General features: G+C 40.7%; 2 protein-coding genes and 1 pseudogene across 3 annotated transcripts; 1 reads left to right on the plus strand and 2 right to left on the minus strand.

Annotated features, from left to right (window-relative positions):
• The first annotated feature begins 50,284 nt into the window (after positions 1–50,284).
• LOC137089648 (zona pellucida sperm-binding protein 3-like) lies at positions 50,285–52,281 on the plus strand. The gene is made up of 8 exons (XM_067453214.1): positions 50,285–50,825; positions 51,018–51,136; positions 51,213–51,316; positions 51,394–51,571; positions 51,703–51,820; positions 51,904–51,986; positions 52,036–52,124; positions 52,196–52,281. The coding sequence occupies exons 1-8, from the start codon at positions 50,304–50,306 to the stop codon at positions 52,264–52,266; spliced, it is 1,284 nt and encodes a 427-aa protein (XP_067309315.1). The 5' UTR covers positions 50,285–50,303; the 3' UTR covers positions 52,267–52,281.
• Positions 52,282–54,526: 2,245 nt separating this feature from the next.
• LOC137088873 (zinc finger protein 521) lies at positions 54,527–191,298 on the minus strand. Of its 2 annotated transcripts, none has more exons than XM_067452234.1 (7): positions 191,144–191,298; positions 164,203–164,361; positions 123,781–127,229; positions 121,645–121,729; positions 82,537–82,668; positions 68,839–68,954; positions 54,527–55,591 (listed from the first exon to the last, which is right to left on the minus strand). In XM_067452234.1, exons 3-7 carry the CDS (start codon positions 126,871–126,873, stop codon positions 55,562–55,564), a joined length of 3,456 nt encoding a protein of 1,151 aa, XP_067308335.1. In that variant the 5' UTR covers positions 126,874–127,229; positions 164,203–164,361; positions 191,144–191,298; the 3' UTR covers positions 54,527–55,561. The 2 variants fall into 2 exon arrangements, with proteins under 2 accessions (XP_067308335.1, XP_067308334.1); XM_067452233.1 differs by lacking the exon at positions 191,144–191,298 and adding an exon at positions 190,658–191,137.
• On the minus strand, positions 92,332–92,448 carry LOC137090433 (5S ribosomal RNA; annotated as a pseudogene).
• Positions 191,299–204,712: the final 13,414 nt, after the last annotated feature.

A 204,712-nucleotide genomic window follows, 5' to 3' on the forward strand; every position in this document is an offset into this window, starting at 1 on the left:
TAGTAAAAGTGTTTTGAGGTCATTACATAATATTTGTTTGCGAGGATGCACAAATAAGTCTTTAATGATTCTGTAATCTGCCCCTGTAATTGTAATTTGTTAAAAGAAAGGGTTGTTACTGTTTTACTGCAACTAGTGTTCATTCCAGCACACTGCAGTGCATTGGATGTGTAGGTACAGTGCGTTTTTATAGTAGTTAGAGTCATGTTAAATGAGCCTACTAACGTGTTATTTTACCATATAGGCATCTGTGCTGGATGAAATCAACATGAGTCACAACATAATAGGTCAGTTATGGTCTGTACTTGAAAAATGTGTCTGATGTTTTAAACACCCTTAATTTAATCAAGCTGTGAGCTCTTTAATAAGTGGCTCACTCATGCCATCATTCTGATTCATATGTGATTGACAGTGAGGATGTCTGAGTTGTTTACTTTGCAATTAGTCACTCCATTTCCTGCAGTATGACCCACTCAGTATCTGAGCAGTGATTGCGAGCATGAGAAGTGGGCTGTGGGCATGAACACACTGACAATGCAAAATCATCCAATCAGAGCGTTCTCGATGTTCTGCCTTTACATTCGCATCACGCTATAGGAGCAGAAGGGCCTGATAGGATGCTATAGGGACGCTATAGGAGCAGAAGGGGAAAAAGAGTCACATGGAGGCGTAATCTGGCACAGGTGCCTGAAAGGATTATGATTTCAAACCTAGAGCATTCCTGAATTACAATTCTCCCCATTAAAGGCATAATATGTAAGATTTTTTTTAAATAAAATATCCAAAATTGACTTGCAGAGTGGCATATTTCATGTAGTTGTGTACTTACATTATCTCAAAAAGTCCGGTCTCACTTTATATTAGGTGGCCTTAACGACTATGGACTTATATCAAAAAATTATTACGATGTACTTATTGTGTTCATATTGTATTGCAAAACACTTTTGCTGATATTGAGGATGGATAGGGACAGGTGTGGTGGGATGGGTAAGTTTAAGGGTAGGGTTAGGTGTAAGGGAAGTGTCAACAGTGTAATTATAAATGTGACTACAAAAAATAATTACAGATGTAATTACATACAGATATTTTTTAAAATGTAAGTACAATGTGTAACATGTATGTACACAATAAGTGGATTATATCATCATTATCATCCGCTTATCCGGGTTGTAGGGCCAACAGAAAGCTCATTTCGGATTTGCATTGTATCAAATTATTCATTAAAATGAAAGTACATAGTTGTTAAGGCCACCTACTATAGTGGGTCCAACGTTTCCAAGGATTTGATAATCCAGATAATCAATTTAAATAATGGCTCGTCGCTTGTCATTGTCGCCTATTAACCATGCTATTCTCAGTTTCCGCTTGTAGAAACCATGGCAACACACACAGGTGTACAAATGCGGAAGTGGTGGTTATACAGCATATAGCATCATCATGGATCGTGATTATTCATTGCCGCGTACAGAAAAAACAAGAACACCTAAACATATCAACTGAGGCAAGCAGGCTTTGGAACAAACTGAAAAAATAATATCAGGGCCAATATCAGCGTGGCGTTTTCGAGATGGAGAGAGCTTTTCAACAAACTTGGACTTGACAGAGATTCTGGTCTTGCATGTTTTTAAATAGACAGGTAAGCAAATATAGATTATTTATTGTACACGTAATAGTCACATGGAAATTTGTTTGTACTTCAGTAACGCTTTTTATTAAGTCAATGGCAGTTGAATTAAATACAGTATGTGCTGCACAAAATATTTAGCCATTATTTGCAAATACTGTGGGTTTGTTCAAATGTACTTTTAGTATGATTGTTTTAAACACGTAAAACAGTAATCAACCAAATCATATAGTCACATATCTGTAACAGGCTAATATAGCATTATACACCGATCAGGCATAACATTATGATCACCTTCCTAATTGTGTTGGTCCCTGTTTTGCTACAAAACAGCCCTGACCCGTCACATGGACTCCTATAGACCCCTGAAGGTGTGCTGTGGTATCTATCGGTCATTGCAAAACATTTGCCACATTTAACTTCCGCTCAAACAGCTGACATATTGTCTGTGATAGATGACTTCCGAGTTATTCGGAGATGTTCCAACCGTAACTACAGGCCTGGAACATGATATAGATGTGGGTGATAAGGGACCGATTAAACAGCACCCATATAGGGTAAATCCAGAGAAGCGAGCTATCCTGCAACGGGAGGTTGAGTACATGTTAGAGAATAATATTGCTGAGCCTAGCTTTAGCCCTTGGAGCTCCCCGTGCCTGTTAGTTGGCAAACCTGACGGCACTCACAGGTTTTGTACGGACTACAGGCGTGTTAATGCCATCACTCTGCCAGACTGTTATCCGTTACCGCGGATGGATGACTGTGTGGACCGTGTTGGCTCTGCCACATTTGTAACTAAGGTCGACCTCCTAAAGGGTCACTGGCAAGTGCCCCTTACACCCAGGGCTAAACAGATATCAGCTTTTGTGACCTCAGATGCATTTATGCATTATAAAGTTATGGCTTTCGGAATGCGAAACGCTCCAGCCTTGTTCCAGCGTTTAGTGAACATTGTTTTAACTGGAATGTCAAACTGCGAGGCGTATATTTGGATGACATAGTCCTATATAGTACACACTGGTCCGAACACATCACACAACTTCAAGAGCTTTTCCGTAGAATGTCTAGTGCCAATCTCACAATTAACTTTTCAAAATGTGAGTTCGGAAAAGCCACTGTCACTTACTTGGGGCGAATAGTTGGCAGAGGACATGTTTTGCCAGTAATGGCTAAAGTAGCCGCTATTCAAGAGTTTCCAGCGCCTTGTGATCGCCGTGCGTTACGCAGATTCTTAGAAATGGTAGGCTACTATCGGAGTTTTTGTAAGAACTTTTCGACTGTGGTTTGTCCCCTCACTAATCTTCTGAGCCCCAAAACTAAATTTGACTGGACTGAGTCCTGTAGTAGAGCATTTGAAAATGTCAAAGCTCTCTTGTTGACTGCTCCCGTGCTCGCTGCGCCGGACTTCAACAAACCGTTTCAGCTTACTGTAGACGCCAGCAATGTAGGGGCTGGTGCTGTACTTTTACAATCGGGTGCAGACAACATAAACCATCCAGTGAGGTTCTTCTCCAGGAAGTTTAATTCTGCCCAGAGAAAGTACTCCACTATTGAACAAGAGACTTTGGCCTTAGTCTTAGCCATTCATCACTTCGAAGTGTATTTAGGCTCTACAGTACATCCAGTTAAGGTCTATACTGATCATGACCCACTCAAATTCCTCAGTCGCATGTACAATTCAAATCGTAGGTTAATGCGTTGGAGTCTATTGCTTCAACCGTATAACCTCCAGATTGTGCATGTCCGGGGGATAGACAATGTTATTGCGGACGCGTTGTCTAGGGTGGATGCTTAATATTAAGATGTAGATAGAGTTTTGCCGTTTGTAAAAATAAAAAAGTTTTGTAAAGAATTGCATTTGCCCTTTGTAATTGGAAAGTCTTAAAATTTTCTGGCCTGTGTGGCCTAAAACTAGCTTGTAATAATTAAAAAAAAAAATAGATAGTTTGGCGTAATTATAGTTATCTTCATAAGCCAGTACGTATACCATCGGTGGTAATGATTTTTTTTTTGTATCTGGAACTCTATTGTCTGGGTTGGTTCGAACAGTGAGCTGAACACAGAAAAAAAGTGTTTACAATGTATGGCGACAGGGCACCATTTTGGGGTGAGGGTGTTACGTCCCTCAGCGCTGGTGTTTGTTGCTACACGTGTTTGAGTGAGTGAGTCCATGCAGTGTGTGTGTGTCTCTTGATTGCAGATGAGCCACACCTGAGCGGAGCCTGTATTAGCGCTATAAAAGATTTCCTGGAGAATTTCAGGGGGCGCACACGGATCCTTGAGAGTCTGCACAATCGTGCTCACCTGCTGGCTTTGGTTGCCGTTCAGCCGTCCACCCAGTAGAAATCTTTCCGTATTGATTGTTGTTGTTTTTTTTGTTTTGTTTTTGTTAAACTACCTTTAAGGTCCATTTTGTTAAATAAAATACCCCTACATTATTTTTGATACGAGCTTGTTTGTGTGCGTCTCTCCTTCATGTTAAGGGTGGTGTTCGACCGCCCGTAACAGGCACAAAGATGTTAGCAGCAGATCCTTTAAGTCCTGTAAGGGGCCTCCATGGATCGGACTTGTTTGTTCAGCACATCCCACAGATGCTCGATTGGATTGAGATCTGTAGAATTTGGAGGCCAATTCAACACCTCAAACTCGTCATTGTGCTCCTTAAACCATTACTGAACTATTTTTGCTTTGAGGGCATATTATCCTGCTGAAAGAGGCCACAACCACCCATTAATACTGTTTCTATGAAAGGGTGTACATGGTCGGCAACAATGCTTTGGTAGGTGGTATGTGTCAAAGTAACATCCACATGGATGGCAGGACCCAAGGTTTCTCAGCAGACCATTGGCCAAAGCATCACACTGCCTCCGCCGGCTTGCCTTCTTCCCATAGTGCATCTTGGTGCCATGTGTTCCCCTGGTAAGCGGCACACGCACCCTGCCATCCATGTGATGTAAAAGAAAAAGTGATTCATCAGACCAGACAACCTTCTTCTATTGCTCTGCGGTCCAGTTCTGATACTCACGTGTCCACTGCTGGTGCTTTAGGTGGTGGATGGTAAATATTGAAATTAACATGAACTAAGATTAATAAAAGTATTTTTCATGGCCTTGTTGCTGGTTCACCACTGTTCCTTCCCTGGAGCACTTTTGACATATATTGACCACTGCAGATCACAAGAGCGGCAGTTTTGGAGATGCTCTGACCCAGTCATCTTGTCAACTCGCTCAAATGCTCAAGCTTGCCCATTTTTGCTGCTTCTAACACATCCTCTTTGAGGGCAAAATGTTCACGTGCTGCCTAATATATCCCACCCACTAACAGGTGCCATGATAAAGAGATAATCATTGCTATTCACTTCACCTGTCAACTGTCATAATGTTATGCCTGATCGGTTTATTTCACGTTCCTTGCAGCTAAGTCATTAAGATGGCATAATATAGTGTGATCAAATGTACAGTTAATATACACAAACTAATTCATTACCTCATCTGTAAACACGATTTGTGAATTCCATACATCTCCTATCGTTCCACTCTCCTTCATAGCGCTTTAGTTTTCAAAATGCAACCTCTGGCGGCGAAAACTTACATATTGTGCCTTTAATATGAAAAACAATAAATGCTGACATTGTCTTCCATTATGTGCAACATACACATCTCAGAAATATGTTTTAGTATTTCATATTTTTTTAAGCTTGTGCAGCACATCTACAATGGTGTCATAATTTCTTGAAGCCTGCTTCTGATTCAGCTTATCTTAGTAGCTGTAAAAATAGACACATGTATGATCATGACATTCATGTTTTACAGTAAACAGTAGGGTTATAGTCTTCAACAGATTCAGCATGTTTAACTGTACTTCAGATAGATCTTTATGTGCATGATGTGCAAATATGTGTAATTGTTCTTATATTAAGTATTATACTGGCTGCTAAATGTTATTTAGTGGAAATTCTGCACATTTTTTACACACATTCCTTTAACATTAAGTATTACATTTTTACAATATTAGCATTTGTATTTTGCATTATTTGTATATTGCAAGAACATGTACTTTACATTATACATTATGAGCTCTCTGTGTACACTCTAAAAATGCTGGGTTAAAAACAACCCAAGTTGGGTTGAAAATAGACAAACTCAGCAATTGTTTGTTTTTTAACCCAGTGATTGGGTTGTTTTAAGCAAACATTTAACCTAACCACTGGCTTAAAATAACCTATTAACTTGGTTAAAACAAACTAATTGTTTAGAGTTTACACTGAGAGAGCTCATAATGTATAATGTAAAGTACATTTTCCAACTTGGGTTCTTTTTTAACCTGGCTTTCTTCAGAGCGTAATACGTGTTTTTCTTTCAGACAGTGACAAATAAATATATTAATCTATGTTTTAGATTTTAGAGCTATTTTTCTCCTAGGAATAATTCAGAAATGAATCCATGTGATATACTGCATTTTCGAGGGATGATAAAAGTGTAAAATATGAACAAACTTGCATAGTAATTTAGATTTTGTCGTTAAAATTCAACTGTACACACTACCAGTCATAAATGGGACATTCATACATATTTATTAGTCAATTACTATTTCCACATTTCAAAATAATACTGAAGTCATCAAACTATGAAATATGAACTGTGACATGCAAATGGGAAATATGTGATGGAAATTGTTACATCAAAACAGCTCTTGCGTTTTCATGTGTGGCCACTTTTCTTTTACTATCCATTCCAACTTCTGACTGGAAGTGTACATTTATACTGAAGTTAAAACATTAATAAACTCAAATTACATTAAAGGATGTGATACTACTAAACTTCAATGTCCCTACCTTCAGATAAATCACACTTGTGCAATAACACCATATTTCTGTTAACTATAGTACTGTATTTTGCAGCATTTTAAAATAAAAACAAATGATTACAATCTGCATTAATCCTGACAGATGGGCTTGTAGTGCTGGTGGAGTTTGGCCATTAGATGTCACTGTTGATCTTCCTCTTGAACATCAGTGAGCATCATGTAATCTGATTGTAATTTTGGGGTTTACCAGCCCTTCCTTTTTTTTACGTCACTCAAAATCAATGCATTTGGTTTTAAATCATATATTTGAATCCATATATTTTATAGTTTGTATTTGAGCACAATTTAATTAGGATAAAGTTTACTCCAGTAAAACATCTTCTCATCTATATGAAATAATAAATTATGGTCAGATATAAGAATATTCAATGTCGTCTCCGACTTTTACTCTCACTCTAAAAAATGCTGGGTTAAAAACAACCCAAGTTGGGTTGGATATGGACAAACCCAGAAACTGGGTTGTTTGAACCCTAGTAAATGGACCCATTCGAACAACCCAATTTATGGGTTTGTCCCTTTTCAACCCAGTCCACAGAGTCCTGAGAATCAACATTTAATGGTAATACTTTATGATAAGGTTTCATTTGTTAATTTTTTAATTAGTTCACTATATTAAATACCATGAACTAACAATGAAAAACACTTTGAAAGCATTTATTAATCTTAGTTCATGTTAATTTCAATATTTACTAATACATTATTAAAACCAAAAGTTGCATCTGTTAATATTATTTAATGAACCACAGCTGACATGAACTAACAATGAACAGCTTTGTTTTGATTAACTAACATTAACCTAAAATAATATATTCTGTAATAAATGTATTGCTCGTTGTTAGTTAATATTAGTTAATGGAACCTTATTGTAAAGTGCTACCCAATTAACAATACAGATATTCATTTAGTAAAGATTTACTTTAATATCTGAATTTTAAGTCTTAAACTCAAAACAAGTCTATAGGTTATGTTTAGCATTTGATAGATTTACATTTAATCAGATAAATAAGTTAAAAAAGGGGGACTGCCATAATCCAAGTCCAATGAAAATATTTGTAAATTGTAATCCATTTTAGATTTTTTGTAACGCAGTGGCTGAATAGAAAGAAAAAAACATCTAATTGTGAAAAATAAAATATTGAATAGTATACAACAAAAGAAATTGTGATTTTAAGAGTGAACATTTTCTAAATAAAAAAGATGATTATTAATTAATCTTGCATCCAAATCCAAATCATATTACACAGAAATGCTTTATAATTATAATCAGGGTTTGGTATTTAATGGGATAGACAGTGCTTCTACTGAAAGAATGGGGTCTGAATGATTCGCTTTATGCTTAATTTAGTTTTTAATCCACTTTGGTACTGTTTTTAGAAGAAATATATGTACATTTTCGAAACTTTTGTTGGTTGTACAAAACTTTAAACCGATCACTACCTTCTTTCAAATCCTGATATCTTGCTTTCATTTGTTTTAATCACCAAAACACAACAGTATAATCTTTTCTCTTTTTTTTTCAATTTAGTATTTTTTTTTTTATCAATCAGTTGTTTTAGTAGCCAATAATGCAAGATAAACATTTCAAATCAATTGTTGCTGAACAGTTACAGTAATACATGCCACAGTTGACACATTATAAAATAGACTTACATAATTCATGTAAGAGTATTATAGACTATTATCTATAATATTTGTAATATTGTTATCTATACATTGCCAACAGTCCTCCTTCTGATGAATTGCTAATAAAACTGTTTACAGTGTCATTGATTGTGTCCTCTCTTTTGTACTGTTTCATGCTCTTTGTTAACATCTTAACTAGAAAAGATGCATATGAAAAGTTTGATTGTTATACAGTAGCATCATTAAAGGCAGTTACTGTGAATTAAATGTTATTGGTAAAAGGCGCACTTTTACTGATCTTTTATCTGATTCGTTTGTAGAGTTAGTAATCAGAATTTACCACTTGTTTGTGAAAATGGTACTTGTGCAGTAAAAAAACCTGTAATGTGGAACCAGTGTTCCACTGTAATCTTTAAATCTTCTCTAATGCCATTCCTTCGGTGGGTCCCTGAGGAACGTCACAAACAAGAAGTGATAATGACATGAAACATACAGACAGAAAAATGTGACATGCTTACATAACATTTCCCATAAATATCCCACACAAAACCTTATTCTGTTGTTCTTCAGTACTCATCTCCATTTTAATGACATGAGCGTTTAGAAAGATGCTGCTCCATTTTGTTCCATATTTAATTAAGTTTCCTTTTCTTTCTTCAAAAGAAAAGCAGAATAAAAGACAAATATCAAAGATAACAACAAACAGAATGGAATGGTTGATCAGGAGTGCTGTTTGTCATGAACAATATGCCTTTTTAACAATAAACTGTTTATCGTTAACTATACTTAGTGTTTGGGGACCTAAATGGAAGAGCTGGTTGTAGACGGCGAAAAAAACCCCAATGAAAAACAATGAAGTGGAAAAGAATGCCTTGAAACCAACCAACCAACCAACCAACCAATCAAGAAAACATTGGAGTATTAGGATATATACCAAGATCTGTCATGAAACTCAAGATGGTGCAGGCTAAGAATCCCTTAGAATAAGCGACTATTTCATGCTTACTGAGCTTTTTATACTGTTAAAGACTTGGATTCCCATGCTAAACATAGACAAAGTTTTAAAAATTAAGTTGGAGATTTGATGAAGCATTTCTGTGCCACAAAATACTCCTCACAGTTCGTCACGAGTTTCGGAAAGGTTTATTTTTATTTATTTATTTTCCAAGTATGGGTCTGTTTTAGCCTGACGTAGTCATATTAAATTCTAGTCAGAATATGAGTCTGAAACTGCTCCAATGGGCTGTGATTATGGGGCGTGTTTCAACCGAACCAGGAAAGACCTCAATTGGATAGACCAACAACCAATCAGAGCAACGAAGAGACGCATTGTCAAACGTCAGCATAGTTCAACTGCACAGTGTTGCCAAGTCCGCGTTTTTTCCGCCGGTTGTTTTCTGTATGTCCGCGGGTTGAAGTGACTATTATGTGATATATAGACCCATAAGTGCGAATTTTAGCAGGCAACCTTGCCAAAATAACACACATTTTACCCCCCAAACGCCATTTTTCCCACGGAGAACCCCCGAGAAGCTATTGTTTAGGGCTAATAGTTGGCGGGTTTTGTTGTAAAAACTTGGCAACCCTGTCTGCACGCAAGCTGCAGCTGAAATCAGGCTGGAATACACGATCTTTGCCGGTGTTGTAAAAAAATAAAAATAATTTAATGATACACAGAGTATTTACCCAACATGATCATCATTTCTGAGAGAAATTGTGATGGTGAATGCATTCACAAGCAAGCTCTCCATTTAGGATTCAAACAAATATAATCCAAGCCCCTTTGATGACGTGGATGATTACGTTACTGTTGATCATCTGTCCGTCATCGTCTAAAGCCTGCCCTGATGATTTCATTGGTCCGAACAGTTTCTGTTCGGGGATAATTACTCCTCTATGGAGCAAGGCCAGACCGAACTACCTGACCTAAAAAAATGATGGGCGGGGCTAAATTCGGCTGGCATCCAGGCTAGGTCTGTGTAATCAACAAGGGCGGAATTTCCTTGTATGGGCCATACGGGCGATTCTCCCCGCAGTACGCCCATCAAAGTGCTTTGCAAAGTCACCGGCTACGCTGCATATAGGTCACAGGACTTCATGAAATAAACACCACCAAAGAAGTGTGTTTTTACTTGCCAGGGCAAGACAACCCTGTACAGCTTCCCAAAAAACCCAGCGTTAAGGAAACAGTGGATGGAGTTAGTTTTTCCGGAGCAGCAAAGGAGTTGTGCCTGTGTTTTTGTTTGTTGCCTGCATTCCGGTGATGACTGCTTTATAAACTAGGCCCAGTAACACGCCGGATTTGCAGATCGTCTAATGCTAAAGGATGGAGCAGTCACATCGATAAAGGTTCATGGTCATGCGTTGGAACCGCAGGCGGTAAGTGAAACTGCTTAAAATGTTAATCAATTAAACAACATAATCACATATAGTTAATTTATTAATAATGCATGCGATGTATGGTGTGTGTTTAGATACATGTGCTTAAAGGGATACTTCACTGCTTTTTATATTAAACTATGTTATTCCCTTAACTAAGATGAGTTGATACATACCTCTCTCGTCTCAGTGCGTGTACTTAATCGCTCTGATGTGCGGTGACATTCTAATAGCATTTAGCTTAGCCCACTAAGCCCAGTTCATTCACTATGGTACCAAACAGATCAAGTTAGAAGCGACCAAACACCTCCACGCTTACCCTTTTTAAATACAGTTACACGAATAGCTGAAAGATCAAGTATGGTGACACAAAATAAAATGTTGCACTTTTCTAAGTGGATTAAAAAGGAGAAGTATATATGGAAAAAAAAATCCACCCTCACATCTCCCCCTCACTCTCTCATTTCTGTCAATAGGGGGAGGGGGAGATGTGAAGGAGGATGTTTGAGCTTTGACTTATTGTTTGACTTTTTACTGCGCCGAGACGAAGTACCCTCAGAAGTGCTATTCCCCCATACATTATAGTTCTCCTTAATCCGATTAGAAAAGCTCCACGTTGTATTTTGTGTTACATACTTGATCGTTGAACTACCCGTGTAACTGTATTTAAATAGGGAAAACCAGGGTGATGCCGCTGGGCCAGAGGGCCGAGGTGAAGCCAGGGGATCTAAGGACAAGGTGGAGCTGGAAAAGCCGAAGAGATGGTGGAAATGAAAGTGTGGGAGGGCCAGGCGCAGCCGCAGGCCAGGAAGTAGAACATGGATCTAGGAGGCTAAGTAGAGCCAGTGGAGACGATGGAGTTAGGAGTAGGAAGGAAGGTGGGCACAAGGGTGAGAGGCACCCACAAAACAGACAGGGAAGCTGACATGACAAGGATTTGCTGTGGCTGTGATGGCCTCCTTGGCTGAGACAAAACTTCGGACCACCTGGTGATTGAACCAGTGAACCAATCTGAAACCAAATGAAAAAAAAACTAAACACAGGGAAAAAGATAAACACAAAGAAATAAACAACCTAATGGCCAATGGCAGCATAGTGTGTTTTTATGCAGGATAAGCAGACCATCTAGTTTTGTAAAGGCTCCCACAGGCAAAGCTGGAACAAAGTAAAAGAAGATTATTAGGCATGGGTGGTTGAGAATTGTATGGGTTGTTAGAGATTTTAGTTTCCTGGTCTGCCATTAACAATAGTTTCCACACAGCAAAAGAGGATTACCAAATCATCATCATCATCTGAAGATAGTGGTAACTGTTAAGTAAAGAGCAAATGGTGCAAATTGGTCACTCCCACAAACAAAAGGTCTGATACCATTAATATTCATTGCCATTGTCCTAAAGTATAATACTGTACTATCCATCCAGAAGAAAGCCTTAGTGATAGGAATTTCCAGATAAAGACTTCAGATGCAAAAGCCTCTTAATCCGTCTGACGTAAAATAAGCATTTTTGTCAGGCTTCCATGTATATGTTTCTACCAACTGGTAATTCTGAATGGACTGAGGCTGGGATTTAGTGGATTTGAAGTGAAAGTATTTGAAGAACATATGCTATTTGCGGAGAGTATTCCCTCAGTACCGTTATTGGCTTTTAGAGGCTTTTGCTGAACTCTTCAAATCTGAACTCTTCAAATTAGGTTTTACATGCTGATTCAGTTCTGTGGAAAGTAATTCCAGTAGTTCCAGACATAGAATACTAGCTGTCTTGATAAGTGCAAATCTGGCCTTTGATATAACCAGCCTACAGTTCATACAGTTAAAAAAAAATAGCACCATAGTCCAACTCTGAAGCATCAGAAAACTGGTGAAGCTGAGCTGCTGACAAGCAGCTTCTAGTTACAGGCCTAAGCAAGAAAACTTAGTATGGTTAGTGCGGACAGCAAAACTAAATCAGCCAACCATCTTTTCAACTGTACTGTTATGTGCTCATGTATCTTTTTTCCCAATTGAGTTTCAGTCTGCATAACTTGAAAAATTGCTTTGGTCTTAATCACAACAGTGGTTCATTAACCAAAGGTTTTTAAACTGAAGTGGTTGTGCTCAGCACTCATCTCTTTGTTGCAGATCTGTTGATCGTCTTGGCTTTGAATGTAGAACATAACTTTACACATCCCACAGGACTCCAAGAGTTCATTTTATTGCAAATCTTGTTGGTTCAAGTTTGACCTCCTGCAACGAGTAGGCTTAGTATTCAAAAGATATTGACTATAATTCTTTGGAATTTCTAGCAACTTTGACAGCAACAAACCTCCACTGATGAGCAACTCTCTAAGTTCAGAAGCAAGTGTAATGGCTGCATATTTAGTGACTTCAGACAGTCACCCATGCAAAATGCTGAATCATTCAGTAACACACTGTTGTTGTGGTGAGATGCGTTATGGTTCTGATGTGGAAATATGATCTGATTTTGGAAATATTTTCGCTGATGAAATAGAACAAAAGCAGTCAATATTGCATCTAAAATAATGTAAGTGAGTTGAGTTAATTAATTGTTTATGGAACTCTGTCATATGAAATGAGTGTCACATTTTCAGTCGTGATGGTATTCAGGAAAACAGCACTCTTGGTTGTGTCGTGATGATTTTAAACTTAATTATATGCTATGAAATATAAAAACTTAACATTTAACACTTAACATACTGCAGAATTTTTACTGCAGTATGTGACTGAGTTTCTCTGTGTGAGTGGGGCTGATTTGTTGCCATTTCTCCTCTAGAGGCTGTGTGAGCCTCAACAGCATCCGTCAGTTCATTATAAACTGTATAGGCTATTATCCATTAAATATCCGGACAATCCATTCCTTAATCTCGAGCCCTGAAACTGATCAGAAAATGTAATGAAACATTGTAGAAATGTAGTGGAGTAGAAAGTCAAATATTTGCTGCGAAATGTAGCAAAGTAAAAGTCAAAAGTATGCACTATTGATTCTACTTAAGTACAGTACAGATATGTGAAAAATGTACTTAAGTAAAGTAACAAAGTATTTTTACTTAGTTACATTCCACCACTGCCGGCAGATTTGCAGGCCCATTCATGGCGTCAAGGAGATCAATTGCCACGGAGATCACAAGGTACATCAATTTTTTTACAGCAAAAGATACAAGGCTGTTTTCTGCCGTAATAAATGGATTCCAGGCTTTTCCTCATCAGGAAAATAGACCAGCGATGATGTATGACACATACTTAAAGGTAGGATAGGTAGGAATTGGTTAAAAAACTTTTTTTCCAAATTTGTTTAAACTTTCTTTATATATCAATACATAATTAAAATGTAAGTACTCTGAAAAAGAAAGTATAAAAGATGAGTGTCTGTAGACCTCACACGACACAGTTCATTATTTCCATTCACTCCACCTTCTTCCTTCTGGGCTCTTTCCAAAGCCACGCCCCAAAATACATGAACGCGCCGCTCAGCTGGAAGACGCATTATTAACCTGAGATGAGCAGTGTGCATGTAGTGACATCATGTCAGAATCACATGTAATAAAAAATCAAACTTTATCAGTATGAATATGAACAAATAAGATGTCTTTTAGTACTCACTATCAAGCTAGAATACTGATACTGGTAAAGTTCAAAATATATTTTTGTTTGATTTGGTAACAAGCTAGTTCCCTATATCGAGGGAACTCAACACTGCGTCGTCGAGTGACGACACTCTGGGAACGCCCCCAGCGTGACGGCTCTGAAGTATGAATGAAATCAGCCACCAATCCGATTGGTGCAACGTCGTGACGTAACCGGCGACGGCGTACACGGAAGCTATAAGAAGGCGCCGCCCCAAACAACAGACAGTCTTTGCTCTTCAGCGAGGCGCTCTGTGTGAATATTGTTTGTCTATTTACTGTTGTCTGTCTGAATATCAGTCCCTTTTTCGAACAAGCATGGCAAGCGAGCAATTTAGAAGGTGTGTTCATCCGTGCCCGCGCTTCATTACGGGCTCGGACACACACCAGCTGTGTGTGCAGTGTCTCGGAGTGCAGCACGCTCAGGCGGCGCTTGAGGGTGCCGCCTGCAGCGAGTGTGAGAGGCTGCCGCTCCGGGTGCTGCGCTCACGGCTGGCCGTCTTCACCGAAGGCGGTCAGGCTCGCGAGCCCCGTGGGTCTGGTCCCGCGTCTGTTGAGGCAGCGCGGCGGCGTAGATCCTGGGGCTCACAACTGGATCTGGCGACGGGAGGCGGGCATGCTGAGGCATCTTCCCAATCCTCGTCCGATGATTCAGACGCTCTTCCGCCTCGTGAGGAAGCCCGCGCTGCGGCTTCTTCCCACGAGGTCGATAACCCAGTGCTGATGCTGTCTGATTCCGAGGGATCAGATCAGTTCAGCCTGGAGGTGGGCGGAGTGCAGGTGAATTCACCTCTTCACTCTCCCGCTCAAGAAGAGCTGGTGGACGTGCTGACACGTGCTGTGGCCAAACTCAGTATCGACTGGCCACAGGAAGAGGTGGAAGTCCAGCCTGTGAGCAGGTTGGATGGACGCTTCTTCAAAAAGCGTGCTCAGCCGCCACGCAGGGGCTTGCCGTTTTTCCCGGATTTGCATAACGAGTTGTGCAAATCATGGGGAAAACCATACTCGTCGCGCCTATCGACACCCCCAGTTCTCGACTTCGGGTGTGTCGTAGGCGCGGCTGAGGCAGGTTATGGGACACTGCCTCGCGTCGAGGAGGCGTTAGCGAGCTATCTGTCTCCCGAGGCAGCAGCGTCCCTGAAAGCCCCTGTCCTGCCCACCAAGCCATGCAGGGACACGTCGTCCCTGGTGGGCAGGGCGTATCGAGCGGCCGGTAGAGCTGGTAGTTGCCTGCACACCATGGCGGTACTGCAGGCATACCAAGCTGAGCTCCTCAAAGAGCTCGATGAGGGAGAGGGTCCGTCTCCGGACGATATTACAGAGCTGCGGAAAGCTACCGACTTGTCTCTCCGCGTCACCAAAGAGACGGCCCGTGCTATCGGCCGCTCTATGGCTGGCATGGTGTGCGTGGAGAGGCACCTTTGGTTAAACCTGTCGGGGATGAAGGAGAAGGAGAAATCCTTCCTTCTGGATTCCCCGATAGCTCCTGTGGGTCTCTTCGGCGACGCAGTCAATAGCGTTGTCGAGAGATTCCAGGAGGTGAGGAAACAGTCGGCGGCTTTCCGGCAGTATCTCCCTCGCCGCCAGGGGCCTCCTGTAGCCAGCAGGGAGGTCTCTGGTGGCCAGTCCCGGCCCTCCACCAGCGCCCACAGACAGGCGCAAAAGGAGAGCGTCGCTTCCCGCGCCCCTCCCGAGGGAGCCTGGCAAAGGAGGCGACGTTCTCGCCAGAAGTCTTCTAAGCCGAAGGGCGACTTGAGGGAAGTCCTTCAGGCGAAGAAGGCTTCTGGCAAGCGGTCCTAGCTGCGGCAGGATCGCTCAGAGCTGGCCCTCCCGGGGGCGGACGACCGAGGTCGTTCCGAGCCCGCAGCTCTGGGGAAATCGATGTTGTGTTCCCGCCGTTAACAACGCTTCGGGCCTCATCGGTTTCCCGCGTACGTGCGCCGTCCCAGCCGCCTCGAAATCGACCTGCGGCGGGGCAGCGAATGCGTGCGCACACCGAAAATCCTCCCCGACTAAGCTCTGCCGGGTGGCCGCTTCAGGGGGTCGGGCAGGGGGTTCGGTGGGTACCAGAGACCAGCCTCGAGAGGCTGGTTCCCCTAGTAGAATATATCGGCGCATGGATTTGCCTCCCGAATATTTCTGCTTGGGTCCTGAGTACAGTGGGAAGGGGGTACAGATTGCAGTTCAGAGTTCCACCACCGAAGTTCAGCGGGGTGGTCTGGACTGTGGTCCCCCCGGCCCAGAGGCAGGTTATGGAACAAGAAGTGCAGTCTCTGCTGGTCAAGTGGGCGATAAAAAAAATCCCTCCGCCAGACAGGGTGTCGGGCTTTTACTGCCGTTATTTCATTGTTCCCAAAAAGGGTGGAGGCTTACGTCCAATATTAGATCTGAGGTACTTGAATCGGTCTCTGAGGAGATTCAGGTTCAAGATGCTCACAATTCAAATGATCGTGAATCTGATCCAGTTCGAGGACTGGTTCGTCACGATAGATCTAAAGGACGCATATTTTCATGTCTCCATCCTTCCTGCCCACAGGAAGTTCCTGAGGTTCGCTTTCGGGGGCGAAGCGTACCAATATCGGGTGCTTCCTTTCGGTCTAGCTCTTTCCCCTCGCACCTTCACGAAGTGCATGGATGCAGCTCTGGCCCCTATGAGGCTGCAGGGCATCCGTGTGCTGAATTGCATCGACGACTGGCTCATTATGGCAAAGTCGCGCGAGATGGCAATTCGGCATCGAGATGTCGTTTTAGCCCATCTCAGGTGCTTGGGGCTGAGACTGAACACGGCCAAGAGCGTGTTGATACCCGCCCAGAGGACCACGTTCCTCGGGGTGGTATGGGACTCAACCTCGATGCGAGCGAGCATGTCTCCCGCACGGGTGGGTTCTATACTGGCAGAGGTCTCAGGGGTGAAGCTAGGCCACAGCCGCACTGTGAAGCAGTTTCAGAGACTGCTGGGACTCATGGCAGCAGCATCCATCGTAATTCCGTTGGGTCTGCTATACATGAGGCCCCTCCAGTGGTGGCTAGGAACCAAGGGGTTTTCCTCGAGGGGAAAACCTTTCCGTATGATCAGGGTAACGCGCAGATGCCTTCGTTCCCTCGTTATATGGAAGGATCCGAGGTTCCTGTCCCAAGGGCCTGTGTTAGGAGCGTTATGTTGCAGGAAGATCCTTTCAACAGACGCCTCCCTCACGGGCTGGGGCGCGGTCATGGAAGGCCGGTTCATGAGGGGTTCGTGGGGACCCCAACATTCCTCCTGGCACATAAATTGCTTGGAAATGTTGGCGGTTTACAAAGCTTTGAGGAGCTTTCTCCCAGACCTTCACGGCCACCATGTCCTGATACGATCCGACAATACATCGGTGGTATCGTATCTCAATCACCAGGGGGGTCTGAGGTCACGCCCACTATGCAGGTTGGCGCTTCAGATCCTCCTGTGGTCTCTCAGAGCGATGTATGTCCCAGGGGACCAGAACCAGGGAGCGGATGTCCTGTCGAGGCAGGGGCTGAGGCCCGGGGAGTGGCGGCTCCACCCAGAGGTGGTGGAGGCCATGTGCGAGAGGTTCGGCCCAGTGGAAGTGGATCTGTTTGCTTCCGTAGAAACGACCCACTGCCCACTGTGGTTCAGCCTCAGGCCTCCGGCCCCGTTGGGGCTGGATGCCATGACACAGACGTGGCCGAGGCAGCGTCTGTACGCATTTCCCCCGATCATTCTGCTCCCGGGAGTTCTAGAGCGAGTCCGCCGGGAGGGCATCAGCCTCCTATTAGTGGCACCCCGGTGGCCGTCCCGAGCTTGGTTCTCCGACATTGTGGCTCTTCTAGACGGAACCCCGTGGCAGGTCCCTCTGAGGAGGGATTTGCTGTCTCAGGCAGGGGGTGTGATTTTCCACCCCAGGCCAGAGTTGTGGAACCTCTGGGTCTGGCCTCTGAGGGGGCACAGTACCTAGAGGAGGGTCTGCCACAAGAGGTCGTTGAGACCATTCTCAGCTCTAGGGCTCCCTCTACGAGGAAACTGTATAGCCTAAAGTGGAATGTCTTCACTAGCTGGTGTAGAGAAAGGGGGGTGGACCCAGTTGACTGCGCAGTCGCTTCAGTACTGGAGTTTCTCCAAGACCGTTTCTCCGCTGGTTTGACCCCATCCACTCTGAAGGTGTATGTGGCAGCCATAGGGGCTTTCCACTCGCCTTTGGAAGGGGGCCCTTTGGGTAGACACCACTTGGTTGTGCGTTTTCTACGTGGGGCTAGGAGATTGAGGCCTGCGGCTCATCCCAGAGTCCCGGCTTGGGACCTGGCAGTGGTTCTGGAAGGGTTGGCTGAGGCCCCCTTCGAACCATTGGAGTCGGCTGAGGCGAGAAATCTGACCCTGAAGGTAGCATTTCTCCTCGCCATCACTTCTCTGAGGAGAGTGGGGGACCTCCAGGCATTGGCGGTCACGCCTACTTGCTTGGAGTTTGCCCCGGGCGGGGTGAAAGCTATCTTGCATCCCAGACCGGGCTACGTGCCCAAGGTCCCATCTTCAGGGATGGGGTCAGTATTTCTTCAGGCTTTTCATCCTCCGCCTCACGCGACGGCAGAGGAAGCTAGGCTGCACCTGCTCTGCCCGGTTAGGGCATTGAGGATCTATCTAGACAGGTCGGCTCAATGGAGGAAATCGGACCAGCTTCTGGTGTGCTGGTGGCCCCCCTAAGAAAGGGTTGCCTGCGGCGAGACAGACTATTAGTAACTGGATCGTGCAGGCGATAGCCACGGCTTATCGGGTGCGCAATATGCCTTCACCCATGGCCGTGAGGGCTCACTCTACGAGGGGCTTGGCCTCCTCGGTGGCCCTCCTTTCGGGAGCCTCACTTATTGAGATTTGTGAGGCGGCGGGTTGGGCTAATCCACACACCTTTATAAGATTTTATAAGCTGGACCTCCCGGCTACGCCGGGTGCTAGAGTGCTTGCGTCCTGAGTGTGCCTGGGCTCCAGCTTCACACCAGGATGGGCGTGTCTCGGTGTGGCATAGTGGGTATTGACGTTCCCAGAGTGTCGTCACTCGACGACGCAGTGTTGAGTTCCCTCAATATAGGGAACGTATCGTGTTACTATTGTAACCCTTGTTCCCTGAGAGGGAACGAGACACTGCGTCTCGTCGCCACACCTACACGTAGAGCGCTCGCTTCATCGCAAAGGCTGTCTGTTGTTTGGGGCGGCGCCTTCTTATAGCTTCCGTGTACGCCGTCGCCGGTTACGTCACGACGTTGCACCAATCGGATTGGTGGCTGATTTCATTCATACTTCAGAGCCGTCACGCTGGGGGCGTTCCCAGAGTGTCGTCACTCGACGACGCAGTGTCTCGTTCCCTCTCAGGGAACAAGGGTTACAATAGTAACCCGAGACGTTATATTTATAAGGCAAAGAAAACGGGTAGCATGATGTTTTTCCAATAACATCAGTTATACTGTAATGAAGATGAATTTCGTGTAAGATTCATAACATATACTGTGTTTTGCATGTAAGAGTTTCCATGATGAAAGCATTGTTGATTAGCAGTAGCTAAAGCTAACTTAGTTCTAAATAAAGGTTCCTGGATGCGTGCACTAGCTTTTACACATGCATTTTGTTATCTAAAGTTAAATTTTGCGAAATTCAACACAACAGCGATCAACTTGAGCTAAACATACTGAGTATTTATAATCTCTACTAATGGCTAAGTGTATAACATTGTAACTTTATGCTAAGTAATGTTATGTTAGCTATATTAGGCAGCTTCATGTGCTAGTGATACATGCTTCATGAAAACATAAACAACATTTTTTTTAATCAAAACCTGTCCAGCAGAAATACAGCCAGCAATGAGTCGTTTTTCAGGTCCCTCAGTTCTCACCATCGTTGAAAAGCCACGCAGATATTTACTCGCGTTTGATTTCTTTGTTTATCCAAAGACTTTCTGTGCATTATCTTTTCTCGTACTGTCTTCCTTTTTTGATTTGTTTGCCTTCGCTGACTGTAAAACCCAGCACTGTGAATTTTGAATGCTCTTTGCCATTATTTTTCCTGGGTTTCTTGCCTCTTGAACTGCTCAAATAAAACGAGCGCGCATGTGGGCAGATCCTGTAGTGAAAGCGGTGGTCGCCATGGTAGCGAGAGAGAGTGACAGTCGGCCAAGCCAATCATTTGTATCGTCCCGAATGAAAATAATGAGCGGTGTTTATTGCAGATTAAAAAGTCTAGAGTCACTCGATTTTTATACTCTCCTTTTCAAAGTACTTACATTTTAATTATGTATTGACATATAAAGAAAGTTTAAACAAATTTGGAGTAAAGTGGTTTAGATCAGTCCTACCTATCCCACCTTTAAGGGAAGTGCTGTGCTGTTGCAGAACCAGGTGTTATATTTATTTTACTATCTCTATCTCTAAATGTGTACTAGGATTTTTTTCCTTCAATAAAGTGTTGATTATTATGGTATATTTATCTAAAAGACACTTTCATTTTGTAATTTTGTCTGAAATCCCATTTTGTTAAAAACTTAATCATCTTATCGTGATAAAATCGAGAAATTAGTATCGTGAATCATATCGAATCGTGAGTTAAGTAAATTGTTACATCCCTAGACATTGTTGCTAATTATGTTGATGGGTTCTTTTCTGAACTGAAGAAGAACAACCAGTAGTTTGTTAGTGAGGTCTGGGCCTTGGTGAATATGGTACCCTTGTACCAAGCAGCACAGTCAAAAGAAATTCAAATTTGGATGCAGTAATGGGTGATGAGGCAGGTACAATGTAAATCTTGTGTAAGATCGTGTAAATCTGCTGTGGTATATGGCCATTCAGAAGCAGCTTTCCTAGTAAATCCAGAGGATATTTGGTCATTAAATAGTTGCTTACTAATAGAGGTGGGTGTTCCTTAAGGGATAGTCATTGTGCAGTGTCCATCCATTTTAATTGCTTGTTTATTCCAGAGATCCATGACTTGCTTCTCAAATATCATCATCATCATCATTATTGCATCATTATTGATATGAACTGGATCATTAAGTTTCCAAAATCTACAGCTTGCCGTAGAGAGTTGTTGGCTTGTATGAAATTGGATAGTTGTGGAACTGTCAGCTGCCCGACGGTGTAGTGTCCACCCCAGACTGGTTAAGATGGCAAACGATTCACCTGGTTGACCACGGTTTATCTCAGGAGGGGCAAGTATGTTAAGCTTGTCAAGTTCAATCAACAGGTGCACTATATCAGTCATTTCTCATAATGATTTTTTATAAGTGAGGCCACTGATACTTGCTAGTGTTCTGGCTGCCACATTTCCAAAGATGAGATATGCTCTTTTGGCAGCTTTTGCCTCAGCCAGAAATGTCCCAAGCACAACAATACATGAAGAAAATAAGAACATACAGGTAAAGGGCAGTGTCTCCGTAGACACAAAAAACAAAACCACACATGGATCATAAATAATGATTGCACCTTTCAACAGATTGTTCGCTATCGCAGTCATTGCTCCCTTGACAACGTTGCCATCCAATAACGATTTTGTGTATATTTTGTCAAAAAAAGCAACCTTGAATCAAGCTTTGGTTACATTTTCAAACTTTGGTCAACAACAGGTCTGGTGAAAAATAATTGCTGCAAAATCAATGTTGCTCTTAACTTTTTCATTTTCTCTGTGACATACCTGGTGCTTAGCTGGTATTAAAGGCTTTGTGGGTTGTAGTAAAATGTCTCCCCGCATTGTGTCCCTTGGCTACACTGTAAAAAATACACTATCTACTTAAAAAAAATAAGGTAACAAAATGACATAATATATATATATATTTTTTTTATTCTTGTGGAATCTACCTGAATAAATTCAGTAATATTTCCTAAATTATTTAGTCTATAGCACATGATGAATAGAATACGTGAGTCTATGTGTATTTAAAAAAATAAAAAATACATTTGTACCACTGACAACATGCTGCGACAGCGGCCCATTGGATTGTCTTCTGAATTGACAAGCCGAAGCGCGAGAGACCTCCCCTCCATATTAGGCGCTATTGTTTATTTATTTATTATTTGAGCACATGGAACTGCAAAAGGTGAATATCCGCACAGCGCAGCCGCTGACGAACGTATGCTCTAAATGGCACTTTGACTCCGAATTTTGTTTTATACAATCGTATGATATGGGAACATTACAGGTTATGCGTTGAATCAGCTGAAAACAGCCGCGAGCATGTATTCATGACGAGGTAAAGTGGAAAATGGCTATACACACAAACGTTTCACTTTAACCAAATTAACATTACAGCTAACAGCAAAGAAATATGGTGTTTTGGAAGAAACATTTATTAAAAATGTTGCTATTACTTAAATTAATATTGCAGAATATAAATCACTTTTATAGAGGCTGTTTTCGTATTTTCTACAGGTGTTTTTTTTTTTTTTTACTTACAAATATGATTGTTTATTATATATGTTTTATATAGTTTTAGAAACCATATAGCCATATAATGAGAGCAAGGTTTTTACATTCTATGTGTTTTACCCTGACTACCATGATCTTACATTTAAATTTTACCCTGACTACCATGATCTTACAGTTAAACTATAGTCTATAAATAAGGTTTTAAAGCCTGGATCACATGAATTAATGACAAAGATTTTTTTTCCTCTTTAAAAGTTTTATTAACTTTGTTTAATATATTTAATGAAATTGAATAGCCTCATGAAAGATAGATATCAGTGTCTTACTTAAATTGTGTTAACTCTTGAAAAATATGATTGTTCAACCCAAAAATGTGATCATTTACTCACCCTAATGTCATTCCAAACCTAAATGAATTTATTTCTGTGTAGCATAAAATAAAATAATTTTAGTCTGTTTTTTGTACATACAATATTCAAATGGTAGCCTAACCAAAATGGCTTGGTTGCCAACATTCTTCAAAACATCAAAACATATTTTGTGTTTCACAGAAGTCATGCAGGTTTGGAATGACACGAGAGTGAGTAAATGATGACAGCATTTAAAAGAAGTAAATTTACTTTACAGCATCCTTAGCTCAAAATCATCAGTGCTTTACTGCAGGCTCAGTCAGTGTTTAAACATATAATGACGGCACGGACGCCCACAACCCATGATAACGGCTCGGGTTATGTATATAACCCTTGTTCCCTGAGAGGGAACGAGCACTGTGTCGGAACGACGGAATGGGGATGCTCCCTAAGCATCAGCGAATCTGAAGTCTGAATAGAAACTAGTCCAATCCTATTGGCGTGCGTGATGACGTCATTGTGACGGCGTACCCGGAAGTATAAAAGGGGAGCCGGCGCATAATGGCGGCAGTTATTGCTCTAAAGCATGCGCTCCAGGCGTGCCGAGGTGTGGCGGCGCGACGCAGTGCTCGTTCCCTCTCAGGGAACAAGGGTTATATACATAACCCGAGCCGTTCCCTTATCGAGGGAGCTTCCCACTGCGTCGGAACGACGAAATGGGGATGAGTACCCACTAGGCCACACCGAGGGTAGCGCCTGCCCTAGTGTGAAGCCGGAAACCGGGCACAACTAGGACTGGAGCACCCTAGCACCAGGCGTCGCAGGGAGATCCAGGCTGTAAAACCTGATGAAAGTGTGTGTGGGGTGACCCACCCAGCCGCCTCACAGATATCCTGCAAGGGGACCCCAGAAAGGAGGGCCACTGAAGAGGCCATGCCTCCGGTGGAATGAGCCCTCACGGCCAAGGGTGAAGGCAAACTGCGCACCCGATAGGTCATGGTTATTGCCTGGACAATCCAGTTACTGATTGTCTGAGTAGAAGCAGGCAACCCTTTCTTGGGTGAGCCGAAACACACTAACAGCTGCTGAGATCTCCTCCATTGTGCAGACTTCTCCAAATAGACTCTAAGTGCCCTAACCGGGCAGAGTAGGTGAAGTCTCCCTTCTTCCACCGTCACGTGAGGCGGAGGATGAAATGCCTGCAGAACAAGTGACCTGACCACCCTTGATGGGACCTTAGGCACGTAGCCCGGCCTAGGATGTAAGATGGCTTCCACTCCACCCGGGGCAAACTTCAGGCAGGTTGGCGTTACCGCCAAGGCCTGGAGATCTCCCACTCTCCTAAGAGAAGTAATGGCGAGGAGAAAAGCCACCTTAAGGGTCAGGTTCCTCGGTTCCGCCAGCTCCAGCGGCTCGAAGGGGGCCTCAGCCAGCCCTCCGAGAACCACTGCCAGATCCCAGGTTGGAACTCTGGACCGAGCCGCAGGCTTTATCCTCCGAACCCCACGGAGGAAATGTACAACCAGCTGGTGCCTACCCAAAGGCCCATCACCCAAAGGCGTGTGGAAAGCCACAATGGCAGCCACGTACACCTTGAGTGTGGACGGGGTTAGACCCGCAGAGAAGCGATCTTGGAGGAACTCCAGCACTGAAGCCACTGGGCAGTTAACTGGGTCCACCTCACGCTCCCTGCACCAAGTGGAAAAGACATTCCACTTGAGGCTGTACAGTCTCCTTGTAGACGGAGCCCTGGAACTGAGTAAGGTCTCTACCACTTCTGCCGACAGGGGGCCAGACCCAAAGGTTCCAAATCTCTGGCCGGGGGTGAAATATCGTGCCCACCGCCTGAGACAGGAGATCCCTCCTCAGAGAAATCTGCCACGGGTGACCTGCCAGCAGAGCTATGATATCCGAGAACCAAACTCGAGTCGGCCAACGGGGCGCCACCAGAAGTGGGCTGACCCCCTGTTGACAAACCCTCTCCAGGACTCCCGGGAGCAGAGCAATTGGGGGAAATGCGTACAGACGCAGCCTCGGCCACGTCTGCACCATGGCATCCAACCCCAGCTGGGCTGGATGCGTGAGGGAAAACCACAGTGGACAGTGGGACGTCTCTCAAGACGCAACAGGTCCACTTCCACTGGGCCGAACCTCTCGCCCATGGCCTCCACCACCTCGGGGTGGAGCCGCCACTCCCCGGGCCTCAGCCCCTGCCTTGACAGGATGTCTGCTCCCTGATTTTGGACCCCCGGGACATACATTGCCCTGATTGACAACAGTTTCCCTTGGGACCACAGGAGAATTAGATGCACCAGTCTGCATAGAGGGCGCGATCTCAACCCTCCCTGGTGATTGAGGTACGCTACGACAGCCATATTGTCTGTCCGTACCAGGACATGGTGGCCGCGGAGGTCCGGGAAAAAGCTCCTTAGAGCTTTGTAGACCGCCATCATCTCCAGGCAGTTTATGTGCCAGGAGGAATGACGGCCCTCCCACGGGCCCCTCGCAAGCGGCCGTCCATGACCGCGCCCCAACCAGTGAGGGAGGCGTCTGTTGAAACGGATTCCCGGCAACAGGACGCTCCAAACACTGGCCCCTGGGCAGAAACCAAGGTTTCCTCCATATGACTAGGGAACGAAGGCATCTGCGCGTTACCCTGATCATACGGAACAAATTCCCTCTGGGGAAAATCCCCTTGGTTTTCAGCCACCACTGGAGGGGTCTCATGTGTAGCAGGCCGAACGGTATCACGTTGGACGCTGCTGCCATGTGCCCCAGCACTCTCTGAAAGTGCTTCACAGTGGTGTGCTTAACAGTGAGGCCAAGAGGGAAGAACCCGATATTGGTACGCCTCGCCCCCGAAAGCGAACCTCAGGCCTCCTGTGGGCAGGAAGGATGGAGATATGGAATATGCGTCTTTAGATACATTGTGACGAACCAGTCCTCGAACTGGATCTGACTCACGATGGGATAGTGAGCATCTTGAACCTGAATCTCCTCGGAGAATGGTTCAAGTACCTCCAATTTAATAATAGACGCACCCTTCCATCCTCTTTGGGAACCATGAAGTAACGACCGTAAAGCCGGGCTCCCTGTCTGGCGGAGGGATACACTATATAGCCTCCTTTACCATCAGGGAGCACACTTCCTGTTCCCTAACCTGCCACTGGGCTGGGCACACCACTATTCAGGCCACACCGATGAACCCCGGTGGTGGAACGCTGAACTGCAGTCTCTACCCTTTGCTCAAGGTACACAGGGCCCCAGCAGATGTATTCGGGAGCATAACCATGCGCCGAGATATTCTACTAGGGGAACCAGCCTCTCAAGGCTGGTCTCTGGTACCCACCGAACCTCCTGCCCGACCCCCTGAAGCGGCCACCCGGCAGGGCTTAGTCGGGGAGGATTTTCAGTGTGCGAACGCGTTCGCTGCCCAGCCGAAGTCTCCCTAGAGGCGGCTAGAGTAGCATGCGTTCGCAGGAAGTCAATGTGGCCCGAGCGTCATAGACGGCGGATCGCAGCATCGACTTCCAGAAAACTCCACAGAGGAGGCGACCTCGATCGCTCCTCTGGAGAGGGGGCTCGCCACCAGGCCACTGGGCTGGGCACACCACCATTCAGACCACACCGATGACTTCGGTATTGGAACACTGAACTGCAGTCTGCACCCTTTGCCCATGGTACACAGGGCCCAAGCAGATATATTCAGGAGCATAATGACTATGCGCTGATATATATTCTACTAGGGGAACCAGCCTCTCAAGGCTGGTCTCTGGTACCCACCGAGCCTCCTGCCCGACCCCCTGAAGCGGCCACCCAGCAGGGCTTAGTCGGGGAGGATTTTCGGTGTGCGAACGCGTTTGCTGCCCAGCTGCAGTCTTTCTAGAGGCGGCTAGAGCAGCATGCGTTCGCTGTAAGCCAATGTGGCCCGAGCATCGTAGACGGCGGATCGCAGCATCGACTTCCAGAAGACTCCACAGAGGAGGTGACCTCGATCGCTCCCCGGGAGCAACGAACACAATTTGGATGATAGGCTGAAATACCTAACTCCTCAAAGTCAGATAAATCCCATTTAATTGCACAGAATTAAATGCCACCAAAAACACCCAAATAGTGAACACAACTCGGGTTATAGGCTGATAATCTAACTCCTCAAAGTTAGATAAATGCCATTTAATTCCTCAGAACTAAATGCCATCATAATCACCCATCACGTGAACATGCTGAATGATAGGCTGAATAGACATATCTAACTCCTCAAAGTCAGATAATGTTTAATTTAAATTCCTCAGAATTAAATGCAGTCCTAATCACCAGACCATACTGTTTAAATATGCATTCAACTAATCGTCATCAACACACTGCCTCAGCAACGCAAAATTCGATCCGTTCCCAACATATTTGGCTTTCATCCCTCGAGATGAAAGACCACAGGCGCGAGGCTGAAACACTCGAAAACGCACGTTTTTGTACGCTACGAGACATTTCTCAACGACCACAGCCAGCACCCTCAGGAGCGGACTGCAAGCCTCGCTAAACAGTATCACATGTACACAGATAGCGTGTGTTCACGTTTGTTGCATGCAGACCCGTAATGCACGCGCTGCCTCGGCAACGCGAGACGAGCCTGCATTATGAGGTGGCGAGCTCTCGTTTGCTTCACTCCGTCGACGCTGAGCACATCCAATTCCTCGGAATCAGATCGCTCAATCATCTGGTTCTCCATCCCGGGGAAGAGCCGCATCGCGGGCTTCCGCACGGGAACGGAGAACACCGGGTTACTACAGGGAGCAGGTATTTCACTACAGGTATTACTTTTCTCTTTCACACACTTTCACAACTGGACAAACAACAGTAAATAGACAGACAATATACAGAAAGCGCCTGCTGAAGAGCAAAGACTGCCGCCATTATGCGCCGGCTCCCCTTTTATACTTCCGGGTACGCCGTCACAATGACGTCATCACACATGCCAATAGGATTGGACTAGTTTCTATTCAGACTTCAGATTCGCTGATGCTTAGGGAGCATCCCCATTTCGTCGTTCCGACGCAGTGGGAAGTTCCCTCGATAAGGGAACTTTACCGATCAACACAACCATGTTCGACCATGTTGCCTCACGTAATGTCACATTACATATATCAGGTGCAATGGATGATCTTGTGTTGTAAATTCACCAGGCTCCAACTCTCTGTCAGTGTTGAAATCATGTACTTGTAATGGCGCCGCCCCCCATCAAAAATTGTGATAACTTTACCAATCATCAAACACATGAACTAGGCGGTTAGCGAATCAGAACACAGCAAGGCCAGCTAACCAATCTGAGACCATTGCGTATTTTTGAGGGACTGGCTTCATAGAACCCGGAAACCATCAGTCAAGTAGGGACAGAGCAATGTAGAATAAAGGTACAATGTATGAAAAACAATGCAATTTTTTTTTAAAAACAAAGCATGAACACATGTTACAGTGCACCCATAAACACAATCAGGCTTATCAGTGTTTTACCACCACTTTAAAAAAGGAAAAGAAAATGTATATATTGGTGTATTTAGTGAAATTTTCTTAATATTTTCTATACAACACTGAACCACAACTTTATTAGGAAAAATACACACTATTTTTAATTATCACCTTATTTTTTTATTGTGAAAATTACAAGACCCATGGTTAATTTTTACAGTACTGAAATTAGTTTTCACGAGTTTGTGTGCCCATATAATATTAGTGAAAGTGGTAAACAGATTTTACCTTGCTGTCTGCTATAGAGGGGCTCGGAGAGGATATTCTACCCGAGCTCCGATTGCCCCCCTAAAACAATGCAGAAATAGACAGCAAGCAAGAATCATGGCAATTTGAACAGCTCATGATTATGGGAGGAGTCTGCATAATTATTCCAGAAGACCACCCAAAATTGTTAAATAGACTGAATGGAAGATGGCACTGTAGCAGTATTGAGGTAAGTAAATGCTGTGGCAGTTTATGAAACAAGTGAGGTGTTGCAGCAGCAATCTGGCATTGAGCGGGGCACTGCAGCAGCATTCGCAAATTGGTGGGCACTGCAGCAGCATCAAGCAAAGCACTGCAGCGGCATTCTCAAACTGGTGGGACACTGCAGCAGCATCAAGCAAAGCACTGCAGCAACATTCTCGAATTGGCAGGGCACTGCAGCAGCATCGAGCAAACACTGCAACAGCATTCTCAAATTGGTGGGGCACTGCAGAAGCTTCAAGCAAAGCACTGTAGCAGCATTCTCCATCTGGCGGGGAACTGCAGCAGCCTCCAGCATTCTCGAATTGGCGGGGCACTGCAGCGGCAGTCTCAAAATGGTGTGGCACTGCAGCGGCAGTCTCAAAATGGTGTGGCACTGCAGCGGCAATCTCAAAATAGTGGGGAAATTCTGCAGCATTGAGCAAAACACTGCAGCGGCAGTCTCAAGATAGCGGGGCACTGCAGCGGCAGTCTCAAGATGGCGGGGCACTGCAGCGGCAGTCTTTACATGGCGGGGTAATGCAGCGGCAGTCTTGAATTGGCGGGGCACTGCAGTGGCAGTCTCAAAATGGCTGGGCACTGCAACGGCAGTCTCAAAATTGCGTGGCACTGCTGCAGCAGTCCCAAATTGGCAGGGCACTGAAGCAGCAGTCTCAAATTGAGAAGCACTGCAGCGGCTGCATCAAATTAGAGGAGCACTACAGCGGCAGTATTAAATTGTGGAACAGCGGCAGTATCAAGCAAAGGATTGCAGCGGCAGTCACAAATTAGCGAAGCACTGCAGTGGCAGCATTAAATTGGAGAAGCACTGCAGCATCAAATTGGCGGAGCACTGCAGAGGCAGCATTAAATGGGAGGAGCACTGCAGAGGGAGCATTAAATAGCAGGAGCACTGCAGCGGCAGCATTAAAGAGGAGGAGCACTGCAGTGGCAGTATTAAATAGAAGGTGCACTGCAGTGACAGCATTAAACTGGAGGAGCACTGCAGCATCAGATTGGTGGAGCACTGCAGCAGCAGCATCAAATTGCGGAGCACTGCAGCAGCAGTGTCAAAATGGCAGAACACTGCAGCGGCAGCGGCAAATATCCGAGCACTGCAGCGGCAGCGGCAAATTGCGGAGCACTGCAGCGGCAGCATTAAATAGTAAGAGCACTGCAGTGGCAGCATTAAATAGAAAGAGCACTGCAGTGGCAGCATTAAATAGGAGGTGCACTGCAGTGCCAGCATCAAATATGAGGAGCACTGCAGCGGAAGCATTAAAAAGGAGGAGCCCTGCAGTGGCAACACTAAATTGGAGGAGCACTGTAGCGGCAGCATCAAATAGGAGGAGCACTGCAGCGGCAGTGTCAAAATGGCGGAGCACTGTAGCATCAAAATAGGAGGAGCACTGCAGCATCAAACTGGAGGAGCACTGCAGCATCAAACTGGAGGAGCAACGCAGCGGCAGCATCAAATAGGAGGAACACTGCAGCAGCAGCGTCAAAATGACGGAGCACTGCAGTGGCAGAATTAAATAGTAGGGGCACTGCAGTGGCAGCATCAAACTGGAGGAGCACTGCAGTGGCAGCATCGAATAGGAGGAGCACTGCAGTGGCAGCATCAAATAGTAGGGGCACTGCAGTGGCAGCATCAAACTGGAGGAGCACTGCAGTGGCAGCATCGAATAGGAGGAGCACTGCAGTGGCAGCATCAAATAGGAGGAGCACTGCAGTGGCAAATTGACAGAGCACTGCAGTGGCAGCATTAAACTGGAGGAGCCCTGTAGTGGCAAGCGAAGCCCTGGAGCATCAAGCGAGGGACTGTGGCATCAAGTGAAGGACTACAACGGTGATATCTAGTAATGCCAAATACTGCAGCGGCAGTATCAAATTGGCAGAGCACTGCAGCATCAAGCGAAGATGGCTTGTTTGATAAGGCTGAGTCCGAACAGAAGTAAAATCAAAAGGCCTCTGAGAACCATAACCCAGTAGTTTAATTGATAGTCTGGCAGTCCTTTTTTGGCCTGTGGTGGTGTCTGCTCCATTGCGGAAGAAGTGAGGTGAATACAAGTAAGCCTAAATACCAGAGTGGGTGGGGATTTGCTGAAGCTTTTTTAATGAACTTCACTGCCTGGCGACAGGAAGGTTGTTCTCATCAGCAAACAGCGGGTCGAGATGTGAAGAGATCTGCACCTCCCTGTGGCAAGGGAGAAGGAAAGATATTGATATTACTGGATGGGTGTCGGGAGATTGAAGATAGGAATGAAAAGATAGAAATCCCCCCCTTCTATGTAAAGCGCTTTGAGTGCCTTGAAAAGCGCTATATAAATTGAACGCATTATTATTATTATTATTAAAAGGCAGTTTTTTTAAATTGATCCGTTTATTGCTTTTGATGAGGAAACGGATGGTGTTCTTGTTTAAAAGTTAGAGATCATAAATGGTTGGATGGATGGTTGTAGATTAGAAATTGAAAGCAGCCTAGATAGACTTTGATGGTACTAGATTGGGTGGACTTACTCTGGTTGAGATATGAGATGAATGAAGAAAATGAAAAAGAGAGGGAGAATTTGGGAAACAAGTTGGTTGTAGGAGTGAAATTGTTTGAAAGCTCTCCAAGTTGTCCAGTAGGATTGCAATGCTGGGGTTGGAACTGTGTCCACCTTTGGGCTAATGCTCTTAATATTTATGCCAAAATCTGGGAAATATAGAAATTAAGATAAAAGCTCCACTCTTCTCCTGAAAAAGTCTGTTAGTTCCTCAGTGACAACAGGACCGGTTACGGAGGCAGCCTCGTGCTTTGGGCCTGCTCCAATAGCAGAGGAGAAATGTATTATATAGCTTTTCTCGATTTAACAGAGAATAAAAGCCAGAAAGAACCGAAATATTGGAAGCGTGGAAAGAAGAACAGAAGAAGCTATACTTACCTTTGGGAGGAGGAAAGGTAACAGTCACTGTCGAAGAGGCTGTGGAACTATTACGAGCAGCCACGGAACTAATGTCTGCAGCCACGATAAAGCCGTCCGAATTAAGGGGCGTCCGTGAAAGCGTCGGCAGCTACGGCTGCCGGCTGAAACTGAAACGGACTGTATAGATCGTGCATTTGTTTGTGTTGATGTTTGCGTGTTGCTGCGAGAACGCTGAATGCAGTGTGAGAGTGAGAGTTTTTGGTGAAAACACGAGCAGATCGTGAAGTTGCGCTTTTGAATTCCTCTGGGATAAATGGAAAACTCGTGCTGGATAACGCTTGCCTGAGCACGTTGACGGACCATTTCTCACCAGGAGGTATGAGGCTTAACATTACTGCTGAAGAGGATGATGTTGATGATGATGAAGGCCCCGATGCATCACGATGAGAATCGACCGAGCCCCGTGATGATTCTAGATGGAAGAAGAGAGAGGTCTTCTTGAGCGAGGTGTTATGTGGAGCGGAGAGACCGGTGATCTGGCGATCAACAGGTGAAATGAGCAGCGAAGCCAGTCAAGCAGAGTTGGGCAGGCCAAATGCTTCAGGAACTAAAAAGGGGAAGAGGTAAGCTGCTGGTTGTATACCTTGGTATTAATTGAAAGATTAGATGGACGTATTCCTCCCGAAATTACGTTTATTAACTTCACATATAGATTTATCATTGACATTTGTGATAAGGAATTCTGTTGCACCGCGCCCTTTTTTTTTTGCATGACCTGGTGTATCATCAGCCATAGTTAATCCTTTTTCTTTCTTTCTTTCTTTCTTTCTTTCTTTCTTTCTTTCTTTCTTTCTTTCTTTCTTTCTTTCTTTCTTTCTTTCTTTCTTTGTTGTTGTTGCTGTAGTTGAATAATAATAACAATGTGTTGACATTTGTCATTTCTTGTAGCAGGTTTTTAGCTTTTCTCTCACTGGCAGTTTTTTCATCCTCCAAGTACTGCATTTCATCATCCAAGTGGATGCTGCACACTGGTGATGGTTGAGGAGAGATCCTTGACATGAGTGTAAAGCGCTTTGGATGTACAGTAGTACATATGAAAGCGCTATATAAATGCCTCATTAATTAATTCATTAATTCATTCATTCATCTCATCTTTGCTTCCATGCATAATGAGGATGTTATGAAATAAGTGTCTAGTCATTGCATCCTGGATCAAGTGCAGTGCTATAGAGTTCTCTCTTTATGGTTTGTTGACTGGATATTCTCCTACTTCTCTGTGAGTTTTTGGGGGTTTATTGGGGGATGATTAGTGCACAACACAACAAAATTTGAAAAGCATACATTTTTCACAATGGAAACAAGCGCAACACAATGAAAACAAGCCACAACACAACGTAAACAAGACACAACACAACAGAAACAAGACAAAACACAATGGAAACAAGACACACCACAAATAAATGAAGCCGCAACACAATGGAAAATAGCCGCAACACAACGGAAACCAGACACAACACAATGGAAACAAGACACAACACAAATAAATAAAGCCTCGACACAATGGAAACAAGCAGCAATACAACGGAAACCAGACACAACACAATGGAAACAAGACACAACACAATGAAATCAAGAAACAACACAATGAAAATAAGCTGCAACACAACAAAATCAAGCTGCAACACAACAAAATCAAGCCACAACACAACGGAAACAAGCCACAACAATAAAATCAAGCCACACAACAATGAAATCAAGCACCAACACAACAAAATTTAAAAAGCAAATATAAGTTCACAACACATCGGAACATGTATTTTTGTAGGCTGTGAGTTGCAACCGCAAAACTAAATTAAGCCTGTGATGATAAACAGTAAACAGTGCTGGTTCAATCCATCTTCTAGCACGAGCTAAAGTTTTGAACTTAGGAGGATAATCAGGTATATCATCATAGGTAGTGCAACACAACAGAAATGGTCCTTACTCATAGCACAGTTAAATGTTAATTAAATGTTACAATTAAATGTTAATTTAGATATTTGCTGCATATTTGCCTACGCTGCTAATTTAACCTAGCCTAGAAATCTAGGCGCATTTTAGTGGCAGCAAATCTAATCTGCCCGCGAGTGTTGTCTAGCAACTCTCAATATCCTTCTGAGCTGTATTCCCCTAACTCTTGCCGGGCCAATCACATCGTGTATAGAGTCAGTGGGTGGGGCCATAATGACGACGGCTGAGTTGGAGTTAAGCTTTTCTCTGAGAAAAGAACAAAGAACGGCACTGAAGTCATTCTTATAAAGGGAAGATGTGTTCTGAGTTTTGCCGACCGGATACGCCGAATGTTTAATCTATCAACAAGCTTTGCTTTACCTTCGTTGCTCTGGTTAGTTGTGTACCGTATCCTATCGCATGCAGAGGGAGTTTGAAAGACAACCATTTATCCCGCCCCTCGGATTGAGCCCTGTCAATGCTGAGTTTCCAGACCAAACATCTTGATGTGGGTCTGGCTTGTCAGGCTAAATTTAACCATTTTGTCAAGGAAATTATGATATACCTATCCTCCCAAGTTCAAAACTTTAGCTCGTGCTAGAGGATGGACTGAACAAGCATTGTTTAGCGTTTATCATCACAGGCTAAATTCAATGTTGCCATTGCAACTCACGGCCTACAAAATACCATGACTCTAGATTCAGCTGTTGATTCCAGATGCTCAAGTAGAAGCTCAAGAAAGAACCCTGTTCATCTGAATTCAATCTATAATCAGCAAACTATTGGGTATTATCAAATAATTTGTTGGTCCACTTTAACTCCACTACTTATGTGGTTCTAGGGCACCCCTTGTTTGTCTAGCATAACCTTAATTGTGATTTCCTGGAGCAACAGAGACATCCTGAAGTGGGGCTCCACCTACCATGCAACATGCTTCCCGTTCCTCCAAGTTTCTGCTATGTTATACTAGACTAGATTTCTGTAATGCATTATTAGGTGGTTGTCCTGTATCCTCAATAAACAAGCTGCAATTAGTCCAAAATGCAGCTGCTCCAGTTTGGATCCAGACACTTATGAAGACTTCAGATGGCCAACACATGTGAAGAGATGACATTAACTCCTGCAAGGATTTCAGATGACGCAACTCTGAATCAACATGCACCAATGCTAAATTTCTCTATATATCCCAATTATTGTTAACCCTTAAATGCATGACTGTTTCGCCAAACATTCTTACATATTTGGGTCTTTAGCGACTCGGATCTATATCTAAAAGGGTTATTACTTTACCTGTCGCGATAATTTATACAACTCCTGATATTAGAGTAACAATTACAGAAAAAATAAAATAAGGCACATTTCATTACCTTTTGAAGCTTGGAAGGGTTAAGTTTGAACCGATGTTTTACACCATCATCACTGTCCTCGTCAGAGCTCTTTTTCCAGTTCAGTCAGCTTCTGGCTCATATTCACGATCTCACACATATTCTCAAAACTCATTTTCAACGTTGTCAAAATCAATATTTTGATCACAGACAACTTCTTGACCAGATCCATCATCAAGTTACAGTGACACTAATAAAAACCTGATTCCAAAAAAGTTGGGACACTGTACAAACTGTGAATACAGTACAGGCTTCTAGTTGCTCAACTGTCTTAGGTCTTCTTTGTCGCATCTTCCTCTTTATGATGCGCCAAATGTTTTCTATGGGTGAAAGATCTGGATTGCAGGCGGGTTATTTCAGTACCCGGATCCTTCTTCTACGCAGCCATGATGTTTTAATTGATGCAGTATGTGGTTTGGCATTGTCATGCTGGAAAATGCAAGGTCTTCCCTGAAAGAGATGACATATGGATGGGAGCATATGTTGTTCTAGAACTTGGATATACCTTTCAACATTAATGGTGTTTTTCCAGATGTGTAAGCTGCCTATGCCGCACACACTCATACAACCCCATACCATCAGAGATGCAGGTTTCTGAACTGAGCGGCTATAACAACTTGGGCTGTCCTTTTCCTTTTAAGTCTGGATGACATGGCGTCCCAGGTTTTCAAAAAGAACTTCACATTTGTATTAATCTGACCACAGAACAGTTTTTCACTTTGCCACAGTCCATTATAAATGAGCATTGGCCCACAGAAAATAGCTGCGCTTCTGGATCATGTTTAGGTATGGCGTCTTTTTTGACCTATAGAGTTTTAGCCAGCAACAGCAAATGGCACGGTGGATTTTGTTTACTGACAAGTTTTCTGGTAGTATTCCTGAGCCCATGTTGTGATTTCCATTACAGTAGCATTCCTGTATGTGATGTGGCATCAAGTATGGTTTTCCGGCCTTGACCCTTTGCACAGAGATTGTTCTAGATTATCTGAATCTTTGGATAATATTATGTACTGTAGATGATGATAACTACAAACTCTTTGCAATTTTTCTCTGAGAAACTAATTTCTGATATTGCTCCACTATTTGTATGCAGTTTTGGGGGAATTGGTGATCATCTGCCCATCTTGACTTCTGAGAGACACTGCCACTCTGAGAAGCTCTTTTATACCCAATCATGTTGCAAACTGACCTAATAAATTGTAAAATGGTCCTCCAGCGGTCTCTTTTTTGGAATATGTAGCTCTCATGAAATCCAAAATTAGCCAGGATTTAGCATGACATTTTGTACAGTGTCCCAACGTTTTTGGAATCGGGTTTGTACTTGAATACGTTCAGTACTTAATCTGCTGTGAATCGCTGGGCCATTTCAAATTTTGCAGATTATAATTATTAGATTAGATTATAGTTGTGTTTCCTGTAATGATGAGTAAAACGTCACTTCATCATTGCATATCAAGCATGGTCACCCTATACAGAATATTATATAGGGTTGTTAGTGACCCTATATAATTTTGACAAAAAAATAGTGGAAAAACAGGCATTCAATTTTTGTTGTTATATTGTTTAAATTGATTTATTGAAAAATACTAAGGGTGATGTCTAACTTTAAAAAATGAATGAGGAGGAAGGTAGTGAATAACGTCCCTGGTCGCTAAAGACCCGAAGTATGCATTTAAGGGTTAACAACATGTATTCATCATTAAACAAGTCTTAAATTAATACATTTGTGGCAAGGGGGGCGTGGTTCAGCGAGGTCTGCAGCGGGAGAGAGGGCCGCGGGACGAGCGGTAAGTGAGTGGGTTGGACGCAGATTAATAACACCTGTCTCTTGTTCTAGTAATGAGCGCGGAGACGGGATAAAACACCAGCGGAACCGGAGACCAAAGAGAGAGAGAGACGGACTGTTGATGCGAGACCCTGCGTTATCCGGAACCCGGAAGTGCGTGACCCGGAAGTGAAACTGAGACTGAGCATATGAGAAAAGAGACACACACTGAAGTGTGCACGTTGAAATTGAGTTTGAAAATAAAAAGCATCAACAGTCCTGCCGACCCCCGTGTCCTCTTCCTTCCTTACTCTATCGAACTTGTTACACTGGTGCCGAAACCCGGGAAGGAAGCAGGACAGCACCGCCGCCATGACAACGCCCTCCGCCTCGCCATTTGCGGATGTCATCAACTCCCTCGCGGTCCTCCACCAGGAACACCATCAGGCATTGCTGGACCTTCGGACTGAACAGGAGCGCCGCTTCGAGGCGATCGTCCAAGGCCAGCAAGAGGACCGCGAGCGGTTCCGGAGCTGGATGGACCGGGAGGTTCGCGCCGAGGCCGCTGGGCGGGCCAGCGCACCGGTGCACGTGCCCCTACAGAAAATGGGGCCGGAAGACGACCCGGAGGCCTTCGTCGATTTGTTCCAGAAGGCCGCGGAGGCCTGCGGGTGGCCCCGGGCACAGTGGCCGGTGCGCCTCATCCCCCTGCTATCCGGCGAAGCCCAGGCGGCCGCACAACAGCTACCGGTCGCGAACCTCCTGGACTACGACGATCTAAAGAGGGCCATACTTCAGCGGGTCGGCCGGACCCCCGAGCAACACCGCCAGCGTTTCCGTTCCCTGGAGTGGGGTGAGTCCGGTCGACCCTTCGCCTTGGCCCAACAGCTCCGGGACGAGTGCCGCAGATGGCTTCTGGCCGGCGGCAGCGACGTGGACCATGTTGTCGATCTGGTGGTGCTGGAGCAGTTTATCACTCGGCTCCCCAGGAAGACCACCGAGTGGGTCCAGTGCCACCGGCCCACGTCGCTGGAGACGGCCATCAACTTGGCGGAGGACCATCTGGTGGCGTGCCCGGGGGTCGGCGAACCCCCACTAACTTCTCCCTCTCTCTCTCCCCCTTCTCTCTCTCTCTCTCGACCTGTCCCTCTCCCCAGGTCCCGCCCTCCAGGCCCTCCTCGCGTCCCCCCCAGAGGCCGGGGTGGGATGGGCCCTGGACCGTCTGGGAGTTCGCGGGTCCCGCCCAGGGGGGCGGGGCCGCTGGGGATGGGTAGTGACATTGGATCCGGTTCCGCCCCCTTTCCGCGCTCAGCCTCCAACCCACTCCCCGCCGCCGGGGCGGCGGGTAGGCCTGGGCTGGCCTGCTGGCGGTGCGGCGATCCGGATCATTTTGTGGACCGGTGTCTGATGATGGACATCAGAACAATGATCCGGATCCCGGACGTCCAGCGGACCACCCCCGATCAAGCAGGAGAGTACCAAATTCCTGTAAGTATCAAGGGGGGTACATATCAGGCCTTGGTGGATTCAGGATGTAACCAAACCTCGATCCATCAAAGCCTGATGCAGCCTGGGGCATTGGATACAAGCCGCATGGTTAAGGTGTGGTGTGTGCACGGGGATGTGGTGGAATATCCGGTTGTCCCAGTCACGATACAGTTTAGGGGGAAAAAGCATAGTGTTGAGGTGGCGGTTAGTCCCCACCTCCGGCATCCGCTAATTCTGGGGACGAATTGGCCCGCCTTTTCGGCGTTATTGGGGTCGTTATGCGCGGATGCCGCTTGGGGAAACAAGGCTAGGAACGGGGCGGTGCGAGTGCAGGTTGGCAAGACTGATACGGGACCCTTGGGAACTGCTTCAGAGGAACCGAGCGGGGTGGAGAGACTGATTCTCTCGGACCGCGATGACTTCCCTCTGGAGCAGTCTCAAGATGAGACTCTGAAACATGCTTTCCAACAGGTCCGCACTATCGACGGTCAGTCCCTCCAACCCGCATTGCCTGTCACGTATCCTTATTTTGCCATAATTAAGGATAGGTTGTATCGAGTGACCCAAGACGCTCAGACAAAAATGGATACAACCCAGTTGTTAGTACCAAAGAGCCGCCGGGAAATGCTTTTCCAGGCGGCTCACTCTAACCCGATGGCGGGCCACCTGGGACAGGCGGCCACGCTGAATCGTTTAATGACCCGATTTTTTTGGCCAGGCATTCATGACAATGTGCGCAGGTGGTGCGCGTCTTGTCCTGAATGTCAGTTGGTGAACCCACTGGCCGCCCCAAAAGCGCCATTGCGCCCCCTACCATTAATGCAGGTCCCCTTCGAGAGAATTGCGATGGACCTCATCGGGCCATTAGAGCGATCCGCACGCGGACATCGTTTTGCGCTAGTTATCGTGGACTACGCAACACGATATCCGGAAGCAGTGGCTCTCCGCAGCATCTCGGCGAAGAGTGTTGCGGACGCACTGTTTCGTTTAATCTCCCGGGTGGGGATTCCAAAAGAAATCCTCACTGATCAAGGCACGGCGTTTATGTCACGCACGTTAAGCGAATTGTATGGATTATTGGGCATTAAATCCATTCGCACCAGCGTCTATCACCCACAAACAGACGGCTTGGTCGAACGATTTAATCGCACTCTTAAATCCATGATCCGTAAATTCGTACAGGAAGACGCCAAAAATTGGGATCGGTGGTTGGAACCCCTCTTATTTGCTGTGCGCGAGGTCCCGCAAGCCTCCACGGGGTTTTCCCCCTTCGAGCTTCTCTACGGGCGACAGCCACGGGGGGTGCTGGACGTCCTACGAGAAACTTGGGAGGAGGGGCCTTCGTTGGCCAAAAACGAAATTCAGTACGTCATGGACTTGCGAACAAAACTCCACACATTGGGGCGGCTATCTAGGGAGAATTTGTTGCAAGCCCAGGACCGCCAGAGCCGGTCATATAACAGGGGTACTAAACTACGCAAATTCACACCGGGAGAGAAAGTGCTCGTTCTACTCCCAACGTCGAGCTCAAAATTAATGTCAAAGTGGCAGGGGCCGTTTGAGGTCGCACGGCAGATAGGAGAGCTCGATTATGAAGTGATACGATCCGATAGGAATGGGGCACGTCAAATATACCACCTCAATCTGCTCAAAAAATGGAATGAGGTGGAATCGGGGTTGTTGGCAACGGTGATCGGGGGAGAGGATGATCTCGGGCCAGAGGCGAGCATTAAAGCGCAATCAGTCGCGTTGGCCCCGGGGGGAGATCACCTCTCACTGTTACAACTCGCTGATTTGTCGAAATTGCAGGCGGAGTTCGCTGACGTGTTCTCGCCCCTACCGGGACGTACCGACTTGATTCAGCACCATATCGAGACCGAGCCGGGCGTGGTAGTTCGCAGCCGGCCGTATCGCTTGCCTGAACACAAGAAAAAAGTAGTTCAGGACGAATTAGGCGCAATGCTCGACATGGGAGTAATCGAGGAGTCCAACAGTGACTGGGCGAGCCCGATAGTTTTGGTCCCCAAAACAGACGGCTCGGTCAGGTTCTGTGTGGACTACCGCAAGGTGAACGCTGTGTCGAAGTTCGACGCGTATCCAATGCCACGGGTTGACGAGTTGCTTGATCGGTTAGGCACGGCTCGATTTTATTCGACACTGGACTTAACAAAGGGCTATTGGCAGATCCCCTTGTCTCCATTGTCCAAAGAAAAAACAGCTTTCACCACGCCGTTTGGATTACACCAATTTGTCACGCTTCCTTTCGGCTTGTTCGGGGCGCCCGCAACCTTCCAGCGGCTCATGGATAGGATTTTGCGTCCCCATGCTGCATATGCTGCTGCGTACCTAGATGACATAGTGATTTATAGTCACGATTGGCAGCGGCATATGCAGCATGTGAGGGCGGTCCTGAGGTCGCTGAGGAGAGCGGGGCTCACGGCCAATCCGAAGAAGTGTGCGATTGGGCGGGTGGAAGTAAGGTATCTGGGCTTCCACTTGGGTCATGGACAGGTGCGTCCCCAAATTGATAAGACTGCCGCAATTGCAACCTGTCCGAGGCCCAAGACCAAAAAGGAGGTAAGACAGTTCTTGGGGCTGGCGGGATATTATAGACGGTTTATACCAAATTATTCGGACCTCACCAGCCCTTTGACTGATCTTACTAGAAAGGGGCTACCAGATACGGTCCAGTGGACGGAGCCGTGTCAACAGGCTTTTACCCAAGTAAAGGCTGCTCTATGTGGCGGGCCGCTGTTACACTCCCCTGACTTTTCTCTCCCTTTCTTGTTGCAGACTGACGCGTCGGACAGGGGGCTGGGCGCAGTCCTGGCCCAGGAGGTGGAGGGGGGAGAGCGGCCGGTGCTGTACATTAGCCGTAAGCTCTCCAAGAGGGAAGCTAAGTACAGCACCATAGAAAAGGAGTGTTTGGCCATCAGATGGGCCGTTCTCACTCTCCGCTATTACCTCCTGGGGCGGGAGTTCACTCTCTGTTCGGACCACGCTCCTCTCCAATGGCTCCACCGCATGAAGGATACCAACGCGCGGATCACCCGTTGGTATCTGGCTCTTCAGCCGTTTAAGTTCAAGGTGGTCCACAGGCCGGGTGCTCAGATGGCTGTGGCCGATTTCCTCTCCAGAAATGGGGGGGGGGGGGGGCTGCAGGCCGGACGGCTCCCCGGCCTGAGTCGGGCGGTGGGGGTATGTGGCAAGGGGGGCGTGGTTCAGCGAGGTCTGCAGCGGGAGAGAGGGCCGCGGGACGAGCGGTAAGTGAGTGGGTTGGACGCAGATTAATAACACCTGTCTCTTGTTCTAGTAATGAGCGCGGAGACGGGATAAAACACCAGCGGAACCGGAGACCAAAGAGAGAGAGAGACGGACTGTTGATGCGAGACCCTGAGTTATCCGGAACCCGGAAGTGCGTGACCCGGAAGTGAAACTGAGACTGAGCATATGAGAAAAGAGACACACACTGAAGTGTGCACGTTGAAATTGAGTTTGAAAATAAAAAGCATCAACAGTCCTGCCGACCCCCGTGTCCTCTTCCTTCCTTACTCTATCGAACTTGTTACAACATTGTTTAAATTAATACATTGTTAAAGATGAATACTTCATTGCTGGAAAGATGAATCTGTATTTAAACTGGTTCATTAATGTAGTAGAAATGTGAAATTATTTTTGAATTTGGTGCCTTCTAGGCTGAGAAAAGCCATAAAATGTATTTTTGTCTCATGGGGATAAAAGACACCAATTCCCAGAATGCAGCTTGCTTCGCTGCCCTATGAGTCCACTCCCAAAGCCATAACTACTGAATCACTGGATCATTTGCCCACCACATTCATTTTCATAAAATCAGTTCAGTTAGAGAACAGACACTACAAATAAAAACTGAACATGTCTGTTCAATATAATGTGATTTAGCTGCTGAGCGAGTATCATGGCACAAACTTTGCAGGAGTCAGATTACATTCATTGTGATGAATGAGCTGAATGAGCTCTTGTGATGTGAGCTAATTGAGTCTGCGGCATACATTCACAGCACGTGTTCATTCTGGCGCGTTTTCAGTTCATGCCTTTGGAAGCTTAACTTTCATAATAATTAATTTGAGAAGTTGAAATACTTACTTTGCTCCACACTGCTTTACATGAATGCCTGCAGCTGTCCGAGCTGAGTGCTGTAAATATGCGATCCCACCCCCCATGCGCGGGTTGAAAACATGTGGAAATAGCTCCCTCTACTGGCTGTAGTCTTTAGCCTCTGGTCAAAAAATCCTCTGATGATGCAAATTGACGATATTTGCGTAATTGGAGGATTTGTTTTTCAGAAATAAAAGGCATAAATCTCTTGTCTCAGGAGAATATGAGGGGGGGAAGCATGATCATTTGAATATACTCCAGGGTTTCTACTGATACAAAGCCATATGCTAATCGCTGCAGTAACCCTTTAACATTTTCATATTTGGCACCTAAACTGAATTGCCTTCCTGATAATGTCCGGGCTCAGAATCATTCTCCAAGTTTAAATCTAGATTAAAACAGACCTCTTTAGCCAAGCATTCACATAATGCATCTCATAACCTTGCACTCCTGTTATATCAGTGCACATGATTGTCTTTGCTCAATGCTTTGAACAGCAGCTACGCTAATTATTTTCCTGTTTTGTTTTATCTCGGGGTGCCCATCCCGAGCTAACTAGAGAGTATCAGCTCCAATCTGGATGCAGCCTTTAATGAAGACTTCAGATGACCATCACCTGTGAAAAGACTCCATCTATCCTGTAGCTCAACCAGTAGAGCATGGCGCTAGCAATGCCAAGGTCATGGGTTCAATTCCCAGGGAAAGCAAGAACTGACAATAATATTTTTAAAAATGTGTACCTTGAATGCAATGTAAGTCGCTTTGGATAAAAGCGTCTGCCAAATGCATAAATGTAAATGTAAATGTAAACTCCTGCAAGGACTTCAGATTACGCAGCTCTGCATCAACACGCTTAATTTCTATATACCCTAATCATTGTTAACAACATTTATTCTTATTTTACATAGCCCATTGCCAGTGCCTTCATTTATTTTTATATTGATTATTAATACATTGTTAGCCAACTGTGTGCTTTGTATCTAATCAGAAATCTAATGTACATTTATAAAATACACAACTTGGACACAGTCACCTCTGATAACAGATCACTCTAAATTGTAAAGTTGACATGCATTTTCTGTAAACCTGCTTTTAAACTATGTATTGTAAAAGGCACTATACAAAGAAATGTCAATTGAATTAAAAATGAAAAGCCTTCTGCCAAAGACAAGTCTCTCAGCTACCCTCCTAAGACCATGGGGCTGTGCCATTGACCTCATTCCTGGTGAACCAGTGCCCAGAGGAAAGATCTATCTCCTTTCTATACCTGAACAGCAAACCATGGAGGAGTATGTGGCTGAGGCTCTTAAACAATGCTATCTGTCCTTCAACATGCCCTGATGCACTAAGCTTCTTTTTTATTGCCAAAAAGGATGGAGGCTTGCAGCCTGGCATTGACAACAGATCTCTCAACAAAATCATAGTCAAGTAATTCAGCGCCTACAATCTGACCTGGATCCGGAGTAGGTGTGAATGGGAATCCGCCTTTGTTAAACTACAGTCCACTACAAATACTGAGTCATGCTGTATGGGTTAGTAGATGTCTCCTTCCATGTTCCAAGGTATCATGAACGAGAGTACCTCGACCATTTATTCCTGGTCTATATTGATGACATCCTAGTGTACTCCCAGAATGAGGCCAAACATCACCATTACATTCAGCTTGTGCTCGGGAATGTGATGGGAATCTCAACCTAAAAGCTGAAAAGGGTTTGTTTAACCACAGCTTCACCTAGTTCCTTGGTTTCATACTCAGGAGGTATCAAGGTATCTGAAGGTATCAAGATGGACGATAGGAAGTTTGAAGCAGTCAAATCCTGGCCTGTTCCATCAGGTGGTCCAGCTGATATGGAGTCAGTTTGGGGGAAGCACAGGCAGACCTGTTCACCTCCCAGGAATCCTCCCAATATCCACTCTGATATTCCCTGTGGTAGGAGCAGGGCACAATCTGGCACTCACGCCCAGATCTCTGAAACTTCCACATCTGGTCCCTGGACAGGATGTAAAGAAATTCAGAGGCCTATCACCAGCGCAGGAAGGATCCCCTCTACTAGGCAAGTTGAGCCTCTTCACTAGATGGTGTGCTTCCCGAAGTGAAGACCCATGGAGATGTGCCATTGGGTGTGTGTTTTCCTTTCTTCAGCAGGGCCTGAACAGGCACATGTCGGCCTCCACTCTGAAAGTGTACATGGCCTACACTTTCAGAGACTATAGCAACTAACCATGAACCTCTTTCCTGAGAGGTTAAATCAGAGGTTTAAATTCTACATGACTCCTTTCCGGGACCACATGGTGATCTTGTAAGCTGTGATGAGGGCGACCCAGCCCTCTCAGTCCGTGCTCTGTGCACATATCTGGACCAGCCGCATTGCTTCAGATGATCTGAACAGTTATTTGTCTGCTTTAGAGGTCAGCAAGAGAGGAAGGTTGTCTCAAAACAAAGAATGGCCCACTGAATTTCGGATGCCATTTCACTTACTTATCAGTCCCAGGGTGTATTTTGCACATTAGTACTGCTAACTCACTCCACTAGGGGTACCGCAACCACATCGGCTCTGGCGAACGTGCGTGCTCTTTTTAGGTCTAGTTGGAGTTTCCCTTGAATGGTGAAGCCTGGGCCACTCTTCTCCATCATTTTATGCACTATTGCGGTATATGAGGTCCGTCCCCTTGCTAGCTCGCTCAATCACATGTCTCCCGCTCGTCAAGTGGAGCCCACTACAGGGACTCGTCCCTATGGAGAATCTATAGGATGTATTTTCCACATACTAACCTCCCCCTTTGGGTAGGATGTGGTAACAGGCGAAGGGTTGAAGGAAAATCATTTGGGTTTGGAATAACATGAGGATGAATAAATAATTTTTGGGTCAACTATTCCTTTTAAATTAGCCAGCTAGTTATTAAGACCATGGGGCAGGGGGCAGTTATGTTTGAAAGATTTTAACAAAAGAAGTCTAAATGAAAAACTCCCTCAATGCGCTCTGAATTACCATAGGTTTTCCCTGGAGTGAGAGGAAACTAAATGACTTAAAAACAAAGACTTCCCCATTCACCTTCTTTTGTTACTTTAAGACATAAAAAGTGTGTTCAGTCAGAAAGCAATGTCATTAGGTTAAACTACAGTATACAACAATATCAAGAAGCAAATAATTTACATGTATTCATTTTGCAGGTGCTTTTATCCAAAGCAACATTATTGCAAATAAGGGACACATTTTAATCTGTCTCCACTGTAAATCTTCTCCACAACCTTGGTGTCACTCTCTACCAGCTGAACTACTGGAATACAACAGAACATGAACACTCTTTATGGAACTGTGCACCAACCATACCATTGGGAATAAAGTTAAACACTGCTTGTAGTCACTTCAACGGACAATTTTAGTAGAATTATTTACATTAAAAAAATTATTATTGTAAGGATTTTGACTATCCTCTTCCAGTTTTGAAATCACTGTGACTGCCACCACTAGAAAGATTTGTGAAGGATCTTGTAAGACCTAAGACTTGAGTAATGGTTGATAAAAATGTAGCTTTGCATCACAGAAATAAATTATCTCTAGGTGTATTAATATATATATATATATATATATATATATATATATATATATATATATATATATATATATATATATATATATATATATATATAACATTATATATATATATATATATATATATATATATATATATATATATATATATATATATATATAAAAAACATTATTTTAAATTGTAATAATATTTTACAATATTACTGTTTTTCCATGTATATTTTGTGTGTGTGTGTGTGTGTGTGTGTGTGTGTGTGTGTGTGTGTGTGTGTGTGTGTGTGTGCATATGACCCTTAGGGTACATGACAATGTTTAACCAAGCGGCAACCTCCCCAGTTTCTCTTGACGCCAGTACGGAAGTGACTTAAACTGCAATTCATCAACTGGCTGCTAGGGAAAGGCTCCAGAAGAGTCTCATTGGGCTCCATGTTAAAATATCCAACTTTACAGCAGAAAAAAACATGTTTACAGCCTGGTAAAATTTGTGGTTTTGGTCTATATATCAATTTTTCCCCTTCATGACAATGGGGGTGGATTTTTGTATAACTCATTTGTTTACATTATATAAAGCCTTAAAGTTCTGCAAAATTAAGGCCGTGGCCACTTTGAGGGACAGTTTGGTTTTCGTTTGTCTGCTGTCTGTTAGTCATCACGTCACCTCAGCTCAGCCCAGCCCACGTTCCGCTTTTGTTTCCGCTTCTGTTGCCCGTTTTCTGTTATCCGGGAGTGTCAAGCTGGCAAGAAGTCAACAGTCAGGTCGTCTCTACTTTACACTTCAAAACTGCTCTTCAGAATCCTATGGGTGACGTCACAGACACTACGTCCATATTTTTTTTACAGTCTATTGCTGCGTTCCAGTTAGTTTGTATTATGCCCTTCACTCGCTAACTTCCCTTCGTCTTGATCACTCGGATGTGCATCTTTGCTTACGTTGCATGAGTGTCCACTACTGGCGGAATATTAGCAATGGACTGAACTGGAATGCCCAAAGCCCTTGATCACTTGGAATCCACTATCGAGTTGATTTATTTATTTATTTTGTCCTTCACGAAATTGTTTAAAGCAGCATTATATATGTATATAGGTGTCTTTGGGTTGTTTTAAATGTTTTTAAAAATATTAGGGGTGTCCCCGACTAAGGATTTACACATTGGAATCAGAATTTTCAAATCTCTCTATGGTCGACCGATAGTCGAATCATCTATGTGTGTGTAAACCATAGACCGGAAAAAAATAAATGGTATAAACGGGTTGGGAAGGACAGGACACTAGTCAGACTATTTTTTTCAAGACTATTTTTATTTTACTTTACACACGGCACAAGCCACCACTTTTAATAAAGTGATCAAAACTAGGCTACACTACACATTCGTAAATTAACCGTTCTCTAATAACATTTAAAAGCCGCGATCAAAAACACAGAACATCACACAAATATATAAAAGAACATTTTGATAAATAAACCTAAAAAAATACCTGCCTAGAGAGGAAAAGAACACTTTGAGTGCGTTTATATGCCTAAAGGGGGTCGCACACCGGACTGAAGCTCAGCGCCCTGTCTGAGGTAACTTTATCTCACACCAGGCATACGCGCAAGTTCAATTTTGAATCGACTTCTGACAGAAGAGCTGCACGATGAGCATATCTTGTAGCACAGGGTGAAATCAGTATGTACATTCATGATTTGAGGAAAATATACATTTAATCGCCGGGACAGGCGTCGAATGCCGCCGTCGGTGTATGTGTTCGAATTTTAAAGGCGCGGCACGTCCGGCTCAGTGCCCTTAAAGGAGCGATCGCTCAGCGCTGCGACACGTCTTTATAACACTAATATTGAGCACACCCATATTGCCAAAATGGTATAATCTTCGTTTCATAACACCCGCGAAGATTCGACCATGAGATCAGTGGTCGAATCCGGTCCTGCATATCGATGCATCGAATCTTCGACTATTAGGGGTCACCCCTAAAAAATATCATAGAGTTGTTTGTGGTGGGGTAAATTAAACGTGATATGCGGTGATGTCACAATCACATTGCATTGTGGTATATGTAGCTGCCTGAAGTGTACATATGAAGTAGACTCGCTCCATCGGTCAAAATCAAGGGAGCAAGGGTCTCTCCATATAAACTTCCCTTGTCCACCTCACAAAGTGGGTTGCACTTCAAAATGGTGGTGGGGTGGAAGGGAAGTGCTTAGGGAAGTTTGCAAGTGCGTGTCTTAAAGAGACACGCACTTGCATGGAGTGGAATGCAGCATATTTGTTAAACTGATCCCCGTTCACATGGATCTCTCAAAAAATTACTAAACAGGCTGTATTATGCATGCCAGGCCAGTAGTCGGCGCTGAAACTTTGTCAAGAAACACCCACCAAACCTGAAATGTGCATATTTAATGTGCATAAATAAATAAATCTGTCTCTTCCGTGATACCCTGAAAATTTTGAATAATCCGATCTAATATGATTTCCGACCTGTAAGGTTGCCAGAATAATAATCTTACAATGTGTGTTAATAGGCCAGAGGAGAACTGGCACCCCGACTGAGTATGGTTTCTCCCAAGGTTTATTTTTCTCCATCATGCCCCGATGGAGTTTTGGTTCCTTGCCACTGTCGCCTTTGGCTTGGCTTGCTCAGTTGGGGACACTAAAAATATGATTAAAGTTATTCAACTTATTATACAAATAAAATATATGAATTAGGTCTTATTTAATTCTATAAACTATAATACTGATCTGCCAACATTGTCGCTATATGATAAATTAAAATAAGCTGATAACATCACTGTTTTCTCCAGTACGACTGTACAGCCAAATCTAATTTTGTCGCAATATTATCCTGTTTGACACTGTGAAGCTGCTTTGACACAATCGTGATTGTAAAAGCGCTATATAAATAAAGTTGATTGATTGATTGATATTTACATTTACATTTATGCATTTAGCAGACACTTTTATCCAAAGCGACTTACAACTCAGGAGTACAGGAAGTGATCCATCAAGAAGAGGCAAAGAAACACAAAAAGTGGCTCAAATACCAAGATTTTTATACTGCTCAGAGTAGCAAAAAACATGTAAAATTAAGTGCTCATGGAAGAGATTAGATTTTACCTGTCTTTTGAATGAAGCGAGTGATTCTGTCGTGCGTATGGAGGACGGAAGATCGTTCCACCAACCAGGAACAATGAAAGAAAAAGTTCTGGAGAAGGATTTCATGCCTCTCTGTGATGGTAACACAAGCCTTCGCTCATTAGTGGAGCAAAGGCTTCTGCTGGGGGTGTAGACTCGTAGGAGTAAGTCAAAGTATGCAGGTGCAGAGCTTGTGGAAGAACGATAAGCAAGAGTCAGAGCTTTGAATTTGATCCGGGCAGTGAGTGGTAGCCAATGCAGAGAGATGAATAGAGGTGTGACATGAGCCATTTTGGGCTCATTGAATACAAGACGTGCCGCAGTGTTCTGGATAATTTGCAGCGGTTTGATTGCACAAGTCCAGCCAGAAGCGCATTGCAATAGTCAAGTCTAGAAATTACCAGGGCTTGGACAAGAAGCTGTGTTGCATGCTCTGTAAGGAACAGTCTGATTTTCCTGATGTTGTGCAATGCAAACCTGCATGACCGAGATGTGGTCTTTGAAGGACAGCTGGTCATCAAAGATTACTCCACGATTTCTGACCGACCCTGAAGGAGTAATCAAAGATGAACCTAGACATATGACATCTGTTTTCAAAATTTCACGTTTTTGTTGTTTACACAGACAATGGTAAAATGTGTTTTCAAGCACACAAAATGGCATTGTGTAAATTAACCCAATGCATATGTTTTTAGTTGAAGAGAGACAAATGGCTTCATTTACACTGATCTTTTGACCATGTACTTTGTTTCTTTTTTTTGTCCCACCGGTTTACATTCACTTTACTCATGACTGGTAACTGATATCTGTGTTTTTAAAAATAATCATATATATATATATATATTTTTTTTTTGTGCCAGTGTAAACGCAGCCATACCAAAGTGCAATTTTCACTGGAGAAGTGAATTTGCACTTTGCAGTGAAAAGTGAATTTGAAACTCTTTGAAAGAGTTTCACGTGTGCAGAGCTGTTGATCCCAGAGATGCATACACTCTACAGGTCCAGAGCAGAATCAAAGGTAATCAATTAAACTAAAAGGGGAGGTGACACCTTCATTCAAAGATGTACAAAATGGCAAAGTCAAGCACTGGTGTGTGTTGTGGCATTTGTGTTAAAGTTTGCTAGGATGGAGTTTCTAAAAGGTGTCTTAGTGGTGGCTGTGATTGTTGAATTTGATCTGCCTGATGCATGGGGAAGTTTGAGCTACAGTCAAAGTCCAAGAAGCATGGGGCCAAAATCAGATCCTGCCCTTTCTCCTCCAGGGCTCTGGAACCCTTTGAAAGTTGCTCAGAGTTCTTTGGGTTCTGCCTCCAGAGGCCTTGCACAGGACCCTTTTGGCCTTCAGGAGAAGCAGCTGTTGCAGGGTCCATTGAAGCCTTTGGATTGGAAGTATCCTGTCGTTCCCGAGGTGCAGAGTGAGTTGGCGGTGAACTTCCAGTTGAGGCAACCCGTGACTCCCAGCAGCGTAGCGGTTCAATGTGGAGAGAACCGGGTCCTTGTAGAGGTCCAGCAGGACTTGTTTAGCAATGGTCATTTGATCCAGCCAACTGGTCTGTCTTTAGGTGGATGTCCTGTTGTTGGTCAGGACTCTCAGTCTAAGGTGCTCATCTTTGAGTATGAGTTACAGGACTGCAACAGCGTGCAGATGGTAAGAACTCCTCCTAAATCATAATCAGTTTGTTCTAGTTGAGGATCTCCAATCCTCAAAGAGTGTCAGTTCACATGGCTGTTGTCTTTGTAATGCCAGGGTATCTGGTACAAACCTTTCTTAAAGGTTAATGGTTCACCCAATCATCTTTGTGAGTAACCCTTTTGTTTTAACCACTTCAATCTCTTCCAGATGAATGAGGATGAGCTTGTCTACACCTTTTCTCTTACCTACACCCCTGAGGCTCTTGCAAGTACTGCGATTACCCGGACTGAGGGTGCAGTTGTTGGTGTTCAGTGCCACTATCAAAGGTAAGTGACCTCTTTGCCTTTCACTGCCTCTCGTGCAACTGGGAGACCATTTAATGGGTCCCTTAATGAACCACAGGCTTCAAAATGTAAGCAGTAATGCCTTGAGGCCAACATGGGTCCCTTATGCCTCAACGGAGATTGGTGAAGAAGCCTTGGTGTTCTCCCTGAAGCTCATGATGGGTTGGTACAGGTTTTTAATAAAATAACTCTTTATCCTTGTGATTTGTGCCTAAAATGTTCCCTTTTCTTATCTGTAGATGATTGGTCCAATCAGAGGCCTTCATACCTTTATTTCCTGGGTGGCGTTATTAACATTGAGGCATCTGTGAGGCAGTACAATCATGTGCCTCTGCGTGTGTTTGTGGACAGCTGTGTGGCCACTCAAGTGCCTGATGTGAACTCCCTTCCGAGATATTCCTTCATTGAGAATCATGGGTAAGGTTATGGCCCTTGGTGCTATAGGACTGTTTTAGTTGCTCTTTTTAAACTGTCACTAATGTCAACCAACTAGAAATTATCTGACTCTGAATTGATTCATGGGTTTCTCTTTGTGCTGACCTCATCAGGTGCTTTGTGGATGCCAAGGCTACAGCTTCCAGCTCCCGCTTCATGCCTCGGTCCCAGGCTGACAAGGTCCAGATCCAGCTGGAGGCATTCATGTTCCAGGAGAGCTCCAGTCCTTCTGTATGTACTACGCATATCATGAGTAAATTCAACTTCTCTTCCCATCTGCTTTGGTTTTCTGACTTGTCTGTCATCCCTTGCAGATCTACATAACGTGTGTTGTGAAGGCAACTATTGCTTCTGCACCCAGTGACGCTCAGCACAAATCCTGTTCTTTCACCAATGGGTACGTTGCACTTTATATTATTTTAAAGCTGACTTTGCTTATGTTGAAGGTGGTCTCTTTGTCCTGCTGCTGATGGAAATGAGCAAGTTTGTGGTTGCTGTGACTCAACATGTGGAATTGCTGCTGCTCCCTATGGAGGTTAGTATATCTTGCTATTTCTAAGGTTGCTTATGATGTTTTTATTGCTCTAACTTGTTTCTTCTCTCTAGGTGTTCAGTGGGAAGGCAAGGCCACACTTGGTCCTGTGGTGGTTCAAGGGCAAAAGAAAGTTCCTCAATAAAACTGACATCAATTCTTGCTTGTATCTGACTTGCCATTTTCCTTCATGTCTGGTTTAACTGCTTTTGCACATTCTGCCACTGGTGACCCTGACAGTCCTTCTGTACCTTTGCAAGACCCATAATGCATAAAACCATAGGCTTCCAGAAGTTGGGAATTTTAGACTCTGACCCATTTAAATACTGTGTCTTTGACAACTACTGCATTTATTTCACTCCATCTGTGATAAAGTATTCAAACATTGTGCAAGCATCACTATAGGAAGCAGAAAGTGTCTGACTTCATGTTTCCGTTTTTAGCTACTTGCTGATCGGTTGCATTCAGACAGCTTGTAGTTGAACACGCCTAGTGTGTGTGGGTCAAGAAGGCCTGGCTCATATCCCAAAGGTGTTTTATGGGGTTGAGGTCAGGACTATGTGCGGGCCAGTGAAGTTCCTCCACACCAAACTCACTAATCCATGTCTTTATGTACCTTGCTTTGTGCACCAGTACATATATGCTGGATTAGAAAAGGTCCTTCCCCAAACTGTTTTCACTAAGTTAGCAGCATAGCATTTTCCAAAATTTCTTGGCTTGCTGGAAAATTAAGTTTTCCCTTCACTGGATGTAAGGGGCCAAGCCCAACCCCTGAAAAACAGCCCCATACCAAACTTGACAGCTGGCACAATGCTGTCAGGCTGATAACATTCATCTGGCAACCGCAAATCTCAGACTCACCCATACGACTGCCAGGGAAAAGTGATTCATCACATTTTTCCACTGCTCTAGAGTCCAGTGGCACCGTGCTTTACACTAGGGGTTCCCACCATTTTCCCATTCCATGATCCACTTAGAGATTCACTCCTAAGACCCACCAAAATATGATTAACTGAAGTATAGGGTGGGCTATGGAGAGGGGGTGAAAACTTAAAAGACATATGGCACCTTATAGTTCATAATTATGATAACCATATTTATGTGGTTAATCATATAATTAAAATAAAATGTCATGCCTACCAAGCCAGCATGAAACAGCATGTGACAAATATAAAGATTTAGTTACATTAGACCTTCTGAGTCACTTAAAATTGAACCAAAAACTGAACCAAACTCAATCAACAGTGAATTGATTTCAACTGGGCTTTCCTGTAGCTCAACCAGTAGAGTGTGGCGCTAGCAATGCCAAGGTCATGGGTTTGATATCCAGGGAAAGCAAGAAAATATGATGGGCAAGAACTGAAAATAATGTAAAATGTGTACCTGGTGTGAAAAGGGCACAAACATCCTGTATGCGGCAGTCCTGTGGGCGAAAATGCCTTGTTGATGCAAGAGGTCAGAGAAAATGGGCCGACTGATTCAAGCTGATAGAAGAGCAACTTTGACTGAAATAACCACTTGTTACAACCGATGTATGGAGCAAAGCATTTGTGAAGCCACAACACGCGCAACCTTGAGGCAGATGGGCTACAACAGCAGAACACCCCACCGGGTACCATTCATCTCCACTACAAATAGGAAAAAGAGGCTACAATTTGCACAAGCTCACCAAAATTGGTCAGCTAAAGACTGGAAAAATGTTGCCTGGTCTGATGAGTCTCGATTTCTGTTGAGACATTCAGATGGTAGAGTCGAGAATTTGGCGTAAACAGAATGAGAACATGGATCCATCATGCCTTGTTACCACTGTGGTGGTGGTGTAATGGTGTGGGGGATGTTTTCTTTCGTTACACACTTTAGGCCCCTTCGTGCCAATTGGGCATCATTTAAATGCCACGGCCTACCTGAGCATTGTTTCTGACTATGTCCATCCCTTTATTACCACCATGTACCCATCCTCTGATGGCTACTTCCAGCAGGATAATGCACCATGTCACAAAGCTTAAATCATTTCAAATTGGTTTCTTGAACATGACAATGAGTTTACTGTACTAAAATGGCTCCCACAGTCAACAGATCTCAAACCCAATAGAGCATCTTTGGGATGTGGTGGAATGGGAGCTTTATGCCCTGGATGTGCATCCCACAAATCTCCATCAACTCCAAGATGCTATCTTATCAATATGGGCCAACATTTCTAAAGAATGCTTTCAGCACCTTGTTGAATCAATGCCACATAGAATTAAGGCAGTTTTGGAGGCGAAAGGGGGTCAAACACATAATCCTTAAGGTGAGTATATCATTCCATGATATTTGGAAGAAAAAAAATGAAAAATTATATATACAAACATACATACAAATCATATAGAAACACAGTAAAAAAAAAATTGGAAAACCACAGTAAATCCTTTTCTTCATACAATTTTAATGTTTTCATCACAAGAGAACACAAAAATGTCCAACAAAATCGGACCTCAGTTAATATTTTTATAGAACTTTTTTTTTTTAAAATTGACATGTCATGACATATAATAAAATGTCCAGCCGCCACTTATCAAGTGTGTAGTCAGCTCAAAACAAGAACATCCACGAAAGTATGGAGTGTTGCAAAAGTGCATGTCAATTTCATTTTATGTAAAACTGGTATATACTGTACATATTAGACACAGCATTGATACAGTAAGAGCAGAGCAATACACATCAGTCAGCCGTTGACATGCTCCTGACAGCATTTGTGTAGCCCATCCCAATGAGACAAATAGAGACAACAGAGAATAAATTTATCACCCTCTTTCTTATAGAAAGAAAAAAAATTCCAGATACATCCAGACTTTAGCAAGCAGTAAACATTAATAACATAAATATACAAGTCATAAGTCAACATGGATGGACAGCAGCTTCTCTAACTCTGAGTAATGGCCTCATGATAAGAGAAGATCATTGGGAATTGAATACTGCTGTGTATTTCTTGTTCTGACATTGCATATATTCAGAATATTATTCTTTATATTTTGTGTCTTTCAAAAGTTTGACATTTGAGTATGGTGTTCTCATCACAGGTGTGTGGATTCAGACATAGGCAGACTGGGCTAGTGATGAAGTCTCAGCTTTTCCTGATATCATCTTGGTCCGTGAGCCCATGTTTGTCCTTGTATTAGTTGAATCTGGTTGATGATTTGTTTCTTTTGTAATGTTCAAACACATTCATTTTTTAACAATAAAAATCAAGACTCTTTACAAGAAAAGGAAAGTCAAAACGTGAAGGTTTACTTACAAATAGGTTTGTTTGATATTAAACACTGAAAATCTACCCTTCTTCCCTCAGGCTTCATTTTCTTTATAGTTGTTTTGTTTTACTAACAAAAAGTTGAGTGCGACACAAAAAGAAATATCCATATATTTTGGGTGGGGTCTTGTTTCTCTTCCAGGCAGTTCTGTTGTTAGCTGCTGTGCAGACTCAGACTGTGGTTCTGAAAAAGGAAAAAATGAGTTAATAACAATTGTAATTGTTTCTTAATCCATCATAAAGATGTGTGTTCACACTGGGTTTGTATGAACATACGTTTCAACACATTGATTCTGCACAATTATTCTTTGAAAAACAGACACGCAAGCTTGCTTTAGACTGCTTTTGTTTAACTAAATCTGGACAAAATACCTCCAAATAAAAAGAGATTATGAGGGCGTTTTCACACCTATAGATTGTTTGGTTTGTTCAGAAACATGGACTTAATTTGTTACAATGTTGCATAGTCTTCTTGGTTCAGTTTGCTTTTACAAGGCAACCTTTCAGATCGTACCAAGATGTGTTTACGCAAGTCATATGCGAGTACAAGATGAATGACAAGTTCAATCCATTAGCTTATTGTGGCTTTATTTGTAACTGTCAAGACACACAAACACTACAGGAATGTAACCGTCATTCCCGCTGTTAAATTATAATCTACATTTGCATTAATACTACAGCAAATTCAAACAGGCTCTCTCTGGATCTCCCAGCGCTGTCTAGAGGTTAACTGTGTCAAGACCAATGCAAACACTATATGAATGTTAGAATGCAGCTAGAGCAAGAATCAAAGCTTCGTCAGGACAGGATTCTTGCACGGAGAAGTGCAATTACATAAGATTTTAAGGCTTTGGTTTTCAACTGTGAAAACTAATGTGTTCACTCACAGAATCAGACACTACTGCTTTTTATAAAGCACATATAGCACCTCCGGACCGAAGTAGCAGACTTGATAATAGTGTGTAATTTTCTCAATCAAACCACTGCCAGCTGCTGCTTCTGCTACTGGTAGCTTTTAGAGAGAAAACATGCCCATAACCGCTGGTCTAGGATCTGTTTTCTTCGTAATAATAGCATAGTATTGGTAAATGGACTGCATTTTATATAGCGCTTTAAACAGACCTACTGCCATCCAAAGCGCTTTACATATCGCCTCACATTCACCCATTTATATACCGACGGTGATGTCAAGCATGCAAGGCGCCATCCAGCTTGTCGGAGCAACTGGGGTTAGGTGTCTTGCTCATGCTCTGCGTCCGAATTCGCATACTATCTACACTAAATAGTATTCGAAAATAGAATTAGTATGTCCCAAATTGTAGTATGCTGAAAAGAGTATTCCAAAGATACCCAGATGGTTTACTATTTGCGGTCATAATTCAAAGTGCGGATCGACGCACACTCTTAACGCCTGAACCCATTGGGAGTTGGACGAGGATTCGATTAGAACTACAAATGCAGATAAAAAGTGTTAAAAAACTACAAACGACGTGGATGTGGATGTGCGAGTCAGACGGTTAAGTTGAATGGTTTAAGGTTTGAGTGATCAATTATCAATATTTAACCTGACGAAAAAATATTTATTCAGTGCTATCCACATTATATTTCACCTTCAGCAGAATTGTAAACTTTTGTAATGACACGTTTGGCCATCAACTTTTAAATGCGTCATTATATTTGAACTGCAAACACACGAGGATAGTCTCTGCATTAAAGACCCACACATGGCAAATCAACGTGCGGCTACATTTCTCTCCGATACGGTAAGAAATAAAACTGAATGTGGAGGATTTTAACGGTGACAAATCTGACGATGATTGACAGGGCAGTTAAACGGTAATGATGGAATGCACGTAACTAAGTGACAGAGTCTGTTAAAGATGATTAAGTAGTATATCCCGAAGCTTGCATACTTTTCTGCTACACACTCAAAAGTATGTACTTTTTCTTCACAAAAAGAATGCATACTTTTAGGAGGTAGTATAAGTAGGCAAATTGGGATGCAGCAATGGACACCTCGATGCTTGGTCAGGTGGAACTGGGGATCGAACCACCAACCTTCCGGTTTGTAGCCAACCTACATGAGCCACTGCCGCCCCAAAATTAGCTAAATCTTATCAGTGGAAAAAGAGTTGGCAAATATCTAGTCCAGTTTTTGTGCTCGTCAAATGATTCAATTTCCATTGTGTTTCCGCTTTGGTGAGTATGTAGCCAATTTGTTTGTTGATTTCTACGCAATGGCCAGTCACAGGTGTTGAAGTTAGAATCCACTCACCGCTTGAGTGTTTGTCCAGTGTTGAGTTCTGCACGTATGCTAATCCTCTGTAGACATGATATAAATAAGAGATTCATTGCGTCATCAGCTTCACTGATTAATATAACAGAACTGTGTGAGATCGCGTTCATTGAATGAGTGACAGCTTTCAGTAATTATAAAGGGAACGCTCTTGGCACGCTGTCTAGGTGATATAAAAAATTGAATAGGCCTATAATATGTTCAAAATTTGAATACATTTTCCCCCCATCCTTGACAAGTGGCCACATACACGCTTCAATACATAGGCCTATCCACATATGCACGCAGGATTCGAAATTCTACAGACTGACAGTGATACATATTTATGATCTTTGCCAAGTTGTAAGAAAGACTATTTTAAGTCCAACCTTTAGTTTACACTGATAACCGTTTGTTTTGCTTGCATTTTCCCCTATTAACTCTTTCCCCGCCAGTGTTTAAAAAAAAAAGTTGCCAGCCACCGTCAGGGTTTTTGACCATTTTCACAAAAATGTAATAGCTCATAAAATATTTAGTTTAATGATATATGAGCACTTCTTTTAAACAACAACAAGTTTTATCCTAGCTTCATTCCTTTTTTATAAACACTTGAATATGGGTAGGTTTCATTAAAAAAGCAACATTTTCAACAAAAAGCTGAGAAAATCACATTTTTGTGAAAGACTGTTTCCAGATCAGATTCAGAGCGATGGAGATAGAGATGGAGTAGATCGAGTCCATCAACACTAATACTCGCACAGTTCTTGTAGCTCGTCCTGGGTCCACAATTCATTCAATAACATTAGATAATTTTGATTAATATGCTGTTTAATGATGATGATCAAGTTATTTTACATATGGATATAATTACATGCGATCACTTGTTTTACTGCATCTTACTTGCGTGTGTTTTGAGCAGAAGATTCAGTACTCATTCAGAAGATGTGCAATAGCGCCCCCTAGCGCCTGGCAGTGAAAACCCGGAAAATTCAGTTTTTGGCCTAGAAGTGTTTTGTCACAAATAACGGAAAATTAATTTGGGAAAGAGTTAACTCCAGTCATGCAGAAGCTCTTCTGGTACTCAGTCCCGGCTGAGGGGCGTGTTCCAGCGGGACAGTGACAGCGATGCATACCCTCTATATTTCTGTAACTGTTATCAGCAGAAGCAAACCAATGAGTTGGGAACTCCTGAAGGCAATACCCTTCATCAAGGAAGGGAGCTTATGGAACAGTAAAAGCCTCAAGGGGTTAGCGGGACATCCTTGGAATTTGTTTTCTAATCTTCACTCTCCCTCTCCCTCCCAGTGTTACAGACGACTACGATGGGAAATTCTGACACAAGTGGGACTGTCACTGGTTGGTGCGATCCATCGTTTTTGTATTGATTATATCTATATTAAGACAGACCACTTGGCACAATGCTGGTTGTTTATCTGGTCTACAAAACAGACCCAGGTCGTTAAGAATGTGGTCATTAACAGACTCTTTCACATTGCTGCCCTGGGCCCAGCAGAAAGCAATAGTGATAGAGAATTCCTCAAACTGGCTGGCTGTTTGAAATAGTAGAGCTGGCAGAGGCAACACACACTAGAGATGCTGAGAAGAGGATTCCAACCTTCCCAAATAAGACAATGTCTGCGAGGTGACAGCCAGAGGGCACCTTCCAATCAGAACATCCAACAGTGGCAGGAATCCACGAAGACGCTATGCTGCTCGACTTCCCTAATACCCATGCCTGGATGGCTATCGTACACCCCATCAAATCCTCCAAATGCTCTTTCACAGCAAAAATGACTAAATTGACAGAGCACCATGAGCACAGAGCATCAGTTCAGACTAATTACCTTCCTGAATGCCAAGAAGTGCCCTAATTTTCCATTTCATCCACTGCTTATCCCACCAGATACCCTGAAGCGGTTCCTCTCTGCAAAGAGAGTTTATGGAACATCATGAGAGAGATGTTTCTTTTCTTTACCTGAGTAGGGATTCCAAAAAGAAAGTAAAAAGGAATCTAAGCCATCTGGTCAGCAAATTCAAAAAAATTGAGATCTCCAGTCAGACTCTGTATGCATGTTGAAGGGGGTGGTTATAAGACCACAGCCCAGTTGGATTTGTGGATCGACTACTGAGGATGTGAGCAGAATACTACAAATAGGGGCCATTGAAAAGTCCCGGAGGCCTTTGTCCAGCTTCATCACATGTTCTCAAAATTCAACGCTGCCTCCTGGGTCTGTAATGACTAACTAAATGAGCTCTTGAACATTGACATGTATCCCATGCTGTGAGAAGCCAGCCTTTGAGAACAAACAAGGATACGAATGCCAGAATAATTCGATGGTTTTTAATTTGACTGCTATTATACTGTGAAATGCCAAGCTAACAGTAATACAGATGGTATTACTTAGATGTTCAACAGTGGGTCAGATTGGTGAGTAAAAATCACTCCATCCATCCACCCATCCATCCTCTCATCTTCTGGCACTCTATCCTGCAGCAGCGACCAACAGTGCTGATTTATCACAGTCTGATCCGTAAATACTGTAACCTTGAATACCTGAATACTGCTAATTTTATCACAATTTCATTAGGATGCCTTGCTAATATTTTTTTTAACTAAGCTATGTATTAACCACAATTGCTTTAGCCTACCCAGCAATCGATAAGTACTATTACTATCACTGAGTACAGGCTACAAAGAACCACTACATCTATAGTAATTTAGAAGCATTCAGGGCATACAAATCCAATTTGTCACCTGCAATTTGTTATTTTAGCAATTTTCTGGTCAACTATGATGACTATACCACAGTAGGGACATTCAGGTCTGGAAAACTTCATAACACACTGGGAAAGTGTGAAGATGTCAACTTTGATATATATTGTGTGAGGACAGCAAAGGAGCTCTCATGAGTACATGAAAATCTCTCTAGAAGGTGATTAGGCTTGGTGAGTTGGTGAGCAGAACTTGTTCAGTGTGCAAAATGCCACTATATCTTCCTGTCTTGAACAACCTGCTCAAAGATCTCTACTGTGTCATTGGCTACAAGATTCTGTCTGTGATAAAATAAGCTTAGCTTGTGAATGCTTCACCACACTGTGAAGGACATACTTAGGTTCTCTCTGACACATGAGCACCTGAGATTGAAATATTCCATTTGGTGCCCTGGGGAGACATAGTACCCCGCTTGATAGTTGGTACCCAACACAGTCTGCATTCTATGTGTATTTGGAATTTTTGGCCCTTTAGGTGGGTAGGCCACTGAGCCTCAGTGCCCCTTCTTTGCTTCCCTTAACTCTTTTCCCACCAGTGATCAAGTTGCCAGCCAGCGCTGATCATTTTCACAAAAATATAATGGCTATAGAATATTTTGTTTACATTATTTTACATGCATCCACTTACATACAATCACTTGTTAATTTGTCTTCTTCGCCTGTGTTTTAATCAGGAAATTCTGTACTCATTCAGATGATGTGTAATAGCGCCCCCTAGCATATAAGGGTGAAAAATGAATGAGGAGGAGGGTAGTGAATGACGTCAGGGGTCACTAAAGACCAGAGGTATGTGTTTTAAGGGTTAAAAGTAAAAATGTACAAAAAATGTATTGATACTAGCTCATGAAAGCTGCATGCACAATAATTATAAATAGTCTGCAATTTGAAAGTGCTGTTCTAGATGTCCCACTGCAAGAGTTTGTACAGTTTGACCAAGATTCATTCTCCTCAATGTTATCAGTACAGTGATTCTGATAAATGACTTCTCACAATAGCATGCATCTTGACAATGCTGAAGCAAAGTATCTCTTAACACGCATTAGTAATATCACTTATGAAAAGTTCACAGGAAGTTTACAGGAAGCAGAAGTGTGTCAGAGATCAAAAGTGTTTGTTTGGATTGTGCGTCTCCCAGCGGTGATGAGCAGAGATTGAGCTCGCTCATGGGCTGCAGCGAGGGTTTGTCACCGTCTCAAGACGATGTGTTTGCATACACACATCAGACCCAGCCAGAGGCGGGAACAAACACACACCCGCAAACTCTCACAGGACGCTGGAGTTTGTTGCCGTCTGCATCTGATCTACCTGCATCCATGTGTGTCACTCATGGGTAATATCGGAGCTTTCATTACACTTTTGTGTACAAATATTTTAGAAACATCTTAAAACTGAACTCAAACGCTTTCTTTTTTCTTGTTTTGCTTCACTGTGAACTGTAAGCTAGAACTTTAGAGTTGATGTCAAAAGTATGTGTGATAGAAAACTATGGTTAGAAAACTGGGTTAGATGTTTTGTCCACTGTGAGTGTTGATAAACATATTCAGCGATACATGTTTTAGCTGTTATGAATTAGTTTGGAGGATTATGTGTTGATTTGGGAATTCAGTAAACATTCACTAACCACTCGCTATCCATATTAACCAGCCACCGATGGGACTAAAATACATTGTCATTTTACATCTCCGTGCAAACAATTCCTTTCTATGTAAACTAATAGATTTGGTCCTATCCCCAATAAATAAATGCCTTTGCAATTAATGCTGCAACATAACCTCTTGTGCATACAGACCAACCAACAGAAAGCAGACCATAATATATTTAAAGGGACAGTTTAACCAAAATTAAATTAGCCCATGATTTACTCACCTTTAGGTCATCCTAGGTTTACATATGACATTCTTCTTTCAGACGAATACATTCAGAGTTTAATTAAAAACATGTCCTGGCTCTTCCAAGCTTTATAATGGCAGTGAATTGGAAGTTCTGTTTTAAAGTCCATACAAGTGTATCTATCCATCATAAAAGTAATCCACACAGCTCCGGGGGGTTGATAAAGGCCTTCTGAAGTGAAGCCATGCATTTGTAAAACAAAACACCGGTCATGAATCAGAAGTATAACACTAGAATTTTTAATGAGAAATGCCGGAGGATTTCGATATAAGAGAAGAGGGGCTTGAGTTTGTTGCCCAGGCCAATTTGTTTAAATCGTTAGAAGCGTCAAAGCTTGCGATACTCATATACATCGCGGCAGGGGTTATTATTTTGCAGTAGTGGGAAGTTTGATAATTTTACGGACTCAAGTGCAAAAGGGACAAATCTTTTTTCAAGTCAGAATTCCTTAATTTCAGCAAAATATAATTAAAATGTCACATGTTAAATTCCCTAACACATTTAGTACTTACGCAAACGTTGACCACATTTGGAATAAAAAATAAATGATAAGCTAATGCAGCCAAGGCCAAACACTGAGAAATAAATTATTAATGAATTGCTTAGCTGGGTTTTCATGCTATGCAGTCTGTTAGTTCACCTCACTTCCGAATTCAAGTCATTCTTTCTTTTGACACTTCGCATTTAATCAGGTCTGTTCCCTGGAAAGATTAGTTCACCTCTCCTGTCTTCGGGTTTAAATAGTTAGTTCTGTCATCAGTGTCTGATCTGGGCCGTGAGAACTTCATATGCAATGTATGCAGTTCCAGAAACAGAATTGGTTAGTTCACCTCTCGTGTTAGGGTTTGAGTCATTCGTTCACCAACTAATGAATGACTAAGGTTGAATGCATTAACAGAAAATATCCTTTACAGAACTGATGGCATGTTGTGCATGTGAGGTCAACACAAAATAAACAAATCGCTCTCTTAGACAACTTGTTGTTCCCAAATCATATTAAAGATGAATTCAAAATTATGGTCAAATTTGTTCTTTTGCCGGAAGCCAGATATTTTAGAGTATACACATTTTTAAATACGGATATTTTTCTCACACAAATACATGGCTTCACTTCAGAAGTTCCCTTCCCTGTGCCGTGTGGATTACTTTTATAATGGATAGATGCACTTTTATGGACTTCAAAACAGAACTTCCTATTCACTGCCATTATAATTTTTTTTATATAACTCCGATTGTATTCGTCTGACAGAAGAATACCATTTAAACATTGGATGGCCTGAGGGTGAGTAAAACATAGGCCAATTAAACATTTTAGGTGAACTATTCCTTTAATATATCCTATTTAATCACGCAGCTGTAATTCATAAAATGTTGATGAAATTGTGGAGAAGACAGTATGTGCAAGTAAAGGTCCTATCATGAGACATACCTAATTTTATAGGAAAACAGATTTAACATTAACCCTATTGACCAGTAGCCTAGAAATCAAGACGCACCCGTAGCGAGAGCAAATCTAATCTGCCGCGAGTGTCGTCTAGCACCTCTCAATACACTTCTGAGCTGTAAACGGCAAACTCTGGTCGGGCCAATCACATCGTGTATAGAGTCGGTTGGCGGGGCTTAACATAATGACGGCAGAGTTGCGCTTTCGTGCTTCTAGTAAACACAGAAACTGGCGAATGGCGGTCTTTCGAATCAGCTTTGACTGCGACTCTGGAAGACATGGAGTTAAGCTTTTCTCTGAGAAAAGAACAAAGAACGGCACTGAAGTCATTCTTAAGAAGGGAAGATGGGTTCTGAGTTTTGCCGACCGAATACGGCGAAAGTTTAATCTTTCAACTAACGTTAGCGCTGCTTCACCTTCGTTCCTCTGGTTGGTTGTAGCTCTATCCAATTGCGTGCAGAGGGAGTTTAAAGCACAACCATTTATCCCGCCCCTCTGATTGAGCCCTGTCAATGGGTGCGTTTACATGCACATTCTTAAGCCGATTATGCCCAATAAGCCAACAATGAACATGGTCATGTAAATGTAAATGTAGTAACACGTTTTCTTTTATCGGAGTATGGTCATAAACGGCGTAAGCATAAACCGGTCGGGACAGGTAGTTTTCTTCCTCTTACCTCGATTTCGCTCAGCATGTAAACGCATTAACCTGCTTTCTGTAGTTGCGCTTATTGGAGTGCGCATGTGTGATAGGTGACAAAAACTTAAACTTAGAGCAGATTTAAATGCATCCAGACAGAGCGAGCTAACGTTTTGCAAGAAATAAGGACATATATCACAAACGCAGTCTCGTTTAAGACCCAGAAAATTGTAAAGAGGTGTTCTCTTTTCTCATGCTGCAGAAGTAGCCTAGAAGAGGTTCAGTCAGAACGCTGTATCTGCATTAGGGGTAATATGAGCCGTAAATCTCCCGCTGACACGGCACACGCTTTATTTAACATCACAACTGACGTAACATTTGAAAAACTCAGTCAGATATACGGACGTTATTATTTTTTTGACGTCACTACAAGGAATAACCTGGTTTATTTAAAGTCATGTAAACGTGGTTTACTTGCGTTGTCCGTTTACTGGTTTGCATGTAAACGGGGAAAACTGGTTATTTCCATAAGCTGATTTTTTGGAGTTATCAGCTTACTGGTGTGCATGTAAATGCACCCAGTGGTGAGTTTCCAGACCCAACATCTTGATGTGGGTCTGGCTTGTCAGGCTAATGGATGACCAGCAGAAGAATCATTCAAATTGCTTTAGTTGAAAGCTATACATGCAACTCTGGAATCGAAAGAGGCTAGGGATTTTAGGCCATACTGTTGGAAAATTACAAGTACATGCATTAAATCTGACAAATAAGTAACTTTCATATTTGTATTAAGGCGTGTGTGTTATTGTGTGAGTAAGGGTGTAAAGGTGAGGAGTTTGCTCCTATGAGAGCTGATTAGATTGAGTTTTTCCCATTGTGCTCTTGGCAGGTCAGTGGTGATGTAAGGAGCTTGGTGGGGGTCGACTGTCTTGCACAGTCCTTCATCTTCAGCTCTAAACAAATAAATAAAACATCACTGCATCCAGCCGTCCTGATGATCTCTGACCTCTCCAACTGAGCTGAGACGACTGCTGTGTCAAAAAATTGAGCCCACACAAAACTGAAGTCGAGAGAAAACAGCCTTCACTTTTTATCTTTTTTTGCCTTTTTTATGCTTTATCGGACAGGACAGTAGAGACCGATAGGAAAGCATGGGGTTGACAAGGGAGAGCGGGATCGGGAAAGGGCCTTGAGCTGGGATTCAAACTCGGGTCACCGCTTCAAAGTGCTAACCACTACACTCTTAGGAAAAAAAGGTACAGTTTTATTCCTTGGGGAACAAAACATATAACTGTACTTTTAAAGGTAAACAATTGGTCCTTAGGGTACAATTATACCATTGTTTTCCTCTAAGAGCAGGGGTAGGCAAGTTCGGTCCTAGTGAGTCACTGTCCTGCAGAGTTTGGAGAGCTCTTATTGAGAATTAACAAACATTTAGATGTTGATGTTTAATTGAAAATGTTTGGTCACCATTATGGTGATCAGTGTTTACTTTAACTGTTACAGTGTTAACAAATCATAGCCATAAGCAAAAATTGTCATTAAAGAAATAAGTTTTGAACTTGCCTACCCCTGGCTTAGAGGTACAAAAATGTACACTAAAAGGGTACCACCCCAGTGACAGCCACTTGTAATCTTAAAAGGTAAAAGTTTCTGCTCTTTTTTATTTAACAGTGTAGGCCATCAGTGCCAACAACCTTCACTTTATGAAGCATAGAAAATTCGGACAGCAAGTAAACCAACAAGTAAACTCTCTTGTTTGAATTCATATTTATGTCTATGGAAGTTCTCCATAGTCCAGAAACTCACTCTCTTGACACATCAGAAACCTTCAGAAAGCTTAAGATGACCAGATTTATGAGATGAAAAACTACGCTCAATATATTTGTGAAACTTCCGATGTTATTACAAGATGGAAGTAATTTAGGCTTGTAAATGGGATGTTGTGATAAACTATTTTTAATCATACAGTGGTCATAATTTATTTTAAAGTAGAGATGAAGCAAAAGAAGTACATCTGAATGTAGCAGATAATTGAAAAAATGTAGGGCGAGAATTCATTCTACGCATCGGTTGTTGATTGGATGTTGAGATGAGCGTGGCCCTCAAAGGTGGAGGCAGATGAATGAGGTGGGAAAATCCTGCATAAAAATGAATGCATGGATGAATTGTTCACAGTAAGATCTATAATATGAATTAAGAAATTAGGCAGGGTGAATTTTCCTTTTATGCCGACTTGGTTTGGGTTTGTTTTGGTTTAGCGTTAGTTGCTTGTGACATCAATACACACTTATGCACACAATACATGTATAGAAAAAAAAATGAAATTGCACATGTATGAGATCATATAAAATGCATTATATTTATAACAAGCAATATCTAGCATATTTCCCAGGAGCGTTCCAGCCACTAAAAGAGGCACTGTCCCAGGAAAGGCTAGCTTCCTTATGTGCGGATAACTTGTCCCATTTATTTATCAATGAGACGTCTCGTTGTCTACCAAGAGATTTAACTGCTGTCTTCACCATAGCTGTTTATATTCATCACAGCACTAAAGTTAAGAATCCTCTCGGAGAAGCTTTTTATTGCCATGGGGTCACACTAACCTCAGAGTCTAAACCTCCACTAACATGGTGTAAATCCTCTTGTTTTAACTAATTGTGGAAGGCAAAGGAAGACATAATACATATATTATGTATACAATGACATTATATACATAATATCATAATATCAAACATATACATTAGAAGTATAATATTTTTTATAAGTACATAACCAAGCAGAAATATTGTTTGTATCAATGTTTAGATGTTCCTTAGCTAATAAAGTCATTAAGGTCCAGTAGTTTGTCACATTTTATATCTATAGGTATGTTTATTCTTACAATGGAAAATGAATGCGTACAAGGCCATCATAAATATTGAGGGGAAAAACAGCGGTGGTATAAAGGAAGGTTTAACCCCTTAACTATCACCATCCCCCTAACAGGATGCTTGGTGCTATTTTTTATAGCTTTTTTTATTATCACATATTTTAGTAATTATAATACATTATGTATCATTTTAATCCTACAAACTCAAAATTTATACTGTGTAAACCGTTTTGAAATTAGACACGGCATTACCATAGAAACTGTACTTTATATTCCTTTAGCGAGCCTCTCCCCTTGTGAGCGTTGTCAGGTTTAATTTTACAAAATGTGTTTTAACTACTTTATAATCAAAACCTTTTCTAATCTTTACAAAACACATATCGTCGGAAAGGTCTCAAGGTCCCATATTTTGTGATATGTAACTATTTTGGTATTATCTCATGGAGACTTCAATATTGTTGATATAAACTTCAAATTTGGAACACAACTTGGTTAGACATATGGCTTTGAATTTATATTAAAAAACATTAGGTACAGTACATTTGATTTACAGTAAGTTTTATCTTCCATGACCTTTCAATACTTTCATTTTTTCTTTTCTTTTTCTGCTTTAAGTACTTTTGAAGTGCTTTGCAATAATCTGGTGAGGGTCTGCTTTAAAACAAGACCAAACTTATATCTATATTCCAAAACATTCTTGAATTATAACCATTTAAGTTTGGATAGTGTATTTCATGTCTATTCTCAAAAGGGAGGTTGCAGTTAAAGAGTTAGTTCACCCAAAAATGAAATTGATGTCATTAATGACTCACCCTAATGCCGTTCCACACCCGTAAGACCTCCGTTCATCTTCAGAACACAGTTTAAGATATTTTATATTTAGTCCAAATGCGTATGCAAGTGTATGCGCACTATAATGTCCATGTCCAGAAAAGGAATAAAAACATCATCAAAGTAGTCCATATGTGAAATCAGTTTGTTAATTAGAATCTCTTGAAGCATTGAAAATACATTTTGGTCCAAAAATAACAAAAACTACAACTATATTCAGCATTGTCTTCTCTTCCCTGTGTTTTTTATCCTCAAATAAAGATTCAAACGGTCATGAATCAGTGGATTGATTCATGATTTGGATTGTGTGTCAAACTGCCAAACTGCTGAAATCACGTTACATTGGCGATCAAACTAACTAATGTCACATATGGGCTACTTTGATGATGTTTTTATTACCTTTCTGGACATGGACAGTATAGTGTGGATACACTTAGATGTGCCTGACTGTAATGATCTTCATACACCGTCAAAAAAGTTGCTTTGCTTTTTTTGTTTTTCATCCATGTTTCACCAGCTGATATGACAAGCGTTATACTGACATGGATCATACAACGTTTATTGTTTAATGATGCCATTGCATAACCACCCTGTTTACGACCATATTTCTTTCCCATAATTTATTTAGTCTACTGAGAAAAGGGTGTATTAGGCTGGTTATGGGATTCTCATCAGTGATGAGCATTGCTCTCCTCAGATCATCTCACCTGAAGCTCGGTTTGGAAGAAGAACTTCAGCGGGCACTGTGAGCAGTCGTAGATCTTGTCCTCCTGCCCGTGAGCGGTGAAGATGTGCTGCTGCAGTTTACACGCCTGCACAAACACTGCAACGAGACACAATGCATGTATTAATGCAAATTTGTTCCATAAACACTGCTGGTTTTCCATCTTAAAACCTTCTGCTGCAAAGTCTTATGCTTCATTTCTTGAAATTAGACAAAAATAAATTGTGCCTATTGTCAAGTCACCTTGATTTATAAAGCTCTTTTTACAATACAGATTATTTACAGTGATAAAAGAATCTAATGCAACAATGATGGTTTTGACTGTACAGCAGATCTAAAAGAAAGACATTTTCCAGCCATTTTAAGTGCATGATTGATTCATTTCCTGTAAAAATCATTAGCTATGAACCTAACCCTTACATGACACTATTTTCATCTGAAAACTTTTAATGCATTTAATGCACAGCAACGGCATTTTGGTGGCCTGAGAGTGCAAAGTTTGAAATGGGTTTTAAAGTGTAATGTAATTTATTTATGTGATCAAAACTGAATTTTCAGCATCATTACCCCAGTCTTTAGTGTCACATGATCCTTCAGAAATCAGCGGAGTCAGTGTAAACAGACAAGATTCCATCTCAATTTTTTTTTTTGGAATCTAAGCACAGCATTTAAGTGCATAAGACTTACTGTCATTAATGTATTGCGTCCTTGATTATTAAAAGACTTCAGAAAACATATCGACCCCAAACTTCTGAATGTTATTGTATATGTAAGAACAAAATTAAAAGTGTCATTGATTTATTTATTTTAGAGATGACTTGGCAACTCAACAAAAAATGTTCGGCATATATCTTTAAGGCGGCGGCTTTTTGCACTAAAGTAAAAATGGCATATTTTCTTAGTGATAGATGCTATTTACACTAAGTTAAAATAGTTACATATTCTATCTATACCATATGAAAGTAACAGTTATTTGCAACATGTGTAAATGGTAATTAGCTGTTTTTTTCTGTTCCTCTCAATTCTGATTTCGTCTTAACTCCTACGGTGGCCGATTTAGTCCAAGATTAATATGGCAATCCCCCTCTTTACATTCGACACGGTCCCATTGAGTGTCATTGAGTGCCATTGAGTGTACAAAACCGCGAAAGACGAAGCTTGAATTTACGGGTATGTCGAGCCGATCTCAAGAAAATGCGTATAAATAGTACAAGTTTGCAATCTCATGGAATGTATACGCCAAAAAGAGTTTTGGCGTGCATATGGTACGCGGTTTTTCGCATGCATATGATACGCACTTTATGCCGTATTATACATACGAACACCCCTACCCTCCACTGCGTAGCATTTGCATGCCAGGCATTGCACGAGATTTCACACTCGTACTATTTATATGCATGACCATGAGATCGTGTTGGTATGTCCCTCTTTGGCTAATGTATTTTCAAGATGGAGGGGCAACATGGCGACCAGCATTCGAACCCCTCACCCGTATGTATTTTCAATGGCATATTATAAACTTACGAGAATACTTTATTACTCAAAAGAAGTAAATATACATTAATGAGCACATATATTTTTGAAAAACTAATTGTTTTTAGCTAAGAATAAACTAAAAAAGTTACACAGTGCAGCTTTAAATGACTTTGAAGAATCCCAAATGTGTTAATTTGTTGAACATTATTGATAACTTGCATAATTCTATTACTTCTATCTTTTTTGTAATGTTCAAAAGCTGATAGAAATGTAGACACTTAATATCTATATAAGTGAATCAGACCCGGAATTCATTTCCTCCCATTTCTCGCTCGCTTTTTCATAAAATTACTTGGTTCAAGTGAGGAAAGACACGTGTTTTCCAAGCTCAAGTTGTACAGTTTGGCAGCATATGAAAGAAGTATTGTCACAACTAAGTGAATCAAGATGCTGGGAAACCCAAACGTTTCCAGCCCTTTGAATCATGGGAGAACCAATTCCACCTGCGTCAAAACACTCCGTAAATGTAGCACGTCTTTGATTCCCCATCCGTGATTTGGCTGGCTCTGTTCTGTGTCTTCCGCTGGATAATGGTCAGTCCGGTGCTTTAAGTCATAGTGAACGCCGAGGAATAATGATGTGCTTTATTTAGAGCCACTGTAGGGACGCGGCGCAAAATAAACAAGCACAGGAACGGTGATCCCTTCTACTGCAAAAACACTGTCTCTATTAGTCAACAGTGCTAATTATATTGACAATATTAATATTCATGCAGACTCTTTATTTATGCGTAGCCTGATTTCAGTCACATATAATCTTTGAAATGGCACTTAAAACACATAGTGCGTCTGTGTGCCTTTAATTAAGCTGAATGAGAGTGTGTTTGAGAGTGCGAGTATGCCGTTATTCTCATAGGAATACTTCAAACATGCTGTTTGTTTTTAGAGACCCATATGTTTAAGGGTGGCTAGTCGTGTCTCTGAGGTAAAGAGTGAGATCTGGTCTTCATTTGAATTTCTTACAAGGGATAAACAACTTTTGCCTTCATGCCACTGCACTGGATTTTGGATTTAGAACCAAATGAGCTTTATTAGGGTCAATGAGAACCTGTGTTTTCTAATTCAACTTACACAGGTAACATGGACGTGCATCTGTGTGTTTGACATCCCGAACACGATTTCTCTATTTATAGAGAAAAACATGGATGAGATTTGTTTTCATCCATGTGGAGAAAAGTTACTGGCACAATGGAAGAGTAAAATTTCCGTTATTCGGTAAAACTTCAGTGGTGGACAAAGTACACAAATCACCAGTAATGATATCCTAATAAAATATTACATTAAATGTGTGTGTGTGTGTGTGTGTGTGTGTGTGTGTGTGTGTGTGTGTGTGTGTGTGTGTGTGTGTGTGTGTGTGTGTGTGTGTGTGTGTGTGTGTGTGTGTGTGTGTGTGTGTGTGTGTGTGTGTGTGTGTGTGTGTGTGTGTGTGTGTGTGTGTGTGTGTGTATTACTGGTAATTTAAGTCTGCAAACAAGTGAGAATAAAAAATATATAATATAATATAATACACTATACATACTATTTAGAAATGTGGAAAAACAAAATGTATGTAAATGTGTTGGCAAATATAAACATACAATAAAAAAAACAGGCATCACATAGGATAAAATGTGTTAACATTTTAAGAAGAACGCTATGAAAACACTAGTTTTACATCATTTAAAACTGCTACGTCAGCAGAGTAGTTTGCATTAGTTTGCATTATTTTAATATTAAGTTTAGATTTGACCTAAAACCTTTCCCTTTCAGACGATAATAAACAAATATGGACATGTCCATGTTCAAGCCTTTCATATAGCGGGCTTAAACAGTGGGCTTTCACTTTTACAGCTGATTTAGTTTACAAACAACTGACCGTTGTGACCTAAATATGGTTGTCATTTACAACAATAGTAATGCATAATAAAATTCAGCATTAGTAATTATTATTTTTTGCGCTGTCAGGCTCATGCACTCGAGCTCTGAGGATTCGATTCATTTTGAGTCTGACTTGAGTTCAGTGAATTGTTAACCCTTAAAGGGTTACTTCAGCGATTAGCATATGGCTTTGTATCAGTAGAAACCCTGGAGTATATTCAAATGATTGTGCTTTCCCCCGCTTATCCCCCTGAGAGAAGAGATTTATGCATTTTATTTCTGGAAAAAATTCCTCCCATGGTGCAAATTGACAATATTTGTGTCATCTTTGGAATTTTTGGCCAGAGGCTAAAGACTACAGCCAGCAGAGGGAGCTATTTCCACATGTTTTTAACCCGCGCGGGGGATGGGGTTGCACTCACAGCTCAGCTCGCAGCTGCAGGCATTCATATAAACGGAGCTATGCAGAGCAATGTAAGTGTTTTAAAATCTTAAAATAATTTCTATGAAAGTTAAGCTTCCAAAGGCATGAACTGTAAACGTGCCAGACTAAACACGTGTTGTGAATGTATGCCGCAAGTGTGGTCGCGATTAGCCTACCTCAGCTCTCATCACGAGAGCTCATTTATGATGTTAAATGTAAAATGAATCCTGCAGCCATAGTGCTGTAAGACTCACGCGGTGACTCACTCATTATATTGAACAGACACGTTCAGTATTTAATTGTAGTGTCTCTTCTCCAACTTAGTCACAGTAATCCAGTAGTTCCAGACTTTGGGAGTGGCCTCACAGGGCAGCGGAGCATTCTGGGAATTGTTCTTTCATCCCCATGACACAAAAATACATGAGTCTTTTCTTAGTCTAGATGGCACCAAATTCAAAACTAATTTTACATTTTTACTACATTAATGACCCAGTTTAAATATAGATTCATCTTTTCAGTGCTGAACTACCCCTTTAAATGCATGAATGTTTTGCCAATCATTACTACATATGCAGGTTTTTAGTGACCCGGATCTAACACAGATGAATTTCTACCTGTCGTGATAATATAAAACTCTCCTGATATTAGAGTAACAATAATAACAATAAAATAAAGCATGTTTTGTTACCTTTTGGATTTTGGAAGGGTTCAGTTTTGAGTATGTTTTAAACCATCATCACTGTCCTCGTCAGAGCTCATTTCCCAGTACATTTAGCATCTGGCTCATATTCACGATCTTAAACATATCTACATCTTCAAAATATTTTTTTTTGTTGGCTGACAGCTTCTTCACCAAATCGACCATCAAATAACTGAGACACTAATATTTGATTGCGTAAAGTACTTACTTATGCAGTAAATCACTGAGCCATTTCCAGGTTTGCTGATTATACTTCCTATTCTTTTGTTTTCTGCGGGCAGTTAGTATCAGTGAAACGTCACTTCATCATTGTGTATTAGACATTGAATTGCCCTTACGGTGTTACACTTCTCAGTTCTTTAGTGACATCATTCACTACCCTCCGCGTCATACATTTTTTTAAAGTTACATCAACCTTCTTAGTATTCCTCAATCAATTCATTATAAACAATATAACATGATTTCATGAATATAAAATGATAAAAGAAGACCTTTTTCCATTAATTTTATGCAAAACAATTGAAAGGGTCACCAATGAGCCATGGTGTTTAACACTGTAAGTATTTTTTATGTATATATATATATATATATATATATATATATATATATATATATATATATATATATATATATATATATATATATATATATATATATATATATATATAGTTTTTCACTGATGACGTGTCCAAGTAGCACAAGAAGGTGTATTCAAACTCTACATACACAGTGTGTGTGTATGTGTGTGTGTAAAATATATTAAAAAAATAAAAAAATTAACTATTAAAAATAAAATATAAACTATTATTGTCTTATTGTAACCATCACCAGCTGGATTTGCCAAGGATATCCCACAGAGGGCACTCCTCCCCAGAGAATTGTCTCACCATGAACTGCATTTCCCAGAATCCTTTGCCAGTAGTTTCAGCTGTTTCTCTGTATAATCTGGTTACCTTATCTCTGCAAAGTCTTAAGGCTGCAACATACTCAATCAATCAATCAATCAATCAATCAATCAACTTTATTTATATAAGGCTTTTACAGTCACGATTGTGTCAAAGCAACTTCAGAGTGTTAAACAGGACAATATTGCAACAAAATTATATTTGGCTGTACAGTCGCTCTGGAGAAAACAGTGATGTTATCAGCCTATTTTAATTTATCATATAGTGACAATGTTGGCAGATCAGTATTATAGTTTATAGAATTAAATAAACCTAATTAATTAATTTAATTTGTATATTTAGTTGAATAACTTGGATCATAATTTTATTGTCCCTAACTGAGCAAGCCAAGCCAAAAGCGACAGTGGCAAGGAACCAAAACTCCATCAGGGCATGATGGAGAAATATAAACCTTGGGAGAAACCAGGCTCAGCCGGGGTGCCAATTCTCCTCTGGCCTATTATCAGTGTATGATTTATTCTGGCAAACTTACAGGTCAGAAATCACACAAGAGACGGGTTTATTTAGGATGCCGCATCAATTACACAAGAGTATGAATGCTTGAAAGATCAGCGTCATCGCGCCGCAAGAACAGAGAAAAAAGGTCTCGCGCCCATGGCTGTCAGAACAAAATGACAGCATTTTGTTCTCGCAGGCCTGGTTTGGGAGTTCTTGAAGCTTGTTCTCGACACATCGCCTGAGCAAAACTTTTTTATTGCGAGTGTCCGAGAACTATTGTTTGATTGGTCAGACATTTAAAGTGGGCGTGGTTAATGCAGAGAATGGAGAATTTTCTCGTGAAGTATGGAATGTACTGGCCAGAATGAACTTTGTTTTTGTTCTTGGCACCTCGAGAAAACGAACACATTTCTTTGTTCTTGCAGAGTATGTCCCAAGCTTTACAATATGTTACACTGCGTTTCGGAGCACTGTTCTGTTTCCTGTTCCATGGTTTTGACCATTTGCCTGTTCCCTGGATTGCCCTGTTTTCGGGATTATCCTGTTTGAGTTTCCTGCCTGATGTTTGTTTGGGATTGTTTTCATGTGTTTATGACCTCTTGCCTGTTAGTTAGATTTTGTCTTTAGATTACCTTTAAATAAATGCATTTGGATCAACTTTGTGTCTCAGAGCAGTTACGTAACTGACCCTCTTTTTGAAAAAAATATATACTTTTGAAGACGCGGCTTGTCAGAAAATGGCTACTGTTATTGGCAAGTGTCATTGAATATGAAGAGAGTATCATGAGACTTTTATATGAATTGACTCAATATTAATAAAACAAACGATTTGGTATAAAGAATACATTATATTTTCAGACACATACTTGACCAATGGAAAAACAATGTAGACAATAAGTAACTATAAGTTATAATTACTTATTTATGTATTTGTATTAATGGGCCTATATTTACAAAGGCAAGCAGCATCATTGTGTGCACAATTGAGTGTAAAACTCTAATGTTTTGTTGTGTAAAGTGAGACAAAAGCTCATAAGTGGCACGCAGAGTGTTTGTTCTGCGCTCAGCTTCCTCCAGGGTAAATGGAGCTACTTTCAGCTGCGGGCTGCCTGACTTCACATAGCTGTCAAATGCGTCCCGTGAGAGCGACACTTCTGACATCTCTCCGCTGCCTCTGGATGGCTCCTCAACTCCTCTTTTACCTCCTTCCCCCTCTCTCCTCTCTCATCCTCCCTCGCTTTGCATTATCACGCAGCGCTTGTCCTTCCCCATCCGCATTCCTTCATTTCAGCTTCCCCTCTCTCCGCCAACAGTCCAGAAACAAACATGTTCTATTAAAACTATTCATGTTGAAAGAATGAAATAAAAATGTATATAATTCAAGATTTTCCACTGGTGAATTGAAATCGTATTACTTGCAATCATTATTTGTCCCTGTAGATGCCAGACAGCACCGGTGGATATGAGCCCGCCATATTCTACTCAGTGGTGAGCATAAATGTTTTAGCCGGAGATAGGCTGTTTTCACACTAGATTTGATTGTTTCAGTGGCAAACTCGGCCCCGAAGGTCTGTCTTCACATTATATTTGACTCTGAACCACAGTAAGGTGGTGTCATCAACATGATTACCACTGAGAGTGCTAGCAGCAGCTGTTTACCAGGGGTGTAATGGTTCTCGCTTAAAAAAAAAAAAAAGCGAACCGTACCGTACCGTGCTCCACCTACGGTTCGGCATGCAGTTGCATCGCGGTTTATCTCAAATCTGACGACACATCTGTAATATGGATTGTTGAAAATAACAATGGGTAAAACAGAGAGTTCCGCTAATGTATGTTTCTGTTGATCATGCTGGCTCCCCAATAATACATTACAACAGTGATAATATAAAAAATGTGGACAAAATGGTCACTTGTAAGCTTTGTTTGATGCTAGTGCTGCCGTATGCGCGAACATGACAAGTCATTATACTGTCCTCACCCGGATGTTAATAGTGCGAGAGCACAGAGGCAGACAGTAGTGAAGTATTTTTACTTTCCAGGTAATTTTATTTCTCAAGACACAACATATAAAATTGTATTGTACAGTGTTCTTTTTTAGAAAACTTTTACTTCACAACATTCCAAAACACAATATTGTAATTTTTACTGTACTACGTTTCATATCAAATATCGTTTAATACTTAATTAAATAAAAAATGTAATACTTTCTTTGTCTGGCTATCACCAGACCCAGCTCAATTTAAGATTGAACATTGGTCTGGCGAGTCTGCTCTGTATGTAAGAGGCGTAATAAACGAGCATAATTTAACTAACTCTGTATGCAACTGGAAAGTCCTTCAACCAATCAAACCACAAGAGGCGTGATCAACGGTTAATGACCCATCGCTTCTCTATCCGTCAACATGTTAAACCCGCCAATAGCGCACCAGGTGGATAAACCAGTCTGTGATTGGTTCCTGCAAAAGTGTAACAGAAGCAGTACAGGTTTCCAGACTGAGTTGCCGGGCGAAATCCAACTGCTGGCAGATCAGGCTGGGTTTATCCAGTCTAGTACTTTCTTACTTTTACTTAAAAGTTTAATGTAAAGTATTACATTTTCGTTCAAGTCTTGCGCTTAAATGGGCAAATTCACAAAAAAATTCATGAGTATCCTAAATGGACTGCATTTATATAGCGCTTTTATCCAAAGCGCTTTACATTTTTGCCTCACATTCACCCATTCATACACAGACGGCGGTGTCAGCCATGTAAGGCGCCATCCAGCTCGTCGGGAGCAGCTGGGGTTTGGTGTCTTGCTCATGGACACCTCGACACTTGGTCAGGTGGAACCGGGGATTGAACCACCAACCTTCTGGTTTGTAGACAACCTACATGAACCACTGAGCCACTGCCTCTCCAAACATAGTCTATCCTAGCAAACATAGTCTGTTATGTCTTAAGTTAAGAAGAGAAAGACAATTAGATAAGAAAATAAATCTATATTGCAAAAATAAAACGATGCAAATATTACAAAATGTGACATTAAAATGTGTAAAGTCACTAGTTTTCATTAAAGCCCCACTTGGCTACTTTTGCTCTCGGGGTCCCCCTACAGTTTGGAAAAAATAATGTCCTCAACTACTGTCGTAAGCTCTGTAATCCTACAACAGGGGATGCCATCACGCGTGCATTTGTTGACATGACAACCCTGATAGCCCTGAACTAGTGATGCGTGGCTCGTCTCATAACCCGCGGACCCCGTATGTCTATTTAATGGTCGCGGGTGCGCGGCGGGTTGTAAAAATATATAAAGTGGTGCGGGGCGGACCAAATAACTTCATAAAAGCGCCCCGCGGGTCGGTGCAGCACTAACAGTTCCCCTGAACACTGCAAGAGGATTTCGAGTTCTTCTGGCGTCGCGTGTGAAATGTCTTCATCTCAGGTAACGTTACAGTCAGTGGCATATGCTTCAGCATGTCATATGAATATAATTTCATGGGTTTTATTTTTTTCAAACGCCAAATAATCACGATGCTCAAGTTTACAAGCCAGCATCATTATAGTAGTCTATTGGTTACCGTTTTACAGAATCTATATGATACTTCAGTTCAATGTTTGAGTGGTAGCTCACCGTAACAAGCATGACAGCATCGGTCGGGCACGCCTCCTTCAGCTCACGCCGACGTGCAAACGCTGGTCACATTTTGATCCTCGTCCTGCCTTTAATCCCATCACTTTTTCGTTTCCTCTTATTGCTTTCCTCCAACAAAACCTTTTATTTCTTATGTGTCTGTGCTGCTTCGGACATGACTATATTTTCCGACGAACAAAGTTGGGCTCGCACGTCTGAATGTAAGGAAGTGTGGGTGTTGGTGGAAGTGACGTATATGCCGTAAAGCAGTCGAATTTTGTAGTTCTTTTTGTTCTCGGGTTACTACCCGAAACCCAAAGTTTAAAAGTACGATTAAAAACGATACAGACCCCATCAGGCTATGGCAGACGTGTCATTCAACCTATTGTAAGTCGATTTATCATCACAAGAGTCTTAAAAAATATATTATGAAGGTTGAAAAGTTACCTAGTGCTGCATTAAGTAACACTGTCCAACAGCGACACCTGCAGGTGAAGTTACTCTGTCCCCATTGACTTAAAGCGGACACCCCAATGCATGCGCTGGGTATTGTGTGGGGTAATTAAAATGAATGGGGAAAGTTGCGTGAGAGGAGACAATGGCTCCATCGCGCTATGATTGGTTAAAACTGGATATAAATACCACCTCGTTTTCATGCATGCTATGGAATCGCCTAAAAGAAGAAAAGGATGGAGTTAATAGGAAGACTAATTAATAGGGCTGTCAATCTATGAAAATATTTCATCGCGATTAATCACATAATTGTCATGAGTTAACTTATTTTTTAACAGTTATATATGTACCTTAAATTAATGTTTCAAGTTTTTAATAATCTAGTCAACATGTGTATGGAAAAATATGCATGCTTTATGCAAATGTACGTTTATTATTAGTGAAACCATACTCAATAGAGCATAGAGATTAGACATGACATGCATCAAAGGTCATAGATGTTTTTTCATTTCTCTTAAGCCTATGAGCTTAAAAATTCAGAATAAGCATTTTTTCATTTTAAGAATATAAATAAAGGGAGTTTTTACACGGACAGTTTAGTCCAGAACAAGACACAGTTTGTCTTGAAAATTGGTAATGTGAAAGCTGTTATGCAGACCTGGAAGCGCACAAGTACCACACCATACCTGGAGGAGGTCCATATTACACAATTAGGAATATGGTGTGGCCCCTTTAAGAGTGATGGTGTTAATGATTTACCTCGGATATAAGCGAGAATAAGCTTGCAGTGTATTGTTAATATTGCATTATTGCAGTAATGTTAATGTTAACCTTTTTCTTTCCCTATTAATGTTTGCTGCGGCATCCTTTATGTCTATGGCTGATCTAAATTTCTCCAATTACGGGTTAGGCCACGGAACAAACAGAAAATGCACGCTGTGTTAATTGCGCTTTAATAAAATGTATGCCGTTAAAATGAATTTGCGTTTATTGTGTTATTAACACATTAATTTTGACAGCCCTACTAATTAATAAGCAAGTAAACAACTCGATGCAGTGAACAAACAATGCAGTGTTGTCAAACCTCGAATAATGGAAATAAATAAGTTCATATTAATTTTTAAGCAACACAATACTAATGTTTTAACTTAGGTTCAGAAATCAATATTTGGTGGAATAAATCTAATCTAATTTTCAATCACAGCTTTCATGTGGCATACTCTACTCCAGTCTTTCACATTGATATTGGGTGGCTTCATGCTGCTCCCGGTGCAAAAATTCACGCAGCTCAGCTTTGATTGATGGCTTGTAACCATCCATCTTCCTTTTGATCACATTCCAGAGGTTTTCATGACAGGGTCTTGATCTGGTGGTCCTCCATCCACAACTTGATTGACATGGCTGTGTGGCATGGATCATTGTCCTGCTGGAAAACCAATCCTCAGAGCTGAGGAACATTGTCACAGCAGAAGGAAGCAAGTTTTCTTCCAGGATGACCTTGTACGTGGTTTGATTCATGCGTCCTTCACAAAGACAAATCTGCCCGATTCCAGCCTGGCTGAAGCACCCCCAGATCATCACCGATCCTCCACCAAATTTCACAGTGGGTGCGAGACACTGTGGCTTGTAGGCCTCTCCAGGTCTTCGTCTAACCATTAGATGACCAGGTGTTGAACAAAGCTGAACATTGGACTTATCAGAGAAGATGACCTTACTCTGGTCCTCTACAGTCCAATTCGTATGGTCTTTTGCAAACCGTCTCTTATGTGATAACTCAAACTTTTGAATATTCCGATCTAATATGATTTCTGACTATTAAGGTTGCCGGAATAATAATCATACACTGTTTGATAATAGGCCAGAGGAGAACTGGCACCCTGACTGAGCCTGGTTTCTCCCAAGGTTTATTTTTCTCCACCATGCCCTGATGGAGATTTGGTTCCTTGCCACTGTCGCCTTTGTCTTGGCTTGCTCAGACCGGGGAGCCCGATCTCTCGAAAATGAGTTTGCAATCTCGTGGAATGTATACGCCAAAATGGGTTGTCCCCAATGTCTGCTGCTTGACCTTGTTCTTATGAACCACCGTCTATGAAATTTTAAGGACGGAAGCAACCCGATGCTCTCTGTATCCCCCTGCCAGTAAAGCCAGAATTTAACCCTTCTTTTCTTCAAACAAAAGTTACTTTTTAGGAACTACTAGCACCGTTTTTGCCATCCACCTGGTCCTATTGCAAGAGGATAGTGTTGACCACAGCAGTGGTTTTTATGCTTTTCCTTATTAAATAAGATTTGGTTCAGGTTGTCACCTTATCAGCACCTCATTCAGTGGATACTGGAATGGAATGACTGCCTACATGTAGAGATGCTGATTTAAGAAAAAATTGCAGTGGTCTCTTATTTTTTCCAAAGCATGTGAGGACTTTGCCTCCTCTTAAAACACCACCGCACACAACTGGTATCAGTATATGGGATATGTGCTGCATATGGATATGTGCTGCTGTCTGTATTTCTAACATTATTCATATAACAAAAGACAAGGCAAACACTCACTGCTATTGATTGAATAGCTTTTGTAACTTAAATAAGGATTCATATTTTATAAGGATTCATATTTTTATTCATATTTTACATTTGATTATTGATATTCAATTTCTGTACCTGAAAACTAATGTCAGACCAACCTGAAAAGCACAGTTTATTTTATTAGTATCTTTGCTCTATTGTATTTATTTGTGCTGTTGCTTGTATTTTAATTATTTGTTCTTATTTTCTTAATTTTTATTTGACAGTAGTCCTTTTTCCCCGAACATAGCAAATACCGAACCGAAACTTTACTTAAAACTGTGAGCAATTTGAACCGTTACACCGATACTGTTAACCACTCTAGATAAATAACCAGATTTTCGCTTAGAACCATGCTTGCGTCTATCCGACGCAAATGCCGCTCTCTGCATGTTGAGTGTTGCAATGGTCACAAAGAATGCAATCTCATGGCTGACGGCCTTTTTAAGAGACAAGCAGCAATGAAAACGCACTGGCTGCTCTGTTTGCAAGGCATCGTCTTGCTTGTGAAGGAGCAACGTCACCAATAGCAGTTCACTTCCACAATTGAGGCTCGATTGCTTTCATACCAATCCACAAGACCACATAAGCTGAACCCCAGGCCACTGTTGTCGAGCAGAATCTGAGTTCAGACTTTTGCACAATTCAAATGATGTCAAACATTGACCGTGACAAAAGCTCTGGTGTGAAAACGCCCCTAGATTAGTGTTCGCATGTTTGCGCGATGCACGTGTTCGTTTAAGTCTCATGTTTGTCATGATTTCTGCAGTGCGGAAGCTGTCCTCAACAAGCTGCTTTTTTTTCTCTCTCTGTCTCTCTCTCTTTCTAATTCTCTCTCTGCTGCATGATCAATATGAGTGCGGAAGGAGATCTGGGACCTGTCTGTCAGGCGCCAACACGAAATAAAGCCAAAAGGAAAAAAAGAAAAAACCCTGCAGATCAAGTCAATAAGAATGAGAGAACCAGGGAAAGAGAGGAAGACAAATGAAGCCTGCTGTGAAGCAATGAAGCAATGATGAGTGATTGCATAAGATGCAGCTTTAGGTTTTAAGTTATATGTTTAATATATCTCCCAGTCAGGGTTTTGATTTAATGCTGTTCTGACATATGCACACACAAATATAAAAATGTTTTTACCTGTGAAGCAGACGGGGCACTTGAACGTGCCGCCCATCCCCTCAAAGCTGTGCTCGATGAGGTGACACTGCAGTTTCGCTGGAGAGTCGAAGGTTTGACTGCATAGTTTACATTCATGAATGAGACCTTCCTCTGGGAAAAGACAGAAAAACACAAACACAACCGGTGTCACTGGAAATGTCTGATTATTTGATATATTTCAAACATTCTTATAAAATTCTCATGTAGTGAATCATGCTTTTTTTGTAGCACAGAAATGCATGGTCAAGAACATGAGACACGGAAGCCTCTGTTCCTAGAAACAAATGGTCTTTAATAATAATCCCAGCAGGGAACAGGTAGGAGAAACTCAGGACTAGGGCTGGGATAAACGATTATTTTTTAAACGATTAATCTAGCGATTATTTTTTCGATGCATCGATTAATCTAACGATTAATTTTCCTGTCCGATTCGGTTACGATTCGATTCGATTATCGATTATCTCCCCATTAATTGCCTAATAGCAATTTATACATGTTGATTTAATTATCTGAATGAAAAAAAACTAATTCCTTAACATTGCAATATATGTTTATTTCTTTTAAAATTCCAAAGAAAGACTATACAAGAACAATGCATTCAATAAAATCATAACAAAGTGCACACACACACACACACACACACACACACACACACACACACACACACACACACAAACGCACAAATAAATAGCTAAGTATAAACCAACAACAAAGAAACACAATATACGATTTTTCTATGTATGCAACTCAGCCTACAGGCTATGCCCATCGATTAAATATCAACAAGTTGGTTAATCAAATCCAGGGACACACTGCAAGCGTGAGCCTCTCAGCTGCGTGGCGTGTCCGTTTTTGTTTTGGCTCCCACGTTGGAATTTGCACACTGCCTGTGCCGTCAATATCATAGATATGGTCAATAGGCTACGGCCGACGTTGTCTTTGCTGTATCAGTAGGCTATTTATGTTTAACATTATGTATAGGGCTTGCCTCCGCATCAATAGCAGCAGCAGCGCCGCGTCAGACACGCTTCTAGTGTGCAGAGGCAGAGAAAACGCCACGCAGCCCGTGGATGACACGTAACAGAAACGCCACGCGCATCCGCGGCATGACAGTGAAAACAGTTACATGTAGAGTGCTCACTTCGAGGATGGATACCCTCGGTCACATCAGCGCGATTAGACAGTGAACATTTTAAATTTAAAACAGCTTATTATGTAGGTAGCCAATGTGCCCGATGCTTTCACTTGATGCAAACGTTTGTTTTTGTGATTAAAATACATAAAATATTACCAAAACATCTGTCTTCCTGTGTGCAGAAATTTGTTTATGTAGCCGTGACAACAAAACACGTGTATGCGCGCCTGTGTTAAGAGCGCTTGCTCCGTGCGCGCCGCGCGCCAACCCGCAAGCTTTGCACTTCTGAAAGTCTGAGGAGCCACTCGTGTTGCTACTATAGATATACATAATAAATAATATACGTAATTACATAATATACTTTATTATGTACATCTATGGTTGCTACTACTCTCCGGCGCCACCATCTTTATTTTGAGTCTGACGAATCGACGCGCATATTTTGCGTCGACGTATTTTTTGCGTCGACGTCATCGATGACGTCGACGCGTTGTCCCAGCCCTACTCAGGACATAATAAAACACGTTAAACATAGACGACACTAAAGAAAGAACTGTCAGAGGTTTAGGTTACGTTTACATGACAAAAATGTATTAAAAACAGAAATTATTTTGCATTTTCTGTGTACAGATGACATCGTTGTCAAAGTGATCCCTGTTAAGACAGATCTGCAATAATGACTAAAAACACTGTATTATTCTGTCAGGCCAGTAGGAGGCACTTTTGTCACTTTGTAAAGAAACACTAAGCGCCTAGACTGAACACTAATATACATGCGCATGATGTCACTCTTTTCCAAATTTCGAAGCCATTGCCATGTAAATGAACGGCCAAAACGCTCAAAAAGTTTTCTGTATTTAGTTGAAAACAGTGAGTGAACGGCCACTAAAATAGACAGGGAGTATACGTAACCAATCATATGCACGTTGCTTGTGTGGATGCAGTCAGTTTTGACCGCAAAAGATGAGGTTATTATTGGATCATGGTCATGTTTTTGACCTTTAACTGCATTTTGCCTGTTAGAAATACATGCTTGTTTTTAAATGAACAGCAAAACTCAACATTTTGTTGGCATACCCCCTCAGTCACCTCACGTACCCCAGGGGTAAAACCCAGTCTGGAACCACTGCTCTACAGTTGTTCCTACCTAAAACCATGACAAATAGTTCTGAACAGGTTAATGTTTTTGTTTTTTCTCTGGATGTACATTTTATTTTAATGTAGTCATATTTGTGATTTTGTCAACATTCCATTGCTTCTCATGGTTCCTCATTGTCTGGTTATCATCAGCTCAATTTAAAATTGAACATTGGTCTAGGGAGTGTGTTCTGTAATTTCTACTGCACAAGAGGCATGATAAACGAGCATTATTCAAATGACTGTATGCAATTGGATAGTCCTTCAACCAATCAAACCACAAGTGGCGTGATCAACGGGAAACGACCAATCGCTTCTCTATCCGTCATCATGTTAAACTCCCCAATATGTGGATAAGCCAGTCTGTGATTGGTTCCCGCAAAAGTGTAACAGAAGCAGTAGAAATTAATATACAGGTTTCCAGACTGAGTTGCCGGGGGAAATCAAATCGCCGGGAGATCGGACTGGGTTTACCCAGTTTAGGTTCCTCAATGTCATCACAACCCAATAAAGAAGTAAGATGTAAAAATATTTTAAAAAGAGTATTTCAAGCTCAGCTCACAACAACATGAAAAATTAATAAAAAAGTATGTTTTTTTTCTGTCATTATGTTGCATTGCCGTTAAGGAAAAGTAATATAAGTAAACATTTTTGAAAACAATACCGTTAGTCTCCATGTAAACTACAAAAACACTATTTGTGAAAACGAGAACATCGTGCACATGCGTTTTATGTATTTAGTCTATAGGTGCGTAGAGTTTGTTTACAAAGTGACAATGCCATCTACTGGCCTGGCAGAAGAATAAAGCATGTTTTGTTATTTTCGTGGATCCGTGTGAACGGGGATCGTTTTGCGCGAATAACGCAAAGGAAAAACATTTCTGTTTTTAGTACATTGTTGACATGTAAACATACCGTTATCGTTGAAGGAAATATCTGTAAATGGAAAAGGTATTGGGAAATTTCTGTCGGCGTTTCCTAGACATTTTACACATTTTCATCAGTGTAATTCATTTGTTTACAAAAAGGTGTGTTAAATTTGGTATTAAGTATTGCGTGTATATAGTGGAGTTGATTTCATGACTGTTATCAGAGAGGTGGACTGAACTTGAAGGTCTGTGTGTGCAGCTGCGATTGTACGAGCGACTCCAGGGGCACGTGCCACACGGGAGCAGCTGCAGCACGCCAAACCCCCAGAGGAGTCGTTAGCACAGGTGGCCACAGATGGCCTTCAGCATAGTGTCAACTGTGACAGGGTCTTCAAACACCACTACAGCAGTCCAGACACGACTACCAGTTCACTGGCTTCATTTTACATCTGTGTTTGTACCTTCACAATGCTAGGGGTGTTCTGGGTGATTGTCCGGGCATTGCTAGGTGATTGTTATGTTGTCTGCATGGCGTTTGACCTTTCCAAGTCAACAGAGCCCACCTCCGATATCTTTGATATTCTGGTCTCTATATCAGTGCGACTCTATTTGCATTTATTTACCATTATATAACCTGCCAGGCAAAAAATAAAAGTCTGATGATCAAAGTGCGAACAAGAGGAGCATCTTTACATCTTTACATGCTTCAGCTGCTTTTCTGAACAGATGAATATGATGCTTTGAGGTACTCATGGTTGCCATGATAACTAGTGGATCTTATTAGCTACACCACAGATAGGAAGAACAAAAACATACTAGGGTTGGAATGAGTTACGTTTTTTTATTTTATTTTGTGAAAAGAAGATTCTTATGTTGCTGTCGGCATTTATTTGATCTAAATTACTTGATTCAATCTTAAAGGAACACACTACTATTTTTGAAAATAAGCTTATTTTCCAACCCCCGAGTTAAACTGTTGGGTTTTACTGTTTTCAAATCTATTCAGCCGATCTGGCAGTAGAATTTTTAGCATAGCTTAGCATAATTCTGATTAGGCGCAATAATATTACAAATACTTCCATCAACATAACCAATGTGACAACCTGCTTGCATTCGTGAGACGATTTAGAAGATATTTACTTTGGTGCCGATCCTGAACCGTCTCTGTTTGAACTGAAATGCACTGAAGATGAGTTTTTGGAATGTGAAAGGCAAAAAAGTGTGACTCTATCTAGAACAGACTGGGGCAGAAGGGAGGAGGAGAGCAGATTCGAACTGGGGGTGCAAGTGTGGGGCTTGCTGGCGTTTTGATATCGGAGCAGCCAATTATTGATTCTTTCGTTCCTTGTTTTTCGTTGGTATTCTCTAAAACATGATGGTACAGTACACCTTCAACTTACAATCACAGCCCTTTACAATGCACAGAACCATGGCTAATCGCACTGGTAAATCCACTACCTAATTTACCAGCTGCAACCCTGCAACTACACAATCTTAGTGCCGAACTGGCGGTCACGTTGGAAGTTACCTAACTGGTGACTATTTTCAGGTGCTGTGTAATATCATTGCTGAACCCATGGTACGGCAGCAAAGTTCTGTGATTATTACGCAGGAATGAGAGTTTAGTTCCTAGGCATAACTGCCTAAAAAAATTGCAACTTTTAATTTTCCATCAGTCTTGGTACTGATGGAAATAGGAAAACTTGGTAATTGGAAAACTATTCTATAATATGGTACTTTTTTTGGGCAAGATGCTAACGGTCTAATCAGATTCAATGAATTGTGCTAAGCTATGCTAAAAGTTCTACCGCTAGACCCGGAGATCGGCTGAATGGATTCGAATAAGGTAAAACTCAACTATTTAACTCTAGGGGAGTTGGAAAATGAGCCTATTTTCAAAAATAGTGTGTTAATTTAAATAAGTCCCAGACTAAAATGCATGTTTTGAGCTGTTTTAACTGAAAGCATGTCTTAAAATATGTTAGTGCCATTGTTTTGCCCCAAGATGCACACCGTAAGGTTCCTTTTTCTAAGTCATGTTCATAAAAGCTACTTAAATGTCCTAATTGAACTAAGGCCTAATCCTGGCTTAATCTAAACCCTGTCTCTGAAACCAGGCCCATGAATATTTGATCATTAAAATAACTGTAAACTAGCAAACAAACTGTTTTTTATACTGTACTTTTTTACACATTTCCTGTGATGGCAAAATTCCATTTCAGCAGAACAAAAATTGCAGTTTTTTTTTTTTTTTGAAGAACTGCATTTATTCTAAATAAAAAGGTCTGTCACAACGTGTACAGCTTCACAACACGTAAAGCTGCAGCTATACGGTGGCAGATACTGACCTGAGAACAGCTCACTAAGGGGAGTCGTGCATCTATTCATACATAATGAGACAAATTAACAGTGATTAAAGCCCTGGGAATTGAACACGGACTCCTCCTCCTGTGTGTGTGTGATTTCCCTGATGAGTTCAGCAGCTCATGTGGGACTGACGTGTCTTTATTCATTTAACGCTGAAAATAATGTGTTATAAGGGAAATGTATTAAATCAAACGTTTATGATTAATGATGGTTCTGAGCTGTAGATTGGCAAAAAACACACACACAGACACGTGTATATACTTGCTGTAGCGTTTCTGCATGTGAGTCTGACATTGCATGTCTAATGAAGACAAAGGGAAAAAAGCATCTTTAGTTGTATTCATACCGAATGTTCACTTGTCCATGAGATCATTATTAATTAATTAATGAGATTCACTGCCACATTCAAATCAGGACTGGTTCCAGAAGATAACCAACAAGGGTGCTTCTCAAATTATTGTAGGTTATTCTAAAACTATTAAAGGCAGAGGCGATTCTACGATTTTAATAGTTAGGGGCCTAGTATGATTTTAAAATCATTTTATTTAATGTATTGTTTGTATACAAGGGAAGACATGAACAATACGCTACCAGTCAAATAAATCCCTGAATATTTAATTAATTTATAATCATTTGAAATAACCAGATAATGTCAATCAATATTAAGAATATAGGCAAACTTTATATTACTTTAATTGTCTAGATTGGCAATATGTCGGTGAAATTATTGTAATTAATAATTGAATGTTATCTAATGTTTTAATGCTATGTAAAGTTTTAAACACTACTTATTTTAACTAAATTTCTGCAGTAAAATTAACTTAGGCCCCGTCCACATGAAGCCTGAGCTTTCCCAATCCAATCTTTTTTTTCCCTCGTTTCAAGAAATATCTGCATACACACAAGATCAGTGAAACCGAAACGATGTAGTATACATGCCAGGCGGCCAGTGTGTGGCGCTGTAATTCTGCCACCGAAATACACAAAAAATGGAGACGAAGAGTTGTTGCTAGAAGGGGTATAGCAGTAGTTGGATGTGAGGCAAAATCTCACGATAAATACATTTGCTGCTTAAAGGTGCACTATGCAACTTTCCGTCCACTGGAGGGCGCCTATTCAAAACAAAGGTGTAGTTTGATGACGCAAAGTTTGAGCGCAGCATCTTGGGACATGTGGTCTTTACCTCACAGCTGGTGGAAAATAGGACTTGGGCAGAAATAATGTTCATGAATGCGGTTATTAACGTTACTGTAGTCTAAAGCAGAGCAGGACCGAGTGTTGTGGAGCTGAGCACGGCCGCTGGAGCGATTGATATACAAATAACCGCCTCGCGAGCACCGGGACTTTTATTATGACGGGACGGGACACATTTGCCGGGCGCCTGCAGTATTTTCGCTCTTCCGGTTATGATTATGAGGTAATGCAGCTCTGTTTATCTTATTAGATACATTTAAGTGTGTTGAAAATGATGTTATGACGTTACTCTGTGCGTTCACTTGTTCACACTGCTAAGAGTAAAGCGCTTCTGCCAAATAAAAGCCGAAACCAAGGGTAACGCAGATATGATGCAATTGACAGGCGACTCCCTCAAACGCTATGCTCAAATGTCCCGGTCCTAAAAATAATAATAGCATTTTTAAAATAGCATAAAATAGTTAAAATAGCAATTTTCTCACAATTTACAAATAGTTGGAAACATTTGGGATATTGTAAGTACTCAACTGAACAAAATATATAACACTGGCCTAGTGGTTTTTGGATATTTTACTGCAAAAATACTACATAGTGCACATTTAACAGATGTGCTTTATTAACGCCTACACCTACCCCAACTCTAACCCTACCCTTACAATAATGCAAATACGGTAATGAAGTGACGCAATACTGATGTGCACATGCCCAGTGCCCGTAGTTGTATCCCTTAAACTCTTTCACCGTGCTGGACGTAGTGTGATGACATCACCTTTTCACAAAATATACGGATTGGCTGTACGCACGAAAATGTAAGAATGTCGTTTTCGGATTTATCCACTCTGGGACCCGGTTTCAGAAAATAACGTGCGCGCGTGCGCGCGTGTGCGTGTGCGTGTGCGTGTGTAATTTTATAAAGTGAAATTTTAGATTTATGTTAAAATTTGTCATATAATGCTTTATAAATATATTCACAGTGCCATTACACACCTTGACAAAAAATAAAATTGTGATTATATATTATATATGTTTCAGTCTATAGTGTTTTAGTCTACAGTGTTTCAGTCATAAACCTTAAAAAAATATGGACGACTCGACATTGTAACGAACCGCTCTGAGACAGAAGGTTGGAGATCCAAATGCAGTATTTATTGAAGGGTAATCCAAAGTCGTAGTCCATAGAACAGGCAAAAGGTCATAACAGGAAATCAGTCCGAAAAGGCAAACAAAACAAAAGGGACAGGTAAAAGGTTATTCCACGGAAAAGGCAAGAAATCAAAGACCAAGATACATGAAACCAGGGAAACACTCAGAAATGCAGTTGTGAAACTAAACAAGACTTTGCAATGAATGACAGAGATAACCAGGCTTATATAGGCAGAGGTAATGAGGTGATGAGAGACAGGTGTAAACATTGAGTGCTAAAGAGTCCGGGGAAAGAATTATGGGTAATGTAGTTTGTGATGGAGTGACAGTCCGTGGTGGAGTGCCAAATTGTGATGGCTAGACGACTGGGTCAGAACATCTCAAAAACTGTAGCTATTGTGGGGTGTTCCTGGTCTACAGTGGTCAGTATCTATCAAAAGGGTCCAAGGAAGGAACAGTGAGACATGTTTGGAGGGAAGGCTGGGCAGTGTAGTCTGATTAAAGGTGGGATAGAACTGATCTAAAACACTTTTGTCCAAATTTGTTTAAACTTTCTTTATATGTCAATACATAATTAAAATGTAAGTACTCTGAAAAAGAGAGTATAAAAAATGAGTGACTAGACTTTTTAATCTGCAATAAACACCGCTCATTATTTTCGTTCGGGACGAAACAAATGATTGGCTTGGGCGACTGTCACTCTCTCTCGCTACCATGACGACCACCGCTTTCGCTACAGGATCTGCCCACATGCGCGCTCGTTTGATTTGAGCAGTTCAAGAGGCAAGAAACCCAGGAAAAATAATGGCAGAGAAAGAGCATTCAAACTTCACAGTGCTGGGTTTTACAGTCAGCGAAGGCAAAAAAATGCAAAAAAGGAAGACAGTACGAGAAAAGGCAATGCACAGAAAGTCTTTGGATAAACAAAGAAATCAAACGTGAGTAAATATCTGCGTGGCTTTTTAACGATGGTGAGAACTGAGGGACCTGAAAAAACGACGCATTGCTGGCTGTATTTCTGCTGGACAGGTAATCTTTCATTTTGATTATTAATTTTTTTGGTTTATGTTTTCATGAAACATGTATCACTAGCACATGAAGCTGCCTTTATATAGCTAACATAACATTACTTAGCATAAAGTTACAATGTTATACTTAGCCATTAGTAGAGATGATAAATACTCAGTATGTTTAGCTCAAGTTGATCGCCGTTGTGTTGAATTTTGCAAAATTTAACTTTAGATAACAAAATGCATGTGTAAAAGCTAGTACACCACATCCAGGAACTTTATTTAGAACTAAGTTAGCTTTAGCTACTGCTAATCAACAATGCTTTCATCATGGAAACTCTTACATGCAAAACACAGTATATGTTATGAATCTTACACGAAATTCATCTTCATTACAGTATAACTGATGTTATTGGAAAAACATGATGCTACCCGTTTTCTTTGCCTAATAAATATAATAATAATAATAATAATAATTCATTACATTGATATAGCGCTTTTCTAGGCACTCAAAGCGCTTTACATAGAAGGGGGAATCTCCTCAACCACCACCAATGTGCAGCATCCACTTGGATGATGCGACGGCAGCCATATTGCGCCAGAACGCTCACCACACACCAGCTGATTGGTGGAGAGGATACCGAGTGATTAGGCCAATCAGGATAGGGGGAAGATTAGGAGGCCATGATGGACAGAGGCCAGTGGGCAAATTTGGCCAGGACGCCGGGGTTACACCCCTACTCTTTATCGAAGAACATCCTGGGATTTTTAACGACCACAGAGAGTCAGGACCTCGGTTTAACGTCTCATCCGAAGGACGGTGCTCTTTGACAGTACAGTGTCCCCATCACTATACTGGGGCGTTAGGACCCACACAGACCACAGGGTGAGCACCCCCTGCTGGCCTCACTAACACCTCTACCAGCAGCTACCTGGTTTTCCCAGTTGGTCTCCCATCCAGGTACTGACCAGGCTCGGCCCTGCTTAGCTTCAGTGGGAAACCAGTCTTGGGCTACAGGGTGATATGGCTGCTGGTAAATATAACTAGCTTGTTACCAAATCAAACAAAAATATATTTTAAACTTTACCAGTATCAGTATTCTAGCTTGATAGTGAGTACTAAAAGACATCTTATTTGTTCATATTCATACTGATAAAGTTTTTTATTACATGTGATTCTGACATGATGTCACTACATGCACACCGCTCCTCTCAGGTAAATAATGCGTCTTCCAGCTGAGCGGTCGGTGAAGCGTGCTCATGTATTTTGGGGGCGTGGCTTTGGAAAGAGCCCAGAAGGGAGAAGGTGGAGTGAATGGAAATAATGAGCTGTCTTTAAAACAGTCGTGAGAGGTCTACAGACACTCATCTTTTACACTTTCTTTTTCAGAGTACTTACATTTTAATTATGTATTGATATATAAAGAAAGTTTAAACAAATTTGGAAAAAAATTTTTTTAACCAATTCCTACCTATCCTACCTTTAACAGACAAACTATCTTAAATTGCTCGAGTGGTTAATGCTGGTTCTGATAGAAAGGTGTCAGAAAGGACACAGTCCATCGCAGTGGGCTGCAGACTAGTCAGGCTGTCCATGCTGACCCCTGTCCACCGATAAAAAGCGCCACTGCACGCGAGTATCAGAAGTTGACCATGAAGCAGTGGAAGAAGGCCTGGTCTGATAAATCATGCTTTCTTTTAGATTACATGGATGGCCGAGTTTGTGTGTGCCGTTTACCTGGGGAACACATGGTACCAGGATGCACTATGGGAAAAAGGCAAGTCGGCAGAAGCAGTGTGATGCTTTGGCCAATGGTCTGCTCGGAAACCTTGGGTCCTAACATCCATGTGGATGTTACTTTGACAAATTCCACCAAAGCATTGTTGCCGACCATGTACACCCTTTCATGACGGTATTCCTTGGTGGTTGTGGCCTCTTTTAGCAGGATAATACGCCCTGCCACAAAGCAAAAATGATTCAGTAATGGTTTGAGGAGCACAATGACGAGTTTGATGTATTGACTTGGTCTCCAAATTTCCCAGATCTCAGTCCAATCGAGCATCTGTGGGATGTGCTGAACAAACAAGTTCGATCTATGGAGGCCCCACCTCATAACTTACAGGACTTAAAAGATATGCTGCTAACATCTTGGTGCCAGATACCACAGCACACCTTCAGGGGTCTAGTGGAGTCCATGCCTCAATGGGTCAGGGCTGTTTTGGCAGCAAAATGGGGAACACAATATTAGAAAAGTGGTCATGCCTGATTATATATGGCAGTTTTCACCCATGGTATCAATGTCAAAATTTTGGCCAGTGAAAATGCTGAGTGGTTAGAAACTTTGGAAAACCACTAGCCACAGTGAGTGGTGAGTAAAACTGGGAATGTCAAGCCTTGGCTCAAACCATCATAAAGGGAGTGATTTTAAATTGCTTTATAATGTAATAACAACAGGACTTTATTGCTACTAAGTAAAATAATGTGAAGTAGTTGACTGTTTAGCCATTGGCTTAATTTACTGATACATAAACAGCAATAAACAAATGCCTGACTGAACGTCTGTTGTTGCATTACTGTCAGGCACATATATTTTCATAAATGTCTGTTTGAAAACTGTTGAATTGTGACTGGTTTACCAAAGAGTCCAAAGTAAAATGAACCAAGCAAACAAATAATGCTCTACTGAGACATAGTTCAAAATAAACAGCCACTTTCTTAACATTAGCATCAATTGGAAGTTTTGTGGCAAAATTTCAGACTCGATTTGAACAAATCTCCAAATAAAACACACACACACACACACACACACACACACACACACAAGCAAAATAAGCACTTTACACGCTCTTTCTTTCCTCGTCTCGCAGTGTCTCTCCGTCAGTGTGCCGGCCGCCCCATGAGTCGCTCACACCAGGAGAAAGGAAGTTCATTAGCTCAGCTAAATCAGAATTAGTCCCTTCATTCTGACGGGCTGAACTTCATTAGACGGCCCTTCAGAATCCAGCAGGGAGACGTGATGAATCAACGCGGGACGGTATCTTGCCTCACACAGCAGATTCACACATCCTCCACACCACCCTTTCTCACTCTCAGTTCAGCTATTCTTACATTTTCATTTAGATAAAAAATACATTGCTGAAAAATGAGAAGCGAGACATTGTACACAATTACAGAGTGAACTGGCACACGCCTGCAGAATTCACAGCAGTCCTGCATCAAACATGGTTCAATAATTTTGACTCTTGGGAGCATCAGACATGGGACAAACGAGTTCAGAGAAAAGAACGGCTTGCGAATCAGAGATCTGGATATTTCTCTCACGTAACCATCAGCGCCGATCTCCAAAGGGTTTAAATAATTTCTCTTCTACATGTAAACCATACAGCACCGGAGAAATATCTGCAACAGGGCTGATTTTCTTTGGCTCGTGCGCTCCTGTAGCCGCCCCACTGATGCCTGTTGCCATAGTTTCACAATTCAAAAGAGGCAAGAGCACCAATCAGATAAAGAACAGGACACAATTAGCAAACAAATCAGATTGTTGTGCAGCATGCCAAATGAATGAGACGGCACGAAGGAGCAGGTCCTGTGAGATTACACGCCGGATATCAAACAGCTCACGTCGGATTGTGTCCTGCTATAGAACATGCAGCACAACCAGCAAGATACAGAGATCTGAAGCAGCCATGTATGAAAATTATTTCATGCCATAATGTGATACATCCTGGATGGCTGATTATATCCTGTGCATAGCTTATGCATTTAAAAGAGTAAAAACAGAAGATTTTCCCACAAAACAATAACCCAATTTATGCTTTTCTTGAACAACAACAACATGCTGTAAGTGATTAACCATTTATAAATTGCCCAGAGACAATTTATCCCTGCGTATACTACTTCTAGACTACTATTCTACTTACTAGTTCAATTGTTTATTCATTCTTAAATGTGTGATGAAGTGTTATGGAATTGCAATGCAGAGATGTGGCCACAGATGAATACCTTATTTAAAGAGGAACACATAATAAACAAATCACGTTTAATGTCTGAATTCTATTCAAATCATAGAACAAAACATTCAAATTATCCAGTAAGTAAGATAAAGTCATGCTGTAATGGAAATGTGTAATGTCACGGTACAGTGTTCTATGGTTTGAGTCTGCAAAGCTAATTTGACTTTTTCATTATAGAGGACCTTTAAATGGACAAAAATGTGTATTTGAAAGATGATGTTGTCATTATCTTTAGTCCATTTTCCTGGCAGCAGCACAAAAATTAAGACTACATTATATTTGTTTTTCTTTTATATAAAACAAAAAACTGTTTGTACTGTTAATCCTTGTTGGTCTTGCTTCTATTGCTCTCCTCATTTGTAAGTCGCTTTGGATAAAAGCGTCTGCTAAATGATTAAATGTAAATGGTAAGAAGACTTTACATTTTAAATACATATATCTGATATTAGTTTTGTCAATTTTAGGAGCACATTACCTTGTTCTGGAAGCTTGTTTCCACCACAAAATAAAAAAAATAGGTAATTGTGATATAAACATGCAGTTGTGAGATATAAAGTCAGAATTGCGAGATAAAAAGTCAGAATTGGGAAAGTGTATGCACACTATACTGCCCATGTTTAGAAAGGGAATAAAAACATCATCAAAGTAGTCCATATGTGACATTAGTTAGTTAATTAGAATCTTTTGAAGCATTGAAAAAACATTTTGGTCCAAAAATAGCAAAAACTACGACTTTATTCAGCATTGTCTTCTTTTCCGCGTTTGTTTTCAAACCTCAAATAAAGATTTAAACGGTCATGAATCAGTGTATTGATTCATGATTCGGATGACACGTGATTTCAGCAGTTTGGCAGTTTGACACGCGATCCAAATCATTAATCAATAAGCTGGCAATAAATGGTACTAATATTATCACAGGACCTCGGTGTTCAGCGAAATACGATAGGTAATTCAGATGTCCCCAGATAATAGTAAGAATACGATAACAACAGAACAGTACAATGACAAGCTCACTTTGAAACTGATTCTTCCGCCGTATATTGTCAGCTTCTCATTCGTGATTAATGAAATCTGACTCCTGCCGCTGGTCTGTGCTCAGTTCAGTTTTTAATTGTAGTGTCTGTTCTCTACCTGAACGAAATAATTTGTATAATTTGTACTATAAAATAAAAATTCATACGTGGGGGAGTCATTTCAAAATTACAGAGGTCCCTAGATAGTACTAATCCCGTGCAAATAGGGTTTAGAATACAGGCTACACCAGTCTGACGTGTAAAACCGTTCCGCTTGCTACTGCTAACGCTAAATCGCATACAATAGTCCATAAACCAAATAATGTCCTTGTAAACCATGAGTAAACACACAAATGTTTTAAAGCTCGCGCATGACAAGCCACTAAGCAAATACAGTTACAGTACATAGCCTCATGCTGCTCCTCTTCAATTTCAGCCTCCGGATCAGATTCTGAATCATATATTTATGGCTGAATCTGATTGATAGCTATGGTTTATTTAGGTTAACGTTTTCTTTTCCACGTCTAAGGATATTACAGCTTTCATACTGGGTGCTCACAACGCAATAGCTCCGAGCGCTCGGGATTCTTTAGCTCCGCCCACACGATACGCCTCCAGACGCTCGGTTTTATTCAGACAGACTCGGTACAGCATATCTTTCTTTTATGAATATAATAAAACTAAAGTTTTTAAACTGTTGTTTCACAGTATATAACTAAAACTAAAGAAATAGAAAAACAACAAAATACTGGAGACTGGAACAGACATTGACAAGCACTTGTGTGAGGGGATAATAAGATAGACTCAACTTTAAATTGAAAGGTCATAACTTCTGGAGAAAATGACCGCAGACACTCGACAAAGATCAAACTGTCTTGTACACTTACGTCGACCGCCTGCGACCGACATCGAAAGGCTATATGTTTGACTGCACTGCATGTTTTAAAACAGCAAAGATATGAACACAATTTAGTATTTTCACTATTCTTCTAATTCGTCATGAAAAAAATGTCTGTTGGCATCACATTGTACGGAGCTGTGCATGCAAACCTGACTGAAAACTGCAGTGGCTTCCATTAGCGGGGGATTTTGAGGGTAGGCGCCCTTGTGGGAGAATGTGTTGTGTGTGTGTTTGTATTGAAGTGTGAGGCGACGCATCCGAACGCGCTGATGGGGGGAACCCTCGGGCTGCTGTCTGCACCTCACAATCACAAAACTGAGAGACAAGCTCCCTCTACGCTCGCAATTATACACACACGCACACACACACAGGCGCAGAAGAAAGCCTTCAGTAATTCACTCCCCCTGGATGTGTACTCAGCGCGGCTGACAGCCTGAATGCGGCTGCGCTCGCATCTCAAGGGAGTCAGGGCAGTATTACCCTGGTATATTCCAGGTGATGGAGTACGTGAAGGGTACACGTGATCAGTATGCCCAATATGACACTGCCCGGGTCTTCTGGGAGTCATTATGGCTAAGGGCGAGTAATGTGGGCACCGTGAGAGGAACAAGCCACAACATCTAATGCAAAGGAGGCAACAGCTGCACAAACAGGACTCTCATGCAATTGCTCTGTTCATAAAGATGATTGTGTGAATAGCTCCATTTTCCACTTTAAAGTCACCCGTTTTCAACATGTGCTCATGAACACATGTGCTACTTGTCCAGTGAAAAGCCTCAACTCTCAGATGGCTGTTTTCTTTGGAGGAAATCAGCTTCCCTTGACTCCTGCCAGTAGAAAACCAGCTCTGATCTGCTGCCAGACCTGTCAAGAAGACCACGGAGAAGAAAAAACATACCAACACAAACCGCACAGAGGTCAAATCGCTGAACTCACGCAGCCTTACAACGGGGAAGACAGCCTTTAAATACAAACTATACTCTCTCTTTTTTCAGCCGCCAGAGTCTACGAGGTGGAAGGCATTTCAAACAACACACTCCTGCAAACTTTACACCGCATGCTAATTCAGTCATACAGCCCTCTGACATTTCATACATTAAGTCACCATTTAGTGGTTAGTTATTAATGAAATATCCCTATATATTTTTTTTCTTGTTTATTTTTTTAATCAGTTATTCTGCTGCTGTGGTGTAAAATGTGATTGTCAGGTGCTTTAGAAAAGAGAAAAAAAAGAAAAAAAAATTATATATATATATATATATATATATATATATATATATATATATATATATATATATATATATATATATATATATATATATATATATTAGAAAATGACAAAATAATGGGAAAATAACCTAAATTGTCAAATGTTAAAACAATAGTTTGTTTTGATTCAGTTTTCTTTGTGGTAAATATTAACACAGTTCAAAAGTTTGGTCACACATTAGTTTAGGGTCCAATTCTCACTATTAACTTAGTATTAATGCTGAAGCGTTGAAGTTGCTTGATGTCACCCATAGGAATAAAGTGAAGCGCGGCACGGGCTACAACCGACATAAGTTTTCACAGACGAGTGGATCTGCAGCTTAGCGAGTGTCTATGGCCGTGCTATGGGCTCTCTCGCTCTAGTCACACGCGCACCCTACCGGGAGAAGAGCCCGTACGGCCCATACAAGGACCTTCCACTCTATCGACGTCAAGCCGACCCATACCCGAAAAAAACTCTCCAAAATTTGTGAGAAACCGGAAGGAGTATTTCTTTCATCAAACGTCCAACATTAGTTTTTGAAACTTTGTCTATGTTTAGGATGGGAATCCAAGTCTTTAACAGTGTAAAAAGCTCAGTATGCATGAAATAGCATTTCACCCCCCCCCCCCCCTTAAGGGATCTAGTATGTTATATGGTCATGCACAATAAGGCTTTATAGGTCCTTTATAAGTACTAATAAACAGCCAATATCCTAGTAGCATGCATGATAATAAGCAACTAGTTAATAGTGAGAATTGCTCCCTTGTTTTTCTTCAGTTATTGCTGCCCCTATTATTGGGGATTAATTAAATTTGGCATGTGTACTCACAATGTCCATCTGTACCAAGTTGTGTGCAGTTTGGACATTGTGCTAACAAGATGCATGCTAGTTAGCCACTTTGGACCAGATCCAAATATAAATCAGCTCATACTTTCTTAAAAATAAAAAAGCTTCTTTAAAAAAATAAAAATACTTTGAGAGTGAATTGGAATATGTTGTGCTAACCTTTGTGATGTATTCGGTGTCATTCTACTGACATTCAGACCATACAAATCAGTGATTCAATATCATTGTTTAGTCATTTGTGCCAAAAGTGCTTTACATGTAAAATGAATAAGGAGGCAGCTATTTCTCATTCTGCCCATCTGAGCATGAACAGAAATGCTTAAAGACACACAGAGAGTGCTTGTCTCTGACGCCTCACTCACAGCATTCATTCAAACAGATAGTTATACTTTATTGTGCTGTGAAAATTACATGTGAAGGCCATGTATGGTAACCCATACTCAGAATTTGTCCTCAGCATTTTACCCATCCAAGTTAGTGCACACACATTAGGAGTAATGTGTAGTGAACACACAAACACACACACTGTGGGCAGCCATTTTTGCTATGGCGCCCAGGGAGTGATTGGGGGTTAGGAGTCTTTCTCAAGGTCGTTTCCTGTCGGTATTGAGAACAGAACCCGCAACCATTGGGTTATGTATGATTCTCTAAGCCCACTCTAGTGACCAGAAATAAATTTAAAGTGTGGTATGTTTTTAAAATGTGGCATGTGTAGACGACAAGAAAACATATTGATAGATGAGTCATGTTATCTAACTAATTACTATTCTTACTAGTAATTACTATTCTATTCACTAATGTCTCTTCCAAGTTGCCAAGAGTTCATTGTAGCCCAACCTCAAAGCCAAACACAATATGCATGGTGCAGATGTGAGAGCGCTGAAGCAGATCAGCTTGTTGGAGTTCTCCTGTAGAAGGTCTGTTGCCAATCCAATCCGCAGCAAACTAACATCCTACTTAGACTCTTGGAGATGGTATAGCATCTGCCGGAGGGCCTTAGTGCGTGGGATTTGTGTTTTTATTTCTCTGCTCGTTTCTGGTAGTGTACAGCACGAGTCCTAGAGAGTGGGCTGGAGGTCACTAATCATTCTTTTAGCAGTCATGACTCTCTGTTGTAGCCTTCTTTTGTCCAAAACCAGACAGTTATTGAAGAGTTCAGGAAAAACTCAATGAAAGCTGGGTAAAACTGTCAATGCAGCTCCTGTTGCATACTGAACATGCTTAAAGGGTTACTTCATCGATTAGCATATGGCTTTGTATCAGTAGAAACCCTGGAGTATATTCAAATGATTGTGCTTTCCCCCCTCATATCTCCCTGAGACAAGAGATTTATGTATTTTATTTCTGGAAAAATTCCTCCTATGATGCAAATTGACGATTTTTGCATCATAGGAGGAATGTTTGCCCAAAGGCTAAAGACTACAGCTAGCAGAGGGAGCCATTTCCGCATGTTTTGAACCCGCGCATGGGGGATGGGAGATTACACTCAGCTTGCAGGGAGAGCTCAGTTTGCAGCTACAGGCACTCATTTAAACGGAGCTATGGTGAGCAATGTAAGTCTTTTAACTTCTCAAATTAATTTCTATGAAAGTTAAGCTTGCAAAGGCATGAACTGAAACACGCCAGACTGAACTCACGTTGTGAATGTATGCCGCGAGTGTGATCGCGATTACCTCAGCTCTCATCACTGGTGCAGTTAGTGCTTTTGGATAAAAGCGCTATATAAATAAATGCAGTCCATTGCTCAGTGCTGTGATACTCGCGCGGTGACTCACTCATTATATTGAACAGACACGTTCAGTTTTTAATTGTAGTGTCTTCTCAAACTCAGTCACAGTAATCAAGTTGGTGGCGTTGGGAATGGCCTCACAGGGCAGCAAAGCATTCTGGGAATTGCAGTCTTTCATCCCCATGGGACAAAAATACATTTTCTGTCTTTTCTCAGTCTAGAAGACACCAAATTCAAAAATAATTTCACATTTCTACTGCATTGATGACCCAGTTTAAATACAGATTCATCTTCCCAGCGCTGAAGTACCCCTTTAAATCAAGTTCCAAGATCTTGTCACTAGAAAGACTTATAAATATCTTGGCATGTTACTTAATATACATTTTACATACTGGGATCATATTTCTATTTTAACAAAAAAACTTGATGTGTATAACAAGATCAGATCATATCTGTCTTTTTCTGTTTCTGAAACTTATTTACATGCAATTTTGTTTTAAAAATGTCTTCCAATCTGGTCTTTTACCACTAAGGAAATTACTGGACCAAAAGCACGATTATATAATCGAGCTTTTAAGATCCACAGTAATCTTCCAAAACGGTCCCATCATTGCATTGCACCTAATCGTTCAAACGCTCTGACTTTCCAGCACCATATAAATCATGCTATTACATTTTATTTTCAAATTCAAAATGCCACTTTTTCCAACAAGTGCTGCATTTTATTCATCATACAATATGAGACCGGTACGTCTCACTATGTCAGTTTCACAAACACTTACACCAGTCCCTCTATATAAAAATAATTATAGTCAGAAATCCTTTTTTTTATACATACACCAAAATCTAGAATATTTCACATCACATAAGAAAAATACCACCCACCATAAGTTTCAAAAAGGCATACAAACTGTTTCTTCTAAACAGTTACATTTGTACTCACTGATCGTTTATTTATTGTCCTTGTTCAGTTTGCATTTTTTTTTTGTATTGTTGTTTTTAGTCATGTTTAGCCCGCATTTCTTTGCTAAATGTTTTGTATAAGTGTTTTTTCCCCTGTGTTTTAAATTGTGTTTTATGAGTCAGGCCCATTTAAATTGTACCTTAAATGTGACTTTTTTTTAACTTTCCTGTATAATAAATAAATGAATAAATGAAATGGTGAAGAAAACACACCCCTTAGCCTTTTCCACTGTGGCGTCTATTTAGAAGCTCCTGCGAGATTGTACACTCTTGGGTGTGGAGAGGGGGGCAGAGCTACTGCTGTGTTCCACTCTTATGTCCAGTGTATTAAGTGTGTGAAAGTACAGACAGATCTGGGTATGACGCTGTCGGGCAAAATGGACCATGTTCCTCTAGCCTGGGCACATCGCTCCAAGGTCATCCACACCGAGCTGTTCTCTCATATTCTTGGCTGCATTAAGAGCATTTCACCTGCTCCTGGCATCCCAGCGGCTCAACTCCCTCCCGGGAAACCAGGTGGAGCGTTAAAAAACCTCCACATATGGTGAAGTCAAGCTGCTCGGAGGCTGCTGGGTGTCTGCAGTGGGGATAGCAGCTCCTAAAAGGCCCAGCTGGTTGTTGGAAAAGGGCTTCTACATTACTGCACCCCAGCGGCTGCCTCTTTCTGGAAAGAGCGCTGGCCCGCTCGCACCAGAAGGCCATTTCAGACTCCTACCCAACACCCCCCACATGATCTCTCTCACAGCCTGACTCTGGATCCAACGGAACATTTGGTCTTCCACTGCTGTTTAATCAAATTCCTCCATCTGGCCGCAGTTTTCCAGCAAAAGAGGGTAAGGTGCCTCCAACTGAATATTGCAGAGGGGGCCAAAGGCTGCAGACAGAACATATACATGTATGCAGAAGGACAAATCAAATGGAAATTTGGAGATCTGGTGGCTCTGTAATGCTGTGGGGGATTTTTTTTTTTTTGGGTTGGGTCCACTGGGTCATATGCTATGGCCTTTTGCAGGCACCAGATCCCAGCCCAATGGCAGATTTTGGACCAACATGTTAGATATATTTTTTGAAATATTGCCACTCCATCCCCTCAGCAGAGTCAATGCCAAGCCACACGAAGGCACTGTTTACAGTCCTTTTCACATGAGGAGTGCTATTGTTGTCGCTACCTATAGAGTGTTCCAAATCTGAGGTTTCATCTCGGTTAATATGCGGCTTTAAAAGGCAGGTGCCCGTGTAGGCAGTCGGCAGTAAGTCAGCTCACTGGGTTATGGGAGTGAGCCGGAGTAAAAATGAGAGCAGACAAAGGAGATGTCTTTTTTTCTGCAGTGTCTCCGGGGCTTCACCCTTGATGTGGTGCATTCATCATCGCGCCTCCAATATCAGTTATTCAGCGGCTCGTCTGCTTACAGCAGAATTAATTTGAGCTTTAATTACTCTCATCGGTGGAATGCTGATGAAGGCAAGCAAACGGGCAGCTTGGGACGCCGCTGCCGCCGCACTCACTGCACTGCTTTCATACAACCTCAATTCCACACGGACACACGAGCTGGCAAACAACCGGAAGGCTGGCCAACGTGGCCACGTCAGGACCCATGGCGTAGATGCACAGGAGAGATGAATCGAATGACAAACATTACGCATGACAGGTATGTAAGGGATAAGTGAGACGGCCATTACAGCAAAATAAGCCCTGCAGGGTTATTAGAACCTCAATTTGAAGCGGAAAAAAAAGAACTAGTAATACAACAAACACGCAACAACATTACAATATTATTTATGAATCCCTCTTAAATTGATTTATTTTATCATTATCTCTTGCTGAATGATAATTGAATCTTATAATTTTATTTAATCTTTAATCAGTTTTTATTACGTGATGTTTGTGTTTTATGGGAAAGGTGAAAAAAGGTCTGACCAATGGAAGGAATGCATTGTATTCTAATTTACTTCATGGATCACTAAATAATTAAATTACTCAAGAAATACTTTCTTACGGAAGCCCTCAACCACAATGTAAAAAAATAAACAGCTCTAAGATTATGAAAATAAAGTCGTAGCAATACGAGATTAAAGTTGTAATATTTCGAGAATTAAGCTGTGTGAATAAACATGATTATTTAAAAAGAGGGGGAATCACAGTATTACGAGCATGATTTTCACAATGAATAGAGAGAAATGTTCTAAAGTTTGAATTAGGCTCCAACTCGGTTAACTGACTGATTTACAAGAATAATAAAAAAAGCCCATTGGTGTGTAACTTAAATTCATCCATGTTCCCTTCCATCTTTCCTATAAGGAAAGAGTTCAAAGAGACGCTGAGGCCAGTTCAGGTAAATGACAAGTCGTTTTTGACAATACACCAAAAGTTATAAGCCATCTCGAAGTTATGGATGATGAGTGGTTGATGAGTGGTTGGAGCCTATTTCAAACTTCAGAACATTTCTTATTACTATTTTTAATGTCAAACACATGTGAAAAAGAAAGGTTGGAAGCCACAAATGTTTTTTTGCGGAGTAAGTGGAATTTTCACACAGTCCCTTTTGTACGGTAGACATATAACAGGCAACAGAACATTTTAGTTCGAGCCATAATTCTGCAGCTACACCAGAAGAGGATTGTTTTAGAGCAGCCTAAATGTTTCAGTTACATATTCGTAAACTTATGTGTGCTAATGTTATCGTTGTAAGACTTCCATACAATTACATAAGATTCCAAAGCAAAGTCCCGCCAGAATTACCACTAACATTACCATGCAGATCTAAATCCTCCACACCCGTGCTGTTGGAACGGCCCCCAATTCATTGTGAAAATCACGCTGTTTCTCGTAATACTGTGATTTCCCCATCTCTAAATAATCAAGTTTATTCCCACACTATAGCCTACTTTCTTCTCAAAATATTACGACTTCAGTCCTGTATTGCTAAGGCTTTATTCTCGTAATTTTGACTTTCTTCTCAAATTATTACAATTTTTATCTCGTATTGCTACGACTTAGTTCTCATAATCTTAGATTTATTTATTTATTACATTGCGGTTCAGGGCTTCCATATTTTTTAAGAGTTTTTAGTTAAAAGTTTACTCTTATTAGGCTTTCTGCTGTAATTTTTTATTTTATTTTAAATGCATGCCTAGATTTACGAATGCAATAAAGTTGCTTTGGTATGAAAAGACAGAGATAGAGTTATTTTAGAGTTCTCTTAAACTGTGTCATTGCTGTGGGGGAAAAACAACACATTTTAAGAAATCTAACAGATGATGGCCAATTGACTAAAGGACTAGTTCATTAGTCAATTACACACTTTTTTTTTAAAGGTGTGCACATAAGATGTGTTCTTCTATTTTTTAAAAAAAACTAAAAATCAAAATGAATTCACAAGATGAATTTGTAAAAAAATAAAAATAAATTTAGAATGACCAACCAGACATTCAACTAATTATAACTACTATACATAATAACAGAAACTTCGATGATTTGCACAGCAGATGATTTGAAGTTTGACAATAATTATATATAAGTAAAAGTACAGACCTTTCTATTTCATAGGGAAACACTAGAGCAGAGTTGTGAGGGCACGTATTTTCATTCACATCCAAATAACAGTAATACAATTAAATTAAATTATATTTATTTAGAATAAATGATGATGTTGATGCGATTACATGAACACAATGAAATTCCACTTAGTTTAACCAACCTACAGACAGACATTAACAGGGCTGGTGTGGAGGTCAAAGAAGAGAGCCAATGGACAGAGATGGACTTTGCGCAGGTGGAGGTCTGCTCATGGGTGGGCGCTCAGGCTCTGGCTACAAAAAAAATCCCTGCTTTAATGAACAGCTGGGTCACCAACGCTTGGCACCTCCATACTTCTTAATGATAATAATCATTACAGCGTAAGCATCTTTCCCCAAAGCCGGCAGAGTTAGCAGACACTGGCAGGAAACGCTGCCATTAAGAAGCGAGAAGAAGAGTCTTCATCAGAGAAGTTCAGATGCTCGAAGAAAATGACTCTAATCACTAATGAGATCAAACTGCAATTAACACTTCATGCTCTTAATGATGGAAAATGCTGAGCATGCCACGCTGGTGAACCTTGAAAATGACTTAAAGTTCTGAATGATTTCCCAAATGAACACACTTTTTCCACAGTTATGTTTTGTTCTGGGGAATGTTCGTCTATATGTGCGTTTCAGTCGATCTTAATAAAATAAAAGACATTACTGCAAAAAAAGACAAGGTCCACTATCAATAGGCATATGCTTAGATTCAAATCCCAAGAAAAATATTCACATTTCTTACAGTGCAGCATATGGAAAAGGATGACCTACCCTATTTATTAAAACAAAAAGAGTTTCAGTGTATTTGTGCACAAAACATATGGGTGTTTTCATGCCAAAAAAGACTTAATCGATAAATTAAAATGATCACAGAAATTATTCTAAATTTACAAAAACATTTAGAGCCAACTGCAACCACACGTACACAAAACTAGACTCCAGATGGCCTTATACATAAATATACAAAATGTATTCTTTGTAGGCATTTAACAACCATGGAACCTTTCCATTTCACAAATAAAAGTTATTAGAAAAAGGTTATTTAGATTGTTCAGCTGTTCTTCACACTAAGAAGAAACTAACTAAAGGTTCTTTCTGGAACCCAAAATGGCATTCTATGATATCGCCGTGAAACCCCCCTTTTAAAATCTTTAATTTGAGCATGTAATGAAAGGTCTGTAACATCCTTGTGTAGCCTAGGCCTAAGTAAAATATGTTTATTGTGTGTTTAAATTAGTCTGAGATCTTGTTGAATGGAAGTTCTTTATAAAACATATTTTCAGTATGTGTTTTAGGCTTTCTGTTTAATAGCCTCAACATGCAGCTTTGAAATAAATATAACAGAGCTTTTGTTTTGTTTTTTACATTAAAGATTTCTTTATTATATATGGTAGGTAAGAAACATTGTTTTAAAGATGAGATAAAATCATGGCAGATTAATTATTAGTCTAATTCATTCGTAAATAATTTGGCTGACTGGTTGACAGCCCAGGTTCAGTCAAACTGTCAACAATTATATTCAGTAATCCACTTTAATTAGTTAAAGTTATTACATTTTATTTATTTATTTTTTACCATAAAAACGTTACCATGTTTTAGGACCTAAAACAATGGTAAATAATAATAATAATTAAAGCTACACTATGTAACTTTTCCGTCTGCTAGATGGCGCCTATTCAAAACAAAATCATAGTTTGATGATGCCAGATTTGAGCGCAGCATCTTGGGAAATATGGTTTTCAGCTCAAAGCCGGTGGGAAAGAATCGGGATAAGACTCAGGCAGAAATCACGTTCATGAATGTGATTATTAACGTTACTGTAGTATGAAGCAGAGCAGGACTGAATGTCGAAGGAGCTGAGCAAGGCTGCTGGAGTGATTGTTATGCAAACACACGGCTCACGAGCAGCGGGACTTATTATAATGGGACAGGACACAGTCTCCAGCGCCATTTCCGCTTTTCCGGTCATGAGTATTAGGTAACGCAGCTCTGTTTATCATATTAAATACATTTAAGTGTGTTTAAAATGATGTTATGACATTACTCTTTTTGTGCGTTTGCTCTGCGGCTGCTGTGACACTTGTTGCACACTCCTAAGAGTAAAGCACTGATCTGCAGAATCAAACCAGAAACCGAGAGTAACAATGCAATTGACAGGTGACTCCCTCAGATGGCCCGACTCCGTGGTTCAAATAGCAATTTTCTCACAATTTACAAATAGTTGGAAACATTTAGGATATTGTGTAAACTCAACTGAACAAAATATATAACACTGGCCTTGTGGGGTTTTTTTATATTTTACTGCAAAAATATTACATAGTGCACCAATAAATAAATAAAGCTATAAATAAATATAGCTGCAAGCAGCCATTAAGGGGCCGAAGCACAAAGAAACAAGCAAGAAGTAAAACCATCAATAAAATATAAATTTATATCATTTATATCATTTTTTTTTAGTTGTAGCACCACCATAAGGCGCACCACTTTTTTGTATACCTTTAAATAAGTGCCAAATTTGATGAACATAATGTTTAAGAGTTATTGACATGTATATGTAAGAGTACATAAAAAAATGACCCATGCATGTAAAAAAAAGATATATTTATTTTTTTACTTTAAATCACAACCAGCGGTAGTTAGTTTTTTTGCGGGAAAATTTGCCAGGAACAGTTTCATAATGGAAAATTACGATATAGGTACCAATCTAATGAGCAAGAAATCAGAATATTTGTTTCTATAATGTTTCTAACCCTTAAGGTTCCAAAGTTATTAGTGTAAACCTCAGTGAAAATTTGGACAAGTGGTGGCACTAGAGAGTTTTATCTAGGGACACCACATTTGCTGTAGGTAATATTAAGACTGTCTGCCAGTGTGCAAAATTAACTTTTCCACGAATGGTTCTATGGGCTGCCATAGACTCAAGAGCAGAAATAAGAAACAGAAAAATAATAAGAATGTCAGCGGATACAATAGGTGCTGTCACACCTTCAGTGCTTGGCCCCTAATAACAGGGGGTGTCTAAATATTCCTCTTTGAATAAAAAAAAAAGATCAGCTTTTCGTCTGAGCGCTGGTTGCTCTGATGTATTATATGTTGATCTTCAACATATAAAACATCAGAGCAACCAGCACTTCCAGATGCTCTTGTATCAGTCTCACTGTATTTGGCTCAACCATTTGTCTTGTGAATGTGCTGTCAGTGTGGGCACATCACAGGCCATTATCTGCCCCATCCACATTCATTATTGAAGCTAATGATCTGCTGCCCTCCATGCACCTCACTGAAGGAGGACTACATTAGAAATCTCTCAAGTTAATTAGTAATTAGAGACATAAAAAAATAATCTGAGAAAGAGTGTTTAAGGTTTGGGTCTCAAGGTGTGTGGGAGGGGGGAGACAATGTGAGCAATGAAACAAAATGCTCATGGTTCTCTTTCAAGGGCATTTGAACACCAGCAACAAAGCTAATCAATGAGCATACTGTATATATTCTGATTACGTGTGTTTGTGTAACTATAAGACGCTCAGAAAACATTTGTTAAAACACAAGCTAACACATTTCGGCAGGTTTTTGTCATTTTTTAAATCATTCTATTGTGGAAATATCAGTGATGTAAATTGCATTATAAGCATTTTTAGATCTTGCTAAGACTAATAAAAACATATTTTCAGTTTCAGCTAATAACATTTATTTGAAAATATTGCTAAATGAAAATGTACTCACTGGTTAGATTATATTTACCCGTATTTTTCTCCTATACAGTCTTAATATCTCATATTTCAAGCTCTTTAATAAAACTTTTGTCTCCTCAGAAATTAAAGGGATAAGATAAAATTTCTCTCATTATTTATGAACCCTCATTTTGGGATTGCTATATTTTGACCCGATTGGTGTGTGGACACTCCGGCTGTCCTTTTGCGTTTTATGAAAGAATGAAAGACTCAAGTGGCTGACAGTTTCTATATATCTATATATTGCTTAAAATGCTTAAAGTTACCAAGAAATCAAAATGGACACTTCTCAATGTTGCCATGTTTATTATAAATTATTTATCGGTGCACATCATTTTATTTTATTTTTTGTCATTTGCCCTCATAATCATTAACCATAAATTACATCTGTTCTCTTTGTGTATCTTTGACACTAAATATCCTCCACAACTGACTGCAAACTATAACCATATAGCTAACGATATAGTTAGCCAAGTTCGCTTCATATATTCTAATCGATTCCCGAAGGACGATGTCCCATCCTACATTTGTTCTGGTTTTAGAAGACGTTTCACTCTAATATAGCCATAGACTGTAAAAAAAAAAAAAAACAATATGGACGTAGTGTTCGTGACGTCACCCAAAGGATTCTGAAGAGCAGTTCTGAAGTGTAAAGTAGTGTCGAGCTGGCCATAATCATGCATCACTGCCGGATAACAGACAATGGGCAAAGAGGCGGGATGTGGCTGGAGCTGAGGTGACATGAGTCATGACGACTAACAGACAGCTGACAAACGACTATCCACCTGTCACTCAAAGTGGCCATGTCCTTAATTATGCAGAACTTTAAGGCCTTATTTAATGTAAACGAATGAGTTATAAAAAAAAATGCCCCCTCAAAGTAAGTCATGAAGGGCGAAATAAGCTATATAGACCAAAACCACAATTTGTACCAGGCTGTTAACATGTTTTTAAAATTGGGCATTTTAAAATGGGGCTGAATGAGATTCTGCTACCTTTTGGAGCCTGTCCCTAAGGGACAGTCGATGAATTGCAGTTTAAGTCACTCTGTATTGGCTTCAATAGAAACTGGGGGAAGTTGCTGGTGGATATAGCATGCCACAATGGTGACTATGCAACTTTCATGCAGTGCTAAGAATAAAAAGTGGAGTTGCTAGGTAAGGGATTGATTGGGTTTATATAAAAAATAATTTGATTAATAACATAAATGCATGTACTTATTTCTAAATGATATTAATGTTTTTTTTTTTTTTTTGGTGGTGTTACAAGGAACCCTACCTACAGTTCAAAAATATATAATTGTATATCTAACATTAGTATAAGACAATTATACTTAAGGCTAGTGCTTCAATAAACATTGTGGTATATATAAATCTAAATCTCCATAGGGTGTTTAGATAAAGATTATCTCTTCTGGGCAGGACAGATATAAACCATTGTGCTGGGAGTTAGGAAAGATCTGGCATGGGGCCACTGGTTTGAAGCACCTGAATCTTATTAGAAGTCTCCGGAACATTCCACAGGGTTCCATGACTGCAGCCAGAGGGCATGATGAAGGACTTCAATGAGAGTCTCACTAATCAGCATCCTGTTCACCAGCAGACCCCAGGGGGCCAAAGCAATGAGAAAAACAAGAGAAACCAAACTGAGCCAAGCTCTACAAACACCACAAACATAGAGACGCCTACAAATCTACAGAATTCATACCATTCAAGTCACGCGTAACCTTTTAAATGAGTGCACTTCAGCATACTTTAAAAAAGAGTACTCATTACTGGAATAATATACACTTTAAAAGAATAAACTTAGATATTAACTGAATGTAATGTTTTGGCACCCTTAATTGCATGCTAATTGCAGTTAAATGCATTAAAGTTGTATTATACTTTAAATGCAGTCAGTTAATTAACATCCTGTAAATGTCCTAATTTAACTAAGGATTAATCCTGGTTAAGTCTAAGCCCTGTCTATGGAGCCCTGTCTATGTTTAGGTTTAAATTCAAAATTAAGGTTTTGTAGGTACCCAAGACAGCAAAGGTACAGTTAGCAGACTGAATAAGAAATATTAGGCAACCACAAATGTGTTATGATAAACTGCCTTTAACCTGACTGGTGTGAAACTAGGGCAGTCTGATGCAGTAGTCTGAGCTTGTAAAAGTGACTCATGTCAAGGTAGACATATTATCAGTCCCCGGATTCCCAGAGAATTGAACCCATGACCTACACATGGATAGTGCCCAGCTTGAGTTGTTTGAAATGCAGGAAAGATAGATTTCTGTTCTGTTCAGTTCAGATCTTGGAACCTTTCCTTGGAATTTGTTTTTGTTTGTTTTATTGAAATATGGTGTTTAAAAACTATTTACTATGATTTATTCAATCTTCATCTTTCTTTAGTGTGTAATGTTGCTGTTTGAGCCTGAAAAAGCTCTATAAAGTTACAAAATGCTCAAAACGCTTCACCAACACACTGCTCCAGCCGGCCAGTCAGAGCACATTGCAATTTTCAGAAGGAGGGGCTGCAGGGAAGAGAGGAGCTGTGACAATGTCAAATATGTCACAAAATATTATGATTTTAAAACATTCAAGCATGAAAACCTATTCTAGTAGATGCAAGCCACTCATGTTTCAGTTAACCTTAATCACGCAGCGGACTGGCTCTTGCTTCATGAAGAGTGAAAACTCCATCCCCATGTGGTCCAGCTGATCTGGAGTTGATTTGGAGGAGCACAGACAGACTTGTTTGCATCCCAGGAATCCTCCTACTCTCCTCTGGGGCATACCCTGACCGAGGCCCGGAAGCATTTATCCCAGTGGGCCTCATCGCCCAGACAATATGCAAGATCAAGAAGGAAGAAGAACAAGTTCTAATGATTGTGCCATACTGGCCCAACCAGACTTGATTCTTTGAGCTCACGCTGATGGCTCATGCTTCATTCTCAGGGGCAGGGCACAATCTGACACCCACACCCAGACATCTCTGGAACCGGTCCCTGGAAGGGACGAGAAGGAATTCAGAGGGCTATCACCAGCAATGAGACACAATCACTTAGACAAGACCCCCCCCCCCCCCCCCCCCCCCCACTACTAGGTGGCTATATGCCTTGAAGTGGCTCCTTTTCATGGTGATCTTCTCAAGGTGAAGAACCATGGAGTTGTGGCATTGGGTCAGTGCTTACCTTTCTACAACAGACCCTAGAGAAGCACTTGTCTGCTTCCATCCTTAAGTTGTACGTGACTTCAATAGGAGCAAACCACAACACTGTGGGTGGCAGGTAACTGGGGAGGCACAACCCAGATCACGCAGCGGACTGGCTCTTGCTTCATGAAGAGTGAAAACTCCATCCCCATGTGGTCCAGCTGATCTGGAGTTGATTTAGGAAGAGCACAGACAGACTTGTTTGCATCCCAGGAATTCCCCCACTCTCCTCTGGGGCATACCCTGACCGAGGCCCGGAAGGTTCCTGCCCTCTTGAGATCTCTCCTTAGTTTCACAGGCCCTACAGAGAGATCAACTTGAGACCATACAGTCAGTTGAGCTCAGTGCCCTCTCCATGAGGACAACCTTCCTGATTACACCTACCTGAGTGCAACCTTGTTGGCAGATACTTGCAGAGTTTTGGGCTGGGCTACACCTGACGCTTTTGCAAGATTCTATAATCTCTGCATGCAGACAGTTTCATCTCAAGTCTTGGGTACTAACAGTTAAAAACTCTGACAACTGGTTGAATGTATCACTTCCATTTAGTGTCTTTGCCTTATTTAAGGTGATAATGTATGCTTTTTTGTCCTTGTGAATTTCCCATGTCTGGAGAACCCAGGATGCCTTTTCCTACCTTCAAGTATTCATCGGTGATCAGGTTCAGCAAAGAAATTCACTACCAGGCCCATTACTTGTGACATGCTCTTTTTCCAGTGAACCCATTGTACTTGACCTAAGTGCTCCATATGTACTGATTCGCTAACGATGATCCCATATATGTATTCTTCTACTGTTTGTGTTCCTTTTAAGTGAAACCTGTGTCTTCCCCTGGATGGTGGCTTGCTCTGAAGCCAGTTGCTTCCTCCCCATGTAGTTCTTTCTATCGGATGTAGTGGACAGCACATAGAGGGCCCAGTTCATGGCTGGGCCCCTCTTTGCCCATAACAGTGGACAAACAGTTGCTATATTTTGATTGGATCTTGTTGGAATAGCACAGAAAAAATGTCCAACACCATCAGATAAAGATGCTCTGACAGCAGCCAGACACCTCTTTGAGGGCAAGAAGAACCTCTGGTACCAAGCCCAGGAAGGACAGGACTTCTCATTGATCCACATGCAGTTTCTTCCCTTTACCCACCTAGAGACTGATCCCTAATGTCCTGGTTTGTGACAGTCATAAAATGTCCTCAGGACCTCAGCAATATTGAATGAAACAAAGAAAGACCAAAATGTTCCGTCCAAATCCATTCACAATTATGTTTGCAAACATCAAGACTGATGTAAACTACACATATCCATTACATAATAATTCAGAGAAATGAGTATTCTCAGTGACAGCTATTTGTAATGCAATATCTTACACAGAATCAACTGTTAATGAACAAATGAATGAACGCATAACGGTTGTGTTTCATAACAGTTATGTATGTGTTATGTTAACAATATTTTTCCATCATGTTTTAGTGCCTATTTGTTTAGTATATTGCCATGGGTATACTGTTGGTGGTTTGGAAAGTGATAAATGCATTGATAAACTTTAAAGACACTTTAAATACTTCTAACTGTGTACAGTATGCAAATTAGTTCCACAGGGGAAAGAAGAGTGGGCCACACTGTGTGCCCCCTCTGATGCCAGCAGCCAATCGCAACAGTAGAATGGAGAAGCGCCAAATTGCAATCTCCTCCTCATCAGAAAGGGATAAAGTTACCCTTTCAAATAGACACTCCTTGTTCTGAGTCTCTCTCGAGAGACAAACAGTTCGCCATGTTCTGAGTCTCTCCGGCGAGGATGAGACTGTGACAGAGCAATCTAGTTCTGAGTCTCTGGTTTAACCAGAGAGACAACACAAGATCCAAAGATCGGAGCCTCCAGCTTGTGAGGAAAGAGACACCAACACTCTGTTCAGAGTTTTAGTCCAGTAAGACAACTAAAGCACGTCCCAAGTCTCTATGCTAGAGAGACCAGAGCAGATTGACCAACTTCTGAGTGTCTGGCACAAAGAGGCAGAAGATACACAGAGACATTTGCAACAAGGTTAAGCTCAGGAAAGGTTCTGTAACACTTATCCTTTCTTTAACACAGATTTTAGCACCTTCTGCACCTACTTCAGGGCCTCATCTGCAGGTTCCAGATTTTAGGACCCTTTGGTGCCACAGGAGATCAGCATCCCACAGATCTTTGTGTTCAAGGCTGTTGAAATGGAGTCCAGCTCCTTTCCCCACTGCATTGTCTCCCAGCAAAACCAGTGGAAGAAGAAATCATGATCGGACTGCTTACTCAACCACGTGGAACGTAAATATCACTAAACCAAACCTCTTTCTAGAGACCTTGGCATTGTTGTATTTTATCAGTATATGATTTTCTAATTTACATTAGAGGTAATATAAATGATGCTAGTTAATAAAAAAATGATCTTCAATTTATTTGTTTGATGCATAATAGGGTTCTTCACCTTAGTTTCAGAGAAACAAGAGTTTATCTTTCCATAAGATAATGCAACTCTTTTTATAGCCACACTCAACATAATCTCATGTATTTTATGCATCTTATCCACTTTATTTATTTATCATTCATTGTAATGATTTAGTAGTTGTGTTAATTGGTCTGTTTCTCTTTTGTTAATAAAATCTATTTTATTACAATTGTGTCTTCCTTATGCTAACAATATAGAAGAGGCTCTACAGGTTAAAATTCTCACCAATCTTTCAGATGAATTAGCTGACCAATTCACTCCACTTTACATTTATTCTAAATTATTTAACAGCCTCCTGTTTGGAGTGTTCTCATAAAGCAAAGGAAAAATACCTAGACAAGTGTCTGAAACTAAGAGAGGCGGAAAGTGGTCATTTTATGTAATCATAGCCACACCTTAAGTGACAGGTGATCCAAAAATCACAAAGTCAGTAGTGATGTGAGTACCAATCACTACCTTACTTATTGTCCTTGGCTGGACAAAAGTAAAATCACTACACAGGCAAGTCCACAGGTCATACTCTCCATATACTAACATCACCTTTGGGTAGGATGTGGTCTCCGCAGTGTTCCTTTCTCGACAGTGTCATATGAATGTAAACATTATATATATATATATATATATATATATATATATATATATATATATATATATATATATATATATATATATATATATATATATATATATATATATATATATATATATATTAGGACTGGGCGATATGACGAAATATATCGTCTGGACGATAGAAAATGTCTATCGTTTTATATAAGGCTCTATCGCTTACGCCACGATAAGGCGTTTATGGCAGAATTTTACGTCAAGATGCACCTCATGCCACGGCATGCCCATGCAATACATAAACAAACATGGAGGAAGACGGTAGTAGACGCGGTTCAGACCAGGGTAATTCTCAGAGTAATTATGCCAGAATAGTGGCATAAGCGCTCAAAACAAACTTCAAACACAGACGCTGCAACGGGCTTTTACGCGTGGCACACCATATAGCCATATATTGAAAATTTTTAATGGCAGGTGTAGGGATGGCGAAAACTAAACATTTTCTTGACCGACCACCGAGCCTCATTAACCGGTTGAAACCGGTTAACCGATTAGTTTAAAATATGCTGCGCTATTTGAAATAACAGCCGCGTGCCGCGCTCCCTCTGTCTCTCTCTCTCGCTCTCTCACACACACGCGCTGCCGCCTCCCTTCCACTCACGTCACTTTTTTAAAATCCCCCACAGCACGAAACACGAGTCCCGCAAACGCGCCACAGAGGAGCTTGTTTGTAATCAGAGGACAAATGGCTCCTTAGTTTCAAAATGGTTTAGGTACAAGGTGATCGCGTTGAAAATAAAGGCGTTTGTCCAGCGTTAGGAGCTCATTTGAATCATTGCCGTGGCTCATTTAAGAAAATGACAGCTCCGAAGAGACGCCGCTTTAGTTTGAGGTAGTGCTAACAATAATAAAGAAAGACGATCAACACCTTATGTGTTAACACTGAAATGAAGATGTAATATATTTCCAAATGTAAGCCCATCTTAAGCAAAATGCACGCTTCATACTGTTGTCTGATCTGGCTCTAACCTCGAGTGTTTACTTTTTGCAAACCTTGTGAGCGCGCAAACCCAAACGCCGTGACCTCGCGCCAAATGTTTTTATTGGTTTATTAAGTACAAACAGGCGAGTTATGAAAAATTGAGTGCGAGGGATATGTTCAATCACACAAAAAGATTTTGGAATGAGACGGCCAATTGTAGTAGCGTTTAGTCCACTGTCTATAATAGCCTAATTTAGAAAGAACTTTTTTATTTATTTAAACCGACAACTTTGATCGGTTAACGTTGATACGGTCAGCCATCGGTCAAACGTTCATCGGTTAACATCCCTAGGCAGGTGTTAACTTTACCAACAGTCTTGCTTTAAAAAAAGCTTCTGAATAAAATAAAAATGTAGTCCATACTACCTTTATTTGTTTTGTATATCATTTCAAACTGCATTTCCACATTGCAATTTTGTATAGACTATTCATAAACTGAATTAACAGAAAAATTGATATATCGTTATGTATATCGTTATCGGGATATCAAATGAGCTATATCGGGATATGAAATTTTGGCCATATCGCCCAGCCCTAATATATATATATATATATATATATATATATTAAATGTAAACAACCAGGTGTGCTCAGCTGTAAGTAATAAAAAATGGCATTCAAAATTCCACTCGCCAATTCTTATTGACCTTTTCTGAATACATCAGAGGTGTTTGGAGCTCCCAAGGGTTACCGCTAGTTTCTGTTATTTCGACACAACATCGCACTCCCTTCATCAGGGAACAGAGGTTACAACAGTAACGATACGTTATTGCAATCTTTACAGTTTAAAATCATAGATTGTATTAATTCATAAAAAAATATTTTTTAAAGTGTACATACAGTAGAATAATGTTAAATCCACTGGTGAAATTCAAATGCTCCGTTCACTATCTCCTACCTGTATCTCAGTATTTGCTTGCACAACCTGCAACAGAGAGTCTACAGTGCTCAATGTTTTACTAAACTAGGTAAAGACTAGGACAAAATAGGCCACAGAGGGCAGCTGTGACCTAAAGGTTAGAGATTCGGACTTGTAACCCAAACGTCGTTGGTTCAAGTCTCAGTACCGGCAGGATTTGTAGGTGGGGGGAGTGAACAGCACTCTCTTCCATTCTCATTACCCACAACTGACTCCTGACCAATTGTTCCCCGGGTGATGAAGCAAAAAAGGCTGCCCACTGCTCCGGGTGTGTGCATGGATGGGTGGAATACAGAGCACAAATTCTATTATTATAGTATGGAACATCATATATGTCATGTCATGTCATTTTCAATTTTAAACGGTGGTGATGGAATTGTATTTCTTTATTGTTTTATCTGAATCATTGATTGTTTTTCTGCTGAAGTCAAACACTAGCCTAGAAATCTAGACGCACCCTAGCAGCAGCAAATCTAATCTGCCGCGAGTGTCGTCTAGCAACTCTCAATACACTTCTGAGCTGTAAACGCCAAACTCTGGTCAGGCCAATCATGTTGTGTATAGAGTCGGTAGGCGGAAAATGACGGCAGAGTTGCGCTTGCGTGCTACTAGTAAACACAGAGGCTGGCGAACGGCGATCTTTCGAATCAGCTTTGACCGCGACTCTGGAAGACTTGGAGTTAAGCTTTTCTCTGAGAAAAGTACAAAGAATAGCACTGAAGTAATTCAAAGATGTGAAAAAAAGATGTGATCAGAGTTCTGCCGACAGGATACAGTGAATGTTTAATCTATCAACTAGCTCCGCTTCACATTGCTCTGGTTGGTTGTAGCGCTATCCAATCGCATGCAGAGAGAGATTGAAAGACAACCGTTTATCCCGCCCCTCGGATTGAGCCCTGTCAATGGTGAGTTTCCAGAACAAACATCTTGATGTGGGTCTGGATTGTCAGGCTAGTCAAACACAGCACTTTTGTTGTAAACTATAACCATTTTCTAGTTGACATGTTCTAGTTCTGGCATTAAAAGATCTGCGATTCACAGTACTTCAACACAGTACACAGTAACTCAATCAATCAATCAATCAATCAATCAATCAACTTTATTTATATAGCGCTTTTACAATGACGATTGTTTCAAAGCAGCTTCACAGTGTTAAACAGGACAATATTGCAACAAAATTAGATTTGGCTAGTTTAATTTGGATAGTTTATAGAATTAAATATGACCAAATTAATACATTTTATTTGTATATTTAGTTGAATAAATTGGATCATAATTTTAGTGTCGCCAACGGAGCAAGCCAAGCCAAAGGCGACAGTGGCAAGGAACCAAAACTCCATCAGGGCATGATGGAGAAAAATAAACCTTGGGAGAAACCAGACTCAGTCGGGAGGCCAGTTCTCCTCTGGCCTATTATTAAACAGTGCATAATTATTAATCTGGCAACCTTGCAGGTCATAAATCATATTAGATAGGAATATTCAAAATTTTGGGTATCACGCAAGAGACAGGTTCATTTAGGATGGCGCGTCGATTACACAAGAATGATGTGCCGGTGAGGCAAATTCAGCGGAGACACCAATTGACACAGTCTCAGCAGACACTCCAGGATGAGCTGGCCACACTAACTGTCAAAGTGTGCAATTTCCTATTTGTTTGTCATTGAGTTTTTGGTCCACTGAATACAGTAGATTCATTGGTATCATGGTTTTTGAAATAGAATACAAGAAGCAGATCAATAAAGGTTTTTTTTTTTTTTATAAGTCTAAAAGTACTTTGACTTAGTATTTAAGATTAACTTACTTAAGAGACCTTTGAATGTGGTATAATATTTAATCAAACAGTAGTTTAATCATGTGTGACTTGAATTGTTATTGATTTGTGTGCAGAGTCCTTGCCTTTGGAACATGCAAAAAGTGTCAATGCTATTTAATCACAATGGTCTAGATTTGTCTTTTGAAAATTTAATTTGAAAATGTTATCTAAACTCTTAAATAAACAAACACATTTAACAAACAAACAAACAAACAAATACATCTGCTGTCCATTGATTATGGCCATAATAATCTATCACAAATCAATGCAGCCGAGAGTCTTGCATATATCTATTCTGTAATGTTTCCCCTACATCAATGTAAAATAGTTTGATTGTGATATTCAGTTCATCTGTAATTTTAAACAGCTTAAATCATTATACTGTAGAATGCAAACCATTTCCCCATTTCTCTACATTCAATTTTTTCCATTCAATGAATTGTGTTACAGTTTCCGTTGGTCATTGCCATGCTGAAATCATCACTATGGACAAGCAAACAGAATACTGACAAAAAAAATGCACACATTCATCTTTAATCTGACTGAAATTAAAAACAAGCATGAATGTACACTCTCCATTTAAACATCCATTCTAAAAAAAACAACTCATCTAATAAGACATGCTGCACACACTGAAATAATGTATCTCCCCTGCTCTGTTTATTCACTTCATTCCTCTTTTTTTCACAAGATTTTCTCCTCCTTTCAGCATGACACCAGCCCACAGTGCTGCCTCACACAGAGTGGCCTGCTGGACAACAAATGTGCATCCTGCACAGCTCCAAGCCTTCACCAACTGGTCTCTGCCATCCACCTCACCCACCCTTCCCCTGGCCAGGCTGCCCGGGTCATTCACTCCCCACCGTGCAACGGAACGGCACAAGGCTGGATGTGTTTGCAGCGACTGTAATCAGCCACCCCCCACCTCATGCCACATGCAGGACGCCCATGTGTGACTGTCCTTGAAAAGGTGGCCCAAAAAAAAAAAAGCTTTAGAGGATGATGGAAATTTGCCATCTTTCCTTTTGTCTCATCTTGAATCATCAGAAATATACTAGTGACAAATCCAATAATCAAAATGCAAGTGGTCTCGGAATGAAAGTCAAACCAGCTGTGTCCTCGTGGCACTTAAGCCTTTCTACATCTTCAACAAAAGACAAACCAACCGAACAACAAATATGCATTTGTGCCATTCAAGCTGTGAGTTTCTATCTGCAGGCACCTCAGGGCTCCTGTGGCCAAGACCAGTCCCTACTGTCCAGTTCACACCTCCACCTCCTTACCTTATCGGTGTGAGATCTGATTGCTTTCTGAAAGATGTCTCTGTGGAAATCAGCTATATTAATGACTGTGAATCAAATATGCACTAAAGAAAGCTCGCTTTTCTAAATTTACAAACCACAAGACCAAGTTACAGGACCTACAAGGCTTTTGTGCTCATATTTAACAGCCTTCAGTTCTCTACATATTGAGTTATCGATGACAATAAAGCAGGGATATGTGCTTAGAAACAACACCCTGAAGAGCAGCGCCTGCTCCATTACATACGCTAATAGCACTGACAGCTGAGCGCAGATGACCCCCGTCCCCCGTTTCACCTCATCTTTACAGATGGCCATTAACAGGAGAAATTGTGCCCCTTTTGTCCAAGGGAAAAGGTATTTAGAGCTTCTCAAATTAGGCTTTTGTTTGTTCCCTTTGCAGTTTTGGCACATGCTGGTTGAGAGGGAATTACAGTCCAGATTTACACACACTTGACGTGAGACTGCAACAGAACGCACTTCAGAAGAACCAACTGAAAATGAAAAGCTTCTATATCTATTGAGAAAAATGGAACATGCTTCTTTCAAGCAGAGAGGCCATTCTGTTCCAACATGGTTTCTTTCCAGGAAACACTTCAAATCGTGAATAGGAGCAGATAAGCGTAACAAATAAAGAACAGGAGAGAAGATAGCCACAAAGACCCATGACCGATTGTGTCATATTCCTGAAATACATTTCACACTAAAACTTTGTTCTATTTGACATTCCTTGACATTGTTCTCAAACAGTATGTTTCAACACCATTGAAGTTTAAGTTCCTATGCCTATTAAAACATAATAGGCTGTATATGTTAGAATATATATATTTTAATGGGGTTTCCAGTAATAGCATTACGGTGTAATAAAAAATAAAATAAATAAAAAATTAAATTAAAATAGTCTTACCTAGCATATGATTGGCCACATGGACCTGAATTTCCCATTTACTGTAAAAGACCATCTGACACTTGATGCACTGGTAAGTCTTCTTCTAAACAGTGGAAAAAAATGAAACAAGTGATTAGTATTGGACAATAATGCTTAAAACCAACAACCTTCCTTCTCGTTATTTTGACACAAAACTCATCTTTATTTTTTTTTAAATCGAGTGTCGAAGACCCTAGAACTTTTGTCACACTTGAACCACAAATAAAAAAAAAATGGCTTGAGAAGTTGTGCTTAAAATTAAAAAAAAGTAACAAATCCTTCCCCCGAGGATCAAATTAGTTGGAATGTAATGCGAGGAATGCTTCATTACATGTAGAAAAACCTAAAAATGCTCAATATTCTAACTAAGAATCCCCAAAATTTACCAAAAATGATTTATAATGTCTACATAAGGCATGCACCGAAATCAAAATTCTTGGCCGGAACCGAAAACCAAAAAAGAGGAAACCAGGGCTAAAAAAACGAAAAACGAAACACAGAAATAAATTATTAGTAATTGTAACCAATAAATGTATTTATGGCTATGACTGTGTAACTTTACTAAAAATCAAGGCATTGCAATTGCATAAATTAATATTAAATTTTCAAATAATAAATCAATTACAAATTATGCAAATATTTATTTAGCACATTGCAACAATGCACAGTATAAAATAAAATTAAAATTAAAATGTTTAACTTGACCTCACTCATGTGTACATTAAATAATATGCACAGGCCTACTGGCCTTCAGAAATGTACATAATTTGAATAAAGTAATCAATATGTAAAATAACTGCATATTTAACTGTTTAAATTAAAGATTTATCCTTATTAAACTTACAAAAGCTATTCAATCAAGAGCAGTAAGTGATGTCCTTATCTTTTGTTTGACATTAAACATACAGCAGTAAAAGGCGACTGCCCCTTTAATACCTAATCCACCCTAAGAGGTTATGTACCACATTTCTCGACTGTACAAAGTTCTCTTAAGGCATATACACATGTTGACATACTTTTTGTGTGACTTTGTCCATTTAAGTGCAAGACTTAAAGAGAACTCAATATTTGCGCTCTGCGAGACGAGTGCGCGTGTGAGTTCTCATTCTCGTCTTCTGGCTCTACATCCAGGTGATGATGACGGCGAAAATGCCTGGTCATATTCGAACATACTGCAGCACTCGCAGTAAGTTTACAAAGAGAGACCGTTTTTCCCGGTTTTCTTTTATTAGCGCTGTTGTAGTGTATCACTGAGGAGCCAGTATGTGTATCCATCAACAGAAACATAAACAAAGCATTATTTTCAAGTTACAACCCATATTATAGATGCGTCATCAGATGTGAGATAAACCACATACGCCCACAACGCAGTTCGCAGACATGTTGCTTTAGAAAAGTACACGGAGGTCGCGGTTTCTGTTTGCGTCATCACAACATTTCGGTGATAAAAGTATTTTGGCCGAAAACCAAAAATGGGCTTTTGGGCCATTTTCGGACAAAATTTTCAGTGGCCGAAAATTCGGTGCATCCCTAGTCTACATGTGTCTGACTGCATACCGAAGATAAATAACTTATTTATTTATTTATTATTTATTGACAAAATGTAGTAATTTAAAGGTAAATAAAATATAACAAAACATCCCCCACCCAAAAAAAGTGATTTATATATATATATATATATATAGAGAGAGAGAGAGAGAGAGAGAGAGAGAGAGAGAGAGAGAGAGAGAGAGAGAGAGAGAGAGAGAGAGAGAGAGAGAGAGAGAGAGAGAGAGAGAGAGAGAGAGAGAGAGAGAGAGAGAGAGAGAGAGAGAGAGAGAGAGAGAGAGAGAGAGAGAGAGAGAGAGAGAGAGAGAGAGAGAAATATCTAAATTAAATTAAATAAGCTCTGGACAAAAAAACAAATACATTTTAGGGCTTTAAGTCATTTTGACCCGCAAGAGAAGGATTTGTTACAAAGTGCAAGGGAAGGAAAATATATATCCTTTGAATAGTTTGTTGTTGTTTTTTTCCACTCTTCTTTAGTTAAGTTAATGGTACTACACAATAAATGACCACTATTGTATTGATAGCAAATATATTGAGTAAGTAGGTTTACTGCGAGTTACACCTTACCTCGTCACTCTGGGTGGGGCTAACTCGGGACATGGGGGAGCCCTCGGGAGTCCTTAAATGAGCACCCTCTGGTGTTTGGTCTCTGTGTACAGTCTGCAGGTGTGCCTGAAGCTCTGCCTCAGACTCGAATTTAACATTGCAGCTGGAACAACGGGTCTTGGAAATAGAGGGTGATACTGATGAAGACGATGAGGAAGAAGAGACAGTCTTTCCCTTCCCAGGCGCAGGGCTAAGGCTCTCCCCTTGGGTCCATCCAGCAGCAGGACCAGTTGACGTCTGAGACCCATGATGTAACTGTTTCCCTCCATTTACAGTTGAGCTCTTGCTACCAGCAGCACTGACACATAGCGTGCACAGGCCATATGTCAAACCATTTATGTCAAGTTTCACCAAGTCCTGCTTAGAATGGAACTCTTTGAGACATGCAGCACACTTGAAGAATTTCTGGCTTTGGCTTTGTTGAAGTTGTATGGCAGCCTGGCATGCAGTTGGTTGATTTGTAAATGCTGTTCCCGTCTTCTGCATGTGAAAGGTGCCGTGGATCTTGAGTTCTAGGGTTGAGGTGACAGTCTGCATGCAGACAACACAGCGGAAGCCAGTCAAAGAGTTACGCAAATCCGGATGCATCTGACAATGCTCCAGGAAGTCGTCCTCACTCTGCAGAGGTAATCTGCAAATCCTGCAGCTTCCAGTGTCCAGGCTTTTGCTGTGAGTGACCTTGTGTTCAGTCAGAGTTAGCAGAGAAGGGAAGCGCTCTCCACAAATGGGACACATGTAGTGTTTGACAGGCCCAAGGTGGGTTTGCATGTGCTCCCGAAGTCCTCCCTCCGAGAAGAAGGTTCTAGAGCAGACGTTGCATTTGTGGTTTCCCTTAATCATATCTGCCTTTCTCTTGTGCATAGCACTCTCTCCTGGGCGAATGTTATGGTCACGAAGTTGATGATTAGTTAGGAGGGACTCCATGGTATAGGATGCGCCACATATGTCACAGCTATACATGATCTCTGAGGTATCAAAGTCTTCTTCACTGCCATCCCGACTGTTGTGAGACTCCCCTGCACCAGTAACTCCATGGCTGTTGGTCAGAAAGCCCTGGAAGTCTCCATCATCTTTGGCAACTGAATCACCGCTACCTGACGTGGACCCATTGGTGCTGCAGTTCTGGGTCTTTCCCTCAAACACACAATGCTTTTCACGAAGGTGACGTTCAAGCAGATAAACCGCATGGAAGGCTTTGCAGCAAAAGTGACAATTGTACTTCTTGCTATGGGTGGTAATATGACACTGCAACTCTACTTCTGTGCCAAAGGACTCACCACAAAAAATGCAACGGTGTGAGCATCCCTGATTTTCAAGGTGACTATGTTTGACATGCATTTGAAGGTCAGCCTCATGCCTGAAATCCCAGTTGCAAGAAGTACATCGGTATACTTTCTTCTCATTACTGTGCTTCACTGCAAGATGGAGTTGAGTTGAAACTTTAGAGTCAAACACCTCCTGACAGAGAGTACAGCGAAAAAATAGAAAGGTGTGCATATCCAGAAGATGTTTCTGCAAGTCATCAACGGATGTGAATTGCTTGTCACAGCTCTCACAGATGTAGTATGTAGACATGATGGTGAAATGAACAGTCACGTGTTTGAGTAGAGACTCCTGGTTAGGAAAGTCCTTGTTGCACTGTGGACAGGTTAGCTGTGGCACGACACCATCAAGGTGGGTCTTTAGGTGTGTCTGGAAAAGGTCTAAGCTGGTGTACTTTGCCCCACACTGGTTACAAATGAACTCACTTGAACATAAGGAAGTGCTGTTCTGTTTGAATAGTGAGGCCTGTTCTACAGACACTGGAGATGAGGGGCTGAGGACTCGCAGAGATCTCCTCCCATTGTTGATATAATTCAGAGCAAGAGGGATGTTCTTGTGGTTCTCCTTTATGTGTTTGTTAAGCTTCAGAACACTGTTAAAAATGGGGGAGTTGGTACAGTAAGAGCAGGAATAGATCTCCACAATGGGATCTTTTGGAGTGACCGCTTGAGGAGAGTCAAACTGCAAGCTTCCAGAGTCACAATGGGTCTGTCTGACATGTTCTTCTAGCGTGGCCTCAGTTAAAAATCCCATAAAGCACTTGGGGCAAAAGAATGCATTGCTTTCTTTGGCTACTGGATTAGGAAAGCCATGTGAGTGCCGTATGTGCTCTTGCAGAGCATTAAGATCTCCAAGCACCTCTGGGCAAAAATTGCACTGAAGCAAGCCATCAGACAAGTTAGCAAGTACACCTGAGGTATCCTCTGCATTGTGGACCTGTTTCAGGTGTTCGTTCAAATTACAAAGGGATGGAAGGATCTCCAAGCAAAATTGGCAGGTGTGTGCCTGCTCTGGCTTTTCAACATGCTTTGTTTTAAGATGAATCTGCAGCACAGCAAGGCTTGAGAAAACTTGTTTGTTGCAGTAAATGCAGCTGTATTCAACTTTTGGCTGTTTGGCAGATCGCCTAAACACGTCATTATGAGTTGCCCTCTTTCTTCTCCCACGTGTCTTGGGGACTGTGGAAATGGTCTCCACCATGGTTGAACTGTCAACAGAAAGGTTAGAGTCTGGGGTAGTGCTTGAAACAGAAGTATAACCTACGGGTAACACGGAGGGGCTGTTGCTGGACTCTGGCAGTTGGTGAATATCCATGTGAGTGTACAGCTCCTCTACAGTGGGGAAGTGTTCAAAGCACACAGTGCAAGTGTTGCTCTTCTGGTCTCTCCCATGCACCTGATCAATGTGGCTTAGAAGTGTTCCCTCGTCACTAAACGGCTCGTGGCAATAAATGCACTGCAGACCAGGTTCTAGACTCGCTCCTACAGGAGAAGAGCACTCAGGGTGGCTTTCTGCAATGTGCTTCTGCAGTTCCTCGGGCATGTCGAAACCCTCCTCACAGCGGCTGCATTTGCGTGTCTCTTTTAACCTCCACTCTCGAGGAGACAATCCTTTCGCTCCATCCTTCCCACGTTCATGCACCTGCATGTGTCCATGAAGCGAGTTGGTGGACAAGAACCCACGGCGGCACACTGGGCATTTATGGGGCTTGTTGGCAGCGTGTGTTTTCATATGGATCTTTAGATGATCACTGCGTGAGAAAGCGGAATTACAGTCTCCGCAGTGGTACTTTTTGTCACCAGTGTGAAGCTTGATGTGTCGGTCACGGCTGCGCTTGTGCTTGAACAAGCGACTGCAGTATGTGCAGCTGAAGGGAAGTTTATCTCGGTGACTCTGTTCGTGGCACTTAAGGAAGCTCAGGCGACTGAAGGATTTCGCACAAAACTGGCATGGGTAGGGTAGGCCGGCACCTCCTTCATCCTCACCATATTCATAGTCATCGACATGGCCTGGAGATGTGTGGTCTTTACTTGATGGCGAGGATGCAGGCCAAGAGCAGGATGGGTCATCTTCTATATCAGTTCCATCTGTCAAAAACACCCAGAAGACAAGACAGAATATGTTACCTTTTGACTGTTTTGTTGTATACAGATGCAACAAGAGATCTGTCTTCAAACAAAATGGCATTTGTGAGAAATCTCAATTATATTTGTGTTTTTATTAGGGGTGTGACGAGATCTCTTGCCACGAGATCTCACGAGACTAAACTGTGACGAGATTTCTCGACGAGGTGAAAAGCTGTCTCTTCATATTCTCATGACCTGGTCATGTAGGAGTATGAGGGTGAAGTTTATATTACACCTCCACTGTAGTATTGCTTTTTATAGAAATAAAAACAATTTAATTCAGGTGAATAATCATAACACTCGCTTCAATTCCATTAGCTCATCTAGAACGAGCTGTTCGGAGCATTGATTACGTGACGTGAACACAAGCGTGTGTTATTAATGTGTGTCAGTGAAGCGGTCGTATTCAGCCTGTGTTACGAGTGTGTGTAGTGTGTTACATGTTAGTGGAAAAGACCATGGCGGAGGATTCGTTGAAGCGCCAGACTTATATTTTAAACTGGTTCAGCACCACCGCAGATAATCACAGAGTATACGCACGATTGCAAAAGTGAAAGTAAAAGGGAAGGTGCATTCAAATGTGATTTTAATACGTCACCACTGTTTAAAAAACAGCTCCCCTGTGCCATGAGAATTTTACATAATATGAAAGCTATCTAGTTGTAACCATCTCTTAGCGCTGTACCTGTATGCTTTCGAAGAAAAAATTGGTCTCTGTTTGAACTTTGAAAATTGAGTACTTTGATTATGGTTATTGTTTGCACTTTTAATATATAATCAATTAGTAGGAAGGAGTTTAGCTAGCAGGTAACCAGAATCTCATGTGCAGTTCTTAGGTCTGAAGAGACAATTATACAGGAAAGAATACAGTTCTGCTGTCTTTTACTGTATATGATAATTCATACTCAGAAAGTAGAAATAAAATTACATGCATTACGAGATGATTAGTTAAAACATTTCAAATGCACCTGCAAATAATTTTTAATTTCTAGTCATGCATTTCATCATTGTGTATTTCTTAAAAATACTAAGTACAAATCTCGTCTCGTTCTCGTGAACCCGATCTTGTGTCTCGTCTCGTCTCGTCTCGTGAGATAAGAGTCTCGTCAAACCTCCTAGTTTTTATGGTCAAGATAGATGAAAGGCAAGGTCCATTACACTCTGAAAAATGGGTAAAAAAAAAAAATATCCAAATTCTGGGTTGAGTCTTTTGGGTCATTTGGGTAGTTTTTGTGTTACCCATATCCTGGTTCAGATGCAACAATCCAGTGTTTGGGTAGATTTTGTGTTACCCAGATCCTGGGTCAGACGTAACAACCCATGGGTTGAGTTATTTATCGTAGGACTTTTGCGACCTCTTTAGGTGAGAGCAGCTCCGTCAAATTGGTGAATGTCTTAAAATACAGGTTTGCGTGCAATTAATTGTTTCTAAAAATGTGTTAGTGTGCTGTATATCGTTTAATTGTATGCAGGTCGATCTGTTTCCTGATGATGTGCTACCATGATTGAAGTGCCCCTCGATTATACACATTTAATTATGTGTTAATATGAGTGTTAAAAATATATATGCACCGCTTGAGCTGCTTTTTTTTTGAATGCAATATTTTCTCAACATATGTGAAACATTTGATCGTGATGTGCATTATGGAAATAAATTTGACTTTAACACTAAGTACAATCATGTTTTTGTACTTTATATAATTTGTTCTGTGCATGAATGGTTGTAATGTGTAGCATTTATATACTTGAAGTATATACCAAACATAGTTTGCTATAATTTAATAAAAGGTGACCAACCACAGCAAACCAGTAAAATTTCTTCCAATATAAGGAAAGTTGTTGGATGACAGTGAGGTGAATATTTGTATGTTTAGTTATATGGTGTGTATTTAATGTGAGATGCAATTCACAAATAAGTAAGAGACACAGCCTTTCTGCGAGACACAGCCTTTCTGCAGCACAGGAAATAACTAAAACCAAAAGGTTTGTCTCAAATTCTTCCCATTTAAAGCATCTACCATAGCTATCAAAGCACCACTTGTGTGCCGATTATTTGCATTCAACAATTCATTTCCAAACAATCATTGTCAGACTTGAAATTACCAGGTGGGAGTAGTGTTCGCAATATTACATTGTGCTGAAAAAGTAAGTGCACCCCATGAAAAGCATATCTTCTTTCCCTTTTTTCTTTTTGGACTTAATATGTTCTGGTGCTGATTTGTTATAGTGTAGTATCCAGTCCCAGGTGTATGACAGAACAGACAAATGACCACTTTAAAATAGTTGCAGGTCAAAAAAAGTCTCAAACTGTTGGCTGTTGTGCAATCACAATATTTCTATAACAGCTATGAACTTTTGCACGCAGAGCGAGAATCATCCCATGAGTCCAAGCTTACGCTGAATCATTCTGCATTCAGGACTGCATTTGGAAGGTCATTGTTTAACAAAATAAAAGATCATAGTAAGGACATCTATTTTTAGTTTATTATCTGTTAATTACACAATTTGCTTAGTGTCTGCATATCACTAAGAAATATGTAATTATGCAGGCCTTCCTTAAAAATGAATTGGTTCTTCAGGCAAACCATAAACTGGGTAATTTTTAAATATCTCTACTTAAATAATGGGGTGAATTGCCGATGAGGCTTTGCTGGGAAAGGGGAAGAACAAAGGGGAAATGGCTAGAATTTATGAGACATCTTCAAGCAACCTACTCACTGTCTCTTCCATTGTTTTTACCCTTAGGTTCTGCCAGGGTAACATGCATTTATGAGCACTTAACCCATGACAGCCTATCTTCAGGAAACAGATAACAATAGAGGTTGACCTGCTGTTCCTCTAAACATATAACTTTACACAGCTCAGCCCAAGATACACATTCTAACTAAATCTCCATTTTCCATTGACTCATGGTCTATTGCACAGTTCAGAGCTAAAAGTATCAACAATGCTCAGCCACAAAGTTAACACAAATGGTTACCCGTAATACAATGAAATATAAACTAATGCACTTCCGATCAGCAAGCCAACTGTGTTATGTTAACACATTTTAAGATGTCAGTGTCAAGATAGTGTAGTGTCCATGAGCAAGAGTGTTAACACTGACTGATGGGATCAGAGTCAGGGCAAAAGAAAGCATGTTTTTGTCTCTCTTTCTTGTCTTGTTTTTATCCGTACTTCACTCAGACGAGAAATGTGCAGGACGCTAGCAGCCTGAGTAAATAAAAGCCAGAGTCTCATGGGTCCTCATCCCCGGCTCATGGCAGCGGCCTCTGTGCGCCTGCCAAAGGGGATGCTGGTCCTGAAAACCTACACCCTACAGCTGAGGGTCTGTCTTTGTTGGCCTGCCAAAGCCTTCCTGAGCATCACTCGTCCAACATCCTGCCACTCTCGAGAGGAAGACCTCCATCTTATGAACTGACGTTGGTGCAGGATTTTGTTTTTTAAGCATACAGTGCATGTAGCTCTCAAAGTAACCCGTTTGTTCTGCTCTGCACAGCTGGAAACACTTTTGACATCAACTTTATGAGTGCTTGGAAATGGAATAAGACATTTTAATGGTATAGTATATCTGCTGTTACTCCATTAAAGGCCCCTAATACACTGAAAAAGTGTAATGACAGTGACAGTCCATAAATTATAGTGTTATTTATTTATTTAGTACATTATGGAAAAGATGATGCATATTTTAAAATACATCACAATAAACATCCATGTCTTTCTTACACTGTCTTAATTTATAGTAAGTAAACTTAATTAAACATCGACTAACAAAATGTTTTTGGTTTTATCTCAAGTGAAAATTCAACTTACTATAATACACAGATCAGGCATAACATTATGACAACTGAAGTGAATAACATGAATTATCTCTACATCAGGGCACCTGTTAGTGGGTGGGATATATTAGGCAGCAAGTCAACATTTTGTCCTCAAAGTTGACATGTTAGAACTAGGAAAAATAGGCAAGCGTAAGGATTTGAAGGAGTTTGTCAAGGGCTAAACTGTGATGACTAGACGACTGGGTCAGAGCATCGCCAAAACTAAGCTCTTGTGGGGTGTTCCCGGTCTGCAGTGGTCAGTATCTATCAAAAGTGGTCCAAGGAAGGAACAGTGGTGAACAGGCGACAGGGTTATGGGTGGCCAAGGCTCATTGATGCGCATAAATAGATATGGTGTGAAGGCTGGCCTGTGCTGTCTGATCAAATTGCTCAAGAGTTTAATGCTGGTTCCAAGCCGGCAGTCATCAAAACCCGGCGGAGACAGTGTAATGCTTTGGGCAATGCTCTGCTGGGAAACCTTAGGTCCTGCCATCCATATGGATATTATTTTGACATATACTGCCTATCTAAGCATTGTTGCAGACCATGTACACCCTTTCATGGAAACGGTATTCCCTGGTGGCTGTGGTCTCTTTAAGCAGGATAATACCTTGCAACAAAGCAAAATTGGTTCAGGATTTGTTTGAGAAGCACAACGACAAGTTTGAGGTGTTGACTTGGCCTCCAAATTTCCCAGATCTCAATCCAATCGAGCATCTTGTTTGTTGTGCTGAACAAACAAGTCCGATCCATTGAGGCCCCACCTCACAACTTACAGGACTTAAAGGATCTGCTGCTAACATCTTGGTGCCAGATATCACAGCACACCTTCTGGGGTCTAGTGGATTCCATGCCCGATGGGTCAGGGCTATTTTGGCTGTAAAAGAAAGGGGGACCAATACACGTCATAATGTTATGCCTGATTACAGCTTTCAGTTAAATAAAATATAAGGTAACACTTTAGTATGGGGAACACATATTCACTATTAACTACGACTTTTGCCTCAATAAATTAGGGAATAAGATCATGCAGAATAAGGCATTAATATGTGCTTTAAAAGTACTAATAAACACCCAATACCCTAGTAATATGCATGCTAATAACTAACTAGTTAAAAGTTAATAACTGGACCTTAAATAAAGTGTCACCAAATATAAAGTTATGAAACTATGCCCCTAGCCAAATCAACTTGCTCTTAAACAAGTAATAGATAAATAAGACCAAAGATTGCCCGTTTGATATACCTCAAATTAATTAAATGTCATGTTTAACTACTATCTACTTAAGAGCCAATGGCAAATTGCCAAAGGACTGGTCAAGATAAAGCTGTTCTCGCCGCTGATGACCTGAAGCTCACATCTGCGAAAGTGTTTAAACTAATAGTCAAATAGGCGCTATAATTATATATGAGTCGCAAATATTTGAATAGTTCAGACCAGATGCAAAAGCTGCCAAACGGCACCTCAATCAAAAATGAGATAATCATACTGAGTGAATACTCTCTGCACATTTTATACGTTTATCAAATACTTTCATTTCAAATCCGCTAAATCCCAGCGTCAGCCCATTCAGGTTCTCCAGAAAAAAATGGCGTTTGGGGGGTAAAATGTGTGTTATTTTGGTACGGTTCCCTGCTAAAATTCGCACTCATGGGTCTATATATCACAAAATAGTCGCTTCAACCCGCGGACGTAGAAAACAACCGGCGGAAAAAAACGCGGACTTGGCAACACAGTGCAGTTGAGCTCTGTTGACATTTGACAATGCCTTGCTTCGTTGCTCTGATTGGTTGTTGGTCTATCCAAATGATGCCTTTCCTGGTTCGGTTGAAACACGCCCCATAATCACAGCCCAATGGAGCAATATCAGACTCATATTCTGACTAGAATTGAGTATGACCACGTCAGGCTAAAACACAACAGTGTTCCTTGTGATTCTATAAAACTCTGGCAGTCACTTTACATCACAGCTCCCCCTACAGTGTGGATAAGTGTCTTCATTGTTACATTTTGAATTTTGCTTTCATCATTTGCAATGTTTCCAGTTGCCTCTTTAGTGATTTTGCAACTGTTTAATGTCTTTTTGTACAAACAGGTGGAGATAGAATGGGTAAATCCAGCCTGATCTGCCGGCGATTTGATTTCATAATTTTTGGATTGTCTGGAAACCTGTACAATCATTTCTACTGCTTCTGTTACACTTTTGCGGGAACCAATCACAGACTTATCCACCTGGCACGCTATTGGCGGGTTTAACACAATGACGGATAGAGAAGCGATGGGTCGTTGCCTGTAGATCACGCCTCTTGTGGTCTGATTGGTTGAAGACTATCAAAAGGCATACAGAGTCATTTGAATAATGCTTGTTGATCACGCCTCTTGTGCAGTAGAAAACACAGAGCAGACTCCCCAGACCAATGTTCAATTTTGTATTGAGCTTGGTCTGGTGATAGCCAGACAATGACTTAGAGTTGCAATAAAAAATAAAATTAAAAAATTGACTTGTTTTGAAGTGTTACCCATGGATTGACTAAAGTGACATTTAAAAAAAAAAAAATAAGGCATTTCAATAACTGACTAATAATCTTTTCATTGCCATTAAAGTGAAATTACTGAACTTAAACATAGGAGCCTGACAAAAAAAAATGCTAATTTAAAAGAAAACATGTCAGATAGACTAGGGTTTTTGTGTCTGAACTGAAAAAAATGGTGGATTTGCTCGATCACCATGACAGTCGCCTCAAGTGGATTGATACAAACGGTGAAATGGTCCCAGTGCTGATACTGGGTAAATATCGCAAGGCTGGAAAAGGCTCTCAGCCAATCAGATTCGAGGACCAGTAAAACCTGTTTATAATTATAATTTATAATAAATTATTTTTGGTAATTTGGTTATTGCTGGCAAACAACTATGTAAATAGGTGCTGAATCTTTAAATGTATTGTGTTCCTTAAAGCATTCCTTCTGAATACGTACTGAACACATCTGACACTGCTAAGTAATAGCCCACTGGTGTGGTCACGCTAAAGAAGGAAGTAGACAGCAGGAAATGACATGAAAAATGTTAAAAGGGAAATGTCATCGTACAGAGGAAGATGTTATGAGCCATAAGGGTGATAAATGAACAGTTTGTGAAAACAATGGAAAAACGCATGTACTTCTCAGGAACGAGAAGCTCATGTTTCCATTCAAGCGTTTACACAAAGGATTCATGTTTAAACTGTGCATTATTTGAGCTTTCTTCAATTTGCCCAGATCTCTAGGAATCTTCCTTCTCTCTATACTAGCAGGCATCATGCAAAAGTTATGTAGAATTAAATGAACTCAAACTGGTAGGCATCACCAGTCTCAGGCTTGAATTTATAATGCGTAGGTGTTCAGGCGACACTCTCAAAATGGGAAGTATCCAGATGGGCTGCCTGGGGTAGCACTGACCTCCCCTAAAATTTCTTTTGCAACCCCAGCTGCCATCACAAAATTCGAAATGATGATTGGCCATCTCCCAAAGTCAGAGGAGGAATAAACCCAGCTCTACTCTACATTCCAAGTATAGTTACTTCAAAGGTAACTCAAAATGCATTCTATTAGCGGTCTTTCACATGTATTTTGTGATATTAACATTTAATGCTGTATTTAAGATGGAATATTATTTTCAATGTGAGGCTCATTTGAAGGCTCAAAATATAGGAATGCATTGATGTATTTCACTTGAAGAGCAGCTAAAGGCTTCCTCCTCTAATCTATATCCATCATAATTTCAAACAGGCGATGGCTAAGACTGTTTAATCTTGTTCAGGAGGCCAGTTACTGACTCTTCAGCTGTGATTGCATCATGCTGACCTAAATTCCCCGACCGCTGAGGAAAAAACATAATCTCGCCAAATATCCCTCGAAAAGAATTTCTTTCCATACCAGTGAACCAGTAAAATAGTTTGATATATTTTATACCGTTGTTATAAGACCTAAATATGATAGCAGACTTTGGGTCATTGTAAAGCGCTTTAGCCATAGGTCAAAATGTATGCACAGATTTGGCATTGGCATTACAATACACAATAACCTTCAGAACACTCTTCCAGAACTGGTATCTGGTTTTGACAAGATCCAGTCCAATGACTCATATGTGACTGCTAGAATTACATTACAGTCCGTTATAGTTGAAATTGACATTAAATGCAATTAGTGGAACTAAAGACCGGCTGAGCCACAATAGGCTAGGAATAAGTGCAACTTTATAAGTAATGTCATAATTACTTCTATTGTCTTTGACATATATGGTTAACTTTACTGCTGAGTGTACTGACAAACATTGATGGCAACTAAAATATAATTTAATGCCATTTTAAATATAAAGGAATACATAGTCTAGATCACAACTATAACGGAAACAGAGAAATTATGTCGCTGAAATTATTTTCAGAGCGATTTTTTTCCCAGCTGATTTACTTTGCGCACTCGTGGAACACTAGCTTCAAACGGAGTGCACCGCCAGCGGCCGCCAGCAAGCTGTGAAAATTATAATAATCATATTTTTCAAAACTACTGCCTTGATCAACACAAAATAAGTGTCATTTGAAAGCTTAGAGTCTGAACTTTACAATGCATCCAATTCAATTAACTCCTAAGTAGTACATAAACTTAGAGTTATTTGCTGATAAATACTTTTTTGTGCATGATTTATTAAATAATGTACTGTAATAGGTCAAAAACATCACACATCTCATATAGTCTTTTGAAAGGTCTCACAGAGTAGAATACACCAGGCATAATTATTTTGGGATTTGACTAAACTTGAGCGAAATTTGTATGTGAAGCCCCGCAAGAGCCATATTTAAATAATAAACTAACCCTATCACGCATAAATGTGTATAAATAGTACCAGTGTGCAATGTCGTGGAATGTATACGCCAAAACTCATTTTGGCGTGCATATGATACGCTGTTTTTCGCATGCATATGATACGCACTTTATGGCGTATATATGACATGCTCTCTTGGGTAGGTTTAGGGTAGTGGGGGGGTAGTGGGGTTTTTTATGTATAATACGCTATAAAGTGCGTATCATATGCACCCAAAAAACAGCGTATCATATGCACGCTAAAATGAGTTTTGGCATATACATTCCACGACATTGCACACTCGTACTATTTATACGCATTTTTCGTGAGCTCGCCCTGAATATACAGATGCAGCATATATGTCACGTTTAACCTCACGTAACTTCATGAAACATGCTCCGATTGTGTAAAATTAACGTACGTTTAAAATGATACAAATCTTTATTTTACGGCAGATCCTCATGAATCCACATAATCCATTGTGTCGAAGATATTCCCAAGTTACGACACATAAAACCCCACAGGCGCACATGCAGCAAAGTAAAATCAAATGTAGCTTCACATGAAGCATGCATAGATCAGAGAAAATTGGCTAACACTTTATTTTAAGGTTCAGTTATTAACTATTAATTAGTTGCTTGGATATTGGCTGTTTAATAGTACTTATAAAGCACATATTAATGCCTTATTCTGCATGAAATTATTCTACATCCCTTAATCGTACCAAATACCTAAATTTAAATGCTACAAAAAATACCTTACTAACTATTAATAAGCAGTAAATTAGGAGTTTATTGAGACAAAAGTCATAGTTAATAGTGAATTTGTGTTCCGCATACTAAAGTGTTACCGAAAATTGACCATCATTACTTACAGAGGATGCTCCCGATTGAAATGAGTCTAAAATCAACATAATCCCACAACAATTTAAAAATGCCTTCCTGGTGTCAAGGACTAAACAAAAAGGCTACTTCCGCTCCAAATTCTCAAACTTTTGAATACTTTATGCTGTCACCAGAAACTGTAGGGGAACTTCACCAAAAAAGAATTGTCCTCCTACCTTATTCCTTTCCTGAGCTATTCCATGTCAAATAAAATGTGTTTTGTTTTTATGAACATGAGGATGTCCAAATGTAATGAATTTTTTTTCCAAAAATTAAAAAAGTTTCCCATCAAACGATACCTACCTTTTGACTCTCCCTTCTATAGTTCTGGAGTTTTTACTTTTGTGTATGTCACTCAGACAAAAACAACTCTAAAAATGCCTTCAGGGCTTAAAAGGGTTAAGGTGCACTCTCCGTAAATACACTTAAGTGGCCGTATGCTTCATTAATGGTTAATGTTTATTTAATATAAACTTTTAATATTTGAAGTACATTCTAAGTGCACAATCAATACTATTCTTTTTCACTTGTGTAGAATACTGTGAGATCGGAGCACCGGCGTCTGACATACACAGCTTCCTGTCTGCCACAGGAGAGCAGCAGCGCATCAACGGGTTTATCCACATTTACCCATGTGCCCCAGCGCACGCACTAACACTTGGTCAGTGTCCCAGAAATCACACAGCACAGGTGGACACCCAGAAAGATGGAGACAAATGAAAGACTGGGACGGGAAAACTAGGACAGCCTCTCCTTCTGTTCTCCAGATTTACTGTGCGAAAAAAAACATCGATCGAGACTAAGAACCGCAGACCTGATATTGATCAGAACGCGTCTGTATTTCTTCAATAAAGGAGAAATCTTGTCAGTGATGATCGATCATAGGACAATCATATTGGAAGAGGAACTGTTTCCATCTTAATGCCGACTTCTCTTGGCTTCAGCCAGGTTGATCGGGGTCTTTGTATCAGCTCTTTGCTCCATTCTCCAGCTCATCCTCGGGCTCATCTCAGCGTGCAGTGCTCAGGGAGTGGAAGTGCTGCTGAGCAGGTCAGGTATGAGTGAGCAAACAGGAAGGCGGCTCTGCCCGGGGCCTTGGCTGGGTCTCTGTCCCCTGCGGCCCACCGGGGGGGAGGGCAATCTGTCCCCCAGCAGAGCCCGGCCCAGCCCGCTTCACTGATTCTCCCACCCTGAGTGAGTGAGGATGCACGGGCAGCCGTATACAACAGTTTGCGCTTGGCTACAGCCGATACATGCGGCCAAAAAAAAAAAGCAGATGGATGAGCCAAACAAACTCCAACTGCTCATAGCAGTTCATATGTCGGTTTCACACCAAACACATTTCCCAGCATGTCTTGTTTCCACAACTTCAAAATGGCAAACAGTGTGTGACAACGTTTATTGGTATCAAAAGTAGCTCTAAAGGGGACCGGTGTCCCAATGTCCGCTATTTTTCATTTATTTTTATTTTTGAGGGACATATAGTTACATTCTACTTAATATTTAACAATTTCCATGCTTGTTTGGAAAAAAGGGACTCGGATATAAATTAAGGTAAAGTCACCATGAAATATGGAACATTAGCCTAGAAATCTAGACGCACCCTAGCGGCAGCAAATCTAATCTGCCGCGAGTGTCGTCTAGCAACTCTCAATATACATCTAAGCTGTAAACGCCAAACTCTGGTCGGGCCAATCACATCGTGTATAGAGTCGGTGGGCAGGGCTTAATATAATGATGGCCGAGTTGCGCTTGCGTGCTTCTAGTAAACACAGAAGCTGGCGAACAGCGGTCTTTCAAATCAGCTTTGACCGCGACTCTGGAAGACTTGGAGTTAAGCTTTTCTCTGAGAAAAGAACAAAGAACGGCATTGAAGTCATTCTTGAGCAGGGAAGATGTGTTCTGAGTTTTGCCGACCGGATACGGCGAAAGTTTAATCTGTCAACAAGCTCTGTTTCACCTTCGTTGCTCTGGTTGGTTGTAGCGCTATCCAATTGCGTGCACGCCGTGTAGAGGGAGTTTGAAAGACAACCGTTTACCACTTCGTTTTTCGTTGCCTAGCAATGAGAGGGAGAGGACGCTGGCGTTGTCTGTTCGCCGCTTCTCCAACCGAATCAAGTAAACTTAGCACTTTAAGATTTGTACCAAATGAAAGTGCAATGCAAATAAAATGTATTATTATTATTATTATTTTACATGTACCATAGTAATAACAGTAAATTATGCATAATTTCAGGCAACTAACCCTCAAATAAATCCTAACCATAATTATATAGTAAGTACATAAGTTAATTAATATTAAAGACCCACTTTATAATAGGTAGCCTTAACTACTACTAACATTAAAATGAAGGATTTGATACAATGCACTTATTGTGTACGTACATGTTTTTATATTGTACTTTAATTAAAAAAATTACCTTAAAAATTGTAATTACATTAAAAATTAATTTACAAATTAATTTCTGTAGTCACATTTATAATTACCCTGTTGACACTTCCTTACACCTAACCCTACCTATAAACCTACACATACCACCACATCTGTCCCTTAATGTACCCGTATCCCACCTAAATATCATCTAAATGGTTTTGCAATACAATAAGAACACAATAAGCAGCACACGTCTGTCTGTTTAATTGATCTTTCAGTTGTGTTTCCATCCTGTCACATGTTCCTTTGTTTTAGTTTCCCGCCACTTCTCTGTTTCCTAGGTTACCCTCGTTAGTCAAGTTCTGTTTAGTTGTGTGTAGTTAATCATCTCATTTCAGGTTGCTATATAAGTTCATCCCTGTTCCTCACTCTTTGTCCGGAAACCGTTATGTTAAGTTGTGCCTTCCTTCCTTGAGTTTTGATTAAACGTTTAAAACCTGATTTATCTGTATTCATCTTCCTCCCTTCAATACACTGTGACAATAAGTACATTGTATATGTATACTTTTTGATATAAGTACATAGTAGTTAATGCTAATATAAAGTGTCAACAATATTACTTTTGTGAGTAATATAACTATGTCACCCTAAAAGTGGTGTTTTATGATTGAAGTTTTATTCAAATATTTATTCAAAAAAGTTGAATACTTTGCATCACATAATGTTACTGTTGGCTGTTTAATATTTATTTCACACAACGATTGTTAAAAAGTTTAGCTGTCTACACCTTACAATAATTCTTTTACAAGATGAAAAAGAAGGCTACACTTTATTTGGTAACCCTTTACAGTATTACCAAATAAAGAGTAACCTTCTTTTTCATCTTGTAAAAGAGTGCTTGGTAAGGTGTAGATGGCTAAACATGAATATTTATTTCACACAACGATTGTCAAATATAAATTTTAGCTGACTACACCTAACCAAGCACTATTTTACAAGATGAAAAAGAAGGTTACACTTTAATTGGTAACCCTTTATTTTACAATATACTTCTTACATACTGTTTGTTACATGTATTTACCATAACAGCAAATTATGCATAATTACATGTTACTAACCCTCAACCCATGTTAGTACATGTTGTTCAGCATTATTACTCAGTGCCTAAATACATAATTACAATGTAACAATGGCACCTTAAAATAATGTAAACCTTTATTGTACGGTGTCAAGGTTATAGTGCATTCATACATTTAAGTACGGAGTAATAATAATGAACATGAACAGGGTTAGATTTTGCATGTAATTATGAAACACAGTGCTTACTTTAGTCACTACATGTCAAGACCAATTCACATCGCACAGACAAATTAACACGTTTGTTAGGTTTGGATGCATGTTCAGTCGGTTGAAAACAAACCCTGACCAACAGCAACAGATGCTGACTGGGGTAACACACTGATCTGACAAAACCTAACAAACATGTTTATTTGTACAAATAAACATGTTTGTTGGGTTTCTTTCTCTTAGAAGAAAAGGTTCTATATAGAACCTTTAAAGGTTCTATCGGTACTACGTAGTTGGAACCCCTAAATGAACCCTTTTTAAGTGCCAAAAGGGTTATTTCTTGTCATTATAGAACCCTTTTAGCATGAAAGGTTCTTTGGAGTTGACTCCAAATGCAAATTTTTGGAACCTTTTATGCTAAAAAGTTTCTATAATGACAAGAAAGAACCCTTTTGGCACTTAAAAAAGGGTTCTAAGCTTTTAGGGGTTCCAAATATGTAGCACCGATAGAACCTTTTAAGGTTTTATATAGAACCTTTTCTTCTAAGAGTGTGTTCAATCAATGTTTGATGGAGTAGTGTGAACATGACAATTATTTTTCATAAAATTCTAAATCCAATGTTCTACTTGTTTGTTGATGCTTGTTGGTGCTAATCTGTGTGGTGTGATTTGGCCTTAACATGTAACTGTAAAATAAAGTGTTACAGAGAATAATTGTCGAGTGGCCATATTTTATTAATTAGATTAATACTTAATACTAATTCCAGTTTAACATGTCATAGGTAAAACAACTGCAAAACAAGAAAAAAAAAACATGTAGTGGAAGAGGAGAGGAGGGAAAGGAAAAAAAACAAGTGTCAGGCGAAGAGTATGTTTTTCATGCACTCCTGTCTGAAATGTCAGGATGAATTCCCCATCAGTGTGAAGATGCACTGACATACTGCCAAGCCTGAACACACACACACACACACACACACTGCATTCATTAATGATTAGATTTGGACAAAGGTGGGGAAAACTCCTCATCCAAGCTCAAACAAATACCAGTGTGATGAAGGCATGGGGAGCAGTGCCAGAGTTTGGTTTAAACTAAAGCCGAGCATAATGACGCATGCAGAGTTTGATGACTAATGATCTGTGACTACCATAAAATAATAAAGTAGTTGAATAATACTGGACTCCCAGTATAAAACATACACTATATATATACATACACACACTCACTTAAAGAATTATTAGGAACACCCTACTAATACTGTGTTTGACCCCCTTTCGCCTTCAGAACTGCCTTAATTCTACGTGGCATTGATTCAACAAGGTCCTGACAGCATTCTTTAGAAATGTTGGCCCATATTGATAGGATAGCATCTTGAAGATGATGGAGATTTGTGGGATGCACATTCAACATCCAGTGCACAAAGCTCCCGTGCCATCACATCCTAAAGATGCTCTATTGGGTTGAGATCTGGTGACTGTGGGGGACATTTTAGTACAGTGAACTCATTGTCATGTTTCTAACCTAAAGGACCTAAAGTTGGCACTAAGGGGCCTAAAGTGTGCCAAGAAAACTTCCCCCACACCATTACACCACCACCACCGGCCTGCACAGTGGTAAAAAGGCATGATGGACCCATTCTCTCATTCTGTTTACGCCAAATACTGAGGAATCGAGACTCATCAGACCAGGCAACCTTTTTCCAGTCTTCAACTGTCCAATTTTGGTGAGCTTGCGCAAATTTTAGCCTCTTTTTCCTATCTGTAGTCGAGATGAGTGGTACCTGGTGGGGTCTTCTGCTGTTGTAGCCCATCTGCCTCAAGGTTGCGCGTGTTGTGCGTGTTGCTGCATTCCTTGGTTGTAGCAAGTGGTTATTTCAGTCAAATTTACTCTTCTATCAGCTTGAATCAGTCTGCCCAATATCCTCTGACCTCTAGCATCAACAAGGCATTTTTGCTCATAGGACTGCCACATACTTGATGTTTTTCCCTTTTCACACCATTCTTTGTAAACCCTAGAAATGGTTGTGCGTGAAAATCCCTGAAACTGAGCAGATTGTGAAATACTCAGACCGGCCCGTCTTGCACCAACAACCATGCCATGCTCAAAACTGCTTAAATCACCTTTCTTTCCCATTCTGACCTTCAGTTTGGAGTTCAGGAGATTGTCTTGAGCAGGACCACACCCCTAAATGCATTGAAGCAACTGCCATGGTATTGGTTGATTAGATAATTGCAATAATGAGAAATTGAACAGGTGTTCCTAATAATACTTAAAGTGAGTGTATATACTTATAGTATACATACAATATGTTGCCAAACATTTTGTGATGTCTGCCTTTACATGCACATGAACTTTATAGACAATAAATTCTTACTCCGTAGGATTTAATATGGAGTTGGCCCACCCTTTGCAGCTATATCAGCTCTTCTGGGAAGGCTTTCCTCAAGGTTTAGAAGTGTGTTTATGGGAATTTTTGACCATTCCTCTAGGCAACATGTCCTCCAACCAATATGCCTATATAGGTAGTTTGTCACTTCCTTGAGATACGACGCACAGGAGCGTTTTCTAAAGTTTTCCTTTTATTGACAGCATGACACTTTCTTTTAAAAACATTTTTCCCTTTTATCTGCTTAATATTTCAGGTTTTGCATATCTCAGTTGGTAAAAGCAATGCACTGTACAACAACCACATGTGATCATGCGATCATGAGTTCGATCCCAGGGAACACATGTGCTCATAAAGTGTGTATGCACTATAAATCACTGGGTAGATTTAGGGATGGGGTGGGTGTAGTTGTAAATTAAAAACAATATTTTTGCTAAATTTCATGACGTCAGACGTAACGCGACACTGTCATTATTTTTACGCCAGCTAGAGGGCGCATGACTTTAAAACGTAAATATAGGTTGTAATAAGGTGCTTGAAAAACGACCTATAGAGTCATATTTTTTGGAGGACAGGTTGCTTCTAGGAGCACATTTGTGAGGTCAGGTATTGATGTTGGATGAGAAGGCCTGGCTCACAGTCTCTGCTCTAATTCATCCCAAAGGTGCTCTAACGGGTTGAGGTCAGGACTCTGTGCAGGCCAGTCAAGTTCCTCCACACCAAACTTGCTCATCCATGTCTTTATGGACCTTGCTTTGTGCACTGGTGCATAGTCATGTTGGAAAAGGAAGGGGCCATCCCCAAACTATTCCCACAAAGTTGGGAGCATGAAATTGTCCAAAATATATTGGTATACTGAAGCATTAAGAGTTCCTTTCACTGTAACTAAGGGGCCAAGCCCAACCCCTACCCCTGAAAAACAACCCCAGATGGAGAAGCTTGATAGGTCACTCCAGAGAACACATCTCTGCTCTAGAGTCCAGTGGCGGTGTGCTTTACACCACTGCACCTGATGCTTTGCATTGCACTTGGTGATGTAAGGCTTGGATGCAGCTGCTCGGCCATAGAAACCCATTCCACAAAGCTCTCTACGCACTGTTCTTGAACTAATCTGAAGGCCACACGAAGTTTGGAGGTCTGTAGCTATTGACTCTGCAGGAAGTTGGCGAGTTCTGCGCACAATGCACACTACCTTGAAACGTTGTGGACAATCTTTGATAGAGAAAGCCTGAATAGAAAGTTAGTAGTAGTTTGAAAAGCTTTAAGTTTGATGGTTTTGACACCTCATTCATGGGTCTACGGCAAACAGTGAGGGACGCACCGAAGATTTGTACAGAAAAAAAATTAAGAAGAAGTATGAGAGATAACAGTGCTTTGTTTCTCAAGCTTACATATACTGTAAAAGTATTGCGTCATCAGATTGATGGAAACATAATCACACAGAAAATAAGAAAACATTGTTAATTTACACATACTACTGTTACAACATTATAACAATTGGGTTGCAAGGAGGCTGAAAATCGGTGAAGTGACACTTTATGTGTTTTTTTAAAACATAAAGGGAAATTGTTTTGCCATATTGGGGAATGTCCATTGACTTTTGTTTTGATAGTAAGCTAATGTTATTTTCTGTCCTCTAACCCTACCTCTACATCCATAACCTAAGCCTTACAAAAACCCTGCTGCATTCTTCATTTTCATCATACATTTTCATCAAGACATTATTTAGTATGTTTATTAAGCCGTTTTGCTCAAGGGGACCGTTGGCTGCTCCCAATAACTGAGCTGATTTCAGGTTTTATTATCCTTGCGAGGACACTCTGTCCCAATGTGGAGAAAACCAGACTCAAACACTGATGTTCTGCTTTGGTCTTTTTAACTGCACATACTCTAATCCACTCCAGATGAGCAAACATCTTTGTTTCTCCACAGTCATATTCATCTCACCCTCCCTTATTTTTCACTACAGAAGAGAGACACAAGTACAGACAGACAACAGATCAAGAGAACAATTGATCAGATGCATATTCAATTTAACCTCGCTTACATCCACGACCACTATTAAAAGCTAGATATACAGTTTAATGTGTGTACTACTGTATGCTATCTGCAGTGCTTAATTAGTATGCCGAAAATGGCATCTAAACATACCCATGTTATAAAGTGACTCTAACTATTTCTATTCTTTAGGGTTTAATTACTGTTTCCCAGTTTGATCCCAATTCCATCTCTAGTGCCGTGCCACACTTGTTTATGCTCTATAACAACCACAGATTTTTTTTTTTTTTTTTTTTTTTTTTACAGCTTTTAACATTTTAAAGCAACGAAGGACATGCATTTTGATCATTGAGTCATTAATGGTAGCTTGCAAGTGTGGCGAGAAAAAAAAACATCTGCTGAAATGGTGTTATGAATTTTAAATCCAATATATAAGAAACTGACTCCTGTTAGCAATCAGTTGCATGCGTCATTTAATGTTTAATCTAGTTGACAAAGGTGTAAATTACTTTTTTTTTGGAACCTTGAAATAAGTGTATGAGATGTAAAAAAAAAAAAAAAAGATTTGTGAAAAAAGTATATGTATATGTATATATATATATATATATATATATATATATATATATATATATATATATATATATATATATATATATATATATATATATATATATATATATATATATATATATATATATATATATAGGCCTATGTGTGTATATATATATATATATATATATATATATTTGGTTTTGACTTGGTGTGTGTCAAATGTGGTGTTATTCAGGGATTGTAATGTATGGTTGTAATGTTTTTCTCAAAATTGACTTTGCTGACTCTATCGACTTTAAACAGATGTATCCAGCCATATAAATAAAAAAAAATTAAAATAAATAAATAAATAAATAAATATTGCTCTGATTCCAACAAATCATACATCATTTTTAAGGTTTTTTAATAGAAAATGTGAAAATAATTTTGCCAGCATGGGTCAGCATAGTAATTTTGATCCTAGAACAACATTAAAATGTTTTATCTTAAACATATCCCTAAACCTAACCTATAACATATCTTTAAAATCAGATGGAAATTATGTGAATAACACTGACATAGAAGCACAAAACCCTGGTTTTAAGCCTAAACTTGATATAAACTGTAAACATGTCCTTCAAAACTGTAATGTTGTTCCAGGATCAACAATGATCTGGTCCAGGAACATATTGCACTTGGCGAAATCAGGCTCCCTGCGAATACTAGAGTCTCTATTCTTTGTAACTGCATGAGGTGGGGAAAAAACACTAGTAGCTACATTCTTCAACATTCCCACCTCTTGAACCCATGTGTAAAAACCTGTGCTAACTTAAGATTTTCAGATATGCTTTGCATAAAGGACCTCCACTAAATGAGATTGTTGGCTTCAATAGACAAACAGGTTTAATATATGTTGGACCTGAAGTGAGGTCTAGAGCTTGCCCTAAAAGCTCAATGACCAAAACTGTTCCTGCAAGCTGAGTTGAAAGAAGATTAATTTCACTCACTGAGAAGATACAAGTCTAAAACAATATCCATGAGTGTGTGGACTCAAGTAGAGTACTCCGTAACCGAGGAATGGAATAGGTTTGGATCTACTTATTTATAAACACCAAATAATTTTCAGGTCATTAATGTCATCTTTACAAGACAAGAGTGGAGTAGATTGGAGATTGTTTTTTCCACTAGTGGTAGTCTTGCTCTTAAAACTTGTTGGATCTGTATCCTGGCTTTTGCTCTCAGACAAGACTTCAGTCCATGTCCTAAGAACATGAGCTCATCCACAGGTCAACACAGTATCATCACCATTACAGTGTATGAAATCAATGTCAGATTAAGTGTAGCGTGTTATCTATTTTAGTTAATTAAAACAGACAGCCAAGTTCCTTGACTACCACCCCTCGGTCTGGATCTTGGGCAAATATCCGGGCCAGTTTAGCTCCAAAATTAATCAAAGGCTGTGTTCACATTTGTAGTTTGGTTCACGTGGTTCATTTTGGTTTAGAATTTAGCCCCAGTCCGCTTATCATTCACATTAGTATGTTAACACTGAACCTAAAGATACTCAACCTAGAGGCATTGGGATGTGTTCGCAAACCTAATTGGACAACTTTTTTTAGTATATTTTGACAAATTGAACTTACAGAATATCCAAAACAATGCCATTTTCTAGGCTAAAAGCACTTGTTGTATGTGTATAGCTACATATGATGGTATTTTGACCAGCTGACAACTCGTGAAGAGCTTATAAAATGTGTAAAGGAGTCAAAACAGCAGCAGGAAGAGGAGACGTGGTTCTGACACCTGTACCAAACTGTGACGGCCAACAGCGCGACCATGACGAGAAAAATGTGTGCTTGAGCATTTTGTCCTTTTAGCGGTTGCATATTCCCGTTTTTGTTTTTCCATCGTTGGTCCATGTTGCATTCAAATATCATTCAAACGGCACCAGAGTTTGTTTGGAAGCGGACCAAGACCAATCTTTTCAGCGGTCTCAGCTCACATATTTGGGTTCGGGTGGCAGCATTTGCACGTTTTCAAATTATCCGCACTAACAGAGCAATCACACTAGGGTCCATTATAATCCAACGAAAGATGCCAAAAGTGAACACACCCAAAGACACCCGAACAAGCTAAGATCTTCAGAGCAGCTAGAAAACTACATTTACAGTAGGTTTGATCAGGGTTGAACTAAATTCTGCAGAGCACTAAATATTTAGGGCTGGATTTGAGGAATCCTGTCTTAGAAATTGGTTAGATCAGAGATGGGCAACTCTGCAATGTCCTGCAGAGTTTAGCTCCAACCTTAATTAATCACACCTGAAACAAAAAAACAAAAAAAACAAAACAAAAAAAAATCCTATATTGTTATCCTATACCTATATTGTTAGGACGGCTTGAAAATTACAGACAGGTGAGTTTTATTTGGGATGGAACTAAACTTTGCAGGACACTGGCCCTCCAGGACTAAAGTTAAACCTCCCCTGGTTTACTGCAGGTCTTTTTTTCATCTCGGCTTTTCATGATTTGATATGTGTATACCGCAGCTATGATATGAAAAATAAACGTCCTGATAAAAATGTGAAGCCTCAGTGCATGAACCAGAACAGCCTAATAATACAACTTTTGTTAAATACAGCAGCGGGAGTGATCCAGACATGCATTGCACCTAAACAAACTACCGCTGTTGTGCAGGGAGAGAAACCTGCAAAACGATGAGAAAACGTCGCTGAGGTGAGGGAGGAAAAGAACAGAGAAGTAAACAGATTGAGAAAAACAACAGCATACTAAGAAGCAGAGGACATGGGAGTGGGGGTGGAGAAGACAGTCGCAGTGGAAAAAAGGCCGTCTGAAAAATCAAATTTGCAGAAACACACATAAAGCTGCCGCTCAGACAAAAGGAAACACACACGGGCATTTGTGGAGCTGTCTACCCCCATGATGCCGTGCTGAAAGTTTATTAAACAAGAGCCCTCCACGTGAAGACTCCCCGCCCACAGACGAGACGAAGCCCCGCGGCCCCCGTCATTCAGACGCTCCTTCATTTCAGCCGTGTGTTCACCTCCCCGCCGGTCTGGCCTCCCTCATCCTGCTGCGGATAAAACAGTCCCCGAAGGATCCTGCCGGTAATTTCCAGTTTCTATAGAAACTCAGGTATTAGAGAAGACCGCTTGGGGACCGGCTACAATATATCTCCACCATTTCATCTGAGCAGGAGAGGAAGAAGTAGCAGAAAAAGAAGAAAAAGGAAAGAGCTGGAAGTCCCCCAAGGGTCTCGCAGTTCAAATTTCTGAAGTTCAGGGGAGGAGGAGAGAGAGACGGCTCTGGGCTGAACATGCGAGCGTTAGAAAACCCACCACAATGAGGGAGGGAGAGGGGGGAGCATTTCCTCTCTGGTCTGGCAGGAGCGATCTTTTCCCCTGGCTCCCACTGGAAGCTTTTTACAAAACATGTGTTGCTGACATGCTGACAGATTGCTCAGTGAAGTGTTCGGAGCGTGCACACGCTGGCCATTTACAGGACAACCTCCTCTACCTGAGGTGCCATGTTTTATACATATGCTGAAAAAAGGACAATGAAGTGCAGATTGAAAACAAAGCAGGTCTTTTGAAGGAGCAGTGTTTTCCTTTATTGACCAGAAGACAACACGCAACCGCCGTTAATATGACGAGGGAAGAGCTGTAAAGATCGAGGACCAAACGTGAGGCGGCAGTGACGCCATCTTCGTCGGCCGCTGGCTTAGAAAGTGCTGTCGTGGCAACCGAATGGAAAGGGGGGATCATAATGTATTCATGATGCGGCGACCCAGGGGTTGAGAGCGCGCTCTCTGGGGACCCTTTACCTAGAGCTAGACGTGTCTGAGCAAAATCACTCAACGGAGGACAAGATTGGAATACTGAACAGGCCATTGTGGAGAGAAGACGAAACAGTAGAAAAGACTGATGCGTGTTTACAAATGGGGAAACAGCAGCAATACTCAGACATAAAAAACATCCAGTTGTGTACGAGTCAAGAGAAGCGTTTTGCATCCACGCTTAAAATCAAACGCAAACATACCAGACCTAAAACAGTCATGAGTAGCAAACCTCACAATCCCTCTCAGGTCAATATGAGAGCTGACTGGAGATCTGCAGCATCAGTCATTCCTCTAGAGTCCGGTGAGAGACATAAGCTGAATTTAAACAGACAGTATATAGGGAGAGGGAGAGGTGTGGAGCTCTGGCCATCCTCAGGCGAAGGGTTTACAGGTTTTCTGGGTCCAAATGACTGCAGTGCGGTGCTTCCCTCAGGTTACTTTATCCATCATTGCAGAGAATAAATCTCAAGAAACAAGCATAGATTCTGGCTTCATGTGGTAACATTTAAATATTTTAATACTTTTTTTTCCCATTCACCCCCCCCCCCATCCCCCCCATCTTTCAAAGTACACATTTAAAGGGGAATGTTAGTGGATTCACACACATGAGTAAGGCATTTTCATTTTGGTGAATAGGATGTGACACCACTTGACACGCTCCTAGTGAGAATGCTGTAATATGGCGGCCGAAATGAAACACGCTGCTCACGCAGTGTGTGAATCCAGCAATAGATTGAGCATCTGCTGATATCCACTATCCTTTAAAATAAAATACAATTTGTTGGAAGACAATTTTTATTTTTTTGTGAAATATGGGGACATTCTCTAGGCGTAATGGTTTTTATATCGTATTTTCTATCCCCCTACACTGCCCCTGCCCCTAAACCTATCCATCTCTTACACACACACACACACATGTTGGTCTATGTGGTTTACAGGGACTCTCCATAGGCGTAATGGTTTTTATACTGTACAAACCATATTTTCTAACCCCTTAGACTGCCCCTGTCCATAAACCTACCCATCACAGGAAACATTCTGCCTTTTTACTTTCTCAAAAAAATCATCATTTAGTGTGTTTTTAAGGCCATTTGAATTATGAGGACATTTGATATGTGAGAGAGAGATGTTTGTTTTTGTGACATATGGGGACATCCCATAGGCGTAATGGTTTTTATACTGTACAAACAGTATTTTCTATCCCCTTACACTGCCCCTACCCCTAAACCTACCCATCACAGGAAACATTTTACATTTTTACTTTCTAAAAAAAACTCATCCTGTATGATTTATAAGCATTTTGAAAAGTGGGGACATGGCCAATGTCATCATATTTCACCCTCTCCTTGTAATACCTTCTCCTTGTAATAAGCCTTTTAAAAAATGGGGACATGGGTAATACCTATATCATACCCATGTCATTATACACATTTGTGTCCTGATAATTCACAAAAACAAGAACATACACACACACTTACAGGTTGCTTTGACCCTCTACAGAACAGTAACAAAATATGTGGACGTTATATACTTTTGGACTATTATACTAAAGAGCACCGTTAGGCACAATGCACACCAGTGTAGTACAATATGGCATGGTCTATGCGTTAGGAAAATGCATTGGCATATTTGCAATAAAATATATAGTCTCTAAAATGTAAGTATGGGAGAATACACAGTCAGACAAAAATAATTCCAGACAAGGAGATAAGGACCCAGACAAGCTGCAGGATCTTGTTGTTCCTAATGTTGAGCTGTTTTTCTTATTCTGCCAAATAACTCCTAGCTAACTAAATGCTTACCTTATCTAGATAGATATCTCACCGGAATCAATATTACATTTTACAGTCTACAATCTGGTGTAGGTGATTCTCCAAGGACCCTTTTCACAGAATGTGATGATGCATTTATACAGTTATAATATTTCATAATTTTTTTTAAACATTTAATATACATTTATAACACTTTGTAAATGACAAAATGTGAGGGTGTTTCTAATACAAAGGCTGCGGGCAAATTTGACGTCTTTCTCTCCTATGACTGAGGTAATCAGTCTCTCTGTTTTTTACCTTTTTCGGAAAGGCATGGACAATCTATTATTTTACTTTTTGTTTGCAATTGGGCAAATGGGAATACAAAAAATTTATAATTGCTATCTTCTCATTCAATACTATATAATTGTTTCCCCAACTATGACGACTTCCGCTTCTGGAGAACCCTGGGAATGTGAAAAGAGTCAATCTCTCTTTTTTCATGGAATCAGTCTTTCACATTAGCCTGGATTTTCCACATACAGGCTGGTGAAACATCCCTGTTATTCAGTTGTTTTGTCCGTATGCAGTCGCGTGCCAAACAGGGAGAGAGAGGGAACCAGTTCAGTCTCGACTAGACACAGACTTATAAACATTTAATACTTAATACGGCTTCCAACTGGGCAAGCAAACAGAGATAGCACAAACATCTGGGACAAGAACTGTGTTGAGTATAGGCTGTGCTTTTGCAGACATGCATGAAGGTTTCTGAATCAAGAATGGGCTTGCTTTAGCTGACGATATGCGTTTTGGAGCAAGACATGGCTACTAAAAAGAAAGGAAGGATTTCCATGTTTAAGACCTGAATGATTTCAATGAAGGCCAGGATGATTTCTTTCTTTTTCTTTCATTTTTATTAATTGGTATTTCACAATACATTTCCATGCTTGATAATTTGTGTCACTAATTAAATAATAAAGATATGCAATCTGCTATATAAACTATTAAACAGAACATTTTGATCTGAGGAGCATTCAGTCAGGGATTTTATCAGGGTAAAAATATACAAATGTTGTATTCATATTACACATTTGCATACTTACAGAACATACTTTATTGATGCTTAAGGCATACATTCTTCATCAAATGCAGTACATGTCGTACTTGAAAGTGATTCGATTCAGATGTATGATTATAATGTGGACAATAAGTCTGTGAGTTTAGTTAAGTCTCAACCTTCAGCAGTACCTAAAGCTCAGGATTGGTTCTCTTTTTGCAACATAAATTAAAATGTGAGTATTTGGTTCTAATGTTCCATTTATTTATCATTAATCATTGTTTGTGTAGCAGGTTCTTGGATTTTCATTTTAATTCTGCTCTCGCAGTGTAAAAAATACAGACATTGTCTCATGATCTGCTTATCCCATGAGTTTTAGAATATCCCAGCCAACAACATTTTTTTTTTTTTTCAAAGAATATTTTGCTGATGTACCTATTAATAATGTTATTTCTGAATGTTGTCTGCATTTTCAAAACACCTAGTTTTTTTCATGGTTATGTCAAAAAATGAAGGGAACATTCCAGTTTACCCTTTTGTAAACATAATGAGAATATTACCATTGAATGATCTCTGAAAGAAGTAGTAACATTAAAAAATAAAAAAATAAAAAAAAAATGTTAGGCAAGCTAAATGCTCCATGAACAGATAATCAAATATTTTATTAACATTACTGAAAGAACGTTTGCTCATAACTTTGAGAGAACTTTGCCAAAATGTTCTGAGAATGTTTCCTTTTTGCTGGGATCCCACTATTACTTCTATTATTCATTTCACATTTCCAGTGCAGGGAAACTTTGACATCGGTCAGAGACAGTATAATATTGAGATCCAAAATTGGTATTACAATTAATGGGAGAAACCAAAATGGCGGCTCAAGCTAAGTAAGTCTAAAGGGGGTCGCACACCGGACGCGGAGCTCGGCGGCGCGCCACGTCTTTAAAATTCGAACACATTGTTTTCAATGAGTGTACGCACACCGGTGGCGGCATTCGGCGCCTGTCCGCGGCGACTCAGGAAGTTGTTCTAAATCCTGCCGCGCCACAGAGCGCCATTTCAAGGCTTTATATTAAAATTATATTATCGTTAAGGTATACTGATTTCAACCTTTGCTACAAGACACATTTGTTTTACATTCTGAGTTCAACAGCTTGAATAAAGTCTAAACATATTTTGAGGAAATGTATAATAAACGTAGCCTTTTAAAATGTGCGCGTCCGGTGTGCGATACCTGAGACACTGCGTGGCGCGCCGCCGAGCTCCGCGTCCGGTGTGCGACCCCCTTAAGGGACCTATATCATACACCCGGCGCAATGCGAAGCCAGGTGCGGTGCAAGTGTTTTTTGCTAGTTTCAGCCCGATGCAGTTATCATTTTCATGTCCTGCGCCACGGTTTAAATAGCAAAATTACTCGTGCCCATCTGTTCGCCCATCTAGCTATCATGGTCTGAAAATGAGGTTTGTTCAGGTGCATTGTTGGCGTGTTGGTATTTTGAGACAACTGAAAACAACATGTGCCATTAAGCAACAAAAAGCTGGTCTAAAGTCAAGAGTGCAGTATTTTTTGTGTTATTTAAAGAGCGTGTTAGAAATATGTGCCTATAGGTGGGTACACAACGCACATTCAATCAGATTTTTACGCACACAATGACGCACAACAGCACGCAAACATTTTTAAATATAAAAACATTTAAGGAGAAGCATTCTCCATGGCTCGAGCACAGCTGGCTTTTACAGGGAACGGGAGATGAGACTCTGAAGCCCCTTTCACACTGCGATTCCGGCAAATACACGGATAATGCGACCCGGCATTTGTTCCCGGGCTGCTAGATTTGGTCCAATTTTTAAAGTTTAATTTTAGTTTCTTTTGTATACGAACACTCTCTGCGTTTAAAACACCGACTAGCTCTTCTGGCACTGCAGGGTTGTATTATTGAACAAACAAGCTCTAGGAGTCGCATGATAACTACGTACACGTTGCGCCATTAGTTTTGGCTTTTGTTCACATAGCGCTCGTCCCGGGTCGAACCCCGCAATGTTACTAGGTCCCCGACCCGGTTTCAATTTGGTAATCAATTCCGGGACGTCGTTGCTTTCACACAGAAGGCGACCCGGCAATGTTCCGGGGATATTGCGGGTCCGACGTGCATTGTGAAAGGGGCTTGATTGGTTTATTGCACTTTACGTCCAAAACTTACCCTCAATTAGAGATTAGGTTCAACCCTTTTGGATCATGCGCCTGGCGTGTCGTTAAACTTGCAAAAGTGGATTCGGACACACGCTATGTGCACCCGCGCATTGCGCTTCAGACCATGCACTCAAATCGTTAAAATAGGGTCCCAAATCTTACAAACCAAAGAGCCAATCTCCAATCTCTAAAGTAATTATGTCAAACAAACATGCACAGTTGGAATTTCTGTTCAATGGGGCTTCACAGACTGCAAATACGTCTACTGGGGTCAAGAAATTTAACTGTGAAGCTATAAACCGTGTACAAATTATTTTTTATAATGATGCTATTTACTGACATATACTGACGTTGCTGTACGTTGCAGCCAGTGCAAAGCAAAGTAGGAACTCATTAGCCATTGGCTTAAGTCCAGACAGACTGATAGAAAGATAGCTCACCTGTTTTTCTTTGTTTGCTTCTTTACAGAGAAGAGCTATGGATGGCAGACAAAGCTCAATGAATAGTTTATATGTAGCAGGATAGGATGTGCGGTAGAAAGCTCTGGAGAGAGAGGGGAAGAGGAATAGATACGTCTCCTGAGACTGGAGCTGCTTTGAATATCTAATGACACTTTGGCTTTAACATGGGCTGCACTGAACACTGAGACTGTGGCATACGGCATATACACATCCATAACTAACACTGCCAAGCAAAAGATAACTGCATGAATTGTTGAACTTATGAATTCATTAATGAGTAGCTCATTAATGTTTGGCACTGATAAAGCACTTACATTGGCATTGGCATTCCTCAACCTTTCATGACAGAAATCATGTTTCTGAAATTATGCTTTGTGTTTTGAACTGTGGTTTTTCAGAAGATGATGTAGGAAATCACTTTTAAAAAACTACATCAAATGAGTAGCTGTATCAGTGATTTTCAGTGGGACTACAATGCTGTTGTCAGAAGGATGTCATCTTATCGTTTGATGGTCCTGATTGCAAGCACAATCCAGTAAAAGGCTGTAAAGAGTACAGCATGTGTCTAAGGCCCTGTTTTGGTCGCACCGATCACAAGTGGACGATGCTAAAAACAGGTATAACAGTGTCTAAAATGTTTTGAGCTTGTCCACTTTCCACCACTTCCAAAGGTAGTCAAAAACCTTCGAACAGATTGCTTTTGTAATGTAGACACTCGTGATCAAATGTGTTCAAAAAGCAAAAAGACCCCCTAATCTCCGCCTACTAAACTAAAGTGGAAAAAATTATGGGAAACGCACTAGCCAGACAGGATTTAAACTTTGTCGGCTGGAGATAAAAAGTTTGGTTTGAAGAAGAAAACATACCAAGCACAATGTTCTCTCTATTCCTGATTTCTAACAAACACTCACCGTTTGGTCTTGTGTCTGTCAGAGCAGAAACGAAAGCTGAATGTTCCTGATGAAAGAAGTGGTTGAAAGTGGACAAAAGAAATGAATTAAAACACCAGGTGTAAAAGGTGAATGTGTCTCCCTTACCTACTCGTGATTCGATCGACCAAAACGCATCTTAATACCAGCTGTAAACAGGGCCTATGTGGAAGAGACCGGTGATGGCTCTAGTCCTGTCTCTCATAATTTGAGAATTCGCAATTCGTAAAATTTTCAACAAATGGTTCATGATCCAAAAATCCAAGTTTACAATACATATGCATTGACTATTTAGTTACCAACAATCTGGTGTTAAGCTGCACAACTATACATTTATATTAAATAAAAATACTCACTCATAATAAACAAATTAGTGCCTAGTGCATATTCTCTGCTGCCGTAGCAGTTTTAAAGAGAAATAATATGACTACTTTTTAATTTATTCTTAGTTGTATGCATTTTAACACTATAGTATGTTATCATCACACTTTAATTGATTTCATTTTTTTTAATAAGAAAATTAAATATTTTGCTAAAAAAAATATTGCATTTGCAATCATGCATATTTAATATGATCTTCCTTACTGTTAGCTATCTGAGCTGAGCTCTAATCTGTTTGAGCTCTCTGACATTAGACTCATCTCCTCTTAAACAGGCTTTTTAAGCACTAGGAAGGAGCATATAAATTGATTGAAATGAAGTATAGTCCTTAAAGCTAGCTAGCCCTTAAAGATCAGTACCTTTAGTACATTTAAAAGTAAGTAGCAGCTATTTTAAAAAGGGGAGGTGCTGTTCAATATGTCTCACCCTGTCTTCCTGTTTTAATGGAAATCACATCACATTACATAAAGCTGTTTTTAAGTACTTCAAGTTTGTGTACTTTAGGACTTTAAGGTTGTTTATTGTCATTTTTTTTTTGGTTATTTGGTTATTTGGTTATTTTTTAAACAATGTTTAATTAAAAAGTTCAGAATGGTAGAATTGGGTTAATTACTTTAATTTACATATGGTCTACACCACTGATCTGTAAATGCTATAAGAACTGGATTGCTATTGAAGTCATGAAGTAAAGTCCCTGCACTGCCATATTGCTATACCCACACAATTTATTGAATCAATAGAAAATCACCTGGTTTTAATGAGCAAATATAACCTAACAAACTTTTTGTATCTTAAAGGATTAGTTCACTTTAAAATGAAAAAAATCCTAATAATTTACTCACCCCCATGTCATCCCAGTTGTTCATGTCTTTCTTTCTTCAGTCGAAAATAACGTTTTTTTGAGGAAAACATTCCGGGATATTTCTCCATATAACGTATTTAAATTGAAACCAATGGGTCCAAATCAATGCAGTTTGGAAGGGCTTTCTAAGGGCTCTGCACGATCCTAGTTGAGGAATAGGGCCTTATCTAGAAAAAACATTGGTAATTTTCAAAAAAAAAATCAAAACGTATATACTTTTTAACCACGAATGCTCGACTCTGGTGTTGTAATTGACCCAGTGTTAAAACAAACGTGCAAAGACTAAATCAAATGCTGATTACCTCAAGAACAGTTTGTAGAGAGCTTCATGGAATGGGTTTTCATGGCAGAGCAGCTGCATCCAAGCCTTACATCACCAAGTGCGATGCAGTGGTGTAAAGCCGGGTTTGGTGGTTTCCAGGAGGAAGGTACTTGCCTGACTGCATTGTGTCGCGTGTAAAGTTTGGTGGAGGGTGGAATATGGTGTGGGGTTTTTTTTAGGGTATGGACTTAGTTCCAGTGAAATAAATAAAAAAAGACATTTTGGACAATTTAATGCTCCAAACTTTTTGGGAACAGTTTGAGCATGGCATGACAGTGCACAAAGCGAGGTCCATAAAGACATGGATGAGCAAGTTTGGTGTGGAGGAATTTGACTGGCCTGCACCTCAACCAGATAAAACACTTTTGGGATGAATTAGAGCGGAGACTGCAAACCAGGCCTTCTCGTCCAACAACAGTGCCTGACCTCACAAATGCGCTTCTAGAAGAATGGTCCAAAATTCCTATTAAACACTCCTAAACCTAAGGTATTATAGCTGCAAAGGGTGGGCCAACTCCATATTAACCCCTATGGATTAAGAATGGAATATCATTAAAGTTCATGTGCATGTAAAGGCAGACGTGCCAAAACTTTTGGAAATATAGCATAAGTTTATGTTTAATAATTTCTGAATAATTGTGTACATAAATAAATATATATTTTGTCATCAGTGTGCAAAATAACATACATAGTAACAATTAATTTACATACAAACAACCTAAAAAGTAATCTTGAGCAACTGAAAAATCTGATTTTAGGTCAATATGGCTGTCAATCAGTGATGCACTTTGTTGGTTGGTAATAACAATATGTCCGCTCGAAAACTTTGAGTGGCTTCTGGTAGCTGGCAGTTTATAACTCTATATTTGTGGCATGTAGAAAGTGTTCACGTCCTTCTAGAACTTTTCTGAGAGCTCTGACTGATGGTCGTACCATGTGACCGCTGTACCACCTGACTGCTGCAGATTCATATGGGTCGATAGTTATTAATATGAGTCGATAGTTATCCATATGGGTCGATAGATAGAAACGCATATATAATAATAATATAGTTATAATAATAATAATAGATAAGGCCCTAATACATACATACATACATATAATACATACATACATATATACATACATACATACATACATACATACATACACACACACACACACACACACACACACACACACACACACATAAATTCCTTTTCATTTTTCCCCATTTAAATGGATAAGTGTGCCTATCTGCCTATGGTGGTGACCTTGAGGAGCTGTATCACTGAGCGTTTATGTGGAGATGGACAGCTGTTGCACTTCCAGGCTCCCTGAGGACAGCAGCGGCTGAACCGACAGGATGCTGAAACCAGCCGCAGAAACTCAATCCTCAGCCGGGCCGGAGCCAGAACCCCACCGGCGCTGAGAGCTTTAAGAGGTAAACATTCCTCTCCCATCCCCCTCTGGGGAGCGTTCCTACCATTCTACCCCAGCAGAAAGACAACCTCCCGAGGGACGCAACGCTTCACCCCCTCACGAATCATCTGCAGCACCCCTGTGGTGGGAAAAACAGCCAGCCGGATTGGGGGGTCAGTATGAGGAATGTTGAGGGGGTGCATACATTCTTCCTTTCCTGTTCCTGTGGAAGACAGCAAGTCCTGTGGGAGACATTCCTATAGCTGTCTCTCTCTCTCGCAACCTGCTTCTGCAGTTCTGCATTAGCACGATCAATAGTCCAATCACATCAGGGACCTGGGTGGATCCATCGGCCCATTCCCATAACGCAATGCAGTGGTCGTGGCTTAAGTGCACAGGGAGGTGTTAAAGCTGCTCTGGACAGGCCGAGACGACGGCAGCCATTGATCGAGGTGACACGTGACATCTCTTCCTGCCTCTCTCTCTCTTTGTGCCTTATTTTCGCGTAAAAATCAGTTAGATCAGTCACAGCCTTAGTCTTAGTCTGTTCCCTCACATATATGCTATCCAAGATAGGAGGAACAAAAATATTTTATTTTTTGTTTTGCCCACAAAAGCCACCAGGGTCTGTAATACCTAAAGAGAAAGCGGCTCGTTAGCATTTGTAATCATCTCACCTGGCTCATGCCTTCCCAGACGTACACAACCTGCTTCCTTCCATCTGTGTTCATGGACAATCAGTTCTGGGCAGGGGAGGTTTCGAGCCAATCACCTGAGCCACTAATGTCATGTGTCTAATAACTAACAGCCTAAATGACATCATGACAAAACCGAATGGCTGATGGTAGCACCAGAAAACAATCTCAAGACCTTCACTTGTCCTTAAAGCGGAAAGACGATTTTTGTCCATGAATAGTGTAGTTACTGCATCTGTAGTACTAGCTGGGTTAACTAAACCATGCTAACCAGCCAGACCTTGACCTCTTGATAAAACCTCTTGCATTGAAATATAGCACATTCATTTTTGTAATTAATATTTGTGAACCATGCTGGCAAAATGAGTTGGAATCGATCACTGGCACTTCTTTTCAGCACATGGTATTGTTTTAAAGCACAGCATTCCAACTTTGTGAATATTCATAGTGAATTCTAAATGGCATGAGTCTGAACAAATGACATGTGATTATCACACTCATGCTGATTTAAACAAAACAATCTCACTCGCGCAGACTGACAGGTTCGATGTTTGCAAACTAGACGCCTCAAGACAGTGTGTGATCCTAATATAAACAGAATTACAGTATTTTTAAATATCCGTCTTGTCTAATATTCACACAAACATCATCTGTCATCTCTTTGTGAATGTTTGGTTAACTGATGGGAAAATACATCTGATGTGAAAAACATTAAATTAGATCAGTGCAGTACAATCGGTCTAAATATACACAGGCAAATATATTGACCTCGATCTGCAACAAGGTCATATTGGCTGATAAAATCAGCAGATCAATAAATCAGGCTCTACTTAAAATCCGTGGTAATAACACAAAATTTCAAGTCAACACCAAATATCTATATGAAAAATATATATAAATTCCCATGATACCACAATTGTTTGATTAAAATGAATGAAACAGACAGCCAATGTATATATTAAGACTGACTGCAAAGCACAGATCTAAAATAATGTTGCCCATCAGATGTATTTCCCCAACAAATGTATGCCATATATGCCGCAGATATGAACCAGTGCCCAAGCATACCCACGTGTCTCACAATGTATGAATATTCCCACAAAATTATGTCAAAATGCCTGTCTTTTTAAGTATCATCCTTAACAGTCAGTTATGTTTTAAGTGAACGTAAACATGAAATTTGACACCTGAACCGCCAAGTTTTTTGCAAATTTACAAAAGTTTCATGGCCCACAGGGTATCTTGTGTGAATATCTAAACATGCAATACATTCAATATTTTTTATCAAAACTTGAATGTGGGTAAGAATAAGGATAAGTTTACATATGCATCTGTTTATATGAGATTGCTTGTTTATGCTTCATTTTCGCCTGTGTTTTGATCAGGAGATTCTGTACTTGTTCAGGAGATGTGTAAAGCCTTTTCTCATAAAAGATGAAATAACAAAAGACTACAAAATTACTCACTTTTCTTGACTGAATAACTTTAAGACTTAATCTATATTTACAGTGAAGACTATGAAGTGATATTTTACATTTGATTACTATTTCTGTAGCCAACCTGAAAATGTAGTTTAGACCTATGAAAAACCTGAAAATAATAGTTTTTCATTTGTATGTTTGTTCTGTTGTATCTATGTACAATGTATGTATATTATGTACATACTTTGTTATATATACAGTAAAAGTCAAAAGGTATGGTTGCTAGGTGATTTTTTTTTTTTTTTTTTTTTTTTTGAAACTTCAGAAAACTTTAACTTTATTTGTTGACTCTGTTGTCAACAATTACTTAATTCCAGGTGTAGCTCATTTGAAACTTGGAAAAGGTTTTTGGCATTGGTCAGTTCGAAAACATTGATGATTTGAAAAGGTTAAAGGATCCTGGAAAAAAATAGTCATAATTGTATGGTTAATTGTCAAAAATAAGTGCATTGGAAATTAATGGAAAAATAATAATAATGTATTTCATATAAACAATTTCATAACAATAAATGTACTATGTTCAAGTTCTCTTTTTTTTAAACTTTTTCACTTATAATCTATAATCATTCTAATAATCTGCCAAGTGTAGTCTTTAAAAAGAGACCAATCTTAAGTCTGTGCTCCCCCTCAAAAAACTAATTCTGTCAGTTTTGACAGACACATGAGCAGCACAAGAGGGTTAACAAAAGTCAAAGAGCTCCTTGCTTTACTTTTGGTTTCCAGTGAAGAATCCATTGCGTTGAAGACCGTGACTAAAGGCTGCAAAGAATCATAAATACGGACAGAGCACAGCAATGTAAAATCTGTGTTTGTAGTCAACATTTCAAAATGAGGACCACGGACACAGTGATTTAGGCCAAACGGAGGGGAAAACTGAAAGAAGCTGCCAGTTCCACCCAACCACCCGAAGTAAAACGCCATTGTGTATGTGCTAAGAAAACTGTTGCCATAGTGTTTAATTTTTATCATAATGCTGTATATAGAGTAGACTAAAGCTAATGATACACAGGGCAACTTTTTGAGCAATGTTGCTGAAAGAAGTTGCTTGGGCACTTTCCTATCTGGATATCCAAAGAGAAATTTGTTGCCCATTACCAATGGGGAAAATCCCACAGAAATATCTTTCAGCAATACTGCCTGGCAACATTGCTCAAAAAGTTGCCCTGTGTATCATCAGCTTAAGGGACAGATTTACTAAACAGGGCAAATTAGCATGAGAGCACAATTCCAAAAAAGAGTGGTAAGTTATGCATGTGATCTACTGACGACATACAAAATAATGAACACAGCTGGATCATTTTCATAATGACAAACACAATCTGCCAGTTAGCGTCTGGTTTAAGATATGTTTTTTGTGCTGCAAATAATGGTGCAAACCCCAGTAAATTGACGAGCACAAACCTTAGTAAATCACCTTACAGGATTCATTAAAATACTCCCATAAATACTGTGCCTGAAAGGGAATCTCCTACAGATGCTAATACCATGGTCTGTTTTAATACTCGATTCTGATTGGCTGGAAGGTGTGCAGTAAAACCGTTTAATGCACAAGTAGTTCCAGTCAGTTTGATTACTGTTCGACATTAATCCGCCACTATAAACACTGCTAACCATAGTAACACAGTTACGCTTGCAAAGAGAGTGACAGTGGCAGACTGCAGTATCAGCCACAGATATGTCTATCCGAATAAAGTAATCTATGGCAACATTAAGCGACATGAGACATGATGTGACATACAGAAGCCAATGGCACGTCACTATGCGCAGGTATGTATACGTATACATATCTATGACTGCGCGTATTGACACATCCGTGGCACATACGGTCTTCATTGTCATGTCACTGACATTATTGCGACACACACTGACACCTGTATGACACTGAGTTGCGGAACATGTCCCCGTGTGTCGTGCGTTTTTTTAGTTCTACGATGGTCGTGACACCTATACTGACAGACTCAAGCACCTATATTATTATTTAATTGATTGCCTTAAATGTAATGTCTTTATAGGTTGACGCAGGGTTTATTTCACACTAGGCTACAAAATGATGATTAGTTCAAATAAAGATTGCCTTGTCACTGCAGTGTTGCCTGTCATTCATAAATAATTTTAATAAATCCATAATCCAAGTAAATCCAAGTTTTTTAATGCTAGAAGAGGGTTTGCAATGACACAAGCTGTTAGTAAATCTGGCCCTAAGTTTGATACCAATTTTTAGAAATAAACCTACCCTTAGAATAACTGTTCTATTAATAACCCTCTACTGATCGGACTGTCCGTGGGCAGGGACAAAAAAAAAAAAATGTGGAAGTACAATCTGTAGTTTTCAAACAAACCCTGGAGCTGTCAAAAGGCTCAACTTTTGCTGACAAATAAACATGGATTTCTCAGTCCAGGTAACACATAGAACAAGTAAACCTTGTTAATTATACTTACTTGCACATACTATACTTTACATACCGACATTGTAACCAAAGCGGGTTGAAAATCAAAGTTACACTGAAGGCTTTAAGTAAATCAGGCTAGTTATGAAGATTAATGAGTGTTCAAGCCTTTTCTGCTGAATTTAATCTGTGAAAATGTTATAAAAATACTGAATGCAAGCTCCTGGTTTTAATATCAGACCCATGTGAAGCAGCCACCGTTCACACTGAGCTACTTCTAAACCGGCTTTCACCTGCACACTTCTCTGCTCTTCTTCAGACATGCAACGCTCCCAAATGACTATTGCATTCTTCTGTTTGGCCTCCACAGGGAACTCATTTAAACCACAATCTCAAGTACTGAACAATTAAGATGTATTTGTCAGCGAAACAGGGCTTTTTTTAATGAGGGGCTGGTCTGATGGCAGAAGTCTGTAGAGAAGTCGCTGATCAAATAGAGCCAAATCAATTATGCAGAAGTACTGACTTATAGAAACCTAATCTCCAACCTAGGGACCAAACATAAATTGTTTGAGTACAAATGTATTCCTAAGCGACAAACTGCAATAAAGCAGTGGATGAAAATAATAATGAAGCAACATCGGCTGCGTTTGAACTGCGTCAGACATGAGTCAGATCTGAGCTTCTGACTGACTTTTGAATGGATCTAATTCCCAAACATTGGCTCAATGCAGAAATGGCAAGGTATTGCTCAATGAATCAGTATTAAAATTATAAAACAGAAAGATAAGTTGTTACATACAATATTAATAGCTGTTATCTAGCGAGGAATTCTGGCCATTTTTAAGCAAACTAGATTTGAAGTGCAGTTCACAGAGTACAATGCACATTCTGAAGGAGCTTGAGTAATTCATTTGTACTTTTGTGCAGTTCCAAACATTTCGTCTGTTTTCACTTTCTCTCATCATTGAGAAATACTAGAGACCCTAAAATGATGGTGTGTGTCCGATTTACAAAAAGTTTGTATATAACGTGGTCCTTATTTACCTGTGAGGTGACATTGATGAGTCTTGTGTGGAGTGAGAGTGCTCAGGGGCTCAAACGCCTGCTCTTCCTCCTCCTCTTCCTCCTCCTCGGGACAGATCTGGCTCCTCAGATGGCCATTTCCTTCATCCTTTGACTCAATCTCCACAACAGCGTCTGGATCTGAGAGATTAAGCACAGCAGTGATAGTCATCAATAGGGGCATTAAGATCTGCTCTCACATTATGTCAGAGATTCTCAGAGATAATAGAGACATTTTTGCTCAAGTAGTAATTGTATTGATTACTTGTATTACTTTTAATTAGCAAAATGCATTGTTGTTTTTTTCAGTATGAATTAACACTTCCAAATGAAGGTAATTTGATCTACCAGCCATTGTGGCGGACAAATGGTCATGTATTGGCCTTTGACAATAACAATGCATTCTTGTTGAAGGAATGCACTTAATGTATTGAAGAAGAGGTGTTCACAAAGCTGGTTGCATTTAGATTTTAAGCTCTAAGAGCATTGGAAATAAACTCAGCAGGATGTGTTCCCCAATTGAATAGACCGTATTGACTAGCTACTTAAGACATAATGTACTATCAACTGCAAAATAAACAAGAATAGGTGATCAGGAACCTGATGTGAATATCCCTGTTCCTCAGCATTGTTCTGTGATTACTTACTGTACTCAAGGAGCTTAAATATACGTACAGATATCAAGTAGCTCAAAGCTTGGTCTATAATGGAGTTACTGGAGAAACCACTGTTCTCAGATGAACATCCATTGATCTCAGGTGGGTTCCATCACAAACTGTCCATTTGCACAAAATTGTCTAGCATGTGGGAATCTGAGGAACACAAACTGCACAGTCTACCATCAGCCAATAAGAGTCGGTCAACCAGATTTGCCAGGTCACTCACAACAGGTCTAACTTACTAGTTTTGATATCAAAGAAAAATAATGACGAATGTATTTGAAACAAAAAAGCATGTTGAACTGCACTAATTGAAAAAAAAAATCAATTTCATCAACAGTGCTTGCATTTTAACGGTCTGAAATTCAACATGAATATTTCAACTCAAAACATTTCAAACATTATTTTCATTATTAAAACTTAAATAAATAAAATTAGTCTTCCAGACTTTTCATCCCATTTTATTTCGCTTTTGAAATTCACTTCCACAAATTCAGTGGTTTAAATTCGACAGAATATTCAACACTGCACATCCGGGAAGTGCAGAAAACTAGTAGAGTACCGATGCATAATCTCCGTCCACTGTTACTCTTCCTCAACAGAAGGTGGTGCAAGCACCTGTTGACGAAGACCAAATCCAGATAGCACACATACATCGCAAAGATGACCAGAGTTGTTATTTTTAACCCGAAAAAGCTCACCGCTAGCCTGACAAGCCAGACCCACATCAAGATGTTTGGTCTGGAAACTCACCATTGACAGGGCTCAATCCGAGGGGCGGGATAAACGGTTGTCTTTCAAACTCCCTCTGCACGCGATAGGATAGCGCTACACTAACCAGAGCAACGAAGGTGAAGCAGAGCTAGTTGACAGATTAAACTTTCGCCGTATCCAGTCGGCAAAACTCCGAACACATCTTCCTTTTTTAAGAATGACTTCATCGCCGTTGTTTGTTCTTTTCTCAGAGAAAAGCTTAATTCCCCTTAAGTCTTCCAGAGTCGCAGTCAAAGCTGATTCGAAAGACCGCCGTTCGCCAGCTTCTGTGTTTACTAGTAGCACGCAAGCGCAACTCAGCCGTCATTATGTTAAGCCCCGCCCACCGACTCTATACACGATGTGATTGGCCTGACCAGAGTTTGGTTTTTACAGCTTTTTACAGCTGTGTATTGAGAGTTGCTAGACACTCGCGGCAAATTAGATTTGCTGCCACTAGGGTGCATCTAGATTTCTAGGCTAGCTCAAAGCATGTACAATTCAGAAACCACTTTTATTACTTCTTAAAAATAAAACTAATGAAATAGCTCTGATTTCTGTGACTACAGAGACAATGGTAACTTTATCTACCGTATAGCGTCATAACCAGCACATTCACAAAGGAGATTTGTGTACATTCACAAAATATAACATGCGGTACTTGCATTTTCTAAAAAATTAAGTTGGTCAAGGAGTTGGTATTTATCCATCTTTGAGAATTCCTCTCGCTGTGTGAGGTTCTCCAGAATCAAGTTGTTGTTGTTTATCAAAACTAGCATGAGCTGTAAAGGCTCCGGCCTATTCTGAAAAGGGGGCAGGGAACAGCAGCTCATTTGCATTTAAAGAGACGCACATAAACAGTGTGTTTTTGCTGCCACCCAAATAAGGGCATTCAAAACATCCTATAACAAATAATATGTGGAATATTTTGAGTTGAAACCTCATAGACATAAAGACATTTGAGACTTATATCACATCTTGTGAAAAGGGTTAGATAGAAGAATTTGTTTTATATTTGTTAACATAAAAATTATATATATATATATATATATATATATATATATATATATATATATATATATATATAATTTAACCTATGTACAGTATATACATGCATTTATTTCTAAAATATATACATGTGTTTATGTATTCAAATATAAATATACACGGTACACACACATATATTATGTTAACACAAACTTTTATTTAAGGTGTGATTAATCATAATTAATCACTTGACAGCCCTAATTCATAGATTTGTAAACATTTCTGCATGTGTAACGTTGTTCATAAAGGATTTACACTTTAAATATCATATATAAATATTGTAAATTTACTGCGCAAGTACATGTGCATGTGGTAGAATTTTATAAATACAAATACTCACAGGATCACGATGCATCATCAGACTAAGGATGTTGTTGTAGTTTATACCACATAACAGTTTATTTACCAAGATGATAAGACAAGCATGAACGAATCGCAAATGAACTCACTGAAAGATGCCCTGAACGTAGCGGTTATTTTAAGACTGAACTTTAACAATCCATGTGCAGGAGAATCTCTCGAGATGCTGCCATTGATGTGCACTACAGTGAGACAGATCAATAACAGAGTGTTCGAGGATTTGACCGCCCTCCTGAATACACACGAGCCGCCACACAAAGCAGGGAAGGCCACTGAAGAAAGGGAGCATTACTGGACTCAGTAAAACATAATAAAGCATTTAGACGTTCTCATTTTATAGCATGCCATAAAGTCGCACGCTTTTCAACAAATGTATGCAGACCGAGACAAACGAATGCAGATCTCTAAAGCACAGCACTTTCTCACTAACGCTGTCCTTCCGATAGGAGAAACGTGGCACTCTTTTATTGACTGTCACTGGTTATTATACAGTCATAAAGTCTAATAAGAGATCACAAAGCAGAACCTGACATGACATGAATATATTTTCAGGACATTTTAAAATGCAAATATATGTTCTTAAGAAATAGCCTTTGTGAACAGACCGATTTTGAAAAGTGGAATTTATCAATACACAAATGACATGAATAAGTGATTTCTCTTTTCCCTCCTTTCTCCAATTCCTCCAGCAGCACGAGTTCATTCTGGATATCGATCTTCTTCCTCTAAACACACACACACACGCACACTCACTCGCACACACACAGTCTAATGCACTCCTCGACTCATATTCTCGTCAAAAGAATAGCAAGGGCCAGAGCAGAAAAAAAAGTGCAGTTTTATAAGAGAAAGATGGAGAGAGACAGCGAAAGAGATGCATAATGAGATGTCTGAAGACACTGATCCCAGCCACATGCCATAAGAACAGCAACGTTACTTTAGAGACAGTTCACTCATGTACTGTTGCTTACTGCACATTATCCCCAAACAAACTCTATATACGCTTCAGCATTTTGCCTCAGTCAGCTCAATGACATCTGGTGCCGCTCCAGAGCTCTTTTTCTCCCAATGCTAGGATTACTAGGAGGAAATTACTTTTCACACTATTTTTTTTGTGAAAAGTTTCCACTGATGATGTGAACAACATCCATTGCTCTATGAGTCCACAAAGGGTGTGACCTGATGAATCAGTATCACAGCACAGCAACTAACCATCAATTCATGCTTTTTGACATAGATACATTTTATGAGAACAATGGCATACTTTATTTATACACCCATAACTTATCTTAGTTTCGATCATTTAAAAAGATTGTCTTTACTTCGTTTACACTTTCATCGGTTTGGTTGTTAATGTCAGGGAAGATATGGTTGTTCAGCACATCCCACAGATGCTCAATTTGATTGAGATCTGGGGGATTTGGAGGACAAGCCAACACCTTAAACTCGTCGATGTGCTCCACAAACCATTCCTGAATCATTTTTGCTTAATGGCAGGATGGATTATCCTGCTGAAAGAGGCCACAGCCACCAGAGAATACAGTTTCCATGAAAGGATGTACATGGTCTGCAACCATGCAAAGGTAGGTGGTACGTGTTAAAGTAACATCTACATGGATAGCAGGACCAGCAGAACATTGCCCAAAGCATCACACTGCCTCCGCCGGCTTGCCTTCTTCCCATAGTGCATCCTGGTGACGTGTTCCCCAGGTAAGCAAAGCACCCGGCCAGCCATGTGATGTAAAATAAATTGTGATTAATCAGACCTGATCACCTCTTCCATTGCTTTGTGGTCCAGTTCTGATGCTCACGTGTCCACGGTTGGCCCTTTTAGCGGTGGACAGGGGTCAGCATGGGCACCCTGACTGGTCTGCGGGTATGCAGCCCCATACGCAACAAAATGAGATGCACTGTGTATTCTGACACCTTTCTATCAGAACAAGCATTAACTTTTTGAGCAATTTGAGCTACAGTAGCTCGTCTGTTTGATTGGACCACACGAGCCAGCCTTTGTTCCCCACGTGCATCAATGAGCCTTGGCCACCTATGACCCCCTAGCCATGCACCACTGTTCCTTCCATGGACAACTTTTGGTAGATACTGACCACTGCAGACTGGGAAAACCCCACAAGAGCCGCAGTTTTGGAGATACTCTGACCCAGTCATCAAGCCATCACATTTTGGCCCTTGTCAAACTTGCTCAAACCCTTACGCTTGCACATTTTTCTTGCCTCTAACACATCAACTTTGAGGACAACATTTTAAATTGCTTCCCAATATATCCCACCCACTAACAGGTGACATGATGAAGAGATAATCAGTGATAAACATCCCCCTATTCTGATTGGCTTCTTCACTTGGTCTCCTCTCCACCAATCAGCTGGTGTGTGGTGAGCGTTCTGGCGCAAAATATGGCTGCCGTCGCATCATCCAGGTGGATGCTGCACATTGGTGGTGGTTGAGGAGATTCCCCCCTTCAATGTAAAGCGCTTTGAGTGCCTTGAAAAGCGCTATATAAATCGAACAAATTATAATGTTATACCTGGATAGATGTTATGCCTGGTCGGTGTATATCCAAGTAAAAAGGCTTCTCAAAAAAAGAACAAAATAGGGCAGGGTTTGATTTTGTCTGCGGTGAATTGATTGGATAGTTGTGGTTTTCTATTGGTGGCTCTCATGTGAGTGACTGGTTGCCCTGCGCTCGTCATCAGAGAAGAAAAGAAATGTTAATCCAAGAGGAAGGTTAAGTTATTCTGATTCAAGATTCATATTGAATTTAAACCAATAATGATGTCCAATGATAACTCGTATAGCAATATTTCATTAAAAAAACAAAAACAAGAATATATCACCTTGGAATTATCAGGTTCTATCTGACATTTTTGTCAAAATTCACATATTCTGTGACAACTTATTTACATTATGTGAATGTGATTATTATAGATTTTTTTTAAGCTGTGTACATTTCTGAATTTTTTTTATTTAAAAAACAAAAAGGTTATATCTACAAAGTCGAACTCTAGCTTGGTGCTATTAGGTTCTATTTGCAAGGCAATTAGCACTTTGAATGAACACAAGAGGACAAATGAGCATAGACTGTTCAAACTGTCAAAACTCTGATTTAAACACTCAAAAGCCCAGACACATATAACCTTCCTATCTATCTATCTATCTATCTATCTATCTATCTATCTATCTATCTATCTATCTATCTATCTATCTATCTATCTATCTATCTATCTATCTATCTATCTATCTATCTATCTATCTATCTATCTATCTATCTATCTATCTATCTATCTCATCCATCCATCCATCCATCCATCCATCCATCCATCCATCCATCTATATCTATCTAAAATTCTAGCTTTTAAAAACTATTAAAATAAAACTATTTAAAAACAAAAAAAAAAAAAACGATTCCTGCAATAATGGGTTAAATTACCCACACTGTAAAAAATGATTTAGAAAAAAAGTTGCCTGGTTGCCTTAAAATTTTGAGTTCATTGAAATTAAAATTTTGAGTTAATACAATGAACATTTTTTGAAATTTGACAACCTTTTTTAAAATATTATTAAAAGATTTTGTAAGCATATTGCGTAATTGTGTGTGTTTTATTTCTGATGACCCAAATAGTGCTATTTTAATGATTTATCAATTTTTTTATGTGGTTCAGATACAATAATATTTTAAGTTATTTATTATATAATTTTTTTAATTATATTTTATTTATAATATTTATTAAACAAATTTCCTTCATTGTATTAACGTCTCAGGTTACGTATGTAACCCTAGTTCCCTGAGGGAACGAGACGCTGCGTCAAAACGCTGTGAGAACGCCTCTGCGTTAATGCGTCGTGAAGCGCCTGTAGAACCATTCCATCGGAAAAAAGATCGATCGTCGCCGACGTGATGACGTCGCCGACGTGATGACGTCATCAACCGGAGACTATAAAAGGTCCGCGAACACAAACAGGAACTAGCTTCTGATAAAGCCTGAAGTAAGTGATCACGGACACGCCGGGAGTATGGCAGAGCGACGCAGCGTCTCGTTCCCTCAGGGAACTAGGGTTACATACGTAACCTGAGACGTTCCCTTTCGGGGAACTCGAGCTGCGTCGAAACGCTGTGAGAACGCTTATACCCACATCGCCATAGGACCAAGTGTCTCGTATGTGTGAAGCCGAAGCGCACACGGTTACGAGAGTACCTGTGCCCCAACTGTAGATGCCAGGTCTAGTTCATAGAACCTGACGAAAGTTAAAGGAGACGACCATCCGGCCGCGTTTACAAATATCGTGGAGGGAAGCCCCCGACAAAAGTGCTTAAGAAGCAGCCATACCCCTGGTTGAATGCGTCCGGACAGCCAGTGGAGACTGCTGCCCGGCCGCCTCATAAGCAAGTGAGATGGCCTCGACCACTCACTTGCTCATCCTCTGCTTAGATACTGGTCTACTCTGCTCTAACAGGGCACAGCAGATTAATCTTCCTGGTCTGACGTCGTGAAAGGAGGAGGACAGAATGCTTGAAGAGTAATGGGGCCCCGTGGGCTCGTAGGAACCTTGGGGACATAACCCGGCCTGGGATGAGAAATCCCCGGCGCAAACTCTAGACATGAGGGCCCTACAGACAGGGACTGAATATCTCTTATTCTTTTGAGAGATGAAATAGCCAAAAGGAATATAGTCCTGAGGTGAGGAACTTATCCGACACCTCCTACAAGGGTTCAAACGGAGGCTCGGACAAGCCCCGCAAAACACAGGCTAAGTCCCATGCTGGGACCCTCGAGTGCATAACAGGCCTCAACCTTAAAGTGCCACGGAGGAAACGTGTAATCAGAGGGTGTCTTCCCAAGACACTCCACCCAAAGGGACGTGGACGGCACCCAAGGCCGCCACGTACGCCTCTATTGTGGAGGGGGTCAACCCTGCCGAGAACCTTGCCTGCAGAAACTCCAGCACTGTACCAACCGGGCAGTTAACTGGGTCCCACTGGCGTTCTCTGCACCATGCTGAGAAAAGTTTCCCTTTCAGAGCGTACAGTTTCCTCGTGGACGGAGCTCTGGAGTGAAGGATGGTCTCTACGACCTCGGCCGAGAGACCTTCCTCTATGAGCCTAGCCCCCTCAGAGGCCAGGCCCACAGTTTCCACATCTCTGGGCGTGGGTGCAGGAATCTCCCGCCCGCCTGAGAGAGTAGATCCCTCCTGGTCGGAATCTCCATCGGAGAGCCTTCCAGGAAAGATATCAGGTCCGAAAACCATACTCGGGTCGGCCAGTACGGAGCCACTAGGAGTACCTGGGCCCCGTCCCGGCGTACCCTCTCCAGAACTCCTGGAAGCAAGACAATCGGGGGGAAGGCGTACAGAGGTAGCCTCGGCCACCCCTGTACCATGGCATCCAACCCCAGCGGGTCTGGATGGGTCAGAGAAACCACTGCGGGCAGTGAGAACTCTCCGCCGAAGCAAATAGCTCCCATATACCTTCCATAGGAGCTCCACCACTTCTGGGTGGAGTCTCCATTCCCCGGGCCTCGGCCCCTGCCTCGACAGGCTGTCTGCTTCCTGATTCAGGACCCCCGGGATATATACTGCTCTGACTGACAGCAATTTCCCTTGGGCCCACAGGAGGATCCGATGTGCCAATTGTCCAACGGACGGGACCTCAGACCCCCCTGGTGATTTATATAGACGACCACCGATGTGTTGTCTGCACATGGTGGCCCCTTGAGGTCGGGCAGGAACTGTTTCAATGCAAGAAACACTGCGAGCATCTCTAGCCGATTTACGTGCCAGTGCCGCTGATGTTCCTGCCATAGACCCTGGGATGAGCGACCACTCATGGTCGCCCCCCCAGCCCGTGAGAGAGGCATCTGTCGTTAGCGTTACGCGACGAACATGAGCCCCCAACACGGGACCCTGAGAAAAAAAACCCCGGGTTTTTCCACATGACCAGAGCACGTAGGCATCGCCGCGTGACTTTGATCGTGCGGAGCGGATTTCCCCTCGGGGAGAACCCTTTTGTTTTGAGCCACCACTGCAGTGGCCTCATGTACAGTAGGCCAAAAGGTATCACGTTGGACGCTGCTGCCATGAGACCTAACAGTTTCTGGAACCGTTTCACAGTGACGGCTCGGCCTAGCTTCTGTTCTTTGGCGGCTGCCAGGATCGATGCTATGCGTGTTGGCGATAATTGCGGCCGCATAATTACCGAGTCCCAGTTCACACCTAGAAAAGTGGTTCTCTGAGCCGGAGAAAGCACACTCTTCTTGGCGTTCAGCCTCAACCCCAGCTTCGACATATGGGCGAGAACAGCATCTCGATGCTGAACCGCCATCTGCTCTGTATTCGCTAGAATCAGTCAGTCGTCGATATAGTTCAGTATGCGGATGCCCTGTAGACGCAGCGGCGCCAGAGCTGCATCCACACACTTGGTGAACGTGCGGGGTGACAGTGCTAGACCGAAGGGAAGTACACGATATTGGTATGCCTCTCCCCCGAAGGCAAACCTCAGGAACTTCCTGTGATGTGGAAGGATGGAGACATGAAAATACGCATCTTTGAGGTCTATGGTGACAAACCAATCCTCCGATTTGACCTGCGCTACAATCTGTCTGAGTGTAAGCATCTTGAATTTGAGCTTGGCCACCGAGCGATTCAATAGCCGCAGATCTAATATCGGGCGTAAGCCCCCATCCTTCTTCGGCACGATGAAGTAACGGCTGTAAAAGCCAGACTCCCTGCTGGGAGGGGGAACCCTCTCTATAGCCCCTTTTTGCAGGAGTGTCTCTACTTCCTGTGCCACTACCAGAGCCTGCTCCGGGCCCACCTCTGTAGGTAGGACACCGCAGAAAGGAGGTGGCCGACTTCCGAACTGAATGGCGTACCCCTTTTCTATTATCTGCAGGACCCACTGAGATATATTTGATAGACGTTTCCACTCGTCTAGAAAATCTACTAAGGGAACCAGCCTCTCGAGGCTGGCCTCTGGTGTATTTTGAGCAACAAGCACAGTGCCCTGAAGCGGCGGACCGGCAGGGAACGACTGACTTGACTGCTCGGGAGCCCCCCGAAGGGGGAGCGGACCACCCTCGAGTGGCCCGCGGGGACCGTCTGCGCCCCGGCATTGCGGCGGGGTTGGCAGCGCGGCCCCCAGAGGGCGCTGCAGGACAACGGGTACCGTAGGCAGAGGTAAACACCGTTTCCCTTCGGAGGGGACTACCCTCAGCGTCATTTTGTTTCCCCTGCCCTCCGAGGAGGGGGCGGACCACCCTCAGGTGGCCCGCGGAGACCCTCTGCGCCCCGACATTGCGGCGGGGTTGGCAGCGCGGCCCCTTGAGGGTACCGAAGGAAGACGGGTACCGTATGCTGAGGTAAGCACCGTCTTCCCACGGAGGGGAAACTAAGGGAACCAGCCTCTCGAGGCTGGCCTCTGGTGTAATTTGAGCAGCGAGTGCAGTGCCCTGAAACGGCGAACCGGCAGGGAACACCTGACCTGACTGCTCGCATGCCCTCCGAGGAGGGGGCGGACCACCCTCAGGTGGCCCGCGGAGACCTTCTGCGCCCTGACATTGCGGCGGGGTTAGCAGCGCGGCCCCCTGTGGGCACCAAAGGAAGACGGGTACCGTGTGCTGAGGTAAGCACCGATTTCCTTCGGAGGGGAAATGCCAGGGACGATGCAGCTGAAGGCGAGAGATAGCTCGCAAGCGTCTCTTCGATCTTCGGCATCGCCCCATAACCATAGTGTCTCAGCCCAAATATATTACTATATGTAGATGTATGTGGGCTGAACACTCTATATGATACCGCTTGTTTCCTCCATGACCTAGACACCTCGGTGTGCAGGTCAGGGAAGAATGGCCGGACGTTGATGCTTTGCACGAGAGGGCAGGAATCGCTCATCTAATTTCGTTCTCTCTGATTTCGATGGGATTCAGATATTTCAGCCAGCCAGTCATTTCTTATTTTTATATTTAACCTGGCCACAGCTCTCGTGAGAACCTCAACTCACTAGCGGGTGACTGAAGTGGCGAGTCTTCAGTCGCGATGCTCTCAACGTCCACCTCCTCGGAGCTGGATAGTTGGAGCACCGGTGCCCCGCCCAGGGAGGAAGAGACCGCAGAGCGGGCTTCCAAACCCCGAGACGAGACACTGGACGATACAGGTGAGGGCTGAGATAAGGCTGGGCCCGTCTCAAACCCCTCTGTAAAGTCCATGTGTGAACCCCACGACTGAAGCCACCGCTCTGCCTCGGCAGCAGCGGTACCAGAGCCGCGGGGAACACGAGCCGAGGCACCCTCCTCGAAGAGTGCCCGGCGGGAGCGCAGCGTTCTCAGTGGCATACGCTCACAGTGCTCGCAAGCAGCCCCCTCGAGGGCTGCCTGGGCATGCTGCGCTCCCAAGCAGGCTACACAAAGAGAGTGTGTATCCCCGCTCGTGATGTAGCGTGGGCAGGGATGAACACACCTCTTAAAGCTGCTTTCACTCGCCATTTTACTCTATCTATTTTATTTTCTCTTTGTTTGTTAATATATACTGCAATATTTAACAAAAGGGTGGAAAATCTCTGGATATAGACAGACAAAAACACCAAATAGACAGACAGGTTCACACAGATCGCTTGCTGAAGGCTCAGAAGCTAGTTCCTGTTTGTGTTCGCGGACCTTTTATAGTCTCCGGTTGATGACGTCATCACGTCGGCGACGTCATCACGTCGGCGACGATCGATCTTTTTTCCGATGGAATGGTTCTACAGGCGCTTCACGACGCATTAACGCAGAGGCGTTCTCACAGCGTTTTGACGCAGCTCGAGTTCCCCGAAAGGGAACTCACATTTTTCATTTCAATAAACTCAAAATTTTAAGGCAACCAGGTTACTTACTTTTTTAAGTTAAACCAACAAAAAACAACCAAAATGTTTTACAGTGCAACATGTTCCAAGATATATGTGCATGGGACAAAATATTTAGCACTGCTTTTATGTTGAACCAGAAAATAATTTGTCCTAAAATATGACAAATATCTCATACATGTTACTACACTAATTTTATGTCTTTAAACTAATTGTAAGAAAATCATTTTAGTTTGAAAATAAATTTTCTTGAAAATGATTGCTTCAGTTAATGTTTTGCGAGATAGAACATTATAAGTGAAAGTGATTTTTTAGAGTTTCTATCTGCATTTTCCAGAAATCCCCATTTACAAATGTGATACCCCATATCCTTTTTGCTATATGGAATGCAAAATCTTTGATCGATATCTTAAAACAGCTCAGAACACACAGATAATGACCATATAATTCCAAAGCACCGAAATGTCCATTTTGATTTCATGGAGACTTTAAACTTTACTTGCTGTACATACATATTGCTTATATAAATCTCCAGATAGCAGGCCACATTGAAAACATGTCATACTGGGAAACTCAGATTTTATTTTATGCTTAAACTGCATATTTTTCAAGCCAAAATTAGAATTGATCAACAATTCAAAGTTATTTATTTCTGTAAACGTTTCTTCTTTTGTTGACATTTACAGTTCTGCTCCAAAGTGTATATGTCCCTTGCAGAATATATGCAAGATGTTAATAATGTGAACATAATAGCAGGGATCATAATGCAACACAACACATTAAGTGCTGGGGGGTAACTTTTGCAACATTTATTGATTTGTGTAAATCCAGTTATTTGTGGATTATACAGCATGCAAGCATCTGTGAAACAGCTTCAGGACAGTTAAAAAAACCATGAAATTTTTATGATCCTCTTTTTTTGTTACAATTATTAGCATCTTGCATTTTCTGCAAGGGCCATGTAAATGCAAGTTTTCTGACAAGCGACTCTCAAAACATGAAATATCACAGTTTGGCCATTTTTGGCCTGAAATATCAGATGCCTTCATCATCCGTGGTACTGTATTTATGTCCTCACACCAGCGCCAACAGTACGCTAAAGGCTGACAGGCACCAGGTACCCTCATCCATATGAGCTTTAAAATAAACACACATGAGAGCTGACCTTTACATGAGACAAATGAAGCCGCAGATCCGCTGGACTCACTCATGACCTGATTACTGCTCACCGCCTCTGAACGCCATGCACATGACAGGAGACATTCATCTACTAAATCACCACAACTCACATCCATATGCCAGCACAAAGAGCTCTGCTGCACCACCATGTGCAGATCAGATTCACATATACATTATCCATCTGGGCTGGCTTTCACAGCACACAGATATACAGGAAAAACTAAGAGCAGGGACACATTAAGCTATAACGTGTCCACATAATGGATATTTGAAAAGTGATGATGATCTCCGGGAGATGTTTATAAAAGTGCTGAAATCTTATATCTTAACTTTATGAGCTAGTTAAATTAAAAACTGCAGCTGGTTGCTTCAGTCTCGCAAAAGGTCACTAGCTAAATAAAAGAAGAAAAAAAACACTGTTCGTGTCTGGATAACTAGTAGGTTTAATCTATCTAATTGAATCTAATGATGAATCTAGTGATGAACTGAGAACATTGAATTGCTTCTCTTTTTATTTCTTGTCATTAGTTTTTTTAAAATTGTTTATGCATCTTTTTTAAGCAAATTGTATTTAATTGGAAACATGTTTGAAGTCTTTTTGTAATTATTAATTTGAATTAATATTTAACTTTTTTAAGTTAAAAGGTTAAATGTAGTTTGTTTAACAGCTAGTTAATTTTTGCATGGGCAATGGAAGAAAATAAAAATGCGGGTGGGTCGTCCACCAGAATAATTTTACTGCAGATGATGTCATTTACATTAAGTACTAATAGAAAAGTAGAAGTACTGGTAGAAAGTTTTGTTCAAATCCGCATTTTGCCGGACTCGCGCTTTTCCCATCACATGTCAGATCGGAAAGGTGCTTTTTTTAATTAAAAATTAAGACAATATATGAAAAGTGGTACTAAAAGTGAACGGGTCCAATATCACTGGTCTTAAAAAGTGTCTGGGGCTTGTCCCACCCATACAATGGTTCAGACAGCCATGAATTATTGCGGTAGCACTTTAGTTTAGGATTTAATACTCACTATTAAATAGTTGCTTAGCATGCATATTACTAGTATATTGATTGTTTATTAGTACTTATGAAGTACATATTAAAGCCTTAATCTGCATGATCATATTCATCATATCTCCTACCCAATACCTAAACGTAACAACTACCTTGCTAACTAATAATTAGGAGTTTATTGAGGTAAAAAGTCATAGTCAATAATAATTGGTTAAAAGTCACTGTTGGTACCGCCTACTGAAATTTTAGTAGAGACGACTCTAATATTGCATTCTGTTTAATAGGCTGGGTGATATGACGATATAATATATCTTTACAACTATATAAAATGAATATCGCTAGAGATTTTGCTATATCGTGTATATTCTTCGGCTAGCTGTGCATTAAATGATTTCTGATCTTCCCGTGAGGTGGTTATTTGCCTCCATGTCGTGCGTTAAAATAATTTAAAACATAGCTAAAGCAAATGTTTGTCCAAACATTGCATTTGGTCCGATAAGATGTGCTATCTGCAGGGTTGCCAGGTTTTCAAAACAAAACCTAACAAAAAACTAGACCAATTGCATGTCTGGTGGTCTCCCAGTAAAAAAACAAACAAACAAAAAATCACGTTCTGGGTTTTTTTTTTTTTTTTTGATGGAGTTCCGCTGCTAAAATTTGCATTCCCGGAGATAAATATTACATTATTGGGGTCACTTCAACCCACGGACATGACATCCTAGTTATGCAGATGGGGAATGTTGTAACACTGCGTTACAATGAGCCCCTATTACAACTACGCTATTATATTCATACTTTTATGAAATCTTTTGAGAAACCATGAGAAAAAGGGGAATAATGAATGAGAGTCATTGTTCATGATTCATTATTATGTTTTTTAACTATGCTGTAGCTGTATTTAACAATGTGTAAAACAGTGTGTTTTAATTATTAAAAAAATGGCATTATTTTATTTAAAATAGTTAATGATTGTATTTTATTGACAAAATATTTTAGTTTGTCTTGGATATATTTTTGATTAGATCAGATAACATTTTAAGCTGTCATTTGCTCATGTCGTCACATTTCACTTTCATTCGTTCGGGGTAAATCAAGAAAAAAGTACACACTCTATCAATGAAACAAAACCACATAATTATACTAGATGTGTGGGAAAAAAGAAAAAAAAATTCTCTATACCCCAAGTGGATTTACACAAACTGAGAAAGTTAAAAAGCATTAGGTTGTGCCCCGCTATCCCTTATATAATAATAGACAAACTGAAAGAAAGAAAAAACACTAAATGAGAATAAAATACATATTCAAACAAACAAACAAAGGCATGTATACAACATAACTAGGACATAAATATAGATTAAAAAAATAAGATAATACAGCTGTATAGAAACAATAGACATAAGTTTGTGCAGAGTTAAATAATAGTGCAGAATAGTAATATAGTGAAGAGAAATGTTATTGCACTGATTCCTTTAAGTTTGGGATTTATTGCACATTATTGGTATGATATTGCTTTGAAAAGTCTTGTTTGGGAGTTCTCTGACAGTTTAAGATGTCGCTTAGCTTTACATCAGCAGATTATGATGCTTTAGAGTAAACTTTCTTTCTGCTCTTCTATTTTCTGTTAAACCTCCATCTGTATGCATATCACTCACCACATAGATTTTACAATGAGTTTTCAATGCTGAGTGAACAGAATAAAACATTATCGTTTAAAATAGCAGACTGCCTGTGGCTCTGTTTCTCTCTGGTCAAAGAGAAAGAGAATTTGACTATAAGCCGATGTCCTTTAAAGCCTATAGCATAAAGCAGAAAAATCCATATTTGTTGACCATTAATATCGATGGGGACGCAACCCCCTCCGGTGCTTCCCCAATGTCTATGATGGTTATGGTCTTTAAATCCTTAGACTTTCCTGTACAAATGGCACCTTTCCAGCGAATTTGTAGCCTACGCATAACCTACACTCTTCTTTACGTGCCAATAAAGTGCTTTTTACAGCTACCAATGTCTTCGACCGACAGAGATTGTGCTGCAGAATGAGTCTGCCACTTCATTACAGCCCCTTTCTCTGCCTATTAAAAAGGAAATGTTCCTCCTGTATGCCAGGTGTACAGAACTAACTGGATCTCAGAAGCAGGAGGAGAACAAAGACTCCCACCTGCTTCATGAGAAATGAGGCTTTCTGGGAGGAGACTTCAGCTCTACCCCTGCGGTCTCCATTATACCTCCACTATCTGCACTTTCATTTCCTGGCACAGAGGAAAGGGCCGCCTGACGGGACCTCCCCGCTGGTCGCTGGCACTGACTGACAGTGCAGAACGCTGCTTTGAAAAGCACCTTTAAAAAGAAGTCTCCATTTGATGCAAACGGAAGGCTTTCTGGTCAAGCACAAATATGCATCGAACATCAGCCAAATGACCCAAAACAAAGTTCATCTAAATGCAAAAAAAAACATTGTTTAACTGAGTTACTTGCCATTAAGCAGATGTCGTTCAAAAGCAACAGTACAGCGGTCGGTCTTCCTGTGGAGTCAATACTGAAGAGTCTGGCAGTGTATTTCAGAGCTGTTGAAATTATAATCATGCTCTGCGGCTCAGCCTTTTTTCAAACTACCTTTGCATCCCAGATATTTAACTATTAAAGGCAGGGTAGGCGATTTGTTCCAGATTTTTTTTTATGCTGGTTGAAAGAAGCCTGACAAGCCAGACCCACATCAAGATGTTTGGTCTGGAAACTCACCATAGACAGGGCTCAATCCGAGGGGCGGGATAAACGGTTGTCTTTCAAACTCCCTCTGCACGCGATAGGATAGCGCTACACCAACCGGAGCAACGACGGTGAAGGGGAGCTCGCTGACTGATTAAACATTCACCGTATCCAGTCGGCTAAACTCCGAACACATCTTCCCTTTTTAAGAATGACTTCAGTGCCGCTCTTTGTTCTTTTCTCAGAGGAAAGCTTAACTTCAAGTCTTCCGGAGGCGCGGGCAGAGCTGATTCGAAAAACCGCCGCCGTTCGCCAGTTTCTGTGTTGACTAGAAGACTGTGTTACTAGAAGCACGCAAACGCAACTCGGACGGCGTCATTATGGCCCCGCCCGCCAACTCTATAGCCTACACGATGTGATTGGGCCGTCCAGATTCTGAGGAATACAGCTCAGAAGGGTATTGAGAGTTGCTAGACCACACTTGCGGGCAAATTAAATTTGCTGCCGCTAGGGTGCGTCTAGATTTCTAGGCTAGGTTGAAAGTCCACACAAAGCCTTTCCCTATCCAATCTTTTCCCTCCCATCTCAAGAAATAACTGTGTACAGGGACGGATTGGCAAACTGTGCTTTCTTGAAAAGTCCAGAACGGCCGTCCAACCAAGGGTCGTCGCCCGGCCTTCATAAAAAATTAAAAAAAGTCTAATAACTGTCGCGATAGTCAATGATAATAAAATACTGACTGTTTGTTTTCCATGTTTCCCTCGCTGACGGAGAGATGTTTAAATCTTTAGGGAGATGTTTAAACTCGACGCGCAGACTGGGTGCGGCGTGATGAGACGTCAAGCTCGGCCAGATTCGTCTGGAACTCGTGCTTCTTCGGTTGCGGAGCCGCACGCAAAGTAAAAGAAAATTGACGGGCACACCACCAAGCGAAACGGGGTCTCGCGCACTCCGCGTTGACGTTATTTTTGCCACGGCGCACCCTCGCGCTCTAAGCCGACGGACGCGTAGGCCTATATAACAGGACGCGAGTATAACAAGGCAAACCTACACTGAAGTTGGCAGTTTGATAAATGCAAGTTAATTCTTCAGTTGAATGTTTGTGTGCTAAAAAGGCCAGCAAGTTCCAGAGATACACATTCTCCTTTTTTTTGCCAAATAAATGAAAAGCATGTCATCAATGTTGTCTCTCTTGCTGTATCAAAATCTCACCTAGCTTTCCTCAAAGATGGTCAAGTCAAGTTTGTGCATGATTACATGTTTTTATTATTATTTTGTATCCTAAATTGTGGATAATAAAGTTATATAAATTTCTTCAGCAAATTTCTGGAGTGTTAACGATTAAAAGAAAAAACGACAACGAGAACCGTACAGAACTGAAAACCGTGACCCTAAAACCATGATACAAACCGAACAGTTTTGTGAACCGTGCCAACCCTAATATGCACCTAAAACACAATCATCCGTTGCAGTTTTCATCCATTTTATTTATTGTTATTGGTATTTATTCAAGTGCATTTTTTAACAGACTGAGAGACAATTGTTTTATTGTTTTGTTCATTTATTGTGAATATTTAAAATGTTTCAGTGTTTAGTGTTAAATAGTCTTTAGAAATAGAAGTTTATTGATCTTTGAAAAGGTGTAGCTGCATTATTATGCCATTACCATTATTTTAGATGAAAATTGTCTCAGAAGGACAATATTATCGTTTATCGCAATCATTTCTTAGCCAATTTATCGCCCAGCAAAATTTGTTATCGTAACAGGCCTACTAATAACACAATATGAACAGATATCAGCAGGGACACTAATACGATCACTTATTAAAAACAAAAAAACCTGAGGAAGACGAGTCGGTCTACTAGCCAGTTTGTGGTTGGTCCCCGGATTTCCGGAATCAAATCGCAGGCAGAATGGCTAGCAGAAAACGTAAGGAGAAAGGTGGATGGGAAAAAGTTAAAGAAAAGAGGCCCAAGTACAGTGTAGTACATAGTACACCATCACTAGTGTCTGTTGCACACGGTTAGGGGCGAATGGCCGGATGATGGGCCTAGATGGGAGAAAGTCCAAGGCTGTTTTTTAGCCCCAGTCCGTCCCTGACACAAACCACTGAAACCGACTCAAACGGAGAAGATGACTTGGAGCATCCGTGAGATGTGGGGCGATGACATGGTTTTACAAAATATATGGATTGGCTCTCCACAAAAACACAAGGTCGTTTTTATATTTATCCCCTCAGGGACCCGGTTTCAGGCAGCCTGGGAAAACCCAGACAACAGCTCTGCAAGTAGTCTGTCCAAGAGCCCATTTCTAATCCGTCAAAATCCCGGCACCAATCAGAAACGCTGGGGCGGGCTTTACACGATGACGGCAGCACAGCAATGGTGAAAAAGATTTTGTACATTACAAAGATGGATGCCGCCGTGAAACATCAACCGTTCGAATCAGCTATCGTGCCTGACTCTGTTTTAAGCGATTTAAACTTTTCCTTTTCGTTAAACCCCGAGCAAAGAACAGCACTCGACTACCAGATGTGAATTACACCGGCTACTTTGATGAGGAGGATGGGGAGTGTGATCATGTGCTAACACCACACAGCAGCTCTGGATCTGGCCTTTCTCCGATCATTTCATCCCACTAGATCTGGTAATCATGTAAAAATTGTAAATAATTGTAAATAAATAACTAGTGTAACTATTCTCAAGTCTGAAAATGTTCTAACACATCTGAATTTGAATAAAGTTTGTGAGACAGAATTGTCCAAAGACTTATCAATATTATTTTATTTTCAAAATATTGCATTCTAATCGCAATACAAATGCCTTACAACGGGGGCAAATGCGATCAGAGCTTGATGTTTTCTGTTCGACCATCAATTCGAGATGTTTCAGCCGGTCTGAGATGCTATTAGGTGTTCCAAATTTGAACCAAAATTTTCCAGAAATGTTGAAGGAGTGGCGGTGGACACCAGCTATCGTCATATTTCTTTTACAACAACGGCAAAAGTCATCAGAAGCCATTGCAACATCATCTGCTGTCAGAGTCTTAGATATTTCTCCATCGCTCTGCATGCGTCATCTCCTTCATCGCTCTGATTAGTTTTAGGTCTATCCAATTGTGTGTTCTGTGCATGGCCTAAGTCAAGTGGTCTAAATGTAAATATATATATATACACTCTAAAAAACTGTTGGGTTGTTTTAACCCAATGTTGGGTCAAATATGGTGGACTAACCCATGTTTTTTTTTTGTGTGTATGTATGTATATATATATATATATATATATATATATATATAGTTTGTAAAATTATCCGTTGTAAAGTCTCTGCAGAGGCAGGTGTTGGTGGTGACCCTCAGCTCTCCATAAAGGTAGCTGTTCACAAAATTAATCCACTTAATTTTTGTTTTTTAAGCTGTACTGACAGTAACTCGCAATAAAGCAGGTGAACCGATGCAAATGTTCTCTAGTTATGATAGTTTTAGGAGAGGAGCCGGGCTCCGTGGCTTCAGTTATGATAGTGTTGGGGGAGGGGCCATATGCTCAGTGGCTCCAGTGCGTCAGAGCCACCGTTTTAGCCCCGCCCAAAAATCCTGAACACAGCAATAAAACTGCTGTTTAACGGTCTTACTTCTCAATTCAGTGCTGCATAGTTCACAGTCTTTGTAAAGTGTTTCAGCAATACATTTCTAACATTTATAATGTGATTAGAAACAAATCTCATAATTGCCTTTACAGGGACTTTAACTCATGTTGCATTCCAAGTCTTCTGAAGCCATACGATATCTTTATGTAAAGAACAGAGTGGATCTTAGGCCCCGTCCACAGAGACGCATTTAGATGTATATGTATCAATTTTGTACCGTATCAGTGTTTCGTCCACACGGATCCAGCATTATGGAAGCATGAATCCAATATTTTCTGAACCCAGAGTGGATAAATCTGAAAACGACAATCTTGCATCTTCATGTCTATAAGCCAATCCATACATTTTGTGAAACGGTGATGTCATCACACTACGTCCAGCACGGTGAAAGAGTTAATGGATACAACTACGGGCCCTGGGCATGCACACATAAATACTGCATTATTTACTGTATTCGCATTATTGTAAGGGTAGGTTTAGGGTTGGAGTAGATGTAGACATTAATAAAAAACTTTACTACTGTTAAGTAGCACATGTATTTATTTTTATTTTATCGTGAGATTTCGCTTCACTTCTTACCACTGCTATACCCCTTCTAGCCACAACTCTTCTTCTTGTTTTTTAGTGTATTTCTGTGGCAGAATTACAGCGCCACACACTGGCCTGGCATGTATACTACATCGTTTTAAGTCAGTTTCAGTGATCTCGTGTAAGCAGATATTTTTTGAAACGAGGAAGCAAAGAAAAGATCGGCTTGGGAAAGCTTTGGCTTCGTGTAGGCGGGGCCTTAATGCTTTAGTCGTTGAAATCATCTCACTGCTCTGTGAGTGCACACAGATAATTCTAATTCAAAAGATACACCCGAATCTTTAGCATGACTTCTTCAGGTGGCAGTTTTTGAATTTGTTTACGATCTTCAGCAGATGGAGACGGTGAGCTGTCTCGAAAGCTACTATGACAAAGTGTGAGGATAAAGTTAGGATAGAATATGCAACCGCTACGTTTACATTACACCTCACTGTCTTTTTGCAGAAATGTCTAACGTAGACACAGAGTGTCTAACAAATGTCTCATCTTGTAGAATGCTCATTCAGCACCTCCACTCCCTATACACAGAGTACGTGTAATCGCGAAATTGAAAGCGAAAGTAAACTTGAGTGCTTATTCATATGTGTTTTCAATACCCCGCATTTAAAAGCGGCTCCCTTTAGCAATCTGGGATTGGGACTGGGATTATCTCCCAGTATGAAAGGTGTCTTAGGCTGGGCTGTGTAGTTGTAACCATCTCTTAGTATCATGCTTTAGGAAAAATTTGCTCTCGATTTGCACTTTGAATATTGAGTTGATTATGGTTGCACTGGTTGGTTGCATTATGGTTGTAAGATTAATACAAACGGTTATTTATATGGATTTATAATGTTTTTATTTCTATGATCAATTTGTAGAAAAGAGTGTTGTGGCAAAACCTTTGCTTATATTTGGCTATTGTTGTCTTATGATACTGAAATGACATTCATTACAAGATGATTAGTTGAAACATTTCAAATGCGCTTTTAGTGAATTTTTCTAGTCATGCATTTCATCATTGAGGATTTCTTCAAAATCTCGTCTCAAGAAACCAATCTAGTGGCTCGTCTCATGTCGTGAGCTAACTGTTTCGTCACACCCCTATACTGCCTGTTATATTATGTGTTTAATATCACACACTTCTATTTACATATATGACAAGTGACGCATTTACACATTTTCCAACGAAAACCATCCTGTCAGGTCTAAACTATAAACACTTATAATAGGCATGGCATAGTAGAGTCAGGGTAAGACAAAAAACATGTTTTAGAAGAAGGATGGATAATATATTGACTTTATAATTATTATTTGTGAAATTACATTTGGCTAATTTTGAACAAAAAAAGTTACACAGTACCTTTAAAATGTTCACCTAAACGTGAACACTATTTTGTCCATGTAAAGTGACAAGTTACTACTTTCTTCCTAAATTGTGTCAAAACCTTCTAGATCTGACCCATGTAAACCTTGCAGCACACACTGTATTATAAAATGACAGCCGTTTATCATTACTTCTAGAAGTGTAATGAGGCATTCATTTTCACAAAAAATTAATTCATTTATTTTGACTTTAAAATCATGAATCATTCATGTCAGTCAAAAATATTTAAAATATTAAGAATGCAATGCACTATGATTCAATAAAGAAACAGTGTTCAAAAATACATTACTATTCAATTAGTTCAACTATGTGTGAATTAGCGCGACATGGCAGAGACGTTTTTTAAAAGTGTCAGAGAGCATTTCTGCAATGACTCTTTCCCTGACTAACAGCTGCCAGGTTTTAATTTTTAGGTACATTTTGTGATGTTGCATGAAAATGCTGAGTAAGACAATAAGTAATTATTCATTTGTACTAGAAAACATTTTTAAATAACCCTCCCATGATCTCTGTTTACTTAGTCATATTTGGCTACTGTCAGTTTTTAGGATTGATGACCACATTTACACCCAGGTTCTCATTGAAGTCCCGTTCAAGCAGCAACTTACAGCATCTCGATGAATCCTTTCTGTATGAACGTGCAACTGGAGTCAAGCTTGTATTTTCTTACCAGCAACCACAAACCATTGAAGTTAAGCAGAAAGTCGTTGCTCTCAAGACACAATAATAACACTGTTTAATGAATTTGTATGCTTCCTTAATGACTCTGATAACCATCATATTATAATGTAACTTCAAAAGTTAATGAGCTCTTCATCACGGACCACTAACAATAAAACTGGATCTATGAACAGACTCTGTTTGTCAGCTGGAAATGTTGTATTATCCAATGGCTGTGGCAAATGGTAAAGAAACTTATACACAATAAAATATTTAAGAATGTGTGTTACACAATGTCAGTAAATGCCCTTCCGTGTTCTGATCACATATGCTTATATCACCAAGAAATAAATAATCATGCATCATTTTATTATGCACTAAAACCATGTAATGCACAGGTAGTTCCAGTCAGTTTAATCACTGTTCTGTATTAATGTGCCGCTTTTATTGAAGCACAAACACACATACACACACAAACATCACTCGCACACAGATACATTTTATTTATAAATTAGCTTCACTACTGAATTCCTACTTTCCTAGATTACTGCAATTCACAACCTCAACACTAGATGCTGCTAAAAATCACACACTGCTCCTTTAAATAAACTTTACAATGCATTAAATAAACTTTCTTAATGCCAGATTTAAAGGGCTCAGAATCAAAGTCAAATCAAATATAAAAGTCAAATCGATGTCAGCTTTAACTTGTGAGTCTTGGAAAGTAATCATGGTATAAGCATTTATCAGCCAGAAAGCTATTGATCGGTAATCTAATACAGACAAAATATCTGCATGATATGTAAACAATCGCAGAGTGGGTATTTTACTGATTTACCAGCATTTCTATAAAATTCTCCTTAACAAGCATCCAACTTATGTACAGAAATATAGGCACTCATTTATGGTCATCAGGAGCCCCGTCTCAGAGACAGAGAGAAACAGGAAGAGGAAAAGTGAGTGAGTGAGTGAGTGAGTGAGTGAGTGAGTGAGCGAGCGAGTGAGCGCAGGTAAACCTTATGTTATTGGATAAAAAATCTCCCCACAAAGAAGTTAATATTCGAAATCCTTTACCTGGTGGGGACATTTTGGTCTCCATGAGGAAAACAGCTTTTAAATCATACTTAATTAGTTTTTTTTTTTTTTTTTTGAAAATGTAAATATGGATAAAGTTTTGTGTAATGGGTAGGTTTAGGGTAGTGTGAGGGAGGAGAATATATAGTTTTTACAGTATAAAAACCATTACGTCTATGGAGAGTCCCCATAACACATGGAAATACAAAGTTTGTGTGTGTGTGTGTGCATGCGTGCGTGCACACGCGCGAGCGAGCGTGCGTGTACGTGTGTGTGTGTAAGTGTGCGTGCGTGTGTGAGATGGAGATGGCCAGCTCTGAGTAAATGTCAGCACGAGAGGAAAACGTGTTTGCATACGAGCGGATGATGTATGTCTTCGGCCTGTGGACATTTATTCCCTTAAGCAATAATGCTGTCACCCTTGTTCAGCACATTATATATTAAAATGGCCTTTTGTAAAAAAAAAATAATAAAAAATAATAATAACAAGAATATATGAAATCTCTTCCCCAATATCAAATGCACGGCTCATATGCATTTAATCTACCTTCAGTCTCCATGACAGAAGACAGGGTTTCACACACCTTAACTCACTGACCTCCCTCACCTCTAGTCCTGTGGTACATATCCTCCTCCATCACACACTTCACTCATCCAGTGGTGGAGCTTTACGGCATGAACAGTGCAAATAAGAAGTGTTTCTCTACAGCGCAGCTCAAACAGCAGAGCATGCGACTGGTTGGTAACGTTGGTAATTTCACCCAGTGTGTGTTTTGATAAAATGTAGATCTTGAATGCAAAGTTATTTTGAATAAAAGTGCCAAATGTGTCCAAAAATAAACAATATATTTAAGCAGCTAGTGTTGGGTCCCACTTTATATTAAGCATCTATAATGCACATTTTACATTGTACTAAGCATCTATTCACTGTTGTACACCTTAACCAACCTTTAACGTCCAAACCTGTCCTACCCTTACCCGTATCCACCTCAATAGCATGTTTTGCAATACAATATGAACACAGTAAGTACATTCTACCAAACGACTATCTATTTTATTTGCTTTATGAAGTGTTAAAGACACCTAATATAAAATGTGACAGGTTTAGTGGTATGGGTGGGTTAATGTGTGGTTTAAGGGCTAGCAGTATTGACAGTGTCATTATGGATGTAATTAATTACAGTTGCAGTTACAACATAAAAACAAAGCTTTTGGTAAAAAATTGCCATTTTTAACTGTTAGTAGGGTAAGATGAGGGAAGAATCCCCCTGAAGAACAATGTGCGGTGAATAATTTAATTTAAATAAATTATATTTAGAATTGTGTTTTGACAAATCAAAAACTGAATAGCCGATTAAACACTAAAAGTACATTAAAAGTAAATGTACAGGCATGTGACTATGTTTAATTTCCCATATATTAATTGAAGATATGAAGATAGAAGATTTCACCCAATGAGCCTAATGGATAGTGAAGATTAAATGTGCATCCAAATCATGATTTTTTTTTTTTTATTATTATTTTTTTTTTTATTAAAACCCCCCTGAATTACAGTAAGTTTACAATTAAATATAATAAAGCCACTTGGGGGATTCTGTGCTAATTCTGCCAATAAATAAAAATACAATCAAAAAACATGAATGTGTCCACTCATTAACATATACACTAAACGGCAATATTCAACTTAATAGATCACTATTTTCCAGAGACTTGTGGCATCTTACCCTACCTATAGTACAGTACAGTACAGTACAGTACAGTAGTTAAAGACACGTACTATAAAGTGGGTCCAAGCATAATGTAGCAGCAATTTTGTTTTTGGTTCCTTTGTGGAACTGACAGCATTAATTTATAGTGCCCATTCAAAATAGTTTAATAAAACCGAATAACTGTCTGATCAACATATGACCGTAACTGTTCTTAAAGTTAAAAAATCTAATAAAAAATAAATATAAAAAAATCATAATAAATAATACAATTGTCTGATTCACCCCAGTGTGTGAGAGTTTATTTGCAAGCATAAGTTATTAAATCCATTGCGACATATAAAGAATATCCTCATTGCCTCAAGTCTCTGGCTTAGAGACATCATAAAGATCAAGACCGTGGTCAAACGATATGTCGTAATGTTTATCCTACTGGATATGCCAGAGCTCAGCCACTCCGGTCACGTGATGTGTCACTCCAAACTTGCATGCCAATTTAACATCCAGATCGTATATCATCACTTATGCATATCGTCCTGAACTATACAATGAATGTCATTGACATAAAACGCAGGGCAGAATGGCACGGATGTCTACTTTCCGTTGCCGACTCATTCTGCTCCGCTCGGATACATGAAGCAGTTCATAACGCAAACCTTTGGCTTCTATAGTGTCTCGCGCATTCAAACGCATCCATTCCCCTGTTTGCGCTCACGCGCGCTGCCTGTGGAAATAACGCTGTTGTATAACATGCATTTACCGTTGGGAAGGTGTTTGACATCCTACAAAATTCTGTTTTCGTTTCTTGAAAGCGCGTTATACAGGAGGAGGAACACTTACCTTTCAGAGCTCTTGGTTTGGCTTGTTTGCGACGCGACATCCTACAGAAAGCCGCTGAAGATCACACATCTATATCTATATCTCCTCTATATGTGATCATAAAGCGCATGCATTCACGAGATTATACTGCACATTGTACATTCGAGGTAAAAATCACAGTGTTGGTCAATCCATGTAGCCTATCTGTTTAGAACAGCTGGAGAGTTAAAATGTCATATCCATCTATAAATGCATATACTTGCTTGATTTTATCTGTTATAAGTGCGCGCGACAGACCTCAAACGCGCTGTAAAGGATCGGGAAAAAATATAATAAAGCGAAAAACGAGTAAAAAAATTAATTACTTCCTCACAATGGCACGAAGTAAATACTAATTGAGGCTGTCAAATTTCTCATTTCATCTGAGAATCAGGACTGAGTCTGTTTGTTTTTTTAAAAAAGGAGAGAGTCAGAGAGGAACATGCGAGCTCCCTCCTCATCACCAACCTGCGAGGTCTCGCTCTGCGCTGTCGCTCCGGTAGTCCACATAATAATGGAAAATGGAAGCGAGGCCCCCAAAGCCATGAGGACGGCTCCAGAGGGGGCCCCATCCCCGCGGGGACGCGCCCTGTGCGTAATCACGGAGGAAATCATTGTCAGCCTGCTGCTCTCAAACACTGACAGAGAGGCATGATTAAAATCCGCGGGAAGTCGGCAAGATCTGGCGTCTGGATCATGGAGTCGCCGGATCCGGAGCCCCGGACTTCTGTCGCGTCTTATGAAGGCGGATTGGTCCCCCTTCTGGCAGACAAGACTCAATAGAGGTGTCTCTGTGAGAAATGTACATTCACATAGCCATTTACATTCTACACATTTCAGTAATTGGATATTAAAGGGTTGTGCTTCCTCCGTTGGGTTACTGAACACAGTTTTATGGAACTGTTTAAAGATTTTTCACACTGAGCACAAATATTTGCTGGAAATTTTCTGCATGCCGAGACGTTAAACTGAAACAATGCAATGCCTAAAAATCGAATGAATATTGCACACACAGCTTGAAAGCACTTTCTCTATTAAGTAAGATCTAATCTGCTTTACACAAATCTAATCTGTTTTACACAAATGACACACTTCTTTTTTTTTTCTTTTTTTTTTTTTGATTAACATATAAACACATTGTCTGTAATGCTGTTGTTTTATTCTTAGTCTATGCTTTTTGTATTTGTTTAATCATTATTCCAATTTGTTTGCTGTTTTAGAATAATCTTTTGGGGGGTTTTTTTTAGGGGTTCAAGCACATAGCGTTGAATCCCTGTTGTAATTGTAAAATGTTCTAAGGATCAACGTTCTCCTCTAAATGTAATTGGGCAGACTGAGGCCCCCATCCACATGAAGCCAGAGCTTTCAGAGCCCAATCTATTTTTCCCCTCGTTTCAAAAAATATCTGCGTACACACGAGATCACTGAAACAGACTCAAAACGATGTAGTTTACATGCCAGGCCAGTGTGTGGTGCTGCAATTCTGCCACAGAAATACATTAAAAAAGGAGAAGAAGACTTGTGGCTAGACGGGGGGCTGTTCTTTCGGATGCTGCGTCCCAATTCGCCTACTTATACTACATCCTAAAAGTATGTACTCTTTTTGTGAAGAAAAAGTATATACTTTTGAGTGTGTAGCAAAAAAGTATGCAAGCTTCAGGACATACTACTTCGCCATCTTTGTCGCTTAGTTACGTGCATCCCGTCACCGTTTATCTGCCCTGTCAATCATCGTCAGATTCGTCACAGTTCAAATCCTTCACATTCAGTTTAATCTCCTACCGTATCGGAGAGAAATGTAGCCGCTCGTTGATCTGCCATTTGTGGGTCTTTAATGCAGAGACTCTCCTCCTGTGTTTGCAGTTTAAATATAATGATGCATTTAAAAGTTAATGGCCAAACATGTCATTACAAAAGTTCACAATGCTGCTGCATGTGAAATATAATATGGACAACACTGAATAAATATATTTTTGTCAGGTAAAATATTGATAGGGTCTCTCAAACCCCTTTATCTAAACTTCTCTACTTAACCGTCGAACTCGCACATCCGTCATGTTTGTAGTTTTTTAACGCTTTTTATCCGCGTTTGTAGTTCTAAGCGAATCCTCGTCCAACTCGCAGTGGGTTGTGGGCAATATCAGCCGTTAGAGTGCCCATCGATCCATACTGTGAATTCGGACCGGAAATAGTAAACCATCCGGGAATCTTTGGAATACTCTTTTCAACATACTACGATTTGGGACATACTAATTCTATTTTCGAATACTATATAGGATGGATAGTATGCGAATTGGGACGCAGGGGGACAGTTCGTTTCAATGAACCGGTTAAAAAAACAGATCACCGTTTATTTTACGTCCTTACGTAATGACGTAATTTCTATCATCCCGGCGGATGAAAATACATTCAAACACATTCATATAAAATATTTGTAATCATAACTTAGTAATAATTATTATTGTCATCATCATCATCATCTTGGATACTTTGTTCCATTTATTTTTTGCAAAAGCACTCAAACAGCCACTGACGTGCAAACACTGATGTTTTACATAGATTAAATGAACTTACCTTGACATAACATAAACTTATACAAATCCTGGTTTCACCCATGCTCATATTAACAGCATCAGCTGTCTGAGAGAAACAGTTCGGTTCAAGGCGACACCATCACGCATGCTCAGTATCTAAGCTCTTAATCAAGTCCCCAAGACCATGAAGTATTAAGTAGCGACTAAAAAGTGTTAAAAAAAACGCTAAAACAATGCTTGAATTGTGCCCAAGAACTCTTCAGCACAGAACACAGCACCCAAACTGGTATAACCTTTAGGATATGTACTGGAACCAGATATGAATATCATAACCAGACTAGATAGTAGGTGCGTTTACATGATGGAGCACTAATCGGTTTAAAAGTCCAATCCTAATGAAAATTCTCCATATAAACACTTCAATCGGAATAAAAATGCCCAAACCGAATGAAATTATAATCGGATGGAATAAACCTTTTCATGAACCGATCAAACGAAAAATGTAACCATACACGACCTGACCCGATTACTTTTCAGTGTGCGTCCTTATATGACGTGATATACAGCGCGCGCCTTCACTACTGAAGAGTGCGCGCCGCTCATAATGTTGAGAGGAAAATTATTATTTTCCGAGGGGTGAACCTTTTATTTCGTAAGAAGTTTTGAAGATAATGTTGGCATAATGACACAGACATAGCCTGGCTACATCCTCTCATCTTGACAGCGTTTGTCCCAGGTACATTTTACTTCAACTGCGCCTGACAGAAGAATTTATTTCTTCTGAGATTATTACACTTTACAACAAATAAATAGCTTTTATAAAACCGTATAAGTCCTGGTGGCAGTTGAGAGTTGCTATGGCATCCGTAAACACATTAATAATAATAATAATAATTCATTACATTTATATAGCGCTTTTCTAGACACCCAAAGCGCTTTACATATAGAAGGGGTGAATCTCCTTAGCCACCACCAATGTGCAGCATCCACCTGAATGATGCGATGGCAGCCATTTTGCACCAGAGCGCCCACCGCACACCAGCTGATTGGTGGAGAGGAGACAGAGTGATGAAGCCAATCAGGATATGGGGATTATTAGGAGGCCATGAGGCCAATGGGCAAATTTGACCAGGATGCCAGGGTTACACCCCTACTCTTTATCGAAGGACATCCTGGGATTATTAACGACCACAGAGAGTCAGGACCTCGGTTTAATGTCATCAGAAAGACGGTGCTCTTTGTCAGTATAGTGTCCCCATCGCTATACTGGGGCATTAGAACCCACACAGACCACAGGGTGAGCGCCCCCTGCTGGCCTCACTAACACCTTTACCAGCAGCAACCTGGTTTTCCCAGTTGGTCTCCCATCCAGATACTGACCAGGCTCAGCCCTGCTTAGCTTCAGTGGGAAACCAGTCTTGGGCTACAGGGTGATATGGCTGCTGGCGAAAACAGCATCAACATTTCTGATGCGGCAGACAAACTGCTCTGTGATGATTACGATTGAAAGCCAGCACATGTAAACCTCAGATCGGTTTAGATAAAGTCTCATGTAAACAGTCCACTGAATCTTTCAATCGGAATTATTTTAATCGGAATGACAAAAAAAAATGTGCATGTAAACGTGGCTAACGTTTGCTTGTAAACAGGTGCTGAAGTTGCGGTTGTTCATTAGCACCAAGAACTCTCATGTTGTGACCTGCATACTCTGTATTATTTATCATGTTCACTATATTTATAAAGACTTTACAAGTTGAGAAGTATCTCTAAATATTTGGAATCACCCCCAAGTAAATTCCCCACTTACCATCTGACAAAAGCACAAACAAAGTGTGATCAAAAGATGCAAGATTGATATGATTTGCTTTTTTTGTTGCAATCATAGTGTTTGCAGGATGTAAACATTTTTTTGTATGTGGTTTCGTTCTGTCAAGAGGTCTCTGTTGTCTTTCAATTGAATGTGAGCTGTGTGCATGGTCCCAACACGCTGTCAGACTCTCTCCCCGAATCTGAGGCTCTTTTATACCTGCAGCCCCCAGCCGTTTCTCTCAAACACAAACAAACAGTGCTCCGAACCCTCACAGGCTTCTCCAACTTTCATTAGGAACAACACTTGTATTCTTCCACATAGTTTGGTGTAGTTAGCAGCTTGGAAACTTTTCACTGTCATGTTTATTATGTGAAATGTGAAACCTTACTTTGATGGCCTGAAACTGGCAAGTCTTGTCATGGATGCTCATGTATGTTGGGTAACACTGTATAATAAGGTCTCTTTTGTTGACATTAATGCATTAAAGGCAGGGTAGGCAATTTGTTCCAGAAAAATTTTTGTTATGCTGGTAAGTCTCTTCACATCCTTATAGCAGTCACTAAGTAAAGTGGTCTAAATGTATTTATATCATAGACTGTAACAAACAAAATGGGCGTAGTATCCGTGACGTCAGTTCTGAAGAGTTAACTAGAGACGAGCTGCGCTGTTGCTATCTTGCCAGCATGTTATCGCGTGAGCCGCCTGGATAACAGAAAATGGTCAAAAAGCAAGGGGGGTAATCTAGCACTCGGAAAGCGTTCCACCCATAGGGGCGGCCTTTGCTAACCAAGCCATCACCTGCTGTTAGCATCCCATTGACTCCCATTCATTTTTGAGTCACTTTGACAGTGAATAACTTTACATCTGAGGCGTTTAAAGACTCCATTTGTCCATTGTTTATTTATAAAGAAACACGACAATGCATAAAAGGCTCCATTACCTTGTATCTTACACTATCGCCCCGTAGAAGCTGTTTTTTGTAAAAATAGGCTAACGATTGAGTCATAACCAACGCGACTCTGTCGCACAGTTGAGAAATTACCATATAGACAGGAGGAGACGCTCAGAAACAATATTTTACTGTCTATGAGGCAGTCGGGGGGATGTGGAAACATAAAGTCTGATAAAGTCAAGGGAGAAGAATGGGGAGAAGCCGATAGTGAGCCACGGGAGAAAACATTTAAACAACGTGATTCAGCTTTCACTTTCCACAACTACTAGAAGACCTACAGCTGTCAGACAGGTTGCTTACGTCACATCTACGTCGTCAAGCTCAGTCTGAGCCTGCGCAGTTCGCTCAGCCATCAGGAAGTGAGTGCTTCTGATTGGGCTCATTTTTCCGCTGTTGAAGTCAATGGGATAGCTCTGTCCATTTCTTTTATGTCTATGTCAAAAAGAGGCGGAGCTGAGGTGACAATGACTAACAGACAGCAGATAAATGGCTATCCACCTGTCACTCAAAGTGGCCACGCCCTTAATTATGCAGAACTTTAAGGCTTTATATAATGCAAACGAATGAGTTATTAAACAAATCACCCCCCTCACAGTTGTCATGAAGGGCAAAATTAGCTATATAGACAAAAAACACAATTTGTACCAGGCTGTGAATATGTTTTTTCTGCTGTAAAGTTGGGAATTTTAACATTAGGCTCAACGAGATTCTACTCCCTTCTGAAGCCTGTCCCTAGTGGCCAGTCGATGATTTGCAGTTTAAGTTACTTCCGTATTAGCTTCAACAGAAACTTGGAGAGGTTGCCGCTTGATTAATATACAACGGTTATTTCTTGTTCTCGAATCTGACTGGCTGAGAGCCTTTCTCAGCCATGCAATATTCCTCGTATCAGCACTGTCCGTGTGTATCACTCCGCTTGCGATGACTGCCATGGCGGTCGAGCAAATTCACAATTATCTATTTATTTATTACAAATGCTAATGTTATTGTGTCACTGAAAGTAATTTTAAGTGTTTTTAGGTGAAAATCTAGTTATTTACACCTCAAAAATGTATGTGACACATATATAAAGATAACTTTTTACTTAGGCTATATTTAATTTAAAATCCTGTTGGGCCTACTAGAGCACAGTTTAATTAAATTGTTTGCTTGTGTTTATTTACTGTTGTCTTTTATGATGGCTATTGTATACCGTATTTTGTATCGAGAAACGGCCCGTTGTTGATTGCGAGTTCGACTGTTATGATGGTGGCAGTTACATTATTAAACCATTAGATGGCGGCAAAGACAGTGACTGGTTGTAAACAAGAAAGTTGTTTTAGCTGTCTTGAGATATCCTTTACAAAGGACAAAGCCAAAGATATGGGCTGCATCTGAAAACCTGACATGTAAGCAGTGAAAGCTACTGTCAAACTGTCAAAAGATGTGAATCTGTGGCGGAAGGAAGTAGTTCCACACAAAAGAGCGTTTTTAAAGACACTCCATTGTTCCTGATTTATTTACTCACGTGTGTCATCAAACTGTTGGATAAACGCAATATCACACTCGTAGTCATTCGATATACAGCGATATCGCACTGCTACTCGTGTGATATTGCTCATGTATATGTGTTTCAATGTCAACACTGTCAACACTAAAATCATCTGCAGCAGTCAGGTGGTACAGGTCGGTTGTTAATGTTCCATATTATTGTAATTTGATGTGCTTTGAGACATGAAGTAGTTTAATGCTGTCTCTCTTGACACTTTTGTATGCTCCCTGCTGCACACGTTCATGCCTTTTGAAAAAGGCGTGGCTTTGGAGACGGGGTGGGATCTTCTGCTTTCAAAGCTAGCTCGTTATTGCTAGCCTCTCAGAAAATTGCCTATCCTATCTATAAATAAATTGCATGTATACAATATCCATGTGATGCCACTACCCACAGCAGCTCCTCATTGGGTTTGTGCCATGACGCAGTTCCACCCTGCCAAACTCCTCATGCTATAACTCTCATACTACAGCGCACTTTAGCATGCTTTGGTGCTCTTTGTCACAAAAACAGGCCATTGATTTATTCATTGGCTTTCATTCTTTTGACACACACATCGTTTGTCACCTTCACCATGTCGCCAGTGTGTTAGTTAAGACTGACCGCTAATATTTGTAACCTTCCAGTTTGGATCAGTGCAGGCTGAGGCATCCCACGGAGCAAGGCCGACAGCGGCTCATCAGCACAGATCAGGTCTGTGGATGGAGGGTGGTGGGACACTGTGCCCTTGATCGGGGGTTTTGGCAGAGCATGAGAGTAGCGTCTGGCAGCATCTCATTCATATCCTGTTTCATCACAGCACATGTTCAGCCGTTCACCTCGGCAGTGTTTCTGTGGGAGTACTTTTGTTTAGCGCATCTCCAGTGAGTAAAAGGACAGTCGTGATTTTGCGATCGCTGTTAGTTTGTGAGTTTTTAAATGGTGCGATTTTCTAATGATTTATTGTCTGATCATTTGAGACTATTTTAATAGGATCACTGTTACTGGATAGTGTGACCAAATGTCCTGTTTAAACAGGACATGTCCTGTTTTCAAGTCCTGTCCGTTCTGCCTTGAAAGTGATATATATGTCCTGGTTCTCATAATTTTCCATTGGGCCATTAAATTGACCTGCAGTCGAGTATTAGCTGCAGCGTCGGCCTGCCTACCACGTTGATGCACATGATGCATTTGATTTGCGTTAGTGTAACCCGCCCACCCACATACCCATGCATAATGCACTTATCTAGAAAGTAACCAAGAAGTTTGACTTGTTCATTTGACTGGCTACAAGAAGAAGGTGGACCCGCCTTCCTCCTCACACAAGCAAAACTCAATGAGTGAGAGAATCGGGTCAAATCAGTAAGAAAGATGGAACAGTACAATTAGGGACACATTTCTTACACACATAAAAACTCATTAAGACACTTGGAACAGTTTGTCTTTTACACATACAGATTGGTTCTATGCAATCAGTCTGTTTTGCAGTTCTTTAAACCGTTGTTTTTGCTTGCAAATCACTGGCTTGTGATGCCCTTTGGCTGTATATTGGTGAAAACAAATGAGAATAGTCAGAATAATACAGATCAAATTTAGTTCTGTTAGCATTAAAGGGGTACTTCAAGCGCTGGGAAGATGAATCTGTATTTAAACTGGGTCATTAATGTAGTAGAAATGTGAAAATATTTTTTTATTTTTTTATCTTTCTAGACTGAGAAAAGACAGAACATTTATTTTTGTCTCATGGGGATGAAAGACAACAATTCCCAGAATGCTGGGAAGTTCCATTCCCAAAGCCACCGCTACTGAATCACTGATCACTTTCTTACCACCGCGTTCATCTTCATAAAATGTCCAGTTAGAGAACAGACTCTTCAATTAAAAACTGAACGTGTCTGTTCAATATATTGTGATTTAGTCGCTGAGTGAGTGTCACAAACGCAGCAGTAAGATTACACTCATCGTGAATGAGATGAGAGGTAAGAGCTCTCATGATGAGAGCTGAGGTAAACGCGTCCGCACTCGCGGCAGTAGTTCTCAGCGCGTGTTCAGTCTGGCGCGTTTTCAAATTAAAAGCTTAACTTTTAATATGAATTAATTTGAGAAATTAAAACACTTACTTTGCCCCGCCAGCCGCTGCGAGCTGAGCTGTGAGTGCGACCCCATTCCCAATGTGCAAGTTGAAAACATGCGGAAATGGCTCCCTCTACTGGCTGTAGTCTTTAGCCTCTGGCCAAAATTTTTACAGATGATGCAAATTGACGATATTTGCGTCACCGGAGTAATTTTTACCAGAAATAAAATGAATAAATCTCTCGTCTCAGTGGGATATGAGAGGGGGGAGCACGATCATTCAAATATACTCCAGGGTTTCTACTGATACAAATCCATATGCTAATCTGTAAAGTAACCCTTTAAGCTGGAGTTTAACAACACACAAATTACACTCTTAGACCCCGTCCACACGGAGACGCGTTTTGCTGTATACGTATAAATTTTGTACCGTATCAGCGTTTCGTCCACACGGATCCGGCGTTTTGAAGCATGAATCCGATATTTTTCTAAACCGGGTCCCAAAGTGGGTAAATCTGAAAACTATCATCTTCCGTCTTCGTGTGTACAGCGAATCCCGTATATTTTCTGAAACGGTGATGTCATCACACTACGTCCAGCACGGTGAAGAGTTTAAGGGATACAACTACGGGCACTGGGCATGCGCACATCAATATCGCGTCATTTAATTACCGTATTTGCATTATTGTAAGGGTATGTTATGGGTTGGGGTAGGTGTAGGCATTAATAAAGCACATCTTTTAAGTAGCAAATGTATTTATTGTTATTTAATTGTGAGATTTTGGCTCACCTCCGACCACTGCTTTACCCCTGCTAGCCACAACTCTTCTTCTCCGTTTTTAGTGTATTTCTGTGGCAGAATTACAGCGCCACACACTGGCCTGGCATGCAAACTACATCGTTTTTAGTCCGTTTTCTTAATCCCGTGTGGACGCAGATATTTCTTGAAACGAGGAAAAAAAATGATCGGATTAGGAAAGCGCTGGCTTCGTGTGGACGAGGCCTTAAATTACACTTAAAATTAAGAAAATATTTTTTCTTTCACTTGAAAAACGATTACACCTTTACAAATCTTCTTTTTACATTTAAATGCACACATTACATCTTACACATAGCATAGATATGGCAATTACAATATAGTTTATATTTAAAGTGTTTTTTTCTATAATGATCTTTAACGACTTTATAATTATTCATTACCTTCTAAATGTTCTGTAAATGTTTGTAACTTGTATAATATTGCTTTATCTTCAGTGAGAAGATTGTTTAGATATGTGTATTGTGAGAAACTTTGCAGCTGCAAAGGATATTTTTTGTCTGACACAGACATAATACTTAGGTCCTGGTTACTAGCAAGGGGGTAATCTAGCATACGGAAAGCGTTCCACCCATAGGGGCGGCCATTGCTAACCAAGCCATCACTTGCTGTTAGCATCCCATTGACTCCCATTCATTTTTGAGTCACTTTGACAGTGAATAACTTTACATCTGAGGCGTTTAAAGACTCCATTTGTCCATTGTTTATTTATAAAGAAACACGACAATGTATAAAAGGCTCCATTACCTTGTATCTTACAGTATCGCCCCGTAGAAGCTGTTTTTGTAAAATTAGGCTAACGATTGCGTCATAACCAACGCGACTCTATCGCACAGTTGAGAAATTACCGTATAGACAGGAGGAGACGCTCAGAAACAATCTTTTACTGTCTATGAGGCAGTGGAAACATAAAGTCCGATAAAGTCAAGGGAGAAGAATGGGGAGAAGCCGATAGTGAGCCAAAAGCAACGGGAGAAAATATTTAAACAACGTGATTCAGATTTTACTTTCCACAACTACTAGAAGACCTACAGCTGTCAGACAGGTTGCTTACGTCACATCTACGTCGTCAAGCTCAGTCTGAGCCTGCGCAGTTCGCTCAGCCATCAGGAAGTGAGTGCCTCTGATTGGCCTCATTTTTCACCGTTGAAGTCAATGGGATAGCTCTGTCCATTTCTTTTACTGTCTATGGTTACTAGTAGGTTGGGCCTTCATCAGTAAAGGGGTGATGGTTATCTTGAGGACTCATGTTTAAAGCAGCTGGAGATAGAGAAGGTCCCAGATCCCTTGCCCTGTTTCGCGAAACTAGTTCAGCTGTGCTGTCAAATAGTCACACTGGAATATTCTTCACTGGTGAGGGATGATCTCTGCGCTGGTCTCATCTCTGCTGTCAGGAGGTCTGACATGAGAGACCCAGGGACCAACGGCTCCAGCGGACAGCAAAGTTACATCCCCACAGTTCCCTTTTCCAAAATGGAACTCCTCTTACCTAATGACATACATATAGCCCTCATCCCTCTTTCTTTAGCGCTCCCTTGCTGTCTTTTAGATTCTCAGAAATACTCAGAGCCACACAAGAGGTGCTTTTAATCTGTGGCCATGGAAAGAAATACAAAAAGCAAAGCCTAGCAAGCACTGTAAACCCTCCATCAAATAGCCGGACATTATTGTAGAGTTACCTAATAATATTATAAAATGCATTCTGAAGCAAGTTCATATACTTGATCTCGGTTTCTCATGGTTTATTGTTGAGCTGTGAAGTTGTCATATTGAAATAATCAGTTCCACTGCGCATTTTATTTTTATTTATTTAGTGGGTTCATGTATGGGTGTCCCTTATTTTGCCTCACTGAAGATGACAACTCTAGATGTCACCGAATAATGATGCCTAGCAAAAGCAAATGGACTAATAGTGAATGACTGTATGAAGAGAGGGAGAAAACTAGCCTAAAAATCTAGATGCACCCTAGCAGCAGCAAATCTAATTTGCCGCGAGTGCCATCTAGCAACTCTCAATACCTTCTGAGCTGTAAACGCCAAACTCTGGTCGGGCCAATCACATCGTGTATAGAGTTGGTGGGCGGGGCTTAACGTAATGACGGCCAGAGTTGCGCTTGCGTGTTTCTAGTAAACACAGAAACTGGCGAACGGCGGTCTTTCAAATCAGCTTTGACTGTGACTCTGGAAGACTTGGAGTTGAGCTTTTCTCTGAGAAAAGAACAAAGAACGGCACTGAAGTCATTCTTAAGAAGGTAAGATGTGTTGTGAGTTTTGCCGACCGGATACTGCGAAAGTTTAATCTTTCAACTAGCTCTTCACCTTCGTTGCTCTGGTTGGTTGTAGCGATATCCAATTGTGGATAACGCCGTGCAGAGGGAGTTTGAAAAACAACGTTTATCCCGCCCCTCGGATTGAGCTGTCAATGGTGAGTTTCCAGACCAAACATCTTGATGTGGGTCTGGCTTGTCAGGCTAGGAGAAAACAAAACCTACATGCAAAGTAAAACAGATGCATATAGAAAGATATAACAGTAACACTTCACAATATGGGTGCACTTATATGCATTAATTCATGCTTAACTAATCCACAGATAATCATGAGTTAATGTATGACAAGACTAAATCATTTATAAATGATTACTGCATCAGCAACTAATGAACATTCTATATGATTAATAATCATTAATAAATGGTTTAGTTCTTCATGAGTCTTACATTAACTCATGATTATTTGAGCATTAACTAAGCATGAATTAATGCATATTAGTGCACTCGTATTCGTAGGTTTACCAATATAACTCATGGATATTAAAATACAACATCTTAGTATACTAATGTATACTAGTTGGGTTTGTTGTCAGTCAAAGTGTAATTTGACACTTATTACAAACAGAAATCACTTACGATGTTGGATGTATTTACATCCTGGGCCCCAATTTCAAGCAAAGACTTTTTGGTATCTGTGCTCAAGGTGCAATCGATGGATTTACAAAGATGATTATTTAAAAGCCATCAGTTTCAACGTGCGGGTCATCATCAGCTACATTATCAATGATGTTCATGCATAAAGAGCATAAAGCAAAACAACACCAGACAGACTGAAGTCAGATTTAGGAACAGACAACTGTTACGTGGTAAAACTACTAAAGTAATGCAGTATATTATTATGATAATATTTTGTTGACTAAATTATTTTGATCTTCTGAATTAGTTTAGCTATGAGTTGGTTTGTGTGTGAATCATGTGTGAATAAAAAAAAAAAATCAAAAACATAGAATAAAAAGAGAGATCTGAATAGCCCAGGGCTACATCAATGTTCCTGAACTTGAACTGCGAGGGAGTAAGAATAGATATTCTTGCAGGAAACAAAAAATTAAATCCACTGCAACTGTGCTATCTGTGTCATCTGATGTATTGGAATAATCATATGATATATATAAGAAGCTAGTTAACTTACTGACTGGAACACTCTAAAAAACAATCTAAAAAAGATCATGGTGTTATCTGCAAATTGTATGATTCGACTGCTTTGGTGTTTTGCAATGCAGACGTGTCAGCAGGGTGTATTACAGTGGATTCAATATACAGCCGTGTGGTGCACCAGCGCTCAGTGTGATGGATTTAGAGGTTTGTGTGTTGATTCTGACAACCCGTGGACTTTTGATAAGGAAGTCAAGTATCCAGTTCAAACTGATGTGCTTAGACAGTTTTTCAGTTAGCTTCTGTTTGTCTGACTAGAGTCTGATTGTGTTGAATGCTGAGCTAAAGTCAATAAACAGCATTCTAACATACAGAGTCTCTAAATTTGATCTCCTATCTGAGGTTAGTTGCTTCAGCTTCTGTGTAGAACTCATTCAGTGACTCTGGTTTCATTTCTACAGGTGAGGCGCCAATGTTTTTAGCCACAAAAATATGTTTTATTATGTAGCTACGTAAAGCACATACTCTCTCTGCTCTCCCAAACACACTCACATACAGAACGGACACATACTCGCACAGAAACGTATTGTCAGCGCTACTCTGACGATTTTATCTGTAAAATGTTACAGTTTTGTTTTAGTAGACGCTGATGCCGAGCACTGTTGAGAGAAACGCATAGACTGAGGAAAATCACATTCTCTCTCTCTCTCTCTCTCTCTCTCTCTCTCTCTCTCTCTCTCTCTCTCTCTCTCTCTCTCTCTCTCTCTCTCTCTCTCTCTCTCTCTCTCTCACACACACACACACACACACACACACACACACACACACACACACACACACACACACACACACACACACACACACACACACACACACACACACACACACTTTCTCTTTAATAACTCACTGCATTAATAAAATTGAG

This window comes from Pseudorasbora parva, chromosome 9, assembly GCF_024679245.1.
Source record: "Pseudorasbora parva isolate DD20220531a chromosome 9, ASM2467924v1, whole genome shotgun sequence".
NCBI classification, from domain to species: Eukaryota; Metazoa; Chordata; class Actinopteri; order Cypriniformes; family Gobionidae; genus Pseudorasbora; species Pseudorasbora parva.

What these genes read in the sequence shown, in the direction of transcription:
- LOC137089648 (XM_067453214.1), top strand. Translation starts at nt 50,304, where the DNA reads ATGGAGTTTCTAAAAGGTGTCTTAGTGGTGGCTGTGATTGTTGAATTT. An exon ending in GTTCAGTGCCACTATCAAAG is followed by an intron (nt 51,137 to 51,212) that starts GTAAGTGACCTC and finishes AATGAACCACAG; the next exon opens with GCTTCAAAATGTAAGCAGTA. An exon ending in TCCTGTTCTTTCACCAATGG is followed by an intron (nt 51,987 to 52,035) that starts GTACGTTGCACT and finishes CTTATGTTGAAG; the next exon opens with GTGGTCTCTTTGTCCTGCTG.
- LOC137088873 (XM_067452233.1), bottom strand. Translation starts at nt 190,697, where the DNA reads ATGTCGCGTCGCAAACAAGCCAAACCAAGAGCTCTGAAAG. An exon ending in GTGCCCCGTCTGCTTCACAG is followed by an intron (nt 68,955 to 82,536) that starts GTAAAAACATTT and finishes GTCTCGTTGCAG; the next exon opens with TGTTTGTGCAGGCGTGTAAA. An exon ending in TCTTCCAAACCGAGCTTCAG is followed by an intron (nt 55,592 to 68,838) that starts GTGAGATGATCT and finishes TTCCTTTTTCAG; the next exon opens with AACCACAGTCTGAGTCTGCA.